The 244,591-nt window shown below is 40.8% G+C and overlaps 1 protein-coding gene and 2 long non-coding RNA genes across 4 annotated transcripts; all 3 read right to left on the bottom strand.

Annotated features, from left to right (window-relative positions):
* Positions 1-1,330: 1,330 nt before the first annotated feature.
* On the bottom strand, positions 1,331-126,137 carry LOC124720508 (pneumococcal serine-rich repeat protein). 2 transcript variants are annotated; one of them, XM_047245866.1, is made up of 14 exons: positions 125,434-126,137; positions 117,506-117,763; positions 110,834-111,035; positions 106,131-106,267; positions 90,065-90,267; positions 88,827-88,945; positions 77,049-77,343; positions 59,315-59,611; positions 54,557-55,198; positions 39,908-41,380; positions 27,991-28,121; positions 23,952-24,222; positions 20,712-20,857; positions 1,331-5,004 (listed from the first exon to the last, which is right to left on the bottom strand). In XM_047245866.1, exons 1-13 carry the CDS (start codon positions 126,093-126,095, stop codon positions 20,736-20,738), a joined length of 4,812 nt encoding a protein of 1,603 aa, XP_047101822.1. In that variant the 5' UTR covers positions 126,096-126,137; the 3' UTR covers positions 1,331-5,004; positions 20,712-20,735. The 2 variants fall into 2 exon arrangements, with proteins under 2 accessions (XP_047101822.1, XP_047101823.1); XM_047245867.1 differs by having other exon boundaries at positions 117,506-117,742.
* A 38,032-nt stretch (positions 126,138-164,169) lies between these two features.
* LOC124719937 lies at positions 164,170-183,791 on the bottom strand. The gene is made up of 3 exons (XR_007006023.1): positions 182,939-183,791; positions 173,183-173,290; positions 164,170-164,447 (listed from the first exon to the last, which is right to left on the bottom strand). It is a non-coding gene; the product is annotated as an uncharacterized LOC124719937 (long non-coding RNA).
* Positions 183,792-185,773: 1,982 nt separating this feature from the next.
* LOC124719935 lies at positions 185,774-231,690 on the bottom strand. The gene is made up of 4 exons (XR_007006022.1): positions 231,514-231,690; positions 215,763-215,814; positions 194,311-194,451; positions 185,774-185,900 (listed from the first exon to the last, which is right to left on the bottom strand). It is a non-coding gene; the product is annotated as an uncharacterized LOC124719935 (long non-coding RNA).
* Between the last annotated feature and the right edge of the window lie 12,901 nt (positions 231,691-244,591).

Below are 244,591 nucleotides of genomic sequence, written 5' to 3'. Positions count from 1 at the left end.
GCCCCTAGTGGAATGATGGAAAATAAACAGCAAACCATGTATTTAAACTCTCCATTCTTTAGACAAGTTATGACCATTTCCTTACCCTGACATTACAGGGAATGAATTGTATCAGATAAATAGTTTTTGTGCCAGAAGGTTATGTGACAAATACTGAGGCATAAGGGCACTGCAAGTGTGTGTATACAGTTAATTCGTACATAGGCCAAAGTACACCCGCACACCAAATAGAAAACGTTGCTTACTGGTGCCAATTAAATACTGCACCAGACAATCTAATTAAGAAGCCAATTTACTGAGGCAAATGAAGCTTTCAAGTTTTATAATATCAAACTGTTGACTAGGCAGATTCCCAGTACCTATGTGACGCACATAATTTTGAGAATTTGCTTGGTAAAAAAATGTTTGCCAAAAACACACACACTTCAGAAATCGTTTGTGTAAAAATTTACATAATACTTTGAGATATACTCCCATAAAAAGAAGTAGTGCGGCACTCTTTTCTACATAGTATCCAGTGTTGTCTGAAAGCTTCATACGCTCAGAATGTAATAAATATCACTTAAATGTGCACATAATGTCAGGCAAATTTAATGCAGACGTGCACTGTGACAAAATGTGCATTACAGCTGAAACTACCAATACACATTTTGCCACTTGTTCTATATATGTGTGAATAACTGAGAAAATAAACAGATTGTTTTGGTAAACTGGAATCCATATCTTTCAAAAGGTTCTGCCACTATGTAAGAGTAAAATTTGACACCTCTCCCACAAACAATATTATCAAAATTGTATCACACATATTCCATGACAAATTTCTTGTGATAAATATTCATATTCCATTACAATTAAGTTGCACTGGGCAGAAAATTATGAAATTGAAATGAGTTTTCCCAAAACAAACTGCTTCTCAATGAGAATTTTTCTTAATGCATAAACGACTTTTATTTGTATACAGACATTTAAGAGCATGAACATATTTCATCACGTTCAAACATTCTGACATACAAAACTCACATTTAAAATAAATGCTCCTGTAGGGTGAGACACCTGCTATTTCGCACACTCGACGTCACTTCCTCATACGTTCACAATATGTTCATAACACTTATCGATATGGCCCTCCCGATAAACAAATTGTTCACTAGTTTAGGACTGGTTTACTTCATTGTAGTGCAAAATGTGACCTACGTTCCAGAACATATAATGCAATCTGTGAACCTTAATAGCCCATCAGCAATGAACACCGAAAATGTTCTGTTGAGATTATTGGTGTTTACGGGAGTAACTAGCTTAAAGATATCTTGTCGAAAAACTGCAGTTCCTGTCTTCTTTTTTTTTTTTTTTTTTTGCCCCAATGCAATGTTTTGTTCGTTTAGTACTTTCACCTGTCACAACAGTGAAACAGAAAACCTGCACGGCAACCTCCAGAAGCATTTATCAAATGGCGACTTATCCCGACTCGATGCAACTCTTGCCGAGCACTGGGAAGTCTCGTACAAAATCATTATAGTGTACTTTATCGCACGCTTATTAAATTAAATGACATTTTGAAAATAAATGCCTTACTGCCTTTGCAGCAACATAATTTTGTGCCTCAATTTCCATCAATTTTAGGCATAATCACATTTATAAAATGTACGTAACGCTTTTTCCAATAATCTGAAAAAAGTGCTCTAGTTTGTATTTTTAATCTATATATGTCATGCCCCTAAAGAAATTCTCAATACAGCTACTAAATATATATATTCTCTCCAATAAACAACATATTTACATGTGAGAAATACAGTGAGACAAAATATTTAATTATATATTTACAGATATAAGCATGTTGTGCTGACCATCTTTGGATACACATAATAACTATACTTTGTGTGAAATTGGTACACCAGATAATTCACTTGGGGAAACACATTTGCCATACACACTTGAGAAAGAGCAGTCAGCAGAAAGTTTTTTCCCACAAGCCCAATGTCTAATACAACCAATCTAAAATTGTCTAACTACGATTATGACAGGCAAACAGACCACTCCCAATACTGAACTGTGGTAGGCCTGACAGCAAAGCTTACTACGGACCACTGAATTACACATTTTTAAAACTCAAGACTGCATTTTCAGACGGGAGAAAGTTGGGAGGAAGGATAGAAAGGAACAGGCAATACATTAAATGCGAACACAAAATATACAAGGAATGAAATGTGAATGTTCCAATGTAACAGATGAGATGTGGATTTCATAGCTTATAGTAATGAGTTCCACAGGAATTACTGCTGGAGAACACGTTGGCCACTAGCCACAAGTGTAAATATGTACAGCAAAGGAAGGGAACAGCACACCAACAAAATGAAAGAGGAACAAATAAAAAATAAAAGATGTACCACAAAAAGAAAGCTTCGCTCCTTTTGATGACAAGACATTAGCTAGTCTTTCAAATAATAAGACACGTACTGTCCTTCGCAGGAGGCAAAATGTTTAGTAATGTCAAAACACATACACGTGTAAGTTAAGTTGGACATCATCCTCTCTTTCAAAACTATTTGTTTCTTCCTCAGAGAGGAAAGACAGATTAGTTTTGAAAATTAGTATAGTGTGTGTAATTTTGTTTCGTGACCATTGGCAGCACTCGAATTTTGCCTCGCTGTGCTAAGCACTGACCTGCAATTCTGTCTCTGTGTTCTTATAATTTTCTCATGTGAATTTTCCATTTGATATAATTTCATAAGTTTTTCAATCCTGAAACAGACTACGCACGAGAACAATTAGTTGATGAATGTACTCTCAGGCATAAGCAGGAGAATTGCAGCTCGCGCAGATGCCACGTGTCAGTAGATTCTCATTTCGTGTGTAGATAATCTGTACCCTTTCATTTCTTTTTTAAATTCAGTACAAAGGACGAAGGAAGTACTCCTGTTTAGCTTTTCAGAGACACAGTGTCAACACTTACTCCCAGTAAAACAGTAGTGCCATCCCAAGTCACACGTAACTTTTACCTTATTTTACACGACCGAAGCGACCGTCTTCAGAAATTACGTAGCCGACAGTTATACGCAGTCCCATATTTGTAACGAGTGGCCCTCGGCCACATGATTTCTGAAGGTGCTTGTGGTGGTCGAGTGAAACCTGTAAAATAAGGAAAACATTACATGTGACTTGTGACAGCTCTAAAATTCCCATTTCTAAAGGTCACTGTTTCCCTGCAGGCAAATGCCTGTGCTTGCTGAACTTACTCTCACTGTTGCTAATCAATTCCAAATACAGCTGTAATTGTTTACACTTTTGTGAAATGAGAGTGACTTTTGTGGTACAGTTGAAAATCTACGACACACACACACACACACACACACACACACACACACACACACACTCACTCACTCTCTCTCTCTCTCTCCCCTCTGTCATCTTTTTGACCTGTCAGAGGAGGAGTGCAAATAATCGGCGTGCTCCTGGTGTAAAAGGAAGCGTCTTCTATGTGAGTTTCTATTCTCTGGCATGCGACGAAGTGATGGGAAGGTGACAAGATGTGGGATATGCATTTGACAGACGAGACAAAACTGCTGGATGACTAAATATATTACAAAGATGATTAAAAATGTGTCACTAGTGGTATCAAATTGTGTTTCGTCGTCACCTCCCCTCGTAACAGCAGTCCTAACTGTATAATCTTTCCACTAATAGGTTACAATTTTTGTACACCCGTGACTGTAGCATTTCTCACAGTTCGCTTTTGAATGAATTATATTGAGCTGAGAGACATACCACTTGTCATGACCCGTACGAGTCTGAAAGACATGACAAGCAGCAATTGTTTGGGCTAACTCCATCCACGCAATGCAAAAACGAAACTGTAAATTTCTGCAGAAACACCGGAGAAAATGCATCTGATGACTCTCGCGAAAGACACCTGGTATATTTCCCAGGATATTAGTGACTGCTGGGAAATGTACATCGTATGCCGAACCGAAGTTTGGGTACGAACTGCAGTACATTGCCGACAGTGTCTCAGATTTTGATCGGTGAACCTTTCTGAGGGGCTCAATTTATTTGGCAGGCCCTTAGGTAGAGTGTTGAAACTGTCAAAAAGGGTGAGCTCCAGGAAACAGACCTCATGATAGTTTCTGAAAGGCCGAAGTTTGATACGGGAATACTGCTCCTGAAACCACATCAGCTCGTTGGAAATTTAACAGAAAATGTTAACACAGTCTGATACTTAGTGTCTGCTTCCAGAAAGCACTCACTTCCTCTAAAATTGCTTGAGAAAAGAATATGCTTGCAAAGAACACGTTTCCTCCGACAGAAGAGGTCGCCGATTGCTTCACAGAGAGACAGACAGACACACACACACACACACACACACACACACACACACACACACACACACAAATGGAATATAAACCTGTGGCATTATGCTGATACAGTAGCTGTCTACCCAGTACATCAACTGAATACAGATTAAGAAATATGTCAGCACTACTGTACCACAAAATTATAGCTCAGTGTGTGTCATAAGTAACTTACAATGTCAGTTCTGTATGCATAAGCAGTTTTTAGAATCTGCATCTCCATCTCAAAACTACAGTCCTGCTCAGAAAATAAGGCATGACACTGCCTGTCATGTACAATAGAGTAGTGGAATTAACAAATGAAAGAGAAAACTTGCACACACTGGAACATGTCCTTTTGTCACTTCCATGTATTATTATTGTTCTTTTTCTTACTCCGGAGATTATTGTTGTTCTTTTTCTTATTAACAATACAACAGTTATTCCTTAGACAAAAGAGACTTTACAAAACCACGGTGGGTGAAAAAGCTACAAGCATAATTTGGCCGCAAAATGATGTGATGCGTACTGCCGTGTACACCAGAAATCGTACTCGTGCACAGTATTCAATTTTGCAAACCAGGATGTAGTGCCATCTGGTGCACAGGAAAAGTTGCAGCCATTTCTCTGTACTGTCAGAACTCCACCCAGATAACCATTGTCTTCATCTGATTTTACCCTGCAACAAAGAAACAAAAATTGTTACCTACAACTTTTCACCAACTTTCTTTCAGTTATGAAGTACAGCAGTTAGTGTTGGGCCATGCGCATATGTAATCAGAATAAACAATATTTTTTTATTAAAAAAAAGGAACAACAATAACAATTAATGACAATATCATACGAGAAGTGCACAACAAGTATAAAAAAAATTAAACCCATTTGCATTCTATGCCAAAAAATACATACGATTTACTATAGCTATACTTTAAATGATTAATGGAAAATCTCATATAAAGATGTGAAACAAATACTAACAAAGAGATAGAGGGGCTTGCCAGCACTTCCCTCAGCTCAGTACAGCCGATAGATACACAAAAAACAGAACCAAAAATTTACGTTCCTAGCTTTCGGAACAAATGTTCCTTCATCAGGGAGGAGAGAGGGGAAAGAAAGGGAAGAAGGGAAAGCAGATTCAGTTACTCACAACCCAGGTTATGAAGCAACAGGGAAAGGAAAACAGGGAGGGTAGCAAGGATGGAGGCATGGTTGTCAGAGGGAAGCCAAAGATGTTCTACTGTAAGTACTGTGCCAGCTTCAAACCAAAGAGGATGCATACAGAAGTAAAGAGGTATATAGTATCAAGATAAACACAACTACGTAGGATGAAAAGATGCGTGAATGGCTAAAGAGGAAAGGGAAAGAGGAGAAGACTGAAGAGTAAATTGGAGTGAGGTGGTTTAACGTAGGTTCAGTCCAGGGGGATGGCGGGATGAAAGGATGTGTTTGAGTTTGTTAGTATTTATAACTATACTTTACCATTCATAATAGATGGCACTGTAATTGACAAATATTAAGTGTGCCCGTTTCTGGAATTAAAAACCCTCAAATCTGTTTCTACATTTCATTTAAAATGTATAGATAAACCTTTGTGTTCTAACGCTCGATGCTTATGTTCAAACGTTATTGACTGTTGCAAACATGATTGCACAGTACAAATAATATGGCTAGATATTGACATTTCTGGCAAATAAGCTACTCGTATGGTAATTTAGTTTTTAGTTGCTACGGGGTTGACTGTGGCGAATCCCCAGATCGTGCCCAATTCTGGAAGCCACCTTAAACCTCACCATCAGGGTGACAGATTTCAGTACGTTTCATCCAACTGCCGTCGGCTGCTATGCAGCTACCAGCTGAATACAAACCACAACTGTTGTAATAACGTAAAATGTCCACGAACTGATAATGACAAGTGCACTTGCCACAGATACTCACCGGAATAGAGCACCGCTGCGGTGAGAGGCAAGGGGACTCACCGAAATCGAGGACTCTAATGGTGAAATGAAAATGATCCTGCGGCACTGTCGGCCGGGAAGCCCCGTGCGGGAGAGTTCGGCCGCCGTATTGCGAGTTCCTTTTAGTCGATGCCACTTCGGCGACTTGCGGGTCAATGCTGATCGAGAATTATGATGAAGGACACACGACACCCAGTTCCCTGCTGGGAATTGAACCCGGGCCTCCCGTGTGGTAGGTGGAAAAGCTATCGCTATGCTGCGGAGGCGGACCCCTAATGGTGAGAGGCAAAGGGACTCACCGATATCGAGCATCCCGACAGGGACAGAAAACTGTCCCACCTACGCTATCATTCCCGGTTCGTGCTAAAGGTAGTTTCTAAATGAACCCTGATACGGCAACCGTACTGTACTATACCGTCAAATTTGCAGTACTACATTAAGTTTTGAACATAAATACCGACATTTCAAACACAAAGATTAACATTTACATTACAAATTAAATGTAGAATCAAATACATCAGTGCTTAATTGCAAAAACAGGCACAGTCGATAGTTGCGATTACAGTGCCACATTCCGTGAATGGCAAAGTAAAATTTGAGTAAACCGTACATATTTTTTGGTATAGAACATGAATGTGTGATACAACTGGTGGCTCTCATTTGAAAATACAGAGTGAGCTCACCCACACAGGAAGGGTAGTTTAGGTGGAGATCAATTGTAGGACATACAGTGTTGTAGACTCACTGCATCTCATTTGATTCCTTGCGACGACTTATCTCTGCGTATGTGCTGCACAATAGTACGTGTCTTGCCTGGAAACAAATTTTGTTCCGTCTGTCGACCTCTCTCTCTCCACCCTCAAATTTGTATCCAGTACTGCATAGTTCTGTTTTTGGATTTGTTTTTCTGCCAGTGTTAGTTAAGAGGAAACAATGGTACACAACAGTATGGACAGGTTTATTGACAAAGAGGAGTTGGCGGAGTGTGAACTGAATGGAAAAATTTAATAATGTGATATAAAAATATGCACTTGCTGGATACTTCATTGCTCACTGGTATATAAATGACTCAAATATTTGTGAAGAGATCAGTATCAAGGAAGAACAACCGCTGTATAGCTTACTCAACTAACAAGGGGAGGCCGCCAATTGTGAAATTCAGATTCGATTCATACTGCGCACAATAAAAGCTCATGGCCAGAGGTGTAATGTGGCAAAGCACCAAGATGCACTTCTCAGCCGTTGTCGAGAAAATCGACAGTTAAAAGAAACCGTTGCGGTGAAATGCTCTCTACGGTTAATAGTTTTACACAGCGTCGTGGCGCAGCGGTAAGCGCTCGGGTTTGTAATCGGAAGGTCGGTCGCTGGATCGAATCTCGCGCCATGCAACATTTTTTTTTATTATTGTAATTCAAATATATAGAAGGAAACATTCCACGTAGGAAAAATATATCTAAAAACAAAGATGATGTGACTTACCAAATGAAAGTGCTGGCAGGTTGACAGACACACAAACAAACACACAAAATTCAAGCTTTCGCAACAAACTGTTGCCTCATCAGGAAAGAGGGAAGGAGAGGGAAAGACGAAAGGATGTGGGTTTCAAGGGAGAGGGTTATGAGTCATTCCAATCCCGGGAGCGGAAAGACTTACCTTAGGGGGAAAAAAGGACAGGTATACACTCGCACACACGCACATATCCATCCACACATACAGACACAAGCAGACATATTTAAAGACAAAGAGTTTGGGCAGAGATGTCAGTCAAGGCAGAAGTGCAGAGGCAAAGATGTTGTTGAATGACAGGTGAGGTATGAGTGGCGGCAACTTGAAATTAGCGGAGATTGAGGCCTGGTGGATAACGGGAAGAGGGAATATTTGAAGAGCAAGTTCCCATCTCCGGAGTTCGGATGGTTGGTGTTAGTGGGAAGTATCCAGATAACCCGGACGGTGTAACACTGTGCCAAGATGTGCTGGCCGTGCACCAAGGAATGTTTAGCCACAGGGTGATCCTCATTACCAACAAACACTGTCTGCCTGTGTCCATTCATGCGAATGGACAGTTTGTTGCTGGTCATTCCCACATAGAATGCGTCACAGTGTAGGCAGGTCAGTTGGTAGATCACGTGGGTGCTTTCACACGTGGCTCTGCCTTTGATCGTGTACACCTTCCGGGTTACAGGACTGGAGTAGGTGGTGGTGGGAGGGTGCATGGGACAGGTTTTACACCGGGGGCGGTTACAAGGATAGGAGCCAGAGGGTAGGGAAGGTGGTTTGGGGATTTCATAGGGATGGACTAAGAGGTTACGAAGGTTAGGTGAACGGCGGAAAGACACTCTTGGTGGAGTGGGGAGGATTTCATGAAGGATGGATCTCATTTCAGGGCAGGATTTGAGGGAGTCGTATCCCTGCTGGAGAGCCACATTCAGAATCTGATCCAGTCCCGGAAAGTATCCTGTCACAAGTGGGGCACTTTTGTGGTTCTTCTGTGGGAGGTTCTGGGTTTGAGAGGATGAGGAAGTGGCTCTGGTTATTTGCTTCTGTACCAGGTCGGGAGGGTAGTTGCGGGATGCGAAAGCTGTTGTCAGGTTGTTGGTGTAATGCTTCAGGGATTCCGGACTGGAGCAGATTCGTTTGCCGCGAAGACCTAGGCTGTAGGGAAGGGACCGTTTGATGTGGAATGGGTGGCAGCTGTCGTAATGGAGGTACTGTTGCTTGTTGGTGGGTTTGATGTGGACGGATGTGTGAAGCTGGCCATTGGACAGGTGGAGGTCAACATCAAGGAAAGTGGCATGGGATTTGGAGTAGGACCAGGTGAATCTGATGGAACCAAAGGAGTTTAGGTTGGAGAGGAAATTCTGGAGTTCTTCTTCACTGTGAGTCCAGATCATGAAGATGTCATCAATAAATCTGTACCAAACTTTGGACTGGCAGGCCTGGGTAACCAAGAAGGCTTCATCTAAGCGACCCATGAATAGGTTGGCGTACGAAGGGGCCATCCTGGTACCCATGGCTGTTCCCTTTAATTGTTGGTATGTCTGGCCTTCAAAAGTGAAGAAGTTGTGGGTCAGGATGAAGCTGGCTAAGGTAATGAGGAAAGAGGTTTTAGGTAGGGTGGCAGGTGATCGGCGTGAAAGGAAGTGCTCCATCGCAGCGAGGCCCTGGACGTGCGGGATATTTGTGTATAAGGAAGTGGCATCAATGGTTACAAGGATGGTTTCTGGGGGTAATGGATTGGGTAAGGATTCCAGGCGTTCGAGAAAGTGGTTGGTGTCTTTGATGAAGGATGGGAGACTGCACGTAATGGGTTGAAGGTGTTGATCTACGTAGGCAGAGATACGTTCTGTGGGGGCTTGGTAACCAGCTACAATGGGGCAGCCGGGATGATTGGGTTTGTGGATTTTAGGAAGAAGGTAGAAGGTAGGGGTGCGGGGTGTCGGTGGAGTCAGGAGGTTGATGGAGTCAGGTGAAAGGTTTTGTAGGGGGCCTAAGGTTCTGAGGATTCCTTGAAGCTCCGCCTGGACATCTGGAATGTGATTACCTTGGCAAACTTTGTATGTGGTGTTGTCTGAAAGCTGACGCAGTCCCTCAGCCACATACTCCCGACGATCAAGTACCACGGTCGTGGAACCCTTGTCCGCAGGAAGAATGACGATGGACCGGTCAGCCTTCAGATCACGGATAGCCTGGGCTTCAGCAGTGGTGATGTTGGGAGTAGGATTAAGGTTTTTTAAGAAGGATTGAGAGGCAAGGCTGGAAGTCAGAAATTCCTGGAAGGTTTGGAGAGGGTGATTTTGAGGAAGAGGAGGTGGGTCCCGCTGTGACGGAGGACGGAACTGTTCCAGGCAGGGTTCAATTTGGACAGTGTCTTGGGGAGTTGGATCATTAGGGGTAGGATTAGGATTATTTTTCTTCGTGGCAAAGTGATACTTCCAGCAGAGAGTACGAGTGTAGGACAGTAAATCTTTGACGAGGGCTGTTTGGTTGAATCAAGGCCTTTGGATACGACAGAGGTTTCGGATTGGGAGAGAGGTTTGGAGGAAAGGTTAACTACTGAATTAGGGTGTTGTGGTGCCAGATTGTGTTGATTGGAATTTTGAGGTTTTGGAGGGAGTGGGGCTGGAAGTGGGAGACTGAGTAGATGGGAGAGACTGGGTTTGTGTGCAATGAGAGGTGGTTGAGGTTTGCTGGGAAGGTTTTGAAGGGTGAGTGAGTTGCCTTTCCGGATGTGGGAAACCAGGAGATTGGATAGTTTTCTGAGGTGAAGGGTGGCATGCTGTTCTAATTTGCGGTTGGCCTGTAGGAGGATTCTCTGAATAGCCGGTGTGGATGTGGGAGAGGAAAGATTGAGGACTTTTATTAAGGATAGGAGTTGACGGGTGTGTTCATTGGCTGAGTTGATGTGTAGGTGAAGGATTAGGTGGGTGAGGGCAATGGCTTGTTCAGTTTGAAACTGGTATAGGGACTGATGGAAAGAAGGGTTGCAGTCAGAGATGGGAACTTTAAGTGTGAGGCCTTTGGGGGTTATGCCAAATGTCAGACAAGCCTGAGAAAATAAAATATGCGAGCGTAATCTGGCTAGGGTGAAGGCATGTTTGCGGAGGGAATGTAAATAAAACTTAATGGGGTCGTTGTGGGGGTGACATGGTATTAGAAGGTGGAAAGTGTAACATGAGGTTGAAATGAAAATGAAAGATAAAAATATATGGGGAGAGATAAGGGTGAACTAGAAAGTAACTGGAGATCTGGTATGAAAAAAGGCGAAAAAGTGTTGGTTAAGTTGATCCTGTGGTGAACTTGGGTTGGTAGACAGCGATATGCATGAAGGTTAGGTGGTTGTGTTGCCGCTAAAACACGTTACAGGACGGAGAAATTCGGGAAAATTTCGAAAAAACGTGTAAAAGTATTAAAAGGAGTAGTGTTGTGGTGAAAGATTACGAAAATGGGGCTAACAATTGTCTGACGAAGAAATAATGACGTTAAAACCTGTGGGGAGCGGCTAAAAATGATCAGTGATGTGCGAAAAACGGAAGTGGAAATAAAGTTAAAGTTATTAGAACTAGCTGAAATGGTTGTTTAATACGTGAAAGCAGCTGTTATTGAACTAGAAACGGTGGATTTTATAGCAGCGGTAGTGTTGAAAGCGGAAAATAAAAATTTACTTGGTTATGGTTTGGAAGTGGGTTACATATTATCGAGTATATATAGGCGGGATAAAATTGTATTACGGTAAAAAGGGGAAGGTGAATACAAAGTGAGACTACTGGTAAAAACAGAAAGAGAAAATAAAGAGAAAATAAGACGACAGGAAAGATTTTGAAAATGCAACAGCGACAATAACAAACGTAATTGTTGGGTTCTAATTAATGATATGGTTATAATAGAAGGAAACATTCCACGTAGGAAAAATATATCTAAAAACAAAGATGATGTGACTTACCAAATGAAAGTGCTGGCAGGTCGACAGACACACAAACAAACACACAAAATTCAAGCTTTAGCAACAAACTTGCCTCATCAGGAAAGAGGGAAGGAGAGGGAAAGACGAAAGGATGTGGGTTTCAAGGGAGAGGGTAAGGAGTCATTCCAATCCCGAGAGCGGAAAGACTTACCTTAGGGGGAAAAAAGGAAGGGTATATATATATATACACACACACACACACACACACACACACACACACACACACACACACACACACACATCCATCCACATATATACAGACACAAGCAGACATATTTAAAGACAAAGAGTTTGGGCAGAGATGTCAGTCGAGGCAGAAGTGCAGAGGCAAAGATGTTGTTGAATGACAGGTGAGGTATGAGTGGCGGCAACTTGAAATTAGCGGAGATTGAGGCCTGGTGGATAACGGGAAGAGAGGGGTCGAAGCCATATTTTTACAATACAGAAGGCATGGAACACAGTTCCGCACTGCAAACTAGAAGGTTTTGAGCATATGGAATATCAGATCAGCTGTGAGATTGAACTGAAAGAGTTCTTAGCAAACTTATGACAGTAAGTCATTCTTAATGGAGTTAAATCTTGAAGTGTATTAATAACTTCAGGTGTCTCACAAAGGAGTGTTATTGGACTATTACTTTAAAAACAAAGATGATGTGACTTACGAAACGAAAGCGCTGGCAGGTTGACAGACACATAAACAAACACAAACATACTCACAAAATTCAAGCTTTCGCAACCGACGGTTGCTTCATCAGGAAAGAGGGAAGGAGAGGGAAAGACGAAAGGATGTGGGTTTTAAGAGAGAGGGTAAGGAGTCATTCCAATCCCGGGAGCGGAAAGACTTACCGTAGGGGGAAAAAAGACAGGTATACACTCACTCGCGCGCGCGCACACATATCCATCCGCACATACACCAGTGTGTGTGTGTGTGTGTGTGTGTGTGTGTGTGTGTGTGTGAGTGAGAGAGAGAGAGAGAGAGAGAGAGAGAGAGAGAGAGAGAGAGAGAGAGACTTAGTAGATAATGTCAGAACTTCTAAGAGGGTCTTTGCGGATGGTGCTGATGCACATGGAGAAATCTCGACACTAGAAAACTGCACTGAAATGCAGGAAGACCTGCAAATGATCTGTCACTTTCTGTATCGTGTGGCAACTGACACTAAACATAAATAAATGTTAACGTGTTGTCAATAAATAGGCAGAAAAACCTACTACTATATGATAACAGGATTGCAAAGCCATCACTGGAAACAATTTGTAGTGCTTCCGAACTTCCGTGTAAATTCTAGAACCACTTTGCCTATCTCCGTTTCAAACCCACGATATTTTAAATAGAAGTGTGAGAGAGATAAAGGTGACCTACTGCGCATTGCATGTTTGTGTGCAGGTCTAAAAACAGGCACGAGCAAAATGTGGACGCGGCAGCCGAAAGTCGGCACACACAGAGCTGCATTAGCACACGCGCGCCTTTGTTTGTTTGTTTGTGTGTGTGTGTGTGTGTGTGTGTGTGTGTGTGTGTGTGTGTGTGTGTGTGTGGGGAGGGGGGGGGGGCCTATCTGCGACTTGGCACCTCCGCTACATGGTGAGTGGCAACTTTTCTTTTCATAATATTCTTCTTCATTTTCACATACGTAGTGCACTCCACATCATTCCTAATCTGCTAAACGTATGACATCCTCGGGCATCCCTGACGATTCTTTCCCTTGATAGGTCCTTCTGCTAGTTTTATTTAACATCAATAGTTGACACATGCAATATTATTGATAGTATTTTTAAGAACAATAGATATATCAATTGTTTTGTGCACGTATTTCAAATTAAAAATAACTTTCTAAGAATTCCTTAAGGTTTTAAATACAACAATACCAGGTATGCAAATTTTGTTTTATAAAAAGTAACGTATTTAATATCTGTCCTTCAGTCTGTTGTTTAAAATACAGCATTACAAGTTACAAAAACTTTGTTTTATAAAAAGTAAGGTACTTAAATACTTCTCCTTTAGTCTGTTGCGTTTTTCATTAATTATTTCTCTTGCCTTGGAGAAAACACTCTCTGCAGGACTGAAGTCGCTGGATGGCACAAATATTTAATGACTGCTACACACAACATACTATTAAATTTTGCTCCATATTCTATTCCACACAAGCCTGCTTGTTTATTACATGTTTTTCAAAGTACTGACATAGGTCAATTATGACATCACTGACTGGTGTAAAGACATCAACGTTACACTGTTGCTGATTGGGCAAAAAAGTAGTACATATTGACCTATGTCGGTCAATTATTTTAAGTGTGTTGACCAGAGCGATGTTCGCCAAGTCACACTTTAGCTTTGAGCATAATTGACCTCTGTCGGTCAACAGTTTTAAATGTGTTGACCGGAGTGATGTTCGCCAAGTCACACTTCGGCTTTAAACATAATTCTGCTGTCATTCCCTAAGTTCAATGGCAGTGGTCACCAAGCCTGAATTATGATGGCAGTGTTCCATACACAGTTTTTACAGTATGTGTGTGGATCACCTCCATGAAGGCAAATAGAGTATCCGATTGCCACCACATTATCCCCTACTTTAGTGTTTACTGCAACTCATAGCCATAACTTCGTCAAGAAGCTCAATCAGGCACGTGCATTAGTTTTTGACTTGATTCTAGACCATTTCATGTCAAATATACTAATCTTGAATAATGACCATCTATTTTATATGGCCCGTATTGCCGGATGTTACAGATTAGATACAGACTTGTTCATAAGTTAATAGGATGTTCATGCGTTTTTACCATAGCTAAGCAAGTGCTTAAAATTAAGTCTTAAAAATTTCTAGATCTAGTCATAATAATGACGATGTTAGCTTTATATTATCCTTCCCACTCCTAAGTTCTTTTTAGGTGATTAAACTTCATGCTTAAGCACAAAACTTTCCTAGACAGGCCGTACATTGTAAGCACATGTCTTCCTCATATAATGACCAATGAATACTTCATAAATGTTAAGACAGTCGATCTAAGTACGTTCTGCACAGGATAACATATACGCCCTTTTCCTCAGCTATACCTTTTATTTCGCTCTACTAGTAAATTCAAGGTCAGGAGTTAAGTTCGCGTCTTGTCCCAACAAGTAACTATCATACAGTTTATGTGCAGGCGCAAGGTATTGAGTACGCCTAGGCGGGCCTCATGACGCTACGGTCAGTTCCAGTACAGCACTCGTGTCTGCCGCATCGCAGTCCCGAAGTGGGGCTGACGCAGTTCCAGATAAGTTTTTACAGTCTGACAATAATTTGTGGCTATGTAGTTTTGGCTTGACGATGTCCACTATGCACAAACGGTAGTTACTTTTATTCTGAAGTAGGTTGGGTTATCCTGAATGAAACCTATGTAAATTCTAGGTAAACGGTGCAACTGAGACTGTTGGGCATTAAAATTAAAATTAATATTTATACAGTTGCTGATAGGACCACGAAATGTTGAAAACATTCAAGTCATGCGTAAAGGTTGTTACTGGCGCCATAGTTAAGTGTCCAGTCCCTAGTGAATGTGACAGGAGCTTAGCTCAGCTTTCAATGTTCCTTTACAAAGGAAAGCCCAGGAGAATTGCCCCAATTTAAGACTCATATCACTGAAAAGATGAATGAAATAAGCATCTTTAACAATATGACCACCTCAATGCCAACCAGCAAGGTTTTCAAAAGCATTGATCAGTTGAAAACCAACTTGCACTTCTGTCATGTGATAAACTGAAAGCTTTGGATCAAGGCAACCTGGTACAGGCAGTGTTTCTTGATTGCTGAAAAGCGTATGACTCAGTACCCCACCTATGCTTATTGTCAAAAGTATCATGGAGTATCAAGTGAAATCTGTGACTGGATTGAGGACTTTTCGACAGTGAGGACACAGCACATTATCTCGGATGGAGAGTCATCGTCAGATATAGAAGTAACTTCGAGTGTGCCCAGGAAACTGTGTTGGGACCCTTGCTGTTCATGTTGTACATTAATTACCTTGCAGACAATATTAAAAGTAAAATCAGGCTTTTTGCAGATGATGCAGTTATCTGTAATGAACTACTATCTGAGATAAGCTGCGTAAATATTCAGTTAGATCTTGATAAGATTTCAATGTGGTGCAGATATTGGTAACTTGCTCCAAATGTTCAGAAATGTAAAATTTTGCACTTCACAAAATGGAAAAATGTGGTATCCTATGACTATAATGTCAATGAATCACTGCTGGAATCAACTATTTCCTACAAATACCTAGGTGTAATGCTTTGTAGGAATATGAAATGGAATGATCACACAGGTTCAGTCGTGGGTAAAGCAGTGGTAGAATTTGGTTTACTGATAGAATATTGGGGAGGTGCAATCTGTTTACAAAAGAGATTGCTTACAGATTACTCATGCGACCAACTCTAGAACATTGCTGAAGTGTGTGGCATTCATACTGGATAGAACTAATAAAGCACTCCGTCTTCAGGCCACGAGTGGCCTACCGGGACCATCCGACCACCGTGTCATCCTCGGTGGAGGATGCGGATAGGAGGGGCGTGGGGTCAGCACACCGCTCTACCGGTCGTAAGATGGTATTCTTGATCGAAGCCGCTACTATTCAGTCGAGTAGCTCCTCAATTGGCATCACGAGGCTAAGTGCACCCCGAAAAATGGCAACAGCGCATGGCGGCCCAGATGAGTCACCCATCCAAGTGCCGACCACGCCCGACAGCGCTTAACTTCGGTGACCTCACGGGAAACTGTGTATCCACTGCGGCAAGGCCATTGTCCGGATAAAACTAATACGGGATATAAAGAAGAGCAGCACGAATGGTCACAGGTTTGTTTAATCCATGGGAGTGTGTCACAAAGATGCTAAAAGAACTGAAATGACAGACTCTTAAAGACAGAAAGTCTACAAAGTTTCAAGAACTGGCTTTAAATTATTACTTTGCTGATATACTACAACCCCCTACATATCGCTCACACAGGGATTGTGAGGATAAGATTAGAATAATTACTACACGCACAGAGGCTTTCAAACAATCAATCATTCTTCCTGCACTCCATATGTGAATGGAACAGAAAGAAATTGTAGTAACTGGTACATGGAACATACCCTTAGCCATGCACCTCGTGGTGGTTTGCAGAGTGTAGATGTAGATGTACGAGGGTGAGTCACATGAAAACCTTAAATTTGTAATAACAAATCAAAATTTTGTGCTGTTACCCTGCAAGTTGGTAAGTGTGCTACAAACAGCATGCAGCATGCAGAATGGCCTGTAGTATCAGGATAAAGATGGCCGCCCCACTTGCGACTTTCACCTGGGAAGAACAGTGTTCTGTTATTTGGTTTTTGCGTAGTGAAGGTTCAGTACGGTGATGCATGTTTGTCACAGCAGCAAGTCTACGAATGGAGTAGGAAGTTCGCAAATGGTGTGATTTCAGTTGAAGATGCTACTCGTCCAGGTCAGGCACAACGAGTTGTGACGATACAGAACATTGCAGCAGTGGAAGCCATAGTGAAGGAAAACCGCCGCGTGACACTGAATGACATTGAAGCGTGTTTACAGATTAGTCACGGGTCAGCACACCACATTGTGCACGATGTGCTCCAGTTTCAAAAAGTAGTGTCTGCAAGATGGGTGCCACGGCAGCTGACTCCTGAAATGAGAGAACGACATGTTGATGCTTGTGATGAACTTCTTTGGCGCTTTGAATGAGAAGGTGATGGCTTCCTTGCAAGAACTGTTACTGGGGACGAAACCTGGGTTCACTTCCACTGACCAGAAACAAAGAGAGTGAGCAAGGAATGGCACCATTCCTCATCACCAAAACCAAAGATGTTTTGAACAGAACCATCAGAAGGGAAGGTTATGCTGACACTCTTTTGGGACGAAAAAGGCATCTTTTCGAGCATTACACGGCTAGAAGGACCACTGTCACAAGGTTATGCTGACTCTCTTTTGGGACGAAAAAGGCGTCATTTTGGAGCATTACATGCCTAGAGGGACCACTGTCACCAGTGCATCGTACACAGATCTCCTAAAGAATCATCTGTGGCCTGCAATCAAATCAAAGTGACGTGGACTGCTGTCAGCAGGTGTCCTTTTGCAACATGACAATGCAAAGCCCTACACTGCCTGCACAACAGTTACAACAATCACAGACAACAGTTGCAACAATCACAGACCTGCATTTTGATTGTGTTCCTCATCCGCCATACTCACCAGACCTTGCCTCAAGTGATTTCCATATGTTTGGACCACTCAATGATGCAATGGGAGGAAAGAAGTTCCGTTCTGATGAAGAGGTGTGTGACGCGGTGCCCGAGTGGTTGTGCGGACTATGAAATTAATTTTTTTCTAAAGGATTTTATGCACTTTGTAAGCGCTGGAGGACTTGCATTGAGTGTGGGGGAGATTATGTTGAAAAGTGATACAGCTTTGTACCACTTCTGCACAATAAATAATATTTTAAAAAATATTTAAGGTTTTCATTTGACTCACCCTCATAGATGAAATCCACAGTTTTCATGGTCATTAGGTCAATTAAAGATAACGAGATTTAATCCTCGAGCGGGTGCGCCATTTTTTACAGAATGAGCAAGTGTGTAGCATACTTTGTACATATGTAAGGAACAGCTGTCTTTATGTTAGCAAGATAAATATGTATGAGCAAAATCATAGTTTAATCTTAGTTAATTAAACAATGATAAAATGAACTTACATTATATGAGCTAAATCACAGTTTAATCAAACACTACTAAAATAAACTTTCATTCTATCACACTGTGGCACCATGCAAGTGTTACCCCACAGTAATGACCCACTAAAAGCATTAAACAGTGCAGCTGCATCAGATCGCGTATTTGAATACTGATTATCTTGTAAATAACTGCCCCAGTCTGGGATTGCACCACTAACTCTGAATCTAGGTCATTTTCTTACACGGATCACACTTTTATTTTCCCACCTAGCTCATTGTTTATTGTATGTAATTGCTGCTCATTTGGATGGACGACAGCACTGTATTAATTCAAGCAATAATGAAGGAATAGATATGGGTTCGCAAAACTTTTATTATTTTTATTTTTAGAAAGAGAACAACACCAACACTGGAACGGCAAGAGATTGTGTTATTAATAGATGGTGCACTTTAAACATAGACACACCTGCAAGTGTTACGTGTGTGTACAGTGAAATACAAAATCTTAGCCCACAGTAACAGTATCATAGCATGTGGCAGCGCATAACAAAGATGTGAGGCAATGTATCATCACTAACACACTGTAACCTGAAGTAAGGATCATGCTCTCTATCATGACTGACCATTCACAGACAAAATCAATCAATTACTGATGAGAGCAACAGGGTTTGCGATCTTCCTCACATGACAAATTTGGTTTCGTTTTCTGAAGAATGAATTCACAGGGGAAGTTGTACTGTAATTCTTGCTTCTGAAGGGGTAATTATCCTTATTTTTTAATGAAATTTTGTGTTAAATTACTATTATAGCCAGTTCACTACATATTGTTCATTGTACTTATCCTTTTAAACGTATGTCAATAAAATTACACTGAAGATAATTTATTCTATATCGAATAGAAGACAGGCAGATAACTGGGCAGACGTCAATAAATGCGATGACATAAATAACAAACTGCATTGACTGCTTTCACAAGCTCGTGACAGAAGGTAATGGCGTACACATCGTTCTATCCAAATGCGACTTGCACTACTCGTTCACGTCAAAAGCTAAAGTTCCCTGTAACACCAATTCTAGTTGGCTCTGACCAGTAATACTGTCATATCTGTTACACCCACAATTCCATAAATTTTACAGAACTGAAACACTGTACGAAGATGGGAAGCAGTATTTTGTAAAAGATTGCCACAAAGTTCATGTTCTGATGAGGGATGGGTTCTACAGCCTAATCCCGGCAGAATAACTAACTGACGGCACGTGGCCAAAATCGACCATCATTGGCCAGTCAGTTGCGGATTACAAAAGGTAACGTTCACAATAGAATGCCACATTGTGAGACATACCATTCCGGCAAAGAATACACTGTGCTGTTAATAAATACATTTCAGTATGAGGTCTAATATACCATTCCTAGAATGATGTTTACCACCTCCTTTATCTATTGCCTGACGAAAGACGTTCGTACGTTAAAGTAGTTCGAGAGTGGGAAGCACCCCATTTTTGGGAGGTTCCTTACGATTTGTGCTGATCCTGTGCTTTTGATTATGTGTGCTGCAGACTGGTGTTTCTACCTGTCGGGTTGAGTCGTCGGCTCCTTGGGGATAGCGAGGAAAGGCAGGGAGTGCACGTGACCTCTGTGACCCCCAAAGAAATCATCGTGGCATTGATGTTCAGATTTTATGGTACTACTACTCTTTTGAGCCTCGTGCGAGACAGATGCATAACAACATAGCTGGAATCTGATGCATGCGCAGCCAATTCACTGAGAGAAGTCAGAGTCGTATATTATAGGAAACACAGTGAGTTCAACTTCTCTGGGTGTGTTATTCCACTGGAAAAAGAAAAGTCTGTCGTGGCATTGATGTTCAGATTTTATGGTACTACTACTCTTTTGAGCCTCGTGCGAGACAGATGCATAACAACATAGCTGGAATCTGATGCATGCGCAGCCAATTCACTGAGAGAAGTCAGAGTCGTATATTATAGGAAACACAGTGAGTTCAACTTCTCTGGGTGTGTTATTCCACTGGAAAAAGAAAAGTCTGTCTTGGCATCTTCAATGCAATGCATCGAAGTCAACAGTGGGAGAAGCTGTCCCACAGTTTGAGGGTACCGAATAGCAGGACCCTCACAGCATCAATATTGTACAATGACTGTGTGTGTGTGTGTGTGTGTGTGTGTGTGTGTGTGAGAGAGAGAGAGAGAGAGAGAGAGAGAGAGAGAGAGAGAGAGAAATTGGATAGCCTTGGAAGGAAAGATGTATTTCTGCAGAACTTACGAGTGCGTGTTCAGACGCCGAAAATCACCGGTTCTTGTTGCGCATACGTGACGTCCTGGACCTCGGCGCCGTGGATCCGGAGCCGATGCTGAACATCCCCACTGAGCCGGGCGTACTTTGGCTGAAGACGTTCGGCACACTGCCTCCTGAAAAAGAACAGACAGTGCCCGTAAGTAACAAGGGAGATGCCTGTCAGCTCTCTGCAATCCTTATTAACTTATGTTTATAACTTAAAGGTCGATTCAAAGTAGAACTCGACGGAATAGAAGGGAAAGCAATATCACCGTCAAATGGAGTTGTGTTCGCATTTGATGGAACGTCAACAGAACATCACTTCACTTGGCCCAGTACCGAACAGAGAATGTGTTGTTTCAATATACTGTCTGTGATACAATAAGACAGGATATAGTAACTAGCAAAGATAATTAATGGCAAAAGCAAAGTACTTGACAAGGTTTGTAATGTAAGCAGCTGAGAAATGAAACAACTGGCAAAGTGACACACACACACACACACACACACACACACACACACACACACACACACACACATTTTGAAACACTGACATTTATTTTTTAGACAAAACACATATACACAAACATGGCAAACAATATTTATAAGGCAATACATAGAGCCTTTTTACCGTATCCAATGCTTCACACACACATTTTTCACAATAAAAAAAAAGTATTTTAAATGAAAATTGTATAGTGTTTTCCTTTGTTTAGTTACTGTAAAAACTAACGATTTTTTGGTTTCAAATACTCTAGTGCACAAATCTTAAGGATGAAAGGAACTTTTGGACAATCTGTCACTGCCAAGTAACATAGCTCGAAGGTAGGTAGATTGGGGTTTAACGTCACATCGACATTGGGGTCAGTAGAGATGAAGCACGTGCTCAGAATGTTTCGAGAAAGAGGAAGGAAACTGGCCGTGCCCTTTCCGAGGGAACTAGCTTGGAACAATTTAGGGAAATCGGGGAAAACTTAAATTTCAGCAGCTGGAGGAAAAATTTGAACTGTTGTCCTCCAAAATGTAAGTCCAGAGTGCTAACCACTGCAGTACCTCACTCGGCAATGCATCTCACAAACTTGGACCCTACGTAGAAACAACTGCTACAATATAGTACAGAAGTACTCGAAAGAAATAAGTATACAACGAGACGAGCAGAAATGATACTTCTATTCACCAAAATGGTTGTGTTTGACAATGTTCCCAAGTGTATTACACGTTCCCACCTGTCGTCATATAAGGGTGCGTCCAGAATTGTCGAACAAAGTAATTCTGAAGGTCCAGGTGTTACAGTACGGGGAGGGATAAACTTGTATGGACATATTACGTCCAAATCTTTGCACACACCACTGTGACACTGTAATCCTACCCCACAGGCATATTTTTCAGAGGTGCCCTCAGCCCGACATCATTTTAATGATAACAAGGTGCGCCCATATGAAACTGTGCAGGTGGAGGAGTTCTTTCAATGAGAGGATATTCAGTAAATGTACTAGTATGCCCAGCCCAACTCCCTCATACCCCCCACACCGTTTAAATCCCCTAGAGCACAAGTGGGATGCATTGGGGAGACGTTATTTCAGCACGTCCAAAGGCACTGACAGCTATCCGGCAGTTGTTAACTGTGCTGGTGGGCCACTGGAATGCCCTACTGTAAGAATGCCCGATCGACCTCACTGCCGGCACGGGCGCGTACATTGCTGCCTGTGATGATCGTACACCCATTAAGGCCCGTGTTTGCGTTTTGTAATGTCCAACGGGCCATCTTAAATTGCAGTGACTTCGGTGTAATTAGTGTCTTTGAATACAGGTGTCATTCCTGTTAATCTCATTGTACATTTCCTTCTGTTACCTCCAGTGCAGTACAGACGTCACCTTCATGGAATGCATGTCACTCACATCTACGTGAGAGACGGTGCTCTCAAATCTTCTGCCAGCACACTTTCGACGAGCTCGCCGTCTGAAGCTCACCGTTCTCTGTCGGTGTCACCGTACGTACGGGTCGCCGGAGGACGGTAAATGGCCACGACCTCGCTGCACACACCTCCGACCGGTCGGCGCATCTTTTTTAAACGGCCACACTCGGTGCTTATCCCCAGATTCAGTGCACTTAAAGACTTATCGACATTAGTACAGAAGACCGCACTGAGGACAATACGTCGACACGGGATTTGTTTCTATTGAGAATACTACCCTCGTCGTGTATAACTCGGCACCACAGCGGAACCTAAAGCAGTACAAAGTTATGGACACTTTAATTATTGTCTTTACAGGCCACTTACACCACCGACACAACATTCTAAATTATGCGGTCCACGTTTCATCAAGTTTTGTCACTCGGCATCGACACATCATGTGAAAGTTGGTTTTGCACACCGACAAATTTAGCCTCTTTCGTGAAAGGACACTCTCAGTAAAGTATTTGAGCTCCACAATGTTTCACAAAAATGAAGCAAACAACAAAATAAATTTTAAAGAGACACCAAAGCACACAAAATACTACTGCAAAACAAGTGAGTGCAGCGACAATACGTTAACTTCCACTGTTAGCAAACGACACCACTCTCGCGCCCACCAATGTCGACAACCTCTTCCCGAGAACCTCCGATACTGACACTCCTTTCCGCCGCATTCCACTCTGTACCCTCAGTGCAAGTCGACCTTTACTGGTGAACTCTTCGTATTTTAAAGAGTTATTGTGGCACTACGAATGCTCGATCTTTTACCACAGTGTGTAAGGCCTGTGTCACAAGGATTAAGATTTGCTGTTCAGTTTATCTGCTGTCTCGTTTGACAGCTTCGAGCAAACATTAGGCCATTAGCTACAGGAGGGGTTTACACATTTTCACCTGACAGCTCCAGTAATATTTCACTTGTCAGATTTTTGGAGTGCTACCTGACCGGTCGGGAGCAATGTCGACATTTCACATCACAACCTTTGAGGTGCAAAGGTAGCTACACTACGGAGGCACGCAGCTGAAGTTCAGTCTCAAAGTGTCTTCTTATTACAGCAGAAGTGTTCACAGAAGAGAAAAGAAAGTGTTATTGGTTAATTGATGCAAACGTGGAACAATCAGAAAACTCCCAGTTATTACAACAAACATTTTGCTACGTAACAACCTACTGCAGGCATTACACCGTGTGACACCTCCGACACGTGTGCCGCACAGTGCACTTACTGGGAAACCCGCCCCGTGCGACGCGTGCCGAAAGGGAAGTCAGACTTACCGGGTGTCTGGCCGGCCGCATTAAACTGGAACGCCCCCTTCGGCGTAGACGCCTGGCCCGCTGGTGCCGCAAACGGGAAAGCCGCGGGGCTCGCATCGGTGGACTGCCCGAACTGGAAACCTCCGGGCTTCAGGGCAGCCGCAGAGGAACTCTGCCCCGTAGCCCCGAATTGGAAGGGCACGGCGCCTGCCGCCGCCGTCGTGGTCACGGGGCTCGCCGCGCCGAATGCGAACACCCCCTGCTGGCCGGCCGTCGTCACTGCCGCGCTGGCCTAAAACGGAGGTGAAGGTACAGCACACCACCCCAGGTATTGTCAACATAATACAGAATTCTTATTATTTCTTCTCAGAAATATTAGGAAAACAAGTAAGCACTAATGTATTTTGTGGAGTTCTTCCAGCCTACGGGAGAGATCCACTTCGTCAGAGTCATCTAGTTTCAATATTTGTATTGTCGACTAATACCTTGTTTGATAATGAGTACTATACAAGAGTGCCACTTACTTGTGGTCATTACTCTAAATGAGACATTTTAAAAAGATTATCACAAGTGAAGAGGCATATTAATAAAGGTGAAGATACAATATGTAAGGTGGTGCTGTGTTGTGTACTTCATTACAACGACTGAAACAAAACGAGATTACAGCAAGTTACAGGATGATGTATACATTAGCAACCAAACACTATAAACGTATCACAGTAAGTCTCACCACAAGTTCCTCATCAAGACTTTTCTACCAAGTCCCCTCCTTTCACTTGATACTGTCTGCAAGGAAATTTAACTTTATCTCCATAATCATAATATACCACAGAAGGGCATATTTATTTGTATCAATAATGTAGCATGAAACTTGCTGGGCCAACACTGCAGGAGGATACAAGTGGCAACTAGTGCTGTGTGCTGTAGTCAGTTATATTCAAACTCTCTCGTGCTAACTTTCACAGACTGTTGCCTCGGACAGGCACACACTCAGTTTGATGTTATAATGACTCACTCTACCATGTTCCATGTAGGTATCTGTAAGACCGTTGCTTTGCTCTCAAATAGTTATTTAGTGGAACACGATACAGCAATGTGTGACAAAAAAGTATTAACAAAAATAACAATTCTAGTTGCATCGTAGTGCTCCTGTTGTTAATTAACTGACAGATCCTCAAAATGCAAGTGGTAGATACTACAAATCATCTTGCTGTAGCACCTTCTCAATGTGGTCTGCATATATGAAAGGACAAAGGGATGTTACATGTCGTATGGTGTAATTTCGGGAGGGGGAGGGGGCAACGTATCTATTCTCTCTCTCTTTTTTTTAATAAAAAACATTTATTCAGGGTGTATATGACCCGGGACAACTGGGAGATCCGGGAAAATCCTGGGAATTTTTCCATCCGGGAGAAAACTGGGAAAAACCCAGGAATTGTTTAGAATTCCAGGAAGTTTTCATTGTTTTAGTTTTCAGTTAAATTTTTGTGATTTTGACTGGTAAGAAGCAATACTCTAACAAAGGATATTATGGTATTCCGCTACTGCAGAATGATACTGCAGCAGCAAAACATGAACAGGGGGAGGGGGGGAGGGACGAAATAAACCTTAAGTTGCAGAGGAAATGCGCTGTCTACAACAACAAAACAGTGCTCATACAAGCGTCTGCCAACAGTAAAGTGTGTCAAAGGCTTTAGGAACACTATGCAATGCTTTATAACAACAAATTGCCTCCGATGAGCGTGACGTGACAACTGTTTAAATTAGATTCGTTTGAGCAGTTGCGGGCGGGCTCTTCCGCATGCGTAGTTGAGTCGCGTATGAGTAGTACCTTCTCCCGCTTCTGGTTACGGAAGTGTGGCTGGGCGACACTACTCAATATTGCCCTGGTTCTGAAATCGTAGATCCGGGGCTGATGCACAGAGCAGTCCGAGTTGTGGTGGGGAGGTGGGTCGTCTCCACGTGACCTGTGTTTTTGTTGTTTCCCCTTCATTTATTGCTCTCACATTAAATGATAACAAAACGGATTTTTGTGGCCGGGAGCTATCAAATGAATTAAAATACGTTCGCATAACTACAGCAGGCTAAAATATGTTAATAGTTTCATATTTTATTTCCACCTTTGACAGTCAAGCATTAATCGCCTTACAGAACAATGAAGTTATTTTTGCTGCTCTGCTAAAGAGATTTGGCTTTTATTAATCCTTTCTACTGAGGCAGTCAATTTATTTGAAACGAAGTGTTTAATTTCACACTATTGTCTAGTTTCAACTATTCGCTGCATTTCAAGTGCACGTATGGCATTATGCTATAACAAAGAACCAAACATGAGTACTGGTACTCCAAGAAAATTTACATACGGATGTGCATTTTAAGCTGAATTATGCACTTTAGTATGGTTAGCGAAATCCCGACGCTCTTGAAGTATCCTTTGATGTCTTGTTTCTTTTATGACATAATGTAAGATCTTTTAATGTTTTACATGTACGAACATATGGGCTTCCTGCGTCATCGTAGCTGCACAAGCGCGGTGACGCCAGTTATCTGGCACTTTCTTGCAACTGCTGAAACGAACCTGTTTCTAACAGGTCGTGGGAAAATATTGTGAATGGTGGTTTGAAAAGCATTACATTCAAAGCAGATTTCCTTTTACGCAAGATGAATTATGTGCGAGAATCTACAATGAATTTCTTAAATCACAAAACATTTGACTCTCATTTAAAAATCAACTCTTTGAGGACGACCATTTAGAAGTATTTCAAACCCAGAAGATGAGACATTTGCGTCATTATTAAAAATTTTACTGGCACATTTGTGTGTGTATCTTAAAGTGCAACACGCGCAATAAAGATCAACATTATATGTGAATGCTATGTATATTAATTTAAGCCAGTAACTTTTCTTATTTGTGTATTCACGCTACTTAAGAGTGACCTTGCTATTGGCTGACTACATCAAGTGTCCTATTGCTGTCATCAGCTGGCAAGATCACATAAATGAGCTATGACGCTTACAAAAGCGCATCTCAATCTCAATTTCTATGCTTCGGAAAGTGACTTGCAGTGTTCGGTGGAATTCAAATTTACACCTTCGTAATACGAAAATATGCAGCATACATGTTCCTGCACATCAAAGGTCTTTCAAAATGTGTTTTTCCCCCAAGTTTCGTTTTCTAAAGTGCTGGGAAATCCTACGTCGGTATATAAAACCATAAACATTCAAAGGATTGATGACTTACAGTGCCAAGGAAGAATATACTGGCGCTTTACACGGAAAAATTGTATTTTCATCCAGGAGAAAGTTTATTTATAACTGGGAAATCGGGAACTTTTTTCCTTGTCCACATATACACCCTGTTATTATGCAGAATGGTGCAGTAAGAATATTGAGTTAATTTGATAAACAAACTTCAATCAGAATCCTCTTCAGGAACCTTGGGATTCTTACACTTACATGCCAACTTAGTCCATAAAGGCATTTGTGACTGGTAGTAAGAGTTAGTTCAGGATGAATTGTGAAATTTGCAACACTAAAGCAAAACAATAATTTTTATGTAGACTATTGAGTACCAGTCGAGGATTGAGAACAGGGTGTTATATTCTGGTACAAAGGTTTTTAAAAGGTCGTTATTATTATTATTTTTGTGCGGATTTACAATATTGATATCAATCTGTAATTTCCCCATGTCGGACTAGATGCTATAGCTGGGTGCATGTAGGAACGCAGCAGTGTGACACGTTCTGTGTAGACAGAGAGAGAGAGAGAGACGGAATACCTTCCAGCTGCACCAATGTGCTCCCCGTCTCTCTTGCATACCTCACAGTCCAGCCACTGTTTCTTCCTCTCACCTCACCACACCTAAACTAGAATGAAAATTGACACTAAATGTTCTGCATGCACTCCTATGTGTGTGCTACAGGCAGAGGTGGCAAAAAGACTACCGGTATGTGGAACACTGCTCCTTGCCGTTCCGCCCCATCATCCACCTCCATCATCCACCTTCCAATGTGAACACCTTAACGGCACTGGCACAGTTACAGAAGGAGAAATTCCGTCTTACCTGGGCAGTAGAGCCGAATGCCGGTTTCGCATCCCCCGATCCTACAAACGGCGATCCGAATGCCGGCGTCTGGCTCGTCGACGTGCTCCCGAAACCCGGAGTTGTGCCAAGTGAGGAGCCGAAAGGTGAAGCTGAAATGGTACGAAAATTTGTAATCGCTCATCATTTCTCATCAAGCACACAGATAAATATGTATGTCCCAATCTTATTCAAATAATTGAGGTCACACACCACCTCACAATATTCCTCTTGCTGTAACATAGCTTTGTTGAAATAGTGTGCCAGACTGATCCTAATGGAAAGCCCTTTCTATACTCTGGTACTTCTCACTGCTGTTCCCATTCCTCACATGCCTCTTTTCCGAAAATGTGGAAGCTGTACTAATAATGGAGTCCCTTCCTTCTTTGATGGCATCTTCTGGAAGGCTATGTATTGCTTCACTGTGCCAAATACTGAGCTGTAACATGTCATTTTAGGGAAAATGATGGGTTACACTCTTAGTCCTTCTAAATGATCATGACAATTAATAAACGTTTTTGCTAGTTTTTTTTTTTAGGTTAGACTTTACCGTGACTGTTACTGACATTAAATGAAACAACAAGTTTACTGTTACCAGTCACCGTTTTATTTATTTCCACGACGCGTTTTGAAGGTTTAAACCTCCATCATCGGGTGGATTTACATTAGTTAGTATTGCATCTGTGTGTGTGTTGTGTTACGATTTTTTGGAGGAACTTGTGGCACTGCCTAAAAAAATCGTAACACAGCACACACACAAATGCAATACTAACTAATGTAAATCCACCCAATGATGGAGGTTTAAACCTTCGAAACGCGTCATGGAAATAAATAAAACGGTGACTGGTAACAGTAAACTTGTTGTTTCATTTAATGTTCTTGTTAGTAGTTACATTTCGAACAGCATATTGTCAGAGAAATGAGTAACGGTTGCAGGTAATGCAAGGTATATGACGAGTTAAGGCGCTCTACCTGCTAGGGGCCATTTATTCTTAGACGTCGCAGCTCAGAGGTGTGTCGTGGCCACGGAAGAATGGTGCTCACAACAACAATAGAAGTTTTCAAACTGCCATCTATCTAAAGTTCTTTGTTGTTTTCCTCATCAAAACAATCTTGCTGTGGAAGATAGTTGTACCCAAATGACTGCAATACAATTGCAATATGGAAGAGTGTGCTGGAAAGTAATGTTTCTGAATTTTTAATGTGAAAACTCTTAAAGATATTAAAACAAAACAGCTGCTATTAACATTCTACATCTTTCTTCTTCACGCCTACGTATTTGCAGCCCTTAGCCGCTCGAGGACTCTGGACCGTAGCGTGTAATGTAATGTCGGCATGTAAGAAGCAGCGTGCTGTAATCGTGTTTCGAGCTCTAACAGTTTTTTCACACACGGAGCACCCTATACTTCGCATGACAATGCCACACCGCACGAGCACTACCCCTCGAGTTCACTGTCACTGATCATGCTCCGTACAATTCTGACCTGGTCCCACCTGATTTTGATCTGCTTCCAAAACTAACAGCTTTGAGGACTTTTACTTTGACAGTGATAAAAATGGTGTGCGTGTTTGTCACGGGGGTGGGGGGTCTGTTGAGAAAGAAATATATAGACATTAAGAATAAAGATTTTGATTGTTAATATCATTTGTTGTATTTAAAAAGCTTTAGCTTTAAGAGTTTTAGCATACAAAATTTGGAGGCATTACTTTTCAGCATACCCTTGTGTGTATCAGAGGACAATTAAGTAAATGATGACGATGTTCGAACAGATTGGCGTTGAAAGAAGAAATACACCGATCGACCAAAAAATTATGAACCACTGCCCACTGTGACGTCAGACGCTGCCCAGTCTCGTTGCACGCAGGTGACGCAGTCACAAAAGTACGTAAGCAGAGCAGACACTGACAAGGAATCGTCCTAAAGAAGACACTGGCTGCAAATGGAGAAATCCATTGAGATAAGCGACTCAGAAAGAGGGCATATTATTATTACACAGAGCCTGCCAACGAGTATATTGAGACGGCGAAGCTTGTCGAATGTTCACTCGATAGTGTCGTGAGCACCTACAGAAAGAGGTAGAAGGACGGTGAAATTACCACTGGGCACTAAAGGTCGGATGTCCGCCACTCTTCACAGAACGTGGTGTTCAGAAGCTTGTCTGCTATGTGAAGTACGATAGATGGTGATCTGTGACATCTCTGCCAAAAGAGCACAACAATGCCGGGACACGTGTAAGGGTTTCAGAGCACACTGTTCGTCGTGCACTGTCGAACGTGGAGCTCAGCAGCAGCAACACATTCACATGTCGACTCAATGAAATTGTCAATTAAAATTGCAGTCGCCGCGTCCCCGTCGGCATTTGACCGTCGATCGACGGAAATGCATCAGTTTCTGGGGGAATCACATTTTTGTTACACTAGGTCAATGGCTGTCTCCAAAAATGCCACCATTCAGGTGGACGGCGGCTCGAAATGTGTCGCACACTACGGATGCACGCTGGTGGAAGCAGCATTAAGCTACGGGAGATGTTCTCCTGTGCTCGTGTGGGAGCTGCGGTAGTAATCGAAGACACGTCGACATCTGCGAACCACCTGCATCCCTTCGTGCTCGACATCTCTTCCGCTGCAAAGTCATCTTTCAGCAGTATAGCTGTCCATGTCTCTGCACCAGAACCGTGCTACAGTGGTTTGAGGACCATTACAGTGTACTCGTGTCAATGTCTCAGCGGCTAAATTCGTCTGGTGTAAATCCTGTGAAATCCGTACTATTGGGCACTGTCACCACCTATGCACATCAGCGGCCCATTATTTACGCAAATTACATGATCTGTTCACAGACATCTAGTGCCACACATCTCCACAAACCTACCAACAAACTGAAAGATCCCTGATGCGTGGAGTCACTGATGTATTTCATTTGGAAGACAGACAAACATGCTATTATTCAGATGGTCATAAAGCTTTGGCTCCTCAGTGTATTGCTGGTCAATTCGTAAAACTGAGAAATATTCCAGGTTCCTTTCAGCCTCTAGCATAGAAGACACTGTCAAGGAGAAATATTCCACTAACAAGAAAAACAGTTCTTTTATCTAGATTTTACTAGCTGGTCCAAATAGCAATTAATTTTGTGAAACGGGTGACCACAGAGAATTTATTATGCAACAAGAGGGAGTGAACCCAAAATAAACAAATTAAACTCCATTTTGGCTCAGTTCAGCAACAGGACTGAGAAACAAACCAATTAAACACTCCAATATCTCAGTGCCCCTTTAATTACATTAGATGAATGGGTAAAACAGCTGTTCCCACAGTTTCATAGCATGATCTCTTCAAAGTTTCAGACAGATGGAGACATGGTTCAAATGACTACAGTGTACGTTGACACACAATGTGTGTTCTACTAGAACATTTAAATATAAATATACTTGAGAAATTACACACATTATAACTTTTCCATTCAAAAAAGAAACATTATATGATATGGTTTCTAATTTGTTAAGAAATGTAGAAACATAATGATCGTACAAATGTCCAGTGAGCAAAAAATTCCTAGTTTACACCAGAGAAAAATTTGTATCGACAAACAACAACTGCTCCGCACAGCAACAGCAGCCATCAGTTACGGAAAGGGAACACAGAAAGTTACCTGGTGAGATTACTTTAGTTCACAAGTGAATTTCAACTGGCCTTGAACAGTACCACCAAGTATTAGTACGAACAAATTACACAACAAATAAGATGCCAGAGGAAGAAAACTACAGTACACTGATTAAAAGTGGGGGGAAAAAGGAGTATGTGGAAAGAAGCACTAAGGATATGACTGTTTGGTAATGTTTTTTAATTTTGTGATTAATTATATCGTTTATTCTATTATGCCATAAATGTTTTTTCATTGATGATATATTTTATAACTATATTAAATATTTAAATTTGTTGTCAATTTTAATCTCCTGTTTTCTGTCGTAATTTTCTTGGTGAGTGGTGAGTCAGTTAACACAATTTTTGTTTTTTCAAAGGATATTCTGAAGCTGATCCTCTGTGCTATTTTCTGTAAAAATTTAATTATTGTCAAGTTTCCCACATGTTGATGGACAGGAGATCAAGCTCATCAGTGAATCACAATTAGTTCTCTCTGACCTCTTTAGGTCTTCCAATTTTTATGTTCTTTGGTTTATCTTGTTCCATTCTATTATTATATACGCCCATACGTACTTGAACAGCACTAATAACAAAACAGCCTTCCTGTCTTAAGGGTAGTTGGAATGAGACAAAAACACTCTTTCAGTTTTTAAGCTTATAAAAATAATTTGAAATTTTCTGCTTAAAATGGTGCAAAATTTGTTAAGAAATTCTAGTTGGAAGTATTTTTATTGTATTTTTCAAAATTATATATGCACTCAGGGAAGTTACCCAACTAGTGATGTGTGTGTATTTAAACCTTCTGTTGTAGAATCTTTTATCTTTCCATTGCTACCGTTGTCTTGGCAACTAAATGTGTTTATAGTTCACTTTTTGATCTGTGAGTTTGTGTTTTGAGTCTAGAGTTTCATTTGTCCCTTGTTTGAAGTTTGTTATCTGTCTTATTTTTACTTTTAATGCTGAGTGTTAACAGTTTCTACGATGCCCTGAAATGCATCATTATTTAAAAAAGAGTAAGTTCTGCAGGAATCAATGTGGAAACAACCTCTGCCTAAGTGAACAACCTTTATGTAAGTGATTCTCCTTCAGTACCTATTGATAATGATGAAAGTTCTAACATTTGTACATCTGGGATATGCGAAGCACATACACCCACTAGTGCATCAGAAAAGAAGTTAAGTGCTACATAACTGAAGTTACAGATGAAACTTCTAATGAACAGTATGTTTTATTTGACTATTTTTAGTAAGTTTATGAAGAAGTGTTTCTGTTATAATCTTTGTGGAGGCCCATTTGATATGAACATAACAAAATCTATACGACTTCTCAGCCAAACTGCTATAGTTTGTGCCCAGTGGTGAAAATGAGACCTGTTTTTGGAGCTCTAAAAAGGTAGTAACAATTTTTTTGAGAGTAATATCAGGCTACTGTATGCAATGAGAGCTGTTGGTAAAGGACATTCTGCTGCTCAAACACTTTTTGCCATAATGAATCTTCCACTTCCACCTACTAAAATATATAATTACACTAAAGTAATAGGAGACTGCTCAGTGTCAGATTTATATATGGAAACTGCTGCCAGTGAAGCACAATATAGCAATGATGGAAATCCAGATATCCCTTGGATGGAACCTGCCAGATAAGGGGCCACACTGCAAAAAACACCGCTGTTACTGTTACTATTGTGAACAAAGGCAAAATTTTTGATTGTGAAGTGCTCACTAAGCATTGTTACCACTCTGCACCTGATAAGGAAGATGAAGCTCACATCTGTTGTAAGAGTTATGAAGGTACAAGTGGAGGGATGGAGACTGTTTCTGCTGTGAAAATTTTACAGATCGGAAAAAGAACGGGGAGTATTTTACACAAAATTCCTCGGAGATGGGGACTCCGTGGCTTATAAAAGTGTGACAGAATCGAACCCATATCATATGTCAATAAGATAATAATTATATTAGAATGCGTTGATCACATTAAAAAAAGAATGGGCAACTGTCAAAAGAAACTGAAGCAGAATCTAAAGGAAAAAATTTTGTCAGATTGAGAAAGCATTAAAGGTTGCTTGTCAGATGAAATCATACATGAACTTCAACAGTACTATGGTATAGCAATAAGAAATAATGCAAATAATTTGCAGGAAATGAAACAAGCTGTGTGGGCAACACAACATATTTGCAGAAAAGCTCAAGCTACTGGAGATCTTTACCACCACACAACTTCTATAACAGTGGCTGTTTTGGAAGCAATTGAACAAACATATGGAGACTTGAGGCAGCCTGATCTTCTCAGAAAATGTCTTCACGATTGTACCAAGAATCGAAACGAGTCATTTGACAACCTCGTAAGGACTCGTGCACCTACGAATATATATGCTGGGATATAAATGTTGAAATGGAGAGTCTGTGATTCTGTTATTTCATTCAATGATGACCATGTGGATAGGTTAAATGTCATGGAAAGGCTTCACATTGTTCCTAGTGTTAACACCCCCAGAGGTCTTCAACTTCTGTACAAAGTGTGAGTAAGCAAGGCTCAGTATGCAGCTGAATTTAATACAAAAAAAGCAAGGGCAACAAGAAGAGAAAAGTTTCTACGTGAAAAAGAAGAACCAGAAGGTGATCCTGATAACACTGCTCAAGTAAGAGAAATTTGTGAATTTTCAGAATATATTACTTCGTATTTTTTGCCATTTGACATTTTTGGTGTTATATTGTACCTTTATCTCGCAAAGCACTAAACCAGTAGCATTCAAATTTTCAGAAATGCTATAAAACAGCTGAAAGAGACCACTGAGCTAGAATAATGACAAGAACTGGCTTATTCTCCAAATCAGGGAAATTTATGTTAAATTTTTTCCAATATGCTGAAAACAGCTGACAAAATTTGAAACTATAACAGTTCCTGAGAAAAAAGGTACACAAAGTTAACACTGGCGAGATAGGGCATGCCGACTCCCCTTAAACTGGTTTTTAGGGGGGAATAACTCAGAAAATACTCCTCTGAATCTGACATTACATTTTCTGTTGTTAAGGTGAGTTCCATCACTACGACTAATTTTGGGGACTGGCCAAAAATTCTAAAGATTTTCAATATTGAAGGTCACAGACACTGTCAAGTGCCTTCATAAAACCTAAAACAGTTATTGCAAGAGGCTTACTTTGTTTCCTGTAATGGGCCACGATTTATTTTAAAGTGGGGATCTGTTCTGCATAGCTGCTTCTGGATATGAAGTCTCCCCGATATTGCTCGACTTCTTGCTCTAGTCGTCATTTAATGCTAACACTCAAAATTCTGGGGATAACTTTGCACGTGCAGTCCTCTGCAGTTATCTGAATTGCTATCTTCTTTTTTGGAGAAGTGGGTGGATTACAGTCATTATTCAAAGTTTAGTGGTATTTATTCGGTATACAAATTTCTAATACGTGGGCTGCAATTTAACAATTCAGGACAGAATCTTGTCTATTACAGTACAGAGGAAATACAGAAAGTAAAAGAGAGCAATCAGTAAAAGAGAACAATCGTTTTTTACAGCTGTGTGTATTGGTACGAAGTAAAAGTAAAGTAAAAGTAAATTTACTCAATCTATTTCCATTTACTGATGTAATATATTGATTAGGAGCAAGCACAAACATTTATTTTAAGTGCAATAGAATATTTGTACCACCAAATAACTGCAACAGGGCCAGTATTTACAACATGGGCCCACAATGAATGTTACATGGTGAGATTGCTTTAGTCCACAAGCGAAACTCAGTTGACAATGAGAAGTACAACTGAGTATTAGTATGGACAAATTAACAGCATTTATACATAAAGTGCTAGGAAAAAGACAGCAATGTACTGACTGGTGAGAGGCATTATGGAAGACTATAAGAGGAAGCTAAATACAATTACACAAAGGTTTCGTATAGCACACAGTGTAGGTGCTACGACGGTCCTCAAAAGAACTTTTTCAACAAAGAAACTTTCAGTAAAATTAGTGAGCAATCCTCTTTTTTACATTTCTTTGGACTAGATTAGTCAATTTCGTAACAAGAATCTTTCAGTTTCCAGAACTTCTTCACTCTCTTGGATCTCAACTTTCTTCCTTTGTCTGAAATAGCCCTTCCCGCGGTCTGTAAAAATGATCTCTCAGAAGTTTCAAGCAGATGGATGTGCGGCACAAATGATTACGATGTGCACTGGCAGATTATGCACTCTCAACTGAACTACCAACTGCAAATACTATTTTTGAAATCATATACGCTGTTTTAATGTTTATTTTCTTTTTTTCCCAACAAGTAAATAGAGATTTTTAGTAGTATGCCTTCTAAGTTGATTAGAAACTACAGATACAAAGGACACTGACAAATTTGGATTTTAATTGTAAAAGTTTCTAGTTTAAGTGTAGTGGAATACTTGTATCACCAGACAACGGCTGTCCCATACGGCAACAGTAGTCAGTACTTACAGTACGGGCACACACGATATCATCTGGCGATATTGCTTTAGTCCACAAGCGAAACTCAATTGACAGTGAAAAGTGCAATCGAGTATTAGTATGGACCGATACTGCTGCATCTACACATACGGCGCCAGCATAAGGTATTACAATGTACTGATTGGCAGTGACCAAAAATAGAAATAAAGAAAGATGTGGGCAACAACTGGTGGGCTTCAAATCTCCTTTTGAGAAGATGCACTTTATAAATAACATAAAATCAGCACCAAGAGACTGGGTGTTTGACTAGTAAAAATTACGCAGGCACCAAAGTTTATATAAATAGGTAAATGGACAAAAACTTACCACATAAAAAAGCATTTATTTCACATATTAACAAAATGGAAATGGCCTTTCGACTAATTGAACACATCTACAATGAAGAGATTGAAATCCTTAAATATCAGACTCTCACGTTTGGGAGGGCGGCAGTACAAACCCGGGTCTCACCATTCAGATTTCCCTAATCGCTCCCGGCAAATGTCGGGACGATTCCTTTGAAAGGGCACAGCCGATTTTCTTTCCCATCCTCAATACAATCCGAGCTCGTGCTCGAACTCGAATGACCTCATTGTCGACGGGATGTTAGGCACTAATCTCCTCCTTTCTTCTCCTTAAATACCAAAATTAGACACTGCTGCAATGTTATTTGACCAGTCTCTATATGTGACTGGGAGAAACTTGGGGCCAAAGACGGAAAAATTCTAAGAAAAAGCCTGGATCTCATTATCAAAGAAAACAGCAAGTACAAAAGACGTCACAACCGTGACGTGAAGTAGTGACACTATATCTATGAGCATGATCTGTTTAAGGAAAAGCTATAAACAATCAAAGGTTTCCAGAAGCCAAAGTTGAAGACAGGATAGGCACAAACCAAAGAGAGAAAAGAATGAAAAAAGGAAACGGTTGCAGAATTACTGAGCAGCACTTAAAGGTCAGAAAAAAAAAGAGACAGTCACACTGACTTCCTCTCTAGTACGCCGAAACGAAGAAAGAAAATGGAGAGCAGGACTGTGGAGCTACGTAACAGTACGTAGTATTAAATTTTCTGTTCTAAAAATGAAGATTTGAAGGATTCACATACAGGTTAGTATAAATGCTAAATACTTCTGTAAACAACTCCTTCATCAATGAAATTTTTGCTAAATTTAGTGAGTGATTTCCTTTAAATAGGCTATTATTTAGCAAATGGGGACATAAACTTTACTATTACCTTAGAACTGATAGGAAAAACCATAAGTGAAACAGAACATTCAGTTTTTAGTGAGGTGCGTACTGATAAGGACTTTAATTGGTAAATCTTGTGATACAGATAACTTTCCAAAACCACAGCATTTGCAGGCCCGCCAATTTCAGTTATGAGAACTCCAAGAAGTCAGTTTACTGTGCCTACTTATGCTTACTAATGTCACATGGAATAACATTCTGGAGAAGCTCCACACTCAGATAAGTATCGAGCGAAATGTGAGATTCACAGTCAGAGCTCTGCTCGATTTGGAGGAGTGGTCAGTGTATGGGACTTGTTCCCAGTGTTTTGGCATATGAAAGAGTCCTCCCCTGTGATGCAGAAGCATGTGGACTGGTAGATGCCAGTATTTCAAACATTAAGAATGAGGGTTCTCCTAACGTTATAATTAACACTTACATAAATAAAGTCAAGTATAAGATGACACCCTCTTTTTAAAAGTCTCCTTGCCAAAAATTTATTTCTAACATATTCTGACTAATCAAAATTACAAGTTTCTATTGACGTGAGGTATCTGCCTATGAAGTTTATATTACACATATTCTAAACTTATGTCTTTTGCTGATTGTCTACATTTTGATAATATATAAAAAAGATAGTTTACGTCAGTTTTTACCATTCCGCCCCAATCTGGGACCAGTGAACTACTTTTTGTTCACAAGGATCAAAAGAACCCTGAAAGGAACTCGGCACAGGACGTTGGGGGTGGTAAAAGCAGCTTCGACCACTGCACTGAAGGAGATCCCTGTTGACGATTTCCAGGGTGCCTTCAATGATCGGGTGAAGCATCGGCCACTGTGCATCGAAGCAGGGGGAGGATAATTTGAAAAGTTCTGAGAAGATTTTAAACTGGTACTGAATAAATAATTTTAAAAAAATAATTTATTACTTGCACTTTTGGAACGGACCCTGTGTATGAGAACTTTTATTGCAAACCTGTTCAAAAACAACACAAGTTTGTAAGTTGATAGAATTTTTAAGTATAACTGAGATAAAAAGAGAATTTATTTCTGCAGATACCCTGACAACAAGTCAGATTGTACTAAAACTTGCTGAGCCTCTTCTCAATTAGGCCAAAGACTGAATGGACAACTACAAAACAGCGTGCATTTGCGTCAGTAAAGAGATATGAATGTAGCTAGCAGACTTGCAACTGAACAAGAAGAATGTACCCGATGTCTTGAAAAGTGCAAGGATCAAGAAAAGTGTATTTGTAGCATATCACTCACAGAGTGTTATGGTGCTAAAATGAATGGATAAAAAAAACAAGAGTTCTTTATTTCAACATTCCATAATGATGCAGTTGCTACAGCAACCAAAGAGGGCAAAGAGCAAAGAAAGCCTTAATGCATTACAAAACACAATTTGTTTATGTGTAGTGTAAATTTGAGTATCAGAAACTACAGCCTTTTCCAGTGGAAAGGAAGAAAGGTGTTAAATGGCACACAAAAACATTTAGAAGGCTAACGAATATTGAAGTGCACAATGCTTTTATTGTTTATAATGCCAGTGAGAGGATGGGGGAAGAAATACATGTAAATTCCAGGCTTCTTCTCAGACAACAGTTGCTGGAAATTCATGGAAAAAGTGCAGCTTCACCTTGATGTGTGCGGCCTTCAAAATTTCCTGTACCTGAAAGGCTCACAACAAGGCATTTCACTGAGAAAATCCCACCCACAGAGAAGAAATAGGAAACATTGTTTTGGTGCTTAGACTGCATTGTAGGACTTAATTTTGAAGACAGTTTTGAGGTACACCATACCAAAAATTCATTTTGATGGCTAACGTATATTTTAATCGTAATAAAGATGCACTGTTAACAATTCCTGAAAATTTCATTACTTTTGAACAAATAGTTTCTGCACTAGAGAAATCTCACTGAAACGCTGCATTTGCATACCACCTGGCTACGTAAGCTACCATCAGCATGCTAGATGCATGTACGGAAACTACCAGCGTGAGGGGTTAATATGTTAGATTATGAAAGCTGTCCTACTTCACAGTACACTGGTTGTCGTAGATATTGCTGCTGTCAATTCTTAGGCAATTATGTTAAATGCAATCAAGAGCTGTCACTGCCTAAGAATTTACAGCAAGAACATACTTGACAAAATGTGTGATAAGGAGGACAGATTTCACAATCGAACAAATTAAAATAGGCACTGTTTTAATAGTATTCTAAATATTCACATGGTTGTTTGCTTTGTATATGTAGTTCATATTGAACTTCACAAAGAATGTGTAACCGACAGATATACAGAGGTACATAATATGCCAGTGACAATGTGTTATAAACACAAAAATTGGTTTGGCTAATAAATGTTTTAAGCATAGTTCGTAGTGTTTAGATGGCCTTTAAAAAATTATTTACAAACTGTGGAGCAGCAAGCATTCAAGACTTTTTACTCTATATTTAATCTGTACCTTTATGGCGCACACTTTTTTAGTGAGAAAGTTACTGAACTGCTCTTTCAAATGAAATACAAAGATTATATGCACATTAGGCTACAAAACCATTACTTTCCAGTACAAACCTGTGCCAAAAGGTGGCCGGTTGGCTCCACTGGTGCCAAAAGTAGGCGTGGCTGTCCCGAACACAGAACTCTGGGTGGTAGCAGCCGCAGAGCTCGCTCCTCCGAAAGACGGTGTGGCGCCAGACCCAAAGACAGTCGCCCGATTTGCAGAACCGAATGCGGGAGTGCTTCCGGACGAACCGGATCCGAATGTCGGCACTTGTCCGGTGTTGGAGCCGAAAGTGGGAGTCTGTCCGGAACTAGATCCGAAGGCAGGCGTCTGACCAGTTCCACTGGCTCCGAATGCTGCCAACTGACTGCCGGAACCGGGTGCAGCTATTTGACCAGAACTGCCAGCACCGATCGCAGGTGTCTGCCCAGTTCCGAAAGCCGGTGCCTGGCTCGTGGTGACCGATCCGAATACTGCTGGCCGATTCTGAGAGCTCGAGCCGAATGCTGGCAGCTGATTTGTGGTGGCAGACCCAAAAGCGGGTGCCTGACTCGTAGGGATTGCACCGAAAGTTGGTGTCTGTGTCGTCGTAGCCGATCCGAAGGTTGGGGTCTGAGACGATGTACCAGCTCCGAAGGCCGGTGTCTGAGACGATGCACCAGCTCCGAAGGCTGGGGCCTGAGTAGTCGTACCAGATCCGAACGTCGGAGCCTGAGATGTTGCACCAGATCCAAAGGCTGAGCCCTGAGATGTACCTGCTCCGAAGACTGGGGCCTGGGTGGATGTACCAGATCCAAAGGCCGGGGTCTGAGATGTTGCTGCAGATCCAAAAGCTGGGGTCTGAGATGTCGTACCACCTCCAAAGGCCGGTGCCTGAGTAGTAGTGCCAGATCCAAAAGTTAGAGCAGGAGCTGTAGTGCCAGATCCAAAAGCCGGGGTAGCAGCTGTAGTGGTAGATCCGAACGCTGGAGTAGCTGCCGTACCGGTAGATCCGAAGGCCGAAGCAGCTGACGTACTGCCAGAACCGAAGGTCGGAGTGGCAGCCGTAGTGCCAGATCCGAAGGTCGGAGTAGCAGCCGTAGTGCCAGATCCAAATGTCGAAACCTGAGAAACATTACTTGTGCCAGATGGCGTCTGTAACTGGTTCTGCGTCGTAGAGCCAAAAACTGAAGTTCCGAACACCGAAGACTGAGTAGTCGCAGCTGTCGAACCGAATGTCGGTGCCTGCGAGGAGGTTGCGTTACCCGCTCCGAATACCGGTGCCGCGGCACCCCCGAATATAGACTGCTGTGCGGTCGCCACAGTCGTAGTCAGAGTGGCTCCGAAAATCCCTTTCTGCGGGGCAGATCCAAACGACGGAGTAGGTGTGGGGCTCGTCAGAGAAGTCTGACTCTGTGACACGGCCGCTGCAGCAAATGGAGATGCTGCCGTCTCTGTAGTAGTCGCTTTCGAGTATGCGGCACTAGAGCTGAAAATCGAAGGCTGACTTGCCGTAGCTCCAGGTCCCGATGTTGCCGCCTGCCGACCGACCTTGTCCGCCGCGCCTGCGGGACAGAGAGAGAAAGTGAGTGAATCATTTGTTCTTATCTTACCACTGATGTCTGCATAGTAAATAAGCCTAATTTATCAGAGTACGTTTGTGTTTCAGCAACAGCGCAACTCAAATTACAGAACCAATGCACAGAGCCTGACAATGTGATCAGCAAAGAATGGTTTAATTTGCTCACTCTGCGTGACAGTGGGAAGATGGCGTGCAAGTGGACAGATATTCAGTACTGACAGGTGACGTACCGTCATTACTTCCAACATTTCATGCAAATAACCTGCTCCAAAACCACTGATTTCACAAGAGGACCTTATGCACTGGGTCTCTTATTTACAGGACTAAACAGGGTGTATACGTGGACAAGGAAAAAAAATTCCCGGACTTTTCCCGGATTTCCCAGTTGAAAATACACTTTCTCCCGGGTGAAAATACACATTTTCCGTATTAAATGACAGTATACTTTTACTCGGCACTGTAAAACTCATCAATCGTTAGAATGTTTATGGTTTTCTACAGAGATGTAGAATTTGCTGGCACTTTAGGAAACGAAACCCAGGGGGAAAAAAAACACGTTTTGGAAAGATCTTTGATGTGCAGCAACATGTAGGCTGCATTTCTTCGTTTTACGGAGGTATAAATTCGAATTCCACCAAACACTGCATGTTACTTTCCGAAGCAATGAAATCGAGATTGCGATGCGCTTTTGTAAACCAGCCATAGCTCATGTCACGTGATCTCGACAGCTGATGACAGCACAGGGCACGTAGGGTAGTCAACCAATAGCAAGATCACTCTCGAGTAGCATGGACACACAAAAAGAAAAGTTAATGGTTTAAATTAATATACATAGTTTTGCTAGAAGAAAAACAAAGCTTTCACATATAATATTGGTCTCTAAGATTAATAAGCTACAAGAGAAGCTAAGCTTCCACATATAATGCTGATCATTTTGCGCGTGTTACACTTTAAGATATATCACACAAATGTGCCAATAAAATTTTTAATAACGACGTAAAGGTCTGATCTTCTGGGCTTGAAATTCTTCTACATGGTCATCCTCAAAGAGTTGATTTTTAGATGAGAGTCAAGTGCTTTGTGATTTAAGAAATTCATCGTACATCCTCACACATAGTTCATGTTGTGTAAAAGGAAATTTACTTTGAAAGTAACACTTTTCAAACCACCATTCGTAATATTTTTCCGTGACCTGCTAGAAATTGGTTCATTGCAGCAGTTGCCAGAGAGCGCCAGATAACAGGCGTCACTGCGCCTGCGCAGCTACGGTGACGCAGGAAGCCCGCACGTTCGTAGGTGTAAAACATTAAAAGATCTTGCATTATGTCATAAAAGAAACAAGACATCAAAGGATACTTCAGGAGCATCGTAACTCCGTGAACTACACTAAAATGCATAATTCAGCTGAAAGTGCACAATCGTATGTCCAGATTCGGATGTAAATTTCCTTGAGTACCAGTACAGTACTATCTCGTGTTTGGTTCATTATTATGGCATATTGCCATACGAGCCAGAAGATGGGAAACGTGCACTTGAAATGAAGCGAATAGTTGAAACTAGCCGACAGTGTGAAATTAAGCACTTCGTTTCAAATAAATTGACTGCCTCAGCGCAAAATATTAATAAAAGCCAAATCTCTTTAGCAAACCGACAAAAATAACTTCATTGTTCTGCAATGTGATTAAAGCTTGACTGTCAGAAAGGTGAAACTAGTAACATATTTTAGCCTTCCGTAACTATGCGAACGTATTTTAATTCATCTGGTAGCTCCCGGCCACAGAAATATGATTTTTGTTTTCATTTAATGCGAGAGCAATAAACGAAGAGGAAACAGCAAAATCACTAAACGTAAACACAGGTCACGTGGAGACTACCCAACTCCCCACTACAACTCAAGACTGCTCTATGCATCAGCCCTGGATCTACGATATTTCTGAACCGGAGCAATTTAGATAGTGGCGCCCAGCCACACATCTGTAGCCAGAAGCGGGAGAACGTACTACTCACAGGCGACTCAACTGCGCATGCGCAAGAGCCCGCCCGCAACTGCTCAAATGGATCAAATGTAAACAGCTGTCATGTCACGCTCATCAGAGGCAATTTGTTGTTAGGAAGCACCGCATATTCTTCCTAAAGCCTTTGACACACTTTGGTTGGCAGACGCTTGTATGAGCAGTGTTTTGTTGTTGTATATGGTGCATTTCCTTTGCAACTTAAGTTTTATTTTCGTTTTTTTTTTTTTTTTTCCTCTCGTTCATGTTTTTTTGCTGCAGTATTATCCTGCAGAAGCGGGATACAGTAATATCCTTCGTTAGAGCATTGGTTCTTACCAGTCAAAATCACAAAAATTTAATCGGTGACTAAAACAAGGAAAAGTTCCCGGAATTCTAAAAAATTCCCGGGTTTTTCCCGGTTTCCTCTCGGACGAAAAAATTCCCGGCTTTTTCCCGGGTCGTATACACCCTGCTAAAGCAATATGATATATTACTCAAACACAGTGTGACATATTTATAAATTACACTTGGGGGTGGAGGGGGGGGGGGGGGTTGCAGTATGAGGGAAGATGGTTTTATGCTGTGTGCGCAGCTGTGGCCACGCCACAGATTTTTCGTGAAAACATCACAATAAAATCCTAATAAGTGTATTATAATAATATGTAATTTCACTACCAATATCTCTAATACAATGTTTACACAGACTAGTATAATGGTTAAAGAACAGATAAATCACCTAGCCACAGTATGACCGATGGGCCAGCTATGCAATTGCTTTGCACCATTTTTTCATTGTCTTTTCGATACTGCCAAATCTGTCACATTCGCTAAATAATACACTTCTCGGATTCCTTTCGACGCGGGCTTTCTCCTGTGTTGCACTTTCTAAAATTCCGAGCATATTTATGAGTCACATAAGATGGCATCTTTCATTTTATTGTGATTTTCAATTTAATACTGATTTTCATTTATATTCAGGCAAGAATGTTTATTGTCTCTCTATGGGTCCTAGCAGTGCTCAGCAAACTCTTCACAATGATGCCTGAACCAATGTCCAGATAAATGTATTCCTATGCAATAATTTTACACAAAGTAACAATCACGTGCATGTGCCTACACTGGTATGACAACATCACAAGCGAAACAAATACTGCATGACAAACGTGCACAGACATGACAATCCGGTCTGTGCTCAACCACTGCTTTTATGCATTACCAGTCTCTTAGTTATTAGCAATTCAAATTTTGTCGGCCAAAAAGGTTGGCGAGCAAATAGACATTTTCACAACAACAAAGACTTAACATTTCAGGAAGTGCTTTTAATTATGAAAACTGATGTTTATAGTAAAACAGTGAATATCAATGCATGTAGCATTCGGGTATAATCATTGTGAGATTACTTGTTCGAATCATATAGGCGCTACTTTTTCTACTTGTTATTCTTAATTATTCATTGCATGTATTAATAATTAATTAAATTTGGTACACAGATCTGAAATAACTACTGACAAGTGAAAAATAATATATATTAACACCTGTTTTTTTTTTAAATTAGGTTTTGTTTATTGGTAATCTTTATAAATAAAATAATTCTATTTTACATTTTAAATTTCTGTATCAAATTTCAATTTTTTAAGAACACTGACATTTTCAAGTGATTTATGATTAATAATAAGTTGCTACTTTTGTTAAAAGATTACTTTTCAGCTTTTGTTACTTCACATTTCAATTTGCTAACGAGCACAGGAGTCAAATAAAAGAACAGCTAAAATGCATCTACCAAGAACTGAACCAGCAACATCACAATTACAAGACCAGAATTACACACACAGCTATGGGTGGCTGTATTAAAAAATATTGGACTTTTTTTATGCTTACGATCCTAACAGCATTCGGAAACTTGTAAAAGTCAATTTCTTTAGTGCTTTTCAGAAGTGTGTAATGCTACTTCAGGAAATTGTCCAGGCATTGAGCTTCAAACCCTGTATGGGAAGAAAAAGAAAGAAGACCAGTCCTCAAGGTCTCGCCAGTTTGACACCAGTGGAAATCCTCGAGTAGGTGAGGAGTGTTCAGATGTCACATACAAGTTGGACAATACTAAGTACAAGAGATCTGTTTAAAGACTACCAAAAGCCTAAATCTACATCTATACTCAGCACACCACTGTCAGGTGCACGGCAAAGGCAACATCCCACTGTACCAGTTGCTAGGGTTTCCTCATGTTCCATTCACATACGGAGCACGGGAAGAATGACTGGTCGAAGGCCTCTGTGCGTGCAGTAATTATTCTAATCTTATCCTCACGGTCCCTATGTGAACGATGCGTAGGGAGTTGTAGTATATCCCTAGACTGATAATTTAAAGCCAGTTCTTGAAACTTTGTTAATAGACTTTCTTGAGATAGTTCAGGTATGTCAAGAGTGTGCCATTTCAGTTCCCTCAGTATCACTGTGACCCACTCTCACAGATTAAATAAACCTATGACCATTTGTGGTGCCCTCTGTAGAATTCAGTATGCCCTGTTAGTCCTATCTGGTACAGGCCCCATACACTCGAGCAATATTCTAGAACCAGTTGCGCAAGTGATTTGTAAGCGATCTCTTTTGTAGACTGATTGCACGTCCCTAATATTCTAGCAACTGTTATGGCGTAAACTGACTGTTACGGCCTAAACTGAAGTGTCAGCACACCAGTCAGGAATGACAGGGAAGAGAGGGTTGTGAGAAGAAGTCAGCCAATCACACACTGACCGGAACTCCTTCCAGGACGACAATGTGACAGCAGTGACCCCTACGTGAAGAGGACGTAAGCGCCGAGACCGACTGGCGACGCCCCATTAGCAGCTTCGAGATTAGCGTTTACGAGTGCAGCGTCAACTCTAGTCACTTCGCTTGTAATCTCTATGTAGCACAGACTCGGGATTGTCTATACTGAAGAAGACTGATTATTTTGTGTGTTGCCTTTTACTTGCGACACCTGTGTAATTGCCACAGTTAAGTGCTGTAATTTTCTTATTCTCTTATTTTAATAAAACTCAAGAATACAACTAGCACGATCGATTGTCTAGCGAACCGAGTATGCAGGCTTGCTAGACACTTCGTATTTGGTGACGAGGTGTAAGAACAGATACCAAAGCGACAACCTGTCCACATTTCGCACCCAGAGCCTGGCTGTCACAATTTTGTTTCGTTGTGGGCTTTTGTATTTTGTTGGTGCCTTAATTCTACTTGTGTCTTCTTTGCAGGGGTGTGTTAACCTGTTTTAACAGTGTCGCTTATAGTGTTTATTCTATTCAGAGTTTTCAGGTGAGTATTGCAGCAATTGTCTTTGCTAGTGTGCTTATTTTTATTGCTCACATTTCCTGTTTATTGCATTTGGCTATTCCAAAATGAGTGACCCACCTCTCACACCCCTTGCTCAGGCATCTCAGCTGCAAGCAATAGATGAAAAACAGCTAACACGGATGTTTCAGTTTCAGACACAGCAGATTGCATTCCTTTTCAATACCATACAACAGTTCCTCACAAACCAAACGAACGCTGCGCAGAAGGCAACAACTGTAACTCCGAGTGCCGTACCGCCCATCTGCCAGTTTCACGAAAAAGAAGAGGACTGGCTAGAGTGGTTGCAACACTTTTTGTCGATGGTAGAAAGTGCAGTGTTTTGCGTCATTCAAAAAATTTTCCCTAAAGCTATTCTGAGTGAACTTTCCTACAGTCAGGTTGTAGATTCTCTAAGTAACTATTATGACCACCGAGTGAATGTGGCGGCTAGGTACCAATTCTTTCATTGCAAGAAAAGGTCAGAATAAACTTACCGCAAGTGTGTAACAGATTTACAGGGTATGACGAGGAAATGCAAATTCAAATGTGCTTGCAGTGCTTTATATTCAGATGTTATGTTGCGTGATGCGATCGTGTACAATGTAACTGATGTCAGACTTAGAGAACAGATTTTGAAACAGTCAGATCCATCATTTCATCAAGTAGTGCAAATTCTAGATCAGTACGATTCAGGTGCCGTAGTGGCCAACGAATTTGAGCATCGACCAATTTGTCGGGTCGAGTCGTCTCTCGCTCGCGGCCAGCCCAGTAGGCAGCAACACTATGCCCACGCCGTGCCACGTAAACAGTTCTCTAAACAGGTGAACAGAATTAAGTCGTGCCCTCGGTGCTATTCGCGACACAAACGTCAAGATTGTCCGTCTAGACAAACACAGTGTTACACTTGTGGAAACAAAAGTTACGTACAATCCGTATGTTTGCAACAGAACAAACATAAGAATTCTGCCCACTCAAAAAAATCTTGTCACAATGCAGTGTATTCAAAGCCCGCTGCAGGCATTAGTAAAACTAGCAAGCAAACAGTTTCTTCTATAGGTGGCAAAAAATAACGTAACTGATAGAAATAACCGGTTACTGAGAGGTAACGGTTATTGCGATACCCGTTCCTCTGATACAGGCAGTTATTTCAATAACTGTCTAATGTCAACAGTGCCTCACGCCATCTGTTACCGAAGATCGTACTACGCTTTCCCGTCAACTCATCGGAGATCTGGCTAGGAACGAAGGAGAGGGTAGACCATTTGAAGGCGTTCTATAGACCATGGGAATAACTGTGAGACTGCGCGCCATCTGTTGATAAGAACTGTGTACTATATCGTGCGCCTTCGTTACTTTTAGCACAAACAATTAAATAAAGTTAATGTCCGAGCGGTGACTGATAGGAGCTGCAGTACAAGCATTAACAAGTACGGTCGTTCCCTTGAGCCACCGCCTCATATGTCAATTTAACTTGGACGGGTAGTATAAAGAGAGGTACCATAAGGAATTCGAGCGACTATGGAAATAACTGTCAGAGATCGGTATTTTCCTCTGGCAGTTATCGTTATTGGCTCACAGTTCTCGCTCTCTGGCAGTTATCGGGCTACCATTACAGGTAACCTGGAAGTTGGTAACGGAATAGCTGTGTGACTTTGTTCCTGACACAGTGACTCCAGTCTTAGACCCCGGTGATATTTCAGAGACGTTAGTTACTGAAGCGAACAAATATTTACATACTTCTTCGCAAATAGCCGCTGGCCATCGCGAATGACAAATAACACGTCAGAAAGTATAACATAATACAGTTGAATATAATAATTATTATCTTCATCATTTGTCAGGAGATTGTCAAAATATGTGAATATATTACAGTAACTGCTAATATTTACAGAACTGATACACTGTCAGAATAAAACACAGTTACGCACTTTTAATAAATTTATCATACACAGAATACCCGATCTTGACTGTTGCAACCAAGTGCTGTCAAAACTGAAATATAGCAGAATTTTTACCTAAGCTGGTCTATCAGTCTCTGTTACGATATTCATCTACAGAGTAGAAAGAGGTGTCAATGGAAGCGTCCGATTCCATCCATCTGCTTCGACGTAAAGGTGTTGTGGTGTTGAATGTCATTACGGCACGGTGTTTATGGGTTGGTGTGTGTGTGTGTGTGTGTGTGTGTATGTGTGTGTGTGTGTGTGTGTGTGTGTGTGTGTGGAGGGGGGATCTAGTTTGGAGTGCCGGAATTTGCTGGTGGTAATTATTATTTTTTTTTTTTTCTAGCTGTGACGTTTTGTGTATTTATGGAGTATTGAATGTGATTTAATTTATGTAGGGACGATTGATTTGTGGACTTTTGGGATTGTGGTTTTATTTTTCGCAGTTGTAGGTGGTGTTTTTTTGGCATCAGTAGCTGTGGTGGACCTATATAGGTCACCGGAAATGACCGATTCCCATTTTCATAGTTGTACGTGTTAATGTTTTGGTATAGTCATCTGAGGTTGACCTATGTAGGTCAAGGGAAATTTCCGATTCCAATTTTCGTACTTATAGTTGTGGGTATTGTTGTTTTGGTATGGTCACCTATGGTTGACCTATATTGTTCAAGGGAAGTGTCCGATTCCCGCAGATTTTTCTTGGTGTAGCAGAATGCTGTCTTTTTTTCTTTTTGTTCTTCATTTTGTGTTTTGGGATCATGGTGTGTTTTTTTTACTAGCTTTTCCTCACCCTAAAACCCCCAACTTCCCGCAGTTGTCACGTTGGTTTGATTGTATTTTTGGTGGGAGATGTTATTGTATTATTTATATGTATCTTCGTGTTTGTTGCCACGTGTATGTAGTGACGTCATAGACACACTTAAAATAGCCATTTCCGGCATATTGATGACGGGTGGAATCAGACACTTCTGTATCAAAAAGTCTTTCAAACACACTGTAAACTGTACTTTATCTGAAACCAAGTTTTTAATGGTTGCTGACTTGCTGGCAGTTTATTGAAAATGCATGTTCCTGAATATTGGACCCCTTTTGGACCAAGGTAAGTGATTTTAGGTCTTTATGTAGATTGCTGTTCCTATTTCTAGTACTGATATTATGTATTGAGCTATTGGTTGGAAATACTTGTAACAAATTTCATTAAGGAATAAATATACTAGCAAGCAGTGGATAGAATACCAAGTTCCTTGAACGGGTTCCTACATGATGTTCTTGAATTTATACCACAAACGATTTTTATTACACGCTTTTACATGCGAAAAACTTTGCTACGTTTGATGAGTTACCACAGAATATGCTCCCTTATGAAATAATAGAGTGAAAAAATGTGGTATGCCCTTCCCAACTGAATTTATTATCGAGTTGTAGTCCCAGAAATGTAACACTGTCAACCTTTTCGATCTGCATGTCTTCATATGTTATAAACATGCTGTAGCTGGAGAAATCGAGCAGCTTCCAAATCTGACATGAAACCTGGATTAGCGTACTCACACTTTCCCCAATAGGACTAGCTTTTACAGCACAGGAGTAAACAAATCTGTCACATTATAAATAAACAAAGATGATGTGACTTACCAAATGAAAGTGCTGGCAGGTCGACAGACACACAAACAAACACAAACATACACACAAAATTCAAGCTTTCGCAACAAGCTGTTGCCTCATCAGGAAAGAGGGAAGGAGAGGGAAAGACGAAAGGATGTGGGTTTTAAGGGAGAGGGTAAGGAGTCATTCCAATCCCGGGAGCGGAAAGACTCAGGAGATGGGAACTTGCTCTTCAATATATCCTCTCTTCCCGTTATCCACCAGGCCTCAGTCTCCGCTAATTTCAAGTTGCCGCCACTCATACCTCACCTGTCATTCAACAACATCTTTGCCTCTGCACTTCTGCCTCGACTGACATCTCTGCCCAAACTCTTTGTCTTCAAATATGTCTGCTTGTGGATGGATATGTGTGTGTGTGTGTGTGTGCGCGAGTGTATATCCGTCCTTTTTTCCCCCTAAGGTAAGTCTTTCCGCTCCCGGGATTGGAATGACTCATAACCCTCTCCCTTAAAACCCACATCCTTTCGTCTTTCCCTCTCCTTCCCTCTTTCCTGATGAGGCAACAGTTTGTTGCGAAAGCTTGAATTTTGTGTGTATGTTTGTGTTTGTTTGTGTGTCTGTCGACCTGCCAGCACTTTCATTTGGTAAGTCACATCATCTTTGTTTTTAGATATATTTTTCCTACGTGGAATGTTTCCCTCTATTATAATCATATCATATCATATATATATAAAATAGAAGGAAACATTTCACGTGGGAAAAAATATATCTAAAAAACAAAGATGATGTGACTTACCAAACGAAAGTGCTGGCACGCGCAGCAACGAAGGAGGAAGTAAATCGCGGGAACTACGTGGTGAAAACAAATCAACTGATGAAACAGTAAGTCTGTAATTAAGCATAAAGCCACGTAACACTGCACTACAAAGAAGCTTTGTGTGAAATGGGTTCCACAACTGCTAACAGTCAAACAAAAACATGCCTGGCACAACATTTCCACACAATGGTCAATTGTAATTTGCAAGACTTTTTGCACCGCCCTGTGCCTGTTGATGAAACCCGGATGCATTATTACAGACCAGAGTCAAAATGGCACTCAAAAGAATGGACAAAGGCAGGTGAAAGTGCTCTGAAGCAGGTAAAGATAATTTTGTCAGTAAAGTGATGGACACTGTTTCTTTGGGATTCCCAAAGAATAATTCCATAGATTACCTGGCAAAAGACATAACCATAATTGGATCCTGTTACACTTCACAGTTAGACCATTTGAAACGTGTCGGCCAAAAAAGACAAATGCAGACACGCAAAAAAGTGCTCTTTCACCAAAATAATGCTTTCAATTGGTTCCCCATCCACCCTGTTCATCAGACATAGTCCCCATCTGACTTCGTCCTGTTTCCTAACTTGAGAAACTTTGGCTTGCAGGGAAGAAATTGTCAAAAAACGAGGGAGAGATTGTTGCAGTCAACAAGTATTTTGCAGAGTCTGACAGAACCTAGTTTTCTGAAGTGACAAAAAGTTGGAGGATTACTGGACCAAGTGTATATCCCTCAAAGGAAACTGTCACAAATTAAGGTGAGTTATTTATGAAATTAACATTTTTTCTCGCTTTTTTTACTAGACTTATCAAACCACCCTCGTTCATATTGAAGTACTTTGTTGAAAAAGGAAATATAATGAGGATATTTCCCTTTTGATGATATATTTGCCACTAGCTGTGGCTAAAAAGTGAATAACTGAATTACACTGTCAATATTATCAGAAGGAAAGATTGCTACTCACCATATAGTGGAAATGCCAATTCGCAGACAGGCAGAACAAAAAGACTGCCAAATAAGTATGCTTTTGGCCAAAAAGCCTTCTTCCGAACTGGAAAACACACTGCACGCGCGCGCGCCTCTACACACAAACCATTTTCTGCGGGTGCTGAGGCCAGCCACAAACTTTGGCTGAAAGCTTGCTTGTTTAGCAACCTTTTTGTTGTGCCTGTCTGTGACTCAACATTTTCTCTGTATACCGTATGTACTCGAATCTAAGTCGCACTTTTTTTCCGGTTTTTGTAATCCAAAAAACTGCCTGCGGCTTAGAATCGAGTGCAAAGTAAGCGGAAGTTACGAAAAATGTTGGTAGGTGCTGCTACAACTAGATTCTGCCGTCGAATATATGTAGCGCTACACAGGCATGCTTTGCAGGCACAAAGATAAATACTGGCGCCAAAACCTCTGCGTCAGTAAATAAATAAAAAAAAAGGTGGAAGACGAGCTTTTTTTCCTCCGCCCCGAGTTTCGACCACTGCATTTTCATACATTATCCATTGAAGTAAATACAAATTCCGTATTGTTCATCTTCGAATGTTGCAGCGTTTCAATGAACTACGAAAATCCGACTGGCAAGACTGTTAGGGATGTTTGTCAATAAGGCCAACCCTACGTTCTGAATTTTTTCCTACCTGTGAGAAGACATTGTTGCTAATAGGAACTTTTATGAATTGTGAATCACATGCAGTATTCTCTTCGCCATAAGAATAATACGAATATAAACGTTTTGCCATGTATTCTTTCGTGTTTGCTGCTATCTCATTTAAATTCTGCCTGGCTAATAAACAACGAAACTAGAGTGAGACAACAGCAAACGCGGAAGAATATACATATCATGTCGTGTTTATATTCGTATTATTCTTATGCGTAATAGTGATACAGTCAGAAATGAAGCACGGCAATTGATTAGATTTTTAAATCTAAGATGACTCTAATTTCTGTGCAGAATGTAATGTACTGAAGAGGCGTCTGCAAATATTTTCAAACGGAGAAAAATTTTCGCTAAACTCTCGTTCAGAACAACTTCTATCATACGCAGTCTATTATTTGGTTCTTGTTGATCATTATCAAAGAAAGGAGCAGTGTAAATAACAACAAATAGCCGTCTCTTGCCATTGTTTTGCTAATGAGACGATTCCTCTCTCTCTAATTTTAAGCGGCGGTAGCGCGCACAGAAGCTACCCACGCCGCGAGCAGCGACAGGCCGTAAACACTCATTATCAGAATGTGACAAACAATGCATGACACAGTACAGTAATGCATGTTCAGCGTAGAGTGATGTCAACACCTATAGCAAAGAGAACGGCACTTATCAGATCAAAGAAAAATAAGCAATCAATTCAAACCAGACGAAGCACGTGAAAAAGGAAGGGTACTCATATAAACACGGACGGAGCGCCTGACACATAGCAATGGCTACCTGGTAAAGCTTAACTGCTAAGCTTACGACTCGAACCAAACTACTGTAGCTGTATCGTCATTCATTCGACCTAAATTGTCTCATATTACAATGGACCAACTTTGTTTCGATTTGGAGGTGCGTCCTAAAACTTTTCTCTCCCCTTCAATTTCAAGTCTCAAATTTCAGGTGCGGCTTAGATTCGGGAAAAATTTTTTTCCTTGATTTTGAGTCTCATTTTTCAGGTGCGACTTAGATTCGAGTAAATACAGTAGTGAGTAGCAATCTATCCTTTCGATAATACGGTCAACCTGGAATTTCCGTTGTTTGAATTAAAGTGTCAACTTCCAAAAATGAAATGCTATCAGATCCTGACGTGGAAGACTGTTAAACACAACCTATTAATATTTTAAGCCTTTTCTCAACTTTGTATCTTAACGTTTCAATAAGAACTAGGCTTTGTGAACAAAAAGATTAGTCACCCCAGTTATCACACCAGTGCCTATAGCACTGACAATAATTTGGTCAGGAATACAGTTCCCCAAGTTTCTTCAGGTATGCATATCCAGCTGAAATCACTCACTGACCATCATATCACGGAGAGCCAGCAATTGTGGCAATCCTGATTGCTAAATTTCACCCACTGTTAAAAACAGCACAAAATATTTTCTACAGAGCTAAGAGCAGGTAACTTAGGTGGTCAATTGAGGTGCGATACGGTGCATCAGTGTTCGTCAAACCGGGAACGTATACGTGTGGCACTGCGAACGTGTTTGTCGTCATCTCGGATGACGGGGTGTCCGCAGAGTACTCAGTGAGAAGACATAGAAAAAAGGTCCACACTCCAATACATAATAATTATTTCTTAAAAACATAGCTTACACATTCACATAATACACACGATTTCAATGCAAAGATGATGAAAGAACTTTCTGAGCTGTGTCCCCAGTAATAAACGGTTATGCTACAAAATTATATACCAGCAAACTGAGTACGATTTAAGGGAATACAAATCAGAGATGTTGAATACTGAGGCTGACAGCCTAACTGACTATGAAAGGAGACTAATAGCAGTGTACTATACCTGGCGCAAACTGGAAACCTCCCAGTTTTGCCGTGGCCACAGTGGATGTCGCATTCTGCCCAAACTGGAAAGCTCCTTTTGCCGGCGAAGTCGTGGACGCGGCAGTCGAGGCAGGTAACGTGAAACTGAAACCTCCAGCACTCGACGTTGTCGTCGTCGACGTCACCGATCCGGCTCCGAACCGGAACTCGCTGGCAGACTGCGGCGCCGGTACGCCGGCGGCAGTCACCGGCGTGGCAGATACTGTCGCCACTGTCGACATTTTCGGAGATCCAAACGAGAAAGCCGTAGACGTGGCAGTGCTCATGTGCACTTGGGGCTGCGAAGCAGCGTCTCCGGGAGTTGCTCGAGCCCCCGTCGGCGTCCCAACCGCTTCGTGGGTCGCGGTCGTCGGCCGAGTCTCTGGGGCCGACTGGGAAAGAGCCCCGGAGGCCGTCGTCACAGTCGCACCGGACGGTGCCATCGGAGTGGAGGAGGCCGCGATCGGTCGTGCCGTAAACGGCGATACCGATGCTGCCGCACCCGTCGGATTGCTGGAGCTACTGTTGGAGCCTGCGGAGGAGGCAGGCAACTGGCCGGCACTCACAGTGAAGGGGCTGGGGCTTCTCCCTGACGGCGCGGCAGATGACGACATGACGGAGCCTGTAAAACAGTGTGACTTATTAACTTGCTGAATGTGGTCGTAGCAACGGTGTCTCGTGTAGCACATTGTCACACTTTTTGCTGTGGCTGATTAAATGGACATTATCAGTGTTTTTGCTTTCTTGTTGCAGTGTTCAGTCCAAAGACTCATTTCATACAGCTCTTCATGCTAGTCTACCCTATGCAAAATACTGCTGCCTACATCTACTTGAGCCTGCTTAATGTAGCCATTTGACAATGTGAAATGGTGCGAGATGTTCGAAACTCTGAGAAAAATAGGGGTGAGCTATAGGGGGAGATGGGTAATACACAATGTGTACAACAGCTGAGAGGGAATACTAACGGTGAACAACCGAGAACGAAGTGCCCAGATTTAAATGAGTGTAAGACAGGGATGTAGTCTTCCGCCCCTACTGTTCAATTTGTACATCAAAGGAGCAATGATGGAAATAAAAGAAACGTTTAAGAGCGGAATTAAAATTCAAGGTGAAAGGAATCAACTATACGATTCACTGATGACATCGCTATCCCAGGTGAAAGTGAAGAAATTACAGGATCTGCTGAATGGAATGAACAGTCTAATGAGTACAGAATACAGATCGAGAGTAAATCGAAGAAAGATGAAAGTAATGAGAAGTAACAGAAATGAGAACAGCAAGAAACTTAACATCGGGACTGATGGTCATAAAGTAGATGATGTGAAGGAGTTCTACTACTTAGGCAGCAAAATAACCAATGACGGACGGAGCAAGGATGACATCAAAAGCAGACTAGCACTGGCAAAATATAGTGGGAATTAGTGAAGTTCGGTGGCAGGAGGAACAAGACTTCTGGTCAGGTGACTACAGGGTTATAAACACAAAATCAAATAGGGGTAATGCAGGAGTAGGTTTAATAATGAATAGGAAAATAGGAATGCGGGTAAGCTACTACAAACAGCATAGTGAACGCATTATTGTGGCCAAGATAGATACGAAGCCCACGCCTACTACAGTAGTACAAGTTTATATGCCAACTAGCTCTGCAGATGACGAAGACATTGAAGAAATGTATGATGAAATAAAAGAAATTATTCAGATTGTGAAGGGAGACGAAAATTTAATAGTCATGGGTGACTGGAATTCGAGTGTAGGAAAAGGGAGAGAAGGAAACATAGTAGGTGAATATGGATTGGGGGACAGAAATGAAAGAGGAAGCCACCTGGTCGAATTTTGCACAGAGCACAACATAATCATAACTAACACTTGGTTTAAGAATCATGAAAGAAGGTTGTATACATGGAAGAACCCTGGAGATACTAAAAGGTATCAGATAGATTATATAATGGTAAGACAGAGATTTAGGAACCAGGTTTTAAATTGTAAGACATTTCCAGGGGCAGATGTGGACTCTGACCACAATCTATTGGTTATGACCTGTAGATTAAAACTGAAGAAACTGCAAAAAGGTGGGAATTTAAGGAGATGGGACCTGGATAAACTAAAAGAACCAGAGGTTGTACAGAGATTCAGGGAGAGCATAAGGGAGCAATTGACAGGAATGGGGGAAATAAATACAGTAGAAGAAGAATGGGTAGCTTTGAGGGATGAAGTAGTGAAGGCAGCAGAGGATCAAGTAGGTAAAAAGACGAGGGCTAGTAGAAATCCTTGGGTAACAGAAGAAATATTGAATTTAATTGATGAAAGGAGAAAATATAAAAATGCAGTAAGTGAAACAGGCAAAAAGGAATACAAACGTCTCAAAAATGAGATCGACAGGAAGTGCAAAATGGCTACGCAGGGATGGCTAGAGGACAAATGTAAGGATGTAGAGGCCTATCTCACTAGGGGTAAGATAGATACCGCCTACAGGAAAATTAAAGAGACCTTTGGAGATAAGAGAACGACTTGTATGAATATCAAGAGCTCAGATGGAAACCCAGTTCTAAGCAAAGAAGGGAAAGCAGAAAGGTGGAAGGAGTATATAGAGGGTCTATACAAGGGTGATGTACTTGAGGACAATATTATGGAAATGGAAGAGGATGTAGATGAAGATGAAATGGGAGATATGATACTGCGTGAAGAGTTTGACAGAGCACTGAAAGACCTGAGTCGAAACAAGGCCCCCGGAGTAGACAATATTCCATTGGAACTACTGACGGCCGTGGGAGAGCCAGTCCTGACAAAACTCTACCATCTGGTGAGCAAGATGTATGAAACAGGCGAAATACCCTCAGACTTCAAGAAGAATATAATAATTCCAATCCCAAAGAAAGCAGGTGTTGACAGATGTGAAAATTACCGAACTATCAGCTTAATAAGTCACAGCTGCAAAATACTAACACGAATTCTCTACAGACGAATGGAAAAACTCGTAGAAGCCAACCTCGGGGAAGATCAGTTTGGATTCCGTAGAAACACTGGAACACGTGAGGCAATACTGACCTTACGACTTATCTTAGAAGAAAGATTAAGGAAAGGCAAACCTACGTTTCTAGCATTTGTAGACTTAGAGAAAGCTTTTGACAATGTTGACTGGAATACTCTCTTTCAAATTCTAAAGGTGGCAGGGGTAAAATACAGGGAACGAAAGGCTATTTACAATTTGTACAGAAATCAGATGGCAGTTATAAGAGTCGAGGGACATGAAAGGGAAGCAGTGGTTGGGAAGGGAGTAAGACAGGGTTGTAGCCTCTCCCCGATGTTGTTCAATCTGTATATTGAGCAAGCAGTAAAGGAAACAAAAGAAAAATTCGGAGTAGGTATTAAAATTCATGGAGAAGAAATAAAAACTTTGAGGTTCGCCGATGACATTGTAATTCTGTCAGAGACAGCAAAGGACTTGGAAGAGCAGTTGAATGGAATGGACAGTGTCTTGAAAGGAGGATATAAGATGAACATCAACAAAAGCAAAACAAGGATAATGGAATGTAGTCTAATTAAGTCAGGTGATGCTGAAGGAATTAGATTAGGAAATGAGACACTTAAAGTAGTAAAGGAGTTTTGCTATTTGGGGAGCAAAATAACTGATGATGGTCGAAGTAGAGAGGATATAAAATGTAGGCTGGCAATGGCAAGGAAAGCGTTTCTGAATAAGAGAAATTTGTTAACATCCAGTATTGATTTAAATGTCAGGAAGTCATTTCTGAAAGTATTTGTATGGAGTGTAGCCATGTATGGAAGTGAAACATGGACGATAAATAGTTTGGACAAGAAGAGAATAGAAGCTTTCGAAATGTGGTGCTACAGAAGAATGCTGAAGATTAGATGGGTAGATCACATAACTAATGAGGAAGTATTGAATAGGATTTGGGAGAAGAGAAGTTTGTGGCACAACTTGATCAGAAGAAGGGATCGGTTGCTAGGACATGTTCTGAGGCATCAAGGGATCACCAATTTAGTATTGGAGGGCAGCATGGAGGGTAAAAATCGTAGAGGGAGACCAAGAGATGAATACACTAAGCAGATTCAGAAGGATGTAGGTTGCAGTAGGTACTGGGAGATGAAAAAGCTTGCACAGGATAGAGTAGCATGGAGAGCTGCATCAAACCAGTCTCAGGACTGAAGATCACAACAACAACAACTGGCAAAAAGGGCATTCCTGGCCAAAAGAAGTCTATTAGTATCAAACATAGGCCTTAATTTGAGTAATAAATTTCTGAGAATGTACAGTTGGAGTACTGTATTGTATAGTAGTGAAAATGGACTGTGGGAAAACAAGAACAGAAGAGAATCGAAGCATTTGAGATGTGGTGCTACAGACGAATGTTAAAAAATTAGGTGGACCGATAAGGTACGGAACGAGGTGGTTCTGCGCAAAATCGGAGAAGAAAGCAATATACGGATACGCTTGACAAGGCAAAGGGACAGGATGATAGGACATCTGTTGAGACACCAGGGAATGATTTCAATGGTGCTAGAGGTAGCTGTAGAGGGCAAAACCTCTGCAGGAAGACAAGAGATTAGAATCCATCCTGCAAATAATTGATGACGTACGTTGCAAGTGGTACTCTGAGACAACTAACTTTATTATCATCTCTAGTCAAGTCTTTCTGAGAAAGAAGGGTACCAGGATTAACCGTAACTGATCAAAAGCAGAATACGGTAGTGGTGACGGCAGAACGTAGCCGTAACCTACCTGTGGGTGACGACTTCAACGTGAAGGCCTGCGCCTTCTGCGTGTTGCGGCTCACGGTGGGCGGTGTGTTGGTCGTGCCCGTCCCCGTCATGCCGCCCTGCCCGGGAGAGTCCGGAGAGGAGGCGGTGGTGGGAGTGCCGATACAAGGTGCCTGTTGCGACTCCGTGACGGGCGCCGTGTCTGCGCGTGCCAGCTCTCCCGGCTTTTGGGTGTCTGCGAAGCTCACGTGTTTCTGTCGCCGGGAAGTTGGTGGGGATGCCGCAGGCTGCAGGCGGTCCCCGTCACGGAACGGCGATTCTGCAAAATGTTCGACTCGTTGTGGACAGGCAGGATACGAGATCTGTCCCACAGGTGACACTACACTTCCTACCGTTACTAATATCTTGAAATGATTTCAAACACAATGAGGAACCTTGAACAGAATGACCTCCTCGATGCCACCCAGCACCGATTCCAAAAACATCGATCACGTGAAATCCAACTCGCACTTTTCTCACGTGACATACCAAAAGCTTTGCATCCGGGCAGTCTGGCAGAGACAGTATTCCTCAATTTCCGAAAAGCACCTGACTCAGTACCACTTCTACGTTTATTCGATCACACGGGATATCGAGTGAAACGTGAGACTGGACCGAGGACTTTTTGACAGTGAGGACACAGCATACCATCTGGGACAGAGGGCTATTGCCAGATGCAGAAGTAACAATGGTTGTACCCCACGGAAGTGTGTTGGGACCCTTTCTCTTCGTGTTGTATGACCTTGCAGACAATATTAATAGTAAAGTAAGGCTTTTTGCAGATGATGCAGTTATCTATAATGAAGTACTGTCTGAAAGAAACTGCATAAACATTCAGTCAGATCTCGATAGGATTTCAGTGCGGAGCAGAGATTGGCAACTTGCTCTAAATGTTCAGAAGTGTAAAATTTTGCACTTAAAAAAACTGGTACCCTATAAGATTAGTGAGTCACTGTTAGAATTGGCCAACTCATACAAATACCTGAGCGTAACACTTTGTAGGGATATGAAATGGAATGATCACATAGGCTCAGTCGTGGATAAAGCACGGGGTCGACTTCGATTTATTTGAAGAATACTGGGGAACTGCAATCAGTCAACAAAGGAGATTGCTTACAAATCACTAGTGCGACCAGTTGCAGAATATTGCTCAAGTATGTGGGGCCCATACCAAATAGGACTAACAGACAATATTGAATGTATACAGAGAAGGGCAGCACGGATAGTCACATATTTGTCTGACCCGTGGGAGTGTCACAGAGATGCTGAAGAAACTCAACTGACGAGCTCTCGAAAACAGACACAAACTGTGCGGCCAAAGTCTACCGACAACGTTTCACGAACCGGCTGTAAATGGTGACACAAGGAATATAATACAACCTCCTAGGTATCGCTCACATAGGGATCGTGAGGACAGGATTACAATAATTACAGCACAAGCAGAGGCATTCAGACAGTCAGTCTTCTTGTGCTTCATATGTGAACAGAACGGGAAGAAACTTTCATAACTGGTACAATGGGGATTGTACCCTCTGCCAGGCACTTCGCAGTGTGTGGATGTAGACGTAGATGTACTGCATGCAACTGTGTGGAGATCTGTTTGCTCCACACAGTTCTCGAGAACGAGTTCCCATCTTCAGTTTTGATGCAACAAAACTACACTAATAATTTCCCCCAACTTAAACATGTCCAAAATCATTTCACTTTCCACAAAACAATAAAGGTTTTCCCGTCTACATTCACATCTACACTCCGCAAGCCACCACACACTGTGTGGTAGAGGTATTGCTATCTGTTCAGCATTTTCTTGTTCCATTCGCAAATAGTGAGTGGAAAGAACAGTTGTCAGTAAACCTCCGCATTTCTCAGATTATTTCGTCATAGTCATTCTGCGAGATGTAGGTGGGGGGATGTAATATGTTGCCGAACTGTTCCCTGAACGTATGTACACTAAATTTCAGCAGTAAAAAAACTTTTCACAATTCACGACAACTCTCTAGCATAGGTGCCACCCCAGTCAGTTCAGCATCTCTGTAAGACTCTCACACTGAATAAATCAGGCTCATCCAAACTGTGCCCTTGAGGTGGTAGCACCAGTGTTCGCCCAAGGCCAGAACCCCGTGAGAATTAGTATGCTGTTGCAGTGGCTGAGCCGTGTCACTTAGCTGACCGTGCAGTCTGCCTGCCACGTCTCGTCGTGCCACTGTACACGAGCTTCGTACAGAAGATAGACCGATGCGCTAGCTGTGGTCAAAAGCACTGGTACGACAGAAAGCCATTAGTCGACAGAAGTAAGGCTACAGTGGATTGTACGGATGGTCAACAACAGCAGACAAAAAACAGCAGCAGTTGCGCGCGTCTGCACTATTGAAACCCAAGTGGGAAATTAATTTCTTTTGTACTGCTGTCGAAAATCATGCCTAATGTTTGGTATGTTATCAGAACCTCATATATATAGAAAAATAGTCGACTGAACAGCATTTTAATACCTAAAAGATCAGTTCAAAAATTTGTCACAAGAGGAACGCCGGCAGAGCTTGAAGAACTGAAAGAAAATTTCAAGCAGCATTACACTGAAGTAAGTGTTTCCTATTGTATGACACTTTATTATTTACAAAGAGATGATAAATAAAACTATATTTTATGATCAATACGTCACTTAGCAATGTGTTAGTTATTGAATATCAGATTGTTAACAACAAGGAACATTTCTTTTCGGTTAATGTTTACGTTTGGCTTGGAATAAATCGTGTCGCACAGACATAAGAAAAAGTTTCAGGTGCGTTATTTTTTGCTCTTTCTGAAAAGTCATCACAAACGCTCTCACGGACAGCAAAGTGTCATTAAGAATCATTCTTTGTTTTTGTGTATTTGTGTTTTTATGGATGGGAAAACATATGTTGTAGTTTGATCTATGTTTTCAATTAATTAAAACACAAACATTCCAGTAGATAAAAATTTATTTGGCGACCACATTTCGCTGTCCTTGCTTGCGTCTGTGACCACTGGAAACTGGACGAAAACGCACCTAAAACCAATCTTTTTTTTGTTAGTTTTTTTTATTTGCATTTCAATAAACGAAACAATTGTTAAAATGATAAAAGTGTTTTAAAAATAGGATAGTACAAAATTAATTAGAAAATGTTCCCTTCCCCGTGGTAGGAGCAGGGAACAGGTAGGCAAAGTCTGCACTCAAGTTACAAATGCTCACCGAGAATTGCAAAAGCAGGCAAATCCTTTGAGGCTGTGAATCTCATCAAGGACTGCCTGGTCGACACGGTGGCTAATTTGTCCAGCAGACCTCATACAAATATTTGGAGGGGGGGAGGGAGGCTCTTTCATCTCAAACTGTTGCTCGCTGAGTCAAACATTTTGTTGTTGTTCTCTTCCTACGTAGATCAACACCTTCAACCCATTACATGCAGTCTCCCATCCTTCATCAAAGACACCAACCATTTTCTCGAACACCTGGGTTCCTTACCCAGTCTGTTACCCCCGGAAACCATCCTTGTAGCCATTGATGCCAATTCCCTATACACAAATATCCTGCACGTCCAGGGCCTCGCTGCAATGGAGCACTTCCTTTCACGCCGATCACCTGCCACCCTACCTAAAACCTCTTTCCTCATTACCATAGCCATCTTCATCCTGACTCACAACTTCTTCACTTTTGAAGGCCAGACATACCAACAATTAAAGGGGACAGCCATGGGTACCAGGATGGCCCCCTCGTACGCCAACCTATTTATGGGTCGCTTAGAGGAAGCCTTCTTGGGCACCCAGGCCTGCCAACCCAAAGTTAGGTACAGATTTATTGATGACATCATCATGATCTGGACTCACAGTGAAGAAGAACAAGAATTTCCTCTCCAGCCTCAACTCCTTTGGTTCCATCAGATTCACCTGGCCTACTCCAAATCCCATGCCACTTTCCTTGAAGTTGACCTCCATCTGTCCAATGGCCAGCTTCACACGTCCGTCCACACCCACCAACAAGCAACAGTACCTCCATTATGACAGCTGCCACCCATTCCACATCAAACGGTCCCTTCCCTACAGCCTAGGTCTTCGTGGCAAACGAATCTGCTCCAGTCCGGAATCCCTGAGCCATTACACCAACAACCTGACAACAGCTTTCGCATCCCGCAAGTACCCTCCCAACCTGGTACAGAAGCAAATAACCAGAGACACTACCTCATCCCCTCAAACCCAGAACCTCTCACAGAAGAACCCCAAAAGTGCCCCACTTGTGACAGGATACTTTCCGGGACTGGATCAGACTCTGAATGTGGCTCTCCAGCAGGGATACGACTTCCTCAAATCTTGCCCCGAAATGAGATCCATCCTTCATGAAATACTCTCCACTCCACCAAGAGTGTCCTTCCGCCGTCCACCTAACCTTCGTAACCTCTCGGTTCATCCCTACGAAATCCCCAAACCACCTTCCCTACCCTCTGGCTCCTATCCTTGTAATTGCCCCCGGTGTAAAACCTGTCCCCTGCACCCTCCCACCACCACCTACTCCAGTCCCATAACCCGGAAAGTGTACACGATCAAAGGCAGAGCCACGTGTGAAAGCACCCACGTGATTTACCAACTGACCTGCCTACACTGTGAAGCGTTCTATGTGGGAGTGACCAGCAACAAACTGTCCATTCGCATGAATTGACACAGGCAGACATTGTTTGTTGGTAATGAGGATCACCCTGTGGCTAAACATGCCTTGGTGCACGGCCAGTACATCTTGGCACAGTGTTACACCGTCCGAGTTATCTGGATACTTCCCACTGACACCAACCTATCAGAACTCCGGAGATGGGAATTTGCCCTCCAATATATCCTCTCTTCCTGTTACTTACCAGGCCTCAACCTCCGCTAATTTCAAGTTGCCGCCGCTCGTACCTCACCTGTCATTCAACATCTTTGCCTCTGCCCTTCCGCCTCGACTGACATCTCTGCCCAAACTCTTTGCCTTCACACATGTCTGCTTGTGTGTATATGTGTGGATGGGTGTGTGTGTGTGTGTGTGTGTGTGTGTGTGTGTGCGCGCGAGCGTACACCTGTCCTTTTTTCCCCCTAAGGTAAGTCTTTCCGCTCCCAGGATTGGAATGACTCCTTACCCTCTCCCTTAAAACTCACATCCTTTCGTCTTTCCCTCTCCTTCCCTCTTTCCTGATGAAGCAACCGTGGGTTGCGAAAGCTTGAAATCTTGTGTGTGTGTGTTTGTGTATTTTTTTTATTGTGTCTATCTACCAGCGCTTTCCCGTTTGGTAAGTCACAGAGTCTTTGTTTTTTAATAAATTTTTCCCATATGGAATGTTTCTTTCTATTTTATTCATATATATATAACAATTTTGCAAGGAGAACTGTCGACACTTCCTTGCATTAGACAGCATTGAAGGAGATGTGAATTTTTCAGATTATGTTCAAATCATTTGCAAATTACAAGAAGAGTTCGAAAACAGATTTTTGGATATAAGTGAGCTTCAACCGGCCTTAGATTTATTTGTTCGCCTGTTTTCCCTTCGGGCAGAGGATATCTCACAAGTGTTTTAACTCGAGCTGATTGACCTGCAGTGTGATATTCACCTGAAGGACCGCTTTCTTATGTGTAAAACTTTGAATGACTTTTACAGTTGTGTTTTGCACGAGACAAGTATCCTCTTTTGCACAAGGACGTGGCCAAAGTTCTCTAAGTGTTTGGTTCCACGTGTATTTGTGATCACTTTTTCTCCCTTTTAAAGCTTGTTAAAACTAAGAACCATTCACTCCTTAGTGATAAAAATTTTATTAATTCTTTTAGGTTAGCAGGATCTTGGAATATTGTACCAAACCTAGACAAAATCATTGCCTCAAAAAAGAAAAATACGTAAAATGTTAATTGCCTTCTGAAATAAGTTTTAAAACTTGGTCAACTAAAGTTATTGTGTACAAAACAGCAAACTAATGATCTGATGACTAAATTCTGAAAAGGGATACAAAAAGTTATAGCATGAAGTACAACAAAACATATTTACTTGTAACTACTAACAGTAAGAATGGGACTCTGTATCCCTTATGTAAAATTACTTCTGAGATAGAATGTTTATGACACTAGCTCATTTAAGAAATCGATATAACTTTCAGAAGATGCCTACTGTACATATGACGAGTGTGCATGTGCAATGCTAATAGAATCGATCTGTGTGTCAGAAAACTACTAAGTTGTTCTTCGATTCTTGTTTTGGGTATTGTTTTCTAAAGCTTTGTGAAGTAATCCTGCCACACGAACACTAACTGTTACCTAAACAGTACACAGTTTGCTCGTTTTACCAGTCATCGACCACTTTTAGAGAGATGCGCTCTCTCTGTTATTGTGTTTACGTCGGATCTGGCTGCAGGACCGTCCAGTGCAGAGCAGTGCTGTGTGTCTCACTCACTCTGCGGCTATCTCTCTCGCTCCTATGCAAACACCTGTGACAAACGGTCGCGTACAGAGCACAGCCATGCCTGCCAGGCACAATTCTCAGAGAAAATGAACCGCTCTCTTCGGGATCTCGTGTATCTTTTCTGTTAATCCAACGTGTCGAGAGTCCCAGACCGGTGAGTAACACTTGAGAATCAGTCACACAAGTGTTTTATAAGCCCCCTTTTACATGGATGAATTAAATTTCCTTATGATTCTCCCAATAAAATTATCTGGCATCTGCTTGCTCGACTATTTATTGTGTGTGTATATCCCAGTTCTGGTCACTCTGGATGTTTTATTTCTAGGTGTTTAAAGTTGTTACTGTTTGCAGTGTTTTTTTTTTCTTTTTTTTCTTGAAATAGTGTCATTACACATTAGTGGATGTTTCCATCTACGTATGGGCAATACAGTATACTTGTTTACGTAGCGGATCAACTGCCAGCCCTTCACAATCAGCCAGTCCTCCCACATACCACCACTGGTGTCTTGTGGTGCTGCTACCTTTTCACAGACAACTGCATCATCTGCAAACAGCCCCACAGAGCTTCCAACACTACTACATCAGTTATGTACAGGGTGTACCCAAAAGAAACCAAACTTATTTTTATAAATTTCCTTATTCACATTTTAAGCACAAACTTTCAATGCCCTTCAAAGTACTCTCCACATGCACTAATACACTTGTATAACTTTTTATTCAATTTTTCAAATCACTGTTTAACTTCACGTTTTGTGATGCTCGACAGCAGCCCCCATCGTTTTTCTTCTTCACCTCAGCAACATCAGCCAAATACTATCCTTTTATGTCTTTTTTCATTCTAGCAAAGAAAAAGGTCACATTACGGGGCGAGGGGTGAAGCACAGGGTCACACCATTTTCCACATCTACATCTATACTCTGCAAACCATCGTGAGGTATATGGCAGACAGTATGTCACATTGCACCAGTTAATTGGGTTTCTTTCTGTTCTGTTTGCATACAGAGCATAGGAAGAATGATTCTTTGAATGCCTGTGTGTTTGCTGTAATTCCTCTAATCTTGTTCTCGAGATGCTGTTGTCAGCAATATGTAGGACATTGTAGCACATTTCTAGAATTATCATTTAAAGCTGGTTCTTGAAATTTTGTTAATAGACTTTCTTGGGGTAGTTTATGTCAATCTTCAAGAGTCTGCCAGTTCAGTTTCTTCAGCAGCTCTCTAACACTCTCCCATACTCTCAAACAAAACAGTGGCCACTAGTGCTGCCCTTCTTCGTATACGTTTTATATGCCCTGTTGGTCCTAACTCGTACTGGGCCCACACACTCGAGCAACGTTCTAGAATGGGTCCCACAAGTAATTTGTAAGCTAACTCCTTTGTAGACTGATTGCACTTCCACAGTATTCTACGAACAACAGCCTTGTACCACCGGTTTTAACCACAACTGAACCTATGTGATCATTCCATTTCACATCCCTACAAGATGTAACACCTAGGTATTTGTACGAGTTGGCCTTTTCCGACAATGATTCACTAATATTGCAGTCATGGGATACCACTTTTTTTGTTTGACGAAGTGCAATATTTTACATTTCTGATTTTTAAAGCAAGCTGACAATTTCTGCAACACTTTGCAATGTTATCAAGGTCTGACTAAATACTTATGCAGCTTCTTTCAGATATTTCATTACAGATAATTGCATCATCTTAAAAAGTCTGAGGTTACTATTAATTTTGTCTGCAAGGTCATTAATATAGAACATGAACAGCAAGGGTCTCAACAGACTTCCCTGAGGGTACACCAAAGTTACTTGTACATCTGACAAATGATCTCCAGCGAAGATAACATGCTGCGTCCCCCTGCCGTAAAGTCCCCAATCCGTCCACAAATCTCAAATGGTACCCCATACGATCGTACTTTCGACCTTAAGTGTAGCTGTGGTACCGAGTCAAATGCTTTTTGAAAATTGAGAAATACAGTGTCCATCCGATTCCCTCGATCCAAAGCTCCCAGTACATCATATGAGAAAATGCGAGTTGGGTTTCACACGATCTATTTTTGGTCTAGAATTGTCGTACAGACAGTGCTGTGTAAGCATGGGCACTGTCACGACGGAAAAACCACCCGATAGCCACAAATCGGGCCACTTCCGCCACACACAATTGCGCAATCTTTTCAAAACTCTCAATTAGAAGGCCTGGTTAACTGTCAGACCCTGCAGAAAAAAACTCTCAAGTGGACGACTTCTCTCACATTGAAATAACAAGTTGGCACTGACTCAATGTTTGATTTCCCCTAAAGAGCTTTCTTAGAACAATGTGATCTTTAAATCTTCTACTGGCTCCATTGTTGCTTTGATTTCACTATTTTTGAAACATTAAAACAACTCAAACACTTAGGTTTTTCCTTGTACGCAGTTTTAACATTTCAAGAGTTTCTGTTCTATTTTGCTGAACAAAAAGCAATTTTCACTGCCACACACTGTTTTAGAAAACCAGCCATTGCAAAAATGACAATCGCACAAAACAGGTGCCACTATACTCTGTTGAAACTAGTCCTCACCTCCTTCAGCAACAGCACTCTGCTTACGCACTCTGGAATTTTCACTCTATGTGCTCCTAGTGGAAAAACACATTACTACAAAAGCTCCCCCGAACAAGTAATCAATTGGTTCTTGTGGGTACCCCCTTGTATAGTCAAAAGAGTCAACGCATTGAAGTATAGCACAGTGCAATGAGTGGACAGTACAACTACGTATTTTGTGGACAGTTGAGAAAGACATTATGATGAATAAATTTTGGGGTGGGGGAAGAGTTATGTAGTTTGTTCGACTGAACCTGAAGATAGGAGCTTGTTCTCTTGAAGTGTGTTGAGCAACAAGAATGATAACATTGCACGATTGAATGCATAAGTCAAGATTTAGTCATGTCTAATAACCATTACTTAACACCTGTGAAAATAGACAATATTAAGGCTCCAGAATGAGATTTTCACTCTTCAGCGGAGTGTGCGCTAATATGAAACTTCCTGCCAGATTAAAACCATGTGCCGGACCGAGACTCGAACTCGGGACAAACAACTGAACGGATGACGATGCGATTTAATATTTGTCATTCTGTCGTCATAGCACAAAGAAGATTTCAGCAAGGTGGAGCACACACACATTGGACTGTGGTGTTTCTACATGTTTAACTCAACATCTTCCAAACAGATGGATCAGTTGTTCTGGAGATGACGACACTGTGTTTTGCTCTCTGTCACCTAGGTTCTGGACCTGTCACAAATGACTTGCATTTTGTGCTGTTATGGTAAACACCCTGTCTATGTGATTCCACTGGCAAAAACAATTCCAGAACTCAAAAGGTGCTAATCTCTGTGACTCCACGTGTGTTTTACAATGTACGTTTCGAAATGGATTGTCAATTCGTTGTTCTCTGTGTGACAAAGGGAAGTCACATACGACACCTACAAATACATGCGCTTCGATAGCCGGTGTAAATCTCAGTAAAATCCTTCTGACTGTACTGCTGCACCATCTTACAAATATTAAAATAAACCAACATTTCTGCATTTTATTGGCTCTGCAATAATACCGGTATATGATAGGAGCACGGACGGGATAGGTGGCGGACTATCTGTAGTTCGCACAGTTTGCCGGCAACCGGTAGCCCTGTAAGAATCGAAGATGAGATTCTGCTGACTGTGTTTTCCTGCCATTAATGGTGGAGAAATGACACGAGTTCTACATACGCCATTCGTTTAGGCGGTCGTTGCAACGTCCGATCGGTCGCTACCGTGCGACTGCAGGGGTCTGTCGTACGCAACCTGACACGGCGTCACGACACCGACAGAGGGAACACTGCTACACGATCCTGGCAGGCGGCAATCCTCAGAACGACAGGCGACGCGTGATTGTAGGGCAACAGCCACACTGGACACTCGCCCAAAACAACTGGTATAGTTTCTCTGCTACTGATAGCAGGAAAATACAGGCCCCAGACGCTTGCCACTGATTTGTCAGGAAGTCCTTCAACTGGCAAATAGCCTGTCACGCATCCCTCTCATCTCTCGTAACACCTACCAGCATTATAAGACATAATACATGTAGCGCCGGTGGTCTAGTGACATTGCTATAGAAGCAGCAACTCCCAGCTACTTAGTTTTTGCCCTGAAGAAAGTCTTTACATCATCAGGTTATGTTAGTAATTTACCATTTTACAAAATGACAAAGCAGTACATCCAGAGGGATGATAAAAGTAACAACTACAAGGATGTGAAATTTTTTTTGAACTCTCTTTCGTGTATTGTCACTTAGAATGATCACTAACCTATTTAAAGTATTGTTATTATTATTTCTTTCCTTTCTCAGACGTTATGTCTGGTTAAAAATGAAAAGTGATGCGGACCTTGATCAAGCGTGACTTCCCTTTAACTGTACGGTATATGTTACATTGCATTTAGGAACTTTCGGGTAACTGAACATGTATCAATAATTACAGATTTCTGTAGTTGTATATACAGGGTGTTACAAAAAGGTACGGCCAAACTTTCAGGAAACATTCCTCACACACAAAGAAAGAAAATATGTTATGTGGACATGTGTGCGGAAACGCTTACTTTCCATGTTAGAGCTCATTTTATTACTTCTCTTCAAATCACATTAATCGTGGAATGGAAACACACAGCAACAGAAAATACCAGCGTGACTTCAAACACTTTGTTACAGGAAATGTTCAAAATGTCCTCCGTTAGCGAGGATACATGCATCCACCCTCCATCGCACGGAATCCCTGATTCGCTGATGCAGCCCTGGAGAATGGCGTATTGTATCACAGCCGTCCACAATACGAGCACGAAGAGTCTCTACATTTGGTACCGGGGTTGTGTAGACAAGAGCTTTCAAATGCCCCCATAAATGAAAGTCAAGAGGGTTGAGGTCAGGAGAGCGTGGAGGCCACGGAATTGGTCCGCCTCTAGCAATCCGTCGGTCACCGAATCTGTTGTTGAGAAGCGTACGAACACTTCGACTGAAATGTGCAGGAGCTCCATCGTGCATGAATCACATGTGTCGTACTTGTAAAGGCACATGTTCTAGCAGCACAGGTAGAGTATCCCGTATGAAATCGTGATAACGTGCTCCATTGAGCGAAGGTGGAAGAACATGGAGCCCAATCAAGACATCACCAAAAATGCCTGCCCAAACGTTCACAGAAAATCTGTGTTGATGACATGACTGAACAATTGCGTGCGGATTCTCGTCAGCCCACACATGTTGATTGTGAAAATTTACAATTTGATCACGTTGGAATGAAGCCTCATCCATAAAGAGAACATTTGCACTGAAATGAGGATTGACACATTGTCAGAGGAACCATTTGCAGAAGTGTACCAGTGGAGGCCAATCAGCTGCTGAAAGTGCCTGCACACACTGTACACAGTACGTAAACAACTGGTTCTCCCGTAGCACTCTCCATACAGTGACGTGGTCAACGTTACCTTCTCTGACGCTGACATTAGGGTTATCGTCAACTGCACGAAGAATTGCCTCGTCCATTGCAGGTGTCCTCGTCGTTCTAGGTCTTCCCCAGTTGCGAGTCATAGGCTGGAATGTTGCGTGCTCCCTAAGACGCCGATCAATTGCTTCGAATGTCTTACTGTCGGGACACCTTTGTTCTGGAAATCTGTCTCGATACAGACGTACCGCGCCACGGCTATTGCCCCGTGCTAATCCGTACATCAAATGGGCATCTGCCAACTCCGCATTTGTAAACATTGCACTGACTGCAAAACCACGTTCGTGATGAACACTAACCTGTCGATGCTACGTACTGATGTACTAGATGCTAGTACTGTAGAGCAATGAGTCTCATGTCAACACAAGCACCGAAGGCAACAGTACCTTCCTTCAATTGGGCCAACTGGTGGTGAATCGAGGAAGTACAGTACATACTGACGAAACTAAAATGAGCTCTAACATGGAAATTAAGCGTTTCCGGACACATGTCCACATAACATCTTTTCTTTATTTGTGTGTGAGGAATGTTTCCTGAAAGTTTGGCCGTACCTTTTTGTAACACCCTGTATACGTTTGGATGTAGCTGTATTGCATTTATGTACTGGTGGATATTATGTGGTATGACTCCTGTAGTTGATAGTATAATTGGCATAATGTCAACCTTATCCTGATGCCACATGTCATCGACTTCCTCAGCCAGTTGGATGTATTTTTCAATTTTTCCTCCTGTTTTCTTCTGTATATTTGTTGTATTGGGTATGGCTATTTCGATTAGTTGTGTTAATTTCTTCTTTTTATTGGTGAGTATGATGTCAGGTTTGTTATGTGGTGGTGTTTTATCTGTTATAATGGTTCTGTTCCAGTATAATTTGTATTCATCATTCTCCAGTACATTTTGTGGTGCATACTTGTATGTGGGAACATATTGTTTTATTAGTTTATGTTGTATGGCAAGTTGTTGATTTATAATTTTTGCTATATTGTCATGTCTTCTGGTGTATTCTGTATTTGCTAGTATTGTACATCCGCTTGTGATGTTATCTACTGTTTCTATTTGTTGTTTGCAAAGTCTGCATTTATCTGTTGTGGTATTGGGATCTTTAATAATATGCTTGCTGCAATATCTGGTGTTTATTGTTTGATCCTGTATTGGAATCATGAATCCTTCCATCTAACTGTATATATTGCTTTTTCTTAGCCATGTGTTGGATGCATCTTGATCGGTGTGTGGCTGTGTTAGACAATACGGGTGCTTGCCGTGTAATATTTTCTTTTTCCAATTTACTTTCTTTGTATCTTTTGATGTTATGTGATGTAAAGGGTTGTAGAAGTGATTATGAAATTGCAATGGTGTAGCCGATGTATTTATACGAGTGATTGCTTTGTGTATTTTGCTAGTTTCTGCTCGTTCTATAAAGAATTTTCTTAAATTGTCTACCTGTCCATAATGTAGGTTTTTTATGTCGATAAATCCCCTTCCTCCTTCCTTTCTGCTTAATGTGAATCTTTCTGTTGCTGAATGTATGTGATGTATTCTATACTTGTGGCATTGTGATCGTGTAAGTGTATTGAGTGCTTCTAGGTCTGTGTTACTCCATTTCACTACTCCACATGAGTAGGTCAATATTAGTATAGCACAAGTATTTATAGCTTTTGTCTTGTTTCTTGCTGTCAATTCTGTTTTCAGTATTTTTGTTGGTCTTTGTCTATATTTTTCTTTTAGTTCTTCTTTAATATTTGTATAATCTATTCCTATTTTTGGATGTACCCTAGATACACTCCTGGAAATGGAAAAAAGAACACATTGACACCGGTGTGTCAGATCCACCATACTTGCTCCGGACACTGCGAGAGGGCTGTACAAGCAATGATCACACGCACGGCACAGCGGACACACCAGGAACTGCGGTGTTGGCCTTCGAATGGCGCTAGCTGCGCAGCATTTGTGCACCGCCGCCGTCAGTGTCAGCCAGTTTGCCGTGGCATACGGAGCTCCATCGCAGTCTTTAACACTGGTAGCATGCCGCGACAGCGTGGACGTGAACCGTATGTGCAGTTGACGGACTTTGAGCGAGGGCGTATAGTGGGCATGCGGGAGGCCGGGTGGACGTACCGCTGAATTGCTCAACACGTGGGGCGTGAGGTCTCCACAGTACATCGATGTTGTCACCAGTGGTCGGCGGAAGGTGCACGTGCCCGTCGACCTGGGACCAGACCGCAGCGACGCACGGATGCACGCCAAGACCGTAGGATCCTACGCAGTGCCGTAGGGGACCGCACCGCCACTTCCCAGCAAATTAGGGACACTGTTGCTCTGGGGTATCGGCGAGGACCATTCGCAACCGTCTCCATGAAGCTGGGCTACGGTCCCGCACACCGTTAGCCGTCTTCCGCTCACGCCCCAACATCGTGCAGCCCGCCTCCAGTGGTGTCGCGACAGGCGTGAATGGAGGGACGAATGGAGACGTGTCGTCTTCAGCGATGAGAGTCGCTTCTGCCTTGGTGCCAATGATGGTCGTATGCGTGTTTGGCGCCGTGCACGTGAGCGCCACAATCAGGACTGCATATGACCGAGGCACACAGGGCCAACACCCGGCATCACAGTGTGGGGAGCGATCTCCTACACTGGCCATACACCACTGGTGATCGTCGAGGGGACACTGAATAGTGCACGGTACATCCAACCGTCATCGAACCCATCGTTCTACCATTCCTAGACCGGCAAGGGAACTTGCTGTTCCAACAGGACAATGCACGTCCGCATGTATCCCATGCCACCCAACGTGCTCTAGAAGGTGTAAGTCAACTACCCTGGCCAGCAAGATCTCCGGATCTGTCCCCCATTGAGCATGTTTGGGACTGGATGAAGCGTCGTCGCACGCGGTCTGCACGTCCAGCACGAACACTGGTCCAACTGAGGCGCCAGGTGGAAATGGCATGGCAAGCCGTTCCACAGGACTACATCCAGCATCTCTACGATCGTCTCCATGGGAGAACAGCAGCCTGCATTGCTGCAAAAGGTGGATATACACTGTACTAGTGCCGACATTGTGCATGCTCTGTTGCCTGTGTCTATGTGCCTGTGGTTCTGTCAGTGTGATCATGTGATGTATCTGACCCCCTTCCTGGGACAATGAATTCACGGTGTTCTTATTTCAATTTCCAGGAGTGTATTTATAGGCATCTGTTTTTTCCATCGCTTCTATGCAGTTGCTGTGGTTATCCAATACGTAATCTTCTTGTTTAGTGTGTTTTCCCTGACTATGGTATTTTTCTTACATTTGTCTGTTCCAAAAGCCATATTTATATCATTGCTGAATACTTCTATTCTCTTTTTAATTGGCTGAGTTGTTGATTTGTTGCTGCCAGTAGTTTTAGATCATCCATGAATAGCAAATGTGTGATTTTGTGTTGGTGTCTTCCAGTAATATTATATCCATAATTTGTATTATTTAGCATGTTGGATAGTGGGTTCATTGCAAGGCAGGACCAGAAAGGACTTAATGAGTCTCCTTGGTATATTCCACACTTAATCTGTATTGGCTGTGATGTAATATTATTCGAATTTGTTTGGATATTAAGTGTGGTTTTCCAATTTTTCATTACTATGTTTAGGAACTGCATCAATTTAGGATCTACTTTGTATATTTCCAATATTTGTAGTAACCATGAGTGGGATACGCTATAAAAAGCTGTTTGATAATCAATGTGTGCGTAGTGTAGCGACCTTTGTTTAGTTTTAGCTTGATATGTCACCTCTGCATCTATTATCAGTTGCTCTTTACATCCTCGTGCTCCTTTGCAGCAGCCTTTTTGTTCTTCATTTATAATTCTGTTCTGTGTTGTATGTCATTAATTTCTGTGTAATGACTGAAGTTAATATTTTGTACATTGTTGGTAGGCATGTTATGGGGCGATATTTAGCTGGGTTTGCTGTGTCTGCTTGATCTTTAGGTTTCAGGTAAGTTATTCCATGTGTAAGTGTATCAGGGAATGTGTATGGGTCTGCAATGTAACTGTTAAATAATTTAGTTAGATGTGAATGTGTTGAGGTGAACTTCTTTAGCCAGAAATTTGCTATTTTATCATTTCCAGGGGCTTTCCAACAGTGCATAGAATTAATTGCTCGGGTGACTTCATGTTGCAAAATTATCACTTCAGACATTTGAGGTATCATCTTGTATGTGTCTGTTTCTGCTTGTATCCACTGTGCATGCCTGTTATGTTGTACCGGGTTTGACCATATGTTGCTCCAGAAGTGTTCCATATCTGGTATGTTTGGTGGATCGTCTACTTTGATGTGTGTGTTATCGATTATCTGGCAAAATTTCTTTTGGTTTGTGTTGAATGTTTGGTTTTGTTTCCTTCTATTTTCACTTTTTTTGTATCTGCAAAGTTGTTTGGCCAATGCTTGTAATTTCTGCTTCTTTTCATCTAATTGCTCTATCGCTTCTTGTTGTGAGATTTTACTAACCTTTTTTGTTTTTTGTCTGTTATTTCATTTCTTATAAATTGTGTTAGCTGTCCGATGTCTTTTCTCAGTTTTTCTATTCTGATCTGTAGCCTGTGTTGCCATGTTGGTTTTGTGGGTTTCTTCTGTGTATTGGTTGGTTCTGATCTCTGCCTAGTGTGTATATTTAGTGTAGTGAGTGCTCCTATATAAACCAGTAGTTGTAACCCTTCCATAGTTGTGTTTTCATTTATTTTGTTGTGTATGATTGTGTTGATAGTTTTTATTGTTGTTTCGACTTGTGGGTTATTTGGTGGTCTATGCAAGAATGGTCTAATGTCTGTATTTGTGTCTTTGTATTCTATATATGTCAGCTGAAATTTCTCTTCTATATCTAACATGTGCGTCTCTTCGTGTTCTATTTTTGCTTGTTCTGGTGGCTGTCTTAAGATTTCGTTTTCCTCTGATTGTTTAATTGATGCGTGTTGTTCTTTGTTTGTTTGCTCTGGGATGTTTGAGTCCATTACTGTTTCTTCTTCTTCTTCTTCTTCTTCTGATTGCACATTATTTTGTTCCAGTATTTGTTGTACTTGTTGTTTGATGTTTTCTAATTCTGACTGGGGTATCATGTTATTTTTGATTATTACACGGATCTGATCAGCTAGTCGTCGTTCTGTTAAAAATTTTAATTCTGGGTATCTGGTAATAAATGTTGTGCATACTTTTGATCCGTATCCGGTTGTGTTGGTTCCTAGGTTTGTTGCTTGGTAATAACAGAACATGAGGTGTCGGTTAACTTCATCTGACCATCTCATCCTCTGTCTTTGTTTTCCTTCTAGAGTGGTTGCAGGAAGCATATCCTGCAAAACACCTCTACTTGGATTTAAATCATTTTCCGTATGGCTAGCAGTGTCGTTACCATTGTGGACAGGCATAGGGTTCAAGCGTCATCCCCGACCACGACAGCGCTTGTCCGAGGCTACATTAGTTCTGTCCTGAACCAACTAACCATACTAAAAGGGGGGTTAGCCCTATTGGTGGTTTGTTCTTTTCGTCGCCTTTTACGACTAGCAGAACATACATTATTATTATTATTATTATTATTATTACTACTACTATTATTATCTTTTGAGCAACCACACTGTCAGGAAGTTTATATTTTATTTGTTACACTTTACACCCTTTTACCTACAACAGAAACACAGGGCGTGTTCAACATTATTGAGATCCATAATACTGGAAGTCATTTAATCACAACACCGATCAGCAACAGGTGCAAACACAGTGGGCCCGACAAAGTCAATGGAGTAGACAGCCGACTCACCTCCCTTGCCGATGACAGTGAGTAGTCCCACGAGGGCCGACCTGTCGGCACGCCGCTGCTCCGCGAGGTCGCGCGTGCCTACCAGCTTGCGCGCAGGGTGAGGTGTCGCCCGGTGGGGGACGGCGGCGTCCCGGTCCGCGTCCTTAGGCCTCTTCCAGTGCTCCGGCGTCACGTCCTCGCCGTCGGCAGCGGAGACCCCCGTGTCCCGCGCGGGTGTAGGAGCGCGGGCGGGTGGCGGACTCGCGGGGGCATCCTCTACTGCAGTCTCGGCCGATCTCCTCCGAACTGGCGTTTCCTGAGTAAATAGAGTACATTACCGTTTAACACCACCGAACAGGTGTACGGGGTAGGCTAGCTGCCGGGCAGCCTCTCTGTACTGCATTTGCAACTCGTTCCGTCACGTGCAAACGGCCTCTCCAAATACGATGAGATGTTAAAAGAAACTTAAATATAGCACTCGGAGGGAAGGCTCTACTGAGTAACGAGTACACTGAGGTAACTGGTTGTGTGATCGCGATACACACGTACAAAGATGGCAGTAATATCGTGTACACAAGGTATAAAAAGGCAGTGCATTGGCAGAGTTGTCATTTATATGCAGGGGATTCTCGTGAAAGGGTTTCCATGTGATTACAACTGCACGGAATCGACAGACAATGAATGTGGAACGGTAGTCGGAGCTAGGTGCGTGGGACATTCCATTTCAGAAATCCTTAGGGAAATCAATATTCTGAGATCCACAGTGTTAATACCAAATGTCAGGTATTACCACTCACCACGGACAACTCAGTGGCTGACGGCCTTCACTTAACGAATGGGTGCAGCAGTGTTTGTGAGGATTTGTCAGTGCTAAATAACAAACTGGGTGAAAAAATTGCAGAAATCGACGTGCGACGTATAACGAACTTATCCACCCGGGCAGTGCGGCAAAATTCGACATTAGTGAACTGTGGCTGGAGACGACCGACAAGTGTCTACGGTGACCGTATCGGTCGGACACTGTACAACTGGAAAACTGTAGCCCGGTCACACGAGTCCCAATTTCAGTCGGTAGGGTTCGAGTGTGGCGCAGACTCCACAAAGCTGTGGACCCGAGTGGTCAACGAGGCACTACGCGAGCTGGCGGTGGCTCCACGGTGGCGTGGGCTGTGTCTGTGTGAAGTGAACTGGGTCTGCCGGTCCGACCGAACCAATTAGTGACTGGAAACTGTTACGATCGGCTACTCTGAGACCGTCTGCAACCATTCACGGACTTCACGTTCCCGAGCACCGATACGTCTGAAGAACAATCCGGTTAATTCGAGCCGACGAGTCGGTCACCCAGATTGCCCAATGTGATCTCGCCGAACATTTACAGAACGCGAAACTTCGTGGCGGATTAAAAAACTCGGGAGTTCGAGTCTCAGTCTGGCACACAGTTTTAATCTTAAAGGAAGTTTCGTATCGGTGCACAATCCACTGCAGAGTGAAAATTTCAGTCCGGAAACGTCCCCCAGGCTGTGGCTAAGACGTGTCTCCGCAATATCCTCGTTTCCGGGAGCACTAGTTCTGCAAGTTTCGCAGCAGACCTTCTGTGAAGATTGGAAGGTAGTAGGCAAGGTACTGGCGGAAGTAAAGCTGTGAGGACGGGGCACGAGTTGTGCTCGGATAGCTCAGACAATAGAGCACACGCCCGCAAAAGGCAAAGGTCCCGAGTTCGAGTCTCGGTCCGGCACACTGTTTTAATCTGGCACGAAGTTTTATATCGGCACACACTCCACTGCGGAGTGAAAATTTCACTTACAGAACATAATCGAGACGTCGTTCGAGCACAAGGTCCTGCAAAGGTCGCACTTGTGCAATTACAGATGGCTATAGAGGCAACAAGGCTCAGTATTTCAGCACAAAACATCCGACAACTTGTCGCGTCCGTGCCACACCAAGTTGCTGCACTGTGCTAGGCACTAAGAAGGTCGACACAATGTTAGGAGATATCCCACGGGTTTTGTCACTTCAGTGTATGATAAAATGAATGCATCTGTGCGTAAAATGAGTGAAACGTAACATTGGAGAAAAGGCCCCACTCGATATAATGTATGACCTATGATAAACACCATTTTTTCATTCACTGTCCTCTGTTCCATATGTAATACAGGAACCACTGGATCACAGGTGTCCAGACACTTATTAGTGGACATTAATATGACGCGTGCCCACCTTTATGGCGGCTCGAACTTCACTGGAGGCACTTTCGGAAATGTCCGAATGCCTGTAGAGGAATGCCAACCCATTCTTAATCGAGATGTGAAACCGGAGAATTTACTGGCCTCTAACACTGGGGTTCGGATCGGGACTCTGTGTAGGCCGATCCCTTTCGGGAATGTTACAATCCGTAAACCACTGAATCACTGGCGTTCCATTACAGCGAGGTGCATTCCCGTACTGATTATTATCTATATTATCTATAAACTTTCTCTACTGTACATAGTAAACAAAGCAGTAAAATGAATGCTTTCATATTCTTCTGCATTCACCATTTTTTTTAGCGCAATAATGGGACCGTCCTCTACCCGTGAAAAACACCCCAATACCTCTCCACACTTCACTGTTTGCACTAAACATTATGGTAGGTAATGTCCTCCACATATGCAACAAACTAAAACCTTCCATTGTATTGCCACACTGTGTACCGTGATTTGTCACTTGAAATCATTCATTTGCAATCATTCACTGTGCGGCAGTGTCGTTCTTTACACCGCCTCCAGCTAACACTGAATACTGAAAGCTGTGCAACCACTGAACCTTATTCTTTCTAGCTCCATACGCAGTCACTGCCAACGGCCTCGCCGCAGTGGTAACATTGGTTCCCATAAGATCACTGATTTTTCTATTGTCAAAAACTACTTACTTTTACTACAGTAACATGTTAATGGAATGTTTCAAATAGAAAATTTAACTTTGCAGAAAATTCTCTGTGGGTAGTCTAGGGTACTCAGTTACTCAGTTACATTCGTACCGTACATCTCAAATATGCCTTCATTGTGCACAGATATTATGTTAATTTGGGCCGAACTGTCACTGAGGTGTGATTAAACATTCACGTAAATTTCAAGTGAACAACTACAGAGTATGACCATATATTATTGTCACTTGTTTGTATTACTTAGGTTCCTAAAAACTCCGTGTGGTTCACTGATCAGTTGCATTACAAACGTGGGCTTTACTATATAAAAAGAACAGTGGAAATAAATATGCATCTAATTCAATGGTTTGGTGTAAAACTATTCAAAGTAATGTTGCTACAGGCTTTCCTCGACAACGATACAAATTGTTCTTGGGTGAGATGATGAAGTTGTGAAATCCCCAGAACATTTCATTAAAGCAACTGCGATGAACACACTTCTGAGCTATTGCTGAAGACCCCTACTTGTATCAGTCTAGTGAGGGTCACCTCTGACCTAGAATGCTCGAAACTGCACAGAACCGTGCTTACAAGGGAACCTCCCCATCGCACCCCCCTCAGAATTAGTTATAAGTTGGTACAGTGGATAGGCCTTGAAAAACTGAACACAGATCAATCGAGAAAACAGGAAGTTGTGTGGAACTATGAAAAAATAAGCAAAATATACAAACTGAGTAGTCCATGTGTGAGATAAGCAACATCCAGGTGGGTGTAAACCCATGAGCGCCGAGGTCCTGTGGTTAGCGTGTGCAGCTGCGGAACGATAGGTCCTTGGTTCAAGTCTTCCCTCGGGAGAAAATTTTTATTTTTTATTTTCAGACAATTATCGAAGTTCAGGCACTCACACATAATCAACTTCGCTCTCCACAATTCCAGGACATGTTCAGATTTGCTTGGACATATGCAGGATTTGACGGTCTACACACGGAAAAATTTGAAAACGTTAAAAACATATGTTTTGACAGAGCACAGACAAAATTGTGTGACTGTGAAACTGTTGCATTCATTTGTTGCAGTTTATGTGACAAACACTTATGTTTTCACACTTTTTTGGGAGTGATTATCACATCCACAAGAAAACCTAAATTGGGCAAGGTAGAAGAATCTTTTTACCCATTCACCAAGTGTACAAGTTAGGTGGGTCGACAACATATTCCTGTCATGTGACGCACATGCCGTCACCCGTGTCGTATAGAATATATCAGACGTGTTTTCCTGTGGAGGAATCGGTTGACCTATGACCTTGCAATCAAATGTTTTCGGTTTCCATTGGACAGGCACGTCCTTTCAGCTACTAATCACACGGTTTTGCGGTGCAGTAGCAAAACACAGACACTAAACTTATTATACTGAACAGAGACGTCAATGAACAAACGGACAGATCATAACTTTGCAAAAATAAAGAAAGCAAACTTTTCACTCTAGGGAAGATTTGAACCAAGAACCTCTAGTTCCACAGTTGCTCACGCTAACCACGGGACCACGGCGCTTCTGAACTTATACTCTCCTTGATGTTGCCTATGTTGCACATGGACTACTCAGTTTGTATATTTTGCTTATTTTTTCATAGTTCCACACAACTTCTTCCTGTTTTCTCGATTGATCTGTGTTCAGTTTTTCAAGGCCTATCCACTGTGCCAACTTATAACTAAATCTGAGGGGGGTGCGATGGGGAGGTTCCCTTGTTAGAATAATACTGTAGATAAACAAACAACACTGGTCTGTGTCAACTGCATGCAAAACATTGCATTATATCACAAGTGACATTTTAAAACAGAGAAACAAAGTGACACAATATCAGTACCTTAGGACAGAAATCGTGCATAATTTAATGACATCAGTGTATCACTACATTTTCAATCAAGTGACAAAAAGCCTCAAAAACCTTCTGATTAAAGTAATTATAATCGTGTAAAACACACATATCCTACACATCTGATAGTACTTATATTGGTCTTCAAAGTAGATGTGGGATTTTGATGAAGAGGTTAAAACAAAGTGGAAGAGAACAAGTTGCACAGCTCACTAAAGCCATATTTTTACACTCAAAATCACTTTTGCGCATTCAAGCAGTCCAATATCAAAAGTAACACTAATTACATTTTTAAATGGTTATACGGGTATGTCAATAATCACAAGAAATAAACATCAAGGGGTTGACAATACTTCACTGTTTTCGGTGACAATGTCTTCAGCATAACATCTTGTTCGGAAAATGTGCATCTATAAGGGTACAATCTGTATGGCCTGACCAGGAATCACACAACACTAGGCTCTTTTCACTTGTTACATGTTCATCAAGGACTGAAGTTAGAAAACGTTTGTGTGTTCTTTAGTCATTTTTTCACTTTGGAATGTTTCATGGGCAGGGTATTTCAAGTTTCTTTGAAATATCTGGGCTCAAACTGCCTTGGGCCTCTTGATAACAGATGTACAGTTTGTTTTCTGTTTTTCTTTCTGTCTGTCATTGATAAAGCCACATCAATTGCGCAGCTGTGGGTAGAGCTGTGAACAGATTGCATTGCAGTAGCTGCAGTTTCCTCTCCCCTGTGAAAAGGTGTTGACAAAGACATTTCATACTGGAATTAACTCTGGTCACTTTTCCAAATGTTTCCTTTCTCAAAACCCTTCTCTGTCATAAACATGTTCACTTTCTCCACAAATTATTGTGCCCTCTTATCTACTATTGTCTTATACGTCCTTATGTGTGACAAATGTAGCAATATGCCTGGATGAAATGCCATATTCAGAGTTAAGATCATCGACAAAAGAAATTGAAATTCTGAAAGTGTCCAAGCCAATCATTTTAGATGCATCTGGTGCCCACATTTGCAAATGCCAACAGCGAACTGTAGACCCGAATGACTTTGCTCTACCAAACTGTGATATTAAATGATCTTTTATAGTTTGTTATTGTGACAGTCTGTTTTCTGTTTGAATACTCATGTTCGCATTCAGAATCTTACTGCCCTTCAAAATCAGTAATCTATCTAGCGTGTCATCCCCACTATCCCCAACCCCTATTTCAGTTCCATATTCAGCAAGTCACAATTTTGTTCCTAATACGTCGACAGGATTGATAGGATAAAAATTCTCTTCACGATGTCACTGTACACACTCATATGCAAACACTCCAAAACATACATTCACACAACTCGAGCACTTTTTCATGCAGCTACAATATGCCACCGTCTCATGGCACTAGCTAGCAGCCAAATGCACAGTTTTGCATGGAAATGACACAGGCTGCTGTTGTTTTTATGATTTAGTGTTTGTCTAAACACAGTTTTATGCAGTTCCAAGTGTTCGGGGTCAAAGGTGTCCCTTGTAAGTACGAAATGTGCAAGCACGAAGATGACAGATTTGGTGACCAATATCGAAGGTTTCTGAATGGGTAGCAGGAAGGTCAGCTGTGCAACCTGTCAGACCATAAAACGAGGACTTCAGTGTATGCGCAAAGGCTGTTGTTCCTACTGTGCGTTGCCATGCGACCATCCTCGCTGTTGTCGCTGTAATATTTAAGCTGTCACTAAAATGTCATCCGTCGTACAACCGACAGTTTCCCTTAGCCATCACTGCCACTTTAATACTGACAGCACTAGATCCCGTTGTGCGCAAAGCTGGAACACACGGTCTCCGTTCAAAATATTTGTCGAGATGTGAATTTCCACTGCTTCTTTATTACACTGTCCCAATGCGAAGATGTCAACAAGAGCATTTCGATAATTTTGCAGGCCATATTACACCAGATACTGAGCCAATGCTCGGCTACTACAGATTTCTCCAGCCAGTCAAAATGTGCGTGTCATCAATGTTCGACATATCCATCTTCCACAGTGCAAGTCTGTCCAATGTACAACTTCCCACAGCTACAAGGAATCTTATAAATGACAGGCATTCTCCAACCGAGACCGCCTTCACTGAGCCTAGAAGAAATCCGAGTTTCTTGGCACGCGGAAGGTGCAGCGTGACAAATCTTGTGAACAGAGGTACTGGATTCTAAATTGGCAGAATGTGGAATCTGCCGCTGGCAATATTAAAGTGACAGTGACCATACAGAGAAACTACTGGTCATACAAAGGATGACTGTTTGGTGGAGACATAAATATTTTGACAATGGCGAGGGCGTCACTCGGCAGCACGGACTTGTATTTCAGGATGCTACTTCCGACAGAACTTGCTGCGGCCAAAGGCAGTGCACATTAAGAACGATAGATATCGGGCCACCAAATCTGGCAGCTTCACGCCTTCGTGTTTCCTACTTAGAGCGGAACAAATAGGAAGCTTCAATCACAGCTCAGAAGTATGTCTGTCAAATTGAAGATGTCAGTCAGTTGTGCCAAAGAAATATGGGGATTTCACGATGACATCCGACATCTCGCACAATAACAAGAACAACTGCTACTCGAAGCACCAAACAATCAGTAACTGACACTGAACAAGGATGAAACCACAAGGACTATTTTAACATGTCAGTAAATTTACTCGTACATGAACACAGTACTTTACTTCTTTCGAAAGTCACCTATCGCCACAATTACATCAGAACAAGATTCACGGTTTATCAAAAAAAAAAAAAAAAAAAAAAAAAAAAAAAAAAAAAAAAAAAAAAAAAAAAAAAAAAAAAAAAAAAAAAAAAAAAAAAAACGCACAGCTTCGTCACAGTTTCTGTGGAACACAGAAGATGAATTGAAATTATTTAGCATGCTATTTTCAGTAGCACCAGACACTGTAAGAAATGCAACCAGAAATGAGCAATTTATGAAAGAGTACTCCATTCGAGTACAGATATTACAACAGCACAAATTTGTTACGACAGCTCAGCGACAAACCCCCGAAGCTATACAGAAATGTAGTTCACATCAAGTCTACTGATCAACATTTTGTTGTAATTTTTTTCTGTCACGGGGGGAAAAAAGTTGAAGAAAGGTCCCAGATTCATGATCTGACATGAGCATTCTGCACACAATGAACCATACGGCACAAAATATTTCGCCAATTGTAAATAAAATGCCATAAAAGTTAACATTTTTTTATTTAGTTTAAAGTTTTCACTGAAATACACTCGCCACAAAAATATCTGGCAAGTTGTGCTCAACTCTCTTCGCTAGTACAGGGCCAGAGGCAGTAGTGTAAAAAGTGTCGCCATCCTGCACCCGACCAGCTTCCCACATGTGCGTGTGGAGTGTGTAAAATTTTGGTTGTAGCATCGTGCACAACAATTAACTGGTATCAAGGGAGATAGAGCTAGCTTCCCGTATTTCTCCAGTCTAGTAATTCCTGTCTATCGCAGGGGTGGGATCCTACACTTCAAAAAGCCAGAATGATAGAACGGCCAAGTTCAGACGGGGACCCTGTCTCGTGACGTATAGCTCAGAACCTGTGCCCAGAGTCACCAGTGCAGACCTTAACGGCAGAAGTAGATTTCAGTACAGTAAATCTGGCAGATGAAATGACTCTTCTCTCTGGGAGACCACTGTCCTGTGACAGAGTGTGAACTCCAAAGGCTAGAGCGAGCTAGCAACTGAACAAACGAAACTGCTTTCAAAACCAAATGAGGCCTTGTATGGAAATGTATTTTTCAGAAAAATGATTCATGCTCTACCTCTGGCAAAGACATTGACAGTGCAAAACCCGATGCCACGCCACAATCGAAGTGGAACACACACAAAACTCGATATGCAACTCTAATCAGAATTGCCACAGTTAATATTTTCACCTCAACTGGCTAAACAGATGAATGTGTAGACTTGATGAAAATGAAGAAAATCGACACACTCGGTCTTGTTGAAACGACATGGAAGGGATAGTATCTATGCTCATCTGGAATACCCCAAGCAAAAATGGAGTCAGTTCTGTTATGGATCACTGAATGAAAGATCATGTGGCGTTTCTGACTGTATTCATCACATCAGGCGAAAATTAAATTCTTCCCAAAATATAAACATCATTCATTGCTAGTCACCACAGGTTGATTGTGAAGGAGGAGAAGGAGAAAAAGAAGAAGAAGAAGAAGAAGAAGAAAATTTGAAGATGACCTCGAGGAAAGAGTACGGGAGGTAGTAACAATTATCGCAGGTGATACGAATGCCGAAGTGAAGACTGCAAGAGATACATACGGGAGTATTCTAGGTTCTTATGGGTGGGATGCATAAAACCCAAAAGTTAATAGGCTCTTCTTGACTTCTGTATGAGGAACAACCTTGTAATAGGGAACTCCTGGTATTAGAAGCCATAAGATCACAAGGTATGGATGGGGTGGAAGATGGTACTCTCTTATAGACTATTCTGATTGAGAATCAAGTTCAAAATAGAATGCTAGATGTTAAAGTGGTACTAAGCCCTTCCTTGGAAAGTGACCAATAGTCTCCTCACTGGCTGCTTCAGGTTCAATAAGCTAAACATTTGAGGCATACAAGGAGAAACTCAGAATGTGGAAACTGAAGGACAGTGATAAAGTCGTACAGTTCGAAGACGAAAAGACCGTACTTCCAAGAACAAGCATAAAAACAGTTGAGGTACTCAGCAATCCATCACGACTTCAGTGTTAAGGCCGACTACAATACCCTCATGTATATTTGTAATACAAGCTGCACAAAGCAGCTGACAATTGTGTAACTGTGTTCAAATGTACATTATTTTTTGTTTAACTGGAAAAACTCTATAGTTCTTTCTGGATACATTATAATTGGCAAGAACGACATATTCTAGAACAACCGAATAAATTTTCACTACTCCTAATGATTCAAAGTATTGAGAGAACAATTTGTTTATGCAGCTCATCAGTTTTTAGTACACACACTCCATCTAATAAAGGTCGATTCACACCAGAAAATGTCAGATAACACCGTCAAGTAGAGATGTGGAACTTTGCTTTGCCTAGTACCAAATGGTGTAAGTGAGGTTACGATATCATCAGAGATAGAGAGAGCCAGAATATACTAAATCTGAACTGAAGACGGGAAATGTCAAACTTTGTTAGCGCCATTTTTTCACAGAACACAATTTCATTGCTATCGTGTTGTCAGTTCCCTGTTGCACGTCCCTAGATTTCTGAGTCTTAAATTGTAGAGAAAATGTTTACAACATTCATTACCAAATGTTGTGCCAACCAGTGCTTCGCCTTGAGCCCTGAGTATGGTACGTCAAGGTCTCCTCCGTTCAATTGATCCACAATTTGTGCAGTAAGCAAAGGGCAAGTAAGTTTCTGTCTCAAACAACAAAACATCTCACACAAAAGGAGATAATTTGTGTTTCAAAAATAGTATAACAAGGGGTTCCACAGTAAACTTCACAATTCTGATCCCACGAACGCAACTATGTAAGGAAACTTTGTCGCACACAATCTTACCACTCACTGAAATTAAATTTCAAAGTGAGGTACATCCACACCACCTAAAACTATTTTTGAAATTCGTGAACAGAATACAAATTTACACACAGTTTTCACTCCAGTAGCATATTATATGGAGAGTCAAATAAAGTCACAATGTACTGGACTACGGAAGTAAGATCTAGCTGTTAGGTTCACTGGATGAAAGCTGTCAAATGCAATGCGTCGTGTTTGGCCACTATTCAATTTGTTTTTAAATTGTGGTGCTTTAGACTGAGGAATATATTTTTCTTATCAAATATGTGTTTCAATGAGGTGATAAAATACGTAAATTTGCTGAAAAATTCCTGGAAAGGGCTGGAGCACACTGCAATGCTGTCAGTAACTTATTGATAAATTTCGAGATATGGGCACAGTGTTTGAGATGCCAAATGAGTGGGATATTTCTGATTCTATGGAGCACAGCCCAGAAAAATCATCTTGGAAGTTGGAACGTTGCGAAGATAACAGGCTCACAACCGCGCACTAAGCAACTTGGAAAATATTGAAATTGTTCTGGTCTAATGTGGCAGCAGTGAAAGAATTGAGAGATGTGGATCGTGAAAACTGAATCCTTTACTGCAAATAGTTTACATCTCTTATTGACATAAGAACCACTGATATTCTCAATGTCATAGTCTGTACAGACGAGGCCCAATTCTAGCTCTCCTGTCGTGTTAACGCAAAACACGATTACGGCCAACGAAGAATCTTGAAATGTCACTGCAGGATCAGGGAATTGCTGTGTGGGTACCAATATCCTGACGATGCACGACTGGACCTTTATTTTTTGAACAAACCGTGAACAGTGAATGTTACGGTTTAATGCTCCACGATTTCATTGGCAAGCTAAAGGAAAATGAAAGCAATTACTGGTTCAGCAAGATGGTGCTATTGTGCACACAGCTAATACTGTGCATCTTCTGGAAAAATTTTTTGGGGAATGTGCAACTTCAAAAAACATACGGCCCCTTTGTTCGCCGCGTCTTATTTTGACAGACTTCGTCTTTGGGTAGCAACAAAATCTCACAATCATACCTGCATACTTTGGGACTAAAAAACTGAAAATAACCGCAAATATGAGAAGCGTACCACTTTCAGATCTGTATAAAGATTTTTCCAATAAAATTAAATGGGTTTGTACTCTTACAGCTGCCACGGACGTCACTTCTAACGTATGTCGTAACTGCCTGGTAACTTTCCGAAGACCCTGTACATCCTGAAACACTCTAGATAGAAAAACTGAAGCCAGCAGTTTCTGTGTCCTGCAGAAGAACACAAGTAATATGTCAAAATGTTTGCTCTTAGACTAAATCATTTTTACTAAATCATTCAGAAGTACATCAGAAATGATATTTTCACAATTACTAAATATAAAAGTGTTACGACTTCCAGGTGATCACTCAAGTATCTGATCTGACCTATGCCAATGGGTCACATCATTTGCTCCTGTAACATCACTTACCTCTGCCTGTACCATGTCCTCTTCCCGGCCATTCTGCTCCTCTGTGTCCGGACTGGATCCAGACTTGAAGTGTTTGCCGGTCTGCACCGGGACAGGTGTGCCACTACGCGGACTCCCGTCTGCAAAAGAAAGGGTTCCAATCTGTCACATGCAGCAAATCGTATTCCAAACAAGGATAGCAATATTATATTTTTAAATGATAAACCACCAACAAACGACAGTATGAGTAGCTAACGGGTGCACTGTTTTGTTCCCTCCAAAGAAAACAGAGAAGGAAATGCTAGAGGCAAATATTCTGCAGACAGATCGAGATTGCCTCGGGGCAACAATAGGGAACACGGCATTTCTTCCTTAGGAGATAAACCTCCAGATGTAAAAGGAATTTGGGTGTACCTCAAGGAAAACTTACTGTGATGTAGCAGATAATGTCACAAGTTTCGTGAGATTCTTAACAGATGATGCTATTACACGCAGAGAAATTGTAACACTAGAAAATTGTAGAAACATGCGAGAAGAGGATTGACACTTGTTGCAGGGATTGGCAGGTGAATCGCAATACAAACAAATGTAATACTTTGGGCATAAATAGGCAGAGAGAGAGAGAGAGAGAGAGAGAGAGAGAGAGAGAGAGAGAGAGAGAATTGATTGCAGAGGCAACCCGACAACTGGCCCGTGAAGGCTCTCAGGTAGGAGGAAAGACATTGTTCTGTACGGATATCTTTAAAGTTGTACTTTATTAGCAATACTAATTTCAAGCATGGCTCATTTTCAAGTGCATCTAGAAACAATGGCAGCACACCAAATTAAATAAGTGTTACAATATAAAAACATATGCAACTGTAGTGCTTTCTCAAACCCAGTTTTACAGATATGTATTTGTTATCTTCATTAATTAAAAATCACCTCGGTTATCCACAGCAGTGTCGCCAAGGTGCATAAAACAGAATGCACAGAGTGACAGTGGTTGCAAGAACTACAGTATTAGCACACAATTATGTACACATTTTTAATCATGTGTATTACTCCACGCACACTGTACTTCAGATCGTGCACCTCGACAACTGTGCTACGCATAGTCACGCGTGGCACACAATTTTTAATTGAGGAATACGGTGTGTGTACATGTCTTATAGAGCCCGGTGGAACGGTGCCGTTCCTCACATTTATAAAGCAGTGCCGATACAGAAGAAATCGATCTCCTGCAGGACTTGTAGGACAGGAAGGAGTGCGCCACAGACCTGGGGAGATGGTGAACTTCCTCTTGTTGTTGGCAGCGAGCACCAGCAGGCAACGGCTAGAGCTGAGCGAGCTAAGGATCTCATTGCTGCACAGGCGCTTGACTCGTGACCGCGTGCCGGGTGTCTCGTCGCTCGCCGTACCCCGTGGCGTACTGCCACTTTCGCCGCTGCCGTTGAATGAGTCACTACGACCGCGTTTCGTCCTGTGGGAGACAACAGTGCTACTGTAGGTAGTGACACGGTTACAAAAACCACTGCACAGAGGGCACAGTGGGGTCTACAGTTCTCGAACGTACACAAATATTGCTGTTGTTGTTGTTGTTGTTGCACTCTTCAGATCCAAAACTACTTTGCTGCAGCTCTCCACATTAGTATGTACTCTGCAAGACTCATCCTAACTGCTCCAACATACATTTGCCTGAACCTGCATTGTCAACCTTCTGTCTGCATCTACAATTTTTACCACCCACAATTCCTTCCACTACCAAACTGTCGATGCACTGAGGCCTCGATATATATGTCCTACTGACTGATCTCTTATTTTTGTCAACTTGTGCCACAAATTTCTGTTTTCCTCAATTCAATTCAGTACCCCTTCCTTAGTTATGAAATTTATACATATAATCTTCAGTACTCTCCTGTAGCACACATTTCAAAATCTTCCATTCTCTTACCATACACATTTCATTTATGTACATAGCTAGACTCAATTACCTACAGACAAGACTTCCTACAAATAAACTTATATTCGACATTAATGAAGTGTTCTCCTACAGATATTCTTTTCTAGCTATGCCCAGTCTACATTTTATATCGTCTTTACTTCTGGTATCATCAGTTATTTCACCACCCAAATCAAAAGCATCACCTATTTTGTGTCTCATCTTCAAATCTAATTCCCTCAAGTTATTCCCCTAATGAAAAACATCCGTCAGATTAGCCTTGTTTTACTTCTGTTGAAATTCATATTGTAATTTCACTTTAAGGCATTATCCATTCTGTTCAACTGATCTTCCAAGTCATGTGGAGTCTGACACAATTACATTTGAACCTCAAATGTTTTTTTTATTATTCCTGAACTTTTGTCTCCTTTACCAAATGTCACCTCTGTTTCCTCACTGCTCGCTTAATGCACAGATTGAATAACATGGGAGATATGGTACAATCTCTAATAAAATCTTCTCGGTTTTCAGCTCGTGTCAATTCAAATAAAATTCTTGAGCTTTTGATGGATATCTGTGCCATTGTCGTCAGGAGTAAAAACCACTAACAGCTGGCCGGATCTTTTGACACAACTGTTTCCAATCGGACGGTCAAGTTGTTCTGTCGTATTCTGACGACAGTGTACGTCTTCTATTGTCATGCACATTATGACGTAACAGATAGTAAAGTGATGGGATTACCACTGTCTCCAACAGGCTCTGAATTCTGTGGCATTACAACTGTTGTGCTTCCTAAAGTACATCGATGACACCTCTCTGACAGGGCCCCACAGTGAAAATGCCCTGCAACAGTTTGTCAATCACACAAACGGTGCCCAACCCGACATCAAATTTACCATCGAGATGGAGAAGGATGGCAAGCTACAGTTCTCGGATGTTTCAGTAGAGTGGGCGGCAGGAGGCCGGCTCGGTCATTCAGTGTACGTGAAACAGACACACTGATCGATACCTGAACACTGATAATTTTTACAGCCTGTGCACAAGAACAAGATCTTGAACACATTAATACACAGAGCGAAAGTTATATCTCACGACGACTGTCTACGTCTGAATTGCAGCACTTTTAACAGGTGTTCCAAAAGAACGGTTATAGCAAGAGACACATAGCAAATGCTTTCAAGTGCCACTAAAGGAAGATGCCTCGTGAACCGGTTGGTAGGAGAGGGCAAGCTGGCTACTTTCCTGCCACACTGTGAAGCAATGAACAGCAAGTTAGGACACGTGTTGCAGAGGCACGGACTGAGACCAGTGTTCCAGCTCGCCCCAAGACACGGGATATGCTACATCCTATTGAAAAGACAGTGTAGCTCTTCGTGTGCTCACTGTGTACGGTATCTGTACAGGTTAGATAATTCGCACAGCTGCAGAGTGTTTTACTGAGCGCAAGAGGCATATTAAACAAAGGGTGCTCGACAAGTCGGCCATAGCCGAGCGCCGCTTGGAAAACGGACACAAAATACAGTTTGAAAACACGAGAGTCGTGGCTCGTGGGTCAACATAGTAGGATTCTGTTACAAAAGAGGCAGCTGAGATCAGATTAAACAGCAACAATTTTAACAGAAACCAGGGGTACACACTTAGTAGGGTGTGACGACAGGCTTTGGATATCCAAAGAAGGCAAAGACAGATGCCTGAAACATGTAGGGAGACAGGAATGGGAGTTTCAAACGTGGTGCCGGCCCCGCACGCGACCTGATGTCACACGGTCCCAGGGGGGCTGGAGCTGCTACCGTCTGCCTACTTCACCTTCCATCCACGCACCGTTTCGGCCTCCTCCGATCGGTGCCGGAGGTCGCAGTAGTGCCAATATATGTGGAAACCCGTGCCGGCACCGGCAGTCGGCGGTTTTTAATCCCGACGACGACAGTGTAGATAGGCGTCGAAAGCTAGAGAATTTTATTCGAACTGACACGGCTCGAAAACTGAGAAGATTTTATCCTCACATGCCACTGCAAAAAAAACTCCTAGGACACTTGGTACAACCTTATTTCACTGTCTCTGAAGTTCTTAAAATCTTAACTGTCATCTGGTTTCTGTACGAGTTGTACAAAACCTTTTTACTCTTGTTTTATCTTCTAACTTCAGAATTTCAAAGAGTATATCTCAGCCAACATTGTCAAAAGCTTCCTCCATATCTACAAATACTATAAATGCTGGTTTCCCTTTCTTTAATCTCCTTTCTAAGATAAGCCACAGGGTGAGTAATACCTCAAGTGTGACTACACCACGACTTGTGAATTACAACACGCCGACAGGTTTCTGTCAAAGTGGAGTGTTCAGATTTGACATTCATCTGCACACAAAAGAATAAAAATGGACCTAATAACAGTGCTGTGGCCCCGTATTTGAGCGTATAAAGATTCCTTAGATCAGTTTGCTGTTCCAAAGAAATAGAAATAATGGACACTTTCTCAATATAAACGTTAAATTCCCTTTCAATAAAAACCACTTACTGATGTAATGTGCGTGGACAACAGTGGGGCTTTGGCATATAGATACTTACAAGATCGCTTTATACAACTGGTGGAGGTAAGCACAGGAAGCTATCGGGCCAAGCCCACTGCAAATGTCGGGGACCTTCTTACGCCAACTCAGCTATACATCCCAACACCTACTGTCCCAAAAAGAAAAGTGCCTCGAGAGTGAATATTTCTTCACTGCTAACCTTCCCTTCACAGCATCCCCCTCCCAACTGATGCCAAATTCCTATATTCCTTACAATTAATTGTGTCAGTATACTACCACTCTTCTTTCCCGCCAGATATTTGGTGCCACTATCCTATTATAGTACTTTCAGCTTCACACATCACACATTTGTGCCAGTCAGTGAAGACAAAGAAACGGCCAAATGATGAGTTTGCATGCTACAACATAATGTTTCATTTTGAGTTAATTTGCACAAATCCCAGCAAAATTGGTTGTGTTTCCAATGGCCCTTGTAGCCCTACTGTATAACGAGTTTGTATCAATTTTTTCAGTGCCTGAGGATATTATACGTTAGATACTGACTTCTCGGTTTTTGAACAGTGTAAAGACAGCAAAATTTGCTGACTGCTTTCTGACAGGTAGAAGTGACAGCAATTTAGACAAAGGGAAAGTAAAGTTCATGTATGACAGATACCAGATGGAAGCAGGTGATGACAGTATTTGTTAGTCTATAAATAGTAAAATATACACAAAGTATCCACTAAAAGCTTTTTGTGAGATGCTAATACACCCAGGACCAGTACCAGGATGGCTACTAAAACCTGCAAAAACTGAAAATTACAGGTGTGAAGAAGAATATGGTGTCAAGCAGCTCCTGATAAATTAATGGTGAGCAGAGAGATTTTGAGTCATACAAGGAATGAGATTTCAGTATTCCCCATTAAAGTTAAAAATGCACTGGAGGCTATTATTGAGGGTATGAAGGTTGTTACTGCAAGCAAATTGTACAATGCTCCAAGAATATTATGAAATAAAATTTCGGTCTAACTCCACAAGAATCTACCTGATAAATTAATGCGAATTAATGGTTAGCAGGGGGGGGGGGGGGACACAGCATACCACAATTATGACTTTTCTTTCCTCTCAGCAGAGCTATATACCACCAATAACCAGTAGTATAGCCGCAGTTTTGAACATATAATTAACACACTCTGAGATAATAAGTATTTTAAAATTTGTGATTTATAAAACTCAATAAAAATCAATTTCAATGTTAGGTTAAAAACACGGAATTCGCTGAGCTTTCATGAAATTCCATGAGAATTCCATGTTTTCCAAAACTGCCACCCTGAATACCATTAGTGGGAAATGAAATAAGAGAAAAACGTAGTGTTTTCTTGGGAAAGCCATGATACTTATTTATCAGTGGGTCCTAGAGAATTGCTCTTCTCTCATTCAACTAGAAAAAGCATAGGTCGTTGATTTAATCAGATGGTGTAAATGGAGGGGGGGGGGGGGGATAATCCGCGTTTTTCCCCGGATTTCCCAGTTAAAAAATACACTTTTTCCATGTTCCATAACAGTATACCTTTCCACACAACAGTAGAACTTATCAATCCTTTGAATAAGTAACATTTTATACATCACTGTGAAAGATGCCCACTATTTTTTATTTACTTAAATTTGGCATATTTCGTGACAGTACCTTTTCCGTGAAATGTTTACAAGGCGATATTTGTCTTGGCTTCAGTTGTCTAGTGGAAGTATGATTCCACAATGCAGTTTCGTCAGCTGCAGAAATGACCTGGTTCAATGCGTCTGCCTCATTTTTGGTGCTTCAATACCATTTCTTCGAATGTGGTTTCTTCTTAAAGTTTATATAGAAAAAATAGTAACATAATTCATTTTTTCCTGTTCACTAGCAAATTATTTGTGACGGCGACCTGCACATTGTTCTACCGTCAACACACACCAAGAGTTCACTGCCGACTGACTACAGTCAAAGACGACTCCAGTGTCAAAGACATTTTAAACAACGCACAAGTTTCCACTTGTAATCAGTCTCTTTGATATTCTTCGTCACATTTACTAATAGTAATCAATATGCTGTCACTCTCAAAAATATAAGTGAATTAGCATATAATAACGCAAATTACAATAAAAAAAATTCTGACAAAAATATAAGAAAACATTTACAATTTGGTATCGACACATCTCCCAGATCCATTACAACTGGCACAGAACTTCTCGTTGCCACTTTAGAAAACAAAACCCAGCAAAAGAAAAAAGTCAGTATTGGAAAGATCTCTGATGTGCAGCAACATGTATGCTGCATATTTTGGTATTACGATACGTTGCATATTTTTGTAATTACGAGAGTATAAATTCAAATTCCACCAAACACAACATGTTAGTTTTCCAAGAATTGAAATCAAGATTGCGATGCCCTTTTGTGAGCCAACCACAGTTCATGTCACGTGATCTTGCCAGCCGGTGACAGCAGATATTCAGAGCATAGAACACATGATGCCAATAGCAACATCACTATTAAGCAGCAAGAACACACAACTAGGAAAAGTTAAGGGGTTAAATTAATATACAAAGTGTAGCTAAAGAAAAGCTAAGCTTTCACATACAATATTGATGTGAAAGATCAATAAGCCACAAGAGAAGCTAAGCTTTCACATGTAATACTGGTCTTTCTTGTGTGTGTTGCACTTTAAGATACATCACAGAAATGTATTAGTAAAAAATTTAAAATAATGACATAAATTTCTGGTCTTCTGGGCTTGAAATTCTTCAAAGTGGCCGGTCCTCAAAGTGTCAAGTTTTAAATGAGAGAGACATCCTCTGCGATTTAAAAAATTCATCACACATTCTTACACATAACATAATTCATCTTGCGCAAAAGGAAATTTACTTCGAAAGTAACGCTTTTCAAACCACTATTCGCAATATTTTCCTGAGATCTGTTAGAAATAGGTTTCAGCAGTTCTTGGAGAGCACTAAAAAACAGGCATTACTGTGCTCCCACAGCTACAGTGGCATAGGGAGCCCGTATGTTTGCATGTATAAAGCAATAAGATATCTTACCTTATGTCATAGAAGAAACAGGACATCAGAGGATACTCCAAGAGCATTGGAATTTCATAAACCATACTAAAATGTATAATTCGGCTTGAAGTGCACATTTGTATGTCCAGATTCACAATGAAGTAGGCCCCAACCTGATATTAAGGTTTTCAGAGTGGTTTTTGGAATGTAAATTTTCTTGGAGTACCAGTACTGTACTATCTCATGTTTGGTTCTTTATTATGGCAAAATGTCACATGTGCCAGAAGATGAAAACGTGCACTTGAAAGTCAGTGAACAATTGAAACCAGTCTATACTGTGGAATGAAACGCTTCATATCAAACAAATTGACTGCCTCAGTGGAAAAAATTAATAAAAGCCAAATTTCTTTAGCAAACCGACAAAAACAACTTCATTGTTCTGCAAGACAATTGTTGGTTGACTGCCAAAAATGTGGAAATAAAATAAAATCATAAAACTGAGACTAGTTATATATTTCAGCTTCCCATAATTATGTGAATGTACTTTAATTCACTTGACAGCTCCCAGCCACAGAAATCCATTTTATCTTCATCTTACGTGGGAGCTGTACACGAAGAGGAGACAGCAAAATCACTAAACGTAAACATAGGTCACGTGGAGACTACCCCACTCCCCAATACAACTCAGACCACTCTGCGCAATCACAAATCTGGTAGCTCGGGCGCACCAGCAAAATTTTTCCTGTTAACATCTGGCTTCATGTGGCCAAAAGCGGGAGATGGTACTACTCGTATGCGACTGAACTGATCCCCAGGGATCAGTGGTGGGGCCACTCCTGTTCCTTATTTATATAAATGATATGCCCTCTAGTATTAAGGGTAACTCTAAAATATATCTGTGTGCCGATGACACTAGCTTGGTAGTAAAGGATGTTGTGTGTAACATTGGCTTGGTTTCAGATAGTGCAGTTTATGACGTGGCTTGTAGAAAATAAACTAACGTTAAATCACAGTAAGACTCAGTGTTTACAGTTTCTAACACACAACACAACTAAACCTGATGTTTTAATTTCACAGAACGGGCATATGATTAGTGAAACTAAACAGTTCAAATTTCTAGATGTTCAGACAGATGATAAAATGTTGTGGAAAACCCACGTTCAGGATCTTGTTCAGAGACTTAATATTGCCATTTTTACTATTCAAATGGAATCTGAAGTGAGTGATTGTTTGACATGAAAATTAGTCTACTTTGCTTATTTTCATTCACTTATGTCATATGGTATTATATTTTGGGGTAACTCTTCTCATTCTAAAAGGACATTTTTGGCTCAGAAATGGGCTGTTCGAGCAATAAGTGGTGTAAGTTCACGAACCTCTTGTCGACCCCTGTTCACGAGTCTGGGTATTTTAACATTGGCCTCTCAATATATATATTCCTTATTGTCATTTCTTGTTAACAATATTAGCTTATTCCCAAGAATAAGCAGCTTTCACTCGGGTAATACTCGGCAGAAATCAAACCTGCATTTGGATCGGACTTCCTTAGCTCTTGTGCAGAAAGGTGTGCTGCATACTGCTGCATCCATTTTCAATAAGCTACCACTCGAATTCAAAAATCTTAGCAGTAATCCACGTGCTTTCAAATCGAAACTGAAGAGTTTCCTCATGGATCACTCCTCGTATTCTGTCGAAGAGTTCCTTGAAAAATTAAGCTGATTCTTATTGTACTGTTGATTGTGTTTACTTAAACTTATGGACTGACTTTATTCAAGTTCATAAACATTTATTTTTATCTGTTATTACTTTTATGTTGTAATTTCATGTACTGACACATTCCATGAACGTGGAGATTTGCTCCTTAATTTGGTCCCACGGAACTTGACGTGTAAAAAAAGCGCATTCAGACCAACTTACGATACAACAACAACTTCCATTATACCTTCTCATTCACTTTTTCAAAAATTTTAATGACATCAGCATGCAGGCATTATGGGAGTATGCGTCACTGACTCCTCATTAAGTAACTCCAGATACAGAGATAACTGAGGCTACTTCACAGCATACAAACACATTATGTAATATCAAATGTCTTATCTCTGCTGTTCAATGATATACGATCTAATAAAAAGCTTGCAAATTTGGTAAATCAAAGAGAAAGGCACTAAAATTAATGAGACAATGGGGTGGGGGGTGGGGGGAGCACACACATCACTTCCCAAAGCAACAAAACTTATATTATACTAAGTACAGAGAGAAGCAGCTGTGTTTTTCGATTGTACAGAACTTTCATGCTTTCCTTTTTAGTTTTAGTCCTTGAAAACGGACAAAAACTAACTCATAATCACAAAATGGCATTTCTACCATGTGGTTACAGTTTTCTATCTACTGATTGAACATTATTCTGATGCATAGTTTGAATAAAAGATATTGTACAAAAAAACTATTCTCTAAAAATTTAGTTCTGTTATGTCTGGGACCAGTAAGTCATTAGATTGAAAATCAAATAACTACCTGGTTAGGTTAAGTGACATTAATCAGGAGGAAAACACGTGTGCGCGCATGTAAAACACACACACACACACACTAATAAAATATCTGCACACGTATCCAGTAAGAAAAATACGTGACTTACGTGATGTTCTCAAGGTGTCTCTTCGACATTACAGTACAACCAACACAACAGCCCATTTCACAAGCACACTTTGCCTCAGCCACCACAGTTTTCCACAAGGTAAGATACCATCAGAAGCACCCACACAACACTGCCTCTTACATCCAGTCTTACTACTACACCAATACAGAGTGCACATCCTGGGAATAAAGTACTACTAATTGTCCAAAAGAAGGGAACTGAAAGAGATTAAAAATAAAAACAACAGATTTCAAATAACAGTAATGTTAAAAGTAACTCTAGAAACAGATCATTTTCACACTGATGGTATACACCAAACTTATAATTAGGGACTTGAAACATTAACATGTCTGGGAATTATGACAATAATATGAAACAGATAGTTGCTACTCACCATATAGCTAAGTCACGCACAGGCACATCAAAGAGATTGTCATGAAGCAAGCTTTCACCCAAGAAAACACAAACACACACACACACACACACACACACACACACACACACACACACACAGTCTTCTTCTTGTGCCTATCTGTACCCCGGCATCTCCGCTATACAGTTAGTAGCAACTGTCCTTTTCACAATACTGTCATTATTCCATCCGGGATTTTTGACTGATTTTATGAATGAGAGTTTTATTTCAAAACACAAATTTAAGTAATAAATGTTATTTCATAACAAATTGTATCCAAATGAACTACTTTTTCAGCGACAGTTTTTTTTTTTCTGCCCACGAATGTCAAAAATTAACCAGTTTTCAGTTCCTGGTATTGCACAACAATTGCTGAAGCTTGGAAAGAGAATATGTACAAGAATGATTTTTGAAAATAAAGATTGCAGCTATCCACAATAACAGTGATGTGTAAGTGCACACGTAAGTTACACTTCACTTTGGTGCCAAGTCAAACAGTGGGCGGTTGACTGGTCCTATCAGATACACACTATATATGGCAACATTGGGCTCAACCATGGGATCTAGTATTTCAGAATAAAGAAATGTGCAAGTTTAACAACAGAAAATCCAGGATGGAGACTGCTGTCGTGTGTGTGTGTGTGTGTGTGTGTGTGTGTGTGTGTGTGTGTGTGTGTTCTGTCTCCGATGAAGGTCTTGTTGGCTGAAAGCTCATTTTCTGAAAGTCTCTTTGTTTCGCCTATCTGCAACTCAGCATCTCTGCTATGTGGTGGGTAGCAACTATCCTCTTCATAAAAAATGTGTAAGTTTGCCTGGTAGCTAGAGATGGTATTATGCGAAATTGGTGACACTTTTACTAGGCAGCTTAAGTGCAGAATGTTTAGAACTGTGACTGTGTGCAATGCCGGTAGAGGTCAGGGCCAGAACTACCCAATTTACGGCACTGCCAAGCTCAGCAAGCAATTGCGTGATAGCCATTAACCAAATGCTTTATGCTCTGTGTTACGCATAGCTGGCAATTTTCTTATTTTGAATTGAGTGAAGAGACTCATCCCAGGCCATCATGGGACTAGAGTGTGACTCTCATAACACCATAAGGGATTTGTTATCCATATGACCATTATGACAGTTCTGCTTTCACATCACTTCACAATGCATGGCGACTGAAGTTATCATTTGATTATTCTTGCTGCTGCCTGTCACACTGCACTCACTACTGGTTGTAGTTTCTGCACTATAGCAAGTGGAAACAAAACTGGTTAACATCTTTTGACAAAACCAAGAGTCTTCCTGTGACAAATGGAGTTATATTTTGGCTCTATATCTACTTTAAGTACCTTGTCGGTACTATCTCTACGACTGTCAAGAATGTGTGGCACAGCTAGGAATGACCACAAAAAGGCTCTGAAGTATGATTATCAGGACTCATAAGCTACAGATTCGAAATCACTGTTCTTCAGATTTTGAAATTATGAAACTCAGCAGGCAAAAATGACGATATTATGAAAAAGTTGTCACTCTGGGCCAAAATGCTAGAGTTGGCAGTCGTGTGCATGAGGTGTGCTTGTGCGTGCGTGTGTGTGTGTGTGTGTGTGTGTGTGTGTGTGTGTGTGTGCGCGCGTGTGTGTGTTACTGACAAAAGCTTTGACCGAAAGCAATATGTCAGTCTTTTAATTGTGCCTGTCCGAAGCTTGATGTGTCTCCTTTACAATAAGTAGCAATGTGTCTTTTCCTACATTGTTAATATTACGAAAAGGATAGATTGCTAAGTCGCAGGCATGCACAACAATAAGACTACTAAATAAGTAAGCTTTCAACCAAAAAGCCTCCTTCTGAATTAGATAACACACACACACACACACACACACACACACACACACACACACACACACACACACACACACGTGTGGACAAATGCAACTCGCACACAACTGACCACTGTCTCTGGTTGTTAAAGCCAGATTGCAAAACCATGTAAATCAGGCCCTAACGTCCTTGCACTATCCCTTCTCCAATTGTAAAATGCTCCTGCTGTGCAATCCTAAATTCCTGAATCCTATCTGACACACTGAAATGGTTGCCCTCCAAGAACTAGAGCAGCATGCACAAAGCCACCTCAAAAAACTCTCCAACCTGTTCACTTCCTACTCCCGCCTTGGGCTACTGCAATCTCCAACCCCACAAGCCCACATAGCTGACAAACCTGTCTTGACCTGCTACATTTGCCCCACCCTCAAAAACTCCTTCCCACCACCGTACACAATCCAGAACCAAAACGGACCCAAAACACAGTTATTCCTCCAAAGGCACTAGCCCCACAGAAGTATCAGTCCTTTCCAAAGGCCTTATCCCAAATTCAATCATGCAGGAATTGTTAAAGAATTTCTCTTCTTCTGCCGGTGCCTACAACGAAAACACTTCTTTGCCAGCAGCCGTACTGATCAGACTCAACCGAAGACCAATGCTGAACACTATCGGACTCCGTTCACTCCTCCATCCAACCATGATACACTCACACAGCCTCCAAATCACTTCCTGTTAACTTTTCACAATTTCTTAACCTCACCATCATTCATCAAATCCCTCACCATGCAAGTTAACCTTATACAGTATAATCCCACTTTTACGTTCCCAGAATTAACATTTTCCCACTGTTTATAACATTTTTTATCATTCCCGTCAAATTTCCTATGTCCACACATTGATTTGCACGTGATTTTGCGTCAACACATTTGTAATTTTCCCGCAACTTACACATTATAAAAAATGTTAGTGGAGAAAAAAATGACGCTGGCCATTCAGTAGTGTTTACAAATATTAAATGGTAGTGTCTCTTGACGAAAGGGCACTCTACTCAGCAGATTTGAACTGGTAAACATCTAAAAGTTTGAACAATTCGTGCCGTATCTCCCGCTGCTGCCAAGCTCTACTTGGCACTGTGTCTGATGGGAGTAACTTGGTTCGATTGAATAAACATATCGTGACCAATCACAACCATTTCCAAACTGTCTCTACAGCACAAACGCAGTTTCGTGATTGTTTTGATCACCGTGATACCTTTGTCGAACCATATTTAGTGTGTTTCGGCTTTTGGCCACTTGTAGCACTAGTTGACATCATAATTAACTTTGCATTGCTCAAATGTTTATTTAAATACAACGCCAGCTACGAATTTGTTTTCATGCTGAGCAAAATGTGTTTCAAGAACACGCAAATCGCCGAAGTGGCGTCAAGCAATACAGTGGCCGAACCCCAAAGGAGATATCCTGGCCAATAAATGCCATAGATCATTTCATTTCATACTCATTGCCAGGTGAAGTATTTACATATGTATTTTTTGTGATGTTACACAAAAAAACAATGTGTGTGTGTGTGTGTGTGTGTGTGTGTGTGAGTGCGCGCGCGCGCGCACACGCGTGTGTGGTTTTCCACATAACTGAGGAGGTACAGTACCCGATAACCTCAAAAAGGTGACTACAGTGCAAGAGACCCAGAATAACACAAACTCCAACACCACACAAAATACTTATGTACATATGTGCACTTAATAACGAGAAAAAATTCTCGAAACAAGTCATGCCAAGAACGAAAAAATACATAACTAGTGCAATATTTCATTATTTAAATAATGAATGGAAGCTGCAGGTGTTAAAAAACATAGATTATGACGTATGAAACTGAGTCAAACATTCCTACTTCCCACAATTATCAGTTCCAGTTACACCAGTGGTTTTTAGTAGATAATAAACCTTTATTACATAATAAACAAGTCCCTGACAAGTCTTTTGATGCCTTTTATGTACATATAAACAACGTCGAAAATGCAAGGGGGTATCCTATTTGTAACTTTCACAGTTTAAAACGTTATTTCCCACATTTTACACCAGTTTTTGAAGTCCCTTGAAAAGTGTAAAAGTGAGGTTTCACTGTATCTGCAAAAAGAACTGCAATCCACCACCTACAAACTGATCCCAAACTTATAATCCTACCAGTCCAGCAGGATCTCCAGTCTCTCCTGAAATCCTTACACCAATCCCAAAACCCTACCGCTCCCCACACTTGTGTTTTCTACAGGGTTCCTAAAGTCCACAAACACAACCACCTAGGACGCCCCATTGTGGCTGGCTGCTATGCCCCCACTGACAGAATCTCTGCTCTCGCAGACCAACAATATGTCTGTCTTCGGCAGCCAGACAAAGTGGTCACGTGAGCTGTGTTTGCGTGAATGTTTTGTGTGTGTGTGTGTGTGTGTGTGTGTGTGTGTGTGTGTGTGTTTTTTTTCTAATTCAGAAGAAGGCTTTTTGTTTGAAAGTTTACTTGCCTAACAGTCTTCTGATTGTGCCTGTCTGCGACTCAGCATTTCCACTACGCAGTGAGTAACAATCTAAGCTTTTCATAATATTGTCATTATTCTTATTCCATCCTGGAATTTCCATTGTTTGAGGAGGGAGGAGGTTGAGAGGGGAAGGGGTGAGAGAGAGAGAGAGAGAGAGAGAGAGAGAGAGAGAGAGAGAGACCTTAAATCAAATAAGCACTCTGTTAGTCGCCCAGAAAATTCTGCTGCTTCTCAGCAGAAGCAATCGTTTGTTGAAAGTTTAAACACACCTAAAAATAGATATTGGACTTTTGTCTTCAGACACATAGTGTGGCAATCTTAAATTTATATGTCTAATCATTTGCGTACATGTGCACTAACTTTCCCAAAAGTAAATCTTCATTTTGACACGAACGATGGAGACCAAACAGAAGATACACTAATTCCGCCAAAAATAGATGCTATGTGCTGCATTTTCAGATCCTCTCTTATAATAAATGTCAAACAGACCTGAACAGGAGACCATTTCAGCAACTGAATATTTGTAATTTTTTATATTTATGGTATGTGAAGATTGGGAACCAAATATCAATTGCTCAACACAGTTAAATACAACCCTCAAAAATTCTCGAGTAAATTAACTTTTAAGATTTTCGAGGCACTTTAATTCACTAAAATTAAGGCAATTTTCATGACAGATCATGTGGTTCAGTGAGATTCAAAACATTTACCAGCGCTACTGAGTCAGACACATGGCCTGGCACGAAAATTGCTTAATTTTGGTGAAATTAAGTTCCTTTGAGATCTCAAAAGTGAATTTTCTCTACTGTTTTTGATAGTTGCATCAATCTGTTTTGGAAAACCGATAACTGCGTTCTGAATTTCACTCATCATAAATACAATAAATTACTGAACTCCAATTGCTAGGTTGTCTCCTAGTAAGTTACAAGAAGTATAGATGTAATAAGAGTAACTTGGCATCACTTCTGGGGAAAAATGGCAGTCCAGTGAAGGAAAACTGAACACACTGAAAAAAATAAATAAAAATAAAAAATATTGCCACATCTCCGACCCCCCCCCCCCCCCCACACACACCATGCTAATATCATGTACTACCACATCCAGCTTGATGGGACAATCAATTCACGTTTCATAGAACATGGTCAGCCACTGACAGATCCACAATTGCACCCTCTCTTGCACTTCCTTGTCTGGAACCGCAGTCAATGCACAGCACTATGAAGACACTTTGCAGAAACTGCGACATGCCATAGGAAGCGACATGCCATAGGAATGATGTTGGGCAAAATCACCCCACTGCCTGATAATGTCTGTCTCCACACTACCAATCATTTGAAAGCTGCACTTCAGTGATTTGGTTGGGAAACACTGCGACATCCTTCTTAGAGTCCAGATATTTCACCGAATTATTTTCACTTCTTTGGCAACCTGAAGAAATACGTGTGGATGTCTGTTTCAGTCGGACAAGGGAGTGCAAGAGTGGGTTTCATGGTGGATCTGTCAGCAGCCAACTGCATTCTACAAAACAAGAACTGATTGTCACATCCCCAGTGGTATAACTAACTTAAGGAGTGTGCCGATTACTTTTGAATGGAACCATTCCCATGATCCGTTGTGCCAGGTATTCGATATTCATTTGAGTACCCCTTATAGAGTCAGTGCCAGTAGAGATTGTTCTGGAGGCTTTTTCCACTTTAAGTATGGGAAGAAATCCTTTAAGTGAAGTTTCTGAACAGCCTCAGCCCTGGATTCTATCGAGTACAATTTCATCAACTGTTCCCAAGTTTTGATGCCACGAAAAATGACAAGCGGCTATTGTACGTGCCACTGCGATTATCTCTTCGTAGGAAACACCTCGTATAGATTTGTCCTACAGTCAATTGAGCATTTATTAAACACATTTGTCAGAGACCGCGTGGCAGCATCGAGTTAGATATTAATGCTCGCTCATAATTTCAAGTTAAATGTATGCAAATTATGAGCGAGAGATGGAAAGTGGGAAATGCTTTTTGTATTCCTGTCAATCTACAAATTAGTAAATGGGAGAATGGGTAGAAGAATGGCTATAATTGTATAACAGCTCACCGAAAATCTGTCTGTTCCTGAAATGGCATTGCAACCCTGACATATGAAGTCCTCTATGATCTGTTATCACTTGCCATTATCTTCTCAAAAACATATTATATTGTGCTAAGCTGGATGAATATGGCTACGTAAGATGTTTGGGGACTCTGTATGTTTACAGAAAAATTCTTCTGAAAGCTAGTAACATTCTCAGTCTTGTTTACACGTGCCTCAATTGTGCCGTGAGTTGTCACTTCTACTCCTTAAATTATACGTAATGCTGGTTACTTTCAGACTGTTAAAAAGTTTGGCATCACAAAATTAGCATGACAGACTGATACCATACTTTTAGTCAGAATAAAAAAGAAAGATTGTGACACAATGGGAAACCGAGACTTCCACACTTGTGTACTCACTGGTATGTTGAAGGGGAGAGAAGGCCGGCAGAGCTCTCCGCAACTTCAGAATCGTCTGCACGACCAGAGTCCGAGGACACATTTCTACGCTGGCGTTTGGCCGACTCGTCGTCTGGAACTTCGTTCGGAGTCAGACACTGAAAATTTAATAATGCATTGGTTAAAAACCGTGTACATACTCCTGTAATTATAATTATTTGAGCTGCAAGATCACTTTAAACATTTAGAGTACCTGTGAAAAGTGTTCAGATACTTTGAAACCAAATCTACGTCAACTTTGTGACTCTTACAGATTCACATCAGTATTTACTAATCAAAATAAACATAAAAATCTATAAACTGCCTCAAAACTTTAGAACAGTCGACTGCTTCAATAGATAAAACAAAACAAAAAAATATATACAATTTTTTACGCAGTCTATACATAATATATCAATGAAGTAAATAAATTTCCTACACGCGTCCATGAACACTGTTAATATTTTGTGAATACAATCATCTAGATTACTTAATAAATTTCTTTATTTATTAAGATGTCTCAGGCGCTGCCTTCATCAGATACCGGCAATTAAGATTAAAGGAACAATGAGCTATAAGCATTTTTATACAACATCAAGCTAAAAAACTTAAATAATGAAAAAGTCAAAAGTATTTTTAAAGAGCTCGCCAAAAAACCAAACTTTCAAAACAACATTCAAAAAAATTATACAAAGATGCAAGTTCTCACTGACAGATGGGGGACGTTGGCTTCTACACTTACATCTACACTCTGTAAGCTACATAATGGTCTGTGGCAGAGGGTACTTTGAGTACCAGAACAATGGCTGGTAAGCCTCTGTGTGGACTCATATCTCCCTAGTTTTATCTTCAGTGCTGATAGTGGGAACCTAAAATGCTTCAGTGATGACATTTACTTGCCTACCATCTTCTGGTTCCACCAAATGAATTCTTTCAATTGCAGCAATCCACACAACTGAATTTGGTACACGAAACAAGTCTGTAGGTATATATGAATTATTTAAGTTGTTTTTGAGTAGCTCTGCAAGTTTCAGACTTGAACTACTACCATATTTACCATATAATATTATGCGTTTTTTTTCCGAAATTCATGATTTGAGAAATACAGGGTCAGCTTAGATTCACAGGTTAACGCCCGTCCTCACTCTGCTCGCAGAACAACGGCCCTTCTTGAGTCCTTCAAGTGGGACGTTATCAACCATCCACCTTACAGCCCAGACCTGGCGCCAAGTGATTATCACCTCTTCATGCATTTGAAGAAATGGCTCGGGTCACAGCGGTTTGATGACGACGAAGAGCTCAAAGATGCGGTCACAGGCTGGCTCCAGGCACAAGCGGGTGATTTTTATGCAGAAGGAATTTCAAAGCTTGTGAAGAGATACGATAAGTGCCTCAATCGCTATGGAGACTATGTAGAAAAATAGTGCAAAGATGTAGTTGTAAGATGTATATATTAAAATATTTTTATTTAACCTGGTGTATTTTTTTAAATCAACCGGAGGTTACTTTCTGAACGGCCCTCGTATATTTTTAAGATCTTGCCAAAGTACTTGATCTTTAAGTGTGTATACACCTATCCCTGTATACCACATGCATTAAATTCCTAATGAAACATAATGACCAACCATGAATTTTACTGGTATTAGAATGCTGGGAAAATTATTCATTGGCCATCAATGTTAATGCCACACATTTCTATTAATATGAATAGTCTTCACATGTAAAGCATACAAAATTTTGTGAAAAGAAAGTCAAGTGTTTTGTGAACTGATCTATCTGGAGGTGAGATATAAAGCATATTAGTGAAACTAATTTTCTGTACATAATTTCCAGCATCATTTAAAAGCACATAAAATGTTTCTCCGTTCTATTTTATTTCATTTAGGCAAAACATTTCACAAATATTTGATCAATTTCTTCCATTTTTTTATTTTCAAGTTTCATTCCTACTGACACCTCACTAGCTTTCTTGGCATCTTCTGTTCTTGAAATTTCTAAATTTAGTACTTAATTTCAGTACTTGATTTGAAAGAAGCCTTTTTTACAGTTAAATATTGTACAAGTGCATCTCTTTATGAGCAAGCTAGCTAGACATTGAACATATGAACTTTTCGACACTTCATTTAAATAGCAGCAGCTGTTTGTAAAATATTTCAATTTTTCTTCAAACCAGTGATTGGGTTTCCCTTAATTACCCTGATTACTTTCAAGTAATTAAATATTTTTGTGCAGAACTAGACCTCAAGGTGGTCACTTTGACATCCCATTTGCAGATTTCTTACTCTTGGTTGGCTATAAAAATTCGGGCAAAAACTGATTGTGTAATTTATAGGAAGTCTTGTCCTTGCACTGCTCAAACACTTGACAAAAATATATCAAGTGTTAATCATACGAGTATGACAAAGTATATCCTTTTTGTGTGCTATCATTTCCAAAAAACCTCCATGTGATATCTTGAACCGTTTATGGAATATGATGACTTTTATAACTACTTGAATGCCAACGGGCAGGACAGGATTTGTGTGAAATAACCTTCCATGGACATAACAACCAATACCTCGGGAACAAAAGGAGAGATCTTTCCACTCTCAACTTTGCATACAATTTTAATATGTTGGCTACATTTCATAAGCAATAATGCATGTCCTAAGTTTGAAACATACAGAAAGTATATGCAATGTGATTTCACCTCTGCAAACTCTTAAAAATGTCAAGCAGTCATTTACTTAGATTCATGCAGCACAGTAACTATGACTAACAATGAAAATAAATTCAGCCCTTCACCGAGGAAAGATATTAAGCTGTAAGATGCATAAGAATCAAATCTTTTCACATAATACTTTTCTGAAAATCGGATGATAATTACTTCATAGCAGCCGATGCTTCCGCTCTAACGCTTAGCTATGAAGACGTAGATGTCACACTCTCACTTTTGCACATGCTGCAGTGTTAAGATTCAAACATATTTGAATTTGAATGTCACAAGTTGTAGCCAAGGACAGGCAGTGCCACGGTCTTCGCTCACCTAGGGCACTTCTGTAGCTACACCTACAGTGGTAATTAGTCACATAAAGCTGTCGCGCTCTGTCGGTCACTTCTGTAGGACAGTCTTAGGTCCCTGTGGATTCAGAGCTCTACAGCGCATTTTAAATGACAGACAGTCATCGCAAAAAGATGGGATCCACATTAAGAGCTCCACTGTATTATAAGAATTATTTCTTATTTATCATACAGCATAATTACAAATCACATTAACGGACGTAAACTAAGAGTAGCATTCATAAAGAAATATCCAGGTTACAAATAGAGTTAATTAGACTATCAGTTGTACTCTTGAAGTTTTCAATTTGTCTTGTATAGGCTCTTAGTGATAATGTATGCATTATATGCTAGATTATCTTCTATACAGTTACACTTTGGAAATGTGTTTAGTTTACATTTTTACAATAATGTCTGCACATTTGCTGCAGTTGGTTCTAATTCAGTTTAGAATCAGCCAGGATTTTCTCTCGAGGTCAAAGCCACTTGGTTTTTCAGAGATACATCAGAATTTCCCGAGGTCATACAGTAAAGCACAATATAAAAGTTGACATTTTCTAAGTCTGCAGCTTCCACAAATGGTGATTTTCTAGAGGAGAGTCATTTAATATTTATGTAATCAAAGAATGAATGGAAGAGAAACATGTGATGTGTTGTGAATTTTTCTAAATTCTCTAAGAAGTGCTTGTTGTCTTCATACTTGTGTTGGAGATATATGACGTGGTTACGAATAGCCATCTTTGTTCGGGTGATAGTACGAAACCACCGTCTTAGTTGAACTGGCCTGAACACTTACAGAAAGAGTTACAGATTGCTAATAAATCGTCATCCTCCATTTTCTTAATTTATTGTGACATGTAGCTAGTACCCCATCGTCAACAAAAATAAGTTTTAGAGATGATATTGGTCACATATCAGCAACATACATGAGTAACAGGAGAGTCTTTCGAGAAATCCGTGCAGGAAATGAATAGCAACTGAAGCTAACAGGAAAAGTACAAAGTTACGATTTAATCAGCACCAAAGGCATGTATGTATGGTGCAATTCAGAAAATGCTGTGCTAGAAAAAGTATCCTCATCTCTTTATATGTAAATTTATTGTACTCATTATAGTAATGACAATGCAAGCTTCGACAGCAGACACAGTCCTCCTGTCCCGATACTGTATTGTGCACAGTCACAGTACAGTCAATCGATGTAGCGTGCAACTGGGAGAAGATTTACTGGAGAAATAGTATTAGATAATTCAGTGTTTATGCTCCAAAAGTTTTCAATAACTCTCTCTCGTGACCGTGACATTGTCACTGCATTTGCCGTCGAAATTAAAAATACTAAATATCACAATCGAACAATAGTCATTTCCCACTTCATCTGACTACAAATTCTTGTTCTACAAATGTGAATAATTAACCTTCAAATGGTATACTGTTCTCTAAACAGAATCTTGATATGAACAGGCTGCTAAGGAGAAAATATAAAAAAATAACCCAAAGGAATCAAATTACTAGTTACGAAACTTGTAACTACAAAAGAGAAATTTATGTAGTTTTGTAGAGTTTCTGTACACACACACACACACACACACACACACACACACACAAAGAACTATACAGATGAACTGATTACAGCAGGACCACATTCTCACCTGGGAGCGAATCCTCTTGCGCGATATTTCCTTGAGGGCTTCGATGACAGACTTGGCAGATATGTCGTGGGGGTCGGACCTGTCGACGCCGGACAACCCTGGGGAAGACACCCCGGCCACCCTCGCGGAGAGCGCCTTCCCAGCTGCCGGCGTCAGGGGGGCCGGAGCCGGACCCTCCACCAGAACTGGCTTCACGTTCGTGCTGCAGCATAAACGCCAGTGAGTATGCGACACAATCCCGTGTGACAGGAGACGTGTGTGGGAGTAGGGGGAAGAGAGGGGGAGGGAGGGGGGAGGACGGTCCGTCGTATTAAATAGGGGGGAAAGTAACCAAACTACGAGGTCACCAGTCTCTCGTTCCGAATAAAACAATACCACAAATTCGAGAATAAAACAAACGTGACTGACAACTCAAAACGGAATGAAAGGGAAAAAATCACACGAATGATGAAGGGCAACAAACATGTAAATGGACAAAAATGCAAGAAATGGGATGAAGAGATTAAAACAACAAAGCAGATTACCATGGCTGGCTGATGTGAGAATAAAAAAGGAGAAGCCAGCCACTCTGTACCACATTCAAACCTCCACCATAGAAGCACTAGGGTGGGGGACACAGAGGGACAAAGGACATGTGCTAGAACTTAGATCAAATGATAAAACCCACCCTCACGAATAAAACGTAAAACTAAATCAGCCGATAAGGCGTCGTCAGATAAAATTAGCGGCAACGAGCCCGGTAACCCAAGATTTTGTCACTGGGCAGTCAAAGTGGGACAGTGCACCAGAATACGGGCCACTGTCAACCGGGTGCCGCACCGACACTCGGGTGGGTCTCCACGGCACAGGTGGTAACCGTGGGTCGCCCGAGTGTGGTCAATGTGGAGCCGGCAGAGGACAGCCGATTCCCTGCGAGAGGCTCGCAAGGAATACTTCGACACATTCGTAGTCTTGTTAATGACACGCAGTTTGTCGTGTGTACTGTTATGCCACTCCATCTCCCAAAGCCGAAAAACCCTACGGCCTAAGTCAGAATGCAGGTCAGGTTCAGAGATGCTCATCTCCAGAAGCGGTTTCCTCATAGCCCGTTTGGCCAGCCTGTTGGCAAGTTCGTCGCCTGGAATGCTGACGTGTCCTGGGGTCCACACAAAGACCGGTGAACGACGGGACCGGTCCGGGGCGTAGACGGATTCCTAGACGGACGCTACCCGAGAATGGCAAGCTAGCACTGGTCGGTAGCTTGCAGGCTACTCGAGGAGTCAGTACACAGAACAAACGATTCCCCGGGGCACGAACGGATATACTGAAGGGCACGAGAGATGGCCACCAGCTCTGCAGTGAATACACTGCAGCCGTCGGGCAAGGAATGCTGTTCAAAATGGCCTCTCTGGACATAAGTGAAGCCGACGTGACCGTCAGGCATCGAGCTGTCAGTGTAAACCCCTTCAGTGCCGCGGAACAGGTCAAGAATAGAGAGGAAGTGAAAGCGGAGAGTGGCAGGAATAACTGGGTCATTAGGGTCGTGCGAAAGGTCCAGACGAATCTGTGTCCCAGGTGTACACCATGGAGGTGTATGCAGACGGACTTGGATGGGAGTTGGTACAGGGAAGGACTCCAGTTCAGACGTGAACCGCAATCCTTAGCTCTGACCTGGGCCGCCGAAGCGGGAGATGAACTGCAGTAGATCGAAAAAAGAGACGGTAAGTTGGACGTTCGTGAGAACTACGAATGTGTTCAACGTAACTGGTGAGCAGTTGTGCACATTGGATCTGCAATGGAGACTGCGGCCTCCACAAGGACGCTGACCGACGGACTCGTCCTCAAAGCTCCCGACACTAGGCAAATGCCACAGTGGTGTACTGGGTCGAGTACACGCAATGCTGAGGGCGCTGCCAAACCGTAAACCAGACTTCCATAGTCAAGGTGAGATTAAACAAGGGCTTTGCAGAGCTGCAGCGGAGTAGAGCGATCTGTATCCCAGTTGGTGTTGCTCAGCCAGCGGAGAGCACTGAGGTGCTGCCAGCACTTCCGCTTAAGCTGACGAAGGTGAGGTGGCCAAGTCAATCGGGCATTGAAAACCAGTGCTAAGAATCGGTATGTCTCCACTACAGTGAGTGGATCATCGTAAAGGTGCAGTTCTGGTTCTGAACGAGCGGTATGACACCGACGGAAGTGCACGACACCTTAGCAGCCAAAAACTGAAAAAAGTGGGTAAGCACGGCAACAAGGTGTTGGCATCTGGAAAAGTGTCGTGGGACACAAGATTATCAGTGGTAGAGCACTCCTGGTGGAAGGCGTCCTGACATGGAGCCAGTAGGCCACGTGACTCCAGGACCCAACCCAACCACCGACACACCATACGTTCCAGCAGCTTACAATGTTGGTGAGGCTGATGGGCCGATAGCTATCCACATCAAACAGGTTTTTGCCGGGTTTGAGTGCTGGAACAATGGTGCTCTCCTGCCACTGTGACGGAAAGACACCATCGCACCAGATCCGGTTCAAGATGACGAGGAGATGGCGTTTGTAATGAGACGAGAGATGTTTTAATCGTCTAACTGTGGATCCGATCCGGCCAGGAGCTGTGTCGGGGAAATGTGCTAAAGTGTGCTGAGGAGCCCCCACTCCGTAAATGGGGTGTTGTAGGATTCACTGTGGCATGTAGTGAATGAGTGGACTCTCCTTTCCATCCGCCATCTGTGGGTGCGAAAGGCTCGGGGATAGTTCTCCGACGCAGAGGGTCGAGCAAAGTGCTCGGCAATTGCGTTTGCGTCGGTACATAACGCGTCATTGATGGTAACGCCAGGGACACCTGTTGGGTCTGGTACCCAAAAAGACATTGCTCTTCATCCAGACTTGGGAAGGTGACATATGGCACTCAATGGTCGACACGTATCTCTCCCAACACTCCTGGCATACACGGGCACGGAGCCGCTTAAGGACTATCAGATGCTCTAGGGAAGGGTGTCACTTATGTCGCTGTAGAGGTCGCCAGCGCTCTGTAATTGCCTCAGCGACTTCCCGCAAGCACCAAGGTATTGTCTTTCGCTGGGGGCACCCTAAAGAGCGAGGGGTTGCGTTTTCTGCTGCAGTAACGATTGTGGTAGTCACCTGCTCAACCACCACGTCGATGTTCCCATATGGGGCAGAGTAAATGGCAACATCAGAGGTGAAAGTTTCCCAGTTCGCCTTGTTTAAGCCTATCTGGGATGGCATCTGTGGGCCTGATGCCGGGGCAGTGACAGGAAGATGGGGAAGTGGTCACTACCACACAGGTCGTCATGTGCTCTCCAGTGGATAGATGGGAGAAGTCCCGGGCTGCAAATTGATAAATCAATGGCCAAGTAACTACCTCGAGTCACACTGAAATGTGTGGCGGCCCCCAGTATTTAAGAGGCAGCAGTTGAATTGAGACAGCAAAGTTTCGACATCTTTGCCTTGGCCAGTAAGCACGGTATCACTCCACAAGAGGGTGGGGGGAGGGGGGGGGCGTTAAAATCTCCCAAAAGTAGGAAAGGTTTAGGGAGTTGATCAATCAGTGCAGCTAATGCATTCAGCGGTACTGCACCATCTGGAGGAAGATATACATTGCAGACAGTTATTTCCTGCGTCATCCATATACTGACAGCCACAGCTTCAAGAGGGGTTTGAAGGGGCACAGGTTCACTACAGACTGAGTTTAGGACAAAGGCAAACTCCACCTGACACTCAATTATAGTCGCTACGGTTCCTGTAATATCCCTTATAGCAGTGGAGGGCAGGGATCCGCAATACTGGGAACCGGGTTTCTTGGAGGACAATGCAGAAAGCAGGTGTAAAGCTTAACAGTTGCCATAGCTCAGCCAGGTGGTGGAAAAGACTGCCACAATTACACTGTAGGATGACATTGGCAGTTTACACCTCAGGGTCACCTGCTGCCACTGACTTTTTGCCCGAGCAGTCTATATCCATCGGGTCTGAGGGTCCGGCGAGATCTAGGTCCTTAGCCGACACCAGAATCTTCACCCCAACCTCAAATGCAGAACCTGTAGGTAGCGGTGGTGTGGGTGCTACCGCAAATTTCTTGTTCTCGGGGGTATTCTTTTTCGATTTCTTGCACTGTTCCTTGGTTTTCCCTGGCTGGGAGGACTTTACCAAATCAGTCTCCAGGACTGAGGATGAAAGTGAAGCCCTACGACCAGCTGCTTTTGGGCTGTTCAGCTGCTGGCAAGTGTCATCTTTCCCACTAACAGAAACCTGGGAAGGAAATGATTCAATGGAGCCCTTCCTAGTGAGAGGAGCCGAAGAAGGCTTACACTTCTCTGGCTCGGAAGTGCGGACTTTGATCCCTGATGATAGGGCGGAAGGGGGGGGGGGGGGGTTGCTCCCAAAGTACGTGGTGCAGGAGGAACAGAGAGGGAGGGAAGTGCCCCCCACCGTCAAGGGGGCGGGTGTAGCCTTCTGATTCTGAGAGGCGACAGGAGTGCAAGGAACTGATAGGGCATCAACTGTTCCCGTAGCGGCGGTGTAAGAGGTGGTCATAGCCACAGGATGTAGGCACTCAAATTTCCTCTTAGCCTCAGTGTAGGTCAGTCAGTCCAGGGTCTTACATTCCACTATTTTCCTCTTTTTCTGTAAAATCCTGCACTCTGGCGAGCAAGGTGAATGGTGCTCTCCGCAGTTGACACAGATGAGAGACGGAGCGCATGGAGTATTGGGATGCGATGGATGTCCACTACCTCAGGGAGAGGGAGGAGAGCAAAAGAAAGGGATGGAGTGGGAGATAAAGAAAGGGAGAGGTGTGTGTGTGTGTGTGTGTGTGTGTGTGTGTGAGAGAGAGAGAGAGAGAGAGAGAGAGAGAGAGAGAGAGAGAAGGGGGGGGGGGGGGGGAGAGGAAGGGAAATTCACTTAATATTTTATTCATCTGTTGATGACAGACTGTATTCACAGCTGTAAATTCAGTGATATGTCCTCACCAATAAACTGACTAATCAACAATGATTCACTGTCCTAAATGCCAATCAATCAGCCAGCTGTGACACACTGCAAAATAATCAAATTCCAAACATTGGCAAAATATTTCTAAGTCCTAAAGGCCGCAAAATATGTCAAACACATACTGGTGCGACTGGACCACCACTCGTACAACTTTTCCCAACTCAGATCATACTGAATCACCAATTCAATACCAACTGACTGCTCTACTGCTGACAAAATATCCTGCGAGACTTAGATGCTCAACTTTTAAGGTCTCGATCACCACCTCCAGAAAAACTGTCGCCCTTCTCGCAGTCTCGGCACCTTCACTCACAAAAAAACCTGCCCACTGACATCACATACGGACCACCTGTGATCGTCAGTTCTTTTACACAAATTTGATCAAAATTCTGTTTGCACCATCAGCTACTGTGCTAAAATTTCCCACTATAAACATATATAACAACAACTTACAGGTGGCACTCATTGTAAAGAGGACCAATGGGTTAGAGACAGGAATGATGAAAAGACTGTTACATAGAAGCTTTCAGCCAAAGCCTTCTTCAAAAATAAGAAAATGCACAAATATTTACACAAGCAAGCACACCTCCCACACATCACTGCTATATTCGGCCTCTTTGACCGGGGATACCAGTCGTATGTGTGAGGTGCGCTTACCTGTGCTAATGTGTGTGCATTTTTTCTTTCTGATGACGGCTTTGGCTGAAAGCTTGGGAGGCTAGCAAGGTTTCCTTCGGATGGTCCATAAACAGAGTGGCATCGGAGGGTGGCACGCAGGTGCCCACCGCCGTTTCTATACCTTCCCTTCAAAGGAGATGTACATGTGTGTGAGGATAATGTTAGTGGTGTGTATGAGGAACGAGGTAATGGGTTTGGAGAGGCAGTTTACACCTCAGGGTCACCTGCTGCCACTGACTTTTTGCCCGAGCAGTCTATATCCATCTTGTCTGAGGGTCCGACGAGAGGTAACATTCAGTAGCAGCAAGGTCACAGGCAAGAGGGATGTTGATCTACAGGAAAGTAGCATCAAAAGTAACAAGTACAGATCCAGGAGGTAAAGCGGTGAGGACGGTGGATAGTCGGTGAAAGAAGTGGTAGATTTTTTTGACATGGGGAGGCTAGATTTTGGGCAATCGGTTGGAGGTCTTTGTCAGTGAGAGCCGAAATTCTTTCACTGGGTGCACAATAACCGGCCACAATTGGGGCACCTGTGATTGTTGGGTTTGTGGCTTTTGGGGAGCACGTAGGTGGGCGTGTTGAGAGTCATAGGGGCCGGGATGGAACTAGATTCAGGGAGAGGTTCTGAGAAGGACCCAGCAGGGATTCGAGGTCACATTGGACTTCCAGAACGGGATCACCCTAGCAAGTTTATAAGTGGAGGAGTAAGAAAATTGGCAGAGACCTTCTGCAAGGTACTCCACTGGGATTCATAACAAGAGTGGTGGAGCTTTGTCTGCTGGTAGGTTATCTGGGCATTAAAATAACATGTCTAGTAATGTTGGCCCAAGCCTGACAAATGGTGAAACTGTACATTTTCGTCCATACTTGTCTCATTGTTATTAAAAAAAACACAGAACAAATTGTTATCGAGGAAAACTGATGACCTTACATCAGATGATAAATACAATTTTTTAAAAAAAGAAAGAAACAAAGAGGAAAAAACTGGTAGTACCCTCTCAGAGTGCCAGAACTCACCTGACGGAGTGTGCCCGCGGTGCCTTGGGAGAGACGGCGGCCGTCAGCAGTGGCAGGGAGGCCGTGGCGGCGCCCTTCTGGCCCAGCCGGACCAGGGGGAACTGGCCAACGGTGCGGTACTGCGGCTGATGCGTCACGGCTGGCGGTGACAGTGGGCGCCGATTCTCGTCCGGCGACATGCCGGGACTGGCACCGCCCATTCGGGAGTAGTACACGGAGCGCTCGGCCAGGCCCGGGCTGTTGACATCCGCGTAGAGTCTGCGAGTGCAACAGATAAGGTAACTGGAAACGTGGCAGCTAAAGTGGTCGGGACACGCCACACGACTTTACGACAGTGACTACCTGGACGCAATTGTGTGCAAAGATGCACACAAAAAGATCAAATACGAGGTTATCCCAAATCGTTCCTCGGGTTTCGAGACGATTGACAGGCAAATGAAGCACAGAGACTGGTAGGAAACAGAATGTTTGATCCACTCAAAAACTTTAGAAGACCACCTCGTGGCTCACGTGCACGCTATACGGCAGGCCCGTGTCGCCACTCTGTATGACGGTGACAATGTGGGAAAGGAGATTTTGTGTGTCAGACTGTGCAAAATGTGTGTCAGTTACGAGTGTTTAGTGTGTGTCCTACACAGCAAATACGGTAAAGTTGCACCTGGTCACCAGAGCTTTTTTTACTGGTTTTGCCTGTTTTGTGATGTGGTTACCTGTGTGAAGGGAAAAGGACAAGGTGACTGCATGTCTCACAGCAGATCGTGGAGTGTGTAATAGAGAGCTCTGTGCACAGCCCACAAAAATCAACAATTCATGAAAGCCATGAACTAGGCATTCCGCAGAAAATGTTTTGCGGCAGCACTTGCAATTCAAATCCTACCATTTGCAACTGTTACAATATCTGACTCCAGATGATTATGCCCACTGATTGGAGTTTTGTAACTCAATGAAGAAAGCTATGGAAAACTATGATGACTTTGTGAGGACACTGATATTCAGTGATGAGGCAATTCTCATCTGTTGGAAAATGTGAATCACCACAATCGTGAGAGTGTGGGGTACTGAATTGGCACACACCCATGTGGAGTTGGAAAGGGATTTGCCAAAAGTGTACGTCATGTGTGCCATACCCAAGACATAGGTGTATGGACCCTTTTTTTCCGTCGAGAAGGCAGTGACAGATAAAATGTACGTGGATTATGTTGCAGCCGTGGTTGTTGCCACAACTGACAGCTGATGCCTCAACTTCTTTCATCTTTCGACACAACAGTGCTGCCCTCACTCTGGCACAATTCTCCACATCTCTGTCCAAAGAGAACCGCCGTATCACTAGATAGGGTGCACTGGTCTGGGCAATGTTCCTTTCTTACTGTGTTCCCCAGATCACCACATGATTTCATTCTGTGAGATTAAGTAAAGACAAATGTCACCAACACTGCAAGAACACATCACTGCTGCTGTGAGACACGTTAATGGAAACATGCTAGTGAACGTACGGACAAAATTGGATTAATGTTTGGATGTGTGCTGGGAGGCCAACAGCGGACATGTTGAACATTTGTGTAATTTATCAGAAACTTGGTGAGTATCTATATTTTCATGTTGTATACTTGTTAATAAACAGTGTATTGAAACCCAATGAATCATTTAGGTTAACTCTGTACAACAGTTAAAAACAATAACGACAAAAGCTAACTGAAAAGTTACAAAATACAGGCTACAAAAGAATCAAAAATTGGAATGATTAACTATGAAATTATATGCATTTCACATACCGCAATTTACGCTACAATTTTAATACTTATCCCGACTATTTCATTATAAAATGAAAGTTCACATAAAAAGTTTGAAGGTGTTTTAAGCTGTTGTACCACTTGCTGACCAACAACGTTTAATGATTTTTCTGAAGTTTCACCAGCACAAGTGACTGGCACTCTCAAAGATTCACCCTCAGTTGCTGGTAGTAGACTGGAGTCGAGTCCTTGGCCGAGTAATCTCTGTGCAACATTCATAATAGGGAATTTCCCTTGTCATTATCACTGCAGATCCTCCACTGCTACTTTCAATGGTTGTTCATTGTTCCCAGGATTCAATTATCTTGGAGATTCCCATTTTCTTGTCAAAACCATCAGTAAATTTACGGATTTCAATAGATTCCCTGAACAAACAGGATTCACAAGTCTTCTCCACAGCAAGAACCTCTGTCTTAGTGAATTAATTATGTGGTCAGTCTCACACAGCACAAGCTCCACCGCATACGATTTCTCCACTTGTCCAAGCCTGAAATGCTGTTTATGTTCAATGACCCCAGTATCGACGGAACATCCAGCTATACCAACAGACTTTTCCAGATGTGCATGACACGTAATATATTTCTAACACTTTGAGTGGACTCCTTCCAACAATCCTATTCCCAATAAGTGTCAAAGATGTACTTTACTTATGATTACTGAGTAAAATTATTGATAACCTACATTATAATTTCACTAAGTACTGTGACATACCATAAAAGTGGCATTAGCATTATAATTCCTGTAGAGTTGATTAATGAATATGATATTTCTGACATGCTATCGACATGAAATTTAACTAATTTCAAAAGGACAGTAATGGTATGTTTCCTATTAACAGTTCAGTATGATCTTTCATTGAGGAAACTATAATAATGTGACAATGTACTACTGCTGAGATGTGTATGGTAATTATAACCATCTGAAAATGGTTCTAGAGCCAAAATAGCAACAGCATACTACGAAGGAAATAAAATAGCAGTTAAATGACAAAAGCAGCATCACTTAGAAATTTCACAATGGAATTGCATCTTCCTTTCTCCACAAACATCAAAATTGGGTGTACCTTTGTGTCATACATAAAGGGATTTCGAGGACACTGTAGAGCAAACTATTGAGCAATCAAGATTGTCCAAATGTTTTTGATGTGGCTGGAATGCTGAACAAATTTGAACGGAGGAACAGCAAACTGAGAAGCTGTCCTTTCAGACCTCTTGTGCAAAAGCAAAGAGGAAAGGAAAAATAAGTGATTACAACATGTAGAAGAAATTTTTAAAGGTGCATCCACATGACGCATTTGCGCATGTGCTTCAATTTCCAACAGTGCAACTATGCATGTACATTTGTGCATATTTAATTTCCTGGAAATGGAGCCTGTGCATCAAGAGCATTGCTACCTGGCTTTGGTGGGAATCTTTGTGCTATTTAGCAGGTGACACACAGCTCGGGACCGAATGTGTGTGTGTGTGTGTGTGTGTGTGTGTGTGTGTGTGTGTGTGTGTGTGTGCAGTGTGCTGAGGTTAATGGTGTGAAGCAATTTATGAGCAATAATGTCTGCTAACTCTGATGGAAGCACACCAAAGTTTATTGATGATTACAGACAAACAAAAAAGTCATGTGGAATGCTGCTTCTGAAGATTACTTGAACAAAAATCTGAGATGTGTTGTCCTGAGCATCACATATTAGATAAACAGTCCCCAATCATATTTCTGTAAAGAATAAGATACCGTAAGTTCTGAAGTAGGATAACTGAGAAGAATGACCCAAAAATTTAAGAAAAATGTATATGAAAACTGGACAAATATTAATATTATGACGACTTAAAATCACAAGTGAGGAGCCTGACATCTGAAAAAAGAAGTGATTGAGTATGTGTAGCTCCTTTACAAACTACTAAAAACAGAAAAGTAGCACACCAATGATGAAAACAATACAAAACTTATAAACACAATCTCCCTTCTAGGGGACTCTGGCGTCTATGAAACTCGCAGATTTGTCAAATCCGAGGATGTTAATCTACATATCATATTTCATGATTAAATACAAATAATGCATTGAAAGTAAATTAACTTTCACATAAAGACTAAGAATCTCCCTCAAGTATTTCTCAGTTTCAGTGATAATAACTTTAACTTTTATTTATTTATTCGTGTTCCATTTATCGAATATGCAAGACAATTGCACGGATATTGAGGAGTCGTAATTAAACAGTACTTGTAGATGCCAACGGATACAAATTGTAATATTATATAGGAACAACATATGCTAAAAATTACAAGCTTAGGCAATTCCTACAGTGAAAAGAGGTATAAATCAATCAAATAATAAATTACAATTAATCCACATCATAAGTTAAAAATTTTATAGAACTGAAATGCTTTGTTTTGAATTCAAGAATAATTCAAATAAAAATATAAGTCATCAGTTACTAGTTAACAAAATTTCATTGCCAGCCTTATTGCTGCAGTTTCCCAAGCAGAAAACCTAAAATCTCGTTGTGAGCACCACCTGAAATTTGCAGACAAAACCTTGTCATCGCTTTGTATTTCTCAGACCTCTGTTATAAATATACTGCTTTACATACAGCCACTTCCATGATTTCTTTTTCTGTCGCCTTTTCACCTCTATAAATGCAACACAACCTCACAGCCAAATAAGGGGATTCGTAACAGACTGCTCGCCCAATGAGGCGCCACATGGACACAAGAATGCCCATGCATCCATGCGTTGTTTCCACAAATTTTATTCTCGTGCATCTACGACTGTGCACCATGAAAGAGGCATCGTGGGGACATACATTAAGACACAATCTTTGACAATATTTAACACAAGGGGAAATTTTGATGTAACCTGGTGATATACCTAAATGTTGGACAATACTCAGTGACACCTCTGAGAAAGATCAAAACAAACATCCTTTGTCATAGCATAGCTATTTAAGAGCAGTAGATGGAGACAAAGAAGAAAAGAGTATCTTCCCCCATGACCTGTCTGGGCATAAATGCCATGCACTGAAATATTCCTCAGTGCTCCATAATGTGCAGAACTCATACCATGACAAAAAAAATTATTTAGACCAAGTCACATGGTGGCATAATAGAATATAGTGTGCAGGATGTTGGGAAATACGGAAGCGTCCAATCCCACCCGTCTGCTTTGACCCACGACGTCACAAATATGGCGGAAACAAAAACAAACACACACTTTCCACAAGAAGCACACTAACGGGACAAGCGCGGGAAATGGGGTGTTTTGGGTGGGGGGCAAACTAAATATAAACAAATTTAGATGCCTTGCGTAGCTAAAACGTGTAAGTGAAGACAGCCATGCATGAATACCCACCCACCTCCCCAGGGGTCGTAACCCCTGCAACCCATAGACGATAAAGATGCTTCAGAAGCTGATTAGTGTTTTTTGTCTTAAAAAAAGAAAAAAAATCTCACGGGATAGAACGAACAGATCAGAAAGATAAATATAATAAACTAAAACAGAAATTGGAGGAAACAGATAATTAAAATAAGTAATAAGTGTTTTTAAATTTTAAAAAAATCTCACGAGATAGAACGACCAGATCAGAAAAGTAAATAAAATAAGATAAAACAGAACTGGAGACAACCACACTCAAACCAAACTCCGCGCCGTCATGACGTCACACACGACTACACCCTTACGTCACGGGTCAAAGCAGACGCGTGGGATCGGACGCTTCTGTCGACCAGGATGTTGTCATGTAAAAGAGAATACTTGATGAAATTTGAACTCATTGGTTCTGGTACAACCAAGACTTCAGAAATCGGGAACGTTTCGAAAATACCCAACAAAGTTTTTGAAACAATCATTGGGCTACTCTACAGACCAGCCCATCACCACTGTATGTTTTCCTCCCGTCACACTCACTGGTTTCGCCAACTCTCAACCAAACTAACTTCTCAATCTAACCTAGATGTCGGACTACACTACAGACTAGTCCATTAACATAGCCAGTTTACCTCCAGTCACACTGATTGGCTTTGGCAACTCTCAACCAAACTATATAACACTAATACGAAACAGTAGCCCACAAGAAATCCTGCTAGTTTCCAAGAAACATACAAGGAGTACATATCAAAACCAGTAACCAACTTTATAATGCATAATAGACAATCACTAATCATCGATCTCACACTATCCATGCTGAAAACAAAATCAATTAGTATCTTCCACCAATCCAAGTCATTAGATTCAGCAATTCTCACTGGCTATTGCATACTACCATCCGATACGCTACGATCATCAGAAATGAACTGCCTACAGCAGCAGGAAAGCTGCCAACACTGTAAGGACACTTTAAACACTGGCAGAACTCCCATAATGAAATCTAACTAATTTCTTCATCCACACATTTGCTAACTACTCTTGAGAAAGGGGGCATGCATAAGCATAATTAATTTACATCTTTATTTCTACTCCGGAATGAAGACTGTGGACAAAGTTTACTTCACTGAGTGCTTGTTGTGAATCTACGCTTGCTGTAAAATGCGGTGACTATCTTAGTTAATTTATGTCACTGTGTGCTGTAGCAGTACTTTGTTTACGTACTAGTTAAGGCAAATCCATTTATACCCCACATCACACACTGCATAATCTTTACCAAATTTCTACAAAACTATTGAAAAATTTAAGGCAGGCCAGAAAAGCAAACAATTAGCATAATGCTGCAGATCAGCTGTCAAAAGACATAAAAATCTTAATAATCATATTTTCTGTGCCAAGTCAGTCAAATGGAATGGACAGCACCTGCAGATCAACTCAACCTGTGATACCAGAGGTCAGGTTCATACTGTGACGTAATGAAGTTGTGGCATCATGCAAATGAGAAGTAAATAGAAAACTGACAATATTTTGTGAAATGTAAGTGTTGGTGTCAGACTGATTTGTAAAGTAACTCAACTTAACACGTTAGGCTGAAATTTGACAATTTGATTGAGAGTTGGCAAGGCCAATTATGTGAATACAAAAATTTTAGTTGGGGGAGACATATTGCTCTAACATAGCCTGAGGCCCACATTATGTTGAAAGGTGACAATCTGGTTTTGAATTGGAGAAGCAGTATAAAGATTTCAGTTAATCTACACTTCCAGACTGCCATGGCCCAAGTTGCACACTATGATACTGCCTCCATCAGAGGCTCTACAGAAGGTGGCAACTGCACTTAACTACTCTTGCCCACAGTGGGCAGCTTTAACTTTCCTCAAAGACAGTGGTGAAAAAGTGTGAGACATCTCAGAAGAATCTACAAGATTAATAGCATCTCTGTGTGCAACATATTTCGACATACAGAATGCACGAGTCAAAATAGGAGGCAATGTGGAAGGAAATAGGCAGAAATCCAAATAAAACAGGTATTAACTCCATAAAATAAACACACTTATAACTAATTAATATTACTGTGTAAAATAATGGTCCGCTGAGCACACTCTCATGAATTAGACCCAACAATTCCATGTCATAATTATTCCTGTGCAGAAACTAGGTCTGTATATAGTAATACCTAATACAATTAATAATTTCTCAGATAGTCCTATGTAATTAATTTCCCTGACTAGATGAATCATCGTGCCCAAGCGGAATTAGGATTTTTGGTTCAATGAGATTATGAGATTGTTCTCTTCAATCTAAAGATTGAATTGTTGTAGATCTCTCTCTCTCCCTCTTTTTTTTGAAATGCCTTTATTGCTTTCTGCAGCGGTGGAATTAAACCATGTAATTCTGTCGAAACTGAATTAAGAAATGAGAATTGAAGCGGTAGACAAGCTTTGTCATTTGCGTAGCGAAATAACTGGTGGTGGCCCAAGTATACATACATGAAATACAAAGTAGCAAAGGCCAGCAATGCATGTTAGTCAACAGATCAGTCTTTTACCTTCAACAACTCTACCAGACTAACACCTCACTTCACCTAGACCTAGTACAATACTACAGATCAGCCTACCGACACACAGTAAGGTGTAGAGGGGGAAGGTGGCGTGTCTTCTGTAAACTTGATGCACTGCGAAATATGAAACACACTAAGCATCACAATGAAAATCCATTAACTCCTCGCTGACTTTCGCTGCAAAAAAAAAAGGAAAGATCTAACGAAATACACACACACTACATACCTGAGATCGAAAGTCTTGTTTGTATTAGAACGAGGAGACGCCAGGAGTGGTCCACCCACATTCTGAACTGTTCTCACACTAGTGTTTTTGGGCGACCTAGCCTTCTCGGAAAGGGGAGAATGGGCATTTCTGTTCCACGGTGATGACTTGTAGGCATAACCCATAGCTTCATTGTATGACTGTTTCTGCGGCGACCTGCTGTCACTTCTATTACACACGTCCAATACACTTCGATTCGCAGGGGAGAGACGATATCTCGTTGGGCTGGAAACACTACGACTAATGTTTAAATCACTGTTTCTTGAGTAACGGCTTCCATTCGTTGCGATCGACACACGTCTCAGCCTTGAAGTCACTGGTGAATCTGCCCGCGAAATACTACGGATTTCACTTTTCGGTTCATCACTCACCAACCCTGATCGCTGTTGAAGATTCCTAACAAATGAAGACATTGTTGACTGCAACCAAATTGATGTACTCAAAATCGCTGACTTCAGTACCTCCACATGGAAACCTAGGTTGTTAGCTTCGTACTCCAAGTACAGGTACGCACACACACCCAAAAACGCTAAAAACACTGCCAGGTACGCAGACAATACACCAAGAGCGATTAGAATAAACAGTGCAATAAAAGTCTCAGCTCGATTTTTGAAAGGTTGCATGTTCACGAAATTCCGTCCATGTTTCCCTTGCTACTAACATGGCGTACGTTATTTTACTATAGGTGGCAGCACCGGAATGCAGGCGCGAACAAGTTGAAAAGTTTTCCTCAAAGAGCCTCCTCGACAGAGATTACTGGATAAAACCAAAGAGGTTGGAGTGTGTAGGCATGACGCATTCGATGATTCGATTGAGCACCACGTAACCGAGCTACATGAAATTCGTATTGTTATTATAATCACCACGAAAATAAAAACGAAAATTTGTGGCAGAATGGTTATTTGTATTGCCTACTGACACATTAACAGAAACGAAAAGTCAGCATTTACTTTCTGCTGGTGAATGATTCATCTAAACTATACTGTAATATGCACTGTTGGTTTCGATGTGACTTCAAACCTTTATGTTTATAATACGTCCACGAAGGACAGTGAAAGGAATGGGTTGTGTATCAAGGCACTGTGACGAAACGCGTGGATAATTCACTAAATACGTTACAGTACGTCCGTGGCGTTTCCGCGAAGATGACACATTCCTACTATCAACGAATCGATGGCCTACTGTTTCCACTTTCCTGGCTGTAGCCTACGAAAGTCAACTTTGTGACTTCTTGTCCCACTTCTTGCAACGAGGTTTCGGAATGTGAACTGTTGAACTCCACCTGAAAATCCTCGTGTGTGTTAAAAAAGGCTTTCTCCTACACCATAGTTCATATGGTGTTTCATCTCCATGTGTGGAACAACTTGATAGGCAAGCAGCTGTAGAACGGCTCCTTTGGCAAGTTGGCACCGAATATCATAGTATGGGCTTTTCCTACCATTGTTTGATTAGCTCTCCATAGGAAGACAAATTTGCTGTGAACCATTTTGTACTGTAAGCTAGTGGATGATACCTTCAGAATTCAGAAATATTTTTGTTGATTGTTGACATATTCAGCCTATGTGCTTTTCCACCATGACTTTGAATGTTTTTATTAGGCCTATCTGCGTGACCTCAGACTTTTTCGTCAGAAAATAGACAAACATGAATCTTGAAAAAAATCATCATTAAATGGGAGAAAATAAAAGTTTCCAGCAGTAGACACTGTCTCCATTGACAGTGTACTAAGTCCAAGCAGTTTTTAAAATGCATTTTGCTAGTTTTGAACAACAGGCATTACCGTTTTACCATGCTGCACAACTCCCATGGCTCCTTGACCACACTGTCCTCATCTAATTCTATTGAAACCTTTCCCAACTTCAGAATACTTTTCCAATTCATATTCCTAGTCTGTGAAGCCATAAGAATCTGCTACCTTCTATGTAGTAGCATTTCACTTATAGGACTATTTAGATATTTGATGCCAGTCTTATGTCATGCAGTAGCTGCCATTATTAGATGATCTTTTGGCAGTTAGTTCACCTTCTGGATCATAGGTGAATTATTTCTTTTAATAAAGGTCATTTTACGCCCTTTGCTTACAATTTTAATAACTGAGAGCAAATTCACAGCTGAATTTAGGATGTGAATGGTGTCAGATGCTTCTGCTGTTTTATAAGAGGTCACATCAACACTTCCAGAAGTCTTTGATAGTTAGCCTTCACCTCCTGCACTGACCACTGAGCTATTGTGTGGTTTGGCATTATGAAGCTTCCCTCGACTGTTAGTGATGCAAGTTGAGGCACAAGGATCTAAATATCACATTTTCCATTTGTGAGAGTGTATAGAATCTCCAGCAAGAAAGGCTTTCTTGTGTTCTATTTTCTAGTTACATTTCCTTTATTGTTATTTTTCAATGAGCTGCCTTCTCTTTTTGCTCTTGTTAGAACAGTATTTAGCTATATGATACGATTTGTTGCACTTGAAGCATTTAATAATGTTTACTTGGACATAATGCTAATTCTTCATTTCCATTTGCAACTTCAGTTTGACATTTTGTATTAGTTTTACTTCAATAGAATGTGTGGTGATACTTGTGCTGCTGTTTTTAAGTGCCATAAACACAGATTGATGATAATCAGGTAAGCCAGCCAAGAACAAAGTTCCTATTCACTCTTCTCTCACTATGAACATCATTTCATTTAGGGGTTAACCTAAACTTGGATATTATGATTTGATTGCAGTAGTAGTCTACTGACTTGGATTTATCTAATTCAGTTGTGACTAATGTTCTAAGCAAGTCCACCCTACGTGTGTGTCAAAATCTTGGAATTCTTATTCCAGTGCATCCGGGCTTCTGCTGCTGTATTTGCCTCCCTTTTGTGGAATAATTTGTCTTTTCAGTTAAGAATATGGTCCGGGAATGTACTTTTCTGTCTCTTTTCTTCCAAGAGTCGTCCAGTTTCATCAGACCTGAAAGAGAGTTTTCTATAACGTACCACAACTTGTCACAGACCAAATACATCATTGTGGTAAATTCCCACATTCAACAGTTTTCACATATGATCAATTTTTTAGGTACTGGAAGTCCAGATGGAGCTCACTCATTTTTAGGTCTGAATAAAAAAAATTATTGGCAATCTGCATGCACAATGAAAATAAAATAAGAAAGATCAGCTTGTACATAATAAATAACAATAAATGGTTTATTTGTCCATAATAACTTAACAGTCGTGGACATAGTCAGTTTACCAACACAATAACATTAAAAAAAGTTTAGAAGTAAAGATAAATTATACACAATAACATTAAAAATCCTTGATGGAGTACAAATAGTTATCAATTAACAGTAGCTTTAATTTTGTGTTGAATATGTTTTCTTTTAACAGTTTTATATTATTTGGCAATCTGTTATAAAAATGTCTTCCAGCAGAAAATGGACTATGATCTGTTGCTGTTTTATTACTAAATTTTATGTGGTAATCCTCTCTCTCTCTCTCTCTCTCTCTCTCTCTCTCTCTCTCTCTCTCCCTCTCTCTCCCTCTCTCCTCTTTTTTTTTAAATTGGCTCATTCCGCATGAAATGAGCCAAGTGGTCATTTTTTGAAAATCAGTACAGTAAAGATTTAGGTGTGGTAATACACTTACAAAATATCTAATTTAATGATTTGAAACTCATTTATATTGTATTCAAGATATTTAGTTATGAATTGACATCCCAAAGATTGTAGTTGACTATACTCCATAAACACCAAAAAACTTCATTATATTTGCTGAACTGATATGCAGTCTGTGAAACAGACCATGCAACAATAAGCACCTTACTGTTTAACAATAGCTTTTCTTTATATCCTGTGCTGAATATTTTTTGCTGGTAAGCTTTCTTCTTAATTTTTTTCTCTTTTTGAAAATGATAGGGATTACTGTCACACCGTGACAAAAAAGAAGATAAAGTTTGATTCTTGTTTGAACAAATACTTCAAAATTTTTAATATTATAGGAAAGTGAGAATAAGAAAATATATCGATTCCTAAACCTATTAAGTTTTGGAAATAACTGTATTTTATCCAGGAATGTTGTTACGGGTGTGACAGTATACATACATTTTTAAAGATATTCCAGCATAATGAAATACCAGTATATAAAATTTAAAACAAGCTGTTTCTGTTCATGTGAAATCTTATACTGCTGAGATTTCAAATAAATACCAGGTCTGCTGACATTAAAAATAAATATAAATAATGTATCTTGCATTCCCAGATAATGAATACTTCAACAGAATGAATGAGAGTGCTGCAGGATAAAGTGAAGGAAGATCCATTGGAACATGAAGAACACCTAAAAAAGGAGAGAGGAAGGGACAAAATGAGAAGAATGAAGAACAGAGAGCAGCTGCTGATGAACCAACGCGATCTAATAAAAAAGAGAGAGAATGACAAAACTAGACAAAGGTTGTGTAGAGAAAGGAAACATAAAAATATGGCAGAAACAAACCATACCACTGAATTAGGATCTTACAAATGTTCCCAGACATTAGGCAAAAAAATCACTTCCAAACAGTCCAAGGAAACAGACTGCTGTTGTCAGGAAACTGGTTAAGGAACTGGATCTTGCTGACATTAAAAGAAATGTCCCAAAATGTTCAAGAAGTCTGCCAACTGAAACATGAAATAAAGCAATCGAGTATTTTTGTCAAGATGATGTTAGTCGAGCTACTCCTGGTATTCGTGATGTAAAATCTATTAAAGATCGCAAAACTGGAAAATGAGGACATGTTCAGAAGCGGTATATGATTATGACTGTTGGTGAGGCATGTGAGGAATTTTTAGAATTCAAACCCTGGTACTCCATTAGGATAGTCAGCATTTTATGAACTAAGGCCAAGTCGTGTACTAACAGTTTCAGAAACACCTCATAATGTATGTATATGCAACTACCATGCAAATTTTAAATTTTTAACTGAAAGCATTTCACATTTGGTTCCAGATTTTCCTATTTCTACTAAAGAGCTGCTTCAGAAAGTTACTTGTGATGTAGAAAATGAGGATTCTATGACACAAAAATGCAGCAAGTGCAAACATTACCTGTCATTGTGGTTGACTGATGAAATCAAGATAAAATTCTGTCCTGAAAGCAGTGGAAGGACTATGATGGAGTGCCAAAGTTGGTGGAAAATACATAAACACTGAAAGTAGCCACTGAAGAGTTAGAGGACCAGATGTCAACATTTAAAAGGCATTTCTCGATAAGAGAAAAACAAGCTAAATATTTTGAATCTTGTAAGAAAGAGCTTACAAAGAATGATGTTGCCATGCAAGTTGGCTACGCCGAGAACTTCTCTTTGACGTCAAAAGATGAAATTCGGGTTGCACATTGGAGCCATAAAGAAGTAACATTATTTATGTGCTGTGTATGGGATAGTCTAAAGACTGTTTCTTCTTATGCAATTGCAAGTGATTATCTTTCACATGACAAATTTGCAGTTTGGTGCTCTCTTCAAAAAATTATATCACATCTAAAACAGCAGAATCGAAATTTACAAAAAGTTCATAGGTTTTTGGACAACTGCACTGCAGAGTTTAAATATAAATTTACATTGTCCTACCTCTGCTGCACCAAATCCTGTTTAAGAATTGAAATTGAGTGGAACTTCTTTGCCGCTTCAAACGGCAAAGGGGCTGTTGATGGGATAGTGGGAATTGTGAAGAGAACGGTTTGGAGAGGAATTAGAAGTCGGACAGTAGCGGTGAATAATGCAAAGGAATTTTCAGATTATGCGAATGGTAAATTGAATGAAGTTCATGTTCTCTTCGTTTCAAGCAGTGATGTAGACAAGACAAAGGAATGGCAGTCAAGGCTTTGGGAAGATGTCATTCCTATTCCTAAAGTGCATTCTAGCCATTATTTTAGAAACTATGACAGTCGCCATGTTTTAGCTGCGGAAACATCTGGCAGTGAAATGGCAAGATATGAAATCTTTCGGGAGATCCCTAAATCCAAGAAACAGCTGAAATTTTCTAATGTTTATTCAGATTCCAAAGAGTCTAATGTTCAAGATAACAAAGCTACATCAGAAAATGAAGTACAGGCAACCATAAATCCAACTAATGAAATTAAAGCTGGAACCTTTTTGATCATCAAGCTACAGAGTGAGAGGGGAAATGGACAGAATTTTATGGCTGTTTGCCAATCAGTGTGTGGCCAATGAAATCAAGGTTGTTTTTAAAACCACGTGAGAAAGAAAACAAACTCTTTTTTGCTAATGAAAATGACATTTCAATTGTTTCTTCACAAAATGATGTTAAAATTTTGAATCCTCGTGTGATTCAAATGAGAGGAAACTGAGTTTTTTATTACTTTGATGAAACTTTCTGTGTATATTTACTTAGTTAGCTAGTTGAGTATTCAGTCCTTTATTTATTTGAACATGACAATGCTTCATTCTCCATATTGTGTATTATGTTGAGCTAAGAGAGTGTTTCAGCTGAAGATGAGGGGTCTGTTAGTCTCTATTAAAGAACAGTGTTTTTTTTAAATTATTATTATTATTAATTTAACACCAAAACCACTTTCATTAAGCAATGTGATTTTTTTGTACTGCAAAAAATGTATTGAATCCATTATCAACCAGTAATTCTCTGAAATATTTCGAGAAATTTGTACATATCACACCCGTGACACAATTATGTCACACCTGTGACAACAGAAATTATGTTATTACTTTGAAAATAATGTAAGTTTCTTTCTGATATGTTCATGGCTAATGCAGTAAATTTTCAGTATTATACAGTTATTAATTTGTTTACATATAATCATTCAATTCACAGATTTTTCCCTGTAATGGTCAATGTGCTACATTGCACTTCTGAATTTTGTCACACCCGTGACATATGATTTTTGGTTAATAATTAGGTTTCCATCAATTACAAAAAGAAAATTATATTCGGACTTAGTAATGTAATCAATTTCCTTTTAAACAATATATATTAAAAGGGGAATCTTTAATATGGGACTTTTAAAATTATTATAAAGTTCATTTATAGAGTTCAAGTGTTACACCCATGAGTATGGAATCAGTCAATTATGGATTTCACTATTGATTACGCTACCTCCATATTTTCTATTATAAACAGTATAGTTCTGAGAACATAAAATGAATATACTCTTAGTATGTTATACTTAATGAAATATTCTCTGCGGGACTGACACTTACTAATATTAACTATTATCCTAATTGTTCTTTCCTGGGCTCTAAAAGCCCTTTCCATATATATCATTGATGCCCCACCCCAAATCTTGATACCATACTGCAGGTGGGAGTGTATAATCCCAAAGTAGATTTGTCTTAAAACTGGTTGTGCTATTATGCTAGAAAGGCATTTTAGCAGGTAGGTGTTATAGGGGATTTTTTTACACATGTAGCTGATGTGTCCTCTCATGTAAGATGTTAGTCTACTACAACACCCAGGAATTTATGTTTATCAATTGTTTCAACTGATAGCTCTGGTTCTGTTTAATTTAGCAGAAACTCCATCAGAACTGTCCTGTCCTTATTTAGTGCCAATTTGTTTTTGGTGAGATATTCTGTGATGAAGCTAATGTTCTCTGCATTATTTTGCACTGCTGACTCTTTTGTAGAGCCCCAACTTATGAAAGAGGTATCATTAGCATAATTTATTAGGTTTGAATTTCGTGGAATTATTATATCGTTGATGTAGGCTACACAATAAACAAAAAAGGCCCAATAACGCTTCCCCGAGGGAGTCAACAGTTAAGAATTTAATAAGATGATTTTACTGTTTGTGTGTCTCCCTGTTGTATAATACAGCTTTACACATTGTCTCTTGTCAACACAGTAAGATCTTAACAAATCTAATGTTACTCCTCTGAATCCGTAAGCTTCTAATTTATGTAGAAGAACAGAATGATTTACAGAGTTGAAAGCCTTGAATAGGTCTAAAAAGGTGCCAATAACTTTGTTTCCATCTTCAAGTTTATTCAATACCACTTGCAAAAATGTAGCTACAGCTGTTATTGTAGACCTGCCCTTCCTGAAACCATGCTGACAGTTTTGTATTTTTAATAGATTGTACTTACAGAAAAAGATTGAAGTTGATCAAGAAGTAGCCTTTCCAACAGCTTCCCGAGTATTGATGTCAATGAAATAGGCTTATAATTTTGTATATCTGCAATTATTCCCTTTTTATGCACCGGTCTTATTTTGGCGACTTTTTAACTGGTCGAGAAATGACCCCTGACTGAAAGAGCTGTTTATTAAGTGTTGTAGTGGCTTTATTAATTCATTACTGCATTCTTTCAGAAATTTCACTGAGATGTCATCCCAGCCACTGGATGTATTTGCTTTTAAGTTGAAAATGGTTTTCAGGATTTCCAGTTCTGTATCACACTTCAGGAAGAATGAATTACTGACATTACTGGGATTTAGCACCTGTGGTGGGTCAATCATATCATCCCTACTCATCTTACTAATCTGGTCTATCAATCTCTCACATACTTCCTTTGGGTCACTCAGCAATTTTTCATTGTCACTTATTATTATATTATTGCACACTGTGTTGCTGCTCCCTCCCCTTTCCTTATTTACTACACTCCACACTGTTTTGGTAACATTACTACCTTGCCTCATCTGTTCAGCATACATCTGTGCTTTTAATGCATAACCACTTACAAACTGATTCCCAATTTCTGAGAATTACTTCTGTTTTTGATATTTATAAAACATTGCTTTCACACCCATTAAGTTTTAATAGAGGGTTCTCGTGGTAGAACTGCTCCTAACAGCTTCATGTATAGATCCATCACCGTGATGCTGTTTGTAATAAAAATTGCCTTATTCAGTCTTGTATTTTCTTGATGCTGTAGTCCTGATATGCTGTGCCACTGCTCAATTTCGTTTCCATCTGTGGAGGGTCGAGGGCTGTGGGAGAGCTTGTACCTTCTAGCAACTCTAAACGAAATCATGTAACCACAATTTAAAAAACTATCCTGTATGTAACTGTTCTCATAACTCTTTACAATACTGAGTGAATACATCATTTATTACAATGTGCTTGTAGCTGGTCTTTACATCGTACTTCATCGCCTGACAAGTAGTTGGTGAGTTAGTAAGTCTGACTGAGATTGTTTAACAACCTTCTTTTGTTCTCGTGTGAAACCACTGTCATTCAGATGTCTTCTTCTCTCGGATCCACAGCATCACTGCACTGTGGCAGCAAGGTGTAAACAACTTCTCCATTACAAATAAATCAACTCACTCACACTGCACTTGTTAATGCATTGTACTCTCATTTCTCCTTTCATATCTGCACATAAATTCAAAAAATGTGCGCACAGTAAGCAATAAACTACTTAATAGCTACTAAAATACATTTTCAACTCCAACAAAAATCTTTTGTCGGCCTAAGACGATAATAGTGGAACACGTTGTTCCAGGAATTTCATGCTACTCTACACCAAGTACTGAGCCCATAATCTTTTGTTGAACATTTTTAGTATAACTAACTTGAAATCTTTCTGAAAGACCATTTTGTTAAATGAAAAGTAGTAAGTGTACTACAATGACTAAACACATATACTATAACACAACCACCACAGAGTAACAGTAACACAAATGTGCAAACAGGAAACTGTTGATCTCAATTTATGTATCCCAACATAAACACACACATCAAAAAAAGTTTTGTATCACCTCGGTTCCAAGAGTTCTGGAACCTGTACAGAAAACTGGAATAGAGATCAACATAAACATCATTTCTGCCCTTTTTATTGCTCATAAAAACCACACTTTGCATGTTGTACCACCATACAGCGAGACCTTCATAGGTGGTGGTCCAGATTGCTGTACATACTGGTACCTCTAATACCCAGTAGCATGTCCTCTTGCATTGATGCATGCCTGTTTTCATCGTGGCATATTAGCCACAAGTTCATCAAGGCACTGTTGGTCCAGATTGTTCCATTCCTCAACGGCGATTCGGCGTAGGTCCCTCAGAGTGTTTAGTGGATCATGTCATCCATAAACAGCCATTTTCAATCTATCCCAGGCTTGTTTGATAGGGTGCATGTCTGGAGAACATGCTGGTCACTCTAGTCGAGTGATGTCGGTAATCTGAAGGAAGTCATTCGCAAGATGTGCATGATGGGGGTGCAAATTGTCACCCATGTAGACGAATGCCTCATCAATATGTTGCCGATACGGTTGCACAATCGGTCGGAGGAAGGCATTCACGTATCGTACAGCTGTTACGGCGCCTTCCATCACCAGCAGCTGCGTACCTCGGGCCCACATAATGCCACTCCAAAACAACAGGGAACCTACACCGTGCTGCACTTGCTGGACAGCGTGTCTAAGGCATTCAGCCTGACCAGGTTACCTCCAAACACGTCTCCGACGATTGTCTGGTTGAAAGCATATGTGACACTCATTGGTGAAGAGAACGTGATGCCAATCCTGAGCGGTCTATTCGGCATGTCGTTGGGCCCATCTGTGCCTTGCTGCATGGTGTTGTGGTTGCAAAGATGGACCTCACCATGGACATCGGGAGTGAAGTTGCGCATCATGCACCCTATTGCGCACAGTTTGAGTCGTAACATGGCGTCCTGTGGCTGCACAAAAAGCATTATTCAACACGGTGGTGCTGCTGTCAGGGTTCCTCCGAGCCATAATCCATAGGTAGCGGTCATCCACTGCAGTAGTAGCCGTCGGACAGCCTGAGTGAGGCATGTCATCGACAGTTTCTGTCTCTCTGTGTCTCCTCCATGTCCGAACAACATCGCTTTGGTTCATTCCGAGGTGCCTGGACACTTCCCTTGTTTAGAATCCTTCCTGGCACAAAGTAACAATGCGGACGCGATCGAACCGCGGTAGTGACTGTCTAGGCACGGTTGAACTACAGACAACATGAGCCGTGTACCTCCTTCTTGGTGGGATGACTGGAACTGATTGGCTGTCGGACCTGCTCCGTGTAATAGGCGTTTCTCATGCATAATTGTTTACACCTTTGGGCAGGTTTAGTGACATCTCTGAACAGTCAAAGGGACTGTGTCTGTGGTACAATATGCACAGTCAACGTCTATCTTCAGGAGTTCTGGGAATGGGGTGATGCAAAACTTTTTTCATGTGTGTAATTATGTCAGAGCAACATTTGATACTTGCATGTCTTATCCTAATACAATGATTAAGAAGTTTCGAAGTGCAGATGTGACACTTGGATGCAGTATGTACACCCACAGAGCTGTGTTGATTTAATTGTTAGTGAAGCTATGAGTACATATGTAATGAAGACTTTATTTCTGAACTTGAGTACTCACATGTAGCATGAATTTCCACTTGATAATCGCTTCATAATATTTATAAAAGACACTGCTAAAGAATATTTACTGTCTAGTATGGCTCATGTGGTGACAATTCTGAGTAACTTTGTTCACAGAAACAAAATTTGTTGAAAATACAATAAACTAATTATCTTTGAAAGACAGTGTACCAGAATTGTAATAAAGTGTAGCAGATTAGTTAATAAGTTCAAAGTATTTTTTTTTTTTTTTTGTTTGCGATGGTGAAATAAAGATTTAATGTAATAAAGTACTGGAGTATTGTTATATTGTAAATAAAATTATAAATTAGGTTCACAGCCCATTTGTTGTTGAAATTCCTTTTTACAGAGGTCGTAACTGAATACGATCTCTCAGGTTTTCTCTGTGTGATTAGTCATAACTGATTATGTTTGCACTAGTGGTTGTAATGGTAAATTGAAATATGGGTAAGAGCTACATAGTGGACACCCCTTACACTTTGCTGTCGCCTATGTATGCATCAAAATACTCATTGTAGACTTGTCCATAATTTGATATAGGGTTGCTGAATTTACCTCGCAATTTTAATTTTGTAAAGAAAAACGCATTAAATATGCAAGGTACAATAAAATGATGTGATTGAAGACATTAGAATATGCTGCAGATTAATCTGTTACCACAAACTTTATTTTGCATTTACATTCATTGGCTTCACTGACTCCCAGCCAGATTACCAATTTATAACTTAATATATATCGGATAAGGCTTAGGAGCTCAACGAGGGATTTTCGTACAGAGATGTTGTGTTCCTCTGAGTAAGCATCTCTTCAGTGCTAACATTCTGATAGTGGGACATTTTGATGATGAAATGACTGGAAGAATGTTTTGCCATTCATACTGTAATCTCATACACGAAATAGTTGTACTTTGATTAAAACAGGAATAAAACCATTAGCTGCTTTGCCTCATGCAGTCCATGCATACCAAATGGAATTCCACGTAAGCAAACTAGGTTGTCGACTTTAAGACGAGTAGTCTGCCATGAAAGTACATCAAATCAAAATACAGCCTTTGACAAGGCTTTCTGGTCAGTGATTTTAATCTGAGGGGGTAAGTTACACAGAAGGGCTTAAATGGTTGAACCCTCTCAAATGTGTCAGACAGACATTTCCTCTGGCTTCAGCTAATAGCTGCCCTCAGCATTGGACCACAGAAACATGATTGTAAGTATATGTTCATGTACTGCTGAAAGGAATACTTATATTACGTGTCATTGTACTGTAGCAGTCTTGGCCAAGATTTGTGCACCGTAAGTACAGCCGAATCTGCTCTGTGTTCCACCTTCCTCCATAATTGCACTATTCTAGTGAGTCAAATGAAAACCTTAAATATTTTTTAAATATTATTTATTGTGCAGAAGTGGTACAAAGCTGCATCACTTTTCAACGTAATCTCCTCCACGCTCAATGCAAGTCCTCCTGCGCTTACAAAGTGCATAAATTGCTTTAGAAAAAAATTGTTTTGGTAGTCCGCGCAACCACTCGTGCACCGCGTGGCGTACCTCTTCATCAGAACGGAACTTCTTTCCTCCCATTGCGTCTCTGAGTGGTCCAAACGTATGGAAATCACTTGGGGCAAGGTCTGGTGAGTATGGTGGATGAGGAAGACACTCAAAATGCAGGTCTGTGATTGTTGCAACTGCTGTACGGGCAGTGTGGTGCCTTGCATTGTCATGTTGCGAAAGGACACCTGCTGACGGCAATCCGCATCGCTTTGATTTGATTGCAGGCCGCAGATGATTTTTAGGAGATGTGTGTATGATGCACTGCTGACAGCGATCTCTCCAAGCATGTAATGCTCCAAAATGACGCCTTTTTCGTCCCAAAAGAGAGTCAGCAAAACCGTCCCTGCTGATGGTTCTGTTCAAAACTTCTTTGGTTGTGGTGATGAGGAATGGCGCCATTCCTTGCTCGCTCTCTTCGTTTCCGGTTGGTGGAAGTGAATGCAGTTTTCGTCCCCAGTAACAGTTCTTGCAAGGAAGCCGTCACCTTCTCGTTCAAAGTGCCGAAGAAGTTCTTCACCAGCATCGACGCATCGTTCTCTCATTTCAGGAGTCAGCTGCCGTGGCACCCATCTTGCAGACACTTTGTGAAACTGGAGTACATCGTACACAATGTGGTGTGCTGACCCATGACTAATCTGTAAACATGCTGCAATGTCATTCAGTGTCACTCGGGTTTTTCCTTCACTATGGCTTCAACTGCTGCAATGTTCTGTGGATTCACAATTCATTGTGCCTGACCTGGGAGAGGAGCATCTCCCACTGAAGTCACTCCATTCGTAGACTTGCTACTGTGACAAACACGCATCACCGTACCGAACCTTCATTTGTTGATGAATTTCAATAGGTTTCACACCTTCACTACGCAAAAACCAAATAACAGAATGCTGTTCTTCCCTGGTGCAAGTCGCAAGTGGGGCGGCCATCTTTATACTGACACTGCGACGGTATGTGTGCATCTGCACTATGCTGCCACCTACAGGCCATCCTGCACGCTGTTTGTAGCACACTTACCAATTTACAGGATAACGGCACAAAATTTCAATTTGTGATTACAAATTTAAGGTTTTCATTTGACTCACCCTCGTATACCTGCAACTATGGTTCTTGATACAGTCAAACACGTGAAGCCACACCAAACACAAGAATGGTCTGACAAATAAATCGAAATCAGCCTTCAAACATGCAACATCTTGTAATCTCTTTGAGAACTCATGATGAAATGTTTCAATTACTGAAACATATTCAGTCGTGTATAGTCCACAGATGGCTGCTTTGAGTTTTGGGAAATGTTCCATGTCATGAACTTTAAACTGATTTGTCCATACTATTATTCATGATTATTTTTATCATCATCATCATCATCATTATTATTACTACATTATTATTATTGTTCTTATTATTGTTATTATTACTATTGTTATTGTGTTTACCTTGTCTGCCATATCTGTTACCAAATGACTCTCTCCTTTCTGTAGACACTTCATAAATTCAAATAATTGGTGATGTGAACCATGAAAGTTTTTGTCACCACTCTACTTGTGCTTAATTCAGTTTTTTTCCTTAATGGCTGCCTTCACTTCAGCCAGCATTCACTGTCGTTCATCAGAAGACAAGTGGATCTTGTCATCTTTGTTGCTAGTGTTGGAACAACATTGCCGTAACTCCTTTTGCAGCTCGTAAAAGTGTGATGCCATATCGAGGAGCACTTTGCGTGTCCTTCAAACAATACAAAAGGTACAACATTTCCCGTTCAGCATCGAATGATGTGGCTTCTCCACTTTCTCATTTTTGGAAAATTGTGTAGGTGCCACAGTATTTCTAATACAGACTATAAATCTAATTTAACACAAGTAGTATTCTCAGCGAACTGCTCGGCGGCAGTCCGGCAGTAGTAACATCTGGCTGCAGCCTTCCATTTCCTTTTCCTCCTCATCCATCATCCCTACTTGCCGTCGCACTTGGGGCACTAGGCAGGAGTGCAGTCGGTGCGAACGCGCTCATACATGCCATTTGGCCAGGTCTGTAATATAGCTTTGGAAGACATATACAGGCTACAAATTAGTACAGCATGACGTCATGCTGGTGTTCCCTTATAGGGGCAGCACTAGTCGTAATTCGAACAACCAATTCGTCTCTTGTGTTTACTTTTTCTTTGTAGACTTCACCTTTCTGCCAGTTTACCTTCCAAGGGATGTTAGGTTTCTCGGCCACCGAGGCCCGTGAATGTTATCCCTTAGATTTTTGTGTGTGTGTAGTTGAAAGGCAAAGTCTACAAAGGAAAAGTAAACACGAGAGACAAATTGGTTGTTCGAATTACGAATAGTAGTTCCTTCTTAAGAGTATGCCAGAATGACCTCAGAAGAACTACACGTGGTGTGATCGAGAAAGTTCAAATCTGCATTAAAGTATGAGAAGGAATTTATAAAAACTAATTTTGAACTTTAAAATTCGGTTTATTAAAAAAAGTTAAAAATCTTTTACTGCCTGGATGACATTTACTTAAAAAACTCATGTCTTCTACTTTGAATGGGGACAGTCAAGTTAGTTCAGCTGGACATACAAGCATTTCATTTCATTGTTGACAATTTGTGTGATGAAATGATGGCGATTTCATGCTCTATTACAATTTTGTCAACCAGGGTGTAGAACCATCCTGTTTTTGTGCTGTTGCATAAAAGTTTTTTTTGCTGAACTTGCCTCTCGTACCTGGATTTCCTGCTTATTGGGAGCGGTCACCTTACCATTTCGCTATCTGAGTGTAACTCACGGCCAGACCCAAACTTCCATATGTCATCAACCGTGGGTCTACAATCTGTACTTGTACATCCATTATATGTATTCTCGTAAAAGGGAGACATTTTACTTCAAAGTTGCTCACTTTGTGTCGGCAGATAAATATGATACTGCAGTGCTTGTGTTATTCTGAATTCAAGGCAAAGTTCATTTGTACATGCCAAGTGAGGCGACTTTCAATTAAAATGTCTCCCCTGCATGAGAATATACATAATGGATGTAGTGCAGGTTGTCGACACACGGAAATTTGGGTCTGCCGTGACTCGTGCTTGGATGGCCAAATGGTAAGGCAAACGCTCACAATAAGCGGGAAATTTAGGTTTGAGTCCTGGTCTAGCACAAATTTTCATTGTCGCCATTCCATTATACAGCTGATGGTTACCCATATTCGGAACTGAGAATACATTTCGTGTGTATGATCTGTAGATGGTTGCTACTTACAAAAGAGACTAGCTAGTCACGAAGATGACGTGCTACAGAAGCGAAATTTAACCGACAGGAAGAAGATGCTGTGAAATGCAAATATTAGCTTTTCAGAGCATTCACACAAGGTTGGCGCCTGTGGCGACACCTACAATGTGCTGACATGAGGAAAGTTTCCAACCGATTTCTCCTACACAAACAGCAGTTGACTGGTGTTGCCTGGTGAAACGTTGTTGTGATGCCTCGTGTAAGGACGAGAAATGCGTACCATCACATTTCCGACTTTGATAAAGGTCGGATTGTAGCCTATCGTACTGCGACATTGTTGCTCGCATTGGTCGAGATCCAATGACTGTTAGCAGAATATGGAATCGGTAGGTTCAGGAGGGTAATACGGAACGCTGTGCTGGATCCCAACGGCCTCGTATCATTAGCAGTCGAGATGACAGGCATCTTATCCGTATGGCTGTAACGGATCGTGCAGCCACGTCTCGATCCCTGAGTCAACAGATGGGGATGTTTGCAAGACGACAACCATCTGCATGAACAGTTCGACGACGTTTGCAGCAGCACGGACTATCAGCTCGGAGACCGTGGCTGCTGTTACCCTTGATGCTGCATCACAGACAGGAGCGCCTGCAATGGTGTACTCAACGACTAACCTGGGTGCACGAATGGCAAAACGTCATTTTTTTCAGATGAATCCAGGTTCTGTTTACAGCATCACGATGGTCGCATCCGTGTTTGGCAACATCGCGGTGAACGCACATTGGAAGCATGTTTTCGTCATCACCATACTGGCGTTATCACCCGGTGTAATGGTATGGGGTGCCATCGGTTACACCTCTCGGTCATCTCTTGTTCGCATTGACGGCACTTTGAACAGTGAACGTTACATTTCAGATGTGTTACGACCCGTGGCTCTACCCTTCATTTGATCCCTGCGAAACCCTACATTTCAGCAGGATAATGCACAACCGCATGTTGCAGATCCTGTACGGGCCTTTCTGGATACAGAAAATGTTCGAGTGCTGCCCTGGGCAGCACATTCTCTAGATCTCTCACCAACTGAAAACGTCTGGTCAATGGTGGCCGAGCATCTGGCTCATCACAATACGCCAGTCACTACTCATGATGAACTGTGGTATCATGATGAAGCTGCATGGGCAGCTGTACCTGTACCCGCCATCCAAGCTCTGTTTGACTCAATGCCCAGGCATATCAAGGCCATTATGGCCAGAGGTGGTTGTTCTGGGTACTGATTTCTCAGGATCTATGCACCCAAATTGTGTGAAAATGTAATCACATGTCAATTCTAGTATAATATATTTGTCCAATGAATACCCGTTTATCATTTGCATTTCTTCTTGGTGTAGCAATTTTAATGGCCAGTATTGTATGTTAATTTTTCTATGTAAATGTGATATAAGCGGTATAAATTTTGTGACATTTGCCTTTTAGCCAATTATTCCATGCCACTGGCATTCCACTTAAGAGATTTGCTGTGGGCCCAGGAGGCTTGCAGCTTGGGACAATCCCACTGAAATCGTAGAACGACAAGAAGTTGACTTTGGCTAGCACACAGTTAGCAGATTAGATAGACAAAACCATATCGAGAATAATTGTAATATCTAATTCTGAGTTGGATATAATATGGAACGAACAGCTGTAACAGAGGTAGAATATGTGTATGTTCGAAAAGAAGACATGCTGAGTTCATTGAGCAGTACTTGGAATTTTTAGACTAATACTCAGCTGGTACAAGCAGAGCCACTTCCAAGAATGGGGTTTGAAGCCTGATGAAGACCCTATTCACAGTAATCCTAGCGATGGTTACGAAACAAGCAGTCTACATTTATCAACAATAGTGACCACGAGACACTTCTTAAAAACCAACTTCCTTACAGTATCATCGCCTATGACAAGTTCCATTCCAAGGTCTTCATGTATTTAATGGTATAATTAAAAATGGGTATTTGAAAACAGCAACAGAAATTTTTTTGCATGGTTAAAATACAAGAAATTATGCTCCATGTACTACTGAAAAGTGAAAGAAACATGTCAACAGATTTTGCACTTATCAGGGGATCATTTGGAAGTCAGAGTAATGTAACTGAGGCACCTGTGTGAGTACAAGCTGCTATAGTATTACTGAATGTCTAATATAGCCAAGGAAATGGACTATGGATCTAGATCTCTGACTTAAACTAAGATTATATTGAACTGCTCATGACTCCTGGGCTTCAATAAAAGATGAGACTATTATTATTATTATTATTATATTAAGTGTGCATGAACAGACAAAATTTATCAATAAAATTAGCAGACAACCAACAATGTTCAAACCTGTGGTTGTATTATATAGCTGCTTCCTCAATATTTACATGATCACTTTGATATTAGTCACAGGAAACAATTTATCTGCATCTGTGACAATACAATACTGCTTACAAAGGCCAGTGCTACTTCACACATGGCTTTTACCACAAACACTGCTACTCGTAACTATCAGGAATCTTCAGTCCTTAAATGTAGATAATCAAATGATGAAATTATGACTAAACAATATCAGAACATGGTGATTGGGTGGTTAACAGTTGGAATCAGAGCACCTTGTGCTATGAAAAAAGTGCTCTGCCTAATTCATAGGACAAAGTTTAATCAATAAACTTCCACTACGACTACCATCACAATAAAAGCCTCCAATCCAGTACCAAAAGATGAAACAACCAAATGCAAATGCCTTTGATTTACTCATGAAGATATGTGTAACACCAATATCCATAAATCTTACAACAGTACAAGCCTAAGATGGCAGTTCTTTCAGCTACTGTGAGGTTTCTGACAGAGTATTAAAATCTTATTCTGTATAGAGAGGACCACTCCTAATCCAGCCTTGCAGTCATTTAAAAAACCTGATCTACTAAAATAAATTATACTAAATGTTAACCTAAGTTATAGTAGGAAATAATATAGGAGTAAAGGAGACTACTTGCTGAATAGAGGAAGTAGTGAGTTGTTTACAGGTGCAAACGAAAGAGAAAGAACATGTGATAGCTTTCAGAATAAATGCTGTGATGTGTATCACAGTAGCTTAGATTTTCATAATTCTGACCACTTTTCCCAGGTGCCATAATTAACCAAAGATGTTCTGCAGAAACAAATTCAGAGTAGCTCAAACATCGGTCCTTTCCATTTGAAATAGAAGAGAAGTGAGATTCTTTGTAGCAGGTGAAAGAGTCCAGTGAGAAATGTAATTTATTCTATTCTACTGTGTTGAGAGTTTCTGACTATTGCTGCCCTGTTTGAAAAATCCAAAAGGTAGTAACACATTGCCAATACGTGAGTAATTCTGTACCATAACTCCCACCATGTCTGACTAGGCTCTGATAAACTATACATGATATTTAATCTCCTTTATTAAGTCTTTAATGACCACAATGCTGACGGAATGTTCAAACTTGCCTCCCTCCTTTATAAAGTTACTACTATGGCAGATTTTTAAGGACAAATACAGAAGGCAGACTAATTTCATTATCATCTTCTTTAAACCATTTAATGAAATCGGGCCTCTCTTCAGACCTTTCTGTCGTGGCACTCTCTCAGTGCAGCACTGTAATTGCTGACATCCACATTAATTCACTAACAGCATACAGTCGCTCTTCTCGATAACCCTACCGCTCACACGCGTCGTGGCTTGTCAAATGACAGTGTCGATGTCATTCCATCATACAAACAGTGTACAGTGCCACATTTGTACCTGGTGACCAAAATTGGAAATTTTTTTTTTTTTTTTCCTGGCGTAAGTCAGTTCCAAAATAATGCGTCAGAATATGTACGGAGGTTTGCTGCCATATGATCATTACAGTCCACACTAGACCACCATTAGTAGCTGCACTTAAAATATAACTACAGATTTGTACCACCGTTGAATTGTAATTTCTGACCTTTGTGTCTGCAGGTATCAGAGTACATAAAAGACTCTTTGCACTCGTTATAAACAACTTCGTCTTGAAAAAATTTTCAAGGAGTGCTTGGAAATCCTTATATGAACAAAATACTCCTTATATACACATCAAAAAAAGTTTTGCATCACTTTGCTTCTGAGAGTTCCAGAACCTGTACAGAAAATTGGAATAGAGATCTGCATAAACATCATTTCCGTCTTTTTTATTGCTCATGGAAACCACACATTCCTTGTTGTACCACCAAACAGCGAGACCTTCAGAGGTGGTGGTCCAGGTTGCTGTATACACCGTTACCTCTAATACCCAGTAGCACGTCCTTTTGCACTGATGCATGCCTGTATTCGTCATAGCATACTATCCACAAGTTCATTATGGCACTGTCGGTCCAGATTGTCCCACTCCTTAACGACAATTCAGCGTAGATCCTCAGAGTGGGTCACGTCATCCATAAACAGCCCTTCTCAATCTATCCCAGGCAAGTTCGATAGGGTTCACATCTGGAGAACATGCTGGCCCCTCTAGTCAAGCGATGTTATCCTGAAGGAAGTTATTCGCAAGTGGTGCACAATGAGGCTGTGAATTGTCATCCACGAAGTCAAATGCCTCGTCAGTATGCTGCCGATATGGTTGCACTATCAGTTGGAGGATGGCATTCACATATCGTACAGCTATTACAGTGTGTTCCATGACCACCAGTGGTGTACGTTGTCCCCACATAATGCCACCCCAAAACAACGGGGAACCTCCACCTTGCTGCACTCGCTGGACAGTGTGTGTCTAAGGCCTTCAGCCTGACCGGATTGTCTCCGACAATTATCTAGTTGAAGGCATATGAGACCCTCATCGGTGAAGAGAATGTGATGCCAATCCTGAGGGAGTACTTGTATTACTGTCCATGTTTTACTCCCCTTGTACTTGTCTCATCAAATACTGTTCATATTTTACTTTGCTCATTTATTTAATGTAAACTGGTATACAGCCACTGCTTTGATTATAATGTTAATGTTAAAATACAGTACCATCACACTTTCAAACTGGAGGTTCCCTCAAACACCTCAATTTTCCTGCATTTACTAATTTCAGTTTAAGTTCCTCGTGTATTCTGTATTTACATTGACAACTGTCTCTTCTTTCTTAATTGGTTGTGTATCACTCTCCATGTTTCATACCTCTTGATGCAGCCTTGTCTAGTACTAATTTTATCTTATTTTGTAAGTTTTGATTATTAATAGAAACTGTTATGTAGGCATGCTATTCCTATTTTGTGCTAAATGTTTTCCTGTCAGCTCCACTGTTATTTATGTACTGTTCAGTTTTTACTATTTCATTGCAAAGATGTTACTCACTGTATGTTTCTACTTCACTCTAGATGTGTTACTTCTCTTCCAATGTTGTCTGCTAACATTTAACTTCTTTGGTGATAATACTCAGTAAATGTCTGAAGATGGCCTTGTAAGCCGAAAACCGGTTAGCAATAAAAAAATATTGTAGAACAAAAGCAAACTGGTGCTTTTCATTTATTATTATAATGTTGTTCCACCAAGAACCGACGGAAGATTCTGTTAATATGAAACCAGAATTGTTGAATAATATAATTAAGTTGACTTAATAAAAGTTAAATTCAATAACACTAAGAATCATCTTTCTACAGAAAAAGTTAACCTTGTTTTTCTTGGTAAAACTGTATTACTCTAAAAAAAGTTTCTGACGCGGAACTACAGACTTTATGTATGGTTGTAAAATCTGTGCTAATTAAAATTGTGTCAGTTATAATTTCAAAGTGCCTGCATTTTTCAGGATTGTAAGAAATTTATGGTGTTTAATATCAATAAATTTAGTGGAATAGAAACAAAATCATATGAGAAAGATGATATGTCTTCTAAATAGCTTATCAGATTTAAATATTATGAAAACTTCAGACTGTGATGACATTCATGCAGATTTTGTCACAAATCATTTGCATAATTGCTGAAGAATTTTTAAATTTTGACAAAGAAACTGTGAAACTGGACAAATTCTTTTCCTCTCACTTGAAAGCGAATCATTTAGAAGTTTTACCATGTGCCCAGAAGCTGCTTCTACTAAGCCATGATCAAGCAACTGTGGAAAGAAAAAAAAAAAAATGAAGTTGAAAATCTTAAAGAAGAATCATACAAATATGTAGATTTGAGAATCATTTGTGATCATATACATACCTTAGGTGTAAATGCAAAAAAATAGTTGTTATCAATAAAGATTTGCGAAACTCTGTTTCAATGGCAAGACATCGTTGCAATCAATATCTCGAAGATGTAAAAAAAATACAGAAAATGCCAAACAAAAATGGAAGATTGACACTTATGACCTTAATGAAAATGAATTTAAAATGGAAAGACAATTTTTACAACGCTCAACGCTGCATACATTATCTTACAAAATTTGCAGATGAATTCACTGATCAGGCAGAGAAACAACATGATATGACTTCGTTAACAAACTCAAATAGTTTGGTGTGTGTGTGTGGGGGGGGGTAAGAAAATGCAGAAATTGCAAGAAACAAAATTTCAAAGGGACAAATTAGCTTTAATACATTGTTCCACACAACGCATACTTCTGCCCCCAAAATGGTTTTATAGTTTTTCCAGTTTTTCTTTTTACAAATGTTACTTCTGTTTGCCATAACCTGGTTCATCATTTATTCTAATTTTTGAATGTATGGAACACAAGGATTACTTTCTCTATGTTATTGCTAATATTTGGTTTATACTTTGAGTACATATATGACGATTTGTATAGACTCATATCTTCGGCGAATAAAAGTAATGCAGGCTTTTTAATAATTTTTTTAAGCAAGTATGAAATGAACAGGATTCACCTTCAAATACGAAGTAAAATACAAATATCATGATTATACAAAGGTTCAATTGATTATTTCTTTTCTAAAATACGAAATTAAGTTATATTTCTTCCGTGTATGCAGTGGTTTTTCCCCTTTCCACAATTTACTTAAAAAAAATCATTGTGCACAAGATACATGAGTGTTTAGGGTTTATTTGGTCTGCACATATGACCATCAGTCATGATTAAAAATAAATAAATAAATAGTGGAATATTCTGTATACAATATTGTGACTAGTGCGTGATTTTAAAACTAACTGTTAAACTCTGGTTGTTGTTGTTGTTGTTGTTGTTGTTGTCGTCTTCAGTCCTGAGACTGGTTTGATGCAGCTCTCCATGCTACCCTATCCTGTGCAAGTTTCCTCATCTCCCAGTACCTACTGCAACCTACATCCTTCTGAATCTACTTAGTGTATTCATCTCTCGGTCTCCCTCTACGATTTTTAACTACCATGCTGCCTTCCAATGCTAAATTTGTGATCCCTTGATGCCTCAGAACATGTCCTACCAGTCAGTCCCTTCTTCTAGTCTAGTTGTGCCACAAACTCCTCTTCTCCCCAATTCTGTTCAATACCTCCTCAGTTATGTGATCTACCCATCTAATCTTCAGCATTCTTCTGTAGCACCACATTTCGAAAGCTTCTATTCTCTTCCTGTCCAAACTATTTATCGTCCATGTTTCACTTCCATACATGGCTACACTCCATAGAAATACTTTCAGAAACGACTTGCTGACACTTAAATCTATACTCGATGTTAACAAATTTCTCTTCTTCAGAAACGCTTTCCTTGCCATTACCAGTCTACATTTTATATCCTCTCTACTTCGACCAACATCAGTTATTTTGCTCCCAAAATAGCAAAAGTCCTTTACTACCTCAAGTGACTCATTTCATAATCAAATACCCTCAGCATCACCCGACTTAATTCGACTACATTCCATTATCCTCGTTTTGCTTTTGTTGATGTTCATCTTATATCCTCCTTTCAAGACACTGTCCATTCCGTTCAACTGCTCTTCAAAGTCCTTTGCTGTCTCTGACAGAATTACAATGTCATCGGCGAACCTCAAAGTTTTTATTTCTTCTCCATGGATTTTAATACCTACTCCGAATTTTTCTTTTGTTTCCTTTACTGCTTGCTCAATATACAGATTGAATAACATTGGGGAGAGGCTACAACCCTGTCTCACTCCCTTCCCAACCACTGCTTCCCTTTCATGTCCCTCGACTCTTACAACTGCCATCTGGTTTCTGTACAAATTGTAAATAGCCTTTCGCTCTCTGTATTTTACCCCTGCCACCTTTAGAATTTGAAAGAGTATTCCAGTGAACATTGTCAAAAGCTTTCTCTTAGTCTACAAATGGTAGAACTCTAATAGAATAAAATTTGTCTGAAACTTTTCCCCCAAATGGACCATTAAAAATTACTGTGCGCATACTCGTGTTGCATCATGAAGTAATACGGGATGGAGACTCCTTGGATACTTTGAAACGTAACAGTCCAATTAAAACTAATAAAAATGAATAAATTTTAACCATAAACAGTAGTTTCTGACTAAGAGGTGTATGGAAATATGTACTTGTGAAAATGTTACGAAGGAAATGATTACGAAATCTTAATTACACTAGTGTGTAGAAGTCTGTTAGTTGGTAGGAACATTTTATATGATATTAATCTCCTGTAATTAGTAAATATAACAAGTGTATTGTTAACATTTGATACCTAAGAGTTTATACTTGCTTCAACTTATATAAAGTTTAGATTTCGCTCGTATTTAATATATAACAATCTAGGCAATCTTTAAAATGTGACATTTGTTGAAGGATGAGAGTTTTAATTGTTAATTAATCGAAAAATGATTCTAAACAATGCCGAGGATTGTTCGGGATTAGGATACATATGTAGGGGTAGCCATATAGGCATAGGAGTCGGTACTTTTTGAGTGTATTTAGACAGAAAGCATGTAGCTTGTTAACCTTGATTTATTTCATTATTTTAAGTATATTACAACTTATTTCAGATTTGTCAAGATGTTTTTTAATTAATAATTAATCCGAGTTTACAATAAATGTTCAGTGGAAACAAAAACAGGATTAATTATTCAAAAAATAACTTTGTAGTATTTTTTTTTCCTACATCTACATCCATACTCCGCAAGCCACCTGACAATGTGTGGCGGAGGGTACCTTGAGTACCTCTATCGGTTTTTCCTTCTATTCCAGTCTCATATTGTTCGTGGAAAGCAGGATTGTCGGTATGCCTCTGTGTGGGCTCTAATCTCTCTGGTTTTATCCTCATGGTCTCTTCGAGAGATATACGTAGGAGGGAGCAATATACTGCTCAACTCCTCGGTGAAGGTATGTTCTCGAAACTTCAACAAAAGCCCATACCGAGCTACTGAGCGTCTCTCCTGCAGAGTCTTCCACTGGAGTTTATCTATCATCTCCGTAATGCTTTCGCGATTACTAAATGATCCTGTAACGAAGTGCGCTGCTCTCCGTTGGATCTTCTCTATCTCTTCTATCAACCCTATCTGGTACGGATCCCGCACCGCTGTTTCTTTTTCTTACAGTAACAATGAGTAAACAACCCCATTATTACGAGTAGTTAGAGAAATGTTATAACTTTTCTTGCCAACTCTGTATGTATCCTGGTCATACAGGTCAGCTTCATCTTATTCATCCTCTTTAGTATTACTTCATTGCTGTTCTTCTTGCCTGTTTATATACAGGGGTTGATCAAGAATATGAAAACATCATGAGAAATGCACTTAAACATAAATGCAGATACTAGCCAAGCCTGCAGACTATGCTGTTGTATTTGACCAGGAATGGCACCTGTGCGATGTCCTGAATGTACTGCAACTGTCTACCATGGTCAGAAAAGTGTTCTGCATAACTGCGAGTGCATTAAGTCATAACTAAGTGAATTCAAAACGGTTGAAAATTGTAGGTGCTCGCACGGCGGGTGCCTCCATAACCAAAGTAGCTGAAGTGTTTGGTATTTCCAGAAGAACCATATTAAAGATTTACACTGCATACAGGGGAAGCAGAGAAACCATCATCCACTAAGGTATAACGGGGACAAAAGCACATTTTCAGTGATACTGTAGCCTGCACTCTTCGGATATAACAACAACATCATTTAGGATTGTATTATACTGCATTCTTTATCACAAAGATGGACAGTGCATCCTTTACCTCAAGGAAGGAGAGGTAAATACCGCTATCTTCAAACGAGAGTTAATATAGCACTCAATTCAGACTGTTACAGTGGTAATGCACCGAGAGACTGTGGAGGTGCGAACTTAAGACGTGTGAGTTTTTGCTGGTGAAAGCACCCGCCAGCCTCACACCTCAAAATAGTCTACATTAATCGTACCTTGTTATGGCACCAGAGCTTAAATACCAGTATCGCAGGCAACCATAAAAAGGACAGTGCCAGATACACATAATAGAAGTAATTAAAATGTATAAAACATGCTGTAAAAATTTTTCTATTGCATTAATTATCATTTGATTTCTTTGTTACATTAAGCGAATAAAATTGACAAGAGAAAGAGAGGAAGGATCATGAAAGAAGGATATGCATGGACAGAGAATAAAAGTTGTATGGAAACTACCAGAAAAAAAAAAAAAAATTGTGCAACCCATCAAGAAGGTAGGAAAACTAACTTAAAACATGTGCCGCTGCGCTCGGTAGTGCCTCACTCGTAGTATCCTTCCCCTCTCATCCTAAAAATTGGAGCCTTTTAAATTGTAGTAAATAGTTTATAAAAAATCATTTTTTGGCTGAGAATTCTGAGTATGTGTAAGAAAGACAACAATGAGTTGAAGTATATGTTTGCAACATGTCACAGAATAATTTAGAAAATTTTCTCTCAGAGTAATTCAGAAAGGGATATTCATTTTAAAATTTTGAAATTAGTAAATGACAAGGACAGAAATGGATACAGCACATAAAACCATTGTTGACAATTTGGTAATTAATGTATACGTACAAAATGTCACCGCAACTAGCATGGTGACAAATGATAGCGAGTCAGACAACAGTCGCAAGTATTATTTAATATCGACTGTAACTGAAGATAGCAGTGCTGTGATTAATGACATGACTTTACTTACGGCAGATGAAATAAATTCGCAAATGTCACAGGGAAGCATTTTTTCAAATGGAGCTAGTAAAAGGAGCAGTAGCGCAGATTCTAGTAGATCTACAATTTCTGCATCACACGCAACTGAACTGAACGTGATCAGATACGACACAGCAGGTTCAAAATGACACCCCAACACTGATACAACTTATGCAAGGGATGATGAAAACTCTTACTGACTTTAAGAATGAACAAACACACACCTTTGTAACACAAAAATTTAATAAATTAACATAATCAAATGTTGAACATTCTTCAAAACAACAAAGAAAAACTTTCAAATGAACAAATTGCGAAAATCTGATGGCTTAAGTAAGATGATGTGCACTGACCTGTGAAATGTTTTAACACGTAAGTTGCCCGAACTGTGAAGAGAATTGAAAGTGGAGTTATTCATAGATCTGACTGAGGAAACAGATAAGCTAGGTAAAAAGGTGTCAGATGTTGACAAGGCACAGGAGAAAAGGCCAGGTAAGCTGAAAAATGTGAGCCACACACCAATTAAAAGGCAGGGACTCAATCAAAAACTAATAGAAGGAGATGCAAGATACTCTTACTGAACTGTAAACTATATGTAGAGACTTGCCTGAGGAAGCACAGGAACTGTTTGTAGAATTGAATAATTTAAAATTGAGCAGTAAGTTTGTAAAGAAAACCCAAGAAAAAATTGAGGACATACAGAACAATAGAGAGAGCCAAATCAGGATTTCTAGATAAGGGTAGGGTACAATACTAGCACATGAGGTTGTTCAAGACCACTAATCGCTAGCAATGAGGTGCAGTCAGGCAGAATAGAGAGCTGCAGTACCTACCTGCCGTTTACCACTTGTCTTTCAGGTGGAGAAGTAAGTACCAATGTCAATACCAGTTGTACTAGCATACACGGGATATGTCCTTGTGCAATAGCGAACGGTACCTTCTGCCTGTCTACTCATTTAGCTGACAAAGGGTTACTCCAGCATAGGTAGTTTCCGATTTTTACTACAGAGGGAAAATAACAAATCCCATGGTAGTCATCACAGCCTTTCGTAGCATGTTACCATCTAACTGGACCGAAGTACAGAAGATCAGGTTCGTTGCGGGGCACACCGATGGCGACACGTTAATACGGGCAAGCGATATGGCCGAGCGGTGCCATACTTGTGAACAGTTTGAGCATGCCTTCTTAGACAAATTCTGGTCAATAGCATTCCAAGAGAGGCTACAGCCAGAGATATTTAACCCAACACCTTTCACTAGTAAACACGGGGAACTATGGAAGTATTTTGAAAAATACCTGAACAAAACAAGATATTGGGCAAATCCAGTCTCTCAAATCAGCACACATCAAGGAAAAATTAATCGAAATACATGACAATGATGTAGAATACTTTTTATCTGTTCTGGATCTGATTGACCTGATTTACAGAGAGAGGCAGTCACGAATGCAGAACAATCACATGCAAAGTGAACCTCTGCAAAATAGTGATCCGCAATGCAGTAATAGTGGCAGTAACCAACAGACGGGGGGAGGGGGGGGGCGGGCTGTACCATCTGCTTCATAATAATCACACAGGAGGTAACTATGGTAAACGAAGAAACTAAGGACAAAAACGAGGTTTTAAAGGAAATTACAATCCTAATCACAACAGACCAGCATATACCGAACAGAGGAGTTTTTGGACAACAGATTCAAAATGTAATCCTGGCGGGCAGTAATAAACAATATAATAATTGGCAAGGGCCAACCAGTGATAGATGGCCCGTCTGTCCTCCTCTTGGTAGCTATAACCAGTGGAACAACAATTATGTACTGGCAGAGGTTGTGGTCAAATAGAATTTAATTCACAGACACAAGACACAAACCGGCGAAGTCAGGACCATACTGTGCATATAGTGCAGGCTACCCAGAGTGAAGATATTACCCTCCCAACTAATCAGGAAAACCTGAACAGGTCACCCTCCTTTTTGCAGATGCAGGAAGGAGATGAGGGCATACAATTAATTCCTAATGGTTTTCTGAGATGACAAAGTAGTATATACCGAGGATGACTCGTGTCAGGAAAATGTGCACAATTTGTAAGAGAAAAGAAGGGAGTCTGCATAGGCCTTAAAAACTGAACACACATACCAACCTTCCCCGTGCAGAACTGTCGAATCCTGGCTGCAGTACAGAGCAAATCTAAAGGGGTGAAACTTCAAGCATTACCACCGATGCTGATCAAAAATAGTTCTCTAAAATGCATTTTTCTAGTGGTGGAAAAACTTTTAATTAATTGTATTATTGGTATGGATACCTTCCAAAGTACAAGGTACAGACTGACATAGGACAACATAGGTTATCAGTAGATTTAATCAGAACTAGTACCATAGAAACCAAACATCTTTTAAGTATGGTCATTACAGTACAATGGTCTTATTCAGCTGGACTGTACCGTGATGCACAAAAAGATGCTCAGTTACATGAAATAAGAATGGATCTATCACTAGTACAAGCAAAGGTAAATGAATTAATACTTTGGTACGCGCATGTTTTTGAAAGCGCTCAGGAGTAATAAAAGGTTACACACATAAAATAGACGTCGTTGTGGTCTTCAGTCCTGAGACTGGTTTGATGCAGCTCTCCATGCTACTCTATCCTGTGCAAGCTGCTTCATCTCCCAGTACCTACTGCAACCTACATCCTTCTGAATCTACTTAGTGTATTCATCTCTCGGTCTCCCTCTACGATTTTTAACCACCACGCTGCCTTCCAATGCTAAATTTGTGATCCCTTGATGCCTCAGAACGTGTCCTACCAACCAATCCCTTCTTCCAGTCAAGTTGTGCCACAAACTCCTCTTCTCCCCAATCCTATTCAATACTTCCTCATTAGTTATGTGATCTACCCATCTAATCTTCAGCATTCTTCTGTAGCACCACATTTTGAAAGCTTCTATTCTCTTCTCATCCAAACTATTTATCGTCCATGTTTCACTTCCATACATGGCTACCCTCCATAGAAATACTTTCAGAAACGACTTGCTGCCACTTAAATCTATACTCGATGTTAACAAATTTCTCTTCTTCAGAAACGCTTTCCTTGCCATTGCCAGTCTACATTTTATATCCTCTCTGCTTCGACCATCATCGGTTATTTTACTTCCTAAATAGCAAAACTCCTTTACTACTTTAAGTGTCTCATTTCCTAATCTAATTCCCTCAGCATCACCCGACTTAATTTGACTACATTCCATTATCCTCGTTTTGCTTTTGTTGATGTTCATCTTATATCCTCCTTTCAAGACACTGTCCATTCCGTTCAACTGCTCTTCCAAGTCCTTTGCTGTCTCTGACAATTACAATGTCATCGGTGAACCTCAAAGTTTTTATTTCTTCTCCATGGATTTTAATATCTACTCCAAATTTTTGTTTCCTTTACTGCTTGCTCAATATACAGATTGAATAATATAGGGGAGAGACTACTACCCTGTCTAACTCCCTTTCCAACCACTGCTTTCCTTTCATGTCCCTCGACTATTATAACTGCCGTCTGGTTTCTGTACAAATTTCGCTCCCTGAATTTTACCCCTGCCACCTTCAGAATTTGAAAGAGAATGTTTACCCACACAAAATGTTCTGTTTTTCATCATGCATCATATTCTGGTCAGAGGAAGCAGCAGTAAGAAAGGAAATTGAGAGGACGATAGATTGTCATATAACAATCATATTCGCTGTAATGTAGCCCTATTTCAGTTGTCGCCAAACCCAACGGCAGTGTCAGGCTTGTACTTGACAGCCACAATATAATCAATATCACTGTTCCTGTTAAGACAGTCCCGACAACTCAGAAGAACAGTTACTGAAGTTCCATACAGTCAAATACCTTACCGTAATCGATTTAAAGGCATCGTATCGGCAGATATCTCACCCTGAAGACAGCAGGAAGTACACAGCCTTTGTATGTGAGAGCAGAAGCTACGAACTTTGTATCTAGTCTTTCAGCTTAAATTTGGACACAGGTGTCTTCATTTCCGCATTAGGTAAAGTTTTAGATCCTGTCACAGTCTACGTGGATGACTTGCTAATAGCAATGCCTAGCTAGCAAGAGCATTTGTGACTTCTGGAACAAGTACTATACTGATTCTCAGAATATGGTGCTACAGCAAATTTAAAGTAGTCTGAATTTTGGAAGAGATGCTTTGTTGAACTTGTTACGGGAGAATAACCGTGGATACAGACAACTCAGTGTCAAACCGACTTTGAAAATATAAAAGAAGCTCTCCTCATGCAAATATATTTCATCACCCAGACATGTTGCAAGAGTTTTGTTTAAGCACCGACGCATCTTTGCAGAGTCCGGGGCCGTGTCTATTCCAAATCACTGACAGATGGACAACAAACACCCTGTTAGTTTTGCAAGCAGAACTCTATAGAGAGTGGGGTTTTAAGAAATTTGAATATTATTTGTGGTGAAAACACACTGAAGGCTACTGTGACCGCCAAGCGCTTTTTTTCCTCTTGACATGCAAACTGGTGCAGAGAAGAATAGCCAGATGGTGTCTTTAGTTGCAGGAATTCAGTTTCGAGGTAGTGTACATCGAAGGTGAACAAAACGTAATTTCTGACGCCTTGTCGCGGCTACCCCGAAGGTTAAATGAATTTTTATAATTCACCGAACAGGATTCTGTAATCTCCATCTTACTTATGCAGGACAAAACATACCGACCTTATTATGTAAAAAGGTACAATAGCCTGAAGGAACTACAAGAAGATGAGCCACTCAGGAAGATGGTAAGACAAACTATGTAAGGAGGAGATGATGATAACTTCAATTTTATAATATTTATAAATAAATCTTGTTTCACCGACATACACATAACCAAGAACAGAGGTGCGTATGTTTACCTGGAAAGTTTGGAGACGAATTCATTCTTTATACTCGCAATGTATGGGGTAATGATGATGATTTATAAAGGCACTGATCATGAACACATACTGTTTCTTCCCCAACATGAGGTGCGGAATTCTCCTACTTGTCAGAACACTCCAACAAATCAAAATTAATTGAACTGCATCAAACAGTTCCCACAAAACCTTTAGAATTAGTATCATTGGATGCTGCCAGTCCTTATCCAAAAGGAAATGGGAGTGTTAAATATTGCCCAATATGATTTTTTCTCAAAGTATGTTAAGTTGTATAGAGAGGGATCGGTGACTGCTGGTACTATTATTAGAAGAATTACAGATGACTATCTCCCAAGAGTAGGGAAGCCCCAGGTACCGTTAGCTGATAATGCACTGTACTTCACAAGTAATAGATGGAAGGAATTCACAACCACAGATAAAGTAAAACACATACTGGTAACACGATTCCACTTTAAAGCAAGTCCCATAGGGAAGGTATTTAAGGAATTTACTAGATTTATACACTGTTACTCACCACAGAAACATACAAAATAGATCGAGTTTGTCTTGCCATTTCAGCAAATCATTAATAACTTGCAACATATTTTCACAGGTTTCACACCAACTGAATTAATGTTTAAGAAATGGGAAATGTATGATTGGAAACCACTGTCTAAACTAAGAAAAGGCCGAGGAGAGGAAAAAAGTCTTAGAACAAAAGTTTAAGGGAGTGCGCCCGTCAACGTCATCTGCCGCGGACGCAGACAGAAGGCTTACACCGAGAACTGAACGTGGCCGCTGGGGGCGACCGCCATCCCCAGCACTGCGCACACACCGCTGCTCCACCACAGCTGCCGGAGGTCCAGTGGAGGGGGGGGGGGGGGGGGGGCGACCGCGCATATAAATAACCCGCTCTCCACGAATCTCGACACTGCGCCAGAAGATGGTTAGTATGACACTTCCCGAAACGTCGCGAGATATCAACGCTATCACCCGGCTGGAGACCCAAGAAACCTTCATCAAAAGTTTAAGACTTACTCTACAATTCCATACAGGACAACAAGCATTGCTGTGAATGAACCCAATGTCTACCAAACCCGGAAAACTTAACCACAAACTGCAACTCTCACACACTGGCCCCATTTGTAATTACACAAGTCCCTCGTTCTGGATCATACAGACTAGCCTATCCTGTAAGTGGAAAGGACAAGGGCCTTTATCCACACAAGTATCTAAAGGAATTTGTATGCTGAATGGATCAGACGAAGGTTAAACCAACTCAAAGTAGTTGTGGTGAAGTATAGTGAAAATATTTTGACTATAAAATATGAAAGACGTTCACTTAGTTTTAGGACAAGTTCCTCTCTTGTTATATGAGCATAAACAGAAATACTGTAAGTCATTAGTTATTTAAGATTTTGTTCACTGGCGAAAGGATGTTGCGAAATAGGCAATGAGCTGAATTTAATCGCCATTAGGCAAATTCCCTACTAAAATACGTACACCTTCCAAGCATAAATTGATAAATGTTGTGGGAAGAAATAAATGATGTAACATTACGATCAGAGGCAATGCACAAAAACACTAGAAATTTGAACTGCAGGAGAGTGACCTCGGTGCATGTGCAAATGCAAAATGAGAAACACACTGCATAACATTCCAGGCCCACAGCTAACAGTATTTGTATACCAAGTAGAATATACCCTAAAGATTATGAATATAAATCAATTACTAAAACAAGTAATGAGGTCTACATTATAAGAATAAACCTAATATAAGAAAACAGAACTAAGATAAAGAAATATTTAGGTGGAAGGAAAGAAAATGAACTAACTGCAGGAAGATATCTACACACTAGGTTATTATTTACAATACACAAAAATCGCTACACACAAAAACTAAGCACTATAGTATAGAAAATTTCTATATACACAATGAGTAATTCTGGGGATATGTTAATGCTCTGAATAAGCTATGGGAGGGGGGTAATGGCAATGTGCCTCGTCTAGGAAGATACCTGTTAGTTTCATGTGCACTCATTGTACGAAATGGAAGACACGGGAAAAGGGTAAGTTGAAGTGACAGACAAACTGTTAATATCACTCTCACAAAAAAGGGTTGAATTCCAAGAATCAGTCAGAAAATAATGAACTAAAAACATCTGCATACTGAATGACAATATATATGTGATAAGTGAGATTGATACGTTGGCTGGCATTGGAGCCACTACGTACTTAGTTTGTAAGTTTAATATTAAACTTTTTAGAGGGATCAAGGCAAGCACATGCCTTAGTAACCAGAAGAAAGAGAATTTAGGTAGCCCTTACCAAACAAAATGGACCACACCGCAATATGAGTAATTATTTATATATAAATATGGGTATGAATGTAAAAGTGTGGCTGTCGTAAGTGAATATAAGAAGTTATAGTATGTAAAATGTGAAATGCAGTCCAGGTCCTGTACTAAACAAAGGTGCAGGTTTTCAGACTGTACACTGAATTATGCAAGTAACAGATGTGAACACTGAATACAAGTGTTCAAGACAATTACATAAGATCACGGCTTTTCTGAATGTCCTTCTACAAACATTTCTTTTGACACAACTTTCGTAGCTAAGTATTTGTGTACATACATATTATAGTACATCGGAGCTGTATCCCACAACGAAAAGTATAAATCAAGTACGTTGAAGAACAATCATTACAGGTACTTTTAAGCAGATGTCAATAATAAACTTTTACGACACAATGATGTTAAGAATTTTATCTATAATGCTGCAAACACTGAATAAACAGTTCGTTGCAAAACACTAAGAAGAGTTCACAGAGAATTCGCTCAGTTATTGTATGTTGTGTAAATGATGGATTTCAGCCAGGAGATGATAAATGCTTCGTTCATTCCTTATAACTCCCTGTTAATTTGTAGACCACCAGCCGGTAGATTCAGATGAGGAGTGTATAGCATTACATGAGTATGTCCAATATAGTCGGATCTACTTTGCATAACATGAGTGTAGGGGAGTCTAAACAAGTAGTGATCCATGACGCCATATCAACTTGAGGTTTTTTTATACATGTAATTCATTTCTAAATTTTATTATTTGCAGAGTAATGAATTTAATTATAAACATCATTTAACAATTAATGAGTTTTAATGAGATAGATATAAATATGTTTTGACATAGCAAATCACCTTGTTGCATTATGCATGATATGTTTTCTCCTTGTGAGAACAAAAACTTCCGTGTTGCTCAAGTGCACGATCAAGTAGTCATAGAGTACGGATTTTCTGTAACTTTCACGAATGGGCACAGAATTGTTAATTTACAACCTGGAGTTGATTTAAAAATTATTCTAGGAAACCACGGCCCGACTTTGGTGCAAACAAATCGCATGCGAATTCTCAAATATCAGCGCGGAGTTTAAGATACGTGGCTGGATATCGAGTGTTATCGTCATGTGTACGATTCAGTAACATTAACCGCAATTTACGGACATTAGCTTGATAATAACTATCAAAGACTTTTAGGAGTGGCATAGAAATCTTCTTGATGCTTAAAGCAAGCGAGAAGCGATTTACTGTCGGGATACGACAAATATGAATCATTGCATAGTCAGCTTGTTGATACGTTGCTTAGCAACTCAAACGGACAGTGATAGAATTGTTGAAATGATCTTTTAAGTATCAATCACCACTACACACACACATCAGAAACTAATGACTCTAACTGTGAGTGACTTGTGGATTGGATGAGTCTTTTTTTTATTTCTGCTAATTGGTATTAATAACTTCTTTTGAGGTTGAAACTTCATCAATGGTGTCGCACTCATTCAGTTTAGTAGAATGATAGATAGTACTAGATGCGCTACTATTTATAGTTTTAAAGGAAAAGAGAGCACATACCTGTTTTTCTTTTGAGAAATGTTCGTACTTCAGTCGTCAGTCTTCTCAAAGCAGAGACACGAGTGACGCTCCCTCACAGCACTACGATATCGTGAACCACCACACACGTGGCCCCTACTAACTACATTTCTGAATTGAAAACCCTGAGATATAGCCGCGTTATGAAGAAGGAAGAAAGAAGAGGAAAGATCAGTGGAAGAAACTGAGCAAAGAGAGAAGGGGAGGTTACAAGTGGCTAGTTTAGTTAGGATTGCTGGTATTGGAGACATGAGAGTGAAGTTTCTGTTCCTTTCATTAGCAATCCGGAAATCCAAAAGCTCGAGTTACGTGAGATGATGGTAATAGTTGTTGCATAAATGTATAATTTTTTTTCCCCCCAGTCCTAACATGTAAAATGTTTTGTAAGTAATTAATGTGAACAAAGATTATGTCACGAGTTTAAAAGTTACAAGTTGTGAACATAAATGACTTATTAATGATGAAAATTAATATGAAATAACTTGTCACAGTAATAGTGCTTTATGAATTTTGAAGGGGAAAACAACTTCTCAAATATCATTCACTTCTATTTAAATATTGTCCTGCAAACATAAAAAAATGGTGTTACAAATTCATGCATAAACTTGTATGCAAGTAAAACATCTCAGACTGTGTGTCAGCTAATATTAAAATGACACTTATGGATAGTTATAAGGAGCAAATTTACATCATTTTTTAATTTATTTATGTAAGTTTTGCAAAATTTTAAGCACTCGTACAAAGACACAAGAGAAACTGTATATGAAAAGGGACTTCAAGAGAAACTGTCCACATATCAAATATTTAACGTGTGTTGAATAAGGAAACACACACACACACACACACACACACACACCACACACACACACACACACACACACACACACACACACTCTCTCTCTCTCTCTCTCTCTCTCTCTCTCTCTCTCTCATGAAGTAGTGGTCGAACTTGCATGTGCCTACAATGACGAAAACATTCTACAAGCTCTTTGTAGTGGCGATGGACAATGAATTTTACTATGAAGGAGGAATTAAAACAAGTAATTTATGGTCTTAGCTGGAATATGGTGAGCTCTTGACGTGATGCCGATGATGTATAACCACAGTCAGAACTTTATGGCTTCTCCGTCGTGGCATTGAATTTTTTAACCACACATATCAACATGCATTTATCCTACGGGCACTATAATGATGTGCAAGTCGTCGTAGTCTACAAAGTCATAGACCTGAGGCTGAATTATTCTCCATAGTAGCACCAATAGTACCACAAGGCATGTGCACAAAAGACACCACTTAACGAGTAGAGATGTGGCTGCAGAAACTATTGGTGGTGGTTGCACCTCAATAATGAGCAAAATACTAATTCAACCATTTGTTGATTCATGGTCTCTTAGAAAATGAACCTCTAAAGTTTTGTAAACTTCATGTAAACTGTAATCTAAATAAAGCTGACGTGCAGGGGATAAATAAGATATAACCCTGGCCACAAGTAAAGGGATTTGATCCCCCAGCCAGGCCAAAAGGTAGTTTTAAGTGATACTTCCATATGAAATTTGGTTATGTTAGTATGTTTGTAAAACGCACCACTAACCATGGACAATAGTAATCAAGGAAAACATCAGTATACAGTTGGGGGGGGGGGGGTAGTTGTGATAGGTCTTATTTTGATTTAGACATAAAGTATACGTCATTTAATAAGAATCGGAACACTGTGGTGCAGAGATGCAAATAAACATGCCTGTGCCAAAAAGAGATTTGTAAGAAAAGAGAGATGAATGTATATCTGTATTCCAACATTTCCTTAGGCCAATATCAAATTATTCACTCTTCAACTACCTGTCTCTTCCAGTCAGATTCTGGGTGTACATATTGCATGTATGTCAGACAACAATATATATTTGTGGAAAAGTTTTTACAATATATCTTTTGCAAAGGGAAGCAATTTCATTTCTAAATCAATTCATCTTGAAAATGATACCTGAATACACCGTAGCCGGCAAACTTTGGAACACACAGAGATTGTATTATTTATGGTTATATTATACTGCATTTTGTATCACAGAGCTGGACACTGCATCCATTTCTTCAAGGAAGAAGAAGTGAATATCACTCTGTTTAAAGGAGAGTTAATATATCAATCAATTTTGACTGTTACACTGGTAATCATGGCAAGAGGCTGGGGGGGTGCAAACTTGACAAGTGAATCTGTGCTGGTGAAAGTAGCCGCCAGCCGTACACCTTGAAGTACCGCAAATTATTCGCACCTCCTTATGTTGCCAGTACTTACCAACCAGTTCACTATGAGCTGGTAAACACACGTTATTCCTTAAGTGGCTACGGTTAAGTTTCCTCAGCTTAACTGAAACTAACCATGAAGTATGTTAACGGAGAACATTTAAGTTTACATACCACTGATACTGACTTACAACATAGGTGTCACTAAACGTCAAAACAAATATTATCTTTGGTTGCCTAAGCAACGGTGACAATCTACAATAACTATTACAATGACTTCCAGTGAAGATTACAGAAATTTCTCGCCCTGTTCGACATCAAGAAATATGAATCTTCAAACCATTACTGCATTAACAATATTTAAATTGAAAGGAATTAAATCTCTATGGGAGTGTATACATGGCAATACACTGTCAATGTAGAATTCTAATACATCTATTAATCACAACGCCATCACATTTAGTACATCTACATTAGGTGATGTAACAGTAGGCAGATCTATGCAAAAAATAACTGTAGCTTCCTAGCAGATTGGTATGTCCGTTTCTTCATGTTTTTCCAACTGTTCAGTAACACAGAAGTAGTAAATTATTAAAAATAAATTGAGCAGTTGCGTAAGACTTTATTTCAAGGACAAATATGGATACATAAATTCAGATGCACCCTTAACACAAAGAGCTGATGCTTCCCACTACAGCACTTTGGACACAGAGAAGTCAGTGAGTCTGCCTCAGGCACCAAGCGGCTGGGTTCCTAGTCACTTGCCACTCTCCGGCACGTTTGAGGCTGCGTGAGAAGTCACCGCGGACAGTTCGTATTCCTGCAGTGGCCAGAGTGTCCGCACCACTTCCCATCTCCGCACTGGCTGTACCACTAACCGCTGTTCACAGAAGAAAAACTTCAATTAACATTTTATTTCCTGCCTTACATACTCTCATTTGTTTTTATTGTTATTTATATGCAGCTGAGGTCAATAGTAGAGAATCTGATAATGTCAAATTTGTTGCCACATTTACTGATGTATCACTACATATGTTGTGAGAAAATTGTGGGATACCTGTCTAAATGTAATGTCTGCATCAAATCTGAATGGTTCTTTTGTAAATGGGACTTTAAGGCCTCTTAGAAGAGTGTGACCATAATAACAGTAACTATGAAAGTTAATTTAAAAATGCTGTAACTAAGAAGGAAACGGACACAATAGTGCAGGTTGAAATGGCTAATGGCTTCGCTGAGGCAGCAATTATGAAGATTGCAAGAAAAATTTTTAATAGAGTAGGAAACAATGAAGTGGTTAGCAAGGAGGAGGAAAAGCATATTTCACTGTCATACTTTGTGTCAGTGTCAGATAGGATAGCAGTTGTCTTCTGCAAATGTATTATTACAGTGGGATTTCAAATGGATGGGTCAGTGCTGTGACACAGCTTAGAACTACCACTGAATAAAGTCTGTAGCACAGGTACCTGTAAGATTTTCTGCAGTTCAAGCGAGAAATATTACATTGGGCAAACGGGAAGGGAGTTTCAAATTAGATTTTGTGAATATGAATACGGAAGTAATGGAAGTGTGTTGGGATATTATTTAAAGGGGACCTAACATCAGCTTAAAAAAATATTGAAGGTGATATATCTATTTAGCATTTTGGTTATTAAGTTACAGTACTGATCATTTGTAAAGAAAGAAATATATATGAATATAATAGAGGGAAACATTCCACGTGGGAAAAATATATCTAAAAAGAAAGATGATGAAACTTACCAAACAAAAGCGCTGGCAGGTCGATAGACACACAAACAAACACAAACATACACACAAAATTCTAGCTTTCGCAACCAATGGTTGCCTCGTCAGGAAAGAGGGAAGGAGAAGGAAAGACAAAAGGATATGGGTTTTAAGGGAGAGGGTAAGGAGTCATTCCAATCCCGGGAGCGGAAAGACTTACCTTAGGGGGAAAAAAGGACAGGTATACACTCGCACACACACACATATCCATCCACACATACACAGACACAAGCAGACGTGGCCCAAACTCTTTGCCTTTACAAATGTCTGCTTGTGTCTGTGTATGTGTGGATGGATATGTGTGTGTGTGCGAGTGTATACCTGTCCTTTTTTCCCCCTAAGGTAAGTCTTTCCGCTCCCGGGATTGGAATGACTCCTTACCCTCTCCCTTAAAACCCATATCCTTTTGTCTTTCCTTCTCCTTCCCTCTTTCCTGACGAGGCAACCATTGGTTGCGAAAGCTAGAATTTTGTGTGTATGTTTGTGTTTGTTTGTGTGTCTATCGACCTGCCAGCGCTTTTGTTTGGTAAGTTTCATCATCTTTCTTTTTAGAAAGAAATATATACACGCCTAATCACGTAGACACAGAACTTACAGTAATGAACAAATCTCAAACAATTTTAGGTGGTTCTTTGATTTTTTTAAATGATTTACTTGTGGACAAGAAAAACAATGACTCCCAAGCAGGCTTATTTAGTTTAACTTTCATTACGTGCAATGGAATTTCAATGACTACATGTAATTTTATTAGTGAATCGTCTTTCGAAAGTTTTGCTGTAAACATGGGCAATAATGTAGGAAACGACAGAGTGCTACTTATTGTAAAGAAGACACGTTAAGTTGCAGACAGGCACAGCTAGAAGCAACTTACATATAGGTTTCGGCCACAGCCTTCATCAGTAAAAACACACACACACACACACACACACACACACACACACACACACACACCCCCTCGTGCACAGGACCACGAACTCCTCCATCTTGGGCCGGAATGCCATTCTGGCCAGAGATGCTGAAGTTGGCGGTCTTTCACTTATAACAGCTGTGTCTGAACGCTTGTAAGTGTCTTACCTGTGCCTGTCTGCACCCTGACGTGTCTTCTTTTTAGTAAGTAGCAATCTGTCTTTTCCTACATTATTGATATTCCTATCTCGAGTTTCCACTGCACTTAACAGTTTTTGTACGAAATCTGTATTGTTATATTGTATTTTACTGTTTACTTCATTGCACAATTGCGTTGGTAAAAATGAAATAATTTTAATCACCTTCACTTATTTAAAAATAATTATTTTAATTAACTTTGCATCGGATGTTATACCCTCCACTGCAATTATGAACAAATCATCTAATGTGGATACATATGACACTGTCATTAATGGAATGTCTTTTACTGTTACACTGTATTTTACAGCTGACCTTTGTGCACGTGAGTACTGATGCAACTTTTATTATTTTACATTATTATTTCTGTTGCACAATAAAGTTTACATTACGGATCCATTAGCGGCTCCTCGACAATGCAACTGTAGTCGGCTCCTGTTAGGTCTACTCTTTGTACGTGATAACATGTTTTGCTCGACCTTTGCATCAACATTATTCAGCGTCCTTGGCAATGCTTGAAAAGAGCTTAAATTGTAAGTATTTGTGTTCTTCCAAAAATGAATACAATTAATTTCATTTGACGTTTACATAATCTCTTTTCTTTGATTACACTGTACTGTATGATATCATTATTTGCACTCTCCTATTATTTGTCACCAGGTCATGTGATGACGGGCTGTATCCAAAACGTCTCGTGATCACAAAATAAAGAATTCAATAGTGTCTGGACCACTATTACTTATGCAACTTACCAGCATTGGTAAATTCACCTGCATCGTGAATAGTCTGTGCATGGAAAAACAAACAGCACTCAAATATTTAGCAGTAAACAAACAGACCAACAGAGAAAGCCCCAAATAAAGTAAGTTAGGAGACACGTGCACACACACACACACACACACACACACACACACACACACACACACACACACACACTACTTTTTACAATCACATTTTATCACCAAATTATAATGAACACATTTTTAATACTTATATTTACTGACAAAATACAGGCATTAACTTTTTTTGAAAATGTCCTATGCTATTTGTTAACAGAACGGCACAGCTCCCTGATACAAATTATGTGATGGAAGTTTGACAGGAAAGAGACACGTAAATTACACCGAGTACTTTAGTTTCAGTGTTCTTGTGGCCACCCAGATGCATACTGTCAGAAAGTTTATACTATTCTGCATAGAAACTTGTACCACTGAGACAAGATACGTGCGGCACTTGTTGAACTATCCACAAACTTGCGGCACTGGGCAGGCTGATACCTGCTCTCTGGAAGATTTGACTGCAGTGCAATGGAACCTTTGCCTACACAGCTTGGGTCTGTGAGAAGGAATGTCACAATTCATTCACCGCCCATCACTTGCAAATCATACACTTTAATCATTATCAATGTGTAAATCACAATTAGGTGTACAATATTATTTACAAATGTAGAAGCTGTAGACTGAGCATTAACTTGATGCAAATGTTAATAAGATGCCCCTAGAAGGGCAGAGAAATTCCCTGGTATGAACTGCCTTCTTTCCAAAGCCTCATTAATAATGAGGGATGGGTTCACACACTAGTAAAATGTAACACACTCCAGAAAGCTGAGGTACTTGCACCAGTTGCAGTCAGTCCTCATATAAATTCAGATCAAACACAAAAATAGGTATTAGTTATACACTTTTTTTCCGTATATATAAATATGTGACATCACTAAAATTAAACAAGGCTCTGAGGTTTGATGGAATCCTATACAGAATTTGCAAATGAATTAGTTAGTCTTCGAAATTGTGCAGAGTTTGGCAACAATCTTCTGTGAGTATACTGAAACTAACTCAATTAAATTTTGGAATTTTCCCATAAGAATTAGTGATGCAAAACTTTCTGTGCCCTCGTCTATAAATGAGCTAGAATTAAATGACGGGAAGACAATTTCTACATACACAATACCCTGTTTTAGTCCAAAACTTTGTTTTGCAGTTTATTTTTTGTTTGAAGTATGCCTCGGATGGCGGGCGGCAGTTAGAGTTTATCGGCAAACGTGCCTACGTTGCAGGTGGTGTGCAAAGAGCTACCGACTCTGCACAGAGGAGGACTTCAGAGCTGCCACCACAAGGATGCAAAAAAAAAAAAATAAAAATAAAAATGAAATAAAAAAATTAAAGAAAAATTAAAGAAAAATCTACATAAAAGCACTTAAAATTCAGCTGGAGCTTAGTATCCATTTAAGATACAAACTTACACTTGATCATCAAACAAAACTTTATCGTTAATTGATCCTTGCGGAAATCATTTTAAAGAACTATTTAAGAACACCGATATCGAGAAGTTGGTTTGCCATCCAAACCCTTTCACTTTAAATGATCAGGAACATGAAATTGTGGACATCAACCACTGAGAAAAAGTAGCCCAACCGCAATCAGTTGACCTCAAAAATATCTCTGTGTAGCAATCCATAGGGATATAAAATGGAACAATCACAATGGCCCAGTCGTAAGTAAGGCAAGTGGCACATTTTGCTTCATTGGCGGAATAGTGGGAAAATGCAGCCCATCTACAAAGGAGACTGCCTAAAATCACTTGTGCCTGATCTTAGTCCATTTTCACAAAATGGAGAAATCACAACAGCTGTCAAACCAATAATGCTTTATTCTCTACGACCAACTTCACAATAATATAATTCCACCTTCTGGCATACACTGTAACGGGGGAAACACTATGTTATAATAACTCTATATCATAATAGTCTTTTGCTGTGTATGTCTGCAACTCAATGTGTGATATTTATGGTGAGCAGCAAACTATCCTCCTTTATACGGATAGATGAAATGAGGTTACTTCAACCCTCCATCATCTCAGGAACAAAAGTTCATATCCCACTTTATAAACAGGGAACCTAAAAAGTTGCCAAAATGAACAAATCCATTAGAAAACATCTAACACAAACCTAAGAAATATTAGAAAGAAGAAACTTAACACACAAGATGTGAAAGACACTAACATAAGGAAGTGGCAACCACCGTCTGCTCGCTTGGCCGTATTATAAACAGCTGAGGGGGGAGAGCAGTGGAAGTGCACGCCACATGTGATGCAAACACAGTTGTTGCGTGCAGCTACAGCAGGTGGAAGGTTGGTAGCACAAGTGAGAAAACCAAATAAGAATTTGGATGCTCTAAACACTAGACAGGAAGGGAACCTGTACTTATAGCTATAAAACCAAAGGTGTGTAACCAATTTAAAAGAAAATAATCAGACCAATTTATAACACAGTTAAAACAGAAAATTCTCCAAACAGACAAAACACTGAAACAAACTTAAGCGGTAACTTGAAGTATGTCATAATTAGCTAAAATACTTCTGTAGCACAAATCTGTATGTTCATTAATAGTTTTAAGAGGGTTAGAATGAAGACTTTTTAAAATTTCTCTCTCTTTAAGAACATTCAAGTATACAACTTTTACCTCCAGTGTGCAAGATTACCAAATTATCATTAACCTATTGCAGTTCACGCCAATTGTCAATCAAATGCATGACCTGGAATTACCGACATCTTTATGTTTTTTTTTAAATCTAGTAAGAGCGTCCCTTTGTATCTGACCAATGTATCTACTATTACACATCTATCCTGCATTACCATCAACACAATATACAGTAGTGTTAGGAAATGGATCCTTCTTGTATAGGTCATGACACTGCACAATAAACTTAGTTTTGGTGCGGGCAATGGCGGGTTAGACCTAAGCTGTTTTAGTTTCCCTGTTAAAAATGGGTCGTGACTTACTAGCGTCTACCTGACTGCCTCGATCCAAAGCTTTCGGTACGTCTTGTGAAAAATGTGCCAGATCGGTTTTCTCCACAATGTTGTTTTCAGAATTATGATGGTTGGTTGGCATGGAGAAGGTCATTCTGTTCAAGGTGTGTCAATGTTGAGCTCACAGTATGTTCTAAGCATCTGCAACAAATCAATGTCCGGGAAATTGGATGGTAGTTTTGTCTATCACTTCTACCACCCTTCTTGTAGATGGGTGTTACTTGTGCCTTCTTCCAACCGCTGAGTACAGTTTTTTGTTCAAGGGATCTGCGACAGGTTAAGGTTAAAGGACTAACTCAAGCCACAAATTCAGTATAAAATCTAAAGGGATCGTTCAGTTTTAACCCTATCAGCTGTTTCTCAATCCACTAATACTGATTTCGCACATTTCCGGTGGTACAAGAATTAAATTGGGGCAATTGTTCTGAAGTTTCCTTTTTAAAGGAACATTTGGAGACAGAATTAAGCATTTCAGCTTTTGCTTTGCTACCTCAATTTCAGTTCCTGTCTCATTCATTAGAGACTGGACACTAACTGCAGTGCCACTAATAGCCCTTACATATGTCCAGAATTGTTTTGGATTTTATGAAAAATTGTTTGACAATATTCTGGTACAACACTGTAGTTATTGAAGGCTTCAGGCATCGCTCTCCTGACAGTCAAATGTGTTTCATTCAGTACCTCTCAACCTATAGTCCTCTGCTTTGTTTCACACCTATTATGCAGTAGTCTGTTACTTTACAGTGACTGTGCACCACAGATGATTCCTCCCCCCCCCCCCCCCCCCTCCTCTCCCCATTATGAACTGTTCTACAGGGTACATATCTATCCAGTGCATGGTCAACTATTCTTTTTACCACAAGCCAGTTTCACGTTCCTCACCAAGATACAACACTACTGATTCTTTTTATCTAGTTTACTGAGCACATATACATTTCTACTTACTTTTGTTGTCTTTTGTACTTTGCTAATCATTGTTGCCACAACTGCATCATGGTCACTGATACCAGTTTCAATGTGGATATCCTCAAAGAGGTCACGTCTATTTTTTGCCATTAGATCCAATATATTTCCATCATTAGTGTGGTTCCAAACTATCTGTTATGGATAGTTTTCATAGAAGGCATTTAGTATGTTTCAGATGATGGCTACTACTGAAGTCACCACCAATAATTACAGTGTGATTGGGAACTTATTTACAAGTTAACTGAAGGTTTCTCTAAAGTTCTCAGTTACATTAGGAGACAAATCTGTTGGCACTAGAAGGATCTAATCATCATTTTATGCCCACCCCTAATGCTGAGTCTTGCCCAAAATCTCTCAGTCTCTCGTGTATCCCTAAACATCACGAGTCAATCCAATCTAAAGGTAATATAATAGAAGGAAACATTCCACGTGGGAAAAAATATATCTAAAAACAAGGATGATGTGACTTACCAAACGAAAGCGCTGGCACGTCGATAGACACACAAGCAAACACAAACATACACACAAAATTCTAGCTTTCGCAACCAATGTTCCTGACGAGGCAACCGTTGGTTGCGAAAGCTAGAATTTTGTGTGTACGTTTGTGTGTATCGACGTGCCAGCACTTTCGTTTGGTAAGTCAGATACAATCTAAAGGTAACAAATCTAGCAGCACGCTGTGACGCCATCCTTTACTCTGACCTGATGGGCATTACAAACACTAAAGAAATGGTCACACAAGTTTTTTTATAAGTGGTGTCCTTTGTAGCTGAAATGTACTTTCCTAAAACTCTCCCAATAAACTGCAGTTAACCATTCACTTTCCCTACAACTGTCCACATTTTCATGAGTAACTGGGAAGCATTAACTGCGTTCCTCTCAGAAGTACAGAAAAGCCTGCTGCTCCAATTGATGAAACCTTTCCCGATTTGGTCCACTGAAAGTTTGGTGTGTAGAACTGGTAATTTGTAATTTATTCTTTATCTGACACAACCTACAAATATTCACTATCGGCTTCTGTTACATCAAATTTTCTTCCTGCTGGACAATTGTTTGTGGATTCCGTATTATCAGTTCTGTATTGCCTGTGCAAGCCAATCAGGAAGTGCAAACTGGTAGACTCATATTTCTCAACAGAATCACAGATAAAATTTGCATCCATTACCAATAGCTATAATTCTTAGAACATTAATCAAGCTGCTTAGTAGTGCTGAATTGGGAGAAATCTGGCCACCTCGGCTTAACACTGTGCTTCATCATTTGCTGCCATTCCCAAAAATCAACAGTGCTGTCAAGGAGTTGCTGCTTTGCAGCCACTGTTGAACCTTGTACTTAATTTAACTGCATTTCAGACGTTAAGTGTGAATATATTTGTGTTACAATACACACACCACTGCAAGTATTTGTCAAATAAATTGAGCCCCGGCTACATTTGGAGTCTGGCAAACTGCGGTTTAAATGTAGTAGATGTTCTTAAGAAGCAAGATATGCTCAATGTATTCCTGGGATTGGGAATAGGACAAAATATGCTGCTCGGTTGTCACTACTGTCCCTGTATTTGGATGTCCTGGTACCATTGCAACCTACCCCACCCTTCTGAAACTGTCACATTAAATATGCCTGTGACCTGAACTGCCAAAGACTCACCTGTCAATGTAAAGACATGTGCTATATCAATACATAAGCTAAAAAATTTACTTTAGCAATAAAAGCTTTATCTGAAAATGTAAGACTGTGTATTTTTCAAATGACAATTGGGAAAAAGGCCACGTCAAATAAAGGAATAAAGGGGAGAAGTGCTGGTAACCATCATTGTATGTGCCAATGTTGACTACTTAAGGTCACAAATTTTGAAACACGTAAGTTACTCAGGTAAAAGTGTTATATGCATTCCCCGTACAGTGAATATAAATAGATTATATATATAGAATGCTGAAACGGAATTTACTCACCACAAAACAGCATCCTGGACAATTTAACTGCTTTGGACTCCATTATGCCAACTGCCATGATGACAAAATTAAGCATTTTCTTAAACGACGTGCTGTCTACGAGACACGCTGAAAAAGCCAAGTTACAGTGAACATCAGACAGCATATATAATTACTGCTGTTCAGATTCAGTGCATTAAAGATAATTTTTTAGTTGTTTAGAATTATGCACACATAACAAAAAAATTCGTAACTGAGCATTGATAGGAATTTCTGGATTTCAGCCACTCAGATCTGGTGCCAGTTATCTTCACTGTTCATCAAAGTGGGGTCAATTGTCATCATGGCAGCTGAATATCTTTTGCAATAGGAAACAAAGCCGGAGAAGGCAGTTGTCTGACTATCTCAAGTAAGCAAGATTCAGATGTACCCTAGACAGTGAGGGAGAAAGAGCTTCTCACAATTTAAGAGGGCACATATTTATGGAAATGAGGGTTGTGTTGTGGAGTCTCGGATATAATGACTCGTGTAACAGGATGCTTAGGAGTAAGAAATCAATTACTCTGCTAGCAGACTATTTTCTAAAATTGCACAATTGATTTTAAGATACAAGCTATCCAATAGTTAAACTAAGATGTACATACTTATAACACTATGAGAGGTTGTGCTTATCATCTAATAAGGCATAACACACAGTGATGAAATTGTTTAACAAACTGCCATATTATACAAAACAGTTTAAATGGGAATACTCTCATGAGTATTTTACTAAAAAGTGTTTGTATAGTATTAAAGAATTCCAATGACGAACAGATTTTCTTGATTAGCACCATACTATCTACAAATGATTTAAGTATATTATATTTTTAATATGATCCCACAAAGTTAAGACATTCATTGTAATGCTGTGAGTGTACAGAATTTTTAAAAATTAAATGAGTGATTTTTTCCCATATGCATTATAGGCGTGAAGTTTTCTGCACTCTTATCATCTACAAACGATTAAGTGTGTGTGTAATGAATATTGCCATGGTGGTTACAGTGATGTTTTGTGTTAGTTGAAATACTTGTTTAGGACAGTATGCTGTGGCTGGAGTTCACCAGCAGATGTCCTTACATCACAGCACGTGCTGCATGCAGCTATCCACACTGCATGGACTTCTTACAAGGAACTTGGAATAAAGTAAACTAAAAAAGTCACTATTTCAAAAACAAGATTCACAATTTAAATCTAATCTTGTATTGACTTATGGAGAGTGTGAAGTCTTAGCCATAATGAGAGCTGACAAGTGCTATGGAAAAGTGCTGCATCCAAAACTATTGGCAGTTTACAATCATAGCAGTGAAAGACCCAATGAGAGAAATTTTTCCACCCCCTCAATAGAAAAGGAAAAAAATGGAGGGGAGAAGAATGCTACAGTAGTGTATGTGCAGTGGGGGCAGCAGCGTTGCGGGGACAGGAGGGGAGGGTATCTACGAGATCTGCCAGGGTGTATACGTGGATTTTTCCTGGATTCCCGGTTGAAAATACACTTTCTCCCGGGTGAAAATACACTTTTTCTGTGTTAAATGACAGTATACTTTTCCTCGGCACTGTATAACTTATCAATCCTTAGAATGTTTACGGTTTTCTACACAGACGTAGAATTTACCGGTACTTTAGAAAACGAAATCCAAGGGGGAAAAAACACGTTTTGGAAAGATCTTTGATGTGCACCGACATGTATGCTGCATATCTTCGTTTTACGGGAAGTATAAATTCGAATTCCACCAAACACTGCACGTTACTTTCCGAAGCAATGAAATCGAGATTGCGATGTGCTTTTGTAAGCCAGTCATATCTCATGTTACACGTAGTGTGGTCAGCCAATAGCAAGATCACTCTTAAGTAGCGCGAACACACAAATAAGGAAAGTTAATGGTTTAAATTAATATACATAGCATTCACATATAATATTGGTCTCTAAGATTAATAAGCTGCAAGAGAAGCTAAACTTCCACATAAAATGCTGATCATCTTGCACGGGTTACACTAAGATACATCACACAAATGTGCCAGTACAATTTTTAATAACGACGTAAATGTCTGATCTTCTAGGCTCGAAATTCTTCTAGATGGGCGTCCACGAAAAGTTGATTTTTAAACGCGAATCAAACGTTCTGTGATTTAAGAAATACATCGTACATTCTCGCATATAGTTCATCTTGCGTAAAAGGAAATTTACTTTGAAATTAACACTTTTCAAACCACCATTCGCAATATTTTCCCATGGCCTGTTAGAAATTGGTTCATTTCAGCAGTTGCCAGAGAGCGCCAGATAAAAGGCGTCACTGCGCCTGCGCAGCTTCGATGACGCAGGAAGCCCGCACATTCGTAGGTGTAAAACATTAAAAGATCTTGCATTATGTCATAAAAGAAACAAGACATCAAAGGATACTTCAAAAGCATCGTAATTTCGTGAACTATACTAAAATGCATAATTCGGCTTAAAGTGCACAATCGTATGTCCAGATTCGGATGTAAATTTTCTTGAGTACCAGTACTGTATTATCTCATGTTTGGTTCTTTATTATGGCATAATGCCATACGAGCCAGAAGATGGAAAATGTGCACTTGAAATGCAGCGAACAGTTGAAACTAGCCAACAGTGTGAAATTAAACACTTCATTTCACATAAATTGACTGCCTCAGTGCAAAATATTAATAAAAGCCAAATCTCTTCAGCAAACAGACAAAAATAACTTCATTGTTCTGCAAGGTGATTAATGCTTGACTGTCAAAGGTGGAAATAAAACCTGAAACTAACAACATATTTTAGCTTTCCGTAATTATGTGAACGTATTTTAATTCATTTGGTAGCTCCTGGCCACAGAAATCCGTTTTGTTTTCATTTAATGAGAGAATAATGAAGGAAGAGGAAACAGCAAAATCACTAAACATAAACACAGGTCACGTGGAGACTACCCACTACAACTCAGACTGCTCTGTGCATCAGCCCTGGATCTATGATAATTATGAACCGGACCAATTTAGATAGTGGTGCTCAGCCACACATCTATAACCAGAAGCGGGAGAAGGTACTACTCATAGGCGACTCAACTGCGCATGCGCAAGAGCCCGCCCGCAAGTGCTCAAATGAATCAAATGTAAACAGCTGTCACGTCACGCTCATCGGAGGCAATTTCTTGTTAGGAAGCACTGCATATTCTTCCTAAAGCCTTTGAGACACTTTGGTTGGCAGACGCTTCTATGTGCACTGTGTTTTGTTGTTGTATATGGCGGATTTCCTTTGCAACTTAAGTTTTAATTTCTTTTTTCTTCTCTCGTTCATGTTTTGTTGCTGCAGTATTATTCTGCAGAAGCGGGATACAGTAATATCCTTTATTAGAGTATTGGTTCTTACCAGTCAAAATCACAAAAATTAAATCTGCTAACTAAAACAAGGGAAATTTTCCGGAATTCTAAAAAAATTCCAGGTTTTTCCCAGTTTTCTCCCGGACGAAAAAATTTCCGGTTTTTTCCCGGATCTCCCAGATGTCCCGGGTCATATACACCCTGTCTGCTCAAAAAAATTCCAAAACTATTCGTAATTTCGCACCAATGGTGTGTCAGAGCGAAGTGCAACTGGCATTCCTGCACACACCTGTGTTTAATGTGTAACTACCAGAAGTTTCATTGTTTTATGTCTATCAGTTATTGTTCTGTGCTGTATTGAGTAGAACATTGTGTTGCACAGTTTTTGAATTTCGAGATGACAGTTAGAGGAGCAACACGTCTGAATTACATTTCTCAAGAAAACCTTTACAGAGACAAACACCAAATGATGCTGGAAGCCTACGGTGACGAGTGCTTAAGCCATACTCTGTGTTACAAATGGTTTACACGGTTTGAAGATGATCCTCATTCAGGACACCGACGACAATGTCAGGAATGCCAACAAAGCTGTGCGTACCAATTGAAGACGGAAAGCAAAAAACGTAGCTTTTCAGTGGGATCACGTTATGAAATCCTGCCACAGCATCTCCGAATGTATCGTGTTGCCGTCAAGTTCATCCCACGGCTCACAGGTCGAGTCCAGCAAGACCTTCGCATCATAATATGTGAAGAACTTTTGGACTGTGCAAATAAGAATGAAATGTAACTTAAGAGAATCGTAACTGGTGATGAGACATAGGTTTATGCATATAATGTTGATACCGAAGTTAAATCTTCACAATGGGTCAGGAAAGGTTCTCTGACACCAAAAAACTCATCAGGTCAAATCAGATGCCAAGGCCGTGCTGATAGTCTCCTATGACTTTGAATGATTAAGTCATCATGAATTCACACCACACCACAGGGACAAACTATCAATCGATGGTACTATCGGGACGTGCTGTGACATCTGTGAGAAGGAAATGGCCTGAAATGTGGCGGGACAGTTCGTGGCTCTCGCATCCCTGTCGGTGTGCGACTACTGTACAAAAAACAAAATCACTATGCTGCCTCCCTCCATACTCTCCAGACCTGCTCCTACGGAACATTTTTTAATTTCAAATTTGAAAACCCCATTGAAAGGATGAAGATTTGCAATGATAGAAGAGATAAAATTCGCATATGGCACTTTGCACAATCCAGCAAGAAATGCACCGAGACTGCTTCTGGAAGAGGAAACAGCACTGGGAGCGATGTATCCACTGTGATGGGAGCCCAGTATTTCATAGGAGACCGTGCACAATAAGCAAAAGGTAAGTGTAGAAAAACTTTGTGGACAAAGTTTCAAAATTTTTTTGAACAGACCTCTTACATCTACAATCTGTAAAGCATGGCAGAAGGTACATCCCACTGTACGGTTATTAAGGCTTCTTCCTGTTCATTCATGATATTTGAATAAATTGAAGTTTGAAAGTTTTTTAAAGCACGTTTTGTATTTACAAATGAAAGTGGTGTGTGTGTGTGTGTGTGTGTGTGTGTGTGTGTGTGTGTGTGTGTGTGTGTGTGTGTGGAGGGGGGGTCAGTCTCAGGCAATGTAAGAGAAATCTTCACAGAAGTATTTCGTCTTTCATTGCAAAAACAATGGAAACACTCGTACTGCGGTCTTCTCTAAGAGCTTTACTCTAGTTATCAACAGAAAAACTGTAATGCGTATAATATGCGGCATCTTCCAATGTTCAATTCAGGGGTTACGAATTCATTACAAGACTATCTTCAATATCTGTATCAGTATTCTCTCTACTTTACTGTATATCACGGAAGGTTTTATGGAATTAACAGTACATTTAACAATGTTACATACACCATACTTATCAATACAGATAGGGAAAGTTGTGCAGCACAATTCAACAAATCAATAATTTACTTCCACTAGGTTCAATATTAGATACACTGTTTCTAATACGTAAATGACCTCCCATTTAATTCTGATCAAATGCCACACGAAGCAAGTGAGCTAGTATGGTTCGGCATAACAACATTAGCCCCACACACAGTATCCTCGCCACAAAGCAACTCACACTCGCTCGGCTTTCGGCAATGCGTGCAGTCTGAAAATTCCTCTTTTATCTCCAGCTGCTTCATTTGGATAATTTTTTGAATAATTGGGAAGCCTCTTCACGAGCACATACTGAATAACCTGCAGCTCCAATTTCTGAAACCTTCCTCAATTTGGTCTCCAGAAAGTTTGGCATGTAAAACTAGCTTTCTTTAATTTATTATTTATTTGACTCCTACGAACATTCACTTCTGTGACATCAAACTTTCTTCCTGCTGCAATGATGTTTGTTGTTTGTACAAGATGAATAACCATTATCTTAAAAGCAATTTTGTGTTGCCTGTGTGAGTCAGCAGAAACTGCACAACTTTGGCCAAAAACCTTGCTTCATCATTTGCTGCCAACCTTGAAAATCAACAGTGCTGTTGAGCTGTACTTGCTTTAGTGTTGTTCTCGAGTCTAACATTTCATTTATTATGTCTATTCCTAGTGTTCTGTGTGAAAATACTTATGTTGGAATTAATTTGTTTCCTGTAGATATACATACTACTGCTGAGTATTTGCCCACTTGTGAAGTCACTTCAGTTCTGACTGCATATATAGTCAGGCGAAATGCTATTCAGAGGTGGTAGATGTTCATAAAATGCACGGTACACGTAATGCCCTACCACAATTGGTAGCACGAATGAAATTTGCTGCCAACGTGCCCCATCCTACCCTTCAAAATCATCAAACTGAATTAGTGCATGACGTTAACTACCAAAGCTGCTGCTGTGAATACAAAACCCTATCCACAATACAGGGTATACGTTAAGTCCGGGAACGGGAAGCCACCAACAAAGAAGGCCATTTACCACGGGCACAACAAATTCGTTACGACGGGTTGCTTGTGCCTGGCAAAGCCCAGAGTGAGTGAAGTGAATGTGGAGCGCGTATGAAAGACATTCGTAAAGAGGCCAAAGAAATCTGTGCGTTGTGCATCCCGTGAACTCTAAATGGCTCCAATGACAGTGTGGATAAAGTCCTGCAATGGGAGCTGTCTATGAAAACATTCAAATTGGAGCTAGTGCAGGAGCTCAATGACGACAACAAAGACAAGCATTTTGAGTTTTGTTTGCGGTTGCAACTACTGAATGAGGATGGGGATGGTGGTGTTGATTGCTTAATTTTTAGCGACGAAGCCACTTTTCACACTAATGGGAAAGTAAACAGGCGTAATTGTCGAATCTGGGGTACAAAGCATCCACACAAATGCACTGAATTTGAGCGTGATTTGCCAAAGTTAATGTTTTGTGAACCTCGTCACGTCAAAAACTGTACGGGCCATTCTTCTTCACCGAGAGCACTGTCACTGGATATTCCTACTTGGACACGTTGCAGTAATGGCTGATGCCTCATATGCAATTGGACTCCCTGTTCATCTTTCAGCAGGATGGGGCTCCACCCGATTTTCATCGTGAAGTTTGTGGGTACCTGAACACGGAGCTGCCACATCGATGGATCGGCCGTGCTACAGAAGAGGACAGCTGTTTCACGAAATGGCCTCCCCGATCACCAGATCTCACCCCGTGTGGCTTTTTTCTGTGGGGGCACATTAAAGATCTGGTGTACATACCGCCTCTACCACGTGATGTAGCAGAACTCCAGGAGAGAATACGGGAAGCAACTGCCACAGTCTACGATGCCATGCTGGGACCGGAATGGCAAGAATTCGATTACCGTATCGACGTCTGCTGGGTCATTCATGGCTCGCATATCGAATGTTTGTAAAAACTTTCAGAGTTTCTCTTCAAAATGACATCTGTGCAATGTTAATTCTTTTGCAATATATAACTGAAAGTGTTCCCGGACTTTACATACACCCTGTATTTAAATGCTACCCCACAACCCAGCACCAGTTGCAATGAAGAAGCAACAAAAATTTGTCTATTTTGCAGAAATATTGACCGAGTTTAAGCCTTTCGTTATTGCTAGAGCACGTCCTGCCTGCCCAGCTGCTGGTAGGTGGCCGACTGCCCTACGATTGCTGCCGGCTATGGCCACTGTCGACTAACCACACATTCCAGTACAACCACTGAGTAATAGTACTCTTTACAAATTCAGTACCCCACTGTGCAGTTGTAGTGGTCGCAGTTTTTGATAATGAAAAAACTTCAAAACTAATCCAAGCTTTCTATTATAAGTTTATCGTGATCTAAGGAAAAGTTTGTTTAGAAAAATGGTAAGGACTTTTTTTATTTGTGACTGGAAAATTCTGTAACTTGAGATCTACACTACAAATGTGTGTGCTGTAACCTACGAAAATCTTATTAATACTGGACACACAAATTTCAAGACATAGTTTTAAAGTGAACAGTTCCTAGGGAAGACGCCCAAAACTTGGACCATTTTCTACGCAGCATAGCAGCGGCGTTGCTGCGAAACAAAGTATTTTCCTGCACGATCTGCCTTTTGCAACATCTGACATTTAGGTTCTGTGGGATAATTCGTGCCCTTTTATATTACTTATGTTAGTGTCATTTGCCTTGTGCACATTAGGAAATCAGTTCGTATGTATTAGATCGATTCTTTAGCAGAAAAGGAACTAAATGAAGCCTGTGAAAACTCATTAAACCATCGCACTGTAGCCTGTCCACATCGTCAGCAGCAGACGTCTTCATTCTTTTCCTTGAAGGGTTAAATTTGCCACCTACAAAACTTTCTTCAATTTCTTTTCATTTTTTAAGGAATGTAGCTAACATTGATTGTGCAAGTCCATGCTTCCTCGTCATGTCTACTTGTTTCATTCCGCTATCAATGTCTCTGAAAACCTTCATTTTTGCCTCCAACCTTATTTGTTTCCGAGTACCAGCCACTGTCCAAATCTTAGCGAAGTCCAAAGAGTTTACATCAACTAAAAACATTCACAGATTGCAAAAATCACGGCGATAAGCGGCATATGCACCCCCCCCCCCTCCCCCCAAAAAAACACTTCTGTCTGCTACTGAAGCTCAACAATGGATAAATTAAACACTCGTTCAAACAAAGGAGCTCTCTGACATTTGTCGGTGAGCACAGCTCGCCCGCGGCTGTACACTTCGTATTCTTTACCACTAGAATAAATACAGTACTATAGTAAGTAGTGAAGCTTCTAGAAATAAAGCGCCGAAAGTCTTGCCTAATCAGCTAGGGCCATACAAAATCGTCGCACTGGTAATCGTTATATGGTGGTTTGACTGTATAATGCATTGCATCAGATACAATACCATGATACATGAAGTCATCCCCCAGAAACAAATCCACTTTAAGAAATTTTATTCCCCAAGAAAAACTTTTTTAACAATTATATGCAAGCTCTTCAGCTACATGATATTTTTTTATTTATTTACTCGTGTCCAGGGTAGCTACACGATATGATAAATTGTTTAGTACAGCTGGTGAATTTTCTGGATTGTGGGCACAGAATCAGGGACTTTAGCCTAACAAATTGCAAGATGCAGGTATGCCAACAAAAGGCACAAATATGTCAAGATGTTTTAATTTAAATGACCTTAAAGCTGCCAGATAAATCAAAAATGTACGAGTTGTTTGTCCAATGTACTGTCCAAGAAAGATGTACAGAACATCGGAGGTACACACGACTTTTACAACCTAACAAGTTGGCAGTGGCAGAGCACTGTATTGATAATGGTCACAGTATGTTGTATGACAACGTCGGAATTTTGGCAACTACATCATCCTTTTGGGACTCGATAGTGAAGGAGGCAATTGAAATTAGCTTGACGACGAATTTAATTAATAGAAATAGTGGTTTCAATCTTGATAAATCATGATAAATTACTTGCTGTAATAAACTCACAAAGACGTCACAGTGCAGCTCACAATGGTATATTGGTATGCCAACACAGATCGACTGCGGAGTCATAGATACAACTCGCGCATTATGCACGTCTCTGCTGCCAACCAACGTCTCTGGTGCATTTGCATCTGTGGCCGCATGCGCAGTCGCGGCAGTCTTGTGACTCACTCTGAAGATGGCTGGACGGTATACAGCCGAAATATTAGAAGAAGGAGATTTCTTGCGGCTGCACACCCAGAACTTAATGGAACATACCGTAAGTTACCCAAAGTAAAAGTGTTATATGCATTACCTATATAGTGAATATAAATGTTAGCGCGGGCCCACACACACACACACACACACACACACACACACACACACACACACACACACACACACACAGAGAGAGAGAGAGAGAGAGAGAGAGAGAGAGAGAGAGAGAGAGAGAGAGAGAGAGAGAGAGATGACGACATTGAATGTACTCACCACTGAACAGCACACTGGACAATTTAATTGCTCTGGACTCCGCGATGCCAATAGCCACAACGATCGAATGATCGACCTGTGTATTTTCTTAACATTTTCAGGGTGTCCCAAAAACATAGGTAACACTTAGTATGTTGTGCAGGAAGGCACAATGATCGGTTTTCAAGAAGGAACCCATATCCAGTAACACACGGCTTGGGTGCTGGAAAGTGTCTAAAACTGAGATGGGTATGTGTTCCACATTATGTCAATCAGTCCAACACGAGTAGCACGTCATGCTCTCTACATTAGAAACGGGATTTACACTGCGTATCTCCTATGTCAATGCAGAGTCTACATCAGCGGGCTGAGCCTCACACACGTGAGCCAATATGGACGTTTGTCTTTCAAGTATCTCAAGTCGCTCTGCAGACTCCAGCAATAAGGTCCTCCGCTGACGTTACATGTGCACTGTACACCAAACTCTTCATATTACCTAACAAAATCTAGTCTAGAGGTTTCAGATCTGCCGACCATGCTGGCCACGGAACAGTCCACCCCTACCGATCCGTCAATTACTGTACGCGATGATCGGGTGATTCTGCCCATCGGCATCGAAGTGTGTCGGAGCTCCGGCGTACTGCAGCCACGTGTCCATCCAAACATTTTAGTGGCACTACATCCAATAGGGTAGACAACACATCTCTACTATATGTGAGGTAGACCGGTCCTGTTAGTCTGTCTAGCAGTAGTTGTGGCCCAGTGATATGATCACCTACAGGGTGTCCAGAAAAGGACTCCCTGATTTCAAAATTAAATATCTCGAAAACGAATATCGATAGAGGAATGCAGTAAACGGTATGTTTATTGTGAAAGCTGTAAGAAGTTTATACAGCAGTTAGAAATAATAGTTACAAAAGCTGCTAACAGATGGCGCCGTACGCTGTACAGCTCATATCAGCATACATAACTGAAATAATCGTATGAAAACAATCTTTGCAAACAATCACATCACAATGTTTTCAAAATGTTCACCATTGGCACTACAGAGGTGGCGCAAATGAAGAATGAAATCCGCCATCACATTTCGTAGTGTCTCAACCGAAATGGATTCACATGCCACAGAGATCCCCCGATTCAAGCTCGTGCAGCGTGGCCGGGTGCTTCGGATAGACCATGTCTTTCACTGTGCCCCACAAAAAAGTCACAGGGAGTCAAATCCGGCGAATATGGAGGCCAATCCATGCCTGCACCAGTAAATTTGGGATATTCCAAAGCAATGACTCGATTGCCGAAGAAAGCGAAACACTTGTTCGGTCCGATGTGGTCGGCCTCCATCTTGCATAAACCACCCAGTACCTGGTCGATCCTCTAACGCTTGCTGTGTGGCGACAAATTGTTCCAAAATTGCAACGAAACGTGCACCAGTGACCGTTTCTCGAATGAAAACAGGGCCAATAATGCCTCTGCTGCATCCTGCAGCCCACACAGTAACTTTAGGAGAATACAGGGGTTTCACTTCACACTAATATGGCTTTTCGGAACCCCAAAATCGCCAGTTCTGCTTATTCACGTATCCATTCAGCTGGAAGTGTGCTTCATCTGTAAACCAGATGCAGCCAACATCAAATCCCTTACTATCAATCATTGTGAGCATCTGATTAGCAAAGGCAACCCTTTGTTGCACAGTTCGTACGGGTATGGCCTGGTGCATTTGAATTTTGAATGGAAACATGTGTAGGCTCTTTCTCAGTATTTTCTGCGTGCTGGAACACTTCAAACCAGTCTCAGATACAATTCTACGGACGGATGACATTGGATTTCGCTGAATAATTCCAGAAACTGTGGCGATATTTTCAGGCGTAAATATTTTCAGGCGTAACTGCGGTTTGCTTGTGGCCAACATGCTCCACTAGATAATCAGTTACGCTGCCTGTTCGTTGAAATTTTGTGAAGAGCGTATGAATGGTTTTCGCATCGGGTCCTTTTGGAACATTAAATCGTGCTTGAAAACTTCGCCTTGTTGCCGTAGGACTCTCTTCTAACCTGTGGTACTCTAGCACCAGAAAAACGCATTGTTCAACGGAGTACATGGTTTTAATCTCTTCCTTCGGTACACTAACCTCCTTTCACGTTTCAATAGTGGAACTGATCCCTCTGGGCTTCGGATCACTATTTATACTAGGCATTATGTATGGCGATTACAGCGCCATCTGTTAGCAGCTTTTGTAACTATTATTTCAAACTGCTGTATAAACTTCTTACAGCTTTCACAATAAACATACCGTTTACTGCATTCCTCTATCGATCTTTGTTTTCGAGATATTTAATTTTGAAATCAGGGAGTCCTTTTCTGGACACCCTGCAGTTGAAACAATGTGTTCCCCCCCCCCCCCTCCCTCCCCACCGCAGCCCAATTCCTGTTACTTTCGCCCCCCCACCCCCTCATACAGTACAACGGACACACCTCAAGCAGAGTATACCCACGTGCAACTTTCCGGCTTCTCTGCGGTCTCTCTCAATGGCCACGAATGTGGTATACATCTGTTTGGGAAACTTTCCACATAAAATCTTGCAGCAGCTTCTCCACTGCAATCCGCTTTGCCATTTGCAAGCACCACATCAGTCATTTCCAGAATTGTGTATCGGTACATGTCACGCTGCTGTCAATGATGTCACTGCACTTGCATACCACACAAGGTCCGCAATAGGATGCACACGAGGGCCGTATGGAGGAATGTAGCGCACAGACTTTCAGGTCGTCCATCCGAACTACAGACTGCTAAAGGGTTGCAAACCTTCCGTATTCAGATACCAAAACGAACCAGAACGAAGGGTCACAACTGTTCATTTTCTGCACCGAAGCCGTGCATTGTATGATACGGGTTCCTTCTTGAAAACTGATTACTTTGCCTTTCTGCACAACACAGTAACTGTTGTCGGTGTTTTGTTTGGACACCCTGTATAGTGTACACCAGACGTGCTGCAAAAGGGAGGTAACAGTTAGTATCAGAGAATATTTACAATTCCAGCTGTGCTGCTACTGTGCAATAAAGATGATTTCTGAGCTGCTAACAATTATGCACACACGACAAAAAAATATGTAACTAAGAATTAAGTAAGAATAGCTAAGAATAAGTAATTTCTGGATTTCAGTCACTCAGATCTGGTGCCAGTTTTCTTCACTGTCGGTTTAAGCAGAGTCTACTTTGTCATCATGGCAACTGAATACTTTTTGCAATAGGAAACTGAAAGTTGATGCTTCAGTACTAATTTAAAGCTGGTCAGTCACCCTCGTTGGTGAGGTATTATAGTGTAACATATCACTTTCTTAAAGTTACATGTGGCACAGGGTATTTAGGATCGACAAATGATGACTGTCGACTGCTGAAGAAAGTTTATTTAATGTAATTTGGAAAACGAGGCATGTATGTTTACAGCATGGGATTTCTCCACATGTGCACGTTGACAGAACGTCAATGGAAACAGCATCACTACTGAACGGGCGACGCTGCTGGCAGCTCACATTTGACCACACTTGTTACTCTTAAAGTTTTCTCCCGGCAACGGATCCCTATCACGGAGTTGCACCAGCCTCTGTGGAAGAAGGTGGCTGTGACAATGCAGAAGGAAAGGTCTAGAAACAAAAGAGGTCGGAGTTAATAGCACCGCTATTAACTGACTGATCACTGCAAATGAATTTCAGGTAAATTTGTCAAGCAGACAGTACTGTTCGAAGTTGTTTTCTGAGTGCAATTTTTTTTGTTACAATATATGTGGTTTACAAAAGAAGAAAGCACTCAGAAGCACGCCAAAAAGGAGAAGTAGTCAACAATATAAGATGCACACAATATAGCTGGATGTCGATTTTTTTGCAGGGGAAGGGAGGGGGGGGTAGGGAAGGAGGAAGGAGAGAGGGGGGGGGGAGAAAGATTCCCCCCTCCCCCCTTCAAGTCAAGACACAGGTAATTACAAAAGGTGTTTTGACATTAGCAGCTTATCCACCAACTGACGTATTACATCACTCAGCGAAACTGTCACTGTGATACACAGGAAATATTTCAGTATAAGAACTGCCGTATGTTAGGCCTATCTGTTAGGTGTGGCACAGCAGAGGCCATCTACTCAGGCAGATACAAGATACACCCAATCGTATCCACTATGTACCACGAGGTCACCGTCACCTTCGCAACAGCCATTATGCGCCACGGACACCGTAAAAAGCTGGTAAGAGCTGCTACTTCACAGCAGACTGCTGTGGAGTCGGTTGTAAAGACCTTTTACACAGCGTGTATCAAAATCTAAGTTACAAGGTGTGGCATCAGTCAACGGGTGCCGCGTGACTGTGCTGGGCTTGTAAACTTATGTTTAAAAATGATTGTTTTGGGTGCTAGTACCTCTGAATTGTGAGAGGAGGACGGAGGCACTTATAACCACTAAAGCTATGCAAGGAGCAAACACTGTACATTATTACTGTCAGTATATACCAGTATAATTCACTTACAGAAGATGTTCAATACGAGCACCCCCAACTTTGATACAATTTATGTATCACCTGGTGACATCTTGCCGAACTCTCGGAAAGATTCCTGGATACCACAGATGACTCCAGCTGATACTCAGATTTGTGTCATCACAAGGCCTCGTGTTGACTCCACAGGTGTCTCGTACACCAGGGTTTTCATGATCCCCCCCCTCCCCCCCAACACATAAAAACAATTGTGTCACGGCTAAAGAACGACAGGGCCAGGCTACTGGGCCTCCGTGTCTAATCCATCTGCTGCTGAATGTGTCATTCAAATGACCACGTACCACATTGTCTAAGTGCACTGGAGTGCCATCCTGCTGGAACCACTCGGCACAACAGACGATCGTCGGTACCTCGTTCGACGAGACGAGTATGACCTCTCACAGAAATACAGCGTAACTGGGACTGTCGGCACGCATGAGCACGAGGCCGGATGGGCCTACAATTTGATCGTCAATGAAACCTACCCAAACGTCGGGGCAGGGGGGGGGGGGGGGGGGGGGGGGGAGACGACGTGAGAATTCCAGGAATGGGGAGCAAGATTGCATCGTAAGAAGTTAATGATAATTAACAATTAGCTTGTGTGTGTGTGTGTGTGTGTGTGTGTGTGTGTGTGTGTGTGTGTGTGTGTGTGGGTGGGGGGGGGGGGGGGGGCGGGGTGAAGGAGTGGGGCATTGCACAATAGTGACATTACTCTTTCCTCTCATCTGAGAATACTGCAGCTTTTAAACAATGATAACTTAAAGGAATAATCTTCGTATAATTCACATACTTTGTCATACTAAGTATATTAAAATTTATGATTTATGAAACCAAATAAAATAAAATTCCAACACCAGGTTAAGAACAGAATCCCCCGAGATTTTACGAAATACCTGAAATTTCCTTTATTTTTCTAGGAAAAATACAATTCCCTGAGAATTCCAGGTTTTTCAGAAGAAGTGTCACCCTGACCCTGTATGCTTCCACAGACATGCTGCAGATGGCACGTTACAGTGAACACCGCACAACATTTACAATTCCTGTTGTGCAGCTGCAGTGCAATAAAGGTAATTTCTGAGCAACTAACAATTATCCATACACTATTTCTGGATTTCAGCCACTCAGATCTGGTGCCAGTTTTCTTCATTGTTCATCACGAAGTGGGGTCAACTTTCATCATGGCAGCTGAATATCCTTTGCAATATGAAACTAAACCTGGAGAAGCCAGTTTATCTGCTTATCTCAAGTGAGCAAGGGTCAGACCTAACCTGGGCACTAAGGGAGCAAAGCTACTCACACTTCACCCAGCAGGTGCACAGTTATAGAAGTGAAGTACGGGTTTGTGTGCTGCAGGAAAGCATAAAGCATAGAAGTATTCTTATGTAAGAGAGATGGAGTTGGTCAGGGTTCCTTGCAACCTCACATAAGACAACTCTCATAACGGGGTGTTTAGGAGTAAGAAATTACTTGCACTGCCAGGCAGTACATGCTTCTAAACTGTACACCTAATTTTAAGACACAAGCTTTCCAATACTTGAAAGTAAGCTGCACATATTTAAAACATTAAGAGTAATGATGCAAAATGCCTGGGCATTTGTAAGTTGGGGCAAATGTCCAGAATAAATGCCTGGGTAAATGCCCAAAATTCATCAACACCCTGGCATTTATTCATTTTAAAGATTAACTAATAAGCAGCACTTATAAAAGTTTTTAAACTGATATTTTGTATTGGAAAAGGTGTTTTGTAACACTGTTGTTTTGGTTGGGTAACCAAGCTGATAAAGCTGCTTAAGAGTTGTTACGGAATATAGATTGGACTGTAAACATAACTACACATGTTTAATGAGGTCAATTCTTGTGGTAGTACATAAAAAAAGAAAACAAAACTCAAATTTAAAAGTAATTCTTGAAAGAAAGTATAGTTTATATTAAGTAGGTAGCCTTAGGCAGTATTTTTACTACTGCAAAAAAATGTGAGTAAAAAATGCATATCCATAATGATCTTAATTAAGGACGATTCATGTGCCGACTCCGATTTGACGAGTCCAACAGTTACCGATTCTCTAGGAATCGACAAATATCAGAATTGAACGATTCCAGTGTCTTGGGGATCAATTCTTTGTTATTAAATCTTTTTTATGTTAGTGTCCTCATTTTATCTTCATAGCAGTGCAGTCTTTCAAAAGTAGATAAAGAAATGAGCAGAATAGAAAAAATGTCGTTACATCCAACAAAAAAGCATTCTCTTTTGTTTTTCACTGAAAACAGTTCAACATTCAAGAATACAGTTACTATCAAGAAGGTTCTCAATAATCATTCTTCAGTAATATTTAGGGATTTGACAAATTATGAAGTGTGTTACACTACAAAGCTATGTGTTAAGGACAAGATTTTTTTAATACTGGCTTATCACTGCACAGCTGTTCATTACTCTCTCTCTCTCTCTCTCTCTCTCTCTCTCTCTCTCTCTCTCTCTCTCACACACACACACACACACACACACACACACACACACACAAGCTAATTGTTAATTATCATTAACTTCTTACGATGCAATCTTGCTCCCCATTCCTGGAATTCTCACGTCGTCTCCACCCCCCCCCCCCCCACCACCACCCCCCGACGTTTGGGTAGGTTTCATTGACGATCAAATTGTGTGTGTGGGCGCGCGCGCGCAACACAGGCACCTCCTTGGTACAGCACATTGGAATGCCGGTAAAAAAAGCTTCTCTCTCCTTTCCTTTCATTCTTAGTAATAAAGGTAATACATATGTTTAAATGTAAATATTTATTAACTTCTAATTTCGGAAGCGTCATCCCATCCCTTATTTTAATTGGTAAATTATATATTGTAGCAGTAATATCTTCAAAAAGTATTTCTTAATAAATAACCTGATTTTGGGCACTTAAAACTGCTTTGGGAAAATGCCCGTTTATAAATGTCCTGCCCACTGGACATTTGTCTGGACCACATCACTAGGTGTAGCATAGTAATGATAGGCATTTTTATCTGAAGTGAACCTGCACTAGATGGCACATGCTTTTGTGTTAACCATATATTATGCTTCTTTATTTGTTGCTTACATGTGTGTACATATGAAAATGTGTCTTAAGTTTGTAAATAGACAGATAAAAAAATCTACTCACCAAGAAGTGTCAGAACACACACACACACACACACACACACACACACACACACACACACACACACAAACTGTTGTGATAGGCAAGCTTTCGGAGCCAAGGGCTCCTCCTTCATGCAGAAGAGTTGAAGGGGAAGGAAGAAGGGTGAAGGAAAAGGACTGGAGAGATATAGTAGGAAAAGTGGTAGATTTTGGGAAAGTCACCCAGAACAGAGGGGACCGTGTGGGATGAGAAGGAAAGAATGATTGTTGGGGACTGCAATGGACGAGATTTGAAAACCTGAGAGCTTATAGGTGGAAGACAGGGTAATATGCAAGACAGAGATTACTACTAAAACACAGTGTACAAGTTAACAAGAGTGAGAAGCTAAGTGCATTGTATGTAACAGAGGCGGAGAAAAGATTTACATTAATTTCTACCGTCTCATCTTTCCTTCACTGTAACTACTCTTTGCTTCACTCCTTTTTAGTTATCTATCTTTCATTGTCTTTCACGTCTATTTTTCCACCACCACCACCTCCCACCTCTGTTATGAACAATGCACTTAGTTTCTCGCTCTTATTAACTTGTGCACAATGTTTTAGTAGTAATCTCTGTCTTGCATATTACCCTGTCTTCCACCTTTAAGATCTCAGGTTTTCAAATCTCATCCGATGCAGTCCCCAACAATCAGTCTTTCCTCCTCGTCCCGTACAGTTCCTGCTGTTTTGTGTGACTTTCCCAAAAACCACCCCCCTTTCCCAGACCTCTCTGGTCCTTTTCCTTCACCCTTCTTCCTTCTCCTTCAACCCTTCTGCCTGAAGGAGGAGCCATTGGCTCAGAAAGCTTGCCTGCCACAACAGTCTTATGTGTGTGTTCTGCTGCCACTTGGTGATTAGATTTTTTATCTATTGAAATAAATAATTTTATCAATAACTGATTGTTGTCTTTGTTAAGTATCTAAATAAACTGTCAAAACTTTACTGACCAACAGAATTAGTTTCATACAAGCAACACACCGTGCTGTGGCAGGGGAAAGAAAGAAACTAGTGGAAAAGTGCTCCTGTCAGAGCACAACAAAGACCAATATGTACCTTGTTTAAAAGACTGAGAGGAACGTGGAGAACCAGCTGTCTCAATCTCTAACCCACCTTCCTTGCTAAAAATTTTATCGTGCAACAAATCTGCACTTTTTCTTTTTGTGCTGAGAGAGAGAGAGAGAGAGAGAGAGAGAGAGAGAGAGAGAGAGAGAGAAGCAGACAGACAATTTTGGTGTGAGAGAGAAGACACAGTGTCAGTGGGAGAGGGAGAAAAGAGAGGAGACAGAAATAATTTAGTAGTCAAATATGGTGATAAGTTTGATACAAATGCTTTGATCCTGCCAAAGTTTACTATGTATGAGAGATGAAATGAAGTTTTGGAGGAATATGTATCACAATGTAATTATTAATGAGGTTAAGGTTTGTTATAATCACATCCATTTACTTGTTGAAGTGTTGTTAATGATTAGTGAGCAAGTAAAAAGTCCCTTGAGGAATAGTGTCCAACTGAGAAAGGCTGAATTGTTTTTTTCCAGTAAGTTTAAAAAAATTTTCTGCTCTAGCGTATGTCACTGCAGTTCCCGCATATTTGCAATGGTAGGAATGGGCACAGATTGGTGTGTATTTGAAACATAACAGATCTGTAGAATCCAGTGAAGTCAATGGTTAGGCCTAGTTAGAGAAGTTGTACGATGCCCAAAATACTGTATTTAAGGATCCTAATCCATTCTGCTGTCATGTTTTGGTGTCTGGTTTGAAACTGAAGATAGGCAATACAATTTTTATATCTCAAATTAAAACTTATTTTATTTTACTGAGAACAACTAAGATCCAATAATAAATTCAAATGAGAGTAATTACTGTTTGATAGTATTACTAAAGAAATTGATTGCATAATCCATTTCTTGTTAACAATTGAAAACATGTAAGGTTTATTGAGAAATATTTTGAATCGTACAAACATTGTGAATGCTTGATATACTAAATGAACTGTGTGATCAAAATTACAACAACACAAAAAAATGTTTTTTTCATATTAGGTGCATTGGGCTGCCACCTACTGCCAGGTACTCCATATCAGTCATCTCAGTAGTCAGACATTGAAAAAGAGAAGAATGGGACACTCCGTGGAACTCACGGACTTCGAATGTGGTCAGGTGATTGGGTGTCAGTTGCGTCATATCTGCATGCAAGATTTCCACACTCCTGAACATACCTAGGTGCACTGTTTCAGATATGACAGTGAAGTGGAAACATGAAGGGGCACGTACAGCACAAAAGCGTACAGGCTGACCTCGCCTGCCGACTGACAGAGACCACCGACAGTTTAAGAGGGTCGTAATGTGTAACAGGCAGACATCTATCCAGACCGTCACACAGGAATTCCAAACTGCATCGGGATCCACTGCAAGTACTATGACAGTTATGTGGGAGGCAAGAAAACCTGGATTTCACGGTCGAGCAGCTGTTCATAAGCTACATGTCACGCCGGAAAATGCCAAACGAATCTTCGCTTGGTGTAAGGAGTGTAAACATTGGACAGTTGAATAGTGGAAAAACATTGTGTGGAGTGAGAAATCATGGTACACGATGTGGCAGGGTGTGGGTATGGAGAATGCCCGGCGAATGGTATCTGCCAGCATGTGTAGTGCCAACAGTAAAATTAGGAGGTAGTGGTGTTACAGTGTGGTCGTGGTTTTCATGGAGGGGGCTTGCATCCCTTGTTGTTTTGGGTGGCACTATCACACCGCCGGCCTACATTGATGTTTTAGCATCTTCTTGCTTCCCACTACTAAAGAGCAACTCGGGGATGGTGATTGCACCTTTCAACACGATCGAGCACCTGTTCGTAATGCAAAGCCTGTGGTGGAGTTGTTACACAACAATAACATCCCTGTAATGAACTGGCTTGCACAGAATCCTGAGCTGAATACTATAGAACACCTTTGGGAGGTCTTGGAACGCCGAATTCGTGGCAGGCCTCACCAACCAACATCGATACCTCTCCTCTGTGCAGCACTCTGTGTAGAATGGGCTGCCATTCCCCAACAAGAAACCTCCCAGCACCTGACAGAACGTAGGCCTGCAGGAGTGGAAGCTGTCATCAGAGCTAAGGGTGGGCAAATACCATATCGAATTGTAGTATTACCGATGGAGGGCACAACAAACTTTTAAGCCATTTTGATCACATAGTGTACGAGCTGGGCAAGAGATGTTTAACAGTTGTATAACACATCCTCCCAGTCGTGTCAGGAGCAAAAGTCAACTTTTCCTACACAATGATACAAATATTCGGAAGTCTACTCTTACTAAGAAACTGAGAACTCATAGTCAATTGTTAACAAAGATGACTATGTAATCAATTTCTCTAGCATCTTTCACACACCTACATATCCAAACAATAAATGATAAATTACTCTCATCTCAGTTTGTAATAAGATCAAAGTTCTTAGTAATACGCAAGGCATTTTTTGTGGAACTTGGCTGCACATCAAACACTCTTGTTCTGCAACAAAACATCCATAGCAATTTGCCTTAATTCATCTACACTAATGCTGATACTAAATTTATCATAGTCACGTATCCGTGTGCGTATGTAGCCACTGCAAAGTGTTCCTCGTCAAAACAATAGTCCAAATAATCAAAGTTTTCACCCGATGCACTATGTAACGGTCTTCACCACCAACACTGCAGGAGACTACTGTGAAGAAGTAGCTTACCCCAGCCTTTCTGTCTCATCCAGCAAAGTCCCTGGCACATGCTGACCACTGAGAGGCAACAATGACCCGGGTGGCACGCAGTCGAGATGGTCCGGCACTTTTTACCCGCTGGAGCAGACGATTTCAGCCGTGCTGACTCACCTAGTGGACAAACCAGACTTAAGACAACACAGGTCACACACATCTGGCCACAAAGGGTGACCAGCCAGCTACAAATGTGTACTGCAGTGAGGTATGGTTAATATAAGCAGGTACCATTCCACACCTATGGGTCATTGGACATTCCTCAACCACCAATCTGATTTTTCTGTATCTTTTACACTACATTCACAATTTCTCTATTAATGCCCATGTTTGTGAAGGCAGTCTATGATAATACAGTTCCAAAATACAGTACATTCAAAAATTCCTGTTGCAAACTTCTAGAACTTGTAGAGGGGAATGGATATGTAATATTTTGAATAGAAACCCATGTACAGAAATGCCACCTAACAAAGCTACAGAGCCTCAAACTTACATGTGCTGCCACCTGTAAATGTGTGTATATACAGGGTGATTCCGTGATGATCCAAAATTCCAGGGATGATGGAGAGGGATAAATGTATCAATTTGATGCCAGGATCCCTGTACCGGAAATAAATGAATCTAAAGTAATAAGCAAAAACTGTTCTGCAGCCTCTGAGAGTGGAATACAAGTACTTGTACTGTTACTGCTAAGATTGCAGGGTATGCAATTTTCAGAGGTGGTGGTATGGACCAAAACAAGAAAAAAATGTCTAGTGAACATGAACTCTAAAATGTGTACCTTAACAGCTATGGCCACTTCTTCTATAGAGAATAGGCGTTTCACACTAGTGAAGGTGAGCAAGTGCTCATTGCTCTTGTTGTTGTTGTTGTTGTTGTTGTTGTTGTTGTCTTCAGTCCAGAGACTGGTTTGATGCAGCTCTCCATGCTACTCTATCCTGTGCAAGCTTCTTCATCTCCCAGTACCTACCGCAGCCTACATCCTTCTGAATCTACTTAGTGTATTCATCTCTTGGTCCCCCTCTACGATTTTTACCCTCCACGCTGCCCTCCTGTACTAAATTGGTGATCCCTTGATGCCTCAGAACATGTCCTACCAACCGATCCCTTATTCTAGTCAAGTTGTGCCACAAACTCCTCTTCTCCCCAATTCTATTCAATACCTCCTCATTAGTTATGTGATCTACCCATCTAATCTTCAGCATTCTTCTGTAGCACCACATTTCGAAAACTTCTATTCTCTTCTTGTCCAAACTATTTACCGTTTACATTTCACTTCCGTACATGGCTACACCCCATACAAATACTTCCAGAAACGACTAAGTCTATACTTGATGTTAACAAATTTCTCTTCTTCAGAAACGCTTTCCTTGCCATTGCCAGTCTACATTTTATATCCTCTCTACTTCGACCATCATCAGTTATTTTGCTCCTCAAATAGCAAAACTCATTTACTACTTTAAGTGCCTCATTTCCTAATCTAATTCCCTCAGCATCATCACCCGACTTAATTCAACTACATTCCATTATCCTCGTTTTCCTTTTGTTGATATTCATCTCATATCCTCCTTTCAAGGCATTGTCCATTCCATTCAAATGCTCTTCCAAGTCCTTTGCTGTCTCTGACAATTACAATGTCATCGGTGAACCTCAAAGTTTTTATTTCTTCTCCATGGATTTTAATATCTACTCCAAATTTTTCTTTTGTTTCCTTTACTGCTTGCTCAATATATAGATTGAATAACATCGGCAATATGCTACAACCCTGTCTCATTCCTTTCCCAAACACTGCTTCCCTTTCATGCCCCTCGACTCCTAACTCCATCGTGTTTCTGTACAAATTGTAAATAGCCTTTCGCTCCCTGTATTTTACCCCTGCCACCTTCAGAATTTGAAAGAGAGTATTCCAGTCAACATTGCCAAAAGCTTTCTCTAAGTCTACAAATGCTAGAAACATAGGTTTGCCTTTCCTTAATCTACCTTCTACGATAAGTCGTAGGGGCAGTATTGCCTCATGCGTTCCAACATTTCTACGGAATCCAAACTGATCTTCCCCGAGGTCGGCATCTACCAGTTTTCCATTCTTCTGTAAAGAATTCATGTTAGTATTTTGCAACTGTGACTTACTAAACTGATAGTTCGGTAATTTTCACATCTGTCAACACCTGCTTTCTTTGGGATTTGAATTATTATATTCTTGTTGAAGTCTGAGGGTATTTCGCCTATCTCATACATCTTGCTTACCAAATGGTAGAGTTATGTCAGGGCTGGCTCTTCCGACGCAATCAGTATTTCTAATGGAATGTTATCAACTACTGGGACCTTGTTTTGACTTAGGTTTTTCAGTGCTCTGTCAAACTCTTCATGCAGTGTCATATCTCCCATTTCATCTTCATCTACGTCCTCGTCCATTCCCTTACTATTGCCCTCAAATACATCACCCTTGTATAGACCCTCTATATACTCTTTCTACCTTTCTGCCTTCCCTTCTCTTTTCTGCGAAGGTATCTTAATTTTCCTGTACGTAGTATCTATCTTACCCATAGTCACATATGCCTCTACATCCTTGCATTTGTCCTCTAGCCATCCCTGCTTAGCCATTTTGCACTTCCTGTTGATCTCCTTTTGGAATCATTTGTATCCTTTTTGCTTGCTCCATTTATTGCATTTTTACATTTTCTCCTTTCATCAATTAAATTCAATATCTTTTCTGTTACCCAAGCATTTCTACTATCCTTTTTTTTTTTTACCTACTTGATCCTCCACTGCCTTTACTATTTCATCTCTCAAAGCAACCCAGTCTTCTTCTTCTGTATTTCTTTCCCCGCATTCTTGCCAATCATTTCCTAATCCTATCTATGAAACACTCTACAACCCCTGTTTCTTTATAGTTTATCCAGGTCACATCTCCTTAAATTCCCACATTTTTGCAGTTTCTTCAGTTTTAATCTACAGTTCATAACCAATAAATAGTGGTCCGAGTCCACATCATCTCCTGAAAACGTCTTAAAACCTGGTTCCTAAATCTCTGTCTTACCATTATATAACCTATCTGAAACCTTCCAGCGTCTCCACATCTCTTCCACATATACAACCTTCTTTCATGATTCTTAAACGAAGTGTTAGCTACGATTGAGTTATGTTCTGTGCAAAATTCTACCAGGCAGCTTCCTCATTCATTCCATACCCCATCCCATATTCATCAACTACTTCTCCTACTATTCCTTTTCCTACTGTCAAATTCCAATCCCCACGACTATTAAATTTTTGTCTCCCTTCACTATCTAAGTAATTTTTTTATCTCATCATATATTTCTTCAATGTCTTCATCTTCTGCAGAACTAGCAGGCATATAAACTTGTACTACTGCGGTAGGTGTGGGGTTTGTATCTATCTTGGCCACAATAATGCGTTCACTATGCTGTTTGTAGTAGCTTACCCGCACTCCTACTTTTTTATTCATTATTAAACCTACTCCTGCATTACCCCTATTTGATTTTGTACTTCTAACCCTGTATTCACCTGACCAGAAGTCTTTTTCCTCCTGCTGCCTATCTTCACTACTTCCCTCTATATCTAACTGTAATGTATCAATTTCCCTTTTTAACTTTTCTAACCTACCTGCCCAATTAAGGGATCTGACATTCCATTTCTGATCCGCAGAACGCTAGTTTTTGTTTCTCCTGATAACGATGTCCTCCTGAATAGTGCCCGCCTGGAGATCCAAATAGGGGCCTACTTTACCTCCGAAATATTTTACCAAGAGGACGCCATCATCATTTAACCATACAGTATAGCTGCATGCCCTGGGGAAAAATTATGGCTGTAGTTTCCCCTTGCTTTCAACCATTCACGGTACCAACACAGCAAGGCTGTTTTGGTTAATGTTACAAGGCCAGATAAGTCAATCATCCAGACTGTTGCCCCTGCAACTACTGGAAAGGCTGCTGCCCCTCTTTACAGCTCTTAAGGTATGCATTTTACAGTTTACTAATTTTTTTTCTTGTTTTATTCCATACTACCACCTCCAAGTTGCCTCCCCTACAATATTAGCAAAAACAGTACCCGGACAAGTAGCCCACTGTTAGAGGTACAGTTTTCACTTATTACTTTAGGCTTGCTCATTTCCAGTACATGGATCCTTACCTCAAACTGATACATTTCTCCTCCTCCATTGTCCTTCAAAGTTTGTTATCATCATCATGGAATCACTCTGTATATACATACACTGAAGTGCCCAAGAAACTGGTATAGGCATGCATATTCAAATACAGAGATATGTAAACAGGCAGAAAATGGCGCAATGGTTGGCAATGCCTATATAAGACAAAAAGTGTCTGGTACAATTGTTAGATCGGTTACTGCTGCTACAATGGCAGGTTATCAAGATTAAAGGCATTTGAACGTGGTTTTATAGTCGGCACACGAGCGATGGGACATCTCCGAGGTAGCGACAAAGTGGAGATTTTCTCTTATGAGCATTTCACCAGTGTACCGTGAATATCAGGAATCTGCTAAAGTATCTAATCTCTGGCATTGCTGCGGCTGGAGAAAGATCTTGTAAGAACAGGACCGACAACGACTGAAGAGAATCGTTCCACGTGACGGAAGTGCAACCCTTCCACAAGCTGCTGCAAATTTCGAAGCTGGGCCATCACAAAGTGTCAGCATGTGAACCATTCAACGAAACTTCATCAATATGGGCTTTTGAGCCAAAGGCCCACTCCTGTACCCACGATGATTGCACGACACAAAGCTTCACGCTTCGCCTGGGCCCGTTAACTACAACACTGGACTGTTGATGACTGGAAACATGTTGCCTGGTTGGACGAGTCTCATTTCAGATTGCATCTAGTGTACGAATGTGTACAGGTATGGAGGTAACCTCACGAATCCGTGAACCCTGCATGTCGACAGGGGACTGTTCGAGCTGGAGGCGGCTCTGTAATGGTTTGGGGGTGTGCAGGTGGAGTGATACGGGACACCTGATATATCTAGATATGACTCACAGGTGAGATGTACATAAGCATCCTGTCTCTGATCACCTGCACTGTCCATTCTGATAGACTTGGGAAATTCCAGGAGGGCAATGTGACACCCTACATGTCCAGAATTGCTACAGAGTGGCTCCAGGAACACAGAGTTTAAACACTTCCGCCGGCCTCCAAACCCCCCAGATGTGAACATTACTGATCATATCCGGGATGCCTCGCAAGGTGCTGTTCGGAAGAGGTCTCCACCCCCTTTTACTCTTACAGATTTACAGACAGCCCTGAAGGATTTACAGTCAGTTCCCTCTGGCATTACTTCAGATATCGGTCGAGTCCACGCCGTGTCATGTCGTCCCACTTCTGCGTGCTCGCGGGGGCCCTACAGGGTATTAGGCAGGTGTACCAGTTTCTTTGGCTCTCCAGTGTACATTTACAGGCACTGTTGCTGAGAACTTTGACGCTCTGCAGCACTGTTCGACGTTACTTCCTGACATACGTTCCTATTCAAAATATTTTATATTCACTCCTCTCCCTCTAGAAGTCGTCGAAGTCCACTATGGGAATTTCCGAAGATCCCGTATACTGTAAATGCACTATTAAAGAGAGCCCTTAAACAGTCATCATCTCCATGTTCTATTTTTCTATTCCTCTTTTCAGATCAAATGTAAACCTATTACTTCAGTGTCATTAAATACAAGAAGAATTATAACTGCTGCGTTGTGTATATAACTTAATTAGAGTTCACCAAATTCAGTAACACAGGAGTACAGTTCGAGAAGCAATTCCACGAGATTAAGCCACAGAGGAATTACCGACATTGGCTACATGTGGGGATTGACAAATTGATGGGGAAAGTGAAAAACTTGCCCCGGCTGTGATTCAAACCCAGGTCTGCTGCTTACTAGGCAGATATCCTGACCACTAAGCCACCCGGACACAGTAGTCACCACAATTGCACGGACTGCCCTCTCATGCCTCCCACCAGACCCAAATTGTCCACTTATCTACACACTGCCGACGTACTGCCCCTCGCCCACTATCCTCATTGCTCGTGGCGTTTTGCCGATTCCTGTAGGAGTTTGAGCCCGGTATGCGTCCTCACTGAAAAGATCACTGGCCATTTCGTCTTAATTATATGTATGTGGTGCCTGTTCTTCAGACATCTGAAGCCACTGAGCTCTCTTGACTGATCCATTCTGCTGTTACTAGGTGCTGCTCATATAGGGATCGTGAGGACAGGATTAGAATTATTACAGCACGCACAGAGGTATTAAAACAATCATTCTTCCCACGCTCCATATGTGAACGTTGCAGGGAGAAACGCTAAAAGCTGGTACAATGGGACATACCCTCTGCCGTGCCTTTCTCAGCGGTTTGCGGAGGTAGATGTACATGTAGTCAGTCTTTGTTAGTTATATGTGCCTAACTTTCTACAACCACATTTTGTGCAGTTCCTTACCACAGTATTGTCCGCATATCATAATTGTGATGTCCCTCACACCTTCTGTACCCCACAGTGGCTTATTCTCATATACAAGGTTCTTAAGGTTACTTCCACACATAATACATACTTAGAACATTCTCAGTCACAAGCAGTGATCTATCAGTTGCGTGGCTGTGTACGGTGGACCATCACCGACCCTCCATCCGTACCGAGATCAGCCAGCTGTGTTCGAACTTATTCCGAGAACTGCTCCGCTGGACAAATATATACGGTTCTGTGAGACGATGGCTCCGAGACACTTCCAGATGTTGAAAATTCTCCACTATTAACTACTTCATTAACAGACAACACAACACTGGAAGTTCAGCAATTCGAGAATAGTTTGCAGAAACATCCCAAAGAGGTGAGCAGCTCAGATCTGGTGTCAGTTTTCTTCACAAATTAATTACAAAGGTAAGAAGATGACCACTGTCACACTTCACCTCAGGGACTACTAGCGACATGCCCTCATGTGGTCTGCTGTCAGATGTGAATTATGATGTGGTTAAAGTACAACTGTGAACTTGCTAATTTTTTAAAACTAGTGTACAATTTTATTAAGTAGCAATTTTTCCTTTTTAAATTATAGATTGACGTACTACATTTTATACTACGAGCCTTATCAAAAACAGAGAGCAAGCAAGTACTATGCGAAGAAGGGAAGCATGAAATGTGGAAAAAGCTATACAAATTATGCTAACTTTGAAACAATATTTATGGAAAGAGAAGGAGTAGTAAATTAGGATGATATGGAAGATACAGGGTGTGATCAAAAAAGTAGTGTGACTGATTTTATCAGAAATAATTTATTGCACATATTGTTACACACACTTAATAGCCTTCGAAATAGGAACCTTGCTGCATCTACTTTTACATCTATACTCTGCAAACCACCGTGAGGTGTATGGCAGAGAGTACTTCCCACTGTACCAGTTATTAGTGTTTCTTCCAGATCCATTCACGTATGGAGCACAGGAAGAATGATTGATTGACTGCCTCTGCGCTTGCAGTAATTATTATAATCTTATTCTCACGATCCCTATGTGAACTAATACACAGGGTAGCCATTTAAAGCTGGTTCTCGAAACTTCGTTAATAGCTTTGCTCAGCATACTTTACGTCTATCTTCGAGAGTCTTCCAGTTCAGTTCCTTCAGTATCTCAATGACATTCTCCCACAGATTAAACAAACCTGTGACCATTTGTGCTGCCCTTCTCTGTGTACATTCCGTATCGCCTGTTGGTCCTATCTGGTTCATGTCCCACACACTTATTTGTAAGCAATCTCCTTTGTAGATTGACTGCACTTCCCCAGTATTCTACCAATAAACCAAAGTCTACCACATGCTTCACCCACGACTGAACCTATGTATCCCTACAAAGTGTTATACCCAGGTTTTTGTATGAGTTGACCAATCCCAACAGTGACTCCATAGTTGCCTCGCTTTCAGTATGCGATGTGAGGAAAATACGAGTTGGGTTTCACACGATCAATGTTTTCAAAACCCCTTGCTGATTGGCATTGAACAGCTACACCTGTTCAAGATACGTCATTATGTTTCAGCTCAGAATATTTTCTAAGATTCTACAACAAATCAATGTCAAGCATATTGAACAGTAGTTTTGCGGCTCACTTCTACTACCCTTGTTGTAGACGGGTGTGACCTGTGCCTTTTTCTAAGAACTGGGCACGGTTTTTTGTTCCAGGGATCTACGATAGATTATAGTTAGAAGAGGGGCTAACACACCCACATATTCAGTATAAAATCTAACAGGGATTCCATCGGCCCCTGGAGCTTCATTCAATTTTGACAATTTCAGCTGTTTCCCAACACCACTGACACTAACACTTATTTCATCCACCTTTCCAGTGGTAGGGGATTAAATTGGGCCAATTCTCCTGGGTTTTCCTTTGTAAAGGACCATTTGAAAATGGAATTACGGATTTCAGCTTTGGCTTTGCTACCCTCAATTTCAGTTCCTGTCTCATTCACTAGGGACAAGACACTAATTTTGGCACCACTAACAGAATTTTGGTGCCACTAACAGCCTTTACATGTGACCAGATTTTCTTTGGATTTTGTGAAATTTCAATTGACAACATTCTGCTACAGTACTCACTGAAGGCATCTTGCACTGCTCTCCTGACAGCCAAATGCGATTCATTCAGCATAATCAATCTATAGCTAGTCCAGTGAAACTGTCAGAAAAAAAGCCTGTACCTTGCAAAAGGTGGGGTAGAAGGTTTTATTTTTTAAAGTTGTTCATATTGTTGGAAAGGTTAGAAAACCAAGTTTTGCCAACAAAAATTTCTCTTGGGAAAACTTTCTGCAGTCAAAAAACTTCGAAAATTTCAGACTTTTTCAGTTTTTTCAAAATATCTCCGTTTCATTTGCTCCTATCGCTTTGACGTCTATTTTCTTTTTTGTAGCACAAAAATCTCTAAAAATTTGATTCTTACCATTTTTTTCTACTCCCAGTATCTAAGGCGCTACAGCGCGTCAAAAAAATACCAAGTTTTCAAATTTCGAGCAAAGTGGCAAATTACCTAATTTTTGAACAGTTATTTCAGTTTCTATTTGTGTAGTATAAACATATTACTCATCATGTTATTAATTGGAATTTACCATCTCACTCTGCTGCACGGCCAGGACAAACAGCATCATATTCAGTAACTACGAACACATTCACGTCGGATTGCGTGAAGTTTATTTGTGTTACAATATGTAACACGATTGCATGCAGGTGCCATACATTTTCTACAGTTGATTGACATTAATGATCAGTTATAAGAAAAAGTATGTAGGAATTGTTCTTTAGCGGACAAAAGCGTATTTATTCTTTGGCGGGCAGAAGGCGATTATCTCTGGTGATTGTTCACAGCACGCTGACAGCTATTAGCACACAACAATAATGGTCCTACAGTTTGGAGTCGCTTCCATTCAGTATACATTGTGGTGCTGAAAATGAGTATGTCTGACATGAATTTGTGTTTCATTTGCGAAAAAACTGTGGTGAATGGTGGACGCAATGTGAAAAAGAAAGGACTGAGCACACTTATCGATTGTAGTGCTAAACGCAGGGAGTCTGCTCACACCCGTTTTTTGAAAATGCTCAGTGAAGTGATGGTGCATGAAGCATGCTACAAGAAGTACATTAATGAGAGAATGATAGCAGCTAGCCTTCGACATCCTCAGGAACCAACAGTCATGCAACATCGGTCGCAGGGAAAAGGTCAGTTCAATTTCAAAGAGAAATGCTTCGTATGTGCAAAAGGGAATTCTGATGACTTTTTAACCAAGCAGTTAAGATTGCCATACGCCAAACGAAATTTTGTTTACAAAGTAATGAAATTGGAAGTGCAATCGACAGTATTAGAACAGGCTAAACGACGTGGTGATGAATTTGGTCAACAAGTGAGAGCAGATTCAAAATGTAAATGATTTGGTTGCTGCAAATGGGTGGTACCACAGATTTTGCTACAGAAAGTTCTTTCACAGTGTTGCAGCTACTGGACAGAAACGAGGTTACCGACCTGCAACACAAGTAGATAAAGGCATGGAGGTGTCGGCAGTTCCCACACACTAGACCATTTGCGGTACCAGCTAGTTGCCAAGTCTGCCACAAGAAGCAAACTGAATCTTGCACGGTTGGCACCTACACAAGATGCTGTACAACATCATTTGTTGCGGACTTACCAACAAGTCCAAAGTTGGATGGGAAACTGGAAACTTCCTGAGAAATGGGGCTGGAATCACAGTGACCCGTTATAATGAGACAAGGTCCAGCACCTGAAGCACTTCTTCACATTGTTTCATGCTCATGCAAGCTAAACTGTGGCGGAGCATGCTCCTGCAGAAAAGTGGGTTTGAAATGTTCTTCAATTTGCAATAAATGTATTGGGGTCAACTGTGAAAACGTGCCAAAATTTTAATATGAAGACAGTGAAGATGATGTTATGGAGGATGTTGAGGAAACCGCTGACGAAATCAACAAACTTGCTGCGGCTGACTCGCATTTTAAAGAGGAGGTCAATCTGGGATCAACTCTGTACAGACCCTGAATCCGTAACTCAAGGTATTTCTGGTGACACTGAGGAACCTGGCCCATCAAAACATTGGGAAGTGATGCTCATATCTGTCTCGAGTGCACTAAAGTGCGATATTACAAGTATTACACACCCAGAACTGTCAACATTTTTTAGTAACTGACAATGCATTTTAATTGTTATAAAGCTACTTATTTTTAATGTCAACTGTGTGGCTTTTATACACAAGAATAATTACCTACATAATTAGGTTGCCTATTGCAGGTAATAATAGTTCAGTTTCCTGAGACAATTTATTGTGTGTGTGTGTGTGTGTGTGTGTGTGTGTGTGTGTGTGTGTGTGTGTGTGTCTTAATGATGTATTTTATATTTATAGTTTTACAAATACCAGGGCTGAGGTGGCCCATAGTGGACTTCAGGTAGTGATGTAAGAATCAACAATAGTTGGGTCCCCAGCAATCCTCATGTTGCATACAGAGAAACTGAATACCTGAAAGTGAGAAGGAAAAATTCCAACATACAACATGATGTATAATGTATTTATACTACACAAACAGAAACTGAAAAAATAGTGCTCAAAAATAAGGTATCTTGCCACCATGCTCAAAATTTGAAAAATTGGTATTTTTTGAGGCGCTGTAGCGCCTTAGATATTGGGAGTAGAAAAAATGGCAAGAATCAAATTTGTAGAGAATTTTGTGCTCGTTAAAAAAGAAAATAGACGTTAAAGCAATAGGAGAAAAAATGAGATATTTTGAAAAAACTGGAAAAGGCCAAAATTTTCCAAGCTGCAGAAAGTTTTCCCAAGCAAAATTTTGTTGGCAAAACTCGTTTTTCTAATCTTTCCAACCATATGAACGAGTTGGAAAAATAAACTCTTCTACCCCACCTTTTGCAAGGTATATCTGCTATTTGACTGGACTAAGCCCAAACTTTGTTTTGTAGCTATTATGCAGAAATCTGAGGTTCCCTCCGACTATGAACTGTTCTGCTGGGTACATATCTACCCAGTGTGTTGTCAACTGTTTTTAAACCTGAGCCAGAATTCACGTACATGCTCCTGACCTGTGTAGAAAGTTTCACGTTTCTCACTGTGATATCAATCTACTAATTTTTTTTTATCTTTTTTACTGAACATTTATATCTTTCTGCTTGTTTTAGATGTCCTTTGTACTTTGGTAATCATTGTTGCTACAACCACATGGTCACTGATACCAGTTTTGGTGTGGAAATCCTCAAAGAGGTCAGGTCTATTTGTTGGTATTAGATCCAATATACACTGGTGTTCAAAATTAAAGCAACGAACATAAATTTTGCAAGGTCACATTTATTTTGCCAAAAAACAGTATAAATATGTTATAGTAAAGTAGAAACAATGTAAAAACCACAGAAAGTAAACCAATGCAACAAGCATAATGGTAGACACAAATTATTTTCGCTTTTTCCAAGTCAACAGATTTTCACACACATTCAGACAACTCGTTAATGGCGTCCATATGGGGTGTGAACACCTCTGGCAGCAATATGGGCCTGACATCGACAGATCCTACTGTGAATGAAGCCCCCAGTGTCATGTTGAGGCAATAATACCCATTCTTCTGCAGAGCTGCTCACAAGTCTCGGAATGTGGCTGGTGGATGCTAACGTGACGCAACCCGTATCCTTAGTGCGTCCCAGACATGCTCGACAAGATTCAAACTGGGAGGGCAAGCACGTCACAAGATGCATACAATATCTTCCGTTTCCGAGGAAACTTCAACCACTCGTGCTCTACGATGTCTAGCATTACTGCCCATCAACTCAAAGTCCTGGCCCAGAGCACCTCGTAACAACTGCACACGAGGTCCCTAGATCTCGTTACGATACTTGACAGCAGTTAATACTTACCAATTCACCCATATAATTCCATTAACAGGTTTTCAAATGGTCAACATAATCCCTGTGTATACCGCTTACGGATCCTCCTCGGTATCGGTCTGTTTCCACAATGTTTGGATCCCGAAATCGTGTTCCACATTCCCTCCAGATGTTAATCAGACAAGAATCACTCCAGACAAAATCGAGACTCGTCTGTGAAAAGAACGCTGGCCCACTGTTCGACTGTCCAGGACGGCTCCCCTCTAGATGTTCTATTCTGTGAGGACACGTCATAAGTACACGTGCAGCAAGTATCCAGCCACTCTGCCAAAGCCTTCTGTACACTGTTTGCCTCTAGACAACACGTCCTACGGATTCTGAGAGGTCAGATGCTTGTTGCTGTTCAATACTAAGGTAATACCGTCGTATTCTTACAGCCAAACAAAGGTCCTCTCTTTCTGATACAACATATGGTGGGACCTGCCCTAGTCTTTGGGATACGGTTTCGGTCTCTATAAACTGACACTAGAGACGAGAAACAACAGAACAATTTGCAGTAAGCCATTGCGTCACATCAGTTTGCAACTGTCCTGCTTCACCTCTTCCAACAGCCCTCCATCCGAGTCTGGCTGGCGTCTTCTCTGTGCCATACTGCATCATCTGTGACTGTGTACATGGCGATTGTGGATACTGACTACCCGGGAAACTCCACTCTGTTTTAAAGGTGCACCGATGTCATCACTGGCATGTTTGACCGTTGACCGGAATGCTGTCTGCCGTGCAGAACACGATTGCACGGACATCTGTTAACAGTTTGAATGTGTATATCTCTAACTAGACACAGGGCAGGGAAATAGCAGTTTTTTGTTTTAATTTTGGACACCAGCGCTTTTCCATCATGAGTGGGGTTCCTAACTACCTGGTCTAGATAGTTTTCAGAGAAAGCATTTAGCAAAGTTTCACAGGATGTCTTAAGATGGCCACCCCTAACAAAACTGTAATTTTCCCAATTAATTGTTGTACAACTGAATTCTCCTCCAATGATTACAGTACGATTGGTGAACTTACGTAGAAGTTACCTGAGGTTTTCCTTAAAGTTTTTGGTTACTTTAGGTAATGGGTCTGGTGGGCAATAAAAGGATCCAATTATCTTTTTACGCCCACCCCTGAGATTAAGTCTTGCCGAAAAAATATCACGTGCTTCAATTTCTACTTCAGTGGATTTGAGTTTCTTGTCTACTGTGACATATACGGCACCTGCACTTCCCATTTGCCTACCCTTTTGATATATACTTAAATTTTCCCCAAAAACCTCAATGCTATTAATTTCAGCATCAATCAGCTTTCTGTATCTAGTATTACATGAGATTCACTGCTTTTCATGAGTGCTTCAAACTCTGGCACTTTGTTAGGAATGCTTCAGCAGTTTACCATTAGGATTGTAATAATCTCACATGTGGGAGGCATTTGTTACAATCTTACACTGATACTTCTGGGTTTCCTACAGCTATCGTTATCTGGACTAGATGGAGAGTTGACTAATCTAAAAAACCCTAGTGTGCATGCTACACACAGTCAGCTACCTGAGTAGCAGTCTCTGATGAGTAGTGCACACCTCACCCATTTAGGGGAACCCTACAGTTCAAGTCCAACAAGGCACAGCCTAACTCGTCACAGAACCTTCAAAGTCTCTGGTTCAGTCCTTCCACTCCACTGAAGGTTCTCGATCAGTTCTGGGGACAATACTGAAAATTGTGAGCTTAGCTGAACCTGCACGCACAAGGCCGGTCTTCTCAACCTCCTATGCCAGTCTCTAAAATGACCCAAGAATGACCTCTGAGCCCAGATGACGGGCATAATTTGTTCCAACATGCACCACAATCTGCATTTGGTTGCATGCTGTTCCCTCAATGGCTGCTGGAATGAGCCTCTTCAACATGTTGAATGAGGCCTCCAGGCATCCACACTGTGTGCACCTGGTGACATCTCCTGTCCCTCACTGCCACTTCCCTAAGGCAGGGGTCTCCAAACTTTTTAGTCCGCGGGCCACATTGACTCCTCCACGAAGTCACACAGGCCGAGATATACCTAGTGGGATTAAAGCGCCCTAGCACTCCATGAACACCGTAATGTAAGGCTAAAAGAAAGATGAAATTGCAAAAATCTAAGGTTGTGGGAATAGTTAGCACTAAAACAAACTAGGATTTTTATTTAATTACATAATTTTGATTGGTGGACGTACCTGACCGAAATTCTGGCGTATTTTATTCTGGCGAATTTCACCGACAAAAAAGTATGCCACTGCACATTCTTCACGAAAGCGTCCTCCAAAGTTAACGAAATCTCAAAACCATTGTTAGCAACACTATCACTGCAAGATGTAACAGAGGTAGAGTATCTGTTATTTCAAGCGGCGCAACAATAAGTTTAGTTATGTAGTCTTGTAGCGAGTAGCAGAGCCAGAGCATATATTTGATAGTTCTGTTGCATGACTGTGTCTATGCTGCGAGTATCTCACGGGTTTTTTAGTGTTTTATGCACTGTACTAGCAGGTGAGACGACGAAGTGTGGGACAATTCAAAGTTTGAAATCGAAGGGAGAAGGAAAATAGAAATACGTATAGCATGACTTGAGTATTTCTTCACTGTATTTTTTAGTGGAACTACAGTGTAATTGCATTTAATTTAGTAATTAAAGTACTTTAAAAATAAATTCATTGCATTTTGTTTAGGCAGACTAGTCCCTAGTTTTATTAGTATTAAATAGCACAATTTTATTCTCAGGTTACAATCTTTTGTGAAGTTCTGTACAGATATGGAAATGAAACTAAAGGTTGACAGTGAATGAAGAATTTTTAAAGAGCAGTGGGGATGTCAATATTTCATGGTGGAGTCAAGCAACAAACCAATGTGGATTATTTGCAATGAAGCAATATCAGTCTTCAAATAATACAATATTAAACGTCATTACGAGCCAGCTAACGCGGGCCGGTTTCGGCGCATGGGCCGTAGTTTGGAGACCCCTGCCCTAAGGGATAACACAATTCACTGTACGTCTGACCTGCCGACGATTAACAGACCCCTAACCTTTCGTGTTTGCCTCCTCTTAACAAAACAGGTGAAGAGAGTCTCACTGGCTCAGTTTCAGTGAAAGACAGCACCTCAAACTTGTCAGTTAGGAGGGCCATTACAACACCCTGAGTCCTCCCTGATAACCGTTACTATATTACTGTTCAAAAGAAGAAATTAATGGTTTTACAGCTGGTAATATTAAACTCGTTTTTATTGAACTAGTGTGTGTAGTGTCTCTGTTTGTATGCCTGTGAAGTACAATATTTTGTGCAACGTCAATGACCCCCACAACGTACGTAATTTCATACACGTAGACAAGTCACTCTCGTGGTGTAGATGCAACTGCCGACTCAGACGGTTGCTGTAAAACTTTTGAAATGTAAGAGAAAGAAAACTTTTATAGGATCTTCTCGAACTGGAACACTACCATTCACACTTGGTCATTCGATGATTGTCTGCAAGTGAAATGAGTTCCTTTTAGCAGAGAACTCTTTCTCTATGCTTTTGACCGTGTTACTGAAGCAGGTTCTACAGCAAACATCGACAACCAAATGTTCGAAGTCCTATACGAGCTTGTAGTACATAATACTTCGTCACAGAATCCTTTGATCAAAATTAAACACGCGCAATTACCTTCGAAAAGCAACAGACTGTATTACGGCCATTACTGAACTCCACATTAACATTACATATCGCTTGTGAATCTCAAAAAACACAAATTATTGAATATGGCAGCTAACAACACCCGTTTCATTGCACACACACTTCCTACACATCCTCTCGTTACCCTGCATCACAATGAAGTCCAGTCACATTCCAATTTTCTTTCTTTTATTCACTCGCCACGGAGCAACACGGAGTCTAGGAATAAACATTTCACTCGCGCAGGCAAAATGCGCCACCTCGCGATTGATCTTCACTTTAAACCAATAACAATAGAAAGGTCGTGGAACTGATTTCTATCTGCTAGCACGGGCCAAGAGATATTATACTGTCTACCCTGTGCAGGATGCCTAGCTCTACCACTGACAAGCCACTCGCAGTCAAGTGGACAGGTAATGACAGAGCCTGTACTTTCTGCAGAGGGGACAGGTTCCACGGGAGAGGAGAGTACTCGAGGTACCTCTCGTATAGGTATCACAGGTACGACTCTCGGGAGCTTTTCCAACACCGGGTGCTTCGGCACACTGTCTTCGGCGGAGCCAAAACGTCGTCCCTCCGTGTCCCATTTCTGGCGAGGGAAGAGAAATAAGTCCGGCCGAGCCGCATCTGGGCTGTAGGGAGGGTGAGGCAACGCCGTACTCGGCCGCCTGCTGCCGCACCGACGGCGTCGTGTGGCACAGCACAACACCACAGTGGAGCTTTTGGGAATGGACTATGTCCAGCCACACCCATTTGACTCTTTCACTACCCTTCTATACCATCCAGGTAAAACTGTGCATTCGTGGTTTGCCGGAATGGTACGAACTGCCTGTGGATAATTCCTCGAAGATCAAATAAGACCAGAAAAACAGTCTTCAGTCTAGACTCGCTCTGCCAGGTATTCTTCGAATCAGGTGACACGTACCTTGTGCCTTTCCAAACTTTGGCATTTCCTCTCGAAGTCATACTGACAACACCAGCTTTTGCCTTCAGTAACAACGCAATTGTTTTTCCAAACACAGTTCGGAGTTTCTGTCGAAATTTCCACACAACTCACTTTTCGGTAATTAGTCTAGAATCTGGGCACCGACGACGTGGAAACATTTCTCGTTTTCGAATCTTTTGTAACTGTGGTTTGAGTGGTTCTATAAGAAAGGCTTAACTAATTAATAACCAGACAAATCTATAACCAAGAATTAGGGCCTGTAAGTTGTTTCACTTTTGTCACATTTTCATCGACTGGCGGCTCGTGGCGGCATCCGTGTAGACCTACTTGAGCACATCAAAGGTTTCTGCAGCAGCTTTTCCAAGTTTGAAGCAAAAATTCACAGTGTAGCACCACTCCAGAGTATGTTCCGTGCCGCACGTGATGACACTACTTCACAAAGAACAGCGTGCTCACCCTCCACAGGCCCACACACGATTGCAGAGGGTTACATTCTGTTCGTGAAGGTCCCTTCCGTAACTCCCAGCCAGTCGGCCTCCCCTCCATCAGTTTGTCTGGCTTACAATAAATCAGTCCTACTACTTTTTCATCACATCCTGTATGATTGTACAATCTGAGAGGTCACCAAAAGACCCAACTTAAAACGAGGCCTCTGGAGTACATGGCACTCCCTGATAACTAATGCCAATTCACACGTCACGCAATGCGACATTCGCAGGTCGTCAATGGTATGGGAGGAGGGAGAGGAGTGGGGGTGCAGTACAGAACTGGGCTAAACGTCACGTCACGTCCCCGTAAAGGTTTCACGAGAAGTTAGTTTTAACACTAACAATTCTAAGGTAGGTGGGGTGGCGCATGTGTCGTCATTACCTACTAAAGAAAGTTAACCCATTTTCACTGCACTCACACATTACAAAGCGAATTATGAGCTTTTCTATCTTCTTAATAAGAAGCAAAATAATAATTTTGCTTCATTTTCATGTCAAATCACAAATTTTCCACGATTTCTTTTTACACTGAGTGTTCTTCCGTAAGTGTGGTGATACATGTGGAAGTGAAAAATGATTTACGTTTTTACAATACCAGAAGAGAGTCGATGCAGATTGAATCTCGCAATAGGATGTGGTCATAATTTTTTGGCTCTTTAGTGTATACCTTCTGCTGTTCAGCAGCCCCTTCTCCTTTGAGTACTGGCTTGCCACCTGAGCTCTTTATATTCATACAACTGTTTCTCTTATCTCCAATGGTCTCTTTGATTTTCCTATAGGCAGAAATTACATTGTCTAGTCAGTGTAACGTGACCACCTATCAAAAGCCTGAAAAATGCCCTTTTGCAGAGTACACCACCGTGGGACGTTATTACGCAACAGCCTCCCCCGACATCATTATGAACTGTCTGATACCACCCTTTTATATGCATCCGTGTATTTATCATATGATTCACTGCTTCCTAGAGCCTTTTAGGTGTATCTTTATAGGTATCGTTCAGTTCAGTTTGTCCAAAGAACCTATTCTTCTTTGTGAAGATGTATAGAATATTGTGGAATGACGTACATTCTCATGATTGTTAATAGATTGTTGTCATTGACAAAGTAATGTACACCTGTCAAATTAAATATCAGATCATAAAATTGAAGTAATAAATGTTTATCAACAAATATTAAGAGGCTGCGGACATGTTAGCATAAATAATTAACACCTCTAATTGCCATTAATTGCAATTGGTAAATTAGCTAACACAAAAACCTCATTCTGGTTCAAATGAAAATAACTATTACCCAGTGATGTAATTTAATTCATTATTCATTTTTATGTAATTCATTATAATTAATGGTGCTTGTAAATTACGCAGGTAATTGCCTCTTGTTATTTACATCACACAAATTTACAAAATTCCGGTAACTAAGAAAACACGGGTATTTAATTAACTCAATCTGGCGAAGCACGATGTGTATACTTCGATCAAATGTTAGCAATAAAATCCATACAGTCACTAATTACGAAATTAAAGTATAATCAAAATAATTGTTGAAATCAGATTGTGAATTAATTCACACACCAAAAGCCAAAGATGATGATAAAAATAGTATATTATTCTACATCATATGTTATAACCTGAACAAATGTAACAGCAATTAGTTTAGATGAAATTGTTTTTAATTGTAAGTTACATTTTGTAATAAATTAACAATGATAATTGTTAAGTTTGTATATAAAGCGACTCAGTGAGGAGGTCAGTCAGTGTTTCGTTTACTTCCGGAGTCGGTGCAGTTTTGTTGTGAACTAATGTCGATAAATAATTTTGTGAAGCTCGAAACTTTTGTGATGTTCTTATCAATGAACCACAGGCCGACACAAGTTAAGTATTAAACTACCCAAGAAATTGTTATAACGTGCAAGAAGAGAGTAAACGAGGTTCTGGAAGGAACGGACAGGGTGTGGACCTATGTAGGCTCGTGTGCCTTTGCCAGCTGCACTACGATTCCCAGCTGAGGATCCGAGGAGTGAACACCCCGACCGAGACAGTCTCGCAGGTACTCTACTGGCTTCTGGCTTTACATCCGAGAAGTTCGGTGGCCGAGGGAGTATGGTAAACTGATCTCTGAGCTCTTTGAACTGCGCACGTACATCTACATCTACATGACTACTCTGCAATTCACATTTAAGTGCTCTGCAGAGGGTTCCTCGAACCACAATCGTACTATCTCCCTACCATTCCACTCCCGAACAGCACGCGGGAAAAACTAACACCTAAACCTTTCTGTTCGAGCTCTGATTTCTCTTATTTTATTTTGACGATCATTCCTAACTACGTAGGTTGGGCTCAACAAAATATTTTCGCATTCGGGAGAGAAAGTTTGTGACTGAAATTTCGTAAATAGATCTCGCCGCGACGTAAAACGTCTTCGCTTTAATGACTTCCGTCCCAACTCGCGTATCGTATCTGCCACACTCTCTCCCCTATTACGTGATAATACGAAACGAGCTGCCCTTTTTTGCACCCTTTCGACGTTCTCCGTCAATCCCACCTGGTAAGGATCCCACACCGCGCAGCAATATTCTAACAGAGGACGAACGAGTGCAGTGTAAGCTGTCTCTTTAGTGGACTTGTTGCATCTTCTAAGTGTCCTGCCAATGAAACACAACCTTTGGCTCGCCTTCCCCACACTCCAAGCTGCGCGACGTGTCACACTGTCCAGCTGGCAGATTCCACTGTGCACAGGAAAATCGAACTGCCCGTACGGGTGCCCACAGTCCCAGAGGATCGGTGCACACTCTGGTCGATCCACTGCACCGTGCAGAATGACGAGATCACCTGGAGGATGCCACGAAAGCATTTTCCAGGCAATAATACTGCCTCCTCTGGTCTGGACCACTGTAAGATTTGTTGCAGATTATTTTCTTTCAGAAGTTTCACGTTGGCGGAGCATAACATTTAATTCGTCTGAAAAGGCCACCCGTCACCACTCGTGGAAGTCCGACTGCGGTACCTCGTGGAAGTCCGACTGCGGTACCGGCATGCAAATTCCGGCCCGTGTCTCCGTCGGACGACATTCGGCACGCACAAACTGGGCACTCGCTGCAGAGGCCCGTACGCGGCAACTTTCGCAGAACGGTCGTCGAGGAGACACTGTCAGTAACTCCTCTGATAATTTGTGTGGTCAGTTGCTAGACAGCTGCGCATCTGTTCACCTGTACACACCTCCACAGCTACTGTTCACACGTCATCTATAGCCTCTCGTGCACCACAGTTGCGTTGCCACAAGTTTTGGATAGCCCCATTTTTCCATACACGGTACACTTTAACCACAGTCACACACAAACGCTTCTCAAACTTAGCCAATTCAGAAGTGCTTCCACCGTCAGTCCGAAACCCGAGGATCACACCCTTTCAGACGTCCGATAAAACGCTCCATTTCCGCATTACGACCCACTGTATACACCCTCCACTGTTAGTGCTGCCAGCTACCTTCGGAGTGGGTACTGCACGCCGATGTCTAAAATATGCAGTTGTCGTATTAATGTGACTGGACTGTGTAGGTTTGCTCCAGTCATTTATGCTGCCACAGCCTTGCATTTATGTTCTAACAATTCCTGCTTACACACGTCTGAACTTTCAGTCAAGCATGTTTTACACATCTTTTCCCTTTCTCTTGCATTTTTTTACTGTCCTCTTTTTATCAATTCAATTCCTACCGAGGAATCTAGGCCCTGTTTTCTCCATATCTAATCCTCGCTGCCTTCACTTTTCATCTCTCAAAGCTACTCATTTGTCTTCTGTTTTATTTCTTTCTCCTCGTTTCAGCCAATCGTTGCCTAACACATTGTCTGAAACTATCAATAGCTTTCAGTCCTTAATTTATGTATGTCACACCACCTTAATTTCTTACCTCCCTGCAGTCTCTTCATTTTTAATCTACAGTTCATAACGAATATCTGCTCCTGGAAAAAAAGGAAACCATAGAATTAATTGAAGCACAGCTTACCATATTCAGTGCAATGAAGAAGATATAAAGTAATATCTGAGCTGACTAAAAGAAAACGGTATTTACATTTAAAAAAAAGAGAGTGAGCAATAGTTAAGTCTACATTTAGAAGAAAATAAATAAAGAATAAAATTATCAACTATGACTATTTTCAATTTAATATCACTAAAATGAACCTACACTACTACTTACCCACCACACCTATTAAAGGCAATCAAAAGCTTATATCATGAAACAAAAACTGTAATAAATAAGAGAGCAAAAGACAAATGAGATAAAAATCAGTCAGGGAGTGAGACTCATGTGTTCTTTCATCCACTCTTTATACAACTAATATTGACAATGTCATTAAAATGGGCATTATCAGATAATTATCCTGCAGTTAAATTATGTAAACAAATTAATCGAAGTGCTTTAATATTTGAAGAAGATAAATAATACAAGAAAGTGAAAAAGTAGTAATATGAGAAAGTGAACACAACTTCCAGTTAGCAGTTATACCATATACTCGCAGAAATGAAAATAAAACATGACCTCCCTTCAGGTACACCAGTCACCTGGTAAAAGTCTTTAGGTGACACCATTTTGATGACTTTTGCATTGAAGAGGATACAATGATGAAGAGAACACCACCCACTCCCCGTTCAAATCTCTGATCCAGGCAGTAACTGAACCCAGATCACTAGCATGGCATTAAGCTGCACAAAATTCAAGCAATATGCAGAACAATAAACAGCACACTTAACTATAAAACCTGGAAAGATACAATGTCTTTCATGAAATTATGGTGAAACCATTACTGTTGTATGTTGGATAAAAAAGTACAATGATAACAAAATACAAATAGCAAGGATGGCAGGCCTTGGCAGCCAGCAGTCATGGAAAGTGGTCGAGAGAGGGAGAGAGGGAGAGAGGGAGAGAGGGAGAGAGGGAGAGAGGGAGAGAGGGAGAGAGGGAGAGACATTTGCGTGAACTGTGTGTGTGTGTGTGTGTGTGTGTGTGTGTGTGTGTGTGTGTGTGTGTGTGTGCGCGCGCGCGCGCGCGCGCGCGCGCGTGCGCGCGCGCGCGCGTGCGCGTGCGCGTGCGCGTGCGCGTGTGTGTGTGTGTGTGTGTGTGTGTGTGTGTGTGTGTGTGTGTGTGTGTGTGTGTGTGTGCGCGCGCGCGCGCGCGCGCGCTTGCGTGCATTTCTGAAGAGTGCCTTCTGGCCGAAAGCTTACACGTATACAATTCTTTTCGTTATACCTGTCTGCGACTTAACATCTCTGCTGTATGATGGATAGCAATCTATCTTTTTCTAACATTAGCGGCATAGATGAGACTTTTAAGGAAAGGGAACTGCTGCACAACAAGATTAAATAAAGAATGAAAATGTTAGAAATGAGTTTAATGTCAGTGCTAGTAATGAGGAAATAACTGAATACAGAGGGAGGTGGAAACAACATGTGAATAGAATGAAGGATGGAAGAGTAACTGAGATAATCCTGAACTGCAAACTGAAAGTAATCAGAGACAAACGTCGGTTGAGGAAAAGGTGGACAAATTTCACAGAGACAGAACAGGCACAGGCCTGTTCCCCACATGTAAGACGACGGCAGTGAACCTGTGTCCCTGATGTCACTTACATGTTTCTTTGATTTAATGATTATGTAATATGAGCTGAACAAAAAATTGTAATCACTATGTCTTTACCTTTGTGCACGAACACACCATGTCACAATTAGCAGTAAGAGCTCTAGCCACCTGCTGGAAAACTGATTCACAAATTGACTGCAGGCTCACGATAAATAGACTGATACGAGGACACACAGAGGACCGTCAAGGGCCACCACTGACCCTGTGGGAGAGACTGACGATTGGGCACTGGGAGCTAACCGTGACTGCCACACTTATATCCATTATTATTCAAGTTCCACTAATTACAATTTCAAATATCTTCATACTGTACATAATCGGTCAGTCGGTTAATACCTAAACATTCTACAGAAGATACCACATAAGAAACAGTCAGTATAAAGGAAATTGGCTAGAGTGTGATCGATCCATTACGAAGCCAGAGGTAGAAGTTAGGTCGAAAGATGATATTGCTCAGAGATGGTGGAGCAAATACATGTGAATACCAAACAATGGTTGTGGCAACTGATCAGTGTGTAGCCTAGTGAAATGTTCACATTCATGAAATATTTAAAAGCACTTCACTATTTTTATCACACACATCATCATAAAAACTGTATCTGCAAACCAAGTTCAGAAAATAACAAAAGGATAGTTGCTACACACTATATAGCGGAGATACTGAGTCGCAGAAAGGCACTGTCAGAAAGATAGTTTCCGGCCAACAAGGCCTTTGTCAAGCAACTATCCTTTTCATCATAGTGTTAAGATACATCCTGGATTTTCCATTGTTTAAACTCAGAAAATGTTATGTTAGATAACAGACCAGTCTGCAATTAGTATTTTAAAACATTATGCACATATACCCCTCAAACTACAAAAAATTCGAGGGATATCCACTATGTAACTTTTACCACAAAATTTACTGGAAACTTAGCAGAATTGAAGAAAAGTTACTGAGTATATGCTTACAGGATCACAAATCAATAACTCGACCAATGGCATAGCGGAAGAAAGCACTCTTTTTCACCCTTTACTACATCTACAAACACAGGGTCTGTCACATCAACTCTACATTAGCTTGTATTACTTCAATACAATTGTTGTGTGGACACTATAACAAAGGAGTGCAAAGAGGCCCGAGGAGAAAGTAGCAGGCCTCCCATTCGCAGGATTCAAAGTGGTTCTACGAAATCAGATCTGACAAATTCCTTCTGGTGTTGTAAAGGGTCATACCTAAATCTTCTCACGGACCAGAAGTAGTCTCTTCACTCATTTCAAAATAAAACACCATCCGAAGCATTCCATTGCAGTTACAGCGTAACACTCTGCCGAGGTCAGCAGTGTCGTACAAGTGACAGTTTGGACCCCTGAACCCTACCAGTACTTAACGCGAGTGTAGAGCAAAGAATGGCTCCAATCAAAAACTGCCACATTAGGTATGTCCACATAATACAAAATCCACAAGGTGATAGCCAGCTGACATATCCAGAGAGTGTGAGCTGCTCAGATCTGGTGCCAGTTTTCTTCACACACAAGTACAGAGCTAAGAGGATCATCACAGCAGCTCAACACCTCAGTGAATGTAGCAGAGATGCTAAGGAGTGTGCTGCCTTGTGAAGCACACAGTAAGCAGCAGCATAAACGAGGAAATTTGGAAGATGGAGGGGACCATTGCGAATCAGTTTGACATAACAGAAATGTTTCTTTGGGTGTAAGAGAAAGAATACAAAAAATATTCAAGCCACTCATAAAAACTTGTCAAAATAATAGCTTTTTGGAAAGACATACAAGGTACGCCATGAGGGATTTACATAGTGCCCCTTTACCCTCACATTTTTCACAGTATGAGAATGTACTAAAACACACCAAAGTAACTGTCAGAGATTTGTCTGTTATCAAAAAACAGGTTTTGGAAGACTTATTAAAACCACTTTGCTAGTTGCTGGAGGCACTAACTTGCCCACAACTGCAACAAACCAAAAACCAGATGAAATGTCACAAAATTAAAAAATTTACATACCAACTATTCAGTTTTCTTAGTCACCACTGATTATTAAAAAAGGTGACAAAATTCAGGCAGTGACTCCTGACAGGTAAAGAACAAAGATGTTAGTAGGCCCACTGCTTATTACCTTACATATCACACGATGTAATTTTCTCGCAAATTAGCAAAAAATGTTCAAAGTGCCCACCACAGAATGCAATGCAAACTTTCGCAGCTCGCATCACGTGCCTCTCTTTTGAAAGTTCAGTGCCGTAGCCAAATAGCGTCACAGGCTACGGACCCACTGTTCGACCGTGTGTCGGCCACTGGTTTGGCAGACAGTACTTTCCTACTGGCTCCACAAGTAAAAAGCACAGGTAGGTAAGGCCAGTGGTGATCAAAGTGGCCAGACACAAAGGCCTCGTCGTTCTCATCTCCTGGAGAACGTAATGAGGCGTTGACAAAAATTTGGAACTGGGCAGTCACTACACTGTGCATCGGCCACAATTACCTGTCATATTGCTAAACGTGCAATCTCTGATTAAAGAGGAAGAATGTTCATCAGAAATACCAAACATATGTCCATTAAGGTGTTTGGGAGAAGAACTGACCACGGGAGAGGAGTATCCGAGCAGGTCCAAATAACTACGTCACGCCACTGTCAGTCACATTAATGTGAACAACTGTCAAAAGCCCAAATACCCATGTTTCACAGTGCGGGCAACTGAGGGGAGTGGAGGAAGAGTGTCTGTGAGGTTCTGGAAGGTACCAGCAGTGATGTGGAACCTGCCAACTCCAGTACAGTGGCCAGCTGCACTAGATGCCTCAGTCGAGGATCCCCGGTGCGAGCAGCCCAACGGGGACAGTCACACAGATTCTCGACTGGGTTTACATCGGTGGAGTTTGGTGGCCGGGATAGTACAGTGAACTCTTCCCGGTGCTCTCTGAACGTACAATTCACACCGTGTGACACGACGCATTGTCCTGCTAGTAGATACTTCCTGCAGAGGAAAAACAAAACTGCACATATGGACGGACACGGTCCCCAAGAATAGATTTATAACTGTGTCGATCTATTGTGCCTTCCAGAGTGACGAGACCAACCGGGGAACGCCACGAAAACATTTCCTAGACCAGCAGTCATCTACACTATTTTGCTCCAGAGCCGACACCGACTTGTGGGGCACCACACTGTGATGCACATGTACAGATTTTAATATTAATTAAAGCTCGGCACGGTTGCAATGCTTTCAATCGTTTTGTAATTTAGTGGAAGTAGGTACACATCAATGAAGCAGACACTTGTATCTGAAGAGAATAAGTAAAAGAAAAATTTCTTCATCATTGCAGTGTATGAATAAGTCTATTTCAAGTGCTCTGGGGTATACAATAATTTTGGTCTTTCTGTCTTGTGCAGAAAGATTTTTCTGCTGTCTCCCTCACAAAGCCTGCACATATAACAGATTCCAAAGCATGCAATCTAGCAGCTCCAAATGTTTTCCCGTGTGTCTGTCTTCTGATTTTGACGCACGTGTCCGAGTCACCCACAAACGATCGATTCGTCGCTCGCCTGGTGATCCTCGCTTCCTCGAGAAACACCTATTTCTTTCTTTCTCTTGCGTGGTCGGTAGGACTAACAACTGAAGCTTCTTTCAGTATGATTACTTTTAAAGAGAAATCAACAGCAACTGTACGAAGTTTCAGCTCAATCAGATAAACTAATTAGTCTGCTTACACACAAAAATTATTGTACAGGCTACTCCCTTTTGTTTAACTGTTACACAGGACTACCAAAGTGTGAGAGCCTACAGAAATCTCTCCCTACAGAAGAAGGACTGTCTTTCCCTCAGTACATTGTTGGTGGAAAATTTCTGCAGACAATGCAGGTCTTTTTGTGAAATCACACATAAATTGGCCTATTATGTTTTAAGATTATACAATCCTAACAAACAGACAAACATTCAATTTTATTTACAAGTTTCGTAACCTACATAGATTAGCGTGTTATCAGCCCCCAATGACTGTGTAGTAAGAGTGCAATAGGTCAGTTGCCAGCCCACAAGTACATTCAGAACTCATCACGCTGACTTACCTGTTCCACATTGCTACCATCCTCGGCCACCACAAAGTTGTGACACTGTAACTGCCTGACGAAGTATTGTAGCATTGTTTGTACGAGCAGATGATTAAGTGATTAATAACAGTAATTGTACTTATAATTAAATGCTTTATGTAATATTACCACTAGTGTTCACTACATGTTTTGAATGTGTTTTCTTGCACTCACTACATTGCCTCAAGATAGCCTTCATTAATTTAATGCTCCTTGCTACAAATAAGTGTCACACATTTGAAGATGATGATCTCTGTAGTACACATTTCACGAATGCATGTAACTTCCATATGAAAATTTATATCTTATGAGCTGATCAAGGTGAGCGACTGGGGCGGGGAGGGGGGGGGGGGGGGGGGGATGGGACACACACACAGAGAGAGAGAGAGAGAGAGAGAGAGAGAGAGAGAGAGAGAGAGAGAGAGAGAGAGAGAGAGAGCCCTTACTTCCTCTAATCCCTCCCGTTGTTGCACTACTTATTCCTCTGCCCCTGAGGTAAGCAGTCAAATATTTTTAGCTCACAAACAAGTTCACTCTGTCAATTAAAATTAAGCATATATTAAAATATTACTATCTCTCTCAATATTCTTCTTTTTGACTGTGCAGGAAAGGTACACACTTAAAAGTTAGTTGGTGTTTTTGGATTCCGCTGTTGGTTGCTTGGCTGCATGCAGCCCCTGGGCTGAAGCTTGACCACCACTGCCCCAGACCGTAGCACTCCCTCCTCCAGCCTGCACTATTCTGACAATTGTTGCAGGGTGTTTGCTTTCAGACGTTTCACATCAATGGAACACAAACTGATTCATCCAAAAAGGCTACCTGCGACCACTCAGTGGACGTCCAGATGCAGCATTAGTGTACAAATTCCTGCCTTTGTCACTGCCTGACAGCAGTCAGTACAGGTGCAAGAGCCTGGCACCTGCTGCAAAGACCCGTGTGCAGCTTCATTTGTTGGGCAGTCACTGAGGAGAGACTGTCTACATCCCCTCGGTTTATCTGGGTGGTCAGCTGCTCGTCAGTTGCACGCCTATTCACCCACACATCTCTGCAGGTGTCGTTCACCCGTCATCTACGGTCCTCGATGCACCAGTTGTCTTGGTGCCAGTTTTGGGTAGTGCCATTTTGCCATGCACAGTACGCTTTAGCCACAGTGTCATTCGGGGAAGTTCAGCCGCCAAGTGCAAGTCTTATTTCATTCGACGCTAAAAGAAAGGAATGGTTAAAGCAGAACTCGCCATACAATGACTGGTGTGCATCCACAAAATATAATGTTATGCATCTGGTGGAACAGCAACAGTGTGGTGTGCTACGAATTTCTTCCCCGAGATTTAACAAGCACTGGTGAAATTTACTGCCAACAACTTACATGTCTTGCAGAGACAATCTGAGAACAACAACCAGGAAGACTGCATGAAAAGATGCTACTCCACGTTAACACCCACCCGCATTCTGCTGGTCTGACAAAAACACTATCAGGAGTTGAACTTTGCTGTCATTCCACACCCACCTTTATTCACCTATCTTGCACACTCATATTTTTACCTTCTCCAGATGAAAATGTGCTCCAAACATGGCTCATTGAGTTTTTCGCCTCAAAACCACGATTTCTAGTGACAGAATTGAAAAATTATCCCAGCCCTGACAGACTTGTAAATACTGAAGGAGAATATATTACCGATGACAAAAGTCTCCGTTACGTGTATCTTGTATTTATAACACTTCTGGAAAAATGATATGAACTTGTGCATCAACCCAACAGTACACTTTGTTGTATCTTGTGAGCACAATTTTACATTCTTGATTATTTAAACAAGATGCAAATATTGACACGTTTGCAACTAAACATCTGATTGGATATTTGTACAGCTTTTTTCAGATGACATCATTACAGATCACCGCATCATCGGTAAAGAGTCAGAGATTATGTTGCTTGGGAGGTCATTAACACAGTACATGAAGCAGAAGTACCCCAATACAATTCCCTGGGGCACATCTTAAGTAACTTTTTATTTCTATGAATGACTTTCCATCTAAGTTTACAAGCAACATCCTCCCTACCACGAAGTCTCTGTCAAGTCGCAAATTTTACATATGATAGTGCTTTTGTTAATAAATTTTGGTGTAGTACCGAGCCACTTGTTTTTCAGAAAGCTTAAACATGAGAACAGTGTGACTTGGGCTGTGCACTTGTGAAGGATTGTTTCCAGAATTCACTCTGTGTGGTATGGAGAACATTGCATGGCAGTCAACAGGAGACATATACAATTTAGGAAACAACATGGCAGTCAGGTCACTCAGAGTGGGAAAGGAGTAGCCAATTCAATGAAGTAGATCCAGGAACCAGAATAAAACTGCCGAGGGCAGGGCACAGAAGGGCAGGCAGATGGGGAGGGAGGGGGTTTAGCGGGCAGAGTGGCGAAGAGAAGGTGTTCGAGACTTGTCCATAATCTACTACACGTTTCCTGAAATTATTTGACAGTTTTAGTTTATATAACGTAAAGTGTGTATAAAAATGGTGTGAAGATGAATATTAGGCTACACTACAGGTCAATTTGTTACCAGAAGCTTTGTTTGCCATTCACACTCATTGACTGACAACCAACAACCAAATTATCACTTTTAAACCTAAAATAGAAGAAATATGATTTAGGTGTAGCTCTACAAGACTCTACCTGATCAATTAATGATGAGCAGGAAGAGACTGGGAGGGGTGGGAAGTAGGGAGGGGGGCTAGGGGGGGACAACATACCACACTAATGACTTTTCATTGTCACCACAACTAAGATTTCCAGGAACAGGTGGGGTGGAGGGATGTCCAGTATCGCACACTAACCGAAAAGTGTGCTGAGTGCTGCAACAGTGCCTGCTAGTTAACTAGACAACAGGAAGTTCAAGGCTCCAGTTTTGGCTGCTACCCCACTTACGGCCAGTGGTAAGTGAATTTTTAAGCTTATTTTGAATATCTGCCAATCTTACAATAGCTTACCATAAAAATGAAATCTGCTACTGAATTAGTTATAGAAGCATTTCTTTGTTATTATCTGGAGTCATTTTCGTGACATCAGTTTTGAAGTTGAGTTTCTCTTAAGGAAATACACAATTGGTTTTTCATATTATACACATTTTATTTGAACATCAGAAGAAACAGTCTTCTGTGAGGCAAGCTAAAGTATTACAGTGTCGTTTCTTACATATTAAATATGTTATAGCCCAGAAACATACCACTGAACTACGACCACTAACAGGGCCATATTTAGTTTTGGTTCCATCTTCGCTATGCTTGGTGCCATAAGTAGACACACCAGACCTGCTTTTTCACTTTTAAAAATATATACAAATTATTTGTAATACAGATATGATCTGCATTATGACTAAGCTAACTATAAGTAGGCTTATTTTAAATATTTCTCTTATTTCATATACAGGGTGTTTCAAAAATGACCGGTATATTTGAAACGGCAATAAAAACTAAACGAGCAGCGATAGAAATACACCGTTTGTTGCAATATGCTTGGGACAACAGTACATTTTCAGGCAGACAAACTTTCGAAATTACAGTAGTTACAATTTTCAACAACAGATGGCACTGCGGTCTAGGAAACTCTATAGTACGATATTTTCCACATATCCACCATGCGTAGCAATAATATGGCGTAGTCTCTGAATGAAATTACCCGAAACCTTTGACAACGTGTCTGGCGGAATGGCTTCACATGCAGATGAGATGTACTGCTTCAGCTGTTCAATTGTTTCTGGATTCTGGCGGTACACCTGGTCTTTCAAGTGTCCCCACAGAAAGAAGTCACAAGGGTTCATGTCTGGCGAATAGGGAGGCCAATCCACGCCGCCTCCTGTATGTATATTTCGGATAGCCCAAAGCAATCACACGATCATCGAAATATTCAGTCAGGAAATTAAAGACGTCGGCCGTGCGATGTGGCCGGGCACCATCTTGCATAAACCACGAGGTGTTCGCAGTGTCGTCTAAGGCAGTTTGTACCGCCACAAATTCACGAAGAATGTCCAGATAGCGCGATGCAGTAATCGTTTCGGATCTGAAAAATGGGCCAATGATTCCTTTGGAAGAAATGGCGGCCCACACCAGTACTTTTTGAGGATGCAGGGATGATGGGACTGCAACATGGGGCTTTTCGGTTCCCCATATGCGCCAGTTCTGTTTATTGACGAAGCCGTCCAGGTAAAAATAAGCTTCGTCAGTAAACCAAATGCTGCCCACATGCATATTGCCGTCATCAATCCTGTGCACTATATCGTTAGCGAATGTCTCTCGTGCAGCAATGGTAGCGGCGCTGAGGGGTTGCCGCGTTTGAATTTTGTATGGATAGAGGTGTAAATTCTGGCGCATGAGACGATACGTGGACGTTGGCGTCATTTGGACCGCAGCTGCAACACGGCGAACGGAAACCCGAGGCCGCTGTTGGATCACCTGCTGCATTGTCCTCTGTGGTTGCCGTACGCGGTCGCCCTACCTTTCCAGCACGTTCATCCGTCACGTTCCCAGTCCGTTGAAATTTTTCAAACAGATCCTTTATTGTATCGCTTTTCGGTCCTTTGGTTACATTAAACCTCCATTGAAAACTTCGTCTTGTTGCAACAACACTGTGTTCTAGGCGGTGGAATTCCAACACCAGAAAAATCCTCTGTTCTAAGGAATAAACCATGTTGTCTACAGCACACTTGCACGTTGTGAACAGCACACGCTTACAGCAGAAAGACGACGTACAGAATGGCGCACCCACAGACTGCGTTGTCTTCTATATCTTTCACATCACTTGCAGCGCCATCTGTTGTTGAAAATTGTAACTACTGTAATTTCGAAAGTTTGTCCGCCTGAAAATGTACTGTTGTCCCAAGCATATTGCAACAAACGGTGTATTTCTATCGCTGCTTGTTTAGTTTTTATTGCCGTTTCAAATATACCAGTCATTTTTGAAACACCCTGTATCATGATAGACCTAATTAATGCTCTTGCCTAAGTAACTCATTAATTCATCTACCCTTGTAACATACTAAAATATGCAATACAAAATTATGAACACACAACATTCCATTAACCTAAGGTTATTGAGTCACACAAAGAATGAGATTTTGGTATTCCCATTAAAGTTAAACATGTACTGGAGGATATTATTGAGGGTATGAAGGTAGCTACTGCAAGCAAATTGTATAATTCAGGAAGAATATCAAGAAATATGATTTAGGTGTAGCTCTGCAAGAATCTACCTGATCAATTAATGATGAGCATGAAGAGAGTGGGAGGGGGTGAGAAGTGGGAGGGGGTGGGGGCGGCGGCAACATATCACACTATGACTTCTTTCCTTTCAGCTGAGCTATATACCACCATAAGCAGTAGTTTAATCACAGTTTTTAGGCATCAATAATTTATATGTAATGAGATTCATATAAATAACAAGCTTTGAAATATTAAATATTGGAAATACGGAAGCATCCGATCCCACCCGTCTGCTTTGACCCATGACGTCACAAATATGGCGGAAACAAAAACAAACACACACACTTTCCACAAGAAGCCTAATGACACTAACGGGACAAGCGCGGAAAATGGGGTGTTTTGGGTGGGGAGCAAACTAAATATAAACAAATTTAGACGCCTTGAGCAGCTACAACTTGTAAGTGAAGACAGCCATGCATGAATACCCACCCACCTCCCCAGGGGTCGTAACCCCTGCAACCCATAGAATATAAAGATGCTTCAGTAGCTGATTAGTGTTTTTTGCCTTTAAAAAAAAATCTCACGGGATAGAACGAACAGATCAGAAACATAAATATAATAAACTAAAACAGAAATTCGAGGAAACAGATAATTAAAATAAGTAATAAGTGTTTTTAAATTAAAAAAAAAATCTCACGAGATAGAACGAACAGACCAGAAAAGTAAATAAAATAAAGCAAAACAGAACTGGAGACAGCCACACTCAAACCAAACTCCGCGCCGTCTTGACGTCACACACAACACCCTTACGTCACGGGTCAAAGCCGACGCGTGGGATCGGACGCTTCTGTCGACCCTAAATATTTTAAAATTTGTGATTTATAAAACTCACTCCATACAATTCAGTTTCTGAGCTAGGTTAAAAATGCACTATTCCCCGACATTTTATGAAATTCCTGGAATTCCCTGATTTTTCAAGGTAAAATTTAATTCCACAAGATTTCCAGAATTGCCACCCTGATATACTGATGGGCTTGGTTCTGGACTGTTCCAATATGGGGTTTCGAGTTAGTAAGGAAAATTTCTATTTACCTCTGCAAAAACTTCCTGATAAGGCAGATTTGCAAAATCACATGGAAAAAAAGTAATAAGGCATTCTTGAGAGAGACACAAAGTTCTACCACAAAAAGATGCCAGATGTGAATGAGGCTAGATGTTCTATTCTATAGGGGAATTAAACTATTTCTAGGCCAATTGTTACAATTCGTTTGCTAATTTGTTTTCTATAACTTAAGTACATTATACATGATTGTTTTCTTATGTGCTTGTATAAAGAACAAATGAGTTTCTAGCAAACTGATTCTACAATTATTTTAAGACAGAGTTTTATCGTAATATGAAGTGGCTGAATGACTGACCTTATCTTGAATTAATATGACCAAAACTTGGGAAATACAACTTTCAGTATTAAATTTTTTTTATTTTATTCTTTATAAAACTTAGAACATTTATTCCTACATACTTTATATGTACAGTCTTTGAAACAATAGATTTTTTACTTAATATTTACACTTTTTTCCTTAAGTAAACACACAACCTATCCTGAATTGTTCTCAACATGACCAAAGTGGTCCATTGACACTATGGTTTATGTGCAACTTAGACAATGACTAACCACAGATTTACATTGTAGTAATTCAGTTTCCATCACTAGGTAGGCTGTAAGTGCTGCTTAGCCACCATTAGTTATAGAAACACTAAAGAATCTTCTCTAAACAAGTATGTCACAGCCTTGACTGTAGCCGAGTTATATGCCTTAAAGTAGATGACAAATATAGTTTACTGTAAACAGCATACCGAAGTATGGCCTGAGGGGAAAAAAGGAAAATTTAACACTGAGGTAATTAGAGACACAGCAAAAGCTCAGAGAAAGAAAGAGCCATATCAACATTCAATTTAACCAATTTAACAAACTGTGGAAAGTTGCAGATTTTAGCCATGCTTCTCCTCTATTCTAGCTGTACCATTTGGTACAGCCTGAGGCAACACTCCATGTAACCACTTGGAAAGAACTCTGCTGTTGTGAATCAAAGAGTGCCAAATGCAAATAAGAACTGCTAAATTACTAAATCGTCCACACCAATTGGAAAAGCAAGCTAGTGAAAATGCTGATAAAGCAACGAAATGGCTGATAGTGGGAATCACAGTGCCACTGAACACATTCCCACTCCTTTGATTTACTGGTAACTCACTAAAATAGGTTTAACAGCAACACTAAAATGCACTGGGTGAGTATGTTGGTGTAATGCAATATATGTTGATAAAATATTTGGACTAGAGAGTGATATCTTGCTTGTGATACTGGACTATCTATGCTGTAGCCCAGTTTTCAAGTTTACTACCTGTTTTACACACTTTTCTTTATAAAAGCTATGTACTGCAAAATAAATAATTCAAAAAGATGTATAAACAGAGAAAATGTCCAACAAGTATTTTGGTGCATATTATGTATATACAGTGGTGGAAATATTTATTGCATCACCACAAATTACTTCATCACTTTGTCTTTTGCAGCAGTTTGCTTCAGGTTATACCAGTCCCATGGTTGCTAAACTTTGTTGGCATATTCTTGCCTCAATAATCTGACTTCTTCACACGTTTTCCAACAATACACAACTCTTTGTTGTTGTTTGGTTTTACATTGAAACCAATGTTTATACTGCCATTTTGAGTTGAGACTTTGCAGTGAGAAGATGGGCAGGTCAGTTGAATTAACACCAGGAAAAAAAAAAAAGCTGCTATACTTGCTTATTCGTCCGCTGGTCTCAGAACCAGAGAGATAGTCTCTAAGACAGGGTTTAATCAGTCTGCGATTTCGAGGTTACTGAAAAAATACAGGGAAAAAGGAAATGTTTATCGTGAGAAAGGGTCAGAAAAGGGCGTCTACTGCCAAACAGTCGCTTACTATCAACTGAACTAAAGCAAGACTGGGAAGAAATGTGCGACATCTCAGTAAGCAGTAGAACTGTAAGAAATAGACTACTGGAGGCTGGACACTCAGCCCGTTGTCCTAGAAGGAAGCCTTTATTGACCAAGATAAAGGGACAACAGCGACTACAAAGGGCAAAGGCACATGTGACATGGACACCAGAGATGTGGAACAAAGTAATCTTTTCAGATGAGTCCAAATTTAATCTGCATGGCTCAGATGGATCAGTGTTCGTGAAAAGGTGAAGAATTTTTGCCATCATGCAGAATACGTGCAGTCAAACACCCACAAGGACAGATGGTCTGGGGTTGCATTTCCAGTCACGGAGTAGGTCGTCTGGACTTCATCGATTGCAGTCAACGCAGATGCCTACATAAGCATCCTTGAAAGGAAGCTTATGCCAACCATTAGAGACCAGTTTGGAGATGTTTCCAATTCGATTTTTCAGGATGACTCCACACATTGGCATAGAGCTCGCTGTCAACGCAGATGCCTACATAAGCATCCTTGAAAGGAAGCTTATGCCAACCATTAGAGACCAGTTTGGAGATGTTTCCAATTCGATTTTTCAGGATGACTCCACACATTGGCATAGAGCTTTGAAGGTGAGTCCTACGACTAATATTTGTACCCAACGCAAAGCAGATTATTTTTTTGGTTAATTATCACGTACTTCTACATTTCAGGTCAAATCATTCCTTCAACAAAATGGGGTTAGAGTATTAGAGTGGCCTGGAAACAGCCCTGATCTCAATCCTATTGAGAACTGTTGGAAGTTTATAGGAAATGCTATCACCAAAAAGAAGCTACTGAATAAATAGGAGCTGTTTGAGTCCCTGGTACATGTGTGGTTTTATGAACTGAATGAGGAGTACATTAAAAACTTAATTCTCTCAATGCCTTCATGATGCCAAGTGGTGATTAAGGCGTGTGGTGGAGCAACAAAGTATTAAATGCAATAGTGTGTTCATATGAGACAATACAAACACTAAAATCCATCAGTGTTATGTTACAACATTAATATGCAGTGTTTCTTTCAACATCAGTATTCACATTTCACACTAGCAAATAGAATAGCTGACATATCCACATCCACTCATTTTCCAAAAAAGTGTTAAATTATAAAAACCGACATTTTTATACAAACAAAAATTAAGAATATAAACAAATTGACAAAAACTATTGTGTATATTTCTTATAGAAATCAGGCAAATGTAGCTCAGTTATTCAATGATTGTAACAAAAACTTAATTGTAAGAGGTGATGCAATAAATATTTCCGCCAGTGTATGTCGCAAAAAAAGTAAAAGTAAAAATCGGGTTGGGAGGGGATGGGGTAACAGAAACACAAGTAAATCTTCGTAAACCATACAACCAATTTAATACACAACAAGGCTATTCTGGGAAAACTTAGTGAACAAAGTAAACAGAAGAGATGCGCCGAGAACCCACCAAAATGAATTTCATAGCAAAAAGTCATTAGAAGATAGGACATTATGATGAAAATCGTTTTTCGCACTATTTCCTCATGCTTTCACTTGTTTTGAACTAACAAAAACGCTCTTACAACAAAATTTCAAAACGCAGCCACATTACGAAAATACACCCCTCACTCGCAAATGCGCGTTATAGATTCAAAACGTGTCCTGTAACTGAATACCAAAATTACAACCTCTGACCTTTGTTACTGCATTTTAGGAACTCAAAATGTAGATAAAAGTTTTGAATTCGAGCTGAAATAATACGTCCTGGAAAAGTTTACCTGGCATGTCAGAAATAATAATAACGATGACCCTTATCATTTACAATGAAGTGCCATTTTTCAAAAAGGAAACTTTGGGCTCCCGGCACAGAACAAACAACACTACAAATCCATCAACCAATACTCGAAGAAAAGACCTGGGTCCTGTAACGGAACACATGGCAGAAGAAAAGAAGACCTGCGTGGACTGCAGGATGACCAACATGGGAGCTTCAATTGTCGCCAGATTTAATATAAAAAATCTCCAGAAAGTCGCTAGATTTCTGACATCCAATAAAACACTTTGCCATGCTTATAATAAATTTATGGGCGAAATATATAACGAAATATGTAACTGAATGAATAATATACCAGCAGAGAACTATACAGGCAGCAAGTTAAAGTGGGCACTGGAGAAATTATTTGCGGATGGATGTCGAAACTTATAATTATCTCTCAAAGCTTGTAAGCCCTCATATTATGAGAAAAAATATTTGTATGAGAAGGGTTATTTCTTCTCATGTGCGGCTGGCGGTAACATTAAGATTCCTAGCAACATGAAGCAGCTATAAGGATTTGGAATTTTCAACTGCAATATCGAAACAAGCGTTGAGTGAAATAATACCCAACACATGTGAAGCTATTTACGCTGTCTTAAAGGATTAGTTCTTTTTATAACAGTAGTTAATTTTCTGTTATTTTTCACACAAATATATTCTTTTGAATAAACTTTTGATAAACGTTTGTGAAATATATTGTTTTACATTGTCTCGCGTACCATTTCCTCGCACATTGACACTCCAATTTCATCTTCAGTTGTACTCCTGGTTGGTCTTGGCGAAGAAAGCCAAGCAGATCAAAATACCACAACGTTGACTGGTATACATGATCTACTCCTACACCAGATCTTCTAGATTTCTGAACTTTGGATAACTCTTTTCGGTAAACAGTTTGCAACGATTTTTTTAATTTTTTATTACTGTTTCTCTGTTTGCCAAGGCGTCAACTGCCCGCAATTTTTCAATTAGAGCATTGTACGCAGCTGTCTTTTTGTCTCGGTCACTATATTCTATACATTTAATCTTTCACAAACATAGGTAGTTTCTATATATTTCAATGAATTCACTTACAAACTCTCGAGAACACTGACGAGTATCAGCCATTACAATGCCCTTTGCGAGCAAATACAAACACTAGACTGAGCAAACTGCTGTTTCGCGCCAGATTTGCGTCGATCTCCTGTCCACAAGCTCCAACTTGTCTGCGCAGATATGGTTTGAACCCACAGATTTGAGAGATTTCGCTCAAACCTCCAACTCCAACTTCCAGGTTTGCACACAACTCTGGTTGGTGCAAATCTTCTGTACACACGCAACGATCTGTCTGCGCAGATTTGATGTGCGAAGACATTTGCGCAGACAGATCGTTGCGTGTGGACGGGCCTTAAAGCCGGGTTCACACACGCAACGAAAGTATCGCCATAAGTCAAGTCATTCTGGAATGGCGCTGTGAGCTACCTTGCACACAGGACGCCACAAATTCTTCGCAATTGCGCAGTTTGCAAAATGGCGTCACCTGTCTCAGCTGAAATGATTCGGGCCTGCGTTTAATGTTGTAGCGCAAATTGTGGCATTAGAACTGAGCAAAGAGTTAACAACAATGAAACGGAAACGCAAATGGATCCGTAAGTGGATATCGCGCAGAAATTATATGGGAGCAACAAATACGCTCATAAAAGAATTAACATTCAAAGATGAAAATTCATTCGTAAACCATTTTCGGACGTCGAAGACGAATTTCGAGTATTTGTTGAGATGTGTATCAAGCTCTATTCAAAGATCGGATACACATATGAGAGATGCAATCCCTGCTCGTGTGAAACTTCATTGGCAAGTGGTGATTCCATGTCATCTCTCCAGTAGCCTACACCTACCGAGTCCCGAAAAATACTATTTCAGTATTCTTGTGCGAAGTGCTGGATGCTATTTACGATGCCCTTAAGTCTCTTTTAAAGCTGAGTGATAAAACATAGACCTTTTTGCTGTTCTCTACAGTGAAAGTAAATTTATGTCTTTGTATGATTCGCTTTTGTGGTTCCAAAGGCATTCTCGTTCTTGATACACCTCCAAGAATCTCATAATTGTTGCTGTTGACCACTTTTTCGACATATTAATAGCAAACGCACAAACAAAAGCACTATCTGCGAACGAATACGTACTAGAAAGGTCTGAATCCAGCAGAGAGGTAGCAATCAAATGACGTTATCGTGAAGATTGTGGAGACGGCAGAATGGCGCAACAAAGTAGAACCAAGTTCTTAAATGGCGCCACCGAAAACTAGGAATTCACACATGCAACTACAAAGCAACTGCAGTTCGCTATTAGCAGTGGCGATACTTTTGTTGCCTGTGTGAACCCGGCTGCAAGATCACAAGTTAGTGTAAGCATGAGATACACAAATGTAAAATGCTGGTACATTGATAACCGATGTTATCTCCAAGCTGTTGCATGCAAACGTGTGTAAAATTATGGGAATAGAATTTGGAAATGATAAGGGAAATATTATTTTAAGGGTTAAATGATTTTTTTAAGATTATTCTGGAATATATCATCGGATAAAGGAGAAGGCGTCCAAACAGTCACTGCAGCTAATGAAGAAAAAAATTGAACAATAACCCTTAATTACCATAGACCGTCTCTCAGACCGCTACTAATTTTTGTGTCGAGATATTTCTCACACCCCTGCAAAGCCAAATGGACTCTTCTGTGTATCTTCATATTGGCGTCAAGCTACACGTGCCAGCATTGTTACTGCTCTTTGTTTCGTAATTATTAGCCTTGAGATGTCTCACAGACGTACCATAGTGTTTGCGTGCCGCGTTTTCGTTGCATGCTATTGTTTCTCCATGGCGGGGAAAGCTGGGCCTTCTATGCAACGTGTGAGCTACCTTTCACACAGGACGCCACAAATTCTTCGCAATTGCGCAATTGCGCAGTTTTCAAGATCTCCCCGTTGAATCTTCGGATGAAGACTTTGATGGCAGCGATAATTATCCTGATTTTGAGATATTTATTGATCACAACACTAATTCAGAGCAGGAAACTTTAAGTGATGAAGATGTGACAGCTGCTGACGATGGAGCTTACTGCTTCAGTAAGAATAGATGTTTTCGATGGAGAAAAAAATCAGCCACCAGCTAACATAAGAACAAGGCAACACAACATCGTCTTGCAGCTTCCTGGACTGCGATAAATGGCGAAAAGTCTTGGAGAAAACCCTGCTGTTTTGGAGGTATGGAATTTGTTCTTTACACCAGAATTCTAGAAGAAATTATTCGATGGGCAAATCTGAAAACATCTAAGCTTAGACCACAGTATGCTAACGATCGCTTATACTATCTACAAGATGTTGATGTCATTGATTTGAAGGCTCTAATTGTGTATTAGTGTATTCAGCTATTTTCAAGTCGGGGAACGAGTCGGTTTACAGCTTGTTAACAACTGATGGAACAGGCAGAGATGTTTTCAGGTGCACTGTTAGCAAAGAAAGATTTCTGTTTTTATTGTCTGCATTACGATTTGACAATCCAGATGATCGGGTGGATAGAAAGAAAACAGACAAATCAGCAGCAATTTCACAAATCTTTTTGCGTTTTATCGAAAGCAATCAACTTTGCTACTCTGTAGGTGCAACTGTGGGTGTAGATGAAATGCTTGTTCCTTTTGGTGGAAGGTGTGGGTATAGAATGTACATGCCAAACAAACTAGCAAAGTATGGCCTTAAAGTTCAGTGTTTCACTGACGCTCATACAGGTTACTTGTACAATGCATATATTTATTTTGAAAAAGGCAGCGACAGTCATATCCTTCCCAGCCATGGGAAAGGTCTCAGTGTTCCCACACAGGCTGTTCTTCGATTGGTGAAACCCATTGAAAACACAAGGAGAAATGTTACAGGTGACAACTGGTACTCATTAGTAGAACTAGTGAATGAACTTTCAAAAAAAGATCTCACATACGTTGGTATGCTGAAAAACAACAAAACGGAGATCCCACAGAACAACTTACCTAATAAGAAACGTGGTGTGAAGACATCTGTCTACGGTTTTACGGAAGACATGACTCTGGTTTCCTTCGAGCCCAAGAAGTCCAAAGCTGCAATACTGATCTCTTCTATACACCATTCAGTAAACAATGACCTGTGTCAGGAAAACCTGAGATCATCCTGTTTTATAACATAACTAAAGGTGGTGTGGACTGTCTCGACCAAAGATGTGCAGCTCATTCGTCAAGTCACCGGACAAGAAGATGGCCTCATATGAAGCGTAGAATTTCTATTCAACGCTTGCCATGAGAGTTGAGTGACACCATCAGAAGAATACTTCACTTACAAGACGAGCCTCAGACACCGAAAGAAGAATTTTAAAATCGAAAAACGTGTGCCTTTTGCCCTCCTCATCTGAAGAGGAAAACAAGATATCTATGTCAACAGCGTGGTGTTCCGATTTGTTTGGAGTGTTCCAGGAAGGTCTGCGTGAAGTGTATGCAGGTAGAAATTGGCTAAAGTACGATTCAGTGGCACATGATAACACGTATTTAGTTTTTACTTGTAATTTTAGAAGTAAAATGTGGCAAAGTTTCTCCATTCATAGACTTATGGACTAAAATATTCGCTCTACATTGCAAAGATGAGTCGTAAACTGAAAGTTGACTTTGCACACAATTCATCGTAAGTCAAGTTCGATTTTTGCACCTAGTTATATTGCCAATTAGTTATATAATCCCTCTGATGAAAATCTGTGTGTGAGTAGAAACCTGTTATAATCATAAATTAAAAATATACTCCAAATTTCGCTTTGTTTTCATTGTCGAAGTGTTTAAAATACCACATTGTTTTAAAAATTCAAATTTCTACAAAGACCACCTCTAAGAAATGTAATAAACGACAGGAAGACAAGAAACTATATATGTTCAGCAAAATTCTGGTGTGATTTATAAAATATAAAAATGCTGTCTGTGAGACCCCTCCATAGTAATTGTGTTCCTGTGAATAACCATAGTAGTTAAGGGATACGATTTCGATATGAATACATAAGAATGAAAAATTAAAAATGTTCCAATTTCCATTCTTCAGAGGATTTCTTGTACCTCTTTAACGCTGTGGTGACACGTTGGTGTTTCCCTCCATTATTACTGGTGCCCTTGCAGGTCCTCACGATCGTCCAAACATTTAATGCGATGTACTTTCATGGACTAATAAATAAATATTCAGACAACTTTTTAAAACTGTCCCAAATATATTTTTACACACAAGCTTTAATACATTCATAAGGTTAATAATACTTGGCGTGCGTATATTTTTTACACAAGTCATCATTTGCGTCTGGTCTCTTTCAGATATCAACACAGACAGGCAGCTACTAATTAACAAGTGGGATAAATTCTAGTGTCGAATTCGACTCGTCGGCTTTGACCAATGACGTAATACCTAACGCAAAGTTGCCGCATAGAGGAAATCTATGAAATGAACGGATCACACTTCTAAACGAATGAATATAGCTTGTGATAAAGTTCCAGCGACCGCTACGATCGCAGGTTCGAAGCCAGCCTCAGGCATGGATGTGTGTGATCTCCTTAGGTTAGTTAGGTTTAAGTAGTTCTAAGTTATAGGGGACTGATGACCTGAGAAGTTAAGTCCAATAGTGCTCAAAGCCATTTGAACCATTTTGTTTGATAAAGTTACACTCACATTTCACGCAATGATTATTTACCCACTAATTACACCCAAGCAGTTTGAAGATAAGTGAAATAAATAAGAACAAGATAGGATAGATGTATGTCTGTTTAGAATTCTTATCATAACTTATGCAAGCAGAAGGGCACAGAGGATCATTAAACTGCATTACTGTATAGCATATAGTGAACTCGTACTATTATAAATTTGCGTTAATAGTAATTATTCATTCAAAGGGGAGAAGCACAGGAAAGTTCGGATTTTGAGCGGGGAGAAACTAAATTACAACAGAACAATGGAAAAGTGAATGATATTAAATACCAATTACCAATGTAAAATACAGGGGAGACGAACACCCTAAATCCTTAGAAAAGCAGGTACACAAGCAAGGAAAATCCATAAAAAGCAACAAATATTGGAATCGATAACTGGAGCTGACCTATATATGAAGTCAATTCTAGTTACCGATTCCAATATTACTAATTTTTTTCGCAGAAGTTCAGAAAAAAATTGCGAGTGCAGAAATGGTATTATATGTTACACACTTCCAGCAAAAACGATATAATTTATGAACCATCGAATAGTAGGAATCAGTAACTAGAATTGACCTGTATAGGAAGTCATTTCTAGTTACCAATTCTAGTAGTACTGTTTCGCGGTGGTTCAGAGAGCAATTACAAGCGCAAAAATCTTATTACATTTTACAAACTTGCTTAAAAAACGATATTGTTAGTGAACTATTGAATACGACTAGAACTGACCTACATCGGAGGTCAGTTCTACTTACCAATACCAACTATTCAGCCATAGATGGTTGGAATCGGTACTAGTATTGAGCTGTATATGGAAAAACGACGTGCATAATGAACGATGGAATGTTTGGAATCGGTAACTACAATTGACCTATATACCTAAATTCCAGTTATCACTTCCACGCTTTCTATTGTACATAATATATCAATACAGGTCAGTTGTAGTTATCGATTCCACGAATCTTTTTCAACGTCTTTGCAGTCTTGCAATTAATAAATTGTTTATTTGTCACGGAGTAAAAACAGAAAAGGAGCAATGGAAATATTGAAAGACATCACTGTGAACACACATTGTAAACTTGCATACCTTGGAATCGACAAAAGAATTCACCTATATGGCTCAAATTTACTAATCCAGTTCAGAGAACACTATTGTCCAAAGTAGTAAAGAAAACATTTCCAAAAATGAAAATTTTTACAAACATCACAGAACACAAAAAAATAAAACCCAAAAATGACAAAACCTTGGAACCGATAACTATGCTACATGTAAGTCACACCAGCTACAATACCTCAAAAATAACAGACGGTAGAATTTATACCTTAGGAATGAAAGTAAAATTAACAGAAGTATAGCGACAACATCGAAAGGGAAAACATAAAAAGAAACTTACCGCATACGAACTTCCAAAGGAGTGAAAGATCGAGGCTAAAAAGGAAAACAAAATAAGAACATAACAAGAAATAATGTTAGGAGGTCAAACTATAACGAAATATACAAAAACCAGAATAACTAACCAAAAAGTTAGTAAGAAACACAAACTGCCAGGCACATAAGAGGCACCACCCAACTCAATTCTTAACTACCACCCAGCCCCATCTGAACCCAAAATTATAAAATAAAAAAAAATGATATGACGAGTCAATCAAATGAACCCACCAGCACAAGACACAACAACCAACCCCTCACCCCACCGTTGTACTCAAGAAAATATTAAAACGACAGAAAAACCTCCACCCAGAGAATCCAAAAAAGTACCAAACCCACAGACCACAGTAACAGAAAAAAACAAGAAAAAATATGAAAATCACTCACAACTAACTTACAAAGCGAGGCTAGGTATACACAATAACAGTTAGGAACATTCTTCCCCACCAGTATTCATCCAAATGGCCTTGCAACATTGAAATCCTCTTTTCGCATCCGACAACAGATTTTACAGCCCCTGAACACCCCTCGATACGATTGATACCTGACCCCATCTTGTAATCTTTAGACTGAATATTGTGATTTACAACCAAATGATTATAACATCTGGCACCCGGCCCCTTGTGGAAGCAAACCCATCCAACATTACTATTGAACCTTCTTCCACATGTTCTTCTATTAAAGATGTTAACACTTCTTTCATACGATTTCGAACGACCCTGAATACATCAGCACAATCCCCTCCAGAAATTCTCCAAAAAACCAAAGCTCCCCCTTTCATACTTTGTCTTTCTAAAATGCGACTCTTCTACTTCAGCTGTAACCGCTGCCCCTCCCCCCTAATCATACCCTGTATATAAATTCCCCACAGTCTTCTCTACAAAATGAAAACCAGTAAATTACAGTGTCACACACAAACCCTGTTTCGTGCATGACAGATTTACAAGAACAATCACGTCAAAAATAGTTAACATGATTATTACTTCTAAATTCAGCCTTGGTCTTTCGAATCAGGTCTCTCTGCATATAGATCTCCATATATTATTTTTTCTGCACCTCCACGTGTATTGATCGGCAGTTCTTGAAGATGGAACCTTTGTCAACACCATATAATTACCAGAAACACTGCACTTCCAAAATTCTGCAATAACCCCAGACCATAACTCCAGGTGTATGTCGAGTGTGTCTACCACACAGACAAGTTGGTTGCAGCCCTCAGTTGGGCTCTTTCTAACCAACACACACCATCACTGGTACCAACCCAGAAGCAGCTTTCATCAGAAAACACATCAGATCTCCACCCTGCCTCCAATGAGCTCTTGCTTGACACCACTGACATCACAAATGGCGGTGTTTTGCAGCCTCGGATCTATGATATTTCCGAACTGCGCAAAACCTAGATAGTAGGGCCATCAAAACCACATTTTGGGGGAAGTGGAAATTAAAATGAGCCGTGGTGCGTCTCCTGGTCACAGTCGGTCAGTGTGATTTCCTACCCCCATTAAAAAAACTCACAATTAATACTGAGTGGGATTATTTGTGACTGGGAGAATAAGAACTCTTCAGAAAATTTGCACATTTTATTGCCTGTTAGTTAATAACTTTCTCTTTTGTGTGTTATAAAATTAACCATGGACCTTGCCGATGGTGGGGAGGCTTGTCTGCCTCAGCGATACAGATAGCCGTACCGTAGGTGCGGAGGGGTATCCGTTGAGAGGCCAGACAAACGTATGGTTCCTGAAGAGGGGCAGCAGCCTTTTCAGTAGTTGCAGGGGCAACAGTCTGGAAGATTGACTGATCTGGCCTTGTAACACTAACCAAAACGGCCTTGCTGTGCTGGTACTGCGAACGGCTGAAAGCAACAGGAAAGTACGGCTGTAATATTTCCCGAGGGCATGCAGCTTTACTGTATGGTTAAATGATGATGGCGTCCTCTTGGGTAAAACGTTCCGGAGGTAAAATAATCCCCCATTCGGATCTTTGGGTGGGGACTACTTAAGAGGATGTCGTTATCAGTAGAAACAAAACTGGTGTTCTACAGATTGGGGCGTGGAATGTCAGATCGCTTAAATGGGCAGGTAGATTAGAAAATTTAACAGGGAAATGGATAGATTAAAGTTAGATATAGCGGGAATTAGTGAAGTTCGGTGGCAGGAGGAACAAGACTTCTGGTCAGGTGACTACAGGGTTATAAACACAAAATCAAATAGGGGTAATGCAGGAGTAGGTTTAATAATGAATAGGAAAATAGGAATACAGGTAAGCTACTACAAACAGCATAGTGAACGCGTTATTGGGGCCACGATAGATATGAAGCCCATGCCTACCACAGTAGTAAAAGTTTATATGCCAACTAGCTCTGCAGATGATGAAGAAATTGATGAAATGTATGATGAAATAAAAGAAATTATTCAGATAGTGAAGGCAGACGAAAATTTAATAGCCATGGGTGACTGGAAATTGTCAGTAGGAAAAGGGAGAGAAGGAAACGTAGTAGGTGAATATGGATTGGTGGTAAGAAACGAAAGAGGAAGCCGCCTGGTAGAATTTTGCACAGCGCACAACTTAATCATAGCTAACTCTTTGTTCAAGAATCATAAAAGAAGATTATGTACATGGAAGAAACCTGGAGATACTGACAGGTTTCAGATAGATTATATAATGGTAAGACAGAGATTTAGGAACCAGGTTTTAAATTGTAAGACATTTCCATGGGCAGATGTGGACTCTGACCACAATCCATTGTATATGAACTGTAGATTAAAACTGAAGAAACTGCAAAAAGGTGGGAATTTAAGGAGATGGGACCTGGATAAACTGACTAAATCAGAGGTTGTACAGAGTTTCAGGGAGAGTGTAAGGGAACAATCGAAAAGAATGGGGGAAAGAAATACAGTAGAAGAAGAATGGGTAGCTTTGAGGGATGAAGTAGTGAAGGCAGCAGAGGATCAAGTAGGTGAAAAGACGAGGGCTAGTAGAAATCCTTGGGTAACAGAAGAAAGATTGAATTTAAATGATGAAAGGAGAAAATATAAAAATGCAGTAAATGAAGCAAGCAAAAAGGAATACAAACGTCTCAAAAATGAGATCTACAAGAAGTGCAAAATGGCTAAGCATGCATGGCTAGAGGGCAAATGTAAGGATGTAGATGCCACGATAGATATGAAGCCCATGCCTACCACAGTAGTACAAGTTTATATGCCAACTAGCTCTGCAGATGATGAAGAAATTGATGAAATGTATGATGAAATAAAAGAAATTATTCAGATAGTGAAGGCAGACGAAAATTTAATAGCCATGGATGACTGGAAATTGTCAGTTCTGCTTTCCCTTCTTTGCTTAGAACAGGGGTTCCCATCTGAGCTCTTGATATTCGTACAAGTGGTTCTCTTTTCTCTAAAGGTCTCTTTAATTTTCCTGTAGGCACTATCTATCTTACCCCTAGTGAGTCTACATTTTATATCCTCTCTACTTCGACCATCATTGGTTATTTTGCTCCCCAAATAGCAAAACTCCTTTACTACTTTAAGTGTCTCATTTCCTAATCTAATTCCCTCAGCATCACCCGACTTAATTCGACTGCATTCCATTATCCTTGTTTTGCTTTTGTTGATGTTCATCTTATATCCTCCTTTCGAAGTAGAGAGGATATAAAATGTAGACTGGCAATGGCAAGGAAAGCATTTCTGAAGAAGAGAAATTTGTTAACATCGAGTATAGGTTTAAGTGTCAGGAAGTCGTTTCTGAAAGTATTTGTATGGAGTGTAGCCATGTATGGAAGTGAAACATGGACGATAAATAGTTTGGACAAGAAGAGAATAGAAGCTTTCGAAATGTGGTGTTACAGAAGAATGCTGAAGATTAGATGATGGGTAGATCACATAACTAATGAGGAAGTACTGAATTGGATTAGGAAGAAGAGAAGTTTGTGGCACAACTTGACTAGAAGAAGGGATCGGTTGGTAGGACATGTTCTGAGGCATCAAGGGATCACCCGCGCTTTTTGCCTCTGTTAAGGATGACTTGGGTTTGAGGAAGCCCGGTGTGTACAAGATCCCTTGCCACTGTGGGAAGGCTTATATTGGTCAGAGAATCCGGACCGTTCAGGACCGATGTGTTGAGCATCAGCGGCACACACAGCTGCTTCAACCTGAGAAATCCGCAGTGGCGGAGCACTGTCTCACCGAGGGACACAGAATGCTATACGACGCGACACAAATGGTTGCCCCTGCATCTCGCTATTGGGACTGTGTTTTAAAAGAATCCATAGAGATTCGTTTATCTGACAGTCTTATTAATAGAGACAAGGGTTATCTTTTAAGTAAGACTTGGGACCCGGTGTTATCTGACATTAAAAAACAACGATCTGTGTTTCAATCGTCGGAATAAAAATTTTTAAATTTTCTTTTATTATTGACAGCGATATCTTGATTTCGCCTCTTTCCACCATTGGCGGTGCGGCATGTTTACTGCGCTAGAGGGCAGCTACGGCACCTTCTCGCGCACGCATTGTGGGTCTTCTGTGGCCTATATAGGGGCTGCCGTTTGCGCTGGGAAGTCAGTTCCAGCGAGATTGTGCACCAGCGCTCTCACCTGAAGATGGCGGCCAGTTGGACCGCGGAAATATTGTGTCATGAAGACGTTATGATCCGGCTGCATACCCGAGAAAAATATTATCAATTATTATGCCGGGAAAGCCTTCGTAGTCAAGGGATCACCAGTTTAGTATTCGAGGGCAGCGTGGAGGGAAAAAATGTAGAGGGAGACCAAGAGACCAATACACTAAGTGGATTCAGAAGGATGTAGGTTGCAGTAGGTACTGGGAGATGAAGAAGCTTGCACAGGATAGAGTAGCATGGAGAGCTGCATCAAACCAGTCTAAGGACTGAAGACCACAACAACAACAACAACAACAAAATTAAATATAGGAAAAATAAAACTAGTGAAGACAAGAGACAAGCAAGATAGTATATATTTCTCCAATCCTTAGGCCCCAAGAATTTCTTCTGTCTAAAATTGCTACAGCTTTACACGGCGTGCTTTCCTTTATGTAAAAGAATCTACTACTTCATCAAAGTTGGTCAAACGTTTTACCACATGAAAAATCAAAATGTCATTGTCTAACACCGATTAATCTGTTAATACGACTAGCACTCAAGTTTTACAGGATTATATCTACACTCCTGGAAATGGAAAAAAGAACACATTGACACCGGTGTGTCAGACCCACCATACTTGCTCCGGACACTGCGAGAGGGCTGTACAAGCAATGATCACACGCACGGCACAGCGGACACACCAGGAACCGCGGTGTTGGCCGTCGAATGGCGCTAGCTGCGCAGCATTTGTGCACCGCCGCCGTCAGTGTCAGCCAGTTTGCCGTGTTATACGGAGCTCCATCGCAGTCTTTAACACTGGTAGCATGCCGCGACAGCGTGGACGTGAACCATATGTGCAGTTGACGGACTTTGAGCGAGGGCGTATAGTGGGCATGCGGGAGGCCGGGTGGACGTACCGCCGAATTGCTCAACACGTGGGGCGTGAGGTCTCCACAGTACATCGATGTTGTCGCCAGTGGTCGGCGGAAGGTGCACGTGCCCGTCGACCTGGGACCGGACCGCAGCGACGCACGGATGCACGCCAAGACCGTAGGATCCTATGCAGTGCCGTAGGGGACCGCACCACCACTTCCCAGCAAATTAGGGACACTGTTGCTCCTGGGGTATCGGCGAGGACCATTCGCAACCGTCTCCATGAAGCTGGGCTACGGTCCCGCACACCGTTAGGCCGTCTTCCGCTCACACCCCAACATCGTGCAGCCCGCCTCCAGTGGTGTCACGACAGGCGTGAATGGAGGGACGAATGGAGACGTGTCGTCTTCAGCGATGAGAGTCGCTTCTGCCTT

The sequence above is a fragment of the Schistocerca piceifrons genome, chromosome 11 (assembly GCF_021461385.2).
Source record: "Schistocerca piceifrons isolate TAMUIC-IGC-003096 chromosome 11, iqSchPice1.1, whole genome shotgun sequence".
In the NCBI taxonomy this organism is placed as follows: Eukaryota; Metazoa; Arthropoda; class Insecta; order Orthoptera; family Acrididae; genus Schistocerca; species Schistocerca piceifrons.
This window is presented reverse-complemented; position numbering and strand designations above follow the sequence as displayed.

Bases quoted from the DNA above. Each gene is read 5' to 3' on its own strand.
- LOC124720508 (XM_047245866.1), bottom strand. From the start codon at position 126,095: ATGCAACCTTTCAAAAATCGAGCTGAGACTTTTATTGCACTGTTTATT. The intron at 90,268-106,130 runs GTGAGTACACAA...TGTCTCCCACAG, and splicing joins CTCTCCCCTTCAACATACCA to GACGAAACGCGGTCGTAGTG. The intron at 88,946-90,064 runs GTCTGTGGCGCA...TTTCTTTTGCAG, and splicing joins GAAGTTCACCATCTCCCCAG to ACGGGAGTCCGCGTAGTGGC.